The 288,358-nt window shown below is 40.2% G+C and overlaps 1 protein-coding gene across 2 annotated transcripts; it reads left to right on the plus strand.

Annotated features, from left to right (window-relative positions):
• Positions 1–7,930: 7,930 nt before the first annotated feature.
• Positions 7,931–181,782, plus strand: Bckdhb (branched chain keto acid dehydrogenase E1 subunit beta). 2 transcript variants are annotated; one of them, XM_057767311.1, is made up of 11 exons: positions 7,931–8,155; positions 12,364–12,441; positions 14,090–14,158; positions 47,701–47,834; positions 48,046–48,201; positions 50,300–50,408; positions 67,196–67,293; positions 69,556–69,666; positions 123,410–123,496; positions 179,769–179,917; positions 181,523–181,782. In XM_057767311.1, the coding sequence occupies exons 1-10, from the start codon at positions 7,966–7,968 to the stop codon at positions 179,907–179,909; spliced, it is 1,173 nt and encodes a 390-aa protein (XP_057623294.1). In that variant the 5' UTR covers positions 7,931–7,965; the 3' UTR covers positions 179,910–179,917; positions 181,523–181,782. The 2 variants fall into 2 exon arrangements, with proteins under 2 accessions (XP_057623294.1, XP_057623295.1); XM_057767312.1 differs by having other exon boundaries at positions 8,144–8,277.
• The last annotated feature ends 106,576 nt before the right edge of the window (positions 181,783–288,358 follow it).

A 288,358-nucleotide genomic window follows, 5' to 3' on the forward strand; every position in this document is an offset into this window, starting at 1 on the left:
TGTGTTCCAGCAAATTAGGTAGTATATGATCTTATCATCATGGCGTCTGTCTTCGTGGGTTTTTAATGCTCTCTCATAAGACTCAGTGGGTTAATACAGATACTGAAGGTCACACAGTCAGAGACCATAATACTGACCATGAGACTGCTAATTACCTCTCATTGCCTCTGTATAGTAATACTCTAGATAACTTGTGTAGCAATTTTTATAAGATGGTCTATCTTGTGTAGCAGTCTTATCAATAATCTTTTAATACAGTTGCTTTCTTTGGTGTTATTGGAATATTCCAACTTCATTTCCCTATTGCCTATATCTGTGCCCCTTTGAAAGGTCTTTGGAGGTTGCTCTCGGGATGGTAATCTTCATTCTCAATGTATTACCAGTGACTTAGATTTTGTGCTATACCACTTCACAGAAACGAGAGCCTTAAACTGTGTGACTTCATACACTCCCTGTTAACATTGTCATGTATTTTACATCTACACTTAGGACCACCACAACATAATGTTATAATAAATTTCCCTTAGAACAGCCAGTTGTCATTTACTGTGAGAAAGGAAAATAAGGTGAGAGCATCTACATTTGCCCACTTATTGACTGCTTTCGATCCTTCTGTTCTCTTCTATTTCAATTTTAAAATTCTTATTAACTTTGCACGCATGCCTACCTGAGTGCATAGGGAAGTTATAGGATGACTTAGTGGAGTTGAGTCCTTCCTTCTGCCATGTGACTGGGCTCCAGGGATCAGATCTTCGGCTTTGCATGACAGTACTTCTGCAAACCCTCTTGCCAGACCTACTATCTTGCATTTGGTATGATTTTCTTCCTTTCCTTTATCATTCTAGTAATTTGACATCCCTCCCCATCTCTCTTTCTAGTGAAAGTTTTCTTTTTAAAATGTATTTCCAAAGATGTTACCTTTTGATTTCATGGTCTTTTCTGTTTTTTTCCACTAACTCCCACTGCAGCCTTCACTAGTTTCTTCCTTCCACGCCCTTTAGGCTTAGTTTTTCTCTTCTTGCCCCTAACTTTAAGGCAGGAATTCAAGAGCTTGCTCTGAGATTGTTTTTGCTGTTAAGTGGACATTTTCAGCCATGCATTCCCTTCTAAATATTATTTTTGCTGTTTAAATCCTTTAAGTTCAAGTGTGCTGTGTCGTCACTTTCCTTCATGACAAAATATTCTCTAGTTTCAATTTTGATTTCCCTTTTCCTCCGTTCATTATCTAGGAGCGCCTTATTTAATTCCACACACTCCTGAGTTTCTCAGAGTTCTTTGTTATTAATTTCTAGTGTCATTCCATTGTGTTTAGAAGATATGCTTCATGTTTTCTATTATTTTGAGTGTAGCAAAGCTTGTTTTGTGGCCTTAACACAGAATTCATCTTAGTGATTGTCCCTTGTGTATACTCCATTGTTTTCAAGAAGAACATTTTCTAAAAGGTCTAGCTGGTGTGTAGTTTTCTTCAAGTCCTTGATTTCCATGCCAATCTCCTGCCTAATTGTTTTATCCATTATTGAAAGAGGAATATTAGAGGTTCTACTATTGCTATTAGTTTTCCTATATATTTCTCATTTCTGGAAATAATTGCTTCATGTATTTTGGTGTTCTGTTGTTTATGGGTATTACATTTTCAGATGGCTTGAAAAGCTCTCTGTTGTTTTAACCTATACCTCTTTGTGTTGTAACAGTTAGTTATGCAGTTTAGTTTTTCTGACATTGGTACAGCCATTGTATCTTTCTTATAGTTGTTGTCTGCACACACACAAACACACACATATATTTGTTGTCTGTGTGCGCACATGCGTGTCAGTGCCAGCGGAGGATGGAGAGGGCATCAGCCCCACTGAGCTGCATTTACTGGTGGTTTGTGAGCTGCCTGTTATGGGTTCTGGGAACGAAATTTCTGCCTTAGTCGTTTATTCTCTTTCTGCTTTTATTGAAATGATCATGGCTTCATTTTGTTTATTACATTAATAAAAATAATCGCATGGACTGATTTAAAGTGTTAAACAAACCTTGCATTTTCGTGATTAATCTTATTTGGTCATAAAATTACATTTATGTATTGCTTTATAGCATTCCCTAGAATTTTGCCAAAGAGCTTTATATCTATATTTATGAGAAAAGTTCTTAGTTTTTCTTTTTATAATGTTACATGGTTTTAATATCTGAGTAACTCTATCATCATAAACTGAGTCAGCAAATATTACTGCATGTTTAAATCTTTCTTTTTCTAAGAGTGTTTTGCTAGGTAGTCTGGGCTAGTCTTAAACTCATCAAGTAGCCACAAACTTCTTCCAACTTGTGATCCCCCTTCTTCCACATCCTGAGTACTGAGGTTACAACTATGTGCCACTACTCCTGGGCGGCTTGCAAGTTTTGAAAGCAGAATTGAGACTGTTTCCTCCATGAATTTTCGTCAGAATTTATTCATGAAGACTTTTGACTTTAGAGGGTTCTTAAAAATTGTTGTGACTTTTAAAGCACGGGGTTAGCTTATTCAGCAGACAGAAGACTATTCATTTTCTTCTTCCTCTAAGCAAAGTTCCTTACAAAGCTCTTTGCTTCTGTGAGCCTACCAGTAGTTTGCTTTATCTTTTTTGCACATATGAACTTGAAGTTTGTATACCACAGCCAACCACAACTATGGAGTATATATAAACTATATATGTTTAACTGCTTCTTTTGAAAGAGAAGGTATAGGGCTGGAAGAAGAGCTTGCCTGTTAATTGTGCACAGGACCCCAGTTTGGTTCCTACCACCTACATCAGGTGGCTCACAGCTGTTTCTAACTTCAGCTTCAGAGGATCTGGTGTCCCCTCTCAACTCCTTGGTCATGTGTCCTGTCATCTGTGCGTACGCACCTAAACACAGACACATAGATAAACACACAATCAAAAACCAAAAGATATCTTTAAAGAGAAGATGTCAGTGATTCAAATTTGTGAAGCCACCATGTCTAGATACAAGGGTATCGAACAGCCCACTAAGGACACGGTTGCAGTTCATGTTAAAGTGCCAGAGGAAGGACTTTCACCGGGGGTTGTACAGGCGCTTCATAGCAGAGTGGCTGTGTGGCCATTCTGTGTCTGAACTTCCAATGGCCAGTTGTGACCCAATAATTCCAAATGTTAAAAGACTGAGTCAAGAAGGGAGTTGCCATTCCTTTCTGCAGGGAGAGGATATTACAGTGCGTATAAAGGCTTAAGGAATTTATAGGCTTATCTATACAGCTGGACTGTAAAAATATGCTTCTCTACTTTGGGCCCAGTAAGATTTCTCAGTGGGAAGCCTAAATCATCTAATATTTGAACAGAGTTCTCAGGGATTTCCTCACAGAATTAAATTGTGAAGCAGCACAGGTTTTGGAAACTAAAAGAACATCTACTGAAAAGCTTTATCCCAAGCCAAGGTCAGTCAATAAGGTCCTTTGATCCTGTTTTCTCATCAGTAGCGTGGACGCAGAAAGAGCCTGCTCATTCTGAGGATGTGAGATGACCAAAGGTATTTTCCTGTTACCAAAATCGGAAATTTACATCAGTGCTGGGATTCTAGAATGTAAGTTTAAGGTAAAGATTGTGTGAAACCAAAATAGAGTCCTAAATCATTTAAATCTGCAGTAATGTGTGACCATATGTATGTACCCTGTAATAGAGAATTCTGTCATCAAGTATACTATTGAGAACTTTCCCCAAAGCTCAGAATAGATTAGTTCATCTGCACAACAGACAAAGGACTTGGCTTGCACTGAGAAATGATGCTCAACGCAAACCAAACCCCCAAACAGAAGTACAATCCAGCGACATATTCAAAGACTATTTTTCAGGCCTGGTTAATGCCAGACAAGGGAGATGGCTTAAGGCATCAGATCAGGAGCATGTTCATGGATGCTGTTGTCTCTGAGATATTATTACTCCATGAGGCAGAGAATAGAACACAGAGAATTGGCCCCTGGCTCTTACATTCCTTAGCCCGGAGTAGCCGTAGACACTTAGGTTCATATCCATTGTCAAAGCAAATCTCATTGCCATGGCTGATGTCAGTTGGTTGAGAAAATGCAGTGTGCTTGAGTACTTAGATTCAGGGGGATAGGGCTGGCAATAAAGCTAAGTGGCAGCACACTTGCCTAGCACTTACAAGGACCTTGGTTCGATTCCTAAAGGTGCAAAGAATAAAAAATGGAGGGACTAGAACTGTTTATATTGTTAATGCTCATGTCACATGGGTCATGGATATTGTGTGGGATCTAGTGTGAAGCAAAGCTTGGGAACCAGTATTCACCTTTGCCTTGGGACGGCTTTACATTCTGTAGAGAAGTTGTCAGGAGCCAGTAGTGGTGACCCTGTTTACATAGCCCTGTGCTGCTGGTCCCTCCTTTTCCACACTGGTCCCCACCAGGTCTTCCTCACCCTCACAAGTGCTCTAGTTCAAATAAAGTCCATGCGTAGGGAGTAAAAAGTAAGATGCTGATTTTAAACTTGACATGGCTGGATGTAGTAATCTTAGTTGGCAGTTATTCTCATAGATGTTATTTGATATCAATATTAATGATTGTGTAAACTTTCATTTTAAGCAAGGTTTTGTAAATCTGACAGTACTCACAAGTTAACTTTGGAATTAAAACAGTCACCACTGCCCATTGCCTATCTTCTTACAAATTAACATGTTTCTTCGAAACAATGATCATATACCTGGGCAGAAATGACTGTTTGCATATGAGCACCACTCCAGAGATCTTCCTGACTGGGTAAGCGTCACCTGCAAAAAGTGCCACTTTGAAGGACACCACCCCTGCAGTAAATGCATTAATGGTTTCTCTCTGAGCAGGATGAGTCAAGTCCCTGGAAGGTTGACCACCATCCATCCCGAAGTCCTACAGAATGTAAGAATGCAGAGAGGCTTCTGAGACACATGGGAAGGTGGTGATAGTGGGCGCTCCTCTATATGGGGTGGGATAGTTGGCTCAGGTGCATGGGTTGGCTCACAGTTATGTTGGCAAAAACAGTGTGAGCACCGCAAGCAATGCTCTCAATACATATGTTGAGCAGCAGACTCAGATTACCAAAATGATAAAGATCAAAATAAAAAGGCAAACAGCAACAACGAAAGCAACGAAAAATTAGCCGGACCTAGGTAAATTCTCCTAAAAGGCCACCCTGATATTGCTCATCCATCTTCTATTTTATTTATTTAACCTTCAGGGTCTCATTGTGTAGCCCAGGCTAGCTTTCAACTTGTGTTCCTCCCACCACGGTCTCTCAGATATCTAGAGTTGTAAGTAAAGAAGGGAAAAGTGCGGCAGACACAAAAATATCTGGTTGCCAAATACAGAAAACAAATGTATAAGCAAAATTAGATAAATGTAAGACAAGTAATAAAAAGAAAAAAACCACAAAAGTTCTTAAAAATAAAATGTTATCAAAGGATAGCTAATAGTTCTCTGAAGAGACAGAGGATGGAAGGGGAAAATGTAAAAGAAAAGCAAAGGAATGTTGAGGAGGTCTCTTTCTGAGTGATTCAGATTGGAGACTACCGGGTCTAGTCAAGTGTCAGATGTCCACAAGAGGGCTCTTGATAGACACACTTATCTCTGCAGTTCACGGGCCTGTCAGTCTCCTATGCCTCTCGACCCCCAGTTCATACTCATTCACTGTAGAGGCTAACAAGCTCCCTGAGGTGGGTGTCTCATGAATGCATTGGGAGTAGAGAGTAAACAGAGCCCCGAGAGCTATGAGGCCTGGTCTCCATGTTTTCAGGTTTTGGAAGGTCAGATAATCCATGGAAACTCCAGAACTTCCCATCCAGCCAGCAGATAAGGCAGGTGGCTCCTTAAACATCCACCAGTGATCACAGGCTCAGGATGCCCAGGTTTCATTTTTTGGTTGTGAGCCTAGCCTTTAACGGCTGAGCCATCTCTCCAGCCCCCAGGTTTCATTTTTTGTTTTTAAAGACAAGGTCTCACATGTAGCCTAAGCTGGCCTCCAATTAAGGTAACTTTCAAGTCTCAACTTCTAAATGCCAGGATTACAAATGTGAGCCATGCCCGACTCAGACCCCAAAGTTATTTTTAAGGGATGAATTTGACCATCAGCCACTGTGGTTGGTGTTACTGCCCACTGGAGCCTTCAGTACTCTAAGTTCCAAGTTTCCTGAATCCTCAAACTCCCTGTGTCAGCAATGGGCCCCAAGTCTCCCTCTAACTGCCTTACTCGACTTGAACCAATTGTAGGGATATGGAGGGTTGTTTTTAGTTTCCCAGACTTGTATTTGTTCCTTGCTATCAGGGTAGCTCAGTCTTAAACATTTGAAAGATCTCAAAATGGTGCTTTTCATAACAATAGAAAAGTTACCAAGACAACTTCCAGCCCCCCAGTGAAACTCCAAACTCATTTACAGTCACTTCCCATTATCCCCCTTCCACTTCCTGTAAATCATTTATCTACATTCTATTTTGTCTCCTTGCTTCATGTGTAAAATTTCATACAAATCGAATGATTTATTTTTATTTTTTTAATCTCTGGCTTCTTTCTCTTGGCTTGTTTTCAAGATTCACCCATGTAACAGTATCTCAATTTTTTTTTATTGCCAAGTAATTAACATTCTATTTTTGGATATACACATTTCATTTACCCGTGCTTGATTTGATTGACAGTTGGACTGCTTCCACTATTTGCCACTATGAATAATGTTGATTATCACATGCCACTATGAATAAAATGCCACTATGAAAATCTGCAGATTGTGCATGTAGTTTTCATTTTTTCTTGGTCACATCATACTTAGTAGAACTGATGGACTGGATACTATTTTAATACTTCTGGGTGAGCAATAAGTTGTTCTCCTCAGCAACTTTACCATTTTGCTTTCCTACCAGGGGAATAGAGCTCCGCCAACACTGAGTAAATGTTCATTTTAAATTTAGACAACATAAGTGAAAATACCAACTTAGAATGCAAAAAGATCCTTGGGCTTTTAAAGGTCAGATCAGCACCAATAAATGAATGGATCTTGAATACAATGAATGTTGAGACATTTGACTATAGTACTGAAGCTTGGGTCGGAGAAGCAAATTTCTGATGGTATGAGGAGACACCAAAATGCCAAATGTTTTAATTGCGGTAAAATAGGACATCTGAGAAGGAATTGTAGACAAAAAATTTCTAGAAATAATATCTTCTCTGGAAATGGCAAAAAATAGGAAGATTCAGTCTTTGGTTTTATGGCTATCTGCCAATTCATGACCAAGGAGGATATATACTTTTAAACACTTGAACATTTTAAATTAAAATTTATAAGGCTGATTATTTTGTCTAAATTATTCAACTTTTACACGTTTTAAACTTACATAGAGTAAGACCACTAGGTCTTACTGTATGTACCCGGACAAGAATTCCTAGTGGATTTGAAGTTAGAAATATCTATATTTATCTTATTATTTATTTATTTATTTTGCTATTATCTAAATAAGGAAAAACAAAATCAATTAACAATCTCTATATACTGGCCGGGCGGTGGTGGTGCACGTCTTTAATCCCAGCACCCGGGAGGCAAAGGCAAGCATATCTCTGTGAGTTCGAGGTCAGCCTGGTCTACAAGAGTTAGTTCCAGAACAGGCTCCAAAGCTACAGAGAAACCCTGTCTCGTAAAGCCAAAAAAAAAATAAATAAATAAATAAAAAATAAAAAAAAGCAAAAGCTACTGGAAATGACACTGTAAAAATGACACAGCCAGTCTCAGTGTGGGTGGCTCCATATCCAGGGACTGCATCTCAAGCTGCAGGGCCGTAGGTCTCGCTTCCGCCTGCTCCAGCTGCCAGGTCACAGCGTCTCCATCCCCGCCCCCAAACTTCCATCTCCGATTGGTTTCTTTCACGGACCCGCCCCTCGAAACCGCCCAATGAGGAGGCCCGCGACGCCTCTCCGTCCTGCCGGCAGCGTGGGCTGCTGTGCCTGAGACCCAGGGATGGCGGCGGTGGCTTCGCGGGCGCGCGGGCTTCTGCGGCTCCGAGCTGCTGGAGCGGAGCGGCGGTGGTGCGGACTGCGCTGCACTGGGCTGGGGCAAGGCTTCCTGCAACCCGGGGGCGAGGACGCGACCCAGAAGCGGCGTGTGGCCCACTTCACTTTCCAGCCGGACCCAGAGTCCCTGCAGTATGGTGAGACCGGGAGATCTCCCTGCATCCCGAGTCCATCCTCGCCTCGGGTCCGCTTTCGATCTTGCTGCTCTTTCTTGGTGACTCTTTCCTTCAGATGCAACCCCTGGGCACCTTCAAGATAGGTGAGAGGGCACCCTGCCTTCTGCGAGGCCCTGAGGGCGCAGAAGTGTCCAAAGAGCGCCCCTCTTTTCTCTGAGCTCCACCCCTGCTTTTCCTTATCAGGCCCCTTTGGGATTACCTTGCCAGGACTGGGTCAGTAACTTGAGGCAGCAGCCCGTAAAAGACTTTTCTTTTTTTCCCTCCCCTCCCCCTTGGAAGGGAAGAGTAAACCTAGGGAGCAAATAGTAGAATTTAATTTTTCTCAAGGTCACGAAACAGGTTCTACCTAGAGGTGGAATGAATCCAGACTTCTCCAGCTGGGTTCTGCTGTCACTTGGCCGAGCAGAGGTAATCCACACAGGTGCTGGGAAAGAGCAAGCGGAAGGGGAAGGGTCGGGCTCCTTATGTGCTACTCGGTTACGCTCAGACTGTTTCTCCTGCAAGTTTTGTGTATTCGCCTAAGATCCCAGGTCTCTCTGCAGAGTATCAGGAGATAGTAAGGACACCTGTCCCGTTTTCTTGTCCAATAACTTCTTCCACGCTGGGGCTGGTATTTTTGGAAGCCTGTATTTATTTGTGAACAGTAATTATTGAGAGCTTGCTACTGGTGAAATTTCCATTCTCTGTTTCCTATGGTTCATAGGACAAGTTTTAATTTAATGTGATGGGCCGTGTTTTAATTTTTGCTTTGCGGTCAGATAAACCGAAGCCTTGAAACAGATTATTCAAGAATACACAAGATAGAAGTTCATGGCAGCTACCTCCAAAGTTGTGTATCGAGGAAGCTGGATTTCAGAACTGCCACTCTACATAAGGCAATGAAAGGCATTTGGAAATGATTTACTGTTCCTTCTTCCCAGTTTTGTGAAATAGTAGATTAGGAAGATGAATAGCAGTTCATTTTTCCCTCTCAGCCTTCAATACTGTCTTCACAGCAAAGAACTTTGGCCTAGTAATAGAGAAATAGAGCACAGGTCTTAATTCTCCCTTCCACAATTTTGTGAAATCACTAAAATCCGAGTGGTGTCGTGTCTCTAAGATGTTACTATAAAAATGCTACAAGCAAATGACAGGCAAAAGGCATAATTTAGAAAAAGTAAAAATGTGTTTGGTACCATTCATTGTAAATACTGCTAAGCCTTTTGAGGTTCATTCTTCCAACCCACTGTGTTTTCCGTAATTGTAGTTTTAATACAAGTCCAATTTGCATTAATTGTAATTACAGGAATAAGTTTCCTGTAATGCTGTAGAGTGTTGATGACCTGTCGAATTCAGTAGTGAGAGGTAATGTGTTGGAGTTTGTCTGTCCCCCATCACCCCATCACCTGAGACTTTGAAATCATCACTTCTACAGGCCTCAGCTTCACAATGTTACAAAATATGCAGATAGATACATTCCCTGAGCATGCCCCCTACCTCCTGACAGAGCCCCAGAGATTCGAGTTCTCACGCAAAAATATGAATCATTAAGTGGAGTTTTTAAATGCTCACTTTAAATGCCTGATTTATGCTTAGTCTGTATAAGAGTGTTTGTTGTATTAAGTGTAAGGGTAGAGGACGTAAGACTGTGTTAGGCTTGATGCTGGGAGTCCCAGGAACAGGCGGTTCCTTGTGCTTTTGTGCTAACTACTGCACCTTGTGTTTCACTTCTGCTGAGGAATCTTTTCCCATGTATTTGCTCACTAGTTTATGTTCTTTCTTTCTCTTTTTTTATATTTTAAAAGTTGTGCCCGATGTCTTTTCTCCTGTCTGTGCTGACGCTACCTTCCATTATTGAGTATTTGCTTACCCAGGTGTGGTGGGCCTTTACCATCTCAATAGTCGTGTGAGATAGATGGTGTTATGTTCCCTGGACATCGAGGCTCAGAGATGTTTGTGGCCTTCCCAAGTGTGGTAAAGAGCAGAGTCAACTTTCTGACCCCGTTGTGTCTTCCTCGAAAGCCTCACGAATAGTGCAAAAACTTTGCATATTATGGCTGTTAATGAAGATACCAATTGCCTGCCCTTTACATGTGCAGCAAATGCTTTTCATTCAGCAATATTGATCTCACATGGAAAAGGGACTGCTTCAGTTGGTGGCCATGGTCAACTTCAAGGAGGTGACTTTTAAGCTACATAGTGAACTGGGACAAGGGCTTATCTCTGCAAAGGCCATTGGAACATTATTTTTCAGGTAGAATCAAGCCTGAGTAGGTTGAAGGCCCCGAGTAGGGTCATCCTGTGTTGTATCAACAGAGAAAACTGTAGTTGGATTTTTCTTTGGGCCGCCAGCTCACAAATAACATGGAGACTTCTTATTAATTATGAAAGCTCAGCCTTAGGTTAGGCTTGTTCCTAACTAGTTCTTATAATTTAAATTAACCCATATTTTAAAATCTTTATTCTCCACATGGCTCCATAATACTTATCCTACTTCATCCACTGTCTGGCGGCTCTGCCTTTCTTCTTACCAAAGTGCTCTCTCTGCCCAGAAGTCCCTCCCATACTCTCCTGCCTAGCTATTGGCTGTTCAGCTTTTTATTACACCAATCAGAGCAACACATCTTCATACAGTGTACAAAAATCCCACCACATTTCCCCCTTTTTGTCTAAATAAAAAGGAAAGGTTTTAACTCTAACATAGTAAATCTGTATGCAATAAGAACAATTATCAGGTAAGAATTACATTTACAGTGTTCAATCCATTTGTATTTGGCATATACTTGGAAAAAGTACTTTATTATTTATCCTATTTTGGTGAGTCCAAAATTTTATACCTAAACCATTTTTTAATCATAACTTGTATTATCATCCTAAAAATATCTTTTTAGACCTTAAAATATCTTCTTAGATTAACAACTTAAAGTTTTTACATTTTCAAACTTATAAACTTTATATCTCTTATGTAAGTTTTTTCTGAATTTGTTAACAAGGAAAACTGTAACTATAACTATAGTCTTTAACCAGATTAAAGAAGGATAAAAATATTATTTGAGTAAACAGGAAGTACAGAGCAAACAACTTCCAAAACTATAGAAATCACAGGGACATCTGACTGCCTGAACAGTTACCCAGTGTTCCTCTGCCATGTTGGGCCTACCTACCTGTGAGGCTGAAACCTCAACAGGAGGCTCATGGGAAGTCTGCCTGTGCTCTGAATGCTGCTGGAGAGGAGTGGCCTAGAGTTCCAGTAACTGTGGGGCTTGACCTGCATTTGGTTTTCTCAAAGCGCCAAAGCCATGCTTATTCTTAATTTTCAGCATTAGGAATTCTACCAGCGAAAGCTTTACTGTATCTCTCAGAATGATGAAGTCGAGAGGGCCGTGAACCGTGCTGGAGCTAACCACTCATAGCAGCTAACTTTCACTCTGCAGTTAGGGACTACCAAATATATTCTGTGAACATTGTTTTTCTGCATTGCCTTCGGTGGAACCTCCCAATGTACTGTTGGTTCATGAGGCGCTAAGTTCCTTCCCTGAATTACATCATGTGGTCCCTCCCAAAGTCTATTTACGGAAACAGGCATTAGCCTGCAGGAATTATAATTAAGCAATAAGACAATAGGAAGGCCTCAGTTTGATAAGTTCAGAGAAGCGAATTTAGTATTCTCCAAGCACCACAATTTGTTGGCACATGAGTTTATCTTTAGCCTTATGTTTCATGGGCTTTGGGCATTTGCTGCTGTTGGCAGTCATAACATTCTTTATGCCTTTGGTTCATACTACTTGTCTGGTGTCCTCAGTACTCTCTGGCTCTATTCTTTTCTACTGAAATCTGTAGCTTTTATCTATAATTTTTTCACAATTACAAATCTACAAATGTTTACAGTCTACGAGCTTTTATCTACTTCCCATTTGGTTGTTTCCATTTATTTGCTTTTTTATGCATTGTTTAGTATATACAGGGTTTATCTTGTTCATTGTCTCTGGATGCTTACTTCGCTTGTATCTTTTATAGATCTGTTTTGGCCAATTCCTGTGATAGATTCTGTTCCTTTCTTTGCATCTTGCTTTTTTTTTGTTTTTGCTGTGTTATAATCAACTGGTTATAACAGTTATAAGAAACTGGTTATTATTATTTTTTTTACATATTTTACAATTTTTGATATAATGTAACTTTACTTTTCACAGGACAAACTCAGAAAATGAACCTCTTCCAGTCAATAACAAGCGCCTTGGATAATTCATTGGCCAAAGACCCCACTGCAGGTAAACTTAGTGCGTGTATGCAGCCTTGTTCCTTCCAGATTCATTGGCCAAAGACCCCACTGCAGGTTAACTTAGTGCGTGTTAACTTAATGCAGCCTTGTTCTTTCCAGATGCTGAGACCTGAGCAAATCATTAAAAGGGTCTCCTTAGAGTCTGAACATACATTTACCCACTAGTTTCTGACATGCCCGCCTGGGTATCCTTGCTAACTTGCTCTTTGCAGCGTGTGTGGTCCCTTTATTATATGTTGGTTTCTGATTGATACCTGTTGGCTACTCCTGTTGTGTAGGAAAAAAACCAGGAAATGCCACTTTGTTTAGATATTTAAGTATAATATTAATATATTATATAAATATGTATAATATATATACACATTTATGATTATTTTTACATTGGACATGTTAATATTTTAGAAGTAATCATTTTAGTATTTCTGATTTTTTTTTTTTTTTTTTTGAATTTTTCGAGACAGGGTTTCTCCGTAGCTTTTGGCTCCTGTCCTGGAACTAGCTCTTGTAGACCAGGCTGGCCTTGAACTCACAGAAATCCGCCTGCCTCTGCCTCCCGAGTGCTGGGATTAAAGGCGTGCGCCACCACCGCCCGGCTGTATTTCTGCTTTTTAAAATCAGTTTTTAAGTTGCCATACAAAGCAGTGGGATTTGCTATAGCTGCTCCATCCACAGGTGTCCTCCTTTGTTCTGTTTTGTTTCCTTCCCCTCTCTTGCTTTCCTACCCTTAGGTAGTTCCCATCCTGCTTTCAAATTAAATGTCAGTACTCTCTCTCTCCTCTTCTCCCCTCCCTTAAGATCTGTTTCAATTCTCTCATGATAAACTTTCTGTTAGACACACACACACACATGCATACACATGTACACACACAGATGTGCATCAGTGCACACATACACTTAAATCTAGAAGATTCTGTATATGAGAGATAGCAGGGGTATTTGTCTTTTTGAGTCTGGTTTATTTTACACAATGTAATGATTTATGGTTCTACCTGTTTTCCTGCCAATGTCATGATTTCATTTTTGCCCTGTGGCTGAGTAAAATTTGATTGTGTTTGCGTAGTGTGTCACATTTTCTAAACAATTTTATAGGTAACTTATGTTTATTTATTTTGTTGTTTTATTTTTAGGTCTGTGCATGTGCCTGTGTGTGGGTATGCACACTTGAGAGCAAGTGCCCAGGGAGAATAGAGACTCTAGAGGTGTCAGATCTCTCAGGAACTGGAATTGCAGGCAGTTGTTAGCTGCCTTATGTGGGTGCTGGGAATCAAACTTGGTTCTTATGCAAATTCAGTGTACACTCTTATCTGCTGAGCCATTTCTCTATCCCAGCAACTTAGTCTTCATCTTGCTGCATTTTTAAAGTTTGATTGACTTTATATATATATTCTTACTTACACATATGTTTGTATGTGTGTATACACATGTATGCATTACAAATACACAGGATTATGTGTATATATTTATATGTGTATGCATGAATTATGCAAAAAGATATTATATACATATATACCACATTTTTATTTCACAGATGTGAGTGAGTATATGTATAATTTCAAATCTAAATATTTAAGTTCCTTATTTGTCATGACTTTAAATTTAGGAATCACTAAATATATTCTCTGAACATCATTTTTCAGTAATATTTGGTGAAGATGTTGCCTTTGGTGGAGTTTTCCGATGCACTGTTGGCTTACGAGACAAATATGGTAAGTTACTAGCTGTATAAAGAGCATTCAACAGACTATTTCCTCAAAGATCTGGAAAACATAAAACATGTCCGTACCATTGCTATATTATCATTTGGTTGGGTTCCTTTTATTTTGAGGGCTTCCTGCAGAGATCTCTGGCCTGGATTTCTCCAAATCTGTTCTCACTAGAATCTTCTAACGTAGTTTATCTTGCATGAGTCGTAGGTTGCAAAACCTCAAAACATTTCATGACGTGGGCTGTCACAGCATTCATCTGTCCAGGAGCCGTAGACTTCCTCTTGGCACACACCATAGCCAAGCTCAGCTCTGTTGTCCTTAATTCAAGACTCTGCCCATTTGTCTGTGGTAGTGAGAATGTATATTTTTGTTGCTGTTGGTGGTGGAAATTTATTAACCTTTGTTACGATATTGGTTCACATGGTTGTTGGGGGCTTCGCCAATCTCTAGGGAAACTCAGCAGGATTCCTATAGTTCAATCTTGAAGCCAAATTCAGTTTTGTTTGGGAAACCTCAGATTTAAAACCCTTGGGATGGCCAGAGAGAGCCCACTCACTCTATTCTGTGAAGTGTTGTCTTCTTTACTTGGAGCCACTAACTTTAAAGTTATTCATATCTAATAGATAGCTCCACAACAGGGTCTGGGCCTGTGTTTGCCTAAACTAACAGCATTGTACCCTGGCTAAGTTGGCGTGAAAAGTCACCGCTGCCCTCTAGCCTCTTCCCTCTTCATTCTCAGCTGCCTTCCTTTCTATCTGCTGCTTCATTGTCTTTGTACTCAGAGGTAGAACCCTCAGAATGGGCCTGGGTTGGTTCCGCACAGCTCACCCCCCTGACTAGCTAATGCAGGTGCTTCTACCCTGACTGTTAATGTGCTCACCCCCCTGACTAGCTAAGGATGGTGCTTCTACCCTTACTGCTAATGGCTCACCCCCCTGACTAGCTAAGGAAGGTGCTTCTACCCTTACTGCTAATGGCTCACCCCCCTGACTAGCTAAGGAAGGTGCTTCTACCCTTACTGCTAATGGCTCACCCCCCTGACTAGCTAAGGAAGGTGCTTCTACCCTTACTGCTAATGGCTCCTTTGTGGTGCCTTGTGTTTTATTTCTTCTTTCACTCTTACCTAATCTCATAGCAAGCAGAGCAGGCACATTTAGGCTGAGGAGCAGTTGATAGTGTTCATATTCTTAGACTTCTCTGCTCTGCCCTGGAGTGCTTAGGTCTGTTCAGGATGAGCAGCAAGGGCCCCTAAAAGTTTCAACACAATTATTGTGTGTGGAATTTTAGTTTAAGATGTGTTATTCGTTTATGCTATGGAATATTTATTTCGTGATGTGAAGATGCGTTGCATTGGTTTAGCTCTGTAAAACTGTGCTACTTTGCCTGTCTGAAACAGCTAATTGGTCTAATAAAGAGCTGAATGGCCAGTAGCTCAACAGCAGAGGGACAGGAGGGGCTGGCAGGCAGAGAGAATGAATAGGAAGAGAAATCTAGGCTCTAGAAAAGCGAAGGAGTGAGAAAAGGAAAAAGAGAGGAGGATGCCAGGGACTGGCCTCCCAGCCACACAGCCAGCCATGGAGTAAGAAGGGAAGAAAGATATACAGAATAAAGATAGGTGAAAAGCCCAAAGGCCAAACATAGTTAAAGAGAAGCAAGATAGTTTAAGTTAGAAAAGCTGGCTAGAAACAAGCCAAGCTACGACCAGGCATTCATAAGTAAGAATAAGTCTCTGTACAAAACAAAACAAAACAAAACCCCAACTACAGTTGTGTATCTATTGCTCCATCTCTGAGGTACGTGGTGTCATGGTCTGTGTGATACACTGAGGACGTTCAGTGTGTCCCTTTTTCTCCCAGTGATGTCAGGGTTCCAGTCCTCTCCTTCCTCCTGGCTGGGTGTTCTGTGAGCTGTTGAGAGACAGAAAAAGTTGGTCAAAAGGCTGTCTTCTATGCTGTAGACTCCTAGAAACTTGTAGATCATTAGAAAAAAAAAAATCAAAGAAAACTTTCATACATTTGATTTTGGAGAAAGGCGTATGCATTGAAGACTATTTCAGCAAGTAGGGAAATGTAAAGGAGAGAATAAACAGTGCTCTTGTGTTTCTGGAGATACTCATGGGGGTATCTAAATGTTGTGCTTCTGGAGCGTATTTGAATAGGTCTGTATATTTAATACTTAAGATACAGAATTTTGCTTTTTAAACTTGATGTACTCTCTGTGGGGTGCAGCAGTATGCTTTGAGGGCAGCCCCTTCTTGTCTGACTCAGTGTGATATATTTGAGCTGGAGAGAGTTTTCTGGCTCTTCCCACAAGGTCACGTGTGTGACTCTTTACTGCATCCATTCTGTCTGGGGCATTTCATCCACATTCCCTGCTGTTGACAAACTAGCTACTTCCGAATGTCTGCCTCTGATCTCTCCCTAACCTCTTTCCTGAGCTTGAGAGCCACGGCATCACTGTTCTACCCCGAATGTTCATGTTAAAGTTCCACAGTATGGTGATTTATCTTTAATGTCAACTTGAGTGGATGTAGGATCACCTAGCAGACAAGAATTCTGGGCACCCCCATGAGGGCTTTTCCCTTCTCATTTAACTGAGGCAGGAAGACACACCTTGCATGTGGATGGTACCATTCCGTGGGCTGAAGTTTCAGACTGAATAAAAGAGGAGAAAGGAGGAAGAGAACTGAAATCTGGATTCATTTACTCTGCTTCCCGACTAGATACCAGGTGCCTAGCTGCCTCAGGCTCCTGCTGCCGTGACATCCTTCCCATAATGGCTGTGACTCCTCAAACTGAGTCCAAAGGAAGGGAAGGACTCCTCCTCTTTTAGGTGGCGTTTGTCAGGTGTTTTGTCATGGCAAGGAAGAGGGTCACTAACAGAGTCGTTCAAAAGGCAAACTCAACACACACCTCCTGTGAGTCCACGTCTCAAGGAATGTTTCCTTTTTCACGTCTGGTTAGTTGCTTAAGTCAGAAATCCTGGAGACCCTAGTGTCTTGAATCTTTTTCATCCCTGCTGTCCCATCTGCCCTACAATTTTGTCTTCCTGCTTAGTTTTGACTTGGTTCCTCTGTTCCATGCTACCATTGAATTTCGAGATCTTGGATTTTTCTCTTCCTGGGCAATTTCACGTCTTAGTAATTACCCATCCTTTCGCCTGACTTCTGTCTGTCCATCCCTACCCATTACAAGGGCTGTCACTCAAGGTGCTGTTTTCATAACCTAAGGGTAGTGGGGATGCTGGAGAGAAATATATATGAAAATAGTTTTCCTTATATTTACAGAAATATTTATACTTGATGCATGGCACCAAAAAAGTCTATTTGGCTTTATTTTATAAAGTCACAAATAATTCATAAAAACTTAAAAATTATAATAATACAGTTGAAGACACTGTGTTGAATAATGAGATGGCTGTGTTGGTTATCACCTTAACCCAAGCTAGACTTATCTGAGAAGAGACAACCTCTGTTGACAAAATTCCCTCATCAGATTGGCCTGTGGACACACCTGTGGGACATTTTTCTTGATTAATGATCAGTGTGGGAGGGTGAAGGCCATTGTGGGTGATGCCACCCCAGGCAAGTGTAAGAAAGCAGGCTGAGCAAGCCGCGGAGAGCAGCTTTCCTCTGTGGTCTCTGCTTCAGTCCGTGCATCCAGATTCCTGCCTCGAACTCCGTCCCTGACTTCCCTTCATGAACGGCTTTAAGCTGTAATGTGAAATAAACCCTTTCCTCTCCAAGTTACTTTTGGTTACAGTGTTTTATCTCAGTACTAGAAAGCCGACCAAGATGCGGGGGAAAGCGCTTCCTGTTCTGAACCCGTGGGTGTGTGGTGCTGGAAGGCTCGTGGCCAGTAGGTGGCAGCCTGTGCTTTGCGATGAGAGCTGGTCCTCTGGGCGTTGTACTGGTCTGGCGCTGCGGCTGAGCATTTTGCTTTCCACCAGGAAGTAAAGGTTGAAGTTTTGCAGGTTTACTGATGGAGTATTGGAAAGCTGGACGCTGCTTTGTATTACAGTGAAAGGGCCACTTAGCGACCAGGCTACCCCAAAAGCTACAGGGCTATGTTTGACTCAGGTGGCCAGGATGACTGGGGATTTAGAAGCATCAGTTTCTCTTTTCCTTCCTCGTCCTTTGATAGAACAGACCGAGAGCCTTGGAAATTAAAAGCAATAGAATGATATGTCCTTAGCAACTCATTTTGTCCTAAACGGCAGCTTCAGTCTGTAAGCGCGGAGACCTGTTGCTGAGACGCTCGGATGGGAGCTAAGTGGACTGCTAGGGAAGCGAGGGGCGAGAGGGTTGTTTATGTTGCGGGATCTATGGGGAAGGTGTGATCTCTTGAAGGTCACACACATCTGTAGCGTTGACACCGTCCGAGGTGTATGTGTTCAAATGAGACTGGTGTGTGCATTTTTTTGTTTTTGTTTTTGTTTTTTTTCGAGACAGGGTTTCTCTGTGGTTTTGGTTCCTGTCCTGGAACTAGCTCTTGTAGAACAGGCTGGCCTCGAACTCCCAGAGATCCGCCTGTCTCTGCCTCCCGAGTGCTGGGATTAAAGGTGTGCACCACCTCCGCCCGGCCTGGTGTGTGCATTTTTAATTTAAAAATTTTCCCCTTAAAATACATTTGTTGACCTACAAGAGCTAGTTCCAGGACAGGCAACAAAGCTACAGAGAAATCCTGTCTCGAAAAACCAAAAAAAAAAAAAAAAAAAAAAAAAACATTTGTTGAATTACTATGCAAAACAACAGATTTCTTAATGGCGTTTTCACACACACTTCGTTTTGGCTGCTTCTCTTCATCGTGCCCTCCTCTTTTGGTCTCCCTCTTTCTCTGCCCTAGTCGCTGCTTGTAAACCCTCCCCTCCCCAGAATCCTCACTTCACTTTCATACCACATGGGTTCTATTGCTCTCCCTACCCTGATTGCGAATCCTCTGCCTCCATCCCCTCATGGGCCGCTTTCTAGTTTTCTGGTCTCCACCCCCTCCCCCAACACACACACATAAACACACACGTGATTCCTAAAGCTAACATCTGCACAGTACCATTCTGCACTGCTGTCAGTATTGCTGGACTGTGCTTCTTAGACCATCTTTGGCCCACTTACTGCAGGAAATGTAGGTGAGAACGAGAAGTTGAAGGAGTCTCCTGCCCAAACATCTGCCTTTTCTCTGACCCAGGGGATTTTCCATTCTGTATCCGTTCCGTTATGCACAGGTGCGCTGCTGTAGCAGCTTGGGGAAACTAATATAAGCACTTAGTTGTTTTCGTCTCTAGACACTATTGAAATTGTATAACCAGAAACTTTAGAGGCTGAAGTCCAGAGGGGAAAGAATGGGAATTGTAAGGAGAGGGAAATGCTCATCTGCCGCATGCCTGTGTTTGGGAGTTGACTTTGGGATCCTCACTGGTAGAGGGTAGAAGGGAAGGTCAATGGAACCCCACAAACTCTTCTAGACACTTTCAGGCAATGTATTGTACTTTCTTCTGTTTCCCCTCCTGTGTGACTTCCTGAGTGGCCTTAGGCACTGTTAAAATTATTTTAAGAAGTGTCTTTCCCAGAACAGTAAGTTTCAAACCTGAGGGGTGTAAGCACAGCTTTTTTTGACAGCTGTCTTATTTTTTTTATCTGAATTATGATATTAATATCCTCAATAGAGTAAATAGTCTTCTGCTATGCGTTCCTCCTGTGGACAAGCTCCTCTGACTGGTAGCCGTGCATTTGGAGTTAGTGTAAGTGAGGTGAGGGTTTGGTGTCTAGAAAACTAAAGCTCATTTTGCTAAAGAAAACAACTTATAAAAACATGAATTCTTCAGAGAAATAGACATGTGATTTGTCCTTTTGAGGTGTGTGTGTCTTTTATCAATTTCTGATGTTTTTGTTCATTTGATGAATTACCCTCGGAAATGAGATGAAATCTTGTTAATCCATACTTCATTTAGATTGCACCCCCATTTATTTACTTTGTCAACCTTTTACCAATTTTTTATTACAAGTGACAATTTCAAAGTCTACTAAAATTATAATTGTCCAATGTGGCCACTGCATTTTAATTTCTCAGAAATCAAGTGAGTGTTCTCCTTACTAGGCTTCTGAACAGTGGTTCAACAAACAGTGTGTAAAGGGATAAGCTTCGTGTTTGATAGGGTATCCCAGCTGGAGAGACGGGAAGGCTCTGTGCAGTCCAGAGATTCTTGGCTCAGCCATTCTGAGGCTGAGAAGCTCCGATCTGTTAATCTCTCACAAAAAGCCACAGAAATGGGAGTTCCGAGAGGTTAGTCATTCCGAGTGCCTGGTGGCAAGTGGGTCAGCCCACTAGAAAAATAACTAGAAATATCGAGAGTTGTAGCCCTGGATGGTGTCACACATCTTTAATCCTAACACTCGAGAGGTAGAGGCAAGGCAGGCAGATCTTTATGAGTTTGAGGCCAGCCTCATCTACACGGTAAGTTCCAGGCCATCCAGGACTGTCGAGCGAGATCTCCCCATTTTGGGGACCGGGGTAGAGAAATGTATAAACAGTTCTGGAGCTAGAGAATTCTTTATATTTGTCATATATTTATATATATGTTAGCTCAGTGGACAGTGCTTGTGTAGCATGCAAGGGGGTTCCAAACCCCGGCACTTCATAAACTCATCCCTGCATGGGAGGCGGAGGCAGGAGGAGGATCAAAAGTTCAAAGTCATTCTTAGCTACTTGATGAGTTTGAGGCCAGCCTGGGCTACATGAGTTACTGTCTAAAAAAAGAGAGAGAGAGATAAGAAAAGAAAAGATGAACGAATTCCAATTCAGTAGAGCTTAAGGTTTTTTTGATTTCAATGTGGAGTGAGGAACAGCTAGCAGAAGTTCATGTTAAAAAGTTTGAGAATTCTAGGCTTGTCTTCTGAACGGATTTTCTAAGCGTCTTAAGTCGTGTGCTGGCAGCTGGTGTTCTCACCGTTTTTCCTTTCCTTAATTGATTAAACACTAAATGTTAGAGCTGCCACCAGGTGTTCTCTCTGACATTTTAAGCCTCATGCAGAATGTGATGCCGGTTTTTCTCAGCCTCTTTGACAGTGGCACAGTTTTAAAGCTTTCAAAGGTGATCACGAAGAGGTAGGCTGGGATCAGAGTGAGCAGGTAATGACTTTCGACAGAACAGCATCGACTTGTAGATCCTTTGGAAGTTGGCAGTTTAGACGTAGAAAATCAAGACTTTATATTTTATGAGCCATATGTTAAATGAGAAGCGATTAAAAAAATACAGAGAGGGGTAAGAGAAATGGCTCAGTGGGAAAGAGCACTTGCTGCTCTTCCAGAGGACTCAAGTTCAAGTCCCAGAAACAGGGTTGGTTGGTTCCAGCATCAAGGAATCTGAAGCCCTCTTCAGCCTCTGAGAGTACCCACACAATCTGGCACACACACACACACACGCACACACGCACACCATTAAAGAAGTAAAACTGGTTTAATTCTTTACCCTTTGAATTTTCACACGATACCAGCTGTGCTTGGGAAAGGCCAACACTTGCTTTCTGTGCTTCCTTGATTTAACTGTTCAGGATTGTTTATGTATCCTGTCATTATCATTTTCTTCTTATTTCAAAGAAAAACCATGGGTGTTGAAGAATTAAAAACAGACTTGTTACTGCTGACCTGGAGATTCGAAGATCAGTTTCGGTGGGGTCAGGCTGGTTACAAAATACATCCCCAACCAAGTACCATTGTGGATTCCTTGGGTTCAATTACTTAGGGTTCCTTGGGCATTAACAGTTTAACCATTTATTAAATCCCTTAAAATTAAAAGCCATCAGCTACTAAAAGATATCCTTAGCAATAACTTTTAGACTTGCGGATTATGAAGCTAAGAGGTTGGGTACAACCATTTTTGTTGAGTGGTTCTGATTGACCTATAGTGTCTGGATTCTCCCACTGTATTTTGTTTAGCACGAAACAAATCACATAGTCTGCAGAGTTCTTTGGAGAATGTTTTTCCCTGTAGAAGCTGTGTGCATGACAGCTGTAGCAACTTCAGGGCGGCTTGACACAGAGCTGACCTTGCCGCTTGCTTGGTCACTTCAGGAATCTTAATGTACAGGCTTAGACACTGAGGTACGGTCTCTGCCCCTAATCCTAGCTTGGAATTTCATTGCTTGGTGTGTGTAATGTAGCTCTAAGGTCACATAGTAATAATGATTAAATTCACTAGGCAAAAAGTCATTTTCTACTTAGACTAGGCGTAGCCAGTAAAAACACACCTTATGTCGTGGAGGGGACAGCACGAGGGTCAGTCGGTTGCCAGGCATTTGCTGAGTGGGACTCCTCTGTGACAGCCACCGAAGGCTGGAGAACATGGCTTTGTTTTCGGTTCCCATGTAAATAGATAGGGTTTCTCGCTTGCTTTGATTGGCAGGGTTGATGAAGATCTGTTACGTAAAGGTTGGCAGGTGTCGTGAGCTAAGAAGTCACTTGGGAAGCGGGTTGGACTGAGAGTTTTCAGTTTCCTGGTGAGCAGCTACACCCACCAGCAGCGTTAGCCATGCAGTGCGCGACCTTCTCTGTGGCATCCCGCCACCATGTCCTCTGGCCCTCGGCCAGAAGTACTGGCATGGGGCCAGCCATAAATTAGCCAGCGATTCTGATTCTTGTTCTGGCTCCTGGAAGCATGAGTGTCTTTAGTAATAAGGACTTTCTGCTCATTTTCTGGGCAGGTTGCTTGCTTAACCCATCTTCTTTTCTGGTCCTTGCTGGCGGGGAGTCCAGCAGAAACAAAGAAGAAACTTGTTTCCGAGCCGAAAGGGAACACACAACACACACAAACCTAGTGCTGCACTCTTCAGTGAGATGAGGCCTCTGCTTTCCTGGGTTTGAGCATTTGTTTTAGAAAAAGTTGGAATTCGTCAAGTTCAGGAGGAAACTTTAAAATCACTGCATCTTCGTTCTCTAATTAAAACAAGAAACGGAGCACACTCAATGCCCGGAGTGCATTGTGTGTGTTTCTATTGAAATCAAACAATAGGATGGCATGTTCATTTCTCCCTCCCCTTTGCTCTGTCTCCTCCCCTCCCTCGCTCCCTCCCTCGCTCCCTCCCTCGCTCCCTCCCTCGCTCCCTCGCTCCCTCCCTCCCTCCCTCCCTCCCTCCCTCCCTTCCTCTCTCCCTTCTTGCATTCCTCTTTTCCTCCTTCTCTTTTCCTTCCCTTCTTTTACAGGATCCCAGGTGCCCTCAATCTTGTGATCCTCCTGCCTCAGTCTCTTCAGTGCTGGGACCACAGTTATGTACATCATACGGATATACTTTTCCTTTTGTTAAATAAGCATTCAGTGGAGTTTTTGTTCGAGGAATTATTCTGTCCATATACACCAATGAATAGCTCAGTCCTGTGGAGTATGTTTATACGGTGTGACTACGTACAAAGAGAAACACTCGCTATTTCTATCTTAACTATGTTCTCTCTAATGGCTTCCTTCACCACACAGGATGCTGAAGGTAAACTGGGAGGAGTCCCATCTGTTGGGAGGCTCCTACATATCTTCTCCTGATTGCTCCCTGATACTCCTAAGCAAACCTAGAACTGAGTAATTCCTATGGATGATTGCTCTTCCGTTCTTGCCAGTTACCTTTATTGACTGCATGGGTAGCAGATCTTTTTTTCTGAAGCAGCTCACTTCTCAGTGTTAACTCCCATTACAGTTAACGATTTTAGCCAAGTAAAATTTGTTCCTAGTTTTTCCAGCATAAGGATTCTTTTTACAAAGGAAGTGACAGGCAAGTCAGGCTGCATCTCTTACTGCGCACAGTCACCTTCAGCGGATAGTGCCACTACCCTTTTGATGTCCATCTCCCATTGTACCTAAAAGGGCCCAGGGAAGCATGGATCACAGAGCACATTATTGTTACTAAGGGCTGTTTCACATGTGATGCCATAGGGGACGGTATTTGATGCAGTACGATTTCGGCTCAGGTTTTGTCTGTTTTTTCAGATTTCTTTCTAGTGTTACTAGTGTCTGTTTTGGTGGTTGATTTCTGCTGCACGCTGAACGGACGAGCCTTAGTGGTTAGGCTTTCATGGATTTTCTTCCATCTAGATCACACAGAGTCCGTCTTTCTCTGCTCCAGTCACTCTTCTGGAGGATTTAGTGATTACTTGGTGTCTTGTCTTACCTCGCTCTTCTTGCCTTTTGGTGAACTACTGTCCTTTTTCTAGAAGAAAGAGAGGTGAGGAGGTATCTTTTGATTGGGCAGTGACACAGGCATCTAAGGTTCCGGCCTTTGCTGAAACTGAACTTTCAGGAGTGCTTGAGGGGAACTTGTGTCTTTGGTAATTTTCCCATATTACCTTATGAGTACAACAGGCCTGCTATGGAAATGTAAGTTCAACACAAGCCCTCTGGCTTTAGTTTCTGGCAGGAGCGAGTTTCCTCAGCTTATGCTGTATAGCTATTTTGGAACCCTCGCTGCCTGGCAACTCTGTCCGTTTTGTTTATTTGGGTCTGTTTTATAGTATCTGAAAAACTGGAAGGTTGCCATTCAAAATATCTCTGGTTCTCTTCATGCACGTGATATGATTGTTGGGCTGTTGAACACAGGTCGTGAAGACATAACAAGACGGTGAGTGATCGGCAGTACACAGAGTGGGAAGACTGGCATGGACAGTCCATCAGTGCCCTGACTAGTGGCTGTGGGAAGCAGAGTTAATTGGACAGAGTTTTCTAACAAGTGGGAAAAATATGATTGGACTTTGCCTAGACTGATGGACTTCAGTGGACTTACTTTTCTGGTTTAAGGGTCAATTGATTAGGATCAAGAGTTTGTTGGTGATGTCATCTGAGGAAAGTAGATGCCTCATGGTTGTGTGTGCACATATGTGGGGTGAGTATCCAGAACAGGTCTGTACACAGCTCCAGTCCTGTTGAATACCACTTCTTGGTTTTGCTCACATTCAACATCTGATGCCTAGCCTCACCTCAGAGATGCTGAGGTTCTCGAAGGAGTGGGATGTGGTACTGGAGTTTTAAGAGGTCCTTAGGTAATCCACATATATAGCCAAGAGTGAGAACTGATGCCCTTGAAGGTACTAAAATTTTAAGACGTCATTTCTGCATTTAAAGAAATCACAGTGTATTGGATAGACCAACACAACATTACATAGGGAGTAACATAGTTAAGCATGAAATAGCAATATAAAACCACATAAGAAATGCCAAGAACCTTTATTTCTTTCTTTAGAACAGAATTTAAATATATGAGGGTAAGTTAAATTGTATAAAGTTTAAACTGTATATCAAGAGTTTTGATAGCAAATAGCAATTAAGACCTCTGTAGACACATCTTAATGTAGGGATCTGTTTTCTTCTTCCCCAAAGTCCACTGAAATCTAAGGGTCTTCCTTTGCAAAGGGATCATCATTGATATGAATGGTGGACCAGGTGTTGTAGCTTGAATAGGTAGGGCCCCCGTAGACTCAAGTGTTTAAATGCTTGACCCATAGCCGGTGGCGTTATTAGGAGACATGGCCTTGTTGGAGTAGGTATGGCCTTGTTGGAGGATATGTGTCACTATGGAGGTGGGCTTTGAGTTGTCATATATGCTCTGCCATGCTCAGTGTGACAGTTCACTTCCTGTTGCCTGTGGATCAAGATGGAGAACTCTGAGCTTCTTTTCCAGCACTATGTCTGCCTGCACACTGCCATGTTTCCTGCCATGATGATAATGGACTAAACTTCTGAACCTGTAAGCCCGCCCCAATTAAATGTTTTCTTTTCTAAGAGTTGCCATAGTCATGGTGCCTCTTCACAGCAATAGAAACCCTAACTAAGATACCAGGGATACCCTGGGTAAAACTCTTAGAAGCTCAAATGTAAAAGGCTTCATTGACGTGGGAAAACAGATTCTAAAGAATTAGCCTGGTTCATGTCATAGGCTTGCCCAAAGACTCAGGACTTGGTAACACCAGAGACCTCTGGAAACAGGGTGTTGGGGAGGCGATGGAGTAAGGAGAATGGGTAGAAAGTCTTCTGAGGAAGCTCTCAGACCTTTAGCTTCTCTGCACCTGCTGGCAGAATCCTGAGGTTGATTCTACATGGGAAAGGTAACATGAGCAGGGATATAGGGGTGACTGGAAGATATCCTCTGTGCTTTGTGGTTAGGTGGGCAGCCAGGGATCAGAGTCCTGGCATGTGGGGGTACAGGGGAGTGAGTGAGTATCGGGGGCAGCTAAAAATTATGCTTCCGTGCCCAAGTACTTGCCACCTTAATATAGGCAAACGGGCAGAGATCATGATGGTGCTGGTGTCCGCAGATCGGTCCTAATACTGCTTTTTCCACGGTCAGCACCGTCCTCCCTGTCTGGTGAGCTTAGTTCTGATGTCATCGCACTTTGCAGGTGTGGAAACTAAGGCACAAAGAGCTCAACTACTTCACAGAGGTTTTCTCCATAAAAAATAATTTTGTTGGTATATATATTTAATCAACACGAAACATTGTTTCTGGCTTTATCAAGCCTTTTTGTTTGTTTGCACAAATCCAAGTAACAATAGACAATGCATAATTTAAAATCCGAGATCTACTTTTTTCCTGCTTTAAAGAGGCTCATAAATCTTGGATTTTGTCATGGAAGGAGCAAGTGAAATGTGGAAATTGTTAGTTAGTCCCTGGGGCTGAGAAGAAAGGTAGACAGACTAGGGGTGAAATGGCCTCTAGGACAGGGATTTCAACTTGGAAGGTTTGTGAGGACACAGCTTGTGGGGACCCCCCCCCCCAAGAATTCTGACTTGTAGATCTGGGGTGAGACCCGGGAATTTTTACTTCTGGAAAGTGCAGAAGTTGTGACTCCTGTTTGAGATCACGGTGTCTGAGCAGTCTGTGAGCTAGTCTATGGCAGTGTTGGGCAGGCAGCAGGGAAGGCTGATGGTGGCGCTAGTCAGAGTGAACTGATAGGGACTGTGAGTCTTTGGAAGTTCACAAAAACGGGGAAGAATGAGGCTTGGGGAAATAGTGAGGGGTGAAATGATGACGGGTAGGCTGAGGCGTTTCCATGGAGTCCACTAGAGGCCGTTGGTGACTTGCTGACCCAAATGAAGTCACGTTTCGTGGAAAAGCATGGTCAGAAATATGTTAGATGATTCAGGCTTCAGGATGTTATGACTAAATCCTCTCGTGCCATGAAGAATGAGTGGAGATTTCTTTAATCGCAGAACACTGGGTTAGAGTCTCTATTGTGGTCTGCTTTAGCTGGCTGTTTGATTTGAAACAGACTGGGACCATACTTACAACAGTAGTCTTCCTCAGGAAGGAGCACTCCAGTTGGTCATTCAATACCAAATGGTCAGGCCTGAAAAATAACATTATGCCGGATGGTGGTGGCACATGCCTTTAATTCCAGTGCCTGGGAGGCAGAGGCAGCCAGGTCTCTGTGAGTTTGAGGTCAGCCTGGTCTACAAGAGCTAGTTCTGGGTCAGGCCCCAAAGCCACAGAGAAACCCTTTGTCTTGGAAAAAAAAAAAGAAAGAAAGAAAAAGAAAAAAAGAAAAGAAAAGTAACATTATACAGACTGAGCAGGTTGTATGTATGTTTTTAGGGAAAAAAATGCACACACATTTACACACATGTGCGTGACAGTTAATAAAGAGGAAGGTCATGGATTTGAAAGAAATCTAGGAAGGATATATGGGAAGGTCTGGAGGGCGGAAAGGGAAATGATGTAATTATATTTTTATCTCAAAAAGGAAAAACCTAATCCCCCCAAATGTGTCCCCCTCATTTCAAGTGACACCCTTTTCTCTGTTGCTGGCTGCCCGAGGAACCAACATGGAAGCCTTTCTGCTGTGTTTAATTATAGATAGTGACTTCTAAGATCTACCTGCCTCTGGGAGCTTGTCAGACTCAGATGACTTCAGAGACGTCAAGTTCTGTGGTCTTTACTTTGGGGATTCTCTTACTGTTGTTTCTGGGGTCATTATCATAGTTCATGCTCTCACTACTGCTCATCTGAATATCCTTGGCCAATGAGAATCTTTATTTTCACCATCCTAATTTAATTTTTCAGTAAGATTAACGTTCCCCAAATGTAGCTCTGGTCAACACTTCCTTAAAATCTCCCTGGAGTTTAGCAGTGAATATCTCTGCTCTTAGCTTAGCATTTAGAACCTAAATTAATCTGGCCTCATCTTCAGCTTCAAGCTATTGTTTTTCTGGGCACCGTGTCCTTAACTGTGTCCAACCTTCCTGCCTCTCTTCTCAGAAAGCCTGCCCTCTCCTTCAGATCCACCCTGTTTCAAGACCCTGCCCATCCTCCCCATGACCTTTGACACCTCTAAATAGTCCTCCCAAATGGTCTCTTCTGGATGTATCTAACATTGTGTCCTATAAGTTAGTCTGCTTGTTTCTTACCAATTCAGTTTGCCCACAGCAGAGTCAGACATGAACACTCATTGCACGAATGAAAGACTTGGAAGCCAGGTGTCATGATTTAGTGCAAGCGAAAGAAAGAACATGTAACTGATAGACTGACTGCTGGTGAATTTTTCTACACTTGTCATGGCTGAGGGTTTAATGGACCACTAAATACGTGCAGTCAGTCAACCCTGCCATCTCTTTTGATTGCTCAGAACTATTTTCAGACAATTTGATTGTGCCCTGGATTAGTTGAGCTGATGCCTGTCATTAACTTGTGAGGTCTCACTGTGTTAATAATTCTGGTTTTGACAAATTTAAGCGTTTCCTGGATGGTATGGGAATATGTGTGTATAGATAACCCCCACATTCATATGCATCTTGCCTAAAATTAAATGGGGAACATGTGTTTCCCACCCAGTGGAATATTATTTGTATATATTCATGCATGTGTTAACCTGACTAATGATTTTTCCTGCTTACTTTGTGGTTTTTTTTTTTTTTTTGATAATTCTGCTGATGATTTTTTGTTATTATTTTACTTTTACGTATGTGGGTGTTTTGTCTACATGTCTGTCTGTGGACCATGTAAATGTCTGGTGTTTGTGGAAGTTAGAAGGGGCAATCAGATCCCCTGAGACTGGAGTTACAGACAGCTGTGAGTTTCCACGTGGGTCCTGGGAATTGAACCTGGGTCCTTCAGAAGAGCAGTCAGTTCTCCTAATCATTGGGCCATGTCTCCAGCTCTTGTTGATGCTTTTTGGATTCTACATTTATCTGCTCATTGGAGTGCAAGACAGAAAAGTGATGTCTACAAGCCATTGGGCTATAGAAATGGGCTGTAGGATTTGTTGGCTATAATTGATTTTAGAGAAAAAAATATGTCTGGAACTAGTTTAGGAGATGATGATGTGATTAGCTATAAAGATTAGAAAACACTTCAGATTTGGAGGAGAATAATTTATATTGTTCAAAACTATTTGTTTTTTCCTCTTTGGCCAAACATCAGTTCTTTGGGGGCATTTTATACTGTGGTGTTTTGGGGCTATATTAAAGATCATAATTATGGAATAAATTGTGTTTTGTTTTGCTCACATGTGGGCCTTGAGTTTTTTCTTAGCTATGAAACTGGCAGGTCTTTTAAAAATGACTGGTGGCATTTGGAGAACACTGTTTATTTTCTGTTTAAAATGGATTCTTCATTTTCTTGTGCTTTCTTTTATTAATAGCTCTTCAGTTTGGATGTAGAATTGGTTTGCTGTCAGCCTTCTCCTGTTTACAAAGGGGGAAAGCTCATTTATTTTTTTTATCCTTCTATGTCCTGTTCCTTTTGCTTCGGAGAAAAGGGCAGCATCATATTTAGATAGGGAGGTTTAGGCTATTTATAAAGCCAGGCAGGTTAATGGAAATTGACAGCTTAGTAATGTCCTCTTGGTGAGTGACGCACACGGGTTTCAGATGACGCTGCCTGGCCGGTTTCACTTACAGTCAGGAATCAGCTGGAGGAGTCTGTGCGCTCGGAGCTTTGCTGTTGACGTAGGTACTGGGTACAGATACATTTTCGGAAACATCTCATTTCCATATAAATGAAGGGAAAGTAAAAAGAAAAATGGAGTTGGCTTGCCCTTAAATTCCAGCTGGCATCGCAAGGATGATGCAAATGTTTTTTTGTGTGTATGTTTATGAAAAGACGGGCTTTGGCTGTAGTTATAGTCAGTTACCATGAAATAGCCACAGGTTCATTCAGAAATGCCCTCTGCTCATTTTCTGGACTCTGTTTACTAGGGTACATCAGCTATGTACACATTTATTTGAAAAATTAATTTTCAGTGTGAATTTCTTAATTTTCAATGTTAATTCCCCCACCTTCTCCCTCTTTTGTGCTAGGGATAGAATCCAGAAGCTTGTCTAAAGGAAGGGAAGTGAGCACTCGGCCACTGAGCTACATTTCTAGGCCTTCTTCATACGTTTTAGTTGAATGCACTAGGGAAGTTTACATTATCCCATCAATAAGTGTGTCCATTTGGTTTTTAGAAGAAAGTAGATGAGAACCAGGGTTTGAGGTATCTTAGAGTATGTGCTCTGCAGCCATCAGGCCTGTCTCCACCTGTAGTAAAGACAAAGACACAAGAGCTCACTAACTTCCTCTCTTTCTTCATTCATTTGACTGAAATGAAATTTTGTGTTTTTCTTGTCAAGTTTCTGCTGTAATAGTATGAATTCTTAAAACCCAAACCTTTAGACGGTGCTTGTCTGCTCAGAATCCTTCACAATGCTCTGGGCATGCCCACTTCACCTTCATGCTGTTTCCATGTGAACCACCTTGGCACATGTTGTTTACCTAAGTGTGTGGCAAGCAGCATGCAGCTCAGCCATTAGACATTGTTTTGCTCAGGTAAGGAGTAAGGGAAAGGAATGCAGGTTTCTTTTCTTTTTTTCTTTTTTTAAAAAGATTTTTATTTATTATGTATATAGGTTTCTTCCTTCATGTATCCTGCAGTACAGAAGAGGACACCAGATCTTATTACAGATGGTTGTGAGCCACCATGTGGTTGCTGGGAATTGAACTCAGGACCTCTGGAAGAGCAGCCAGTGCTCTATTCCTCTGAGCCATCTCTCCAGCCACCAGGAATGCAGGTTTCTAAGGGACCACTAGCTTAACTGGGCCTGCCCACCTTCTGCCATCACCGCTTTTCTTCCTGGGCTCTGGGTCTCCGTCTGTTCCTCTTTCAGCGCAGGCTGCGTGGTGTCTGTCCGGGCATTTGCAGGCACACAGTAACAACCAGCAGCGGTGCTATTCTTACTCTGTAATCCCGAGTTGTCTTTGGCTCTTCTTTCTTGCCACTCAGCATCTCTTTTGCACCTGTTCATCCATGACTGAGACTCTTGCTTAGAGCCCTCTCTGGCCAGTCCTTGTCCACACGCTATCTGGATAGAGGTGCTAGGAACCTCCCCGCATGCCCATCCATTGCATTACCATTGGAACAATGTTGGATTTCTGCTGCTGGGACTCAGTGTGGGGGAAATGACCTTGGGGGAGGAACGGTTCAGTTTGACTTTATTTATGGTGCCTTTGGGTGGTGTAGTGTATGACAAAAGTGGCTGAGGAGGAATAGTCTGGGAAGCAAAGTGTGAGGGGAAAGGGCTAGAGTCTTAACGTCCCCTTTGCAGGGTATAGCCCCAGTGACCCGATTTCCGTCTAACAGTCAGCCTCCTAAAGACTCGGGTACCACCAAGCCTCCTGCATGTGGAACTGAGGCTCCTGGTTTAGAATTGCCGGTCGGGGCTCTGCATCATTTGTGAGTTTCCTTCATCCCAATTGGAGAGACAGTGCTTGTCATTGATAACTCAGGTACCATGGCCATCAGGTTGGACTTTATTGAAGCTGGGGACAGGCATCGTGCTCAGTGCTGAGTGGTCTTTTGCAGATGATGGTCTGTTAGCCCCTTCAGGACTATGTGCCCCAGTGCCCCTCAGTGTCAGAGGGTATCAGCTCCATGTGCCTAAATCCCCTCAGCTGCAGAGTCTCTCACACTTTCTCCTTCTCTTGCTACTCTCCAGATGATAATGCAGCACTGGTTTTTGCATTCCATAGCTTGCTTTTTCCTTAGATCATCTATGGTTAGCCGGCAGGTTAATTCTCTTTTATCCTAATTTATGGATGGGAAAATTGAAGCATGATGCAAGCTCACCTCGCTGGGAAGTTGTTAGAGGCCCTCTTAAACCCAGGGATTCTGACTTTATGGGTCCCCTTTGAACTGCTGTAGTAAGTCTCATTTCAAGCAGGAAATGCTCAACATTTTTTGTTAACCATCATATTGTAATTGTGGTCAGTTGTTGAGTTATACAAGTGATAGGATGGGTGGAGATTTCAAAGACTGAACTTAGGTGAGGACTTACTTGAGGTTTCCTTTGTAACTGTCTGCCTCCGCCCCTACCTCTTTGTTTCTGATTTTGAAAATGGGCGCTAAGGTCTTCTAAGTGATAGACTAACACTGTACCACTAAGCTGTAGCCCCAGACCATTTTATATTTTGAGTTATGGTTCCACTAAGTTGCCCAGGTTGGCCTTGAACTTGCTCATCCTCCTGCCTCAGCCCAGGGTCTTGGGTGCATTCTACCATATTCAGCCCACTTTTTTTTTCTACATGAAAGTAGGTTGTACAAAAACATCCTGATAATTTATGACTTACGGCATCTTAACTGTGTCCAAAGTTTGGAGTCTCTGTACCTCTTCTTAGAGGTCGCTGTGTGTCCCTCTCTATAATATAGCTGCTAACATCCCTACAGGATATCAGTCCCTCAGTCCTGTGCAAATTATTATCCAGTCGATATTAAAGGAAGCCTTTTTGCAAAGGTTGCCCCCAATTAAGAGTTTTCTTGACCATTCTGAATGTTGTTTAGTGTTTAAAGAGCCTTTTTAATTTAATTTTATTATTGTTAACTAGGTCACATACTGTGAAAGTTTGAATGAGCTGTCTATTTGTTTTAACATTTTGGAGAAACATCTGAGGGAGTTTTAGGATGTCGCTCACAGATGTATGACATTCGGAGTCAGTGTTTAAGATCATTTTGTATTTGTGTCTGTGGCCAGATGATTAAGGTCGAATTTGATATGCTTTAACATTTATGAGTTGAGTAGTTTGCAGTAGGAAACTTACGGAGAGCATTTCTGTCATTGAGGGCTCCAGACCACGGCCTGTGGATTTTGGGCGAACCCTGCTGCAGTGACTTTTGTACCATACATGAAGAACCTACAGCTAGCAGGAAAGTCTGCTGCAATGACTTTTGTACTGTACCTGGAGAGCCTACAGCTGGTCGGAAAGTCTTCCTGAGTGCTAGGATTTTGTAATTTGTTTCTCTTTCTCTTTTTATGCTCAGTTGTAATGTTTACAGCTCATTACATCATTTCTCTGGTTCTCTGCCTGCCTTCTATCTTGTGATCAACTTAAAGAACACATTTGAAAAAAAAAGAACACATTTGAATCTTCCAGAATCCTTGTAAGTGTAGTCATAAATTTATTCCCTTTTTCCCCCCCTTACAGTGATTAAAGTAAATAGACAAAACCCAACAAACCAGAGAGGCAAACTGTAGAATCAGACCTGAAGCTACTCTGTTGCCAAGTGTAATTTTGTCTGCATTCAAATAATATACCACAGCTGATTGAAGTTGCCATTGTGGGCATGTAAAACATCCTCTTTTCAGATAAACAATGTCTATTCCTGGTACTTGTTTTTGAGTTGTTCATTCATCCATCCAGCAAACATCCTAACAATTCTCTGTGTCCTAGATACTATTCTGTATACTAGAGAAAAGTTGGATACATTCTGAAGTATATGCCTGAGTGACTGTGTGGCTTCTTTTATTTTGTCACATTTCCATTATATAAATGAAATATTTCATGTATATATTACTCCCTCAATTTCCCACTTAGGTACCCAGCTCAACTCCTGTCTGCCTTGCTGTTGTGTCTGTCTGTCTTAGTACTTGGTGGGATATGGGACATGACTAGTTCATGAATTCCATAGACATGATTGCCTTTAGTTTCCAGTACCTGGTACATTTAAACCTGTTCATTTAGGTAATATCAAATAACTACTAGGCTTAAGGCATTTCTACTCCATTCTCTTTGGTATCCAAAGGACACAGAGTCAGTGTTGTGAGTAGAGATGCTTATGACTTTTTTTCCTGGTCGTTCATTGGAATTGCTTTGGCCTTTTCTGGTTGTCCGCACTGTTGCACATACACCCAGAATTACAGACTCATTGATCACAAAGGGACATTTGTGTTTTAGTAGATTTTTTTTACAGATGTTTCCTGGGCATGTACATATGCCCCCATTTGACTTCTATTTCCTTTAATTTTCCTTTCTCTCAATCATGCACTGGCCTGCTTGTCTGAGTGTTTGGGGTACGATGTAGAATCTGTAGGCCAAGGTTCACAAGTCGTTTGCAGTGATGGCCCTTGAAGTGTGTGTTTGGAAGACTGTTGGGAGATTAGTATAAATGTAAGTGAACTTCCCACGCTGTGAGCCTTGAAACTTGACGTGTTCTACGATGACAAAAGCAGTGTTGTTCCTTCTTGAAAGTAGAGCCAGGTGATAGGAGATGACCAGGATGATGTAGGATCCCATGGCAGCCACATGGAATGCTCAGTCAGAGGGACTCTTCTGAGTGAACTCAGCTGGCCTGAAATGGCTAGCCTTTGTCCTCAACTATGATTCATCAGTGCACGTGGGCTGCCATGGCCTTGGACTGTGGGTGGGTCTCCTTTGGTAGAGCAGGCCTTGGAGGAAGGGCTGACAGTTGACGCCTCCCATTCGGCATCATTCTTAGCAGCCAAAGGAACACACTGGGAGAGTGTCACCTAGGAGTCCTAGTGAGTGTCCTGGCACTGACTAGGACTCTGCCTCCATCACTAGCTGCTTGTTCCTCTTCTCTTCTTCTTTTCTAGAACTGAATAATTGAGCATCTTATGGAGGAAGTTAACACCCCATTTTTCCTTACTAGTTTTTTGTGGGTGTTGCTATCGCCGACATTTCATAGTAAGGGGACTGGGAGTCTTTGTTACTTGGGGTTGTATTTTTGTCTAGAACTGCTTTGGAAGATAATTAACGTCTGTTGTTTTTAAATAATGACTAGCATCCTGAGAAGTGCTCCACTTTGGAAGATAAATCGTATGGTCATCTCATTTTAGAATGAAAACAAATTCTTTAAGAATATTCCATTTTCTGTTTTTAATATAGGAAAAAATTGGAAGCAGAATGATCTAGATTATTAGCTTTGTATTGGCCTCAGTCAACCCTAAAAAATGCTTTTTATCTTTATCAAAGCTTTGGACAGATGCAAAAAATTGTTGAACAATCGCAGCATATTCCAAAAGTCTATGACAGAGATTATAAAGATCAGTATTTCTTTCCCCACTGTTAAAATTATACCTGTAGGAACTGGAGAGATGGCTCAGTGATTCTGAGTGCATACTGTCCTTGCCAGTGGAGCTGAGTTCAGTTCCTAGTAAACATGCCAGGTGGGTCACAATCATCAGGAACTCCAGCTCCAACGTGACTATCACCCTCTCCTGGCTTTTGCAGGAGACGTTCACATGGACATACCCCCTTGCCAACACCTCTACCACATATATACATAATTAAAAATAAAATAAAGTAGGCATCTTAAAAAAATTGTACCTGTGATGACTTCTAGTTCTCTGATTTGTTTTGTGCCTTAGTGACATATATTCATGCCTTTCCTGTTTTCTGCTCAAGTATTCTGGAACAGACGGTGACTAAGTTGGTCATTCCTTGAAAGGGTGTTCTGGTCTACCGAGGTTATGGAAGCTGCTTTGGGATGGATAGTTTTAGCCTGCCTTTTATAAATTTTTTATGGGAAAAGAAACATTTAATTTTATCCCAGGTCACTCCAAGAATTCGTAGGAGCACTTGGTTTCAGAGTAAACTCTAAAATTGAGGATGGTTCTGAAAACTGTCAAGGGGCAGAGAAGAGTGAGAGGCTCCTTGACTTTCTTCTCCCTGGAGGTGGCTGGCCAGCTGTCATCCCATGGTCCTTCCCTTTCTCCAGCTGTTTCTTCTTTGCTTTGCTTGTGTTCTGCACTGTGGCTGTCTGTCAGGGTGAGAAAAGGACTCATTGCTAGTTCAGATTTGACCCACTCTACTTTTTTGGCAGGAGAAGTCAACTGCTGCTTTGATTTTGATGTTTGTCATTGAACAGATGACATCATTATAGACAGTGCCCTACTGGGGAGGCAGAGCTTCCAAGTCCTGTGTCCTTTACAAGGAATACTGTCGAGAAGTGGTACTGTGATCTGAGGCATGCTTTCCCACAAATATGAAGTTGATGATACAGTGTGCAAACAGACGTCCAGTTGATATTCCACATCTATTTTCACTGATTTGGGAGATTATGAAATTTAAGGGGGCATCGCAAAATATAAGTAAATGACATGTGAAGTGGACATTTTTTAAACTCTTAATTTCCAATAGCAATATATTTATCTGAAATGTCAATTTTTTTCTTTATTTTAAATTTTCAGTTCTGGGGATCAAACATACTAGGTGGGTGCTCTCCCACTGAACTACCCCACCCCAGTTGCCTAAGGTGGTGCTAATTTGATTTACAGCAGAAGAAGTATACCTAATAAATAGTTACCTAATAAATAGTTATCTAATTTATCTTTTAGAAACAGACATCTATTAAAGGTTTCAGTGTGTGGTAAGTGACAGGCATGTGCACTATTATCCTTTGTCATTTGCTGGCCCCGTCCAGTCCTTGCCGAGGGCAGGCTGGCTACTGTCATTCCCGTCATCTCTCCAGAGTCTTCATAGATGGTCTCTCCAACATCCCAGCTACTCCATTTCTTTTTTGTTTTCCTTCTGGGTATTTCATTCTTGTTCCTATCAATAACAGCATTCCCTCTGTCATCTCATTTTGATGCTTCCCCAAATCTTGATCTCAACCTTGAACTTCTCCAGCTCCCTGATTCAAGGACTGCCACCCTAGTCATCTTTTGACCTAGTAAGTTTTTTTCTTAAATTATTTCTTTTAAAATAAATAATATTTTTTTGATTATTTCAGAATTTTATATAATATACTATGGATCATATCCATTCTCCTCCCCTAACTCCTACCAGACCCACCTCCTTTCTCCTTAATACAACTTTGTGTACTTTTTTTTTTTTAAAGTCCATTGAGTATAATATATTCTTCCCAAATAGCCTTGGGTATTAAGCCTGCCTTGAAGCATGGTTAACCTACTAGGGTCCCTTCCTTAAAGAAGATTGACTCAGCCTCTCACGGCTATATGTCGCCAGGAGCTCCTCCCCTAGGGGTGGGACTTTATGCCCACCTCCCCTCTGCATGCCGAGACCTTATTGGCTCTTTTATTTTTGATTTGAAAAATTTTATGTTACATGCTGGAGAGATGGCTCAGTAGGCAAGAGCACAGATGCTCTTCCAGAGAACACGGATTTGATTTCTAGCACCCACAAGGCAGCTCATGACCACTGTCACTCCAGTTGCAAGTGATTTGACGCCTTCTGGCCTTCGAAAGCCCCAGGCATACACATGATGTACAGGCACCTACGCAGGCAAATGACCCACATACAGGAAATAAAAGTAAATAATTTTAAAAATTAGTTTACGTGTATGGATGTTTTGAGAGCAAATATGTACATCACATGTGAGCCTGGGACCAGGGGAAGTCAGAAGAGGGAGTTGGATTACCTGAAATTAGTGCTATAGATAGTTGTGAGGCACCATGTGGTTGCTGGGAATTGGACTTGGGTCCTCTGGAAGACCCAAGAGCTTAACCACTGAGCCCTCTACCAAGCCCAGTTCTTAAAGCCACACATTTCCCCTGCCCTGTTTCTGTCTTCTCTGATGTTCTTTCTTGCATTTATCCCCGTCTTGAATTCTATATAATATTTGTTTGTTGAAATCCAGTTCTAGTTAAAGCTACCTGGATGTCTAAATCCCAAGGATGCTGAGCTGAATGCCACTCTCAGTTTGGGCTCAAGACTGGTAGTGACCTCTGAGGACCACCCTTGCTGCCCGACTTCCAGGCAGGCTCCTGACTCATTCATTCTTCTTTCTTCAGTCCCGCCATCCCCACCTTCACTCTGCTAACCTGTTTTTTAGGTGTAAGAAGAACACTTGTCTAGGGCACACGAGGCTCCAAGTTGGATCATTAGCACTGCAAAAGAGAAAGGAGGGTCTGTTTAGTTTAGAATTAGCAAAAAGGTAAGTAGATGCCACTGAGAACTTGGGCAGACTCTCCTTCCCTTGCTGCTTTATTTCCCTGCATGGGCCCCAGTGCTCGTGTGCTGCTGGCGTCCTTCTGGATCTTTGTTGATGGTGGTTTCTGTCCCACCCAGTCCTGCAGTCATTCAGTCCCAAAGAAACACACAGAGGTCTACATTAATTATAAACTGGTTGGCCTAATAGCTCAGGCTTCTTATTAACTCTTATAACTTACATTAGTCCATAATTCTTGTCTGTGTCAGCCATGTGGCTTGGTACCTTTTCCGGTGAGGCAGTCACATCTTGCTTCCTCTGCATCTGGTGATGACTCCAGACTGACTCTTTCTCTTCCCAGAATTCTCCCGTTCTCATTGCCCCACCTCTACTTCCTGCCTTGTCGCCCCGCCTATACTTCCTGTCTGGCTACTGGCTGATCAGCATTTATTTAAAGTACAAGTGACAGGGTATAGACCATTGTCCCACAGCAGATGGTGAGGGATGTCAGGGTGCCATTCAGCCTCCCCTGTCTCCTGCTCCAAGGTATGGTCCTAATTGTTATCTCTGTGCAGTTCATTTCATTAATGTTTCTCAGACCAGTTTCTCTTTCTCTGCTGATCACTTCTATTGGCCCACAAAGTTGTTATTTCTTCCATCCTAACAAAAAAAATTTTTTTTTTGACAGGGTAGCTGTAGCTACCTGATGTAGCTCTGACTGGTCTGGCGTTCCCTATGTAGTAGCCTGGGTGCTATAAGAATGCAGGCTGAGCAAGCCATGAAGACTATGCCAATAAGTAGTGGTCTGTGTACACTTATGCATGGCCTTTGCATCAGTTCCTCTTTGCAGGTCTCTGCCCCAGCTTCCGTCAGTGAGGGACTGTTACCTGCGGTCTGTAAGGTTAAATAAACCCTTTCCTTCCAAGGCTTTGGCTACAGTGTTGATTTTTGGTCCTGTTGTTTCATCACAGCAGTAGAAACCCTAACTAAGACCTCAAGTGACCATTCTTTGTTCTTTTCTTCCTTTGCTCCCCTAAGTTTGCTAATTGTATTTCATCCCAGGCCATTAATACATAAGGCTGCTTCTGCCAAACACATCTCATACTCAACAGTCCTGTGATACGCTACCTAAATATCTCAGGAGTGACACATGCTTTCAAAACAAAACTTTGGAATCTTACCCCGAGAAGCTTTTTCATGGCATTGAATTTATTTCTTTCCCCTCAATTACTGGCTATGGTATCTTTGGCTTTGAGTATTCTTTGCGTGTCTCTGACTCATCTTGCAGGCTCTTTTCATCAGCAAATCCTTTGACTCACTTTTGAGAATACATCGCACTTGCCCATTCTTCCCACCTCCTCTGCTGTCAGGCGTCTCTGTCTTTCACTGCAGCGTTTCAATATCCTGCAATCAATTTTGCTGTGCCTCCCTTTGCTGTTTATAGACTACTCATAGAACACCAGCCAGAACGACACTGATAGAAGGGGCACAGAGTGGCCTGGCTTTGCTCTGCGGCTTCCTCTTTCTTCCACTCACCTGCCTTCTGACTCATCCTCAGTGTTTACAAGGGAGGGCTTGATGATGCTGTGGACTTGACAGGATCTGGTCTCACCTTGGAGATGGGTCTCTGGGCACACCTGTCGGGGATTATCTTTATTACGTTAACTGATATGGGCAGATCATGTTAATTTGGGGTGGGATGATTCTGTGTCCTTATCACCCTGGCCTGTGTAAGTAGAGAGTGAACTGAGCCCTGGCATGCATCCCTCACTTTCTGCTTCTTGACCTTGATTAGAATGTGACCTGCTCTCTCGAGTTCCTTCTGCTGTGACTTCCCTGCCATGCTGGACTATAACCTAGAACTGTGAGCTACAATAAACCTCATTTCTCTTAATTTGCTTTTGTTAAGAGTATTTGCTTTTAAAGAAAGCAAGACAAAGACCTGGAAGGCCCCGCCTGACCCACTCTGCCTCTCTCTGGCCTCTTGCTTATGCTTTGGTTTATCTTTTGCCACTGTTTTTTCATGTTCAGATTCTTGCTTCTCCTTTGTGCCCTTTCTCTGATGTCCTGAAGTCTTCCTCCAAGGTCGTTCCACTTGGCCCCTATATTATTAGTTCATCTTTCATTGCTGTGCTGGTCGTTCCACTCTTGACCACTAAATTAGTTTATCTTGCATTGCTATGACCAAAGCACCCAACAGAACAACTTGAACAGGAAGATTGGCTGTGGCTCATGGTTTTAGAGGGCTCAACTCGTGATTGCTTGGGCTTTGGTGCTTTGGCACAAGTTCATGATGGCAGGAACTGGTGGAGGAGTATGACTGTTCACATCTCAGTTGGTGTGAAGCAGAGAGAATGGTCATGCCACTATTAAACTGGCTTTCTCTTGTCATCCCTTCTATCTGAGACCCCAGCCCATGATCCCAACCTATGTTTAGTGTAGGTCTGAACTGTCCTCACAGATAGACTTAGAGGTATGCCTCAGTCTTCTAGATGACGGTAATCCAGTCAGGCTGACAATGAAGATTAACTATCTCTGTCCCTTTGCCCAGACATCTCTGTGGATGTATGTGTGGCACACACTCTTTTCTTAATTGTCCCCTCTCAGTGGTTACTTTCTAGTCTGTTTGAAGCCACATTAGTTCCAACTTCATATCAACCATTCCCTTCTTTGCTGTCCTGCACAGTGCTATTTGTCATAAACACATCACATATTGTCATGAACATCACATATTGTCATAACACATCACATATTGCCATAACACATCACATATTGTCATAAACATTACATATTGTCATAAACATCACATATTGTCATAAACACATCCATTTCTCATAAATATCACATATTGTCATAAACATATCACATACTTTCATAATCATGTCACATATTGTCATAAACACATCACATATTGTCATAAACTTATCACATACTGTCATAAGCACATCACATATTGTCATAAACTTATCACATATTGTCATAAGCATGTCACATATTGTCATAAACATTACATATTTTACTCAATTGTTTTTATTGTAGTTTCCCTTTTCTAGAATGTAAGCTTCAGCCGTGAGGAGATGAGGTTTTTATTTACCTAGTGCTAGTTAGGTTTGGTCAACTTTACATAAGCATAGACAAACCTAGGAAAAAGAAACCTCAGTTGAAAAAATACCTCCGTGAAATTGACCTGAAAGTATTTGTGTGTGTGTTCTTGATTAATGCTGTGAGATAGCCTGGGCAAGTAGTCCTAAATTGTTTAAAAAAGTAGACTGAGCAAGTCACTGAGAGCAGACCAGTAAACAATGTTCCTCATTGCCTTTTGCTTCAGTTCCTGCCTGGAGCTCTGTCCTAACTTCCCTTCCAAAGACAAGAGATTGAAGATGAGGGAGAAGGGGAAGGGAATAAGGGAGAGAGAAATATTTGTTCCTGAGTGACAAAGGATTGCCTCTGGATAGAAAGGAGACAGACATGGCCTGCAGGAAAATAGCTGTTTATAAAGGTAAAATGGGATGAGGTGTTTAATTATTTAATTGGTTATATTTATTCTAGTAACTAAAGGGGACTTTTGATTGCTGGACTTCAATACTTTGATAGCTAGACTGTGGTAGTTAGCCTCAGGAAGAGGAAGTGGCCAAATAAGGGAATAGACCCTGGTAGCTAGCTTTAGGATTACAATCCAGCAGTTTTTAGCAAGGCATTGGGAATGGGGGAGAAGGGAAAGACCTGCTCCAGCCATGTTTGCCATGCTCAGGTTGACTAGAGTCCCTTCAGTCATGGTGCTTTTAGCGCAGCAGTAGAAAGCAACCTAGGACAACCCTAGCATGTAGAAAAGTGTTAATGTAATGGTAAGTACTTTATGAACACGAGAGAAATATCGGTGTGAATAAGTTTAGTCTGTTTTGCATCGGGACTCTTCTGTTGCAGATAAGAACACAGCCTTAGGTAATGTAGCAATTTGTGGTACTAGCTATCCTGGTCTGTCTTACCCTGCTCTACCTTGCCTCACAAGCGCTCTGGCTGTTTGTCCTGATTCATCTATCAGGATGTTACGTACATGAACTTTACAGTGGGTAACTGCTCTGTGGGAAAGAGGAAGTCATCAATCAATACTGTGTCTTATTAGTGCTTATACCACCAGTCAATCAATATTAGGCAAAAGCCAGAAATAGACTTTTAATCACGAGTTCATGTTGAAGCATTTTCTCTTGGAGCATTTAAAAAAGTGATTGGTTAAACTGTTTCCTTTAAAGTAAGAATTCTGAGAAATTCACCTTGTCTATGCTTTCCCTTGAAGCTTCAAGGAGCAAAATGAGTGGGTGCTGCCTGTTTGGTTAAGGCGACTAGGACTTGCTGGATCTGGCTCCCACTGCGAGCATCTGGGATTTGTGTTCCTTTGCGACCACTCAAGCAATAGGATCAATTCCCACCCCACCCCCCAAATTATCCAGGTACTTACAGTGGAGTAGGGCGCTGCTGAGGTATAGATGTCATAGGCTCAGGAGACAGTCTCAGATAATTATGAGTATGAATCACACAGTTAAAGTTGCTGCAGCTGTCTTTAGAGTTGCGAAGCACAGGATGTGTCTAGTCGGCGTTTTCAGCACCTGCCCGACTTGTGACTCACGTTCAAAGGGAATGATTGAGCTGAAAGTGAATTCTGCATACCAAGATGAGCTGATATCCTGGGCTATACAAATGGAGGATGAATACCAACCAGGTCCGTCCCTGAATGTTTGGGTTCCTGATCAGATTTCTGAAATTAGAACATGTCATAAAATGCTGATTGTAGCTGAGAAGCGGTGTGATTTTAATTGAGATTTGAGTAGCATATTAGTAAGTGTAGACGGGGGTTTGAAGGCAGAGCCTAATAAGAGGTTTATCAGGCTCCTCCCACCCCAGCACTCCCATTTCTGGTCCTTCCATTTTGTCCACATCCTTGCCAAAATTGTCATTGTCTGTCTGGTTTATAAATACTATATTGATAATTTTTCCATGCAAGCTCCTTCATCAGGGAGATTGGTCTATAATTTTATCACCCCCTCTCTTTTGTATCTTTATCTGGTAGTGGCATCAGGGTAATGCTGGTTTCATAGAGTTCATGTGGTCGTTTGAGAAAGATTGCTGAGAATTCTGCTTTAAAACTGTGTCAGGATTGTGCAGAGAATCCATTTGACTCTAGACCATTTGTAGCTGGGGAGTTTGTGTGTTTGTAGATGTATGGGTGTGGAGGCTGGAGGACAACCTTGGGTGTCAGTGCTTGGCATCATTCTCCTTGTTTCTGAGACGAGGTCTCCCACTGGCCTGGAATTTGCCAAGTATCATAGGCCAGCTATTGTACTTTTGGGGATCTTTCTGCCTCTTCTTTCTGATTGTTGGGGATTATACCAATACGCTTGCTTTTTAAAATTATTAAATTTTTTCATGACATTTATTTTGATTATATTTTTTCCCTCTCCCAGCTCCTCCCCACCTCCCTACTTCATGTTTTTTCTATTTAAAAACTCAAAAAAATCAACCCTCCAAAATCAAAAAACAAAGAAAAAACAGACCCCATAAGATGGGGGCAAGCAAAAAGCACCCCAAAATTGTTTGTCCATTGTGTGCTGGCCACCTACTCCTGGTCATGGGGCCTGCTTTGGAGTGTGGTTGATACATCCGGTGACACTCAGCTGGAGAAAATTGATTTTCCCTTTCCCAGTAGGTATCAGTCACAAATAACTTCCTGGTTAGGGGTGGAATAGCTTTTCTCTATGCTAGGATTTTGTCTGGTTTGGACTTGTGCAGCCCTTGTGTATGTTGTCAGTCTTGGTGAATTAATACACGCTCAATCATGTTGTATCAGGAAGACACTGTTTCCAAGGAGCTGTCCTACCACCTCTGGCTTTTACAGTCTTTCTCCTCCTCTTCAGCATGGATTATGGAGCATGGGGCAGGGTTTGGGGATCGATAAGCATCCCAATTAGGGCTGAGTTCTCTAAAGTCTTTAACTCACTGCACACTGTCCAGTCGTGGGTCTTTGTATTGATTGCCATCTCCTGCAAGAGGAAACTGTTCTGGTGAGCATTGAGTGATACACTAATCACTTCCCATCCTCTTACTCTAAGTAAGTGTGTTTCTTGGATGCCATAGAAGGATGAGTCCTGTTTTCAAATCCAGTCGTTTGGTCAGTGTCTTTTTAGTGGGGAATTGAGACCATTAATATAGAGAGTTATTGATCAGTGTTTATTAATTCCTTCATTTTGTTGTTGTGATGTGTTCTCCCCTCTTTTGATGAATTGTTCTTGGATTATATATTCCTTATGTCTTCTAGGGTATAGTTAACCTCTTGAGACTGAAGTTTTCCTTCTAGTCCTTTCTGTAGAGATGGGTTAGTGGACATAAGTTGGTTAAATTTGTTTTATTGTGAGCTGTTTTTCTTTCTCCATCAATTGTGATTGGTATTTTTGTTGGGTAGAGCCTCCAGGCTGGGTCTGTGGTTTTTCATGCTTATCTGTCCAGGCCTTTCTGACTTTCAGAGTTTCCAATGAAAAGACATCTTGGATTATTTTGGTCGGGCATATGCATTTAGAGGTCACTCATCTCTTTCAGATTTTCCAATTTAAGGAGATATGTTTTGTTTTTAAACACGGTCTTAACTTATAGCTCTAGCTGGCCTATAACTTGCTTTGCAGACCACATTGGCCTTGAGCGCACAGAGATCCACCTGCTTCTGCCTTCTGCATGCTGGTGTTAAAGGTCTCTGTGACAATATCCATCTAATGGGATATGTTAAGGTTTGTCATAATGATTTTCTAAATTTCCTTGGTATCTGTTCTGATTTCCTCTCTTTTGGTTAGTTTGTGGATATGAAAACCTTATTTGTCTTTTCAAAGAACTAACTCTTGATTTCTTTGATTCTTTCTTTTCTTTCTCTCATTTTATTAATCTCTGTCTTCCCATCTACCATTTCTAGGGTTGGCTTGCTTTTGCTTGTCCAATGCATCATTTATTTATTTGAGATTTCTCTGATGGTAGCTAGAAACTCCTACCCCCCAACCAGAACTGATTTCATGATTTAATTGTATTCCATAGGTATTGCTATGTTGTGTTTTTCCTTTCGTTTAGTTCTAGGAATTTCTGAATTTCCCTCTTAGTTCCTTTTGTGTCCCGTTCATCACTCCATAGTGTATTCTTTAAACTCCATGAAGCTCCTCTAACTCCATATTCCTGTGTTCTCTTTAGTGGGCACAGGAGAGACTTCTGCCCAGCTCTTTTAACGTGCACAGAGGTTATTTTCTACTGAGTTGTTTTAAGAGGGTTGACAGCTACAGGTGTCAGTGAGTTCTGGATCAATCGGTGCATAAATGAGATATATGCTCTTGGTGTTCAGTTATTGGCCTCTTTAGATGATGTCTTTGACACCCATCAATATAGTTTGTCCATCTGGTTCTTATAGTCCCTGACACAGAGCGGAGAGTCCCTTTGGGTCAGCCTTATATCTGTCGTCATTTATTATGTCTGCTTTTAGTTTTCCAATACCTCTAAAAATTGATTGCTTTTAGCCTGGAATTTTATTAAGTACAGGAGGGTTGGTTTGAAAGAAGCAACTTTGCAGTTATTTTCAGTAGTTCAGTAAATTGAGATATAGAGTTTAGTCATTCAGTTCAAACATTTTTTTATGATTTCCATTTTTTTCTTTTTTGAGCTGTATATTAGAGATATGCATTTAGTAAGCTTCCTAGCACAAACTTCTAAAACCAGACAAGATTGGACTTCGTCAGGGTGGTATGGCCAGAGACCTAACACAAACTTCATTGCCTCTCCTTTTTCCTTTTTCCTCTCTTTCCCTTTCTTTTATTTATTCTTTTTTTTTTTTTCTTTGAGATTTTTTGAGACAGGGTTTCTCTGTAGCTTTTGGTACCTGTCCTGGAACTAACTCTTGTAGACCAGGCTGGCCTCGAACTTACAGTGATCCACCTGTCTCTGCCTCCCAAGTGCTGGGATTAAAGGCGTGTGCCACCACTGCCTGGCTCTTTTATTTATTTTTTCATTGCTGTGATGAAATAACCTGATAAAAGCAGTTTAGGAGGGAAGGGCTTTATTTTGGCTTGCAGCTCAGTGGTACTATCCATCATAGTAGGGAAGACATTGCAGCAGGCCGGAAGGCATGGTGGAAGGAGCGGGAGGCAGGCTGGTCACACTGCATTTTAAAGTAGAGAGGGTAGAGGAAGAGGGATGGCCTCACAACTTGTCATCAGAAACCCATTTCCTTCAGAAAGGCTTCACCTCCTCAAGGTTTCACACTCTTTCCCAACAGTGCTGCGAGCTTGGGCATGAGGTTGGTGGGGTGGGGTGATGGTTTCAAACCATGAGCCGAGAGGGAATATTTTACAGTCAAACCACAGCGAAGTAATTAGCTAGCTTTCTTGCTTCCTTCCCTTCCCCTCCCCTTTGTATTTTGTTTTTCTCTTGAATATTGGGACTTGAGCCCAAGGCCTCCTACATTTTAGGCAAGAGCTACAGAGAGCCCCAGCCCCACATATAGATTTCCTTACTCCTTTTCGTTACTGACTTCTAGTATAATCCCACCAGGGAACATACTCTTATAAATAATTCTTACAGAATTTACGACTGGACAATGTCATACACAGTACATCCTGATTCTACTTCCTACCCACTATCTCCACTTCTCCCAATAAGTCTCTTTTCCACATCCAAGTTGTTTGCTTTGAGACACACTGGATTTGATTTTAATAATGTGGTAGCTCAGCATATGGCTGGTCCATTCCTGTCAGTATTGGAGTTCTCGGCGTAGATGCTAGCTAGCAACCTGCATCCTGCATATGTCAGATGAGTCCCATCAGTTATTGTGTTATAGCTATATTTTAAAAGCCCCCTTCCTTTTTGTTTTTGTTTTTGCCCAGATAGTATCTCAAAAGTCTCATACTCAATTATGTGCTTGCCTGTGCCCGCACTTAGTTGTGTCAGTGACTCTGAACTTCTTAGCGTTCGTTGTTTCATGTATTCTTAAGTCTTTGTGAATTCAACCCTTAACAGTATGAATTTTGCTTTATTAAGTCTGGCAGGGCCTTTCTCCATAATGTCTGCCATTGATAGCATGATGTCTATTTTCTCTTGTTATGGTTTTTACTGTATAGTTTTTTAATTATGATTTTCCCATCAAATAGCAGGATTTTGCTTTTCAAAAAAACCTCAGTGTGGCAGTGCTTCCTTCATTGGCATATTTAGGTTTGTTATGTTTAATGCTCTTATGTTCTGAATCAGTTATAATGCTGTCTACTGTTTCTCTTCCTGTCCCGTCTTTCTTCATCCCACCCAATTATCAGATGTATTGTATATTACACTGCTTTAATTTGCTACATTAGATTTGTTTTCTATTTCTGTTCCTTATATTATTATTAATTTATTTTTTTAAAGGAAAAGATAGAGTGTTTAACACCCCATTGTGTGAACAAGGAATTGTTGGATTTGGGATTGGAATCGCCGTCACTGGTGCTACGGCCATTGCAGAAATCCAGTTTGCCGACTATATCTTCCCTGCCTTTGATCAGGTAGGTGCCTTATGCTTTGCTGGGAAAGGCATCTCAGTTCCGGAGTGTTCATACATAGGCTCTGCCCACCCATCCCCGCCTTGCCTTCAGCACCTGTTGCCTCTTGGTGGTGTTTACAGTTGCGATGGAAATGCATTTGAAGATCCAACGGCATCTTAGGATATGCACTGGGCAGGAAAGAGTCACTGTGGCGTGTCCCTTCTCTCTGCAGATTGTCAACGAAGCTGCCAAGTACCGCTATCGCTCTGGCGATCTTTTCAACTGTGGGAGCCTCACCATCCGGGCCCCGTGGGGCTGTGTGGGCCACGGGGCTCTCTACCATTCTCAATGTCCGGAAGCCTTTTTTGCCCATTGCCCAGGAATCAAGGTATTCTTGTTTACTTCTTTTATTTGATCATCATTTGATGTTTCCACCTTCGCTTACGCTATTAGTTAGTGCTAATCAATGACCTTCCCTGAAGGAAGACAAACAGGACTTTGGAATTAATAGGAACTTAACTATATTTGAGAAAGAGAGGTTAGCATTTTATTTTAAATTAATTTTCTGGTGCCCAGTTTTTTTTTAGAATGTTCTTCCTGAAGCAGCTCTGGCATGACGCTGGCATTAATTGACTGCACAGATTTTAAGGTCTATGGCATTCTCCTAAAGGTCTAGTTTCCTCTTTCTCATGTGCTTTTCTCTTTGAACTCTTCTTGGGGTACATTTAATAAAACCCACTGTTCAATCTATATTTACCTCAAAGTTGTGTGTGCTTATAGCTCAGTTTTCAGTTTTTAAGCAGATGGAGAGGAAGCTGTTATATAGATGGGAATCTTTTCCAGTCTAGAGCATGGTAACTGCTTTGTCTGCTGGGAAGAGTCTTCCTGTAATAGCTTAAGTCTTTTCATGTTGCAAATGTTTCACGTGTTTGTCTCTTGATATTCACCAAACAGCTTTCCAGGGAATCATAGGAACTCACAGATGTGTTAGCCAGAGAAACATGTCTGTTTTTGACAACATAAATCAATTATAAAAATGTTTACATTTTTTCCTTATTTTTTTTTCCTGCTGGCTCGTAATAATAAGGTTTGTCCCAGTTGAAGGGAGGCTGTATGCTTTCCTGACACAAGCCAGAAGTGGTAGTTTTGGACAAGAGCCCCTCTGAGGCAACACTTAGTTTTGAGTTTGAGCTGGATGTTGATCATACTTAATGTTTACACCATATGCTAGAGGTTTTAAACAACAGAACTTTTAATCTTCTTCTGTCTGTTTTCTACTTCTTATTTTTAAACTCAAAATATAAAGCTTATGTGCCAAATATATATATTAAAAGGCTAATCAAAATAACTGTATGAAGAAAGCAAAGAGAAACTGAAGAAAAGAAGCATAAAGGCTTTGTGTAATGAGGTTAATAAAGAGATTTATACTGTTTTATTTATTATTATTATTACTATTATTTTTTGTTTGTTTGTTTTTGACACAAAGTTTCTCTTTGAAACAGCGCTGACTGTTCTGGAACTCACTCTGTAGACTAGGCTGGCCTCAAACTCAGAGATCCACTTGCCTCTGCCTCCCAAACAAACACCTTGAAGGTGGTTTTCTTCAAGGAGTCTTGTTTGGTTTTTGTAGTAGGTTCAGGCTTATTTTAATAATCCTTCCAAAGTAAAGTTTGTTCTTACCCCATTCTTTTAAAACCATGAAAGCTTAGGTACAAAGTTGTGATTTGAGGAACCATGGTCAAGAGTGTGGTCTCTTGTGTGTATCAGAACAGAGTAAGAATCTCTGTCCTAGCAAGTTCTGTGACCTTGGCAGTGACCTTACCCCTCTGAAGTCAACAATCTCTGTTTTTAAGTGGGAAGAAGAATAGTAGCCACTTCCTGAAGTCACTGGGAAGGAGAGATGAAATGATCCTCTCAGCGTGCTTTGTCAAGTTATATCATGTACTTCCTGTTGTCACTAATCCTCTTCGGCAGCCCCCTCCTGAAAGTCTCAGAGCCCTTGCGTGTCCACTGGAGATGTAGGACAACCATGCTTTTCTCTTGTCTGTGTATCTGGATGCTGTAATATCTAGTCCACAAAATTCAGTGGATCGATCGCCTTTTCCCTTAGGAACTGCAGGTTGCCTTTGCCCGTCAGAACAAGGGGGACTGTGGCACTTCCATTTGCAAGTGAGAGCAGAGTGTTAGGAGGGGTGGCACTTAAAGGTGGACATTTCTCTTTCTTTTTATGTGCTTTTCGGGTTCTCTTTGAGCTACGGGCAAGGTGAAGGCCTGAAAGGAAGACTAGTATCTTAGTTACCAGGACCTGGGAAGCATTGTAGTCATGCTTGTGGATAAAGAGATTTCTGAGGGACTGAGTGTAAATTTTATAATAAATACAAATACCCAGTCTTCTAGTTGAACTGGTTACACTTGATTGGTTAAGTATCAACCCTGAGAAGTAGGTTTACTGGGGTGTACTTTGCTAAAATTGTTTGTTTTTGCAGGTGGTTATACCCAGGAGCCCTTTCCAGGCCAAGGGACTTCTGTTGTCATGCATAGAAGATAAAGATCCATGTATATTTTTTGAACCTAAAATACTTTACAGGGCAGCAGGTAAAGATTTCTTCCATTTTGTTTTTGTGACTCTCCTTGCTTTTTTTTTACAGAGTTAATTTTTTAGATATTTTCTACTTAGCTTGATTTCCACGTTCCCTGCGGATTGAATTCTGTGACATTTAATTTTGTCCTCAGATGTAAACTTTAGAGAAACCCATCTAGTTCGACTCTGATTGTGGAATGCGAAATGTTAACAAGAATAAAAGATCGTGTTGAGTTTTGTTTAGTCATTGTGGGAAAGTGAGGGCACTTGTGTGACATGACATTGAAAGTCCCCTTTAGAGACGTGACCCTGAAATTTCTGTAGATCAGGGAACTCTGTAGTGAAGCAGGTACTGTTAACGATGGGCTGAGGTATCGGTCTTCCCTGGCAATCTGTCACAGTAACCCGAGATGCTTGGTTACCCTCCCTGTAGCTCACAATTCTAATTCTATGAGCACACATCTGTGACTGCTTATTTCTCAGTTGTAATGGAAAATTTAAATATCAATTGATTTAGTCTGTCTAAAGTGTATTCCCCCCCCCCCCCAAATTTAAGAATATTACTTTGGCAAGTTAACTTTAAAACTACATGTCTTTGTTGTGATGTAATTTGTGTACAGTGAAATACACAGCTATTGTGTTCAGTTTGATGGTTTTTTAACAGCGCCATATATTCATATAGCCACTATACAAAACAAATGCAGAACATTTTAATCACTCCCGCAAGCCTTTTCCCCTGTTTGCTTTCTGCCTGTCCATCCCCTCAGCTGTAAGCCTAGTTGCTTTCTGATTGTGATTAGATTAGCCATTCATGTTTCTGGGCTTTGTGGAGACGGAGTTTCACATATATTCTTGTGTTTGTCTTCTTTTGCCCAATCCAGTGTTACAGAGCTTTCATCCATTTATTGCTTGTGTCTAGTTCATCTGTATTGCTGAGTAGCAGTCTATTGTGTGAACAGTTATTGTTGGTTATTATTACAGTTGTGATAATACTGCACAATTGTATATGATGTTAGGGCATTATTCAGTGAATGAACATTTCCCTTAAACTGTATGAATAGTTATTGTTCATCGTTATTATTACTGAATATATTTGTTATTCTTGTAAGAGCAATTGCTTCTACTGAGGAAAGTGGGTTACTTCCTCTCCAACAAGCTAATGACCCTTAAATATTATTGATACATTGCACCTCTAGTTGTGGCTGTTAACATGACTGTTAATGAGTTCATTAGGAAATGAATCTTCATAATGAAGAAAGAAGGCACCTGGAAACCTGAGGCACATGCAGTTTTGTTGTATTAGTATAAACTTAAGTGAGTATTCATTGTACGAATCCACTGTCATTAATTGGCTTATGCACTGGGCCCCTATTTCACTTTTTCTATTTAGTTTTTGGAAAGTGACTTGTATGCTTGTATGGTATTATTGGAAAAGAGAAATTTCCCCAAATCTGAAGTGTTGGTATTTGCATAATTCCTGGAATACCTGGAATAGTTTTTTTTTTTTTTTTTTAGGATTCTAGACATAGATTTCCTTAGGAAGCTAAAATGTCAGTCATCTAAAAACATTACCTGTTGTCTCTAAGGAATTTGGCAGATTAATTTCACTCTGTATATGTATTGTCTATACTATGTTATTTTGGTTTGTGTGTCTGTGTATTACTTAGAAAGCATATATTCCCTGACCATGAAATATTCATCTATTTGACTACAAGTTAGTTTTTTTTTCTTTGTATGTCTCTGTTCTCTTACGAATTGTTTACATAGATTTCTGTTTCTGTTGTAGTTGTTTAGGAGAACTTTTGTATCTCTACAACAAGTGGGACTGCAGTTAAAAGGGCATAATTTCCCTGCTGAGGAGAGGGCCTTGATTACATGTTGAGTAGGGAGGGAGACCAAAGGTTTTCATTTAACCTGAAGTACAAAGTTACCTTTGAATTTGTTGACCCGTTTTCTGTGATTGGTAAACTGTACTCTTCATGGCATTGGGCCCAGTAGAATTTTCTGGCTTACTTTCCAGATTTAGTTTGAGCATTGGACACATGTATCTTTCAAGCCTTAAGTTAGTCATAGTCTTAGTGACTAAGCTTATGCCATGTGGATAGAGTGATATGTTTTGTTTCTGTGTAAAGTTTAGGATCATGAGTCATAGCACTTTGTAACAAGTTCACCCACTAAAGCCCCATAGCCATGTATAGTTTAGACACAGATTAAAAATAGCAAGAAGTTCCCCTTTCATTTCCTTTACTCCCAACTCATTCCTTAGCTTTGGTCCTGTGTATTTATATTTCTCTGTACAGGTGACTAAGCGGAACGTACTTGCTTACATATGAAGCATAAAAAAGATATAAGTACGTTCCTGTAATTTGGTTTGCAAAATCTTCTATAAATTTACAAAATCTATAAATGTATAAGCTACATATTCAAATAATAAAGAATAAGCTATAAATATTCTAAAATAGCTTTTCTTTAAAATACATTTATACGCTGCATGGTGGTGACACACACTGTTAATCCCAGCACTCGGGAGGCAGGTGAACTCTGTGATTCGAGGCCAGCCTGGTCTACAGAGTGAGTTCCAGGACAAGCTCCAAAGCTACACAGAGAACCCTGTCTCGATAAACCATATATAATTCCTATTAATTCTTTGGGAATTTCGTATATTGTGTTTTGATCATATTCATTCCCACTCCTACCCACCATCCCAATGTTGTGATTTCCCTACCCTCTTAAAAGCCCCTCAGGCCCAGTTTGTGACACTTATATACTCCTGGGTATAGGGCTATACATTTTAGTTTGGTGGATGAACCTACAGCCACACCCTAAGGAAAACCTTTCCCAGAAGCCATCAACAGTCAATAGCTCCTCATTTACAGGTGAGGCCTCTTGAGACACACATCCATCAAATAACTTTTCATACAGTTAATTTCTGTCAATGAACATATGTGTCACTGATTTTTACTTCATAAAATATGTGCTATACCCTTCCCTTTCCCCTGCAAATGAACACTGAAATGCTTCTACATTCTGGCTGTTTTAAACAGTGTTGCAAGAAAAGTATGTTTATTTGTGTTTAAGTATGTGGGAAAAGAAAATTTGTCTGCATTAAAAACATCTCTGTACAAAATTTAAATGTGTAGTCTGTATGCTCAAGTAATAAAGAGTAAGCTATAAATAATCTATGAATAGCTTTTCTTTAAATACATATTTCTGTTAGTTCATTGAGAGAATTAATTTGTTAATAGAAAAAAATAAACATTGTTTTGTAAATTAGAAACTCACAAAATCAGTGCCAGGTTCTTTCCTGCTTCCTTTAATCCCCATGTATTCTTTGGTTGCATCCTGGTAGTGCGAGCTTGAAGGCAATAGTATCTTGCAGTCATTTTTTTCCCAGGGGCCAGTGGTTGCTACTGCCTCTCATGTGCAAATATAAAACACAATATTGGCTCTGTACTGAGTAGGTACCCACAACTGAGAAAGTTCCAGAAAGCTGGATGTGGCGGCAGACATCTGCAGTTCCTCTACTTGGGAAACTGAGGAATGAGAATGGCTGTGCATTCAGGGCAGGCAGGGTTACATAATAAGACCTTCCAAAAACCTAATCAACATGCCAAGCAGAAATTCTAGAAACACTAGAAACCTGCTCTTAACAACGAGGTCTAAATGGTTGTGGGATGTGGAAATGTGCCGGAAATGAATGAGTTATTCCATGGTTTACCAACCTGCAGAAGCATGAGGCTGTGCCTCATGACTCAGATAACCTGAGTCTCTAGGGACAACTGTTTAATTCTTTTTTTTTTTTTTTTTTGGATCCATTTTTAAAATGTGTCACTAAAGCAGAAAACAGTGTTTTGTGGAGAAATATGGGTACTCATGATTGTAACTGCACGACTGATTGACAGGAGCTGGGTTGCAAATGTGGAAGAATTTTAGGCATAACCCAGTTTGTTAGCTTGTGTTTGGTTCTTAGGTGTGTATCAAGCTAGTAGACAGGAAAACTCCATGTCGAATTTCTCTTCTCCTTTCCCGTCTTCCCTGCCTTCCTTCCTTTGTATGTGTGCCCCATGTGCTGCAGAGGCCAGATGAGGACCTCTTGGGACTGGGGTTACAGGTTATCAGCTGCCCCATGTATGTGCTGGGATTCAAAACCAGGCTCTCTACAAGAGCATTAAGCGCTCTTAATCACCAACCCTCTAGCTCCTATTTTTTTTTTCGGCAAGAACAGCGTTACTTAAACTAAAAATCAAAAATTCTGAAAAGATCCACCAATTTATTGGTGCTTCTTTCTTACCAGTTTACAAACCAGTGTCCCATTGTAAATTGGCAGTTAACATATTTTTTTTGTACTTTAATTCTTGTGCTAAGTGATTTTTCTCTTCCCAGCTCTCTATTGCTGATGTGTAGTGATTGTAATTTAGTTTTTAATTATTTTCTTTGCCAATTTCCTTTGTGTGAAGTTTACATATTGTACCTTGTTGTAGAAAATCCATTTGAAAATAAAATTTAAATATTTATTATTTCTTTGAGAATTTCTTACATTGGATTTTGATTATATTCATTCCATCCATTATCCTTTTCTTTATCCACCCCCAATTTTACTCATGCAACCCACAACCTATGTCTTTTTTCTTATACAGTGGTAGGTGTATGGCTACCCGCTGGAGCATGTGAGACCTTCTGGGGACACACCCTTATAGAAAGCTAACTCTCCTTCAGCATCTATAACTTACCAATAGATCTTCAGCTATGGGTGGCCCTGCATCCCCCCTCCTTACTGTGGTTTTGTTTGATTTGAGCTTGCACATATCTTATGCATCACAATCATTGTGAGTTTGTATGTGCAGTTGCCCTGTTGTGCCTGGAAAACATTGTTTCCTTTCACCTACCAGCTCTGGCTCTCAGTCTTTCAACCCCCTGAGCCTCGGGAGGAAGGCACTGTGACATAGATGTACATTTAGGCCTGGGAACTCTGCAGTCACTTGTTCTCTGCATCTTGACTAATTGTGGATCTCTGCTTTCATCACCAGTGATTGCAAAAGGAAGCTTCTTTGATGAGATTTGGGAGATGCACTAATTTATGGGTATAATGAGACATCATTAGGAGTTGGCTCAGTGCTGTGCCACGTTAGGAGAGTAGTAATGTCTAGGACTTGTCTAGCCACTGGTTTGTGGCCCTGATAACTGTGCCATGTATGGGTTCCATCTTAACAGGTTTTAAATCTAATTTGAAAGTGGTTGGTTACTCCCGTGACATATGTGCCACTGATGCACCAGTCTGCATGTCTTGCCAGGCTTGTAACTTAGTTCATGGGGTTTACAACTGGGTAAGACTGAGTTTTACTTCATTCCTCTAGTAGCATACATGGCCTTCCCTTGTGAATGCTAGCCAGTAAGGATTAAGCTTCCAGGTTGGTACCTGCTTGATTTCTCCATGTTCTATGACTCAAATATGTGCTATCTTCAGCAATAGTCTTGCCATCAGTTCTGGAGGGTAACTAAGAGCAGCAGTTATAATCTATAGAACTTGGGAGTTCATAGGACCTAACTAGCTAACAACTCTGAAAGAGGCAACCCATCGCTGACATTGGATTTTTATTGGTTAATATCTTAGTTACAGTTTCTATTGCTTTAACGAAACACCAAGACCAAAAAACAAGTTGGGGAGGAAAGGGTTCTTTTGACCCATACTTGCACGTTGCTCTTCAGCACTGAAGGAAATCAGCACAGGGACTCAAGCAGGGCTGGAACCTAGAAGTAGGAGCTGATGTGGAGGCCACGGAGGGTTACTGCTTACTGATTTGCTTCCCCAAGCTTGCTTAGCTTGCTTTCTTAGAGAACCCAGGACCACCAACCTATGGATAGTACCGCCCACCATGGGCTGGGCCCTCCCCATTGATCACTAATTGAGAAAATACCTACATCTGGATCTCATGGAGACATTTCCTCAACAGAGGCTCCTTCCTCTCTGATGACTCTAGCTAGTTGTCAAGTTGATACACAAAACCAGCCAGTACAGTTAGCTCGTGGTGTCTAGTAGTGAGACAGTTGTCCCAGTGAAGTGTAGCTACATTTAAGTTGTTTTTATATATGAAAATTTTTATATTTTAGGAAGCTTCTCAGTAGTTTTTCATGTCTTTTTCAGGAAGTCTTTAGTGTCTGCCATCTCTCCCTTGTTTTTTTCACGTTCTCTTCTGAATCCCACCTCTTTTAACCCTTCCTGTTCCATTATTCTCCCGTCCCCCAATATATTGCTGTGTTCTTCCCTCCCTTGGAAGCCCCACTCCCCATGAACCCTTACTAATTTCTTGACCTCTGTATGGTACATTTTCATAATGGAATATTATTCAACCGCTAAGAAAAATGAAATTTGTAGGTGAGTGGATGGAGCTGGGAACAACCATTCTCCGTGAGGAAACCCTGATTTGGAGCTACAGACCTCATGTGCTCTCTCTCATTTTGTGGATGATGGCTTTGAATCTTCAGATATGTCTGTGTATCATTTGGAATACCCAAAGAAATTCATATGTTTTAAAGAAGAAGGCATAATTGTCAGTACCATTGATTTGGTAGCACTTTGGTTAACCTAGTAATGTAACATAATGATGATTGCATGGAAAAAAGTTACTCCAAGAGTTACTGAGAAGATTAAATGGGCTTGAGACATGGTTAAGTTTGCTGCCCTCTGTATTATGAAGGATCAATCCCGTGAAAGCGTTTCTTTGTCATGTTTATCAAGACTGGAAAATGTAATGAAGTTAACGGCAAGTCTTGCAAAGAGCGGATAGGTTCTGTTACATCACTGCCGCCTTTGCCGTGCATGCTTGGCAGCCATCTTGAGAAGCTCTCTAATTTGGCTCATGCAGAGAAGTTGGCAATATGGGATTTTTTTCTATTAAGTAGTTATTAAAAATTATTTCAGGAGCTCTCTCCTGTGTGTGTGTGTGTGTGTTTGTGTGTGTGAGAGACTCAGTTAAAGTAATTGTGTTGAAACCACGAGGAACTGAATTGGATTGTCAGAATGCTGGGCATGGTGATGTGTGCTTGTTATTCCAACCTTGGGAAGGAAGAGACAGGAGGAGCCATGGGGCCCACTGGCCAGTTAAGTATCATTGGTGAGCTCCAGAGTAATGAGAGGCCCTGACTCAAGAGAGGTGTATTGTGTTTTTAAAGATGACACCTGAGGTTGTGCTCTATCCACACTACACACATGACCACATCCATGTACAAAAGTGACATTGGGTGCATTTAAATTGAAAAAGGTGAGGACTTTTGTTCCAAAATCACATTGCCGTTGTAGAAACAATAGGTTCTTTAGTGATATTTTAATGGAAAGAAAACATGGCCTTGGAAATAATGGCACCCTGAAGCTCAGTGTGTTTATTATGTACAGTGGAACAGGGATGTGGGGTTCTTGCATACAGATAAACAGAGAGGCAGGGTTATTATGCACAGCTGAATAAAGAGACAAGTTTAGCTAATCTCAGTAGGATTTGTCTGTGTAGGGGAGTGGTTTCCAGGCTGTAAATACCAGGGTGTGTGTGTAGAAAGTGTAAAGCCAGTAGACATTTTCTGTACACACATCAACATTCACACTTGGACCAGAGGAAGGCTTTGCCATCCCTCCAAGCCTTACTTGGGTCAGGCTATGGCACTCTCGTGTGACTGAGATATTGATCCTGGACAGTCACTCAGGACTTTACTTGCTGCCTACAGAGGGTCTACTGCCCCCTAATTTGGTCTTAATATGCCTTCTCCTGAATCAAATTCTCTCTATTATGAAAAGAAAGAGAGGGAAGGAGGGAGAGAGAGAGGAAGAGAATATATAAAGCATTGTTTGCCATGCTGTTCCTTAATTGCTAAACTAATGAGGCCTTATTGTTCTGGGTAATTTACTTAAGACAACAAAGCAGTCATTGCTGGCAACTTTTCAATGAAGATGTGCCAAGGTTCCAGCCCATTCATGTAAGTTTGCCAGCCTCAGGGTCCTTATTCCAAGGGTTTGCTATTCAGCAGCTGACAATTGATTTACAAGGCAGAGAGACAGGGTTCTTGCATGTTGGTTACTGACTCACAAGCAGAGTGGAATGTGTGCTGGCTCCATGCCTTTTCTGCTGGCCTGTGACATTGCTGGTAGAGCATGAAGTAATGGCAGAGGGCCAGGGTGCTATCTTTGGCCAGGTGTCCTCAGTGTGGTCTTGACCTTTGGATAATTGCTTATTAAGTAAAATATAGTACTATAGTCAAACATGTCTCTGTGTCTGCCCATATTTTCACTTGTCCATTTATCCATCTGTCTGTCTGTCCATCCACCTATCTATTTTTCCGTCTCTCCAGTATGGGTTTAGACCATTAGTGAGTAAACTAGAGTTACTCTCTGAATGGGTTTTATATTCAGTTGGTCTTGGTATCATCTTCTGTAAGGGGACAGATAGTAAATATTTTAGGTGTAGGACCACTTTGTCTCTGTTGAGCAGCTTAGCTCTGTGGTAGGGTAAAAGCAACCATGTTCAATACATAAATGACATGGCTGTAAGCCAAGAGACATGCTCTTTCAAAATAAGTTGACTTGTAAACTGTAGTATGCCAGTCTCTTAATGTATTTGATGTGATAATCTAATACTTATAAGTTTTCTACTGCTGTTTTATGTCTTGGCTTTGTTAGCTTAATATCATCTGCTTTGAGACTTACCTATCTGCGGCCTTGAGTACCAGCCTCAGTACCCCCTCAGGGCTCAGAATTGGATGTCTATGGCAGGTGAGGATCTGAGGGTTAAAAAAAATTAACTCAAGTACATTACCTCTGCATGTTCTTTATCTTTTTGTGTGAGGGGAAAAAGTGAAGGGGTGTAAAGAAGAATAAAAATAAGGGGAAGAACAAGGAGAAGAAAGAAGGAGAGTAAGGGGAAGAAGTAGCCAGGAGAGGGGAGAGGAAAGGGCTGATCTCCACGAGGTTTCTAGTTTTTGCAGACTTAGTTGGAAAATCCCACAGGCAACGACAATGAGAATATGCATATCAAAATCACAAAAAGGAGAAGGTAGAACCTGACAAAGCAGAGTACTCCGGAGCAGGTGGCCTGGCCTAGGGAAGAGGCAGCATTCGAGGGGAAGCACCTGACATTCCAAACCATTAGATAAAGTTACTACACATCCCTGAATTCTGGATTCACCCATTCTCTTCATCTAATCTCTTTTCTCATAACCAGCTTTGAGATGCCCAGATTTGTTTATTAGCAAAGGTGGGGCATGCTGCCTTCCAGCTCAGTGCCTGTCTTCTATAGACATTTCTATGTGGTCTGTTAGCAGGTAATTTTGTGGGACTGACTGTATGTAAATTTGACTATTAGAGCAAAGAGTGAACGCCATCCCTCCAAGGCCTCCTGGTGTGGGGGAATGGAGCAAGGTTACTCCAATACCCGGGCAGAAGTCATACTGCTGAGGTGTTTGGGAAACGAATCCCATTTTGAAGGGAAGCATCATGGCTTCACAAGGTTTCTACAGATACTACAGTGACTTTTCCAAAAGATAAGTGTTCCTGCAGCTCTGCAAAATGGGTTATCCCATGTGGACGAGTACATACACATTTCCCGTGAATCTGTCTATTGGTCTATCAGCTGTGTATAGTCTTGGGGGCCCCAACATCTCCCCTTCTTTTGTTTAGTAAATGCAGCATGTGTATATCTCTCTGGGCAATGAATAATAATTTTTTTTACTAAATTAATAGCCAGTAATTGATGGCAATTGATGACAAGCTGAGAACTAGTTCGTCCATCTTGCAGATGAGTTGTACATGCTTTTAAAATATCTCATCTACAGTGAAATCTGTAATGACATGATGTGGCTAAGTGTGTCTAAAACTTGTAGGTTTGAGTTAAAAAAGGAAAGGAGTGTTAGTTTAAAATGTTAATTTTATCTGTCAGCCTTTGATTAATAGACTGTGTATTGATGAAGTATTGTTAGATACAGTTTACCTGGTTAGTGGTGTGCATCTGTAGGACCAAGGCTGCAGTTGAAGTAGACCTGATAAATTAAATTTGTAATCAAAGCAATAATAAACCATTTTAGCTATGAGAGGGCAGTATCTTCATATCAGAGCAATTATCAGAAATACATAAGGAGATTATCTGATAACATATACATTACAGGATTATAGGTAAAATATATACCATTAGCAATAAATTATTTTTTAAGGGCAGTCCAGTCCCTGGGTTATAGAGTTCAGTATGGTTAAAAAGGTGACATGGGGTGTAGGGTTCTCTCATGGTTGCTTTCTGCTGATAAGGGCTGAAGTTGGAGGTCTTGTCTTGAAGGATGGAACACTGGAAATCCGTGGACGCCATGGAGATGGGGAGGAGCAGGCTGACTCAGACTCCTTGAGGCACTGAAACAAGTCTGGAGAGGGCAGTAGGACCTCCTGGGGTGAGAGCTGGAGGTTGGGCGAGGAGCTGCAACCAGGCGACTGCCATGGCCCGAGGAAGAGCCATCTGCAACACTTTAAATGATGATAAATTTGGTGGAATAAATATATGTTAATCGAAGAACATGAAGTTAAGATATCTTAGTGAGGAACTTAAATCTTTATCTCTTAGTGTACACTCGAAATTTTTTAGGTGCACTGTTTTGTCAGATGAGGGAAAGGCATTTTAGACCGGGGAGAGGGAAATTTTCCTCCCCTGTAAAAAGTTAGGCATGTGGGAAAGTGAACTATAGACAAATATTTATCTGAGTTTAGTTTTTTACCTGTGATGTTGGTGGTGGATCTAAATTGATCTCTTGAAGCTCATAAGATCCGCTCTTTCTTTCTTCCTTCCTTTTTTTCCTTCCTTTTTTTCCTCCCTTTTTTTTCCTTCCTTTTTTTCCTCCCTTTTTTTCCTTCCTTTTTCCTTCCTTTTTTCTTCCTTTTTTTCCTTCCTTTTTTTCCTTCCTTTTTTTCCTTCCTTTTTTTCCTTCCTTCCTTCCTTCCTTCCTTCCTTCCTTCCTTCCTTCCTTCCTTCCTTCCTTCCTTCCTTCCTTCCTTCTTTCCTTCCTTTTATTTGGTATATCGAGACAGGGTTTCTCTGTAGCTTTGGAACCTGACCTGGAACTAGCTTTTGTAGACCAGGCTGGCCTTGAATTCACAGAGATCCACCTACCTCTGCCTCCTGAGTACTGGGATTAAAGGCGTGCGCCACCAAACCTTTCTTAAGAGGCAAAAATGTTAGATATCTCAGGTTTGTTATTATGTGTGATCTGTGTTGAAATCCGTGTTGTAGAAGAAGCAAAGAGACTCATTTTTGAGTCATAATAGAAGCTTTTGAAAACTTAAAAAACAATTTTGGTTAAAAGTAGTAGTATCCCCTTTCTTGCTTAGAAGGCTATATGTATATATATAAAGAGATGTGTCCATTAAGGCCAGGAGAATTTTTAGTTTTACATTTAAAAAATATTGAAAGGGAATATAGAATGTTACTTTTGTAGCTAAAGCAGTAGATTTAGTCATAACTTTATAGGGGCAATGATTATAGATGTTAAATTTTTGAAATTATTTTTGGAAAGTAGTAACTTGGGGAATTTACCCTGTCTTTTTAGTAGATAAAGGAGGGCAATTGACTCCATAGTATATATAATTAGAATAAAGCTTTTGCAGAAACTAGAACAAGGCATAGTTTTGCTTATAAGGAGTTATTGATATCAATAATATGTTTATAAATATATATAAACATATATAAGAGAATATATTCAGAGATTGCTTGAATGTATTTGAATAATTTTTATAAGATTAGTCAATAATTTGTATTTTTAACTAATAATAGCTTATAAATTAAGTAGAAAAGTTTTTAGTTTATAAATCAATTTTTTATTAATAAGTTGTATAGCTTACAGTTAAAGTAAATTTATTTTTTAAGTTTATTATTACATATAGTTATACATACCATATATCATATGACTGTATTATATATATAATATATTGTTATAATAATTAAATAAATTATCCAAACAGTTGTTTAGATAATTAATCATTAGGCTTATTTTTAATAGTTTATGATTTAAGTAAGGTTATTATTAGCAGTTTATAAGTTAATTGCCTTATAAACTTGTACCCTTATGTTTTATCTCCATTAAATTTAGCCTAAAAGGTAATAATGAAGTTATTTTAATATGAAAACAAAAGTTATTACCCAGAAATACAATATGTAATGAGATTGGTAATTATGAATCCTTTATAATATATCATGAGCTAAATCAGGCACAATAAAGAGACCAAAATAACTCCTTTATAGGTAAAGAAAAGAAAAAAAAGTATTTTAAACTGTTATACGATAACAGAGAACATGTGAGCTAGACATTTTAAAAAATCAGTTGAAAAGGACAGATACTTCGTGGCTATATTTCTATCTATACCTGTAGGGTAGATGGTGTTTAACAAGGAGACAATTGGACAGCTGAAGAAATATTTCTAGTGTTAAGATGAGAGATTTTTACAGTTAAAAAATAAGAGGGTAGGATTTACATCTTTTTTTTTTTTTTTTGGTTTTTCGAGACAAGGTTTCTCTGTGGTTTTGGAGCCTGTCCTGGAACTAGCTCTTGTAGACCAGGCTGGTCTCAAACTCACAGAGATCCGCCTGCCTCTGCCTCCCGAGTGCTGGGATTAAAGGCGTGCGCCACCACTGCCCGGCTAGGATTTACATCTTTTTTTTTTTTAATTAATTAATTAATTTAATTATTAAAGATTTCTGCCTCTTCCCCGCCACCACCTCCCATTCCCTCCCCCTCCCCCAATCAAGTCTTCCTTCCTCCTCAGCCCAAAGAGTAAGCAGGTTTCTCTGCCCTGTGGGAGGTCCAAGGACCACCCACCTCCATCCAGGTCTATTAAGGTGAGCATCCAAACTACCTGGGCTCCCACAAAGCCATTACATGCAATAGGATCAAGAACCCATTGCCATTGTTCTTCAGTTCTCAGTAGTCCTCATTGTCCATTATGTTCAGCGAGACCGGTTTTGTCCCATGCTTTTTCAGTCCCCGGCCAGCTGGCCTTGGTGAGTTCCCGATAGATCATCCCCATTGCCTCAGTGTGTGGGTGCACCCCTCGCCGTCCTGAGTTCCTTGCTCGTGCTCACTCTCCTTCTGCTCCTCCTTTGGATCGTGAGACTTCAGTCCAGTGCTCCAATGTTGGTCTCTGTCTCTGTCTTCTCTAGAGAAGCTAAATAAGAAGGTGAACCCAAAGAAAAACATATAAGCATCCCCCTGAATATTAACCTTCATCAGGCGATGAAAGAAGATAGGATTTACATCTTAAAGCAAGCAGCAGCGTGCTTTTTCTTGGCTGGCTTGAGACATGCAGGCTGCTGAATGTGAGACAGACAGTAAAGAGCAGTTAGAGACAGAGACACAAAGAGCTAATTAATAAGCATTATAGAGGAAGATTTGTTCAGTTTCCTTGAGCGTCTCCAATCCAACTGAAAAAAATCCTGTATAGTTTTTACAAATTGCTGAGAGTGTCTAACCAGAGCTCCTGTATGTGATTTTTTTTTTTTTTTTTTTTTTTTTTTTTGTTAACAAACCAGGAGTGGAACTAGCCTCATCTGTAAAGAGAGAAAGGCAGACTTTTAGTGTAGCAATAGGAAGAAAATTTGTAGGAATGCTTTATGGAATATTGAGAAATCATCATTTTAAAGTCTTTTAAAGTAGCTGAAATAGTTTATTCAGGCAGCCTCACATTGTAAGCCTGTCAGGGAAACTTGGTTTGTTATTTAAATGAGAAGCAACAGTAATAGGTGACAGCTTTAGAGTTTTAGAGCAAATTTGAACCATTTAGCCTTCAGGCGTCATAGTAAAGACAGCCGTTTGGAATAGGCGGGAATCTGAAGAGCTAAGCCTCAAGGCTGGGGGAGAGTGTGGCAAAAACATTATTGGCCCTTGCCTGGTTCTCAGGCGGTCTTGTTAAATGGTTAATTAGAAGTAACAAGCAACACCAATTAGGAGTATAGCATTTCGCCATCTTTCTGTTAGACCCCAGAGTAAAATAGCAGTGGGTTTTTTTTTTGTCTAAGAGTTTGACTCTAAGTTATATCCTCCAAGGTAAAATTTTCTATTCCTGATTTGTCAGTATTGTCTCTTGAATCTTGAATTGTTAATCTGAACAATTGCCTGTTGCATTATAGATGTTGTTTGACTTTTAGTAGAGAGAAAGTTACATGGAGAGAACATATAAAGAGGGGTAGGAAAATTTTTTTAGGTTTATTTATTTATTATGTATACAGTGTTCTGTCTGTATGTGTGCCTGCAGGCAGGAAGAGGGCAACAGATCTCATTACAAATGGTTGTGAGCCACCATGTGGTTGCTGGGAATTGAACTCATGACCTTTGGAAGAACAACCAGTGCTCTTAACCTCTGAGCTATCTCTTTAGCCCCCAAAATTTTTTCTTTACTCCAACACTTACTTATAAAAAAGTTAATAAATTTTTGCCATTTTGTTATTTATATGGATATATTAATCATTTAAAGACTGCGTGACTCTCTTAGGTTCTGGTTACTGATATGTGATTGGATTGGAAATAGCACAAATACACACACAAGGAATGACAATCCTCAATAATACATCAGTGGTTAACACTACTCAGTTGAACAGTTTTTAAAACTTACAAATATGGCTTGAAAACTATATTGACTGGAAAAAGTGGTCAATAAATATTGCTAAGAAAATAATAGAATACAAATGTGGATTTTTTTTAGTGGTATGTACAGTGTGAGTGTGAATCTGTTTGTGAAAAGAGAAAGGCAAAGTGTTTTGCATATGTGTGTATACTTGCGTACTGCCAATATCGAAAAAGATCCTAAGTCAGAGTTCTGAGTTTCCAAACAGATGATGTCAACTCACGTAATGTAAGTAGAAAACATCTATTGAAGATTTTTTGAGTAGCACCTTGTGCTTTGAAGTGGTTGGTAATCATGCTGGAAGGCTGTGTGTCTGTCTTTGAATTGGTTGGTAACCATGCTGAAAGGCTGTGTGTCCGGGGGCCATTGTCAACAAAGTGCTTTCTGCAGAGGTGCCTTAGCAGTCCTGCTTGTGTGCTGCACTGCAGTAACTTTATTGAGGCCACTGAGCCTGCAGGAAGGACTTTAGAATTATTCCGAACACTTGCTATTCATTCATTTCATCAGCTTCCAAATTAGAATCTATAGATCGGCAGAGAGTTTTGTGATATAGCTGCAAGGGAAGCTGGGGTTAGGGGAGGAGGCTTGTGTAACTCAGGAATCTGCCTCGTAATAAGCGGAAGAGAATCAAATATGGAAAGAGAATCAAATCAAGGGGAGGGGAAATGGGTGCTGTATATTGGAGACATCAGGAAATTGTTAGCATTGATGATAGACGCAAGGTTGTATTTCATTTTCTCCTTTTTGCTCTTTGCATGCAGAGCAGAAGTACACAGATCTTAATGCAGCTAGAGGTGGGGTGAGAAAGGAGAGCAGCAGTTTTCCCTAGTGCTCCTACCACACTGCTTTCACAGAAGAACCTCAGAGCGTCTAAGCTGGGCAGATTTGTCAAATCCCTACTTAATTTCATTTGAAAATTCACCTGACAATTTCTCATGCTTGATTACATAGAAAAATGATAGAATTGTTTCCCCTGGGACACCAGTGGATTAGTCTTCTCTCTTTGGCCTAGTGAAACTGATTTGGTTAATCTCTGTGAGGTCTGTAGGGTGTTGGTCGCTTATGGGTAACATTGTTCATCGATGCATAGTACAAAAATGAAACACAAGTTTAATCCTACTTTGTTGTCCCCCCCTCTTGTTTCAAAGACTCGTAAAGTTTCTGCTTGAAAGAAAAACTGATCTGAGAGTTTACGGCTCTCTAATAGGGTTTTGGCAGATTTGGTAATCATTTTTAAGATTCTTTTAAAGTTAACTTTTACAGTATTCCATGTGTGCATGACACAATGTGTGAGTGGAGGTCCAGGTGCTTTTCTTCGCCCATCTTTATGTGGGTCATGGGGATTGAACTCAGGTCACCCGGCTTGCTCAGCAAGACCTGTCATGTGCTGAGCTGTTCCACTGGACCACACTATGAGCATTTTAAAAATATCAGTTTTAGCCGGGCGGTGGTGGCGCACGCCTTTAATCCCAGCACTCGGGAGGCAGAGGCAGGCGGATCTCTGTGAGTTCGAGGCCAGCCTGATCTACAAAGGGAGTTCCAGGACAGGCTCCAAAGCTACAGAGAAACCCTGTCTCGAAAAACAAAACAAAACAAATATATCAGTTTTAAATTTAAATGCAACAAGTACAAAATGCAGAGAATCCCATCCACTATAGTCCATCCATTTTCCTTTGCCATCATCTTACCATTGTATGCTAAATTCTTAGCCAATACTGATGAGTTAAGTTGGTCTAAAACATGCATTATTAAGATTTATTCAGTTTCAGCTGGGAGGTGGTGGCTCAACACCTTCAGTCCCAGCACTCAGGAGGCAGAGGCAGGTGGATCTCTTTGAGTTTGACCCAGCTTGGTCTATAGAGTGAGTTCCAGGATGGCCAGGGCTATTGAACAGAGAGACCCTGTCTTGACAAAAAATAAATGAATGAATAAATAAATAAATCAGATTTTTGTCATAAGATATATTCATTTTCTAACTGTAGTCTTTCATGTTTCAGGGTAGGTGCTATATCTGTGTAGTGATATCACGGAACTATATAATAAATTTGTATTTTATATGAAGCTTTCAGCAATGAGAACTTGTCATGGTGAGATTCTTACAGTCTTTAAGGCACAAATGTCATTTGAGGAACCTTAACTAACTTTTGTTTTTCTCTCTTATGTATTTAGTGGAACAGGTCCCGGTCGAACCCTACAAGATCCCCCTGTCTCAGGCTGAAGTCATCCAGGAGGGCAGCGATGTGACTCTGGTTGCCTGGGGCACTCAGGTCAGTAACCCTGACCACCCACGGAGCCCACATTGTGCTGGGGTGCTTTGGTTTGTGATTCTGGTGTGTTCTCTCTGTCTCTCTGATGAAGTTAGTCTCTTCGTGAGGATGATGTTCATCCTCACCTCCAACATTAGTAAGGTGTAACTGACAGATAAGAATGCTTCAAGGTGGACAGCATGGTGATTTCACATAGGCCTGTGCTGCCAAGTGATGACTTAATTAATTAACAGTTCATTACTGCAGTGAATGTGTATGTGTGTGTACGTGAGAGAGAGAGAGAGAGAGAGAGAGAGAGAGAGTGTGTGTGTGTGTATAGGCTGAGATGAGACATATGCTCTACTCTGAGCAAATTTAAAGTAAATGAGCCAACTTTTTTTTAATTTTTTTTTTTTTTTATTTTGGTTTTTAAAAATAGGGTTTCTCTGTAGCTTTGGAGCCTGACCTGGAACTAGCTCTTGTAGATCAGGCTGGCCTCGAACTCAGAGATTCGCCTGCCTCTGCTTCCTGAATGCTGGGATTAAAGGTATACGTATGCCACCACCATCTGGCTCCAATTTTTTTTTTTAAAGCAAGGTTTAACTTATTTTTATTTTTGATTAATTTTCTATGTTGACAGTTTCATACAAGTATATAATGCTTTGTGACTGCTTACGTTCCCTGTGACTGCTCACGTTCCCTAACCCTCTCTCATCTCTCTCATCCTATTGCTATCCCTACCCTTTATACTGCTCGGTCTCATTCTTTGGTTTATGACTTTTGGCTTTGCTCTGTCACCCACACGTTTAGTTTCATCACAGGGACATCCGTGTGAGCAGTGGATTGGAACTATCCGTTGGATCCTAGTGGGTTGACTGGTCTGAAAGCAGAGATTCCTCCTCCCCATAAATCTGTCAGTAGATACAGCTCCACAGAGAGATCCCCTAACTCTTCCTGCATTCGTGACTGGCCCTTGATGGACCAAGTGCAGCCATCCACAGCTGTTCAAGTTCATGGTTTTAATAAGGGTGTCTTGCCTAGAAGGTGGCGTTTTTACACCCTCCTCTCCATCTTCCAGCTCCTTCTGCCCTCTTCCACATTAGCCCTGAGTGTTAGAGATGGAATGTCTTACTAAAGGCTGAACACTCACCTATCACTTATCTTCTGTACCTTGAGTGGCCATGACTGTCTTTAAACAGAGTCTTAACGTTGCTCAGGTCAGGCCTTGAACTTGCTCTGCAATTGATGTCCACGGTATGGAACTTCTGATCCTCTTGCCTATCCCTCCCACGTGCTGGGATTACAGGCTCTCACCATCGTTGTGCTCAGTCCATAAAGAGCACACAGTTCGTCTCTACGCTGCACACTCGTTCCTGGGAATTTACTCACCGTGTCACTGGAAGGTGTGGTAATGCCTTCTGGGTAGAAGGGAGGTGCCTGTTCAGTCCTGTGGAGATACGAAATGGGTGTACACAGCTGTGTCCATTATGAACACCTTTGCAGCTCCTATTGCATATCCATATTACATGTTGCCTCGATAGCTTTCTTACCTTGTCTTTTGCTCCCTCTCACGAGTGATTTGCTGGCCTGTGGACCCCCCTCTCGAATGACCCAATGACAGAATTATGTATCTTTCTCTTTGCTAGTGATAGTTTCATTTGACTTCTTCTAGCTGTTGCAGCAGCGCTTGGTCTCATAATTTTCTACTTCCAAACCAACTTTCCCTTTTTTTTTTTTGACTGGTTGTCAGCTACCACATAGGATACTGAGGATTGAGCCCAGGTGTTCTGCAAGAACAGCAAGTGCTCTCAACCACCGAGCCTTCTCTCTAGTGTTCTAGTTCCTAAATCTGCCCCATACTTCTTATTTGGTGTGGATACTGGTTACTTTGTCTATGAAACCTTTTTGTCTTTAGCTTTTGGGATATATTGACTTTTTTTTTCCCTTTTCAGTTTCTTTAGCTGTTTATTTTTAGAACTTTTGTTTTGCCACTTTCTTCTTTAAATGTTGGTGGTCTTGTGGGTTTTCTCTCTGTTATGCTCCCTAGCCAACCTGCCTTTGCCTCAGTTTTTACTAGCACTTTTTTTCCAACTGATTTCTAGATATTTTCCCTTGATTGTCTTTGTGACATGGGGATCAACATACCTAAGACATTTTTGAATTCTGCCATAAGGTCGTTTCTCCAGCTTCAGAGAGTATCATTATGAATGATGCTGACATCCACCTAGACTTTCAGGGCTGAATTCTCTTAGTTATTTTCTGTGTATTTCCCCTCATTTTCAGGTTCACGTCATCCGGGAGGTGGCTTCCATGGCACGAGAAAAGCTTGGAGTGTCTTGTGAAATCATTGATCTGCGGACGATCACACCTTGGGATATGGATACAGTTTGCAAGGTATAAATATGTAACCGATGCCCTGTTATTTCCTTAAGGCCTTATGTCAAGTTTTTTGAATATTTACAAAGAACCATTTTTGGAATCGTGAGTTGCATGAGCGTTTTCTACTAGTTTCAAACTTTCGCACCTGGGACGTGAGTGGAAATAGGTGCTGCGTAATGAGTTTGATGTTCAATCAACCAGATACCGGTAGTCTATCTTTAGCCTTCCATGGTTTTCTATGTTTGAAATAGCTCAATATTGTTCTTGTAGGCAACTCAGATTGGATCTTCAAGAAACAGAATGGTGCAGAGAGGGGGTCAAGACTCACCTGTGCAGTTACCGTCTCTGGCTAGGTTCAGCAAGCTGGGTTTGATCCAGGAAGGTAGATAGTTTGGCTCCATTTTCAAAGTCTTTTCTCTATAATAAAGCACATTATTATTTAGGAAATAGTTATATAGCTCTAGTAATATCCCTTTGATCCTGTGGACCACAGATTGAATATTATATTGTATAACTCTGGCTACTCTGAATTAGAGTTTCTGTCCTGATATTTAGATTAGATTGCTGATGCCCTTATTACTAAGTAAGTTCACACAGTTGTCTTTGAAGAACAGAGCTGAGTTTTCGGATACTTTATAACTGGTATCCTACACACTGACTTCTGCGTGGCTCACAGGTGCCCAAGGGAATTCGGATCCTCTGTTTTGTGATGGTCTCATCTAGTGAAGGCCAATTAACAATTGCTGATAATTCTCTTTTTTCTGTATTTGCTGCCATAGCAAATAAATCCTAAGACTTAAAATATTTTATATTTACTATTTTTGAGATTTAAGAATGTGATTATTAGTTCTTTGAGAATTTCATGTAATGTGTTTAGATCCTGCTCACTCCCACACCTCTTCCCACACTCTTCCCCTCTCTGTATCCACCCAACATTGTGTCCTTTTTCAATTGCCTGTTTTATTTTTTTTGAGATTCTCTTTCTTCCCTTCAAATCCTCCCACATAGCACTACTTGCTCTTTTTCAAATTCATAGCCTCTTTTTTCATAAATTATTGTTGCATACAAATATGTATATGTATATACATATATAGTCCTAAATATATAAATACAACTTCCTCAGTCTGTATAATGTTCCTTGTATATATGTTTCAGTTAGATTACTCTTCTGTGGGCAAGACCATTTCTCCTGCTCATCATATTCCTTAGTTGCCTATTTCCTTGTCTTGGGTTGAAGCCTCTTGGGTTTTCTTCCATTCTCATTTGCATGTCAATTGTCCTTCTTCAGCTCACATTTGGTCTGCCATGTTGAGGAGATTTTATAGGGGTAGCTGCTGACATTACTGGGAGACACAATCTTATAGCAAACTCTCTGATCTTCTGGCTCTTACAATCTTTCTGCTACCTCTCCCACCCTCTGAATGGTTTATCACTGCTTCTGTCAGGACTCAGCTCCACAACTTTGCATTTTGATTGGCTGTAGTTACGAGTTGGGGTCAAGGTGTGCTTCAAAGAGATCACACCAAGCAATGTGATCATGCGAGAGGTTTATTGGAGTAGAGGAGAGTGAAAGACCATCTTGGAGTGGGGACATGAAAGAGAGAGAGAGACAGAGACAGAGACAGAGACAGAGACAGACAGAGACAGAGACTAGAAGGCAGAGAAGGAGCAAGAGAATGATCTAGGTTGGCAGAGACCTTTGTAAGAGTTGGTGACAAGTGATGACGTAGCTGCTGAGTGGTTGATTCCCTGAGGGCAGCCTGGGGAGCATCTGCTTTCTAATAGTCTCCATCTATTGCAAAGAGAAATTTCCTATATGAGGGGTAAGAGCTACATTTTTCTATATGTTTAAGGACAAATATTTAGGAAGTAGTTAGGGATTATGCTGATTTTGTAAAGTGGTGGTTGTAAGTTCTCCTCCAAGAGGCATGACTTCACTAGCCCTGGGTAATCGGCTAGGTTCCTAGTACCAGGCATAGTTTCCTTCTGGTTGAGTTGGTCTTTAGTCCAATTAGAAGAGCCGTTGGTTACTGCCAAGGCGTGTGAGCCTGTACTGCACCCTCAGGGCTATCACTCTACTTTGGTTGTTGTTGTGGTTCATAGGCATCATAGCTGGGTTGACGGTTGCTTTCTCCTTTGGAAGAGTCCATGGTGCCTCCTGGTGCCATGAAAGCTAATCTTCAGGGAGGAGACATTTGGGTCAGTTTCAGCTCAGGGGCCTCTGGACATTGTTTTTGATGTGCATGGTGTCTTCAGCAATAGGGACTTAGCTTCCCTCTCTGTGGGGCAAGCAAGAGTGGTAGTAATGTATTGAGAGTCTCTTGGACAACCCTGACCAATGACTCAAACAAGGGGTTCTTAGGACTGGTGTTGGGCTTTTTATGTTAAATGATTTTTGGCCCTTGGAGAGAATATTGTCAGCACAAATGAGAAAATTTTATTTAAACTCTATGTAATTTAAACACAGATTTATATGTATTACAGGTTTTCATTTTTTTTTTAGGTTGTTAACTGCTTATGGCTTTTTTTCTGGAGAGCTCATAGTAATGTCACATGGGTCTAGGGTTTTCTTTATATATGGTTATTGGAAATGAACTCAGTTCCTCACACAGATAATAACAATGAAGATTTTCTAATTCTTTATTTAGTAATTTTAAACAATTTTGTATCTTTATAGGAATTTGATCCAGAATTTATTTATAAAACTGTTAGGAATATTTAATCTGTTTGTTTTATAGTTGCTTCTATGTGAGTGTATATCTGTCATCCACTGTCTGTTTTTTGCTGATCCTAGCTGTTTTTTGTATGTATTTTCATCTGTTCTTTTGGATTGACCAGCTATTTGTAATTTACAGTTTCTACTGGTTTGGCAATCTGCAATCTTTCACTATTATTTCATTCATTACACTAGCGATTATAACATGCATCCCTGATTATCGTGACAAATATGTTATACTTCACTCACAATCTCAAAACTGGGCAGACAAGTTTTTAACATAAATTAAGACTTTTCCTTAATCCTGAGTTTATTTGATACACTCCAGTCCTGTGATTCCCTCGGCAACCTCCAAAACTCAGCTGTGCATGCAGAGGATATACACTCCTATGTACACATATATCCACATATACTCAGACACACACACCAACCTACTATATACATTCTTTCAAACATACATACACTCAAACATATTAACTCACATGCACATACATATGCTCAGATAAATAAACACACATTCAGTTGTTGAAGGGAGGCCGCTTGTCCCTGGCTGCTCAGCCCCGAAATAATCACACAGAAACTATATTATTTAAATCACTGCTTGGCCCATTAGCTCTAGCTTCTTATTGGCTAACTCTTACATATTAATTTAACCCATTTATATTAATCTGTGTATTGCCATGTGGCTGTGGCTTACTGACTAAAGTTCCAGCATCTGTCCAGTGGGGCTACATGGCTTCTCCTAACTCTACCTTCTTCTTCCCAGCATTCAGTTTAGTTTTCCCTGCTTACCTAAGTTTTGCCCTATCAATAAGCCAAGGTAGTTTCTTTATTCACTAATGATATTCACAGAAAGAAGGAAATCAACATTATTTAGTCACACACATACATGTGTATAGTAATAGTCACACAGATAGTCACACTCTCTTAAGGTTTCTAATGCTGTGAAGAGACACCATGACCATGTAACTCTTATAAAGAAAACATTTAATGGGGGCGGCTTACATTTTCAGAGATTTAGTCTATTATCATCATAGTGGGACATGGTGGCATGCAGGAAGACATGGTGCTGGAGAAGGAGCCAAGAGTCCTCCATCTTGATCCATAGACAATAGTAAATGGCCTGAGTATTAAACTAAGGAAAGTTTGAGTAAAGGAGACTTCAAAGCCCGCCCCCACAGTGGCACACTTCCTCCAACAAGACCATACCTACTACAATAAAGCCACACCTCCTAATAATGCCCTATGAACTTATGGGAACCAATTACATTCAAACTACCACACATATACACACAAATATAGTCATATACATATACATACTCACAAACATACACTTATACTCTCAGACATAAACATATACACATACTCATATAAACACATACACTCAGATATACTTGCAGACACATATAAACACATTCACTTATGCAAACACAACACACAGATACTCACTCACATACATAGACAGAATTATACGTATATACTCAGACATATACCTATACATACATTTACACAGACATTTTCTTATATTCACTCATTCACATGCATACACACACAATACTCTTTTTCTTTTAAATATTTATTTATTTATTATGTATACAATATTCTGTCTGTGTGTATGTCTGTAGGCCAGAAGAGGTCACCAGACCTCATTCCAGATGGTTGTGAGCCACCATGTGGTTGCCGGGAATTGAACTCAGGACCTTTGGAAGAGCAGGCAATGCTCTTAACCGCTGAGCCATCTCTCCAGCCCCCCCCACAATACTCTTGTACACAGACATATACTTATTCTCTCTCTCTCTCTCTCTCTCTCTCTCACACACACACACACACACACACACACACTTATAAACAATAGGCCAGGACTTAAAAAAAAAAACACCAACTCTTCCGAAGTCACTTTCCTATGCTAGGTGCAGAGCCATGTGTTGCATATATCACTTTTACATTTAATGACATTTTCTGATGGAGCACTCCAAAAGATGCATGCTTATGCTAATATATAATGAATAAAGCTGGGGAATCCAATTTTGTCCTCTGACAAAACACAACTACTAAAAAATATGACTACATTTTGGTAGCTGTAGAATTCACAAAGATGAGGAAAAGCTTAACTTGAATTAAGCAAAAAAAAAAAAAAAGCAAAACAACAATAACAAAAACAGCCCATAGTTTTAGTATGCTTCATTACAGGGTCTTCCTCTTTATAATTCTCTCCAGGGGCTGGAGGGATTCCTCCGGGGTAAGAACTCTTGCTGTTCTTGCAGAAGACCTGAGTTTGATTTCCAGCATCCACATGGTAGCTCAAAAACTGCCTGTCATTTCTATTCCGGAGCCTCGGACCCCATCTTCTGGCCTCCGTGGGTATTAGGCACACACCTGGCACACATATATACATACAGAACCCTCACAAAATAAAAATAAATAAATTATCTCTATTTCCTAGGAGAAAAGGCTAAGTATTAAAAGTTTTTCCCTTTTGATATCATGAAAGGAAAATGAGAATTCTACCAAGATAAGCAATGAAGACAGTCATAAACAGACCCAAAGCCATCAAGGACTGCCAAGCTGGCTTCCACTGTCAAATTGGAGGGCCGTCAACCAGAAGAATCAGCACGATGAAAGTAGCCCAACACAAAACCAAGATAATGACACTAACAAGCCATAGGCCTCCTTCCCCGGAAACCTCTGATCTTCTCTTTCATCTTCTTTAAGAACAGTGGCTCTGCCATCTAGGATCACATACAGATGCACCTAGTACACCCACTAAAGGGAGGCACAAACCAAGTTGACAGAAGTATCAATAATGTCCCTTTCTTCCTCTGGCTGCCTCTCTTTGCTCTCATGATACGAATTTGGTATGTTACGTTTGTGTTTTGCTCTAAAGGTCTTTAAATCCGTTTTGAATATAGAAGCTGTAAATACAGTTAAATAAAATTCTGAAGATAATTTTCCTGATTACATCTCAGGGCACAGACTCCCTCATCCCACCAGGACCAAACCTGGTATCTCCTTGCAAAAGTACCAGCTACACTAACAATACAAGTCAAAGCGGGAAAGATAATGTGGCAAGCAAGTGGTTAACTGTGGTTTAGCTAGGGTTTGACCCTTTGCTCAAAGAGAGAAATACCAGTGTCTAACTTGATTTGACAAAGCTTCAATTATTTTCAGGCAACCATAAATAATTTTATGTTAGCTACAATTACAAGGGTATAAGATATTGTTAAAAGTACTTGTATCCAAGTCAAGTGTTTGACTGATGTCAGGTAGGTTCACAAAAACCCTTGCTAGTCTCAAATCTATTTAATCACGGCACAACTTTCTTCCAAGATCTCCTTGCTCTGGTTATTTTCATGTAAATTTCCCAAGAAACAGCAGCACTGTTGCTACTATTATTATTCTGCTAACTGGACGTAGTTAATCTGACTTGTACTGACTTATTGTTACACCTATAGATTAACCCACCTCCCAGTCCTCATCAGAGAAGTTTCTCTTTACAGCAGAAAGAGATTTCTAGAGAACCATCATTGGCAAGGTTCAGAGAATTACACTACATAATTCTCAGCACTAAGTGGAAGATCTATATGCAAGCCACCCCCATCCAAGGCTCAGGGATCATTGTAGAAAAGGGAGCAGAAAGAGCCAGAGGGTATGGAGGACTACAAGGATGGAGTGTCTGGACACAGCAGATGGACATATGCGATTACAACAGTTGTGCCAGCGTGCACAGGCCCTGTGCAGGTCAAAGCCAGTACAAATCCGACATGGAAAGGGGGAAGTGAACATGAACCCTACCCTGGCAGTTGTTAGCTGCTGGGAGGGAAAGTGAGGGAGAGTTCATTTGCCCCATGAGTGTCCGGGAATTAGCTCCCACTCGGCAGGACACGCTCCAGTGGAAGCCACACACCCAAAAATATTTGGGCAGCACAAACTGGTCTTGATGGGTTTTAAAAAATAAGTTTCTGTGCTTGGTTTTTACTGTTTTGCTTTCTAAATTTAATTTTTATGTTGTTTCCACGACATTTTTGCCTAACTAAGCTTGAAAACCCAATGATCATGCTTCGTAGTGGAGACATGCACGTTGGTTAGAGGAGACTGGTCTATGGTTTTTTTCTCATAGGACAGAAGCCCATGTTTTACTGCTCAGACCTTTTTGATCGTGCTGTGCTTTGTCTGCCTTTTCTCCTCTCATTTCCTAGTCCACACTGCGGCTGTGTCCCTGTCATCTCCTAGTCCACACTGCGGCTGTGTCCCTGTCATCTCCTAGTCCACACTGCAGCTGTGTCCCTCTCATTTCCTAGTCCACACTGCAGCTGTGCCACTGTCATCTCCTAATCCACACTGCGGCTGTGCCACTGGCATCTCCTAGTCCACACTGCAGCTGTGTCACCGTCATTTCCTAGTCCACACTGCAGAATAAAACAGATTTTATTTATTTATTCTTGATTTTCTATTCTGTTAAGCTGTATGTGACTGATTCTTGTTGTCCTCATGTGGACATGGTCATTGCGTGGCAGCATATTAGGGCCACTTGTACTAGGGGTGTTTTGGAGGTATGTTAGCATATGAGCCAGGCAAAGCCTCATAATTTGAGAGAATGAATGTGAAGTGACTCAGTTGTGGCATGGAGGGTGCTCATAGTTGTCCCTGATTTTACATACTTACTTCCCTCCTTTCTACAGCCATTTCCTTCCTTTACGTAAAATACTTTACTGTATTTATACTAGGACAATGCATAGTGTCAGACAGGTAATATAGCTGGCAGGGTAGGTTTTGGAGGGAACAGAGTGGTCTCGGTAAGGAAAAGGGAGGCTACAGGACTGACTGTGAGTGGTTCTGCACACATTGAAAAGGACCAAGATTGCACAGTCTTCCCATTTGTACCTGGGCCGATCAGTGCACCTTAGTAGAGGAAAGCATCCCCAGGGAAGACTCATCAGCCAGGTTAGAAACTTAACCCTAACTTTGCAGCCTTTAAAAACAACATTTTCATTGGGTTACTTTAGATCACCAGAGATGCCATTTTAAAATTGAAGGTTTCTGCCTTGAGCAGCATCGTAGTTGGTACTGGTATTTCTTTCTGCATGGGTGTACACTGTATTCATGGCAACCTGAGGGCTTTGCTCCCAAGAGTCCCTGCTGGAAAAACACTACTCGCTGGTGTAATGCTGATGGAGGAAGGTCTTTGGTTAACTAATAAAGGAACTGCCTTGGCCCATTTGATTGGCCAACCCTTAGGTGGGTGGAGTAGACAGAAGAGAATGCTGGGAGAAAGAAGCCGAGTCAGGAGTCGCCATGATTCTCCCACTCCAGACAGACGCAGGTTAAGATTCTCCCTGGTAAGCCAGCTCGTGGGACTACACAGAATATTAGAAATGGGTTAGATCAATATGTAAGAGCTAGCTAATAAGAGGCCGGAACTAATGGGCCAGGCAGTGTTTAAAAGAATACAGTTTCCGTGTAATTATTTCGGGGCATAAGCTAGCCATGCGGGCGGGCGGCCGGGTGCCGGGGACGCAGCCCTGCCGCTCATATTACAACAGAGTGGCGCCCAGCGTGGTAATAAACGCCACGTAAAACCTGAGAGGGCTTAAAAAGGACACAGAGAGAATTTAAGACAGCTTTTTGCTGTTTGTGGGTTGCGTGCGGCAAAGAAATTGTCCTGACTCAGCAACAGGAAAAAACTGGCTGTTTTAAAATGCCGGCTTTCTGGGCTGTGCAGCCATCACGATCTCTGTCTGGCTCCTGCGGGAGACAGAGTCTTTAAATGGAGCATTTGGAGTAAACTGCTATGACTTGTTTGATGGCAATGTGGACTGCTGTGTGCCTGGAACTGTGAGTGGCTCAGGGGCACCAAATGGTTCTGATGCAGGAGCTGCTCAGCTCTGCCATGTGGAACTCTGCTGGTCTCAGGCAGAAACTACTGTAATTACCATAATAACAGCGCAGTTAAGGTTTAGACTGGCAGTAAACAGGCAGTACCGTATTACCTCTACATGGTGCAACTTAAGTTTTTAAGAAATGCTTAACATTTTAAGAAATGCTCCTGGATAGTAAAAAAAAAAAAAAAAATTACGGATTCACAATAGGACAGATTCAGACCTATAAATGGATCACAGTGTTGAATGAATGTACGTAGGCTTGAGAGAGAGAAAAATATATATATAAAGAATAAAGTTAATGTCTTAAAAAAAAGGGTAAAGTCTTTAAAGAGACAGAGTACAGATAGTTATAGATTAAAAGAAAAATAAAAATAAGCCACGTAAAAATGGAAAATTCACAGAGAGTCTGGATTCTTTGTATTATTGTGTTTTCTTTAAAATTTTTGACTGTAAAGGAGCTAAGTGCAGAGAGACATTTCATTATATGGGCTGCCAAGCTAAACCAGAATGGATATAAGGGTATTATGATTTCAGAATATGGGTCTAAGGATATGATGCTTTGGAGAGGGTCTTCTTTTGTTTTCACAGAGGATGAGACTCTGTGGATTGCGTCTATCCCAATGTGGTATGATAGACCACGCCCTCCGGAAAGGTTGCTGTGAACACCTTCAGAAAATTACTTCACTCAACTGCCAACCGAGATGACCCTGACACACAGGTTACACCATGAAAGATCTGAATAACAGCGCCCCCATTCAGCAGGAAGCAGTTTGGAGAGAAAAAACTGCGCCCATGTTCCCAAAATTGTTTATAAATGTTCTTTTACATTTAAAGGGGGATATGATATAGATATAAATAATTTACATTGGTGTGGATTTGAAGGTCAGTTTTGTTATATGTATATGCATATTTCTAATCTTGATTAAGGTATTGTGGTTGTATAGTTCATTTAAAAATGTAATGTATATAGGTTGTTGATGGATAATCATTGATAATTGTCAAGCTTTTAGTCATGTTAGTTAGATTTTCTAGATATGCATAGATATATTTCAGCTAGATAGGCATTCTTCATATCTTTCAAAGACTGCAGAATATGGCATTTAATGTTTTAATAACTTAGGGCTTTCCATGACAATGAGACACATCTGCTCCTGGTAGTACCAATCTACTTCGAGAGGAAGATGGGCATCGAAGAGGCTCCTTATGGAGTTTGATAGCCATTTGGGCAAGAAACTGCTCTTGCATGGACTGATGCATAAACTGGACACAAAGAACCCGCAGAGAGAGGACTGCTGAACTTGCCTAAAGGTGAGATGGTCTTTCGGGGTTCCTGACTCATAAAAGAGTCTGCTGGACATTCTGCAGGACACAGCAAAAAGTGACTGAACTGTCTTTGAAATTTCCTGCTTCATGAAAATGTCTGCTGGATACTATGGGCCTAAAGGCTGAAGATGGATGCCCCAACAGTACAAAAGAACTTTGGGTGACTGTCCAGGCAGCAAGATGTCTCTGTCATTTCTAGAGTTTTCTTATTTCTTGTTTACTTAGGTAATATTATATCCTTCTGGAGTCTTTGATAGAGTTGAAGAATAAATAGATAGTTATAGTTTTCCTTAGTTATGATAAAGATAAAATAGATGTAAATATTGTAATTTTTACTTGATAACTGTTTTGTTATATGTAATTTTGCTGTTAAAGCCTTCTTTTTTTTTTTGTTTAAACAGAAAAAGGGGAAATGATGGAGGAAGGTCTTTGGTTAACTAATAAAGGAACTGCCTTGGCCCATTTGATTGGCCAACCCTTAGGTGGGTGGAGTAGACAGAAGAGAATGCTGGGAGAAAGAAGCCGAGTCAGGAGTCGCCATGATTCTCCCACTCCAGACAGACGCAGGTTAAGATTCTCCCTGGTAAGCCAGCTCGTGGGACTACACAGAATATTAGAAATGGGTTAGATCAATATGTAAGAGCTAGCTAATAAGAGGCCGGAACTAATGGGCCAGGCAGTGTTTAAAAGAATACAGTTTCCGTGTAATTATTTCGGGGCATAAGCTAGCCATGCGGGCGGGCGGCCGGGTGCCGGGGACGCAGCCCTGCCGCTCTTATTACAACATAATGCACTTAAAAAAATCAGTCTTTTGGACTTAATTGAGTAAATTAGTGCCTGAATGTTACATATTTTGCTTGAGGCTATGTTTATGCAGCAGAGAAGGAGGAGGGTGGTGAGAGAGAGTGGGGAGAGAGATACTAAGGATAGAGGGAGAAAGGAAGAGAAGATGATATCATGTTTGTAGACTCTGCTTGGGGTGGGAGGGGATGTGATTAGTAACTGACCAGAGCCACCAGAGGCCTTTCAGGCAGGGTTTTAGGTGAAAATTACTAGATTTTCATAGTGCGTCTGACTTCATTATTGCGAATCAGGTATATTTTCTGTTGCAGTTCTGAGTAGATATTCTGTCAGTTTTATTTAGGTGTATGTATTATGCTACAACTTAAGTGTTTTGTTTTTTTTTAATTTGTATGTTTAGTGGCTGGATGCTCAGTTAGAGTGATGTCAACTAGTTAGGGATCTCATCACTAGAGTAAAAGTTGTAGTCAGAGAGTTAGTGCAATGATGTCCTCAGCAACACAAAAATATTCAGGTTTAAAGATTTTATTGGTTTAAAGTGTTCTATTTAACTGTTGAGTGGCTTGCTCTCTGATTGTCAAGCTCAAGGAAAGCCATTTTAGACTGTTCAATGAAAATTGTTTCTTTTTATTCTTATAGGAAAGCTACTTTGGAAGTGAATATCAAAAACTTATTTAACAAATGATTTGAAGAGCATCTAGACTTAACCATATGAAGTAGAATTTGATGCTTTTCTTTAGGTGTAGGGAGACAGTCTCACCATTATTTAGAGTTGTGATGTGATTTGGCTTACAGAGGTTCATCAGGGCTGCCTGTCCCTGCCTGTTGTGAGGAGCGTGGGGCCCCTTTGTTCCATCCCACCCGGCTAACTTACACCCGAAATAAGTACACAGAAATTGTATTAGTTAAATTACTTCCTGGCCCATTATCTTTAGCCTCTTATTGGCTAACTCTCACATCTTGATTCAACCCATTTCTAATAATCTGTATGTCACCACAAGGTCATGGCTTACCGGGAAAGATACAGCATGTCTGACCTAGCAGCTCCATACCGGCTCTCTCCCTCTGTACTCTTCCTTCCAGAATTCAGTTCTGTCTTCCCACCTATCTAAGTGCTGCCCTATCAAAAGGCCAAGGCAGTTTCTTTATTCAACCAATGAAAGCAACACAAATACAGGACCTCCTACACCACCTGTCTGACAGAGCAGTTTGCTCTTCAGGTCCAGAACATGAAAGTGATGGTGGAGCAGGACTTAGTCCTGTTCGTCAGGTTCTCCTTCCTTTGCTCAGTTGCTTGTTTCTGTCATGGTTATGTCCATTTGGTTGGAGTGCCAATGGGAGCCGGGTTCATGCTCTTTTATGCTGTCTTGTAGTCTGGCTGCTTTACTCTGTGCCCTACCTGTGACTCTGACCAAGTTTTCTTAGGTTGCTTGAGGCAGGACTTTGTGTATTTGCCCATTGCTAGATTCCACTAGCCATGAGAAGTGCCTAAAACTATTTTATTTGTCTGCTGATGAGCTTGCCCCTGGAGACATTAGCTCCTTCTCTCCCTGTTTCTCCTGTCTGGGGAATTGAGTTTCCTCTGCTCTTGTTTACACTTTCATTATTACTTCAGTCTCTTGTGTCTGATGATCACTCTCCCTCCCAAGTGTTGTTCATCTTTTGTCGTCTGGGTCCCACCTGCCCTTTGCAGTCATTTTCTGTCAAAGGCGTGTACTCTTGTCGTCCTGGGCTGCAGGGGTCATCGGATGGTTTCTTATTTCTTAACATGAAGCTTCGTGATTGTCTATTTTGGTCTGGGTAGTATTTTCTTACCAGCATCTTATTCCTCCTAGTTTTTTGTTTGTTTGTTTGTTTGTTTTTTGTGATTCCCCGCCCCCATTGTCTAGCTTGGTATTATATTCTGCAAATAAGTCAGATTTCGTACCTTTTAATGTATGAGCTTATGTGGTCTTATTTACCTGGAACTGGAAAGCCCAAGCTTGAATTCACTGAATTCTAAGGCAAAGGAAATAGAAAGTATTAACTTTTTTCATGAGTTCCTAACTTATTGAAAAAAAAATCAGAACTTATGGTTTTAAAGCAAAAAAATGTGGTACTTAGAGTAAAAACACTATCGTATTTTTTTTATAAGTAGCTACAGCTTGGAGTTTATGGATAGCAAGGGAAAATGACTCCTTCCTAGAGAACTTTTGAAGACTTTCCTACTTTACTGGGGTTACCGACTGAATATTTTCATGTCCCCCAAACTTTACATGTTAATGTCCTCACACACAGTGGGTGTAGGCAGAGCCTAGTTAAGTCTTAAGGGTGGACTTCTTATGGTATAGCACCTTTATTAAGGGGCCTCGTGGAGCTCCCTGCTTTTCTGCCACATAAGGCTAGAAAATGACAGTGTGTAACCAGAAGAGGGCGCTCCCATGCCTTGATCATTACAGTTCTCCAAACCACCAGTAATAAATCGTTACTTGTGTTTTTAAATTTGTATTATTACTTTATAGATATGGCCTTATTATGTAGTCTTACTGGCCTGGAACTCACAGAGATCTACCTGCCTCTGCTTCCTGAGTGTTGTGGTTAGCAGTGTGTGCCACCACTCCTGATGGGTAACCCCTCCTCCCCATACACACAAGGTTTTTCTGTGTAGCTCTAACTGTCCTGGAACTTCATAGACCAGGCTAGCCTCAAACTCACAGAGATCCGCCTGTCTCTGCCTCCCCAGTGCTGGGATTAAAGGCCTGAACCACCACTGCCTGGCTGGGCAACTTTTCTTAGCTGAACAATTCCTTGCGTTTTTCCTGTAGTTCCTGTTTGGGGTGGCCTTTAGGACTGAGTGTAAAACCTTGCTACATGCTTGCCACTCCATCGTCAGGTGTTGTCTGTGGGGAGTCTGTCTTCTGTCACTGTCAGACTTTTTTCTGTGCTTAGGGAAGAGGTCAGCTGTGTCAGGTCGCCCCTCCCCCCTCGGAGCAGCATTCTTTTCTATCAAAATGCCTTGTCAGGCATTGTGGTCAAATCAAAGACTGCAGATAATGGTGTTCTGTCTCTGTAGTTACAGGTCTTGTTTCCTTAGCCTTTTCTATGCTAGTTGCATTGTTCTCTAATCATAATGAACGCCCTGCTATTTTTCCAGTATTGTAGGTAGAACATATTCATGGAGAGAGAGAGAGAGAGAGAGAGAGAGAGAGAGAGACAGAGACAGAGACAGAGAGAGAGACAGAGAGAGAGACAGAGAGAGAGAGAAGAAAGTTCATGTTCTTCCTAGGTGGAGCTGAGATTTGATGAGTCTTGGAAACCATAGCTGACAGGTTCTCTCCTCTGGGGACTCATTTTTTTTTCTGACTGGCTTTCCCATTGTCTTCCCACCCCTATTTAGCTTGGCATCCCATGTTTTCAGGCTCCTTGCAGCTCTGTAGGAACAGATATCTCTCTGTGAGTTGTAGTTTCTGATTTCCTCATCCATTTCATTTCTCTTACTCTGTGCTTTGTCTTTGTTCTTCACAACTAGTGGATGTAGCATGATGCAGTACATGACTTGAAATACATTTGTGTGTTGGGGTTTTGAGACAGACTTGCTGTGTGCAGCTCTGTTGGTCTGGAACCCACTAAATAATTCAGTTGACCTTGAACTGTTGGTAATCCCTCTGCCTCTGCTTCCTGAGTGCTGGGATTTTAAAGAGTGTGCTACCACACTCAGTTTAGAAATTGATTTCATGTCCCATGATAGTAAAACTTTCTATTTATCCAAAGGTGAGGTTTCCTAGAGTATCAGTTCCCTAGCATTTGACAAAGAGTTATGAAGAAGGTAGAGAAAAAAAAGCGTTCTAAGCATTTTGAAGTTGTGGTGCTAGAGCGCTTGGATAAGAGCAAATCCCTGTTTTGCTACCGTGGCGTTCTACCTGATGTTCTAAATACATCCTTAACATGAAGAGGTTCATTTCTCTCCTGTGAGGTGTGTATGACAGTACTTAACAATGTGAGTAGGGTCAAGTGTCAGATAATTGTATAATTTACCCTCCCCATCTCCAATGTTAGATAAACAGGTTTTGTTGGGTTCCTGCATGGTACTAGTGTTTTGCTTATAATCCTTCATCTCCTTTTGGTTACACCAGTTTGTTGCAGCAGGTTGCTTACTGGTTCCCTGCTGCTCAGCCCCGAAATAATCACACAGAAACTATATTATTTGTAATATTGTTTGGCCAATAGCTTAAGCATACTTCTGGGTAACTCTTACATTTTAATTTAACACATCTCTATTAATCTGTGCATCACTGTGAGGTCGTGGCCTACCAGCAAAGTTTTAGCGTGTGTGTCTCTGGTGGAGGCTCCATGACTTCTCCCCAACTTTGTCTACTTTCTCCCACCATTCAATTTAGTTTTCCCTGCCTATCTACCCTATCAGGCCAAACCAGTTTCTTTATTAACCAAGGGTAATCACACCATACAGAGAGGAATCCCACACCACCTTCCCTTTTCTGTTTACATAAAAGGAAGGTTTTAACTTTAACATAGTAAAATTGCATATGACAAGACAGATATCAAGCAGGAATTATAGTTATAATATTTATATCTGCTTTATCTTTTATCATAATTAACAAAAACTATATCTACTTTCTACCTATTCTTCAACTCCATCAAAGACTTCAGAAGGATATAATATTACCTAAGTTAACAGGAAGTGCATTGTAGGCAACTTCCAAAACTCTAGAATTGACAGAAACATCTTGCTGCCTGGACAGTCACCTAAAGTTCTTCTATACTGTTGGGGCATCTATCTTTGGTCTATAGGCCCATAGTATCCAACAGACTTTTCCATGAAGCAGGAAATTTCAAAGATAGTTCCACCTATATTGGCAGTTTGTCAGTCACTTTCTTCTGTGTCCTGCAGAATGTCTTGCAGACTCTTTCATGAAGCAGGAACCCTGAAGGATCATCTCATCTTTAGACAAGTTCAACAGTCATTTCTCTGTGGGTCCTGCATGCTCAGTTTACATAGCATACCATCAAGCAGTCCAGGCAAGAGCAGTTTCTTGCCCAAATGGCTAACAAACTCCGTAAGGAGCCTTTTCGATGCCCATCAACATCTTGAAGTAGATTGGTGTTGCCAGGAGCAGATGTGTCTCATTGTCAAAAAGTCCTAAATTTTTAAAACATTTTAAATGCCATATTCTGAAGATCTCTGAGAGATTTGAAGAATACCTATCTAACTGAAATATATCTCTATACATCTAGAAAACCTAACATAACTACAAGCTTGACTATTACAGATGATTATCTATTAACCTACATTTCTTAACTATGCACTACATTTTTAAATGAGCTGCACAATCACAATTCTTTAATCAAGAGCAGAAATTATATATATATATATATTTGACGGGTGTTCAAGGTGACCTTTCAAGGGGTCTTGTTCCATCAAACCACATTAGTATAGAATTAATCCACAGGTTCTCATCCTCTGTGGAAACAAAAGAAGAACCTCTTTTCAAAGCAACATATCCTTAGACTCAAATTCTGAAGTCAAGACACCTTTAAAGTATATATATATATATATATATATATATATATATATATATATGTTAGTTAACCCCTTCACAGTCAAAAATATATATAAATATATATAACAAGATTGACCTTAATTTGTATCAATAGATTAAGATTCATACCAATGCAAAATATCTATCTCTATAGCGTATCCCCTTTTTATGTAAACAAACATTTACAAACAATATTTGAGAATATGGTCATCATTCTCTCCAAACTGCTTCCTGCTTTTTGTTGGGTAAAGTAATTTTTTGAGGGGTGTTCAAGGTGACCTTTCAGGGGGTCTTGTTCCATCAAACCACATTAGTATAGAATTAATCCACAGGTTCTCATCCTCTGTGGAAACAAAAGAAGAACCTCTTTTCCAAAGCAACATATCCTTAGACTCAAATTTTGAAGTCAAGACACCTTTAAAGTATATATATATAGGTTACTTAACCCCTTCACAGACAAAAAATTAAAAGAAAACACAATAATATACATAATCCAGACTCTCTGTGTATATTTCATTTTTATTTGGCTTATTTTTCTTCTTTTAATATATGACTGTACTGTCTCTTTAAAGACTTTGCCTTTTTAAAATTATTTACTTCTTTTTATAACTTTTTATATTCTTTTTTCTCTCTCTTCCAAGCCTATGTACATTTATTCAACACTGTGACCCATTTAGAGGTCCTTTATGTCTCAATCTGTCCTGTTGTGTATCTGTAATTATTTACTGTCCAGGAGCACTTCTTAAAATGCTAAGCGCTTCTTAAGAACTTAAGTGGCAGCATTACTAGGGTATATACGGTCCTGCCTGCTTGCACCACCCAGTCTGACATGGCAGAGCTGTTTGTTACCTTTGAGAGCCATGCTCATAGCCCCATTTTAGACACACAGCCAGTCTATGTTGCCATTAAGCAAGTTGTAGCACTCTGTTCACAAACCCCATTTAAATGCTTGGCTTCCTGAAAAAGCCAGAGGTCACACTAGCAGTACAGCCCAGGAAGCCACACCAGTCTTAATGATGTCATTAACTGATGTTCTGTTAGGGTATTTTTTTCTATTTTATTTTCTAATTTTTTACACTAGATTTAGAAAATAATAGAATAGCTATGTCCCTTGGTTCTTATTTTTCCCCACCGTTTGATTGTTTGAGGATTTCGTACTTGTATATATGTTGATCAAATCTACCCCTACTTTTTCTCCCTTATCAGCCCTGCCCTTCTTTCCCAACTCAATGTGCTCACCTTTAAAGCCACCTAGCTCTCTCAGTGACACCAACATGTGCCTGAGTGTAGGGCCATCTCTGGACATGGGTAGCTTCTCAGGGACCACAACCCTGAAGAAAATAGATTGATCCCCCCCTTCATAGCCATCAGTTGACAATAGCTCCGTGGCACTACATATGTATTTTCTTTATCTTTTTGTCTTTTCTTTTAGTCACGGCACTGCTGAAGAGCTCAGCTGGATCAAACCTCTGTGCGCTGCTAATTCTGACACAACTTTGTATTAATTCCTCTTAGCAGGTGCCAAACTTTTCTTTAGTTCCACTTCTGGGAAGGGATGAGAGAGGGGAAGCTAGTCTTCCACTTTGTGTCAATTGAGATGTTGAGGTGTGACAGATGGGGTGTCTCAGCTGTCACAAGTCCCTGTGCTGGGCCTTGGAATGATGTCTGTTGGTGTGAATCACTGGAGACACGCTCCTGTGTCTCCGTGTGGTCAAGTTCTCCCAAGGGGAGATTGGCTGGTAGAACCAAAGGGCGGAGGGGGATTGACTAATCTGTTAAATAGCCTTTTATCTTCACGTCTAGTTTCTCATTAGTATTTCTGAGCAGCAGGATGGCTGCTTGGGAATGTGGGTTTGTGTTTTTAATTAGTCTCTCTAGGGATGGTGAGAGGCTTACTTTGAGGGATGGAATTTTAAGGAAGCCTGACAAGCCTGCTTTCCATGTGACTGAAGACCTTTGGCAGCTGAGAAAGGTTTCACAACAGTGGTTTCAAGCCAGCCTTTCCCATCGCTTCGCTGAGACCGAGAAGCGTGGTTGCCCTCCATTTCTGCTCCCAGGCCACAGGGGTCTGAGCCTTCTCTAGAGTCCCTGGCATTCGTGGAGATCCATGCTTCATCCTCTAGTAGGTTCGAAGGGCTCTTGTGGGGTTTACTCTCCTATCAGGCATTCTAAAGTGCGGTCTCCATTCCTTCCTTTGTCTGTGCATGTTAATCAGGCTGCAGGCAAGAAGGCTGTGTGACACCTTGTTATCTGCAGAACACCTTTTTCCAGGCTGTACACCATCATAAAACTGTAGTGCTACTGTGCTACCACAGAGAGTCAGGCAGGTGGGTTGTTTGTTCAGCATCTAATTGGAAAATCAGGAAGGGTAGCTGTAGTGGCGTGAAGTCTGACGCCCTGACAAATGGCCGTTGAGTTGCTTCTTGCCTCCTGCCATGAGTGAAGCAACCAGTTTCTTTGTTGTGTGCAGTTCTGGCTGAGAGAGGGTTTTCCTTGGTGAGAGGATAGGTGCTTTTCTTACTTCTTTCTCTTCCTCTCTCTCAGAAGGCTCTGTTTCTGCACAGCCTCTGTACAAATATTTACACTGCTTCCAGACCTAGCTGTTGTCTTCTCTAGGTCAGTCATATAGACCTCCCAACACCTGCCTCCTCCCACCCCACTTGTCTGCAATTTTTCTTTCCCTTTTCGTGGCTTCAGTTACTCATTGTCTGAAATTATTAAATGGAAAATTCCAGAAATACTATGTTTAAACTGTGCACCATTCTGAACATCATGGTGAAATGACACACTGCCTCTTTCTGTCTCTCCCAGCGTATACGTCAAACTCTTTCCATCTTGGTCATGCTATAGGTGCCTATAATGCCTTTTGGTCACTTCATGGCTGTCCTGATGATTAGTTCACTGTGTCATATTGCTTTACTGAACAGTGGCCCTGCAGCAAAGGAGGGTCATAGTGTTATAGATGAGGTGCCAAGGCCCAGAACATAGCTTAACTCAAGTGTTAATAATGTGTTGCAAGGCATGTTGGAAAAATGGTAATATGTAGAATTCACATTGGCGGTCTTTCTGGGGTTTCTGATATTCCATGTTCCTTTGAGGTGGGCTGTCCCCTCTGAGTGAGGGAGGCCATTGTTGCCCCTCATTCCTTCCACCTGTTAGCTAAGTGCCCTGGTTTCTAGGTTCCCCTGGTGCTAACTACCATTCTAAGAATACTATCTCAACGTCCAGTGGCTCCTTTTAGTTAAAATGGCCTTAAAAATGTCTTTAGAGATTTGAAGGCCTTTCAGGACAGTTTCTGGTGACCTCAGGTCTATTATGACCCAGGAGGCTGGTGCTTTTTATGCTTCTATTTTTGAACAACCTGAAAAGGCAGTCAGTTCCTTGCTGTTAGCTACATTAAACCCTTACCAAGAAATATCTGGATATTAGGTATTATTGATATAAAGAAGTAAAAAATGTGTTGGGCGGATAGTGATCTTGAAAAACACTTCAAATGGTATTAGTTTTAAAATTTGTTTTTAGTGTGTCTGTGTGTGTCAGTGTGTGCCATGGTATACATGCAGAGGTTGAAGAGCAACTTTATAAGTTGTCTTTCTTCTATCATGTGTTCTAAGATTGAAGTTGGGTTGCCAGGCTTGTTCAACAAGTGCCACCCCCTCACCCCGAGCCATCTTTCAGGCTCATTTTTGGTTTTATTTTACCTGTTTATGTAGTATCAACCATAAAGTATAGGGTAATGGTTCTAGGAATACACCCGAGTAAACTCCCTTTCTGAAGGGCTTTTGGGTACTTTGTTTTCTGGTCAGGCAGTAAATAAAACCCATTTTTTATTTGTGGAAAACTCATCTTTTATAAAAAAAAATTTATTTCACAAAATTTTATCATTTCCCCCCCATCACATGGTGGTTTTCATTCCTTCCGCACTGGTCTACGTTGTTCATGTTGTCTATATATGGTCAGCATTTGGACAGTGCACCTGTAGTGTTGTGTTTGTGTCTTGACTGTTAGCTTCCTTTCATTCCTTGTCTCTACTGAGTAGTTAGCCAATATCCATTAGATATTCTTGGATATTTACCCATGGCAGTCTTGTAAAGGGACCATTCTTTATGCTCAGTCTTAACATCAAGCTTTATGCCAGGTAGAGGCTTTTGTTAAATCATGGCGATAAGAATTTTTGTGATGTGTGTTTTAGGATGTGCGATTCTTCAGTGGGTATGCTGTAACAGTTTATGTGGTATACGGAGTATTTCTTTTGTTTTCTCCTATGAGGCACTCTATGGAGATGTTTCATCCAATAGTATACTGCATAGAAAAATAATTTGATGAGAAGTTTCTTTGGTTATGAGGCAAGGTTGTTAAAAAAAAAAAAACAGAATCGCACAAGTAAATTGTGGTCTGTAACAGCTCCACCCTTGGGGACAGGCGGCTCATTGTAACTTCCCTGGCTATCAATCTTGATAGAGAGCATACACTGTGTCCTTGGGAGCCTCTCCTGGTCTTATCGAGGCAGGGTTCCATAAGTAGGGTCAATTTGCATTCCTCTTGGCTCCACTAACCAGAATAAAGATGGAGGATTGCCTGGATAGTGGATTGGGTCTTTTGACAAGTCAAATGTGAGTCACGGCTATTCCCCGTTTCTTCATTTTTACCAATTGTCTCCCCAAAGTTTCTTACCAGAAATGCACAGCGAAGCCTTGAATTTGCTTGGATCACAAAACTTGTTTGGAGAAGGGGTGAGAAAGATTTCCAGCTGGAGCCGTCACTTTTCTCCCCTGCAGCAGGCTGCTGCCAGACCTGCGGATAACCCCATATGTGCCTGCCTCCTCTGCTACCATTAAGCGTTCTCCCCTGGCCTTTGTAGGCCCCTAGAACGCAAGGCAGGCTCTGGGCTCCAGTGAGCATGTGGAGTTCTGGGGCACGGAGAACAATCGGATCTCTGGCCCTGCCATTTCCACTGGTTGCTGGATGACCTTGAGCTAGTGAGTCAGCCTCTTCTCCCTTTTCTTTTCCACTTTCTAATTGAGACTTTATTTTCTCTCTCTCATACTAAAATGTGAAAATTCATAGCCATTAAGAAAATGTAGATGGGTTTCTCCAGTGAGTTAACACCTCTTGGGATACTTCTGCTAATACAGAAGCCTCTGCTTGTCAATGGGCATGTGTTCCGTTCCTCCAGTGGATGCCTTTTTGATACCTCAGGGATCACTGGAGCTCACGGAGACTGTGCTTTTTCCTGCACAGTGTACCTGTGAACAGCAAGTCTATAAATTAGGGATAAGAAGAAATTAAGGACAATAACTAATAAATAGGATAATTGCACCAATATGTCATGATGAAAGCTAAGGGAATGTGGTTTCTCTTAAAATACCGTCCTGGTGTGTATGCTCCCTGGTCCTGCTGGGAGATGCTACGATGCCGTTGTGCGGAGTGAGGAGAACGGTAGAACTGCTGCGACGTGGCATTAGGCTACTTTTGACCTTCTAGCTTGTCAGTTGACCCTGGATGAATCAAACCATAGCAAGCAGAGACACGGATGAGGCTGGTAGGTTGCTGTATAGTAGAACGACTTTTTGGATTACTAGAGTAAATTAAAGAAAATGCGCCAAATGCATTCAATATGTATTCCAGATGGTCTATGTTAAATGAAAGATGTAAGTCGTGTTGGATTTGTATAAATCATTTCAATCTCTTTTGGGGGAAAGCAGTTATTATGTTGTCCATGTAAGCTGTATTGTAGTCTTGAAGAGCTTCAGAGGACACCGAAGGATTGTTTAGTCACTTGAACCCTTAAACTCCCTTTGGGAGGTCTAGTTAATTCATGCGGACTCTCCAAAATGATCTAATTAACCACATTTTAAAATTGCATCACCATTATTTCATCTCCTTTATTCTTTGCTATTTTTTTTCAAAGAAAGTGGTGGATAAATTATGGTTACCCCAGGAAAATATTTGGGTTCCCGTTTATGTAAATCCAACTTCAGGTTTATATTTCAGAAGTCTCCAGTGTCGCTCAGCTCCAGTGAGCTTGACATTCTCACATTCTATTTGAGCATTACAGACATATAGACTTTAGTAACTTGTACCGGGAGCTGAAGTTTATAATTTGTTCTTAGTTGCGTGACCGTAAATCACCTTACAAGGAGTCTTTGTCTGCCTTTGTCTATCTGCACGCGTTATGCTCGTGGTGGTCGCAGAGCTGGAGCCTAACGGGAGAAATTTTGAAAATTGTTTGGCATTTCCCGCTAGTAGAATTGAAACCTTTCTGGGAGCGAGTCCTGCAACTCACTGCAGTTCCCTTTTATTCATGCGCAGAAGAAACTCACTGAGGGAGTCAGAAGCATCCCTAAGATGTGGGATGAGAGAGCAGTGGCTTTTTCCAACCACCATATGTGGTGACTAGATTCTTTGGAATGACATTGGGGTACTCTCTGAGCAAACAGCACACTCCTTCCAAATAGCATATAATAAATAAAGTATGCAAGACATCTCCCCAGCCAGATGTAATGTTCAATAGTAGAGAAATAAATTTACAGTGCCCTCCCACAGGAAACGTTGGAAATGCTAGCTGGACCAAGAAGGCAGTCATGCTGTTAGAACCACAGGCTTCTTTTTCCGCTTCCAGGTGAGGATGTACCTCATTGAAATTCTGTTCATATGATCTCTGGGATTTCTTAGAAAATGCATGGATGAAATGAATCCTCAGAACGCCAGTGAACTCGGTTTGAACTGGTACTGATTTCTCGTTTCCAATATTCAAAGAGCAGAGTATGTAAGTAGGTGTGGTTTGTTTCCCTGAACGTTAGTAACTGATGTGATTCTTTTCTGTAACTGATCTAATTTTGGTATATTAGATTATCGTTTACATGGTGTAGAGAGAAATCCAGTTCTGGCGGGATTCTTGAAGGTGGCAGTCTAACCATATCCCTGAGTCCCTTGCCAGGCATTAACAAGTTCAGAATTTTCAAGAGGAGGGCCTTGGGGGCTGGTATGGGGCCAGGCACAGCGGCAGGGGGAGGACTCTTCTTCAGTTTTGTTGTACACAGTGCTGAGAGTTTGCCTTTAAGTTTACCCAGGGCTTGAGATATCTAGCTTTGTATGTGTCTTAGCTAGCTGTGGGCAAACCTCCACTATTCTCCAACAGACTGAGCTGTGTGTCCAGAGACTCGAGGTCAGCTCTGGCTTAGTCTGTAGCCATCCTGAGCTCTCTGAAGGCTTCCTCCTAGATGGGAGTTAAAAACAAAACAAAACAATAAAACAAAACCCCACTAATACTGGAGACACAAGCTTATGAGGGTCCTACACCTCCAAGTTACTAAAGGGAGCTAGCCTAGAGTCTGTCTCCGGGGAAGCCTAGTATTTGCCAAGGAATTCTACAGTGAGGTCTGGGTACAAAATTTGTAGATAACACCCTACTATATCAGGATCCCTTGAGGGCATTCTTGTTAAAACTGTCTATTCATTATGCTATTCCTATAACAGATAGTCATTGAGAACCTCAGAGAACTTCAGAAATAAAGGGCACAGCAGGGAACACAACAGGGAATATTTTGCCCTCCTGCTGCTTAGATTCTGCTTGGGGAGACAATAAATATACTAGCGTTTCTAATCAGGTGCTGGTAAATACTGAGAAGTAAAAGGAATGACTTAAAGGAAGAGCAGAGGAAAGGGGCCGAGCAACTGACCAGTGACCATGGCCCTCCACCAGTGCCTTTGAAGTCAAGCACTTAAGTAAAGAAGAGAGCTGTGTAAATGAATGTGGGAGAATGAGTAGCGTGTGCGCAGGACCAGAGGCGGGAATGTTCCTTGCCTGTTGGAGGAATGTTGGTGTGGATATACTAGTGTGAACAAGAATTGTTGAATGTCGGCGCCAGGGAAGTAATCAGTTGCCAGATGGGGACCAAAACATGGCTGTCAGCTCACACTACGATATTTTTTGTCAGAAGTGCTATTGTATAGGGACAGTGATTAAAGAGTTGGAACAGACATGGAAAAAAATTATTTCTGTTTTAAAGGATGAGATTATGTACTGGTGAGACCCAGGAGTCTTTCACCACAATTTGAGCTGTGGGGCAGTAGGATTTGTGCCCAGTTACTGAGGGAACTGATGTGGGGGGAATTCTTTGATTCTGGGAGTTGGAGATCAGTCTGGTTAACATAGCAAAAACTTCTAGAAAACATACACATGAAAAATTATTTAAAGGAAGTTTGCTGTATCATGACTATTTATAAAATCAATAGCCTTTTTATATACTATATTGATAAATAGCCAGACATGGAAAATGACAAAAAACAGGTCTAATTCATAATAGAAAAAATGAAAAATATTTCAGAATAAAATTTGCAATAATGATAGATAGATAGATAGACATAGATAGATAGATAGATAGATAGATAGATAGATAGATAGATAGATAGATAGATGAAAAAAACAATAAAGCCCCATGGAAGGCCATCACATTAGGCCCAAACTGACTGTGTTTCTGGATGGTGAAGCAGTATCATATAAACAGCATTCCGTATAAACCCAAATTACATCCTCAAGGAGTCTGTAATTTTTTTTAACTGCCCAAAGCATTTGAAACTTTGCATAAAAGAATTAATCCTCAAGCATAGCTAAGACAGGGAGACTTTCTGTCAGGTGAAATTAAAATTTCGTGTTATGTCTTGGAAATAGTCTGTAGCTAGAAACTAATGTGCGGAAAGGGGAATAGCAAGCCTTTTCTTGATAGAGACATTTCAGCCCTGTGGACATACACTCTTTGTCTCACGACTCTGCCCTCCTAGTTCAGCAGCAGAGATGGATAATTTATGAATAGAAGATCCACAACTGTTTCTGATAGTTGCTGATGCAGATGTTAAGACAGGACTGAGAAAGAGCCAGGGCTGCGTATGTCAAGGGTGGTATTTTAAATCATTTGGGAAGATAATTTATTTAATAAATGGTACTGGAAAAACATGCATTAATCTGAAGACAAAACACACTCCGTTTTCCCTTCACCCCACATGACATTATTCCTAGTTCATATAAACACTACTGAACAACAAAGTAACAGGAGAATTAAGACACAATTTCTTGTAACCTAGAGTTCAAGGGATTTTTTAAAAACAAGTCCAAAATCATAAAAGTGATAAAGAAAAATAAAGGCAGTTGACTATGTAAAAAGTGAAATTTTTCTTATGGCAAGTTAACTGTAAACAAAGAAATAAGATGGCAGGCAGTGAAAAAAAAATACTGCACATAGGAAAAAGGATAAATTCCACAGCATTTCAAGTGTATCTCCAGCTGATTCAGTGAAAACAGTGCAAAGAATAGAATTCCCGAAAAAGAGAGTGGGCAGTTAGTTATGTTCGTTAGATTACACTCAGTATTGCTGGAAACTGCATCCTTTAGGGGAGGCAGGATATTAGTTCCCACCTAATAGGGTATTTTAGATGGGACTGACCGGATAATGCAAATAAAGAATAAGACATTGCTTGGCTCTTAATATGAACTCAGTAGAATGGTGCTTTTTTTTCATCTGTAGAACATAAAAGTATGAATGTACAAATTGACATGGGATGTAGTTGTGAGTAACTGCAAACAAATGGAATGTTCTGTCAGTGGTGATGATATTTTTTAGGGGAATTTCATGCAATTATTAAAATAATAAGGTTAAGTTATGTGCATGTATGGTGCTAGGCATAGAACTCAGGGTTTCACACCTGGCAGTCAAATGACGTACCACTGAGTCACAGCCTCAGATCCAGTGACTTGGTTATATCCAGAGGTTTAGACTGCAATCATTGATAGCTGATTAGAAGAAAAAACAAATTTTAGGAAAATAAAGGTATTATTTTCAGTTTTATAAAATGTCAGAAGGAAATGTTTGCACTTAACTGCCAAGATACTTGATCCACCTACTCGGAATCACTGTCTTGCTAGAACAATACAAAGACGAGATCACTGCCTTCTACCCATACACTTTTGGTATATACATTTATCAGATTAACATATTCTCTCTCTCTCTCTCTCTCTCTCTCTCTCTCTCTCTCTCTCTCTCGTGTGTCTGCTGTTTGCCTGCTTCTGTCTATATCATTTGAGTTTACCTCTCCTTTGAGCTTGGTCTCATCATCGAGTAACACCTGGGTTAAAGCACCAAACGTTCTGTGGAGCTGCTGAGAGATCCGAGAGCTGCTGCAGACACTTTGGCTGTTACTGGTGTCCCTGTTTTCTCTTGCATTTTTGTGCTGCCCCCGTCACGTCCTCGTGTTGTCATATCTAACACACTGCATCTTTTTTCGCCGACTTTCTTTCTGCTTCTAGTTGGGAAATCAGCAGTGGTAACCATCCTGTGAGCACATAAGGATAAGTTGAGTCCTTACACAGGCCTCAACAGCCATGGCGATTTCACAGTTCTACTGAGCCACCAACTAGGGGAAAAAGAGGCATTCCTTACAGCTAGAAAGCACATTGCGATTCCATAATAGACCTACCTACATATTCATCCTGGATATTTGGTTCTGACTAATTTCTCAGAGGTCTATTCTTGTATCAAGGAATTTAATGTAAGTTTCTTTTGACAGTAGAACTTCGATTTTCTATCACATAAATCCATTTTTCTATCTCTGTAGTATATATATATATATATTTGTATATGTATGTGTCTTAGCATTCCTTTGCTGTTACAAAAAATACCTGAGATAACAACTTATGGAGAAAACATTTATTTTTGCTCATGATTTCAGAGTCCATTGTACCTGTGTTGGTGTGGTATCTCATGGTGGGAGTGTATGGAACAGACAGTTAAGAGTAATAATTTAATTAGAGTATAGGCGGTACAGGAGATAAGTCTAAAAAGGCCACAGAGAAACACTACGATCTCAGATCCACAGAGGACACTGCAAATTGCCCGTTGGGTAGTGCATATAGGGCAGTGCGAATGTCTGAAAGCACAATGAAGGCAGGGTCTTCTGCAAGCACCGAGTCTCCAAGAAGACTGGGAAGAACTGAACAGTTGATTGACAACACCACAGTCATGGACAAATTTAAATGGAAATCTAGAGATCCAAACCCAGGGTGTAGAATAGGAAACAAGAGGAGAGGAATAATTGAAACCACTAATGGAAATTTACCAAAGAGTTTTATAGCAAAGAGAAGTCAGGGAGGACGTTTCAGGGTCTGGGTCCAGAGAATGGTGGTGTTGGCTTCCCATATCGTATGTCACGCCTGCTGCAGAGGGATCAGCATGGTGGCATGAGAGCATAATTGTGATTAATTTTGCACATACTCATTTCTCCTCGTTCCTCTTGTTTTGAATGCTTCAAAACGTATGCTTTCCCTTATTAACATATATTTAAGATGTTTTTCATATTTCTGCATTTTGCACAATGCTCTGGGATGATTTTTGTTCATGCTTCTTTATGTGCATATGCAGTAATTCTCTGGTCAATGCCTGGGAAAGCAGCTTCTGGTTCACACACCGTCTGCATTTTCGACTGGGACAGATAGTGTTGGGTTGTTCTGCTCTGTGGCTGTGCCTCTGAGTTTGCTCCATCTCTGGATATGTGTGAGATGACATAGTATCTATTGGGCTCAGATTGTTTATGAGGCTGAGCATCTTTTCTAAACATGCAGAGCATTCCTGTGCTGCTTCTGGAATTTTTATCCCTTTTACTAAAAGGGGGGAAAAAATCTTAGGATTTGTTGAGTTTCATTTTATCACTACGCATAACTCATTATGTGGAGTAATAGTCTCAGCTTGAGGCCTTGCAGTTTTGTTCTTTTAATATTTTTAGATGCATAGTAATTTTAACTTTTACTATGACTAGATTTATTCATTTTCTTTTTCACTTATGTTTTGTATTTCTTTTACCTTGAAATCTTATGACAAGGTTATGGAGGCAGTCTTTTGTATTTTTGGGGGGCAGTTTTAAAGTTTTACTGTTCAAACCAAATCTTTAATCACTTTTATCTTTTTATTTTATTTTCTGTATGAATTTGAATATTAATTTTACAAGCGCTCTTTCTTTCAAACACATATACACACGGAGGGGAGAGAGAGAGAGAGAGAGAGAGAGAGAGAGAGAGAGAGAGAGAGAGAGAGAGAGAGAGAGAGAGAGAAAGAGAGCGCGCGCACATGCACATGAACCCATCTATTGGTGTTTTATAGATAATCCAGGGAACATGAAATCTTGGCAATCTCAGTTCTTCATTTCTATGAATGCTGTATTGTTTCAGTCTGTCAAACTTTGTATTCTTCTTTTCTGTATAAAATTCTACTACAAACCTTTTGCTCATGGTTGGATAGATTCACTCCCAGATACCTTAGAGATTTAATTGCTCTGATGAATGTAATTTTTCCCCTCAATTATTCTTTCTTTTCCTATTACTGGTCCAGAGGAACATTATTTATCATTAACTTCTGAGCTATCTGAAGCTGGATGGATTAGTAATGGAAAGGGCATTTTCCCTAGCAAAGCTCCTAACTGGAGAGCCCACGGCGAGGGCTGCCGAGTGCCTCAGTCAGATGAAACTCAGGCTGCTTCGTCACTGACTTGGGTCACCCCTCCAACTTGGTGACCGAGTGAACTGAAGACGACTTAGGCAGACGACAAAGAGTAGATGAAAATCTTGTTCAGTGCGAGTTGGTGCATCAGCGAAAGGTTGAAGCAGGCGATTGGAGTTCATTTGGGGACTAGTTTCTAGTTAATTGGTTTTAAGAACTGCAATTCTTGGAGCTAGCTCAGGAAAAGTCTGCGGAGCATGACTGGATATAATGGGTAGAACTGGAGGAGGCATACAGCCTGAATGGGTAGGACGGCCAGGTCTCAAGTTTTTCATCAGAACGGCTTTGACGATTGCTGATTACATTCCCTATCTGCTATTGACATCGTGATTGATCGCCCTGTCTTAAGCGCCAATCCGGCCTTTGTGACACACAACCTAAGACCAATGAGCAGTTTTCCTTATATCCAAATTCTAAACAATAAATATAATTGACCCTGTCATCCTTTTCATCCCTTTCACAGGCCTGGGGTTGCTGACCTACCCACAGAGGAGCTAGCCTCTCTTTTATTTGTTTTGATTTTGGTTAGGTGTTCATCATTGGCTCAGTCATTTGTAGTGTACCAGTTCCAGTTTGCTTGGCATCATTCTGACCTCAGAACAATTTTCAGTGCAACTTTTCTCTGGAAAGTGTTTTAGTTTGGATAGTATATTATTTGGTTATATTGCTGAGAGATGACAGAGTCGCTGCACCATGATGGTGTATCCCTCAAGCAAGATGTACCCTGACATGCCTCAGGTATTGTAATGGTAAAGTGGAATCTCTGCTACGTTCATAGGTAGTTTACTGGTAATCAGAGGTCAGGCTAAATATAAGAGAACAGACAGAGTGTGACATTTGGGTTGAGTTTTAGGGATCGGTTAGTCATGGGTAATGGCCGTTCCCTAGGCTGAGCATCAGGTAGGAATGTTTGGTAAGAGGGAAAGGTTGGTGTGATGTTTAGTCTTCGCTGATGAGACACATCTGTGTGGACAAGGCACGTCTGTGCGGGCCTCAGCGTAGGATTAACTGAGGGAGAAAAATATACCCACAAGATGAAATAGAAAATACAGAAAACAGGAGTGTACTGCATTCCCCTTGTCTCTTTTTCCTGATGTGCCCTCATGTGATGTATAGCACTTGGCTATACCCTCAGCCATGTTGGAATGATCTCTAAAACCTTTAGTCAAAACAAACCCTCCTCGGTCATCTGTGTCAGGTGGTCACAATGGTGAAAAATAACTAATTCAGCCAGTGTTTTTCATCAGACCAAAGATTCTACCTCTGAACTGGGGGTTAAGTGGAAAACGCAGGCCCAGAGCGCCGGGACCTGAGAGCCACCTCTCAGCTATAGGCTACTGGGGCAGCATGGCCAGAACCAAGTTTCTAAAAGTTTGGACAGTTGGATAAAATTGGCTGCAAATGTATAAAGCATTAGATCTTGTGTACGGAGACCCAGCTAGAGGTACAAGGACAGGAGTGGAATGGTACTGAGCCTGCTCACTCCCAGCTAAAGGTTTGCAGACTTTATTTCAGCATGAACAGGAAAAGGCTGCAGAGTCAGTGGGTGTAAACCCAAAGTGGGGGACTATCTCAGTCCAGTGGAGCAGGTCAGAAGCGGGGAGCTCCATACTTCTTTACAGTCTTTGATACCTGATGAGGCACGAGCAAGCTATAGTATGAACTGGACTAGGCCAGTTCTGACACAATAGACTCAGAGGGCTAGAACGCGTTCCGTGAATTTTGAGTAGAACAGGGTTAAAATGGGTGTGGTTTGACAATAGCTCAAAGACTTAATGGGAAAGGTCTCAAGTGCCTGTATATTTTAAGAGCCTCACTTTAAATGTGCTTTGATATAAGAATTATGTTGATATTTGCTTCTTTCGAGAAAGAATTTATATGATGATGAATGAATAGCTCACATTTTAGGGAAGGGATATCTCTGACAGTAAGATGCTTTCAGCCTAATTATGAGCAAAATACCTAAGAAAATGCCCTATTATTTCCTGATGCCTGCTCTATAAACCCGAGTCTATAAAAGTTTGATAGCTGAAGCTACTGGCTTGTTACATTTGGGAAACTTTGACTGGGAAGCATATGTTACATATTAATGTGTGGGAAAGGCTGAGGGGTCTGATGACAGATGGAAGTGGAGGACTGGAGGGGAGTGGAGATGGATGGGCACAAGAGAGAGTATGTGTGTGCATGCATGTGTATCTGCATGTATGCGTATGTGCGTGTGTCCTGAATCCTAAAACGGCGTGGCTAGAAGTATGTGTAGTGGACATAATAACTAGGCAATGAATGGTTTCAAAAACATGCATTATAAAATTAAATTTCCTTTTGAGGTAATATCCCATAGAGATTTCTACAAGGGTTTGCTCATAAATCAAATCTTGAAAGGCTCCAATGTAATTATAAGGAAGAAAATAGCTCTGTTAAAAATGACGGGTAAAGGAATTAGGCATACGGTTGTTTTTTGGTTGTTTCATTATTACTTAAGCAGGGAACAGAACTGTCTTTGTTTCAAGGGTGACTGGGTAACAAGCGTTTGTTTGTATGGTCTGTGCTATGTATGCACGCATGTACTGTAATTGTAGCAGATAATGCCTTTTAACAGCCCATGGAAAGAATTAGTTTCTTCTTGACCAAAAGCTAGCCTATGGAAGCTGACAAAAGTCATTATTTTATAATGATTTTTGGCTTGAGAAAATAATGATATCTTGGAAAATGTGAAGAACTATGACAGCAGAAGAAAGATACCCTGAACACAACAGTCACATTATTTAAACAAAAGATGCAGTGTTCCTTTAATTGGATTCCCATGGCATACTGGTTGAAAATGTGCTGACCAAATGCAGTATCTAGGAGAAAAGAATTTTGGCTCTCTGGGTCATATGTTTTACAGTGTGGGCTCCATTTGATTTGGAGAACTTCTTCTGAACCTTTGTTCTGATGTTGGGTAGCTCATTTTATTCTTAACTCTGCTGTTCCATTGTTTTAATGTATATTGAGTATTTGGGACATTGTCAGTTTGACACAGAAAATCCTCTGGGTTAGAACTGGGATTGAAAGCTACTCACACGATCCCAGTGGTAAGCAAACAGTAACTTTATCATTTTCTGATGATACCAAGAAAATATTTACTCAGAGGAGACCGAGGAAATGTAAAGGTCGAACAAATAACCACCTTAGTTTCCTGGAATAAAACCCCAGGCTTTTCTTTGAGGACATTAAAAGGAATTTTCTTAAACTGCGGAAACGAAGAAGTGAGCAAAGCCGGAGACAGGGCCCAGGCCTCACTGAGCTTCCTTCATGCTGGTCATGACTGCATCTGGCCATCTTTAGATGTGAGCTCTCAGGTCACGTAAAGTGGATGTAGTTCCAGATGTGGGCAAATATGACTTTGTCAGTGTAGCGGCCACACCGGGAGAAGGAAGCGATCCACCCAGTCTGTAATCCACTGGTCCTGTGTGGCTTCTTGTATCTTATCCTCCCTGGGCCTTGGCCTCCCTCTTCGTGCCATTCCATTTTGCTCTGCCAATAACTGGGGAGTCTCATGGTGAGGCCAAGCCATAACCAGGCCCTCCTTGCTGTTGCGCTGTCTGGACCCAATGCTTTTCGTGTAACAACTCCACCTTCTCACCTCGATTGCAGCAACAACAACCCCACAGGCCTCCCTTGAAGGGGCTTGGCTGCTGCTTTTGGGTCTCACTGATGCCCACAGAGCCTGGAAGACACAGAAGAGTTAGTGCCATGCAGCCCTGGCATCCTGCTCCTCCATTTCTGTTTTTCTCTGTCTACTCAGACAGGCTCCCAATTGTTTCAGGAGCCATGCACAACCTCCAACATTTGTGGATAACCAACATAGTCTTACCAACCTTACCTTTTGTCCTCCCTCTCCGCAAGGCTGAGACACACCTGTGTGTGTGTCTCAACAGGCCGCAAGCCTAGCATGTTTTGTTTTGTTTTAACTGTTTGGATCTTAACCTTTTAATTACCAGCCAACCAAACTTCTGTGTCTTTGAGCCAGGGAAATGACTCTTGCCCGTTGTACTGTTGCCCTATTTTATGATTATTGGCCATTTAAACTCTCAACTCTGTGTGTGCTAAGCCAAAAGCCTTTGGGCTATTGAACCCAAACCATTTCTCTCTTCTTTTGCAGTAGAGTGTTGGGTTCAGGGCAGTTCATTGCTCCTGCTGCTCTCATGCTTCATATCCTGAGAGCCGAATGGCAGCGTTCTTATTCCTAGCAGCATTTGCCTCCTTCTGAAGTTGCCGAGGCTTTGGTGGGGAGAACGATTAGGCTGGTGAGAAGGAACTCAGTCACATGCTATTTAGCAAACGGGAGCTGTTCAGTCCCATCTCCTGTACTTGTATTACGTGCCCCCAACACTGTGTTGATGAGTCAGGCTGATTTCCACCCATCCTTATGAATAGAATTAACAGCTTTTCAAAGATGCATTACAGGTGAGCAGATGAATTCAGTGAGGAAATTAAGCTTTGATTCTTCTGAGTCATTTGGACATCTTTATACTGATTTCAATTCCGGAATCTTATCTTTGAGACGGGCATAGAGACTCATGACGACACAGTATATTGTCTGTACATTCTGAAACTCAAAGGAACAGTGTCACCAGTCAGTCACATTCTGTTATCAGAGACATAGGATGACTTGAAGTGGCTCTCGAAGTGGTTCACATTCACTCCTGAGTAGCATCTCCTTGGGTCTTCACCTCAAGCCCTGCCTGATGATGACTGCTGTATTGGTGGAGTCTGGGAGATGAGGAGAGGAGGAGCACTTGCTGTCAGGGTCTTCCCATGCTCATGGCCATGTACTATTTATCGTGACATAGCTGGTGCTAAATTGCTATGAAAAACCCCTTGATCTCTTCTGAGTGAGAGCCTTAGGTGTCATTGCCCAGTAACGAGAAGACTTGCTTCCCTGTGGCTCTGCAGAAGAAATGATCCCTGCACACACGTGACCTGCAGTTCTATTGCAGTGATGACTCTACTCATGGTGACCTGACCTGCAAGCCTTAGTTCATCATCTTCAGCAATTTTACATACTCGCCCAAGTTGTCCATCACTGGCACCCTGTGTTTCCCCGACCCATACTTTGTGAAACCCATGTTCATAAAGCCTGATTTTTTTGAAAAATGAAAATCTCTCTTCAGCAATGGCACTTCACAGTTTGTTGTCACGTGTTAGTTATCTGAGTGCTGTGTCTACTCTTGAGTCTACAGCTTGGCTGCTTTGGTTATTTGACTCTGAGACTGAGGGTTGCTTTTTGTTTTTTTTTGTTGTTTTTGTAGTTGTTTTTGTTTAGTTTAGTTTAGTTTTTTGAGACAGGGTTTCTCTGTGTAGCTGTCTGGAACTCACTCTGCAGAACTAGGCAGACCTCAAATTCATAGAGATTCATCTCTCAAGTGCTAGGATTAAAGGCAGGCACCACCACCACTGCCCGGCTGAGACTGTGTGTTTTAAATGTGCATGTGTTTCCAAATATACTGCTATTTTATTTTATTTTTTTTTTAGCGTAGTTTTTCTAGGCTGTATGGCTTTTATTTCCTCTAGTCCTTTTGGGATTAAAGTTTATTCTTATTTATAAATTGGCTTGAAAGATTAAATTTTTTCAACATTTGATGTTTTAATCAAGTGTCAATTATTAGAAAAATGTGGTTTTGTGGGGCTCTGTCTGGGCTGAGCGGAGAGGCCCAGGCTGCTGGGCATCATGGTTAGGATGACAGAATGGGGTAATAGTAGGAGACAAAATTTGGGGGATGGTGAGGACAGGCGCAAGAATGAAAGAGAACGAAGAGGAATTCTCTGTTGAATCTTCACTGACTTGTTTAGACTCTCCTGTAAAGGGCTATCCTGGTTTGGATTTGTGTCTGAAAGGGGCTCTGGTGACTTTGAGGCATTCTTGTGTTCAATGTTATCAGTGAACTGCGTAGAAATTACATTTTTAAAAATTAAACATGCACTATCTGTGCATTTAACCACGTAGTGCTTTGCTATGGGGGATGCCCTGTGCATTGAAGGATATTTGGAGGTAATTCCGGTTTCTGCACACTGATGCTATTGGCACCCCTATGTGCAGCCTCCTCTCTGCAGTGGTGATACCCTCCTCAGGTCGTGACAACTCAAAAGGTCTCAAAACATTCCTCAGTGTCCTATGGGCACTGAGATGATACCACCGGAATGTGTTCTCTGACTTTTGGAAAGTGTTAGTATTTCTATTGCAGAAAAATGCAATTATGTCTGTGATTATCCTACCCTGCCTTTAGGCAGCAGCTTATTCATTCTGGAGGATCCATTGAGTAATGTGATAATATTTCATTTCCATTACCTACTGTGGGGCAATAGCACTGATAGATGGCAGTTATGGGCTCTTGCTTTTCTGTATGCACAATCCTATGTAAATGGAACAGGGCGACAGGGGATGGTGTGTTCCAAATGGTGAAACGGCCTGTGGTTATGGCTCAGCCAGTTCAAAGGAACTGCTGTCAGTTCTTTACATGTCAGCTACCCTAAGGGAGCCAATCCAGCAGTTACCGGATAGGACTCTAGGGGTAGAAGCAGGAGGGTGAGTTTCAGATGACACGCACATGAACCTTGCAGTAGTAATGTGGTGGAACAAAGTTTGAACCCTGAGAGCTAGACCTCAGTGTTTTTAAACTTGCTATCTTGGTTACAGTTCGTAAGAGAAGGGATGTAAGAAGGTAGCGTAATTAGTCCCCTGCCGTCGAAGTTAAATCGACTCAGCGCTCTAAATCTTCCTTAGATTTTCAAGGATTATTTATAAATTGTGGCACCCCGAGAGTTCATTGCTTTGAAGTGCTCCTGCCCTTGTTTTATCAGATGCTTGCGGAGGCAGAGGCTCTGTAGCGTTGGTTTTGATCCATGTCCCACACCTGCTTGATACGGTGGTACTGGATGGTGCAGAGTGGGCTCTAGCAGTCCCAGGAAGGAGTCGGGATCTCGCTTCAGCTTGGTTCTGTTGCTGCCTCCATGCTTCCATCACTGCCCTTTCTCTTCACTCTCTGGCCTCTGCAAGTCTTCCTGATGTTCCATTTGGAAAGGGAGCTGGAGCCAAGTAGTTGAGACCACAGTGGTACCTTTTCATGGATTGATCTTTAAATCCAGCAGTTATCCCCAAAGCTCATAAAGTGGGGATGTTGACATTTTATATGCCTAGTAATGGGGCTGCAGTCAGAGCTCCGGTTTCAATCTGAATCAAACAGGGGAAAGAAATGAGGTACATTCCAGCGTTTGCTATGTATGCTCAGTCCCCACTGAGATGGCAATCCATATCAAGTCTGGTTCTCGGTGCCCTTGATTTGGGGGAGAAAAGGGAGACTGGAAAGATCAATGGAGTTTATTTTTGTTTGTTTGTTTTATCTTGTGGGCAAGTAGGAGTGAGACTGGAGACCAGGGAAAAGATGGAGGCCTCTGTGACCCTCTCTGCTGTGCTTTGATCGGAGTGATTAAGGTCACGTGGGAACCAGAATACCCATTTAATCACTCACTAAATACAAAACTAAGTTTGGGTTCCTGTAGTCTTAGGTACCACATAGGCAATGGGCTAAGTATAACATGGTTAGTATGAATAAACTACAAGACTCTGCCTGGTGTAAGAGCTTAGATGGTCTTATTGACTCCATGAATGTACAGTGCTGATACCTTACCCTCTCTGGTTCCAGTGCCCAGGGTATACAGCTCACTTAGTAATAAAGATTATTTAATATGATAACCACAGAAGGCAGTTCTGTACAATTTAAATGCTGACGCTGTATTATAGATTTTTTATTTGCTCTGGAAATATGTGAGAAATATTTCAGAATTGTTCTTCTGGCTATCCTGGGGGATTAGGATTTCTTTTTAGTTTTCATTGCTAAGTAGCTAAGTGACCTTAGTTAAAGACCCTGGAGTTTATATATTAGAATTTTTTGAAATGGAAGATCTTTTATATTAGTTATTTTTCTCTCTCTGTGGTCAAAGTATCAGGTGTTGCTAACTAAATTGAGAGAGGGATTATGTATGTTACGTCACACTTTCAGGGTGGACGCAGCCTTCCTGACATCAGGAATGTGAACAGTGGCCCCTCCCATCATCCCAGACCACAAGGCAGAGTGGCTGGAGCCAGGGCTCTGTGTATAACCTTCAAAGCTCCTCCCTCCCCAGTGACTTACTGCTGCCAACTAGGTCTCACCTCCAACAGCAGTTTCTAGGACCTTCTAAAACAGTTCTATTGGCTGAGAAGGAAGCTTTCAAAATGTAGCCCCCAGGGACATTTCAGATTTTGGCTGTAACATCTTTTATTTCCAAAGCACAGACCTTATATTTTGTTTTACTATTTGAAAACCTTGGTGTCTTTTTGTCAAAATTAAGTACATCAACTGGTTTGAATCCTGCCTTAACTGCTGAATGGCCAAGGGAGCACAAACCTTTTCACAAGCCCTGCAGCTTTTCAGATAAAGACTTGCAAATGGAAGGACTAGCTTAACTGATGTCTGATAATTTACTTCCACCTTAGAGATCCCTGGTCAAGGCGAGAAGGTAGTGGAGACTTACATAAGACCACTCCAGCATATGGTCTGTAGCAGGGGTGTGTGAAAAAGTTAAAGCTCTATTAAGATACTGTTTTTTTTAATTAATTAATTTATTTATTAAAGATTGCTGCCTCCTCCCTACCACCACCTCCCATTTCCCTCCCCCTCCCCCAATCAAATCCCCCTCCCTCGTCAGCCCGAAGAGCAATCAGGGTTCCCTGCCCTGTGGGAAGTCCAAGGACCACCCACCTCCATCCTAGTCTAGTAAGGTGAGCATCCAAACTGCCTAGGCTCCCACAAAGCCAGTACGTGCAGTAGGATCAAAAACCCATTGCCATTGTTCTTGAGTTCTCAGTAGTCCTCATTGTTCGCTATGTTCAGCGAGTCCGGTTTTATCCCATGCTTTTTCAGACCCAGGCCAGCTGGCCTTGTGATGTGGGATTTCATTGGTCATTAAAGAAACTGTCTTGGCCCATCTGATAGGGCAGAATTTAGATAGGCGGAGTAAACAGAACAGAATGCTGGGAGGAAGAGGAAGTGAGCTCAGACGCAATGCCGCTTCTCTCCAGAGCAGACGCGATGAAGCAAGCCGCCAGGTCAGACATGCTGAATCTTTCCTGGTAAGACTGGTGCTACATAGATTATTAGAGACGGGTTGATTGAGATATGAGAATTAGCCAATAAGAGCTAGAGCTAATGGGCCAAGCAGTGTTTAAAAGAATACAGTTTGTGTGTTGTTATTTCGGGGCATAAGCTAGCCAGGCGATCAGGAGCTGGGGTGGCAGGAACACAGCCCGCAGCTCCCACTACAGCCTTGGTGAGTTCCCGATAGAACACCCCCATTATCTCAGTGTGTGGGTGCACCCCTCGAGGTCCTGAGTTTCTTGCTCGTGCTCTCTCTCCTTCTGCTCCTTATTTGGACCTTGAGATTTTAGTCCGGTGCTCCAATGTGGGTCTCTGTCTCTGTCTCCTTTCATTGCCTGATGAAGTTTAATATTTAGGAGGATGCCTATATGTTTTTCTTTGGGTTCACCTTCTTATTTAGCTTCTCTAGGATCACGAATTATAGGCTCAATGTCCTTTATTTATGGCTAGAAACCAAATATGAGTGAGTACATCCCATGTTCCTCTTTTTGGGTCTGGCTTACCTCACTCAGGATAGTGTTTTCTATTTCCGTCCATTTGCATGCAAAATTCAAGAAGTCATTGTTTTTTACTGCTGAGTAGTACTCTAATATGTATATGTTCCATGCTTTCTTCATCCATTCTTCCATTGAAGGGCATCTAGGTTGTTTCCAGGTTCTGGCTATAGGAAACCTCTACAGATACAAAAAATATCAGTGTCCACCTGTGTCTTATCAGATCACCACGGATTAAAGTTAGAAGGCAACAACAATGCTACCCCCAGAAAGCCGACAAACTCATGAAAACTGAACAGTCGACTACTGAATACACCTGGGTCAAGGAAGAAATTAAGAAAGAAATTAAAGTCTTCCTTGAATTTAATGAAAATAAAGAGACAACATACTCAAACCTATGGGACATGATGAAAGCAATGCTAAGAGGAAAGTTCATAGCAATAAGTGACCACTTAAAGAAAACAGAGAAAGCATACATTGGGGACTTAACAACACACCTGAAAGCTCTAGAAAAAAAAGAAGCAGACACACCCAGGAGGAGTAGAAGACTGGAAATAATCAAACTGAGGGCGAAAATCAACAAAATAGAAACACAGAAAACAGTCCAAAGAATCAATGAAACAAAAAATTGGTTTTTGGAGAAAATCAACAAGATCGACAAACCCCTATCCAAACTAATTAAACGACAGAGAGAGAACACGCAAATAAATAAGATCAGAAATGAAAAGGGGGACATAACCACAGACACAGAAGAAATTCAGAGAATCATTAGATCGTACTACAAAAGCCTGTATGCCACAAAACTGGTTTTTTTTAAAGATCTTATTTTTAACCAATGCTGATATTTATTTATTTATTTAGCCAAGCAGTCTTTTCAGAAAAAGGAATATGAACCCTGCATTGTTCTGTGCTGAGGCTTTTGTTCATTGCATTAAGCAAAAATATTATATGTAATTAAGAAAGAACAACCCTCACTCCAGGCATAGACTTTCATTTGTCATTTGTATTCTCTGTTCTCATGGAGAACTGACCCTATTCTCTAAAAAAACCGTCCTATTCTTTCTTGTATTTCTGTTTGTGTTCAACATTTGTTTCTCCCAGATATGAGTAGAACAATTGTTTCACATTTAGTTCGTGTGTGTGTGTGTGTGTGTGTGCAGGGTGTGGTACATATTACAACAAGCATGTGTAGGTCAGAGGACAAATTGCAGAGTCTGTTCTTTTTTGCACCATATGAGTCCTGAGGATTGAACTTAGTTCATCAGATTTGGTAGCAAGTGCTTTTACCTAGAGATCCATCTTTCTGGCTCTTTTATAAATAAAAATTTTTATTACATCTTATTCCTTCATTTTGTGTGTATATTGGGGCACAGTTTTTAAAGATTTATTTTTAATATTTTTAATTCTATGGTTAGAGTGCAGGTACCCACAGAGGCCAGAAGAGGTCATTGGCTGTCCTGAAGCTGGAGGTATAGGCAGCTGTGAGCCACCTGACTTGGGTGCTGGGAATCGAACCTTGGGTTCTCTGCAAGAGCATGTTTGCTCTTAACCACTGAGCCATCACCATTTTTTAAAAGACAGCTGTGATATAACATTATTAAACTTCAAATCTAGCAAACAAAAAGTACTTTTTAACAAGCTGTGTACAGTTCTGTGATTAAGTTATTAACTTGTTCATCTGCTGTTGAAAAAGGCGATGGGGACTTTGTCTTGCAAATAATTAAAACCTGAAAGCAAACAGAGAACACGGATTAACACAGAACAAAACATCCAGTTTTATGCCAAAATAAAAGCTAGCACCACAGACTGTTCACTGTCGGTACTATGCTGGGAGCTGTGTGTCACACCTCTGAATCTAACACCTGCCAGGACTGGTAGGGACTTCTCCAGTCTGTTGATTAAAAAACTCGAGCTTGGAAAAGTCGAGCTCACATAACTGATGGGCTGAGAACAGAAGTCAGGGTTGAACCCAGGCTGCCCAATGCTGAAGTTGTGTTTTACTAACCCGAATTTCTATGTTATAACCCTGACATTTATTTTTGTCTCTGTCAAGCGTTGTGGCAAATTCAGTGGTTTCTGGGAAATCTACATCCATATAGTTATCACTGAGATCAATTTATATTATTTTTATCATTTACTTGTCGATTAAATCCATGCCATGTCCTGAACCAGACTAATGGAGTTTCTGAAATGTACCTTAATTCTCCGCTCAGTAGTAGTGAGTTTCTTGCAACATCACATTTGATATGGCCACTGTAACTATTTTAACACATCTTCTGTATTTAAGTTTTGGAGTAATAGGAAACTGTAAAGTGTAAATTGTGTTAAACAGCATCGGATGAACTAAATCAGCTGCATCCTTGCATCAAACAAGAGCGGTGGATGCCAATGTTGGAAGTTGTTACTTATTTTTAACAAGAATATTTGAAGTATCTTAATGTTGTTTTTATTTCTTACTAAATTTATGTGTGTGATGGTATGTATGTACGTGTGTGCAAGAAAGGAATACTTAAGGAGTCTGTTCGCTCTTTCTTCTGTGTGGGTCCTGGGGATCAAACTCAAGCCACTAGGTTTGGGGGCAGGCACCTTCACTCTCCGAGCATCTCCTTGGTCAGTATGCTAGCTAAGTAATTCATATATAATTTCTTAACATAGGATTCTTTTCAGTTATTCACTAAGTAAAACTGGAGTAAGAAGTAAAACTATTATAAAAATTTAATAGGACTTCTAAACCATATTCTCACATTGAAACCAATGTCAGTTAAGCAAGTTCATGTGTGTCATCCCTCGTAGCCTGCTGTATTTGCTTCTCCTCTTCCTCTTCATTCCTTCCTTTCACCAGCATCATCCTTGTCATGGCAGCCATCACCATGACTACTATCTCCATCCTTTCCTTTACGACAAGCAGCAAAAGTGGACTGTGACTGAGTTAATTAGGATCATAGGATTTGTTGGAAGAATATCTATGGGTTTTAATTTGGGTCCAGACCCAAAGACCTTGAAGAGCATCTCAGGGCTTATAAGGGTTTTGTTTTCATACCTGTCACTATTATGTTTTACGGGCACTCCCTTGAACACCATCTCTTTTAATTCATACATTGTCCTTTCTCATGGATATAAGATAATTTCAACCTAATGATGTATAAAGCCAGCGCCTTGTTGTAGAATGAATGGCTAAGTTGTTTGAAGGGTGATTGTTGTTTGTTTAAACATTGCTTATATTACATTTTCAGTATATATTAATTTGTGTACACGTAAAGAAATAAATTCAGAGCCGGGTGAGGGCACACCTTTTATCCCGGCACTTGGGAGACAGAGGCAGGTGGATGTCTGTGAGTTTGAGGTCATAATAGCTACTTTCCAGGTCAGGCTTCAAAGCTACAGAGAAACTCTGTCTCCATTCCTCCCTTCCCCAAAAAAGATTCAGTAATCTGGATTGTAGGCCCCTTAAATACACTGGCAAGCCTTATTGTGGTGTCACAAACTACAACATGGAAAGAAAATAAAGGATGTAATTATCTGTGAAGAATGTGGTATACTAATTGATGTTATTTTTCTAGCATACTATTGAAGGTAGTATTCTTCTATGAAAGATATTTCATTCCTGTGTTTCTTTTGGTACTGGATTCCATTTTTTCTGTTTAAAATAAAAACAAACAAACAAACAAACAATTTGGAGATTAAGTCCTCAAGTATTTTTATTTATGAAAGATAAACGACAAAAATTTGAGTCACCACCAAATCGTCAGAACTAGCCGTTCCAACATCCTTATTCAATGTATGGTGGAGAGGCAGTTCGAAAATGCAAGCAGCATTGTATGTTACAGGATCACAGAAACAGAAGATTTTTTCCTCCTTCTCGTGGAGGTCTGGGGCTAGGGAAGTGGGGGGTGGAGCTGGGGACGGGGCTCTTTCAAGTCGTGGACTGGGCTCTTTATGCCCAGAGCACATTGTGGGTCTAGTCCCCAAGTTGGATACGGTGTATGATTTCCTGTGGAATGGATCTCAGGCTCCCAGGAAACAATGTGACGAACGTGCTGAGTTTAATATTTCTTCATCTTAGGACATGCACATTTTCCAGGACTGAGGTTGTTTATGGACAACTGATAGGACAGTGAGCCAGTGGCAGGGCTTTGAGTACAGATGCCTGGTGGCATGACTGCTGCAAACAAAAGATGATCTCCCTGGTACGCTCTGCCTTTGCTATTTCGCCATCAAGGCTGGAAGTTCTCTCTCTCTCATGTGCTTGACTTTGAGAAACTGTTCATTTCCCCGTGGAGATTGTGACCGGCAGCAAATAATAAATTTAAGTCAGTAACATTCAGTATTAATAAAAATGTCTCATGCTATTGAATTACTCTTTAAATCTCTCTTACTCTCTCACTCTCTCTCTTCCTCTCTCTCTCTCTCTCTCTCTCTCTCTCTCTCTCTCTCTCTCTCTCTCTCTCCTTCCCTCCCTTCCTCCTCCCTCTCTCTCTCTCTCTCTCTCTCTCTCTCTCTCTCTCTCTCTCTCTCACACACACACACACACACACACACACACACATACACACAAAAGAAGGAACAGACTTAGGTGGGCTCTTGCTCGGCTCAGTTGAGTAGTGTTTGTCCCGGTGCTGATGAAGTCTGTGGTTCTTCGTTGTAGGCTTCTGTCCTATTCTAAACAAGCTATTGTGTCTGGCGTCTGCATAGACATAGACATAATATGGCATAGAAAGGAGGTGTAGTTGTTAATAACTGACTCATAATAAATGTAGTTGTCTGACTACATTCTTAAAAATAGCAACATAGCTTAAAACAGAGGCTTCTGATTAAGTAATTATTGGGGAGCAGGAAAGAATATTTTCAGATTTGTGAACATAGCAGTGGATGGTTTCGCTCTGGAGTCTTGCGGTTTCCTGATTCAATGCGTTTCTGAACTGCTTACAAATGGGAAAACACAGGGTATTAGGAATACATTTTCCCCGCTGGAGTTATAAGTTGTTTAGAATTATGTCTGTGAGACAATTTAAGAAAAGAAAGGTAGACAGCGTTTACTCCTTTGACGAGTGAGTTGATTGTCTGCTCTCTCTTGAGGGCCCGGGAACAGTTGTTCTTCTAGGCTGACACTGTGATGATTCATTACTTTGGGTTCAAAATCTTTGTTTCTTTTATCTTGTCATCTACTCCCATGCACAAAATATGCAAAGAGCAAATATCTACACAGACACAAATGCACACACATGCACACACATACAGGCATTATACACATAATACTGTATGTTGTGTTAAGTGTTTTGGGTAGAGCAACATAGACACTCACACTTGTTTTTTTAATCTTATAAGTCAAGGAATTAATTCATTATGCATAGGAATAATACATGCTTTAAGAGCTGCAATACTGTCACACATACATACCCTATTATCCCAAGCTTTTCATTTAAATTTTTGGCTGTATATGTGTGTCTTCCATATTAACTTTTTAAAATTCCCTTGTGGATTCAACCCTCCCCTTTCTTGTTTGAAACAGTACACAACACAGGGACAGATGAGTAGCAGTTAAACCCGAACATCAGAAGTGTCAAAGAATAGTTTTCCTAGCTCCTGGCACCTCTGGTAGGTAGTATATAGGGATGAATGGCCAGCAAGCTCAGCTGAAGCTTCACATGTTAGGGAATTTGAAGGGACTTTATTGAAAACCAGCAGAAATTTGACCTTGATTTCAAGTAGAGACCTGACAGGGTTTAAGATTTTCTCTTCTTATATAGTCAAGGACCCAAACCCCGGGAATAATGCTTCCTACTTAGAGTCTGGACTTTCTCAAATTGGCCAGTGTCCCTCCCAGTCCCCCAGCCATTTTAGTCCCAGAGAAAATCACACAGAGGGTCTATATTAATGATAAACTGATTGGCCCATTAGCTCAGGTTTTGTATTAGCTCTTATAACATATATTAACCCATTTTTCTTATCTATGTTAGCCGCATGGCTCAGTACCTTTTTCAGCGGGGCAGGTCACATCCTGCTTCTTTGGTAGTCTGGGCAGTACTGTTCTCTTTGCTCCACCTCTACTTCCTGTCTGGTTTTCCTGCTTATACTTCCTGCCTGGCCAATCAGCATTTATTTAAGACCTGATTGACAGAATACAGACAATTATCCTGCACCACTCGTGAGCTTTTCCCTGTTCATGGTAGCATGTTTTTGCTTGCTTTCTTGTTGAGTCGTTTTTAGGCAACCATGTTGGAGAGACTTGATGGCTTAGCTTTTGATATTTCAAAAGACTTTCTCACAGAAACCTCCCTCTGGCTCTTAAATCTTACAGCTTATCTCTCTTTACTCCAGTGTCCCCTGAGCCTTAGGTGCAGGAGTAGGGTTTCAGATACATCCGTTGGGACTGAGCTCCACAGCTCTACATTTTGGTTGGATGTGGGTTTTTGTAATGGTCTCCATCTGTTGCAAAGAGACATTTTCTTAATGAGTGGGGAGAACTACAGTTTTCTGTGGGTAGAAGGGCAAATACTTCGAATGTGGTTAGGGGTATTATGCTGTTTTGGTACAAGGGCAGCTGTAGGTTCTCCTCCGAGAGCCATGACCTTACTAGCCCTGGGGAGTAGGCTAGGTTTCCAGCACCAGGAAGGACTTCCCTCTTTCTGATCAGTTCTTATGGAAAGTGATGAAGGAAGACTGTCTTCTTCGAACATTTCTACCAGTCCTTGCCCCCAAAAACCTTATAACTAGAGAGTTAGAAATCAAGCAGGAAAGTATTGATTCTGCAGGAAGTAAAAATTCCTGAAAAAATTTAGATTTATAAACTGATTAAAAATGCCGAATCATCTTGATAGCTATCATTGTCAGATAGTACTGATATTCCAGGGACATTGAGTTTTGAGGCTATAATTCTTGTCCTTGGAGTTTGCATGCCTCTGTGTTTTTTAACCTTCCTTTCCAAGCAGTAGGTGAGTGTTCTGTAGGCACATGACACTCCGTCTCTGATGGGATCCTTTTTCTGAGTCCTCCTGTTGTATTAACAGTTGACTTCGGTGATCTTGGTTTTAATGAAAATATGAAGGTTTTGTAGTTTACTCTGATACCATCTTTGTTATATATACTCACTTTGTAATTTTGCTGAAACATTCTTGAAGTTTTCCTATAACACTGTCTGCATCCAAGAAAGACCCAGAAGAAAAAAATCCTTGACCATGGATTATGAACTACACATGATTTTCATTTTGTAATGCACTAAAAATCCATTTCTTCTAATAGAGTTGGACCACATTTTAGGAAATAAAACCGTTTATCCATGGTGATGCAGAAGTGTAGCCGTGTTTATACTTTTGATCATTTCGTGGAGAAGTATTACCTTGGTAGGCAACCAGCTGGCTTCTGGGAGAATTGTACCCTTGATACATGCTTCAAACAACCATGTAAAATGTAACTGGCTGACGCCTTGGTTTGGGTTTGGGTCTCTTTCTTAGTTTTCAGGTTAAGCTGGGAGCACGATGGATGATGTCAGTTTCTACCAGTTATCATTGTTATGATGGCCAGACGTAGTATTTCCCCATTGTCAACACTTGAGAGAAGTTTGCCAAATGGGGAAATACGAATTGCAAAGAGAAGACATTAGTAATTGTTGTTATTTTAAGGAGAAAAAAATAGATTTTTTTGCCGTTATTTTAGAAAAGGACAAAATGTTGAAATTCAAAGTCTTCAAAGAATTTCTGAACAAATGAACTTCATTTTAATCACATTCTTTCTTTCCAGTTTATCTACTATTTCTTAAAGCAGTCTTTAAAATTCTTTGTTTTGAGGGAATGTTTTTCCCTAGGAGGCTGTGGCAATTGAAGTAATAACTCTTTGGGAACCTGAGTTAACTTGCTTGCTTTCCTTGGTACAAGCTCATGACTCAGGATGTTTTGGTGTGAACTAGTGACCCTTGGAATTTATACAACATTAAAAGTTTATTGAGAAATTACATCCTACGTAAATAAAATGGTGAGGAAAGTGGTTTTCTTGTTTACACTAATGTTCTAAGTTTTCCTGATTGGCATTCGGTATCTAGTTACTGACACTGTGTGGAACAGACCTGAGACTCGGTGGGGTCTGTGCTGTGGAATAAGCTTGCACTGTTTTTATGGGCAGTGGACACTCACTGGTTGTTTGTTACGACTGAGATTTTGAGTAGCCGGTTTTCTGGTGATGATTTTCAGGCGGGAAGGACTGTCATGGACATTCACCATGGAGAAAAGATGAATATTGGAGATATTAGGGGAAATGTTATTTGTCTTTGTTTTAAAGTGGTGAAGAAACTAGAGTAGATGGCAGATGTTTAAGGATAGAGGGCATGGTGAACAGTTGAGGCTTTTTATTTTTATCAGGGTGGCCTCATCTGAAGCAATTTGCTTACAGTCCCCAAAGGGACCATTTTTTTTTTTTAATCACACATATGGAAGTCTTCAGTATCAACAGGAAAAAAAAAAGCCTGGTGGTTAAAAAGGAGAGACAGGGACTTGAATAAATATTTTTCCAAGGAGAGTATACAAATGCCCATAAGAAAAGCATAAGAAAAGATGGTTAACACCTCTAATTTTTAGGGAAATGCCAACCAGACCAAAAGTAGTTATAACTTTATTAGTATGACTGCAGTAAAAACGCAGAAGACAGCAAGCATTGGGATTAGAATTCATGTCCTTCTCAGTGGATATGTGAAATGGTGCAGCATACTTAAGTATAGGATTATGATACAATCCAGCCAGTCTACTTCTGGGGAGGCAGAGGTGGAGGGCAGAGGGCAGGGGCAGAGGGCAGAGGGCAGGGGCAGGGGCAGGGGCAGGCAGATCTCTTGCATTCAAGTTCAGCCTGTTTTCAAACCCTACCGAGAAAATGATAGGAACACGATCAGAATGAAGGTACAAGAGAACACGAAACTGCTGCTTCAGTCTTGGAAGAGTTATTTTGGTAGAAAAAAGAAAATGTTGTTCCTTAGATTTGTTTGAGCTTTGTATGATGTTTAAGCAAACAGGACGGGTGTACTCCAAGAAAACACTTTAAAGCCACAGTACTTACATACCTCCCTACACTTAACTGCATGTCTGAAGACAGCCACGAGTCCAGTCCAGTACCTTTACCTTGTAGCGATCTTTTGTCAACTGGAAGAAGCAAACGTGTTTAATACCAACCCTTTGTTTGTCTATTGGCTATAATTGTGCATTTATAAAAAGGTGCATAAAATAGAAAGTGTATTTTGCTTGGCTTGGCCATTAGTTTTCTAGGATTAGGACCTTTGGGGGTTTGTTTTCAGGGTTCCCGTTCACTGCTTTTATAACAGCAGGGGTCCTTGCTATGAGAATAGACTGCTGAAGGCTTCGGAGTGGGAGTCACCTGCTTATATTTTTAAAATCAACACAGTACAAGTGCTGAACACCCTTAAACTCAGCAGCTGCTGTGTGTTACATATTTTGGTTAGAGACAGAATATTGCATAGTGAATTTCATGGTGGTGAATGAGTGAGTTAGTATTTGTTGGAGGAGGTAGAATAGAGCCCCTCCCTCAATAAAAAAAACATTTCTCAAAAGTAAAAGACAAAGCAAAACAGAAACAAAAAAACCCACTTAAATAAACTTTTAAACTGCTATACTTTAAAAATAGATGTATGTCTTTCCAAGCAACATGAAATGAGTGTATCAGCCTAGTTGAATACATACTGTGTGTGGCACGCACTATGTTCTGCCTTGTGTTGAGACCTTGCTGTGCTGGGTAGGACAGTTGCAGGGGGTTGCAAAGTAAAGTGATGTTTTAAAGAGGGAGGTAGCAATGTGTGCCACCTGGGTCCTGCTAGGTCTTATGAAAGGTCCTAGCATTGTCAGATGGAAAAATCTGAAAATAATCTGAAAAAATAGTACCGTGGAGTTTACAGCCAGAGGCCGTCCAGCTTGTTGTGGGGACCAGGCAGAGTTGGAGAGATGGTTCTCAGGAGAGGGCAGAGGCAGAGGTAGAAGAACATGGCTCACATTCTCATAGGCGGAGGCTCATATGCTTGGGGCTTAGAGGGCAATCAATGTAAAAGCAAAGTGAAGAGGCAAAGGCTGGCCGGCCGCAGCAGGCTGACTCTGAGTATTGGGAAGTAGCTTTTAGAATCATAATCAAAATTATGAGTATAATTTTGTTAGAGTTGATTTTCTAAAGTTCTTTGGGATTTCCACTATGATTTTCAAAATCATGGAGGAAAGTGCGAACCACGAAGAGTTTCTGAGAATTTCACAGCAGTTCATAGAAGGGGGAGCGTGCTCCAGTCTTCCCCCTCTGTGTGCCATTCCGCTGCCATTGTTTTCTGCTCGGTCCTTTACCTCCCTTCCCACAGGGGTGACAAAGCCACAAGGATTCAGTTTGTCTCCGTTTACACTACTTTCCTACACTATTAAATATTTGTAACCCTGCCAGCACAATCTTTGCCAAAATGGACTTTTCAGAACTCTTCCCGGAGCGCTCGACGGCTCTTTTTAGTGTTGGTGTTTCTCCAGTGGAACACTGGCCAGCAGGCCAGTCGTGTGCAGCAGGCATGCTGATAAATACTGGTTTCCAGCATCCAGTGATACATTTCTCAGCCTGTGACTAATTGTGGGTTTTTTTTCTGTGAGATGTGTTTGGCTACTACACATGAAAATGTTTCAAAATTCTTACCTAATTCATTCCCATTGATATTTGAAGCTCATCGATACCGTGTCCTTGACAAATTCTAGATTGTGTAATTGCTGAGTTACGTGTTCCATAAGTGAGATGTGTGGTGACTCTGCCAGTTGTTGTGATGACTGGGCAAGGCTGGCTTTGGTGGTTCATTTGCTGCCCTCATCTTTATACCCTGATAGAAACTGGTGAATTCCCTATCCAGAATATTATATTCTTATTGCATCTTGCCAACTTGAATATCTTGCTCACATAGGTACTGGTAAGGATTGAACTGTCTCTAGGGAGAAGTGTTGCTATAGATTTTGAATAAGAAGTAACACACACACACACACACACACAGCGTTCTGAATGCTGGTGTTGTATTTCCAAGCATATATAAGCTTAATGGTCTGCCTGTGTGTATCATTTTCTCCTGGAATGGCAGCTTAATAGTTTTCCCGGTTGGATTGCGTTAAATCTTTAAAGGCTACATTCACTAAAACATATGTCCAGCATTTGGGCAGCCAGCGTCTGCGTGACCATTTTCGCGGAGTACAACTGAGCTATGCAGTGATTGGTATCTTATGCTGAAGTGACATTAGGCGGCATGTGTGACACCTCACAGGGACTTTGTATGTATAGGTACGAATTTTATGCTTTACTCTAACAGCTAGAAATTGCTCTAAATCAACAGATAAAAGCTATGTTAAGATTCCATTAATTTGGAGTTTTACTTCAAACCCTTGCAGGCTGTGCTGAAGTGTATTTTTATGTTACTTTAAAATGGATTTTGTGATAGTATAAATGTACAAAGATGACATATGCAATATCTTTAAACATTTGTTTTCGTAGAGTTTGATCTGCCTTGCTTGGAGTGTCTCCCGTATTTAGATCAATTGTGTTAGCTGTCATATATAGATAAGCTTAGCTTTTCACTGTTCCTATATATGCTTAGGTTGAGCATAGCAGGTGGAGGAAAAGCCATACATCCCAAACCAGGGCTCCATCAAATTTTAACTGTGTCCTTCCATGTCCCATTTTGCTTGCCTGTCCTGTGACGGGAGGCTGCTGGTGTCTGGTGGAAGGTCCTTGAAGTGGTCAGTAACCTTTGTGGGGGCAGCTTTAAGGTTTTAACAGGCGAGGAATGTGGAGAAAAGCATGGAGAAGCTTTTCACTGTCCTAGTATTTAATTGGCTTAGCCTTCGCTGGTGCCATTTGTCACCTCTGACTCAGCGGTGCCCCATGTGCCACAGACCATAATCCACGGGCAGTTCTTAGTGGTAAAAAGTTGGGAAATCAGGAACTGGAAAATCCAGCCTATGTGATTTTTCCTGGCTTTGATTGATTTAGCTTTCATATTAAAAAGTTGTTTTAATACTTTAAAAAAAAAAACGAAGAAGTACTTCTCTCAGATGGGAACTTGACAGCTTAAAACTTTAAGTATCTCTTTCTTTAGAACAAAGTATTAGCATTTATGTCTATTGTTTTATATTATTAAAAAGCTAATAGCAACTTCCATACTTATTTTAAGGGAGTTCAGGAAAGTGCCAACTTTGTGAAGAGATTTCTAGGCACTTGTATGATTTAAAGTTTGACTAGGTGTGTTTATAATCACTGAAAACTAAACTTGATTTTCACAGATATTTAATTGAACTACAAACAATAGAATTCTTTTTCATAAATTTGGAGTGATCTTAATATTGATTAAAATATTAATAAAGTAGAAAATAAAATGGAATAGAAAAAACTTACAAGTGTTAGCAAATTGAAAACGTGAAGGATGAAAAGCATATGCCACATTGAGTTTCTGTGCTGCCTCATGAAATGATTGGATGATATTCAGACAATCACATAGATATTAATTCCTAGAGACCGTGGATGAAAATAACAGTGTGTCTTCTTTATTTTATACACAGAAATGCTTTTCAGGGATCACAGGTATTTTTTAAGCATAAAAAAGGAAACTTAAGAACTTTCCAAATTAAATAAAATAGTGAACACAAAATCTGTGGCTCAAAGCAGGGGCCCTAGTAGTGTCTATAATACTCATGGTTCTAATAATTACTTCTGTACACCTTCTTTGCATGCTCTCTTTGACTTGTATGAGTGCAAGCGGTCATCTCCACACATCCAGAGTAAGGTTGCATTCTGTTTCATCTGCCTCTGGTTTTTGGTATTTCAGGAATTTCTGAACTTTATTCTACAGTTCTGATAGCAATATTCGATATCTGAGAACGACAGCATATTACTGTGTTAGGCACAGACAGAGATATCAGGCTTGACCTTCTCACACCAATGGGCTATTTATCATTCTGTCTGAGATACATTGTCTTGAAGTCTCAGCAAGGAGCACTGTAAAGGTTCTGCATAGACAGACCTGCATGGCGGTGACAGGTAGTGGCTGCCTTCCAGTGGTATTATTGTGACTATTTGCTTCTGCAGTCTGTGACCCAAGGGTACCTCTAGTTTTGAAAGAAATCCTAAGATATTATTTAAAATAGTTCTGCTTCTTGAGATTATGACCATAGTGATTTGCCAATTTAGCATTAATTTATGGGCTTTTTTTTTTAAATTAAGTCTTACGGAGAATACTTTCAATAATGTAAGATGATGTTTAAAATACCTTGTCTGTGCCCCCTTAACAACTATTTTTTAGGAGAAACAATTTGTGATCATATAGAAGGAATATTTGTAATAATATATATGTTTAAAAGGGTATGTCTCATCAGCTTTCACAAAAATGAGCTGTCATCCATCAAGTTGCTTGTTTTTCTAATTACCTTTGGACATCTTTCCATGTTGTCGAATTTTTCTATGGCTCCAGAGTGCTCTATGGTGTGGACCTCCATCTGTGTAGCCATTCTCCTCCTGAGCAATGCTCAGAAGGTCTTGGTTCTGTATACTTGCATATTATGATGCTGCTTGAACTGTCAGAGTTGGAAAGTATCTGTCTGTCTGTTATCTATCTATCATCTATCTGTCTGTCTATCTATCTATCTATCTATCTATCTATCTATCTATCTATCTATCTATCTATCTATCTATCCTCCCCCCTCTTTTCCCCACCTAGAGTTTTGTTCTTTAGCTTGCTGGAACCATAGACTGTCTGCCCTGATTGCTTATTGGATTTCAATATTCATTCTAAATGTTGTCATTTGGATAGGTCCAAACTTGAGTTACAAAGGACTAGCACATTGTATGAGTTGTCGAATAAGAGCAGTATGTTTAGAGAATCCTGTCCTTCTGACCTCTTAGACATTAATCTACATCATTTAGCTTGGGTGGCATTAGCTGCTTCATTGGTCGTGTTATACCAGCAGTGTTCTGCGTGACTGAGCTTTCACAGAGATCTGCCCAGCAAATGGATTGTTCAAGCTGTTTAACCAAGACAGAAAAATCTCTTAGAGGATATTTTGAAAACATTAATTTTTTTCCACCTTGATTATAGAATGTTTGTATGCTACCGTTTCTAGCGTGGCACATTGAAGTAATTTGCGATTTTTAAAAATGTCAAATTACCGCATCCTTAGAAAGTCAAATGCCAGTTCTTCAGGTTGTCAAATCACCGGAGGTGGTAGTTTTTGTTTGTTTGGTTTTGTTTTTGTTTTTTAATGGTATTCTTACCTTTTTATGTTCTTAAGTCACTGCTTAATAACTACAGTGATTTATTTTGGTTGTGGGGCCTGCCCAGGTCTTGAGGCTTAACACCTGCTGGCTGAGGCTGCTGCCACTCTCTTTGAAGTCTAAACTAGAATTGCCCAGATTGAGTGAAATTTTTTCTTTTAGACATATATTATCTTTTGCTTGAAGATTTCATATAATTAATAAAATAAGTTTTTTAAAAACGGGGTAGTAACATTGATAGCAATTTAGAGAAGAATTCACCTCTTCTCTGCTAATATGGTTTAATGTATTTTAGGCAATAACTTGTCTATTTCAGTTGTTTTTCCTCCCAACACAGCCGGCATCCTGCTGTGATATTGTAGCCACACCCTTTGACTTGTTTGTACCTAGTCGATCGTGCCCATCGTGAGCCACTGAGATTACATCATTGTGACACTTTTTTGTGTTGAAGTGGCACCGGGGTCATAAACCAGATCTCAGTGCTCACTATGAAGATGGCGGGAAGCCCTCATTTTCAGAGTGGTTTGCTACTGGCAAGTCCCTCAAGGTTGCACTGGTGTTTTCATGCTGTTTTTGTGTTTTCCCTTTTCCACAACCAGTATTTCTTAAGAATATTGTATGTAATTGCATGTCATATGCCCCCAACCAAAAAAGCATTTTGAGTCTTAAAGTAAAAAGATGGAAAAGTCAGACCAAGATACGGACTTATGAAGCAGTTATCCACTTATAACAACAAAAAAGCTCCTATAAAGTAGGCATGCGTTTTAAATTACATACTACATGGAGTTATAAATCTAATTTTTCTTTCATGCTAAGATTATAAGCTACATTAAAATTTCTTGACAGTATAAAAGCCCACCCAATTGAAAGCCATTTGTAGTAACTTACTAAGCATAAAATCAACTTACTGCTCTTTATTTACAGAATTTAAGCAGTTTGTTTTTATTAGTGAATTAGAATGCCATCATATGTTTAAAATATGTATTCTCTTCAACATCATGTTCCACTTTTGTCTCTTACAGTCTGTGATCAAAACCGGGCGACTGCTGATCAGTCACGAGGCTCCATTGACAGGCGGCTTTGCTTCCGAGATCAGCTCCACGGTCCAGGTAGAGTACCAGGGCGCCAACTGTAACATCTGTGCAGTTGTGTGCGTCTGCTCCAGAAGGAGAAAGCTTGCTTATCGCCAAATTCCAAAGTATGAACTTTTGGAATATGGGCATTTCCTCCCATCAGGACTGTACCGTCCCTCAACTCATGGTGTGATTATATCTCCAAAGAAGAAAATTTAAATTAATCATAGTGGAAAAATCCTTTATGGAAAAAGAAAAACTTGAGATTACTAAAATAAGTTGTGTTTGCTACCTTAACAGGAAAAGGGACCTCTTTTCCATATCAGCCCAGTCTTCCTCGGAATAAAACTTTCTGTTGTTCCGAAATAAGTTGTTTCTGAAAGTCTTCTTAGAAATTTATGGTGCTCACCCTGAAACCTGTCAAAAGCAGCTAATTTCAAAAAGTATTTATCAGTTTATTTAGTAATCAATTTATGGGGTGTTGTCAGAAGTACTTGAGGAATAATATAAATACTTTCATTTTTAAAATATTCACTTAAGATACCGGGTAACAGGGGAAAGCCCCATAAACTTCATTTGAAGGGGATTTACACTTAAAATCTTTCTATTTGTATGTAGGTCATAAATATGTACAATGTGAAGGAATTATATTTTTCCTTATGTTTTAAATTTAAAAGTAACTAAAACGTATACCACATGCATTTTAAACTCAGAATATGTTTATATTTTAAATGCCTTTCTCCTCTTTTCTGATACCATGATTCTTTAATTACTAAAATACTTCTCTGTAGAAAATGCATAAGGGTTATAGTTTCATAGAAGTTGCAGTGAAAGAATAATGCTGCAAATTCATTTTAAATTTTTAATCAGCAAATGACTTTTTCCAATAAAATAGTTTATGTGCTAGTTAGTTAAATTACATAGATTCTTTTAAAAGAATACTGTGAAACAGATTTGAACAAAATATTCTAAAAATAAATCTTAATAATAGCTGTATTCAATGGAAATGAAGCTGTTTGTCATCTATAGTTACTGAAAGGTTGAAAAAAGTGAATATTAGAGTTTTGTCAATGTTTTGTTTTCCTGTTTACTTAATACCATTTAAGTGTCATGAATACTCGGTTTGCATTATACAGTAATTATTGAGTAATTTAATGTACCAAATCTTTTAAAAATAAGGCTGCAGGAATAATCACTGTTATACCAAGATGTTGTTTCCAGCCAGAGGCAGAACTGGCAAAAGAAACTGGATTTTCTGACTCCTGATAACTCTGTAGTGTACTGAAGCCTCCAGGAACAGAATGATTGCCACCGATAGGAACCCTGACAAACCCACTGCTTGGATAATAAGCTCATGGCTTATACCAAATGTAATTTGCATATAATTGTACAAGGAAAACTACTAGAAGGTAGTGGGAACTTGGAATTGGTGTGTCTTTGGAAAGATTTCTTCCTCCGAGCTTGCTTTTAAAATGTGATCTCTATTGGTCGGCGGCTGTAGAGTCTAATACAGTTTTCAGACTGGAATGGACTTAGAAAGATGATCTAATCTGGTGTCTCCTTATTTTGAATAATATATGGTTTCATGTTTATGGAAAAATGACTCTCCAGCCCTAAGAATACATTAGCAAATCTTCATTTCAGAAACATAGGTTAGGAGTTTAAAACATGGCCATTGAAGCTTGCCAGCCCCCAAAATCACGAAGAATGTGTCGCAGTTGGGTCCGGAAAATGTGGGATGATTCACGGTGGTGAAAATTGACAGAGAGAGTACCCACTGTGCAATCATATTTGTATCATAGCACGAACATCCCAAGACAAGGCAGCTTATACCACACCCCGGAGCTCACAGATTGACCCCAGCACCTTAGGTGTTCACAGGCACCTGAAAATTAATAACCTCCATTGGTTCCCTTTTCACCAGATGCTTGTTTGTCGCTAAAATGCTTTGACTGACAGGTTTATAAAGACGGGAAAGAACTTGAACTAGCCCAGAAATTTTGAGTCAATGCTCAGAGAATAAATATGCAATCTTTTCTGAGAGTTCATCAGTCCCAAGAGGAACATAGAAATTTTGAATTATAAAATCGTCTATTTTTACATTTAACTAGTGAACGACAAGGTGAATTAGGTAATATTGATCAATTTATAAGGGATTTACATTTAATGGTTAGGTAATTAGAATTTTGTTTTGTATTAATTCAAGCTTTATTTACATAAACACAGAATACAGAAAATGAATCTAAATAAGTCTTAATGAGTGTGTTTGCCTTTTATTGTTTTTACCTATTTATTGGTAATGAAGATTAAAAAAAAAAGGAAGCTAGAGATGTGGACTTTTTCCTTTTTCAGAGTAATGTTTAAAAACAAGTCAAATTGCTCTCGGGCTTTTGGCTAAGATCAAGTGTAAAAAGAATTCGGAGTGGTTTTACAATTGTTTTACGCACACGTCCAGCTAAATGGAGTGTGTGCTCTTCAGCCTCCCGCCTGGGAAACCGGGATCAGGTTGCTGGTGCTGTGGGTTGTTTTAAATGAAGTCACTGCAGTGAGTTAAAGCTGCTTTCAACACGTGGCGTGATTCATACGCCTGCGTTTCTTTTTGATGTTTGGACCTTGTAAGGTTAGGAAGGATGAAATAGGGTTATGGTATTGAAAGTCAACTTTCTGGGCAGAAGAAGAAGGAAATGTCTAAGGAAAGCATTTTCACTATTGTTCGGGGACGCCGCTTGAGACTGCAGATAATAATGAGCTCCGGGTTTGGTCACTCTGCGCTAAAGCGTCCGGCTCTCGTTGTATCAAAGAATCTTAAGTTTTCTATAAAATGTTTAAGTTACAGCATTACATCACATGTGGAACATACGTGGCAGCTTTTTATAAACTGATGGCCAATTCTTTAAAATTTCTTACAAAACAATGCCTTAAGAGAATAATTATAAAATAGTGAGATTACTGTTTTTAAATATGCAAAAATATGAAAACTCGTAGAAATCTGGACATATTTTATTTGTATTTTATTTATTACCCATAGTGAAAAGAAAACTGAGAATTTCATATCACACAAAAATAACTTAAGTTTCATAATTGATATTATTAGAAACTTCAGCGTATGCTACAAAAATGAAATATCTGACAGAAGAACACTTTAACAGTATCCTGGTATTGTTGGCATTACAATGGAAAGATTAGTTACTTATACAAATAAAATATGAGAAGAATGAATATAAAATATAGTCCTAATTTATTTACACAACTTTAATTTATAGCAGATGGTTTTTCGATCAGGCAAGATGTTTGGAGTCCACATCTTCAATCTCTTTAGAGCTGTTTCTTCTTCCTCATATAGGACATTATTATAAATAATTTTATTGTGTAATAATGCTAAATTCAGAGAAATGACGGCCTTATGTTGAGTCTATAGAAATCATCCACACATTTATTAATGGTCTCTTCTAAAATGTCTATGTAACGAAAAACGCTGATAAGAATTAAAGGAAAATATTTATTCAAGAATATTGGATTTAATTTGGAAGTTAAGTAGGAGGCAGAAGCTGAGGTCTGGTATGCTTGTTACCCTCTGGGAGAGATTTCGTGGTCCTTCCTTCAGAATATCACTGTCTCCTTCCATCCAATTCTACATCCGCATCTGTTCTCACTTTGGGGTGCGGGAACTTTTCTGCCCTTGCCTTTCCTTTGACACACGCTAAACCTCAAAGCCTGGATATCTTACATTTGAATCCCGGCACGTAAAAAAGTGCAAAGACAATATATTGTAGGTAATTCATTGACCCTCTTCATTGTGGCATGGAGCCACGATTTCGTTGTTTTCAGAAAATGAGTTTTATGTCGTGCTTATGTTCCTCAGCTTTGTATAACTACAGATTCTCAAAAACAGTTTATTTACTGTTTGAAAAAAACCATTAACTTCATCCCTTTAATTCCCCCCCCCCCCCAATTAGGTTATATATTTGTGAATCTGGTGCCCAGCACAGTAATTTACACATTTAAATGTTAAGACCCCGTAGTCTGAGGCACTCTCACAGCGTTGCAGTATGCGTCGTGTGATTCCTGTAAACTTCCTGGAAATCAACCTTTACTATTAGCTTCCCGCGCGGTCCCGTAATGACATATCCTTGACTCTGATCTAATTGTGTGACCATAAAGGATAGTTTTATCTTCCCTCTGGATTCAATACTCAATAAGGGCGCCAATAATTTTAGGGATTGTGGTTCCTTAAAGGTTTCGTTCTTCCTTTTTTTTTTTTTCTTTTTTAAACACATGGAAGCAATAACTCCACAACAGAGTCCAACTGGAGAGGATGGGAACTTTCCACACCATTGTTTTATCCCTTCTGTGCGGTCTCCTTGCTGAGGAGATGAACTGTCTCTCTCTCTCTCACACACACACATCTTTCCCTTTCTCTCTCTCACACACTTTGTAAGGTGGTTGGGTTTTGATCTTTTGAGAGGATTTTTATGGAGCCCCCATGAATCATTGTGTGAAAGGAAAGTTTCATAGATTTTCACAGAAGGAATTTTGCCTTATGTTTCATGTTATAAAGGTTGATTTGGCAATGTTTCCCCATGTAAAACCATTACTACCAAATATATAAATACGGTATTTAAGCATGTCAGTATGAAAGAGAGAACAGATCTTAAATGATTTTGAGTTTTTGCCGCTGTGGTCGATATAGCTATCATATTGATCAATTAAGAGTTATCAAGATACTAATTTGATGCATTTACTACAACTTTGTCATTTCAATTTAAAACAAAGTGTTTATTAGCAACATGTTAGTAACAAATGAAGCAGTCAGGGGAATTGTACTTCTTTGCTAAAAGATGGAGCCCTAACATCACGGGTCAGCATATAATGTTTGACTGTGAGCTAGGTTTTGTTTTTGTTTCTGTTTTTTTAAATTACGTGTGTGACATGTATTCATACCACATCCCCTATATATATATAATATATGCATATTTTTTCAATATATATGCACATTAAATATATTTATTAAATATAAATGAAAAGTATGCTGGAGAACAGAAAAATAAAAATAGAAATTTTATATATTATATGTAAAAATACAAACCCTTAAAAGCTCTGTAATAGAGTTTGAAGTCAGGGATGGTAATACCTCCAGAAGTTCCTTTATTGTATAAGATTGTTTTGGCTATCCTGGGTTTTTTGTTTTTTCCATATAAAGTTGATTATTGTCCTCTCAAGATCTGTGAAGAATTTTGATGGGACCTTGATGGGGATTGCATTGAATCTATAAATTGCCTTTGGTAGAATTGCCATTTTTACTATGTTGATCCTCCAGAGGCCAAGGACAATGGCACGGGGTTTTGATCCTACTTCATGTTCTGGCTTTGTGGGAGCCTAGACAGTTTGGATGTTCACCTTCCTAGACCTGGATGGAGGGGAGAGGACCTTGGACTTTCCACAGGGTAGGGAACCCTGACTGCTCCTGGGACTGGAGAGGGAGGAGAAGAGTTGTGGGGGGAGGGGGAGAGGGGTGGGAGGAGGGGGAGGGAAATGGGAGGCGGGGAGGAGGCGGAAAATTTTTCTCAGCCTCAGGCATTGCCTCCCTTCTCCAAGGCAGAGTGGACTGCAGCCAATCCCAGCTTTTACTTGATGCTTGTGTTCCCACAGTGGTGTTTTTTTTTTTTTTTTTTTGTTGTTGTTGTTGTTGTTTTTCTTCCCCTAGCTGTCTTTATTTATTTATTTATTTTTATTTATTTATTAAAGATTTCTGCCTTCTCCCTGCCACCACCTCCCATTTCCCTCCCCCATCAAGTCCCCCTCCCTCATCATCCCTAAGAGTAATCCGGGTTCCCTGCCCTGTGGGAAGTCCAAGGACCACCCAGCTCCATCCAGGTCTAGTAAGGTGAGCATCCAAACTGCCTAGGCTCCCACAAAGCCAGTACGTGCATTAGGATCAAAAACCCATTGCCATTGTTCTTGAGTTCTCAGCTATGTTCATAGCAGCATTGTTTTTAATAGCCAGAACCTGGAAACAACCTAGATGCCCTTCAATGGAAGAATGGATGAAGAAAGTATGGAATATATACATATTAGAGTATTACTCAGCAGTAAAAAACAATGAGTTCCTGAATTTTGCAGGCAAATGGATGGAAATAGAAAACACTATCCTGAGTGAGGTGAGCCAGACCCAAAAAGAGGAACATGGGATGTACTCACTCATATTTGGTTTCTAGCCATGAATAGGGGACGCTGAGCCTATTATGCGTGATCCTAGAGAAGCTAATTAAGAAGGTGAACCCAAAGAAAAACATTTAGGCGATGAAAGGAGACAGAGACAAAGACCCACATTGGAGCACCGGACTGAAATCTCAAGGTCCAAATCAAGAGCAGGAGACAGAGCACGAGCAAGGAACTCAGGACCGCGAGGGGTGCACCCACACACTGAGACAATGGAGATGTTCTATCAGGAACTCACCAAGGCCAGCTGGCCTGGGTCTGAAAAAGCATGGGATAAAACCGGACTTGCTGAACATAATAGACAATGAGGTCTACTGAGAACCCCTAGCTGTCTTGGAACTAGCTCTTGTAGCCCAGGTTAGCCTCAGACTCACAGAGATCCACCTCCCTCTGCCTCTGTTGGGATTAAAGGCATGTGCCACCATCACCCAGCTCCCACAGTATTCTTATGTAGATGTCATAGACACAAAGTGATTGCATTAGGGTGTCAGACATTTAGAATGTGATTAGGTCATGAGGGTAGACCCTCAGAGGTGAACCAATTTGTCCATTACATGGGGATACAACCAGAAGGCCGTTCTCAGAGAAGCAGAAACAGGAACTTGAAGTGGACTTTGTAAAGAGCATTCGCACCAAAGCCTGTTGAGTACTTTTTGTGAACGGCTTCTGTGGCCACAGATAGCACAGAAAGCGAGCGGTCCAGTGGTCCAGTCTGGATCTCCCCGGGTCGCACTGTGGGCGATGGGTCTGCTCCGAAGTATCTGGAATGAAGCCCCTATTGCACTCTGGCCCATTTCTCCCTCTCAGAGAGTCTTCTCTACTCAGTATCCACCACCTGCCTTTCCTGCTCTCCCTCTATTTTTGGGGGGAGACAGTTCTCCTTTACATGGCTGTTCTTGGAACCTTCGTCTCTGACCTACTGTTAAGCTTTAGACGTAATTTCCTTTTCCAGGCTAATTTTTCAGATGATACAAACTATAATAAAAGGATTTATGTGGAAGGAATGAACAGGAAACAGAGAGAACAGGGAGCAGCAAAGGAGGGGTGTTTGTTAGCTTATGAAAATCAGCTTCTCTCGGTGTGAATACTTACTTCCCAAAGCTTCTTGTGGACTTTTTCTTCTTTGTCCCCAACCTCTTTTACCCCTTATCACATTCTACTCTTTATTTTTTAAAACATCAATTTGCCCACCCTCTGCTTGAAAATCTCCAAGGACTCTCTTGCATCGCAGCAGTAAGTTACTTGTATAAAAACCTTCATTGCCTAAAGTGGGTCCAGTTAGGCTTCTTGTATCTTTGTGTGACCCCCATGTATTGGTTGCACTGACCATTTCTTTTTTTATTTTATTCTTTTTTTTTTTTTTTTTTTTTTTTTTTTTGGTTTTTCGAGACAGGGTTTCTCTGTGGTTTTGGAGCCTGTCCTGGAACTAGCTCTTGTAGACCAGGCTGGTCTCGAACTCACAGAGATCCGCCTGCCTCTGCCTCCCAAGTCCTGGGATTAAAGGCGTGCGCCACCACCGCCCGGCTATTTTATTCTTTTTTAATTAAAATTTCCGCTTCCTCCCCCTTTCCCATTTCCCTCCCCCTCCTCCCACACATTGCCCCCCTCCCCCCACTCCCTACTCCTCTCCCCCTCCCCCCACTCCGTTCCTCCTCCCTCTTGATACTGAAGAGCAGTCCAAATTCCCTGCCCTGCGGGAAGTCCAAGGTCCTCCCACTTCTATCTAGGTCCAGGAAGGTGAGCCTCCAAACAGGCTAGGTTCCCACAAAGCCAGTTCATGTATTAGCTTATGTACTGGGTGCACCGACCATTTCTTGAGTGATAATTCATTCCTGTAAGGATTTTGTTTTTGTTTTTAATATTTTAGGCAATGCCTTAATATGGGTCTTTGCTATGAGAAATGGAGTACTTGCATTTAGACACTTTGAATTTATTAAAAGGAACAGATGATAAACAGTGACCCACCATAAAATACAATGTGATACAGTCAACCAGATCATTGTAAGATTGTCGACTCTTTGGCTATGCAATTGATAGGTGATAGCTAATGTTGCCTGAGGGTGAACATGACCCTGGAAATGAAGGAGGATCCAACCTGGGTAGAGGGGGCTACAAGTCTGGGAATGAGAACAGATAGAGGACAATGTGAATGGCTGTAGCATGAGGTCAGGGTTAGCAAGTAGGATTTAGAACCCAGAGGCCCTTAAAAACAATAATGAAGACTCTGTATGGAAGAAATCACAGAACTGACATTGATCACCTGCATACTAATTCCAAGTTTCCCATGTAATTTGCATAAAGTACACTTCATAACCTTCTTGGCAAATAGGAATCGTAGGAAGTAAAAAATAGTGCTCGCTGTTATCATTTAAAGCAGTGGCATATAATTAAAAGATTTCAAGCAGGGCACTAACATTAATTTTTCAGTTAGAAAAGGTAGGTTGGGGAGGTTCATTTAAAAAAAAAAAGCAAAACTATCTCCATAATCTAATTGAGGCATTTGCAGGTCTTCAAACCAACGACTTAGAGGTAGGATTGGTAAGAAAGGTGGGTTTTAGGGAGTAGGAGAATGGATTTGGAAGAGAGACTCAACTCAAGAGAAAGGCATTGGGCAAGGACTGTAGTGGTTGGTGGAGTGTCTGGGGGTCAAAAGAAAGTGCACCTTAGGTTTATTGATGGGGCGTGGCTTTGCTGAGATAAGAATACCCTCAGAAAGGGTGGTCACTTAAACACAAATACAGATTAGTGTTTCAGTGAGGACAGAGGTGAGGGGCATCACTCCCTCTGCTCTGTCGTTTCTGCTGTTCTCTTCTGTTTAAGTAAGCCTTGCTTCATATAATAATGCCCTCAGGGTTCAGTGGTAGTCATGCTGGGATTTTATGATATTGCTGTAATTATTTCACCGTATGATTAAAATGTTATTGTACTTGTCACTGTAGACAGGCAAGGAGTCAAGCTCTGTCAAAGGTATCCATATAGAGGCAGACAGCACGTTGTGACTTGGTGCTATTGTGATTTTGGGCATCCACTGGGAGATTTAGAACATTCTGTATGGAAAAGGAAGGATTACTGGGTTTAGAAATAGGCTTAATCCTGTGATGCTATTTGCTTAGCAAAGAAGGCCATTTCTTGATGTGCATCCTCCCTGGCAACCTCACTAACTTCCCATCATCATTGCCTTCTCCCCTTCCCTGCCAGCTCATGGATCTCTCAGATCCATCTTCCTCTTGTATTCCCCCAATAAATTCTAAATGACCCCCAAAAAACTGTAAAACCTAAAAGAAAAACATGGAAAATAGTGCGAGAATTTTCTAAAAAAATACAAAAAACTTCCCGTTTTTCCTGTGTTCAGTATGGTGCTGACTGTGGGTCTGTCATAAATAGCTCTGATTATATTGGGGAATCCTCCTCTTATTTCTAGAATATTTAGAGCTTTTATGTTAAAGGCGTGATGTATTTGGTCAAAGGTTTTTTTTTTTTTTTTTTCTGCATCAGTTGGGACAATATTGTAACGCAGGGGCTTGGTTCTGTGTATATGGCGTATTATTCTGATTAGCTCAGATATGTTAACCATCTGTACATCCTTGGAATGAAACCAGCTTGATCCTAATTTATGATCTTCATAATATGTTGTGGAGTTTATGGGCGTCAAGCTTCCTGAGTTTAAAAGAGAGGGCCTCTTCGCTCCCTTCAGCAAACCTGGTGCGCAGAGCCATGGAGTGCATTAAGCAGACACTCAGTAAATGATGCAAACGAATTGCTTGTGCCCCGGCGTCACGCTTGACAGATTTGTTTGAAGGTGAGTGATGTTCTTTATGGCTTATGCCGCACCTAAAAATTGTGTTAGGAAAAAATGGCAGGCGAACGGCTTATATTTACATCACCACTCCATCGAGCGCAAATTCACTGTGCCTTGTGTTTGTAAACTGGGGAGTGGACTCTGACATTATGGGCAGCTGTGCTTCACCTGCCTACTCTGTGACCCTTTCAGCAGTTTTTTATGATAAACTGCAGGAGCTTTTTTCCTTCTCTTTCTCTGGCGAGTCTAAGGGAGACATTTGTGTTCATGTGTTTGTCACTGAGTTTCACAGGCTAGGAAAATCAGTTATCGGAAGGGGGTCGTTCCTTTATGTCATCAGCTATAGTGACTTTTATAAATTGGTACCTTTATAAAGTCCTTTTAATACCCACAAAGTTATATGTTTCACCTAGCGTCCTTAAAAAAATCTCGTTTGTATCCTTGAAGAAAATTAGAAATGATTTAGAATATTTCTTTATAGGTTAGTTTCCTTGTCATTATGAACAAAACGCCCAATAGAACTAATGAAGGTTATCTTGGCTTATGGTTTTAGAACAATGGTCCTCCACCTTCCTAATGGTACAGCCCTTTTAATACAGTTAGTTCCTCTTGTTTATGGTGATCCCCAAGCATAAAATTGTCTTTGTTGCTACTTCATAACTGGAAATTTGCTACTGTTATGAATCGTAATGTAAATATCTGGTGTTCAGGATATCTGATATGCGACCCCAAATGGGGTTGTGACCCACAGATTTGAGAACCACTGTTTTTGAGGGTTTGGTTCCTGGTTGGCTTAGTCCCACATACTTGGGCAGGAGATCACGGCAGAAGGAAGGAATTAAGACGAGAGCCTCCATGTAATGCAGGCCAGAAAGCTGAAAGGGAAAAAGATGTTGCGCTATTTTTTTTTCATTTTTCACATTTTACATCATCCAGGGCCCCATCCATCTAGACAGGGCTTCACACTATTGGTCTTCCCACCATAGCTAACCTGCATATGCCCTCTCAGATGTCCCTGGGTATGTCTCACAAACTCGTAGGTGATTCTAAACCCAGTCACATTGGTATCCAGCGTTCACCATCATGATTTTACTTCCTTATTTGGTATGGAATAATTTCTTATATTTTCTACATGTTGAATATAAGACTTTGTTTAAAATATTAGCACTGAAGATCATTTGTTGATCTTACAAAAGACTTGGGTTTGGTTCTGAGCAGCCACGTGATGGTTCACAACCATCTGTAACTCTAATTCCAGGATGCTCTCTTCTGACCCCTGTGGACACTAGGCATGCATGTGATGCACGTACCTATATGTAGGCAAAACACATAAAATAAAATAATTCTACATTTACATAAAAAAATAAAAAAATCTATTTTTTCCAAACTACAGTAAGTTCACATAAAATTTTGTAAATGATAGACATTAAAGGATGCAGCTATGTGATCTGGTCAATCCTGTTGTCTGCCTTGCACAACATGTTAGGCAAAAATGAAGCAGCATGGTAAATTCTCCAAGCTATGCTAGGCAGGGGTTGCCAGCCTTGCATGCTTACTGCTTGTGCAGGCTGGCTGTGCTTCCCAAGGAAACAGCGAATTTACTCAGTTTGTCTTGCCTCTTGGTAGGCAGTAACGTTTGCAATGTTGGAAGATCATTTCAGTTTGGTACTTTTATTTAAGTTAGTCCCTGTATGTTTGTATGGGCCATCATCTCCTTTCACGAAGGAGTTTGTGCTCAGAAATATGGTTAAGTTTAAATTAGAGATTAAGTTCTGCTAATGAATTTCCTCTATCCTTTAAACACTTAAATCAGTACTTACTACAAAAAAGACAATAAACAGCAAATAATCGAAAATGAAGGCTATGAACATAAACCAATTGGTTTATTATTCTTTTGATTTTCAGTACAAATGCAAATATTCCAAATAATATTTTTATTTGTAGAAATGTCTGAAAAATTGCATTTGATTGAGAAACGTTGACTGTCATGATTTTTCTTTTTCAAGTTCTGTAGACTTGATTTTATTTCTTAATACATTTTAGAGAGCTCTGCTTTTCCAACTTAAGTCCTTTCAGGGGAATTGGGTACTGATATTAGCTAATTAAAATAGTTTCATGTCCCAAGGTACACAAGATATCTCTAATTGTCTTAAAGTTATTAGATAAAAAGTATAATTCAAGGCTAGTGACATGGCTCAGTAGGCAAAGGCACATGCCACACAAACCTGGTGACCCAACTGCCATCCTATAACCAGCTTAGAGGAGGAGAGAATGACTTCACAGAGTTTTTCTCTCCCCTCCACATGTGAGCTATGATGTGCACAAATAATGCATATTTTTAAATATAAAATAAATTTAAAAGTATAACTCATTGTATTTTTTTGTTTGTTTGTTTTTCAAAAAGGTCTTTCTGTGTAGTCCTGGCTGTCCTAGAACTCACTTGCCAGACCAGGCTGGCCTCAAACTCACAGAGATCCTCCTGCCTCTGCCTCCCAAGTGCTGGGATTAAAGGCCTGCACCACCACTGCCCAGCTAACTCAGACTAATTTTAAAGGTACTCAGAATCTTTCTGTTTAAAGAATGCTCTCTGTGACTCACACTTCCAAATCCAGGTCCTAAGCATCCACAGCTGTGATGAGGCCTCTCGTTGAGATAAGTCAAAGCTACTCCTGTGTTTTGATAGGGTTAGATTTCTCTCTCCCCTCCATTTCTTTCCTGGATCAATTTTAAATTCCCAGCTGATGGTTTGGATGGTATAAAATACATACTTTAAAACGGGCCCATGGTGTCTTGGTCTTCGCTGAGCTGGCTTCAACTTTCCAGTTGTCCTTAAATCATTTTTCTCCTTAGTTCTGATGCTCTTTACTTTTGATATGAAGACTTTTAATCAGTAGTTAAAGAAACTGAAATGTAGCTTCATCGTTCATCTCGTTTCTTAACAGTCTCCTGTCTCTGCACTCAACCTTCAAGTTTATACTTGTTTTTTTAAAATCATGTACATTTCTGGGCATAGGCTTCTACGTAAGTGTGCATAGCAGACCATCTTGAATATATTTCGTGACTAATACTCTAACATCACATAATCCTATATATTTTATTAAAACCACCTTTCGTTCAGCAGTTCCAAAAAGCGGTTCAAGTACATTAAAATAAGTACTGCACATATGTTGATAAAATATTATGGAATATCGAATGTGATGGAATGTTTAATTATGTGGGCAGCTAATAACTTGATAAATTAAATGCAATATTTGTTCTAGTAAGACCTACATAGTTTTAACAAAATAGAATCCAGATTGACCAGTGTTTAAATTGAGTCTTGGGAGCCACAGCAGCACAGGTGTTAGCTTCATTCTGCTGTAGGAAGATGCCACATGGGCACCTCGTAGGCTGCTCAGAGAACCCTATCTTTTCTCTTGCCTTTTCCTTCCCGCTTTTCTGCCTTCTTGCCCTTCGAGACCCATCTTTTACTTCTGCTTTTCTTGCCAGTTTCTCCATGTCAGCCTTAGCAAACATGCAAGTCTTTGTAGAAATATGAAATGAAGAAAAATATACTGCACAGGGATTCTTAAAAAATTTTAGTCATAAGACTAAGCTAAATTAAAACTTGCCACTTAGTACAAAGTCCTTTCTGAAAAGCCCTCAATTTGAAGTGCTGGTTGCACTATTTGAAGTAATTTCCTAAGTTCTTACTTGTTTATTTGGTGTGACTTTTCTTACCACTTGTTCCTCAAGATTAGGGAAAATGTTGTTTGTCCATTGCCAAGGAAGCACTGTGTTATAATCTGACTTACATCATCACTTATGTTATCTCATTGAGAACCCTGTCCTGAAAACCAGGGCTTGGCTCACTGATAGAATAATGGCTCTTGACTTTCCATGTTGTAGGTTAGGATGGTAGATGGGAGTGTCTGTTCTGCTTTTGGGTTTGGGGGAAGCATTGATAGGCATGTATGGTGAAGGACAATTTGTCTTTGAAGTCTGTTGCTTAGGATTGTGAAGCTATCAGTCTTTCCACCATCTCTAACATTTTAAAATTTTGTAGATAGCAGCCACTCATGAGTTTCTATTAGCATGATTTTGTGTGTGTGTGTTTGTGTGCTTGTGTGTGTGAAAGAGAGGAGGGAAGGGAGGGAGGGAGGGAAGGAGGGAGAGAGAGAGAGAGAAGTGAAATACAGTCATCCCTAATGTACTTCATGGATTAACTACTTTTCTTGTTGTTAGAACAGAATGCCTGACATAAACCTCTTAAGAGGTCTTCTGCCTGTGTGTGCAAAGGTTCAGTCCATAGTTAAAGGATGTTTCAGAACAGAAGAGTTCATATTGTGGTGGCCAGAACTAGAGGAAAAGTGTGTGGGGGGGCGGGGGGGCAGAGGGAGAAGCCAGATGTACTCCTCAAGGAAACACTGCTAGTAGCCTACATTCTTCTGTAAGGCCCCACCTATCTTTCACCACCATTCTTTATCTTGTTGGTCTTATGTCTTGCGTTCTTAGTTATTAAGAGATCCAAATTTAGCATCATATTATGATCTATTAAGGACCGAATCCACTTTTTTTTTGTGTGTGTGTTAGAACCCTCATGATCTAATTGCATCTGGAGACATCATTGCGGATGCATTTTATACACACATGCATGTACACACACACACACATACACGCCCACTAGAAAGCTGTGCTTTCATGATGATCAAGCATCTCTTAATCCTGGATATTGATGATGAAAATTGACCATCACATTTATCTTCTAGAGATCTGCAAGGCAAGAATTTCAAGTGCAGCTTTCTTATCATTGTGTTGGTTTTCATGAGCCTTCAAGTACCGGGGTGTCAGACACAGATGCTGTCTATCCTAAGGTCGTTTGATGAAGGAGAGACTCAGTTGCACACCGAGTAACTGCAGAGTTCCTGCTCCTGTGTCAGAGAGATGAGCTGAAGGCCACAGGGAACCTGCATCTGCTGCTTCCTTCAGTGCTTGATTCAGGTCCTGAAAATGCCATTTCCAGGAAGCCCCTAAATTTCTGTGTATCTGCTTACCAGGCTTGGGGACATAGAGGACCTGACTGGTAAGGGAATAGTGATGACCCTTTGCTTTATTTTTCATGCTAGAATATCCAGCACAAACCAGGACTCATCCACACAAGTGGGGTTGCATCCTGATGCCCTTAAACTGCTTTATGGAAGGTGCCACCTTCCATATTGTGCCATTGCATTTAAAGTAAAGGTTCCAGGATGATGAAGGTAGAGCCAAGTAGCAATTTCTGTAAATCGCATTTGAGTCTCTTAATGCCCAATAACCTGAGCTACATGACCAATAACTTAAATGTTAGATTTGGTCTCAGTGGTCCCTTCTTTTAAGTGTGATGCAGATGAAATTTGCAGTGAATTCTTCTGGAAATGAGAGCCTGCTCCTCCATACGTTTAGCAGCAGCTCCTTGGGAGCCACTGGATAGACTGTTTATTGTAATGGAACTCAGTGATCTCGAAGAGTTTCAGAACATCAGTATTTTCTATGTGTTTAAATTAAAGTGTACTTTTCCCCCCAGATTGGGTATGCTGTAGCTAGTATTACGCACAGACTGAAGATAAAAATATATTCCAATGAGTTAATATGCCTTTAACTTTTTAATAATGTTACAAATCAGTACTTGCCGGAAAAAAATGAACCTATTAGTGGTTACTTTCTCTTTTTATGAGGCCGGGTTTGTAAAATAATTGCTGAAAGGGCAGACCACATTGTTCTTTCATGGCAAATCAGAGCTTTGTGGAAAAATCATTAGCCATTTGTGTGTTTATTTTTCAGCAAACTTCCTCTTAATTGCATTTAATTCTTTTACCAAAGGCTGAAATTATTCTATAGAAACGTGTTTAGTAGCATATAGCCTCAGAGAAAGAAAACAGCAGGAAAGATCAAAATCATTTGGAAAAAAATAGTAGCTTATGAACAAATGAATAATATGTGTGTGTGTGTGTGTGTGTCTGTGTGTAACTCCCAGCCCATAGCTGTGGCTAAAATATAACTACATACAGGCTAGAAGAAAGAACTTTAAGAAAGTTACAGAGCAAATAAAAATGGAAAAATGTCCCATGTCTCAGAGAAGACAAAGATGTCCTAGACACGTGGCTTTGTTTCTTACAATGTTGTGTTATTGTTTTCTTTTTCAGGACCCCACATTTTGAATAAGACTATAATATGAATATAGTTCATACTGAATGAAGTATTTATCAAAGTTAACTATAGAAAGTTAATTCACCTTTAGCCTGCAGCTAGAGGTAAGCGAACATACAGGGGACAACAGACGTATGATGTCTGACTTTTCTTTAGAAACAGTGGAGGCCAGAAGACAGTTACACTTTACAAGACAAGAAGAAAAATTACTGCCCTGCCCCCAAATCTGTATTTGTTGAACACCCCTAAAGAAATACCAGAAAAAAATAATAAAAAAGATCACATAGTCACAGTGTTTATCTCCTTGAGAATTAGGTTTCGCATAGAATTTTGACAGCGCACAGTTTGTACTTAGCATAGACACATATGAAGTGACTTCCTTGAGTGTTAGTGAAGTTGTTCCCTTCTTCTGTACACTTTTAATCTGAAATAAACCCATATTTTTATGTTAGTGTTCTCACACCCTTGTAAGTTGTACAGTGAAATGCCTGTAAATTATGAAATCTGGAATTATGTTGCTTGAGTTTTTAGAGTGAAAGGCTGGACACTAGAGGACACCTTTGAATGCTTGACTAACCGCTGTTCCTGTTTGTTAAAGAGACAAGACATAGGGCAAAGCAAAGAAAGGGATTTATTCATTGTGACTGCATCTGGAAGAAGAGCTACAGAGGCCAGTGACCTCCAAGTTCATCTTCAGGGCTTTGACGTGAGATTAGGGTTTAACTGGAGGACACAGCTAGGCATAGCTGCGCAGTCCTGCCTGGTCAAGGTGCAGTCCAATCTACCACTGATGCATCTTTGTCTCTACTCCTGTCTGTCCTGCGGAGTAGTTTTAAATTGTCTGAGCTGTGTGAAATCTCTTCCTGGAGAACAGGTTCTTGTTCTAACTGGTTGCCTTTTTCTTCTCCCAGCATATGATTTCCTGGGGTCATCCAGGGGACCATTATGTCAATACTTTTGACAGCCAATCTAAGAAAGGAGGGGTACAAGTGTGTCTCTTTGGAATATCTTCTGTCTTGCTAGGATGGTCACAGAGTCCCTGTGCGTTGACACAAGCATTGTTGAAGTAATCCATTGGTCCTTTGTAGATGGGTGGGGCACAATAGTATCTGAAAAAGATTTTGCTTTGTATTTTTTATCAACACCAGTTTTTCTAAATTTTAAATGCCCCTCAAGATATGGATGATTTTTTTCCTCTGATAGGTAAAAGAGATTTTTTCCCCTCAAATGGGCACTATGTCTTTGTATCCAAAAGTAGACAATATCTAGAAAAGAGATTTCTCAGCTGGGCATGGTGCCATTGTCCTGTAATCCTTTCATTTGGAAGGTGAAGGATTTCAAGGTAACCTTTATCTGCATTGTGAATTGGGACCCAGCCTGGGCTCCATGAGACCCTGTCTTCAAAAGGGGAAACTTCTCAGTCTGATGCAGTGGTGCATGCCTGTAATCTCCCCACTTTAGCACTCAGGGAGATCAGAGTTTTAGGGTAGCCTGGCATACACAGACCTTGTCTCAAAAAGAAAAAATAGAGAGGTGAAACAACATATATTTTTGTTTTTTTTTAATACAATTAATCTTACAATACTTAACATTATTAACATTAGGTAGTGAACTGGAGTATGGTAACAGTACCATTAATCCCTTGAGAGGCTGAGGTTTGTGGAGTAGTGTCAAGGGCAGCCTGTGCTACATAGCTGACAGTAGAAGAGTAGTGTCGAGGGCAGCCTGTGCTACATAGCAAGCCCTTGTCTTAAAACAAAAAGACAAGAGAAAAATAAGTTAGAGTGTGTTGTGGTGCTTCAGTGGTTCATTTCAGAACCGTGTGGGAAGGTCACGATGAAAAGCTTCAGGAAATCTTACAAGGATTGAACTATGTTTTACATTCACTGTATGATTAAGATGTTGGTGTAGGAGGTTCTTCTGTCTTTGTGTTGCTTTCATTGGTTAATAAAGAAAGTGCCTTGGCCTGATAGAGCAGAACTTAGGTAGGCAGAGAAGACAGAACTGAATTCTGGGAGGAAGAAAGCAGAGTCAGAGATACACCACAGATCCATCAGAGACAGACACTGGGAATTTTATCTAGTAAGCCACTGCCACGTGGTGATACGCAGATCAATAGAAATGGGTTAAATTAAGATGTAAGAATTAGCCAATAAGAAACTAGAACTAATGGGCCAAGCAGTGATTTAATTAATACAGTTTCTGTGTGGTTATTCTGGGGCTAAGCTAGCCGGGAGGCCGGAATGAATAAGCGGGCCCTCCTTTCAAAAGGATGTCATATTATTTTTAAAACAAATCATAGATGTTTTATGATTTTTGTAAGTGATCTCTTTAGAATGCCAAAAGTTTAATGCACACTTTTTTGTCTTGTTTTGCAAACAGAGTTCTCTAATCATTATATTAACATAGTCACCTTGAGACTTGTTGGCGGGTTGGGCATTTGAAATAATGTCTTTATAGCAAAAGCTGTATTGTTGAAGAGATGCTAAATTGTTTTCTAGAAGGCAAACAGCAAGCGTTTGTTAGGTGTCAATGCCTTAGAAGCAGCCCAGACTCATTGGCTGGTCAGACTTGAAGCAAGCAGGCAGCTCTTTCCATAATTGTATTTTTATGTTTGTTTAACTTCAAATTACAATTTGAGTTTGCCTGGTTATAATGTTAAAGGAAATATATTACATGAATTTTGCTGAAACAAAATTATGGACTAAGGCAAAGTATGAGCTTTGCTGGGAACAAATGTAGCGTAGCCGTGTGGAGACGGCATTTATTGGAGGCCTTAGATCTGTGGGGCTAACAGCTACACTTTGCATTGATTCACATGCATGTGTAAGTGACACAGTGATGCTTTAAAAAGTGGACATGTGAGTGTGTGCAAGGAGAGGGACTTCCAGGAAGAGGATACAGTCATATAGAGAAATGTGGTTGCTCCATATCCCTGAGCTCTGATTCTGTCTTGTCGCATGGTTCCAGCAGCTGGATTTTCATCATCTACATCAGAATCCAGTAGTATAGAGACAATGCCACTGTCTGGAAGACTGCAGATGCTGTTTTCCAACCTGGTTAAACCCACATACCCATCAAACCCAATATGCCAATGAAATGGACAATAAGCAAATGACTTCCCAGACCAATCATTTAGTCTGGGTTTTTGTCCTTCTTAAAGTTTTATCGACATGATTTCCTCTGCTGTTTCTTGTCCTACCCTTGTCTATACATAGCCTGATATCCAGTGCCAGTTTCTTTGTGTTCAGAACTTCTTCATAAGATGGTACTATATAGTGTTTTTCAGTGCCGTGCAGAAGCTTAGGTGCCAAGAGCTGCCTCTGTTTTTATTATCATGGTTTTCTGCCATTCAGGATCCACTTAGGTGCATCTCCCAGAATGCACTGCACAGGGCTACCCTTCTCTCAGAAGAGGGTCTGAGAATGTTCAGCTACTTGATCTCACATACCTCATGTTTTAAAAACTCAAGGCAAAGTGGTACCTTTTTGTTTCTGAAAAAGTTTTGTTTCTTTATTTCTCTTTTAACCCACAAGGTACTGATTTGCCAGTATTCTGATTAGAGAAGATAGAGACCATATGAGTTAAAATACAGTAAAGAACACAGAGCCAGTATTTATTATCTCCCATGAGACTCTAAGCTCTTTATCAGGATTATTTTGTGTTTATTATTGTTAAAGGTACAACCCAAAACAATACTATGAAATAGGAACTGTTATCATCTACACAGGTGAAATGATTAAATACAAAAAGGGTATACAACTCGACCAGAAATCCCATTGCAAGTAGGTAGCTGATTTCAGCTGTGGCCATGTATTTCTACATAGTTGAATTGCTCTAAATCTGTCTTTTTATAGAAAAAAGATGCTATCTCTGCCTTTAACGTTGATAAGTGTTTCAGTGAAATATTTGTCAGCATGTTTATTGTGTTCAGAACACTGGGATTAATCCTGTGATAGCTTTTCAGTCATTTAAGTATATCTGATATAAGTTTTATTGACAGAAAAGCTGACATTTTATGTAATTTTTAGCTGAATAATCTTTGTCTTTGTTTTGGTTAAACAGCAAGGTAAACTATACAAGGGTTATAAAATGATAAAAAGTGGTATAAGTGTTGCTTTGTCACACGATCCATTTTAACAGGCACAAGTAGGAAGGACTTTTAGTGTCATTTCGCTGTGTTTACAAGAGCCAGATTTTATACCATGTACTTCAGGAGTTTATAGATAACCCAAGTTTTCAAACTGCAGTAAACATCCCTACTGCTGGCAGGAGAATTTGGAGAGCCTGCCACCTTAGTGCTCAGTTCTTCAAACACATAGACGTCTGACCCGAAACTGTGTTCTGAGTGCAGAGAGTTTGGTCTTGACTTTGCTATTCAGCTGGTGTTTCCCAGTATTCATAGGCTCCCTGGCAGAATGCCTGGAGTTATAGCACAGGGGATCTTAACAGTACCTTATTGTCCTTCAAAACCTTATTTATTACCTTTTGGAGGAATGCACACATCATTTAAAACCAACATTAAAAGGAAAGTAAGAGTATACACATCAAGATAATGCCATGTCTCCTCTTTTGACTCCCCCCCCCCATTATTGAGAAACAGAGACAGAAATCTTGCAGAAATGAAATTCACGGTGGTGATGTTGTTTTCCAAGGCTGTGCTTTTGCATTTGTTCCTCAGGTGTGTGACTTTGCAGCTGTCTCCTGTGCCGACTGGTTCTTTGTCTGCGACGACCTCACGTGCATGTGTGCCTGGTCTTTAGTTTCAGTACAGGGAGTTTTATTTGCATTAATTGTGAATAGAGTTGGGGGGATTGTCAGCTTGTAGGTGAAGCTGCTATCGGGTATTGGGCTGTTAGAGCCTGTGACTCCCTTTGGAAGAAGAGGGAAACTTCTCACCTATGATGTCCTTTATTGGGCTTGCACTCTATTCCCTGTTCCCTCAGCTTTGCTTGTTTTGTTTAACACACACACACACACACACACACATGTATATACATATGTATGTATACACACACATATTTTACCAGTCATGCTTGGATTAGTGGGAGCAGGATATAGACATAACTGCTTAGATGATGCTGCATGCCTGGACTGGTATTTCAGGGAAATCAGTGTATCCTCTTTTCATCTTAAACTGTTGTAAAGGAGGTACCATGAACTTCTCAAATGTCAAAGGGAAAATTGTACACGGCCTCTTAACAGCTCACGAAAATTGGATGCAGCCAAACGGCACATTCTTCTCCCTCCTGCCAATTAAAGAGAGGCCTGCCCCCCTCCTGCCCTCACCCACCCCCCCACTCATCCTTACATATGGGCTTCTAGAACTATTTCCTTACATGTCTTGAACGTGTAATTACCTCAGAGACCATTCGCAATGCTCCACGCTTGTAAGTCACCTTGAAGTCTATGCCTTTGCTGAGCCCTGGCAGCACCATATGGCCACAGATTTGGTTGATCTTGGTCTTAAAGATAAACAGATGCCATTCCCCGTAAAGATGACCTCAGCCGGTGGCTGAGGTCAACTGCATTTTAGGAGGTTATAAGAAAGTATAAGTTTCATGTTGCGAATTCCTTATGGTGTTCTAGGAAACACTGCAAGTAGCACTTTTCTTCTAGGATTCTAAATGACTGTTTAAGGTAAACAAACAAATCTCTGGCATACGACTTCGGCTGGAGGGGAAGCTGCCTAGGAGGGTGATGTAGAGGCTCTGTGCACAGTCAGGCTCCCCTGGGATGCTTCGTCTGCTCACATCTCTTTCCGACATTTAAAGTAGGGTGGGGCAGATGTGCTATTGGATGAGGGGGGAAGCAGGAAGAGAAAGAATATGTTTGTGATTCTCCTAGATGATGCTGAGGGCATACAGTGAGACATGCATTTAGAGTCAGAGCTTTACTCAGTTTGACCAATGTCTTCCTAAAGTTAGAATTGTAATTTAATGGGGGAAAACGGGAAGCAGAATTAAAGATTGTTTTAAATAAGCATAAAGGAGTATTAAAGAGAAACAAGGTTTAGAAAATCATCTCTACTTTGTTGAAAATAAGAAGAGCTATGGGGTTAAGTAAAGGTAGTTACTATCATGATGATATAAAAATACCCCGAAACTGTCAACAGAAAATCTACATACTAAAAAAATTCAACATTTTCATAATTTTTCTCCAAACAATCTTATGAAAGGTGTTGGATAATTTATAGATCATTGTTATCATTGCTATAATCAGAATGGATAATATCCCTTTTGCATTGCTTCATTTGTGAATTTGAATTTCTGTGCTTGATTTAGTTAACATGAAATATATGTATTCTCTTTTAATGTCCTTTAGAACTTATGATTTTAATTTCATAGATGCCAGTTGTGGAGTTCTGACTTTTTTCAAAGTAAAAATTTTCAAAGTTGACTCTATTAAAGAAAAGACGAAAATCCAAATTTCATATAGCATCAATGATACTGGGCCAGTAGCTTATTCTTGAAGGTAGCAGAAGACCCAACTGCTTGCTTTTGTTAAGTTCCATTGGCTGTCAAAGACTGATGTATAAAATCTTCTAAAATAGGAGTGAGAGCTTAAGCCATTTCATTTTATGAGGTTTAAATCAAATCATAAATTTAGTATAACTTCAAACGCTGACAATGGCAGCTTAAGAAGATTCACGTGTAAAAGAATCTCATTCATAAACATAGGTGAAAATATAACAGACTGAATCTTGAATTGTTCAAGGTCAAGTTGAATTGCTCTAGAAGTGACAGGTTGGTTTACATTAAATGACTTGTAACTTGAATTTAAACTAGCTGGCTGAAGGAGGGAGTCTCACAGTCTGAATACTTGAAGATTTGCTCTGTAATCTTAAACAGCTAACAGTGAAAGGGAGAGAACCATTCTTAGCAGATAGCAACTTAGTCCATGTTACCTACAAAAAAAAAAAAAACCTATGACAAAAACATATATAATAGCAAAAGATTAAAAGAATTATCTTTACAATCAGAAAGTAGGCAACTCATTCTAATTATACTTACTGTCAAGCTAGATGTCCTCACCAGCACAGTAACGCAAGAAAGAATGGAAAATCTAAAAGCATAGAAGAAATGAAAAAAATAAAAAGTGTTGTTTATTGACAGAGAAATTGATTTCTACATAGAAGACTCAATTTGATCTGAAACTTTGATGATGTTCTTACAGGTACCAAATAGAACTTGAAAGTACAATTTTTAAAAACTATAATTTTCAAGTGTGTATTATAGTAACAACTATAGGAGCTTAATAATGCTTTAAAATTCACTTGAGACTTTTATAGAAAATTATAAGACAATCAAAAACACTAAAAAAGAATTTACAAATATTTCTCAAGGAAGCTCAGAGGTTTTGGATTCATTAGGGTGGTAAGCTAATGTCAGGTTCATCTATCTCCAGACTCATTCCCATTGCAAACCAATTTTAGCCTGTTTTTCTTGCAGTTTATTTTTGCTTTCATTTTTCACATGCACTTATGTGTGTGTGCCACATGTACCGTGGTCAAAGGACAGCTTGCAGTTCTCTCCTTCTGCCTAGTGGGTTCCCGGGATCAAACTCAGGTCATCTGGCTCCGTAGCAAGTTCCTTTAGTCTCAGAGCCGTCTTGCTACCCCTTTCTTGAGTTTATTGAGTTGACCCTAAATGTTTTAGAAGTGAGTAAGGGCCCTAATAGTCGAGCTACACCAAAGGAATTTTCTGCTGCATGTTGAAGTAGAAAGAGCAGCCTGCAGCAAGAGTATGGGCCAACATTCTCTCTGCATGTTCCTTACATGATTCTGGACTCATTACCGCCATGACTGCACCTGTTCAACCTCTTACGCACAGAGCCAGGATACCCAGCCAAGTTGCTTCGATTTCACTGATGCTCTTACCATCTTCCTCTTGCATCCTGAGCTGCTTCCAGCAGGGATTGTGTGAACAGAAATATAATGAGTGATACAGAGGGAACAAAAGGCCTCTTCTGCCCCCTTTCTGCTAATGGCTGTAGGTGGCCATTTGATCTCTGTTACTGTTTCTTCATGGGAAAATCAGAAAACCCATTGTGCCTCTTGGGTGAGGTTGTTGTTAAGATAAAATGAATCAACATTCATAAAGCTGGCAGAACATTGCCTGGCATTCATTGCACAGTAAATATTAGCGATTGTTATTTTTTGCATTGTTTTTCTGCTCAAGACACTTTTATTTTTATATTACTTTTTGATGATACTTTACATCTGGTTTAATTGTAGTGTGATTGTTAAGAAAATAATAGCAAAAAAAAAGAAAAAGAAAATAATAGCAGATTTATTTAACCAGTGTAGACCAAACCCCAGGAATAGTTGGGGGTTTAAAGTGCTATGAGTTTGTTTTTAGAGAGAGCTGTCAGTTTAGTCGAGAGATGCCTTAAACAAACACTTACCTAAACATGAGTTACTAGTACAAAGTTTGTTGACCATCTAAGCTAAACAAAGATGAAGTGCCTGAAGACTTCATAGAGAATATAAAATTATATCTACAATTTGAGAAATGAGTAAAAATATCCTGGACATGTAGTCAGATAAACCAATAAATGTCTAGTTAAACCAGCCATTATAGAAAATGCAAGTATTTACTACATGTTATGACAATGTATATGTTGATGGAAAACCACCATCAAGCACATAGAAATATAAAGAGTTTTTTTTAAGTGAGAAATGATCTGGAAATTTCTAGAAACAGACAAATCAGGTAGTGTGTGTGTGTGTGTGTGTGTGTGTCGGGGGGTGGTTAGCATTAACTTTCCCGTGAGCCTCATGCTGTAGATTGATAGCAGTCATCAGTGCTCCCTTGCCTTCCTCTTGACCCTCACCTCTTCCTGTGGGTTGGCGTCATGCCCAAGTCTACGGGACACTGTGTTAAGGCTAAGGAGAATTGATGAGCAACTTGTGTGAGTCAACCACAGCCCGTTCCTGGGATGCGAAGACCAGTTTCCAGAGATTCATGCAGCCGGGCTCCCGCCCATCCCAGACCAGGGCTGAAGCTATTTTTCTGATCTGGCCGCAGAGCCCTGGCCTTCGCAACCTCCCCTGCCAGTTAAATTACATAACTTCGGTGTAGTCGGAGATGTGTTCTCAGTCTTTGAAGAGGTTTTCACATCCAGCTTTTCTCTCCCAGAAATGTAACGGCACTGGGGAAATCAGATTTATTCAATTGGACTAGGGTTAGGAGCCATTACTTAACACGGCATCTTCTTCTGAGGTATTTTATATTACATCACAATTTCTTTATCTGTAAAACAGAGATGGTCATACCTAACAGACAGGGATGCATGTGATAGTGTCTGCAGAGTCCCCACCACACTGTAAAATAATAGTGACGCAGTGAGCTTGTGTCTCCTTTAGTCCTTCCTCAAAGCTGCACCCATCCAGCCTCTCTGCTAGCACGTTTGCTTTTAGGGCTAAAGAGTCTCTGTTACCTCTTTTTCATACACGTGTGTGTGTGTGTGTGTATGTATATGGATATCCCCTTGAAAGACCCTAAGTTTTCAGTTCAGTAAATTGAGACTTACTAGTCTTTAGGTGTGTTCATTATTGGCTTAAAAAAAAGTTTGTGGAAAATAGCAAGACCACGATTGAAAGGTAACAGAATTATAGAATGTATCTAGCTGTTATAGAAAACGTATTAAGTATAGTGTTTACTTAAGGCATATTTGTTCTTCTATGAAATGTGCTCTAAATGTCTGAGTTGATATATTAAATATTATCTCATTCTTTTTAACAGAATATGAAGCACACACTTCATAATAGAGGAAAATTTTTATTTGTGTGTAAATCACTTAAAGGAAAAAGTTTTTAAGATTTTAGGAAATTCATTCATGGTGCTATGTCTATCTGGATTTGTTTTGAGCACTTAATGCGATGAATTAAAATAAAAGCAATTAAATAAAAATCATCCCCAAAGAAGTAAACTTAAAAGCCACCTTATAATTTAGTTAATTTAACCTAGCAAAAAATTTTCAAATCCAAAATACTGCCGAGTATTTGAGACTCGTAGCTGAAGGATGGGCACTGACCTCAAAGTAGTATTTTTTAATAATAATTAACAAAAAAAACAAATACAGTTACTTATGAGATAGAAAAGATCCTACACCTAGAAAACAAGAAATGTCTGCCGTGAACCATAAATGCACAAAGAACCATTCGTTTAATTTTTCCACTTTTCCCCATATGTCTAAGTGTGTATTTGTATCACTTCCTCTTTATAATTTTAAGGTTGTGCTGTGTGTGTTTGGTTTCCTGCAGATCATGAACGTCACTGCATATCCTAATTTAATTCAAGATTTTTTAGTGGGTGTGACATTCTGTCATTTGAAAGCTTTGACACGGTGGCTGACTGTTGAGTTAACTTCCTCAGGACGTCAAGCCTCAGCAGAAAGATGAAGTAAACTTTCACTAGCCGTTCACTGAGCGTGCTTCGCTCTCGTGCCACACATGAGAGGTGGCATCAGTCATCACATTATACTGCTTAGTTTTGTACATACAATTATTAGACATTATTCCTCAGATTAAATGGGGGAAACCCCTGTGGGTAGAGTTTCTTAGTCAACGATTATTTTTTTATTATAAACATACATGCTTAATTTAACCCAATTGAAATAATATACTTTACATCTGCCGTTATTTTATAACACCCACATTTTTTTATGAAAACACTTTTGTCTACTTTTAAAAAACACAGGTTATTTGAGAATCGATTTGAATATTGGAGATGTTCAGAGTGTATTTTATCTATTGTTTTTGTTTTATACTTTCATGCTTCATTTTTGATTTTATTAAACTGTTGCCTCCGAAACACTGTGTAATAATAAATTTTGGTAGTTTCAGTTGAAGTGTAAATAGTGGTTTCCTGTTTGACATAGTTCTTCACTGGGGCGATGCAAAGAATAAACTGTTTAAATAAGTAGGAAGCACCCATAATATCTCGCTTTATAGAAAGCCCAGAATGAGTGAAACGTTATTTCCCTTCCAGACGACTCCTTAAGTTCGAGCGTAACCTGGTCTGTGAAGCAAAATCACATTCGAGTGATTTAAAAAGTGAAAGTAGCCGTGTGGGCCATCTCTACCATCAAGCGTGCTGTCAGCCTCGGGTAGTTTCTGCGATTTCCTTCATGCACCATGAGATCCAGATTCTGGAAGAGTAGAGATAGCTGGCGGGTTTCCATAGGTAGTGTAATTTCAAGTTTAGCATAATTTAGTTTGACAGTTAAATCATAAAACAGATGTTAAAACATTTGCAAAGCCCAGTGAGTTGCTTTTTAATTGGCAGCCTGATCACCTTCAGTATTTAAGCTATATTTATATTCTTATCTTGGATTTCCCTTGAACTGTAATGATTTAGTGTATATGCGAGAATTGACCACTTTTCTGTATCACGTGACAACACAGCTGGCAAAACTTCAGTGCAATCTGCTGGTTTTCTTTCTTTTTTTTTTTCTCCCCATGTTTTCTAAGTCTTTTCTCCCCTTTACCAGGACCCCAGTTCTTCCCAAGATTAAAAAATACATTCTTTTCTCTCAGAACGTTGCTTCTCAATAACCACCTGAAATGCAATAGTCTTGTTTGGCAAGTTTTCAACTTTCAGAGAATCTTCATGGACTATATTCTCCTGGTGAAGTTTTTGATGTTGAAAAGAATATAACACAACTTGCGTGTTTCTTCCCACTTCTTGGTTTGGGAAGGAACTAATAGGAATTCGAATGCGGACTGATTCTTATTAGGTGTGTGGCCTCATGTAGCATTCCTAACTATAACGCGCAGTTCTCGCACTGGTATTTTCTACCTCGCTGAACTGTTAGGAACTCTGAAGAGCCAGAGAGACGCCACACAGAGGAGATGGTGTCAAGGAGTACTCAGCGGTGTCGCTCTTACGCTGGCTGTCCTCAGATGCTCTGGGTTGGCTCTCACTAGGCTTCTCAGGACATAATCTTGGGGTGGGGTTTAGAACTAGAATGTTTCTCCAGAGACAAAAGGGCTGGCCCTATCAGCCTTGCCCATCGCTGTTTTCTTTGGATTTGCTCATTGGGGTCAGATGTGGTCTCCTTCCCTGACTATGCTGACTAGCACTTGCCTCTGCAGTTTCGTTCCTTCGCCCTTAAGGGGTAGCCTTGCCCTAGAATACAGATATCCATGCACATTTTCCATCAGTGCCTGAACACACTGCCACACATTTAGTAGCTTAATCCAACACAAATCTATTTTCTTATAATTCTGTAGGATTAGAATCTAGTTCATGATTCTGTAGGCTAAAGGCAAGGTGTTGCCAGAATAGTATTTCGTTCTAGAAGATTCTCTTATAGTTAGTTGCTAGAGGCTGACCGCATGCCGTGGTTCATGATTCTTTGTCCACTTTAAAAGCCGGTGAGGTTGTGTTCTTGAACCCTCTGCTATAGTCAGGACTCCTACCCCTGATCACAGCCTGGAATATTTTTCAGTTTTAAGGACTTCAGATTACATTGTGCCTACCTGCATGATCCAAGCTGCTGCTCCCATATCCTTCCTGTTAGTTTAAACCTTCAGAATCACTTTTGTCATAGAAGGCAATGTGCTCATAGGGAAAAAAATATTACATGGGTGTTTTCAGATAGGTACTCTGTCTACAGGGTTCTCTTCACTTTCTCCCCTCAGGCTGTGCAAGTCTAGAGACTTGAAGAAGAATAGAATTGCCCAGGACTGAATTGCTTTCAAGGCATAGCTCCCAGTACAACTATGTCTAGAATTGGGTTTCCCTAGTAACTGCAAAATGGATTTGCTGTCTCCTACACCTGCTTTCCCCAGAAACCCCAGGATTTATTTTGAGGTGTTTCCCTCTGTGGTTCTTTATCGGTCAGTGTTTTTCTCAACATTCCTCAAATCCTCATGTGTGTTGTTCATGCTCTGTAGGTATGGCTGTGGAACCTCAGACTAAATTAATTTCAGTTGCTCATTTATGTTTGCAAGATATAACAATCAGTAGTTAAAAAGATAAGGCCCCTGCCTTTATGTTTCTAGTTGTCTACTTGGGAGACAGAGTTGCAATTAATCATTGTTGTCTACCAGATGGGTGTGTGTGTATGTGTGTGTATGTGTATGTATTTATATACACACTTGCAATATATGTTTTAGCACACCAAAGTTTAAGTCCTAAGATTTCTCTGTAGGTATTCAGGGAATCATGCAGCTGAAAAGCAATAGTCTTTTTTGGTAGGTTTTCATCTTTCAGAGAATCTTCATGCAATATATTTTGCTGGTAAAGTTTTTGATGTTGAAAGAATATAACATAACTTGTATGCTTCTTCCCACTTCTTAGTTTTGGAAAGAACTAACAGGAATTAGAATTCGGGCTGATTCTTACTAGGTGTGACGCCTTAGGCAACATTCCTAACTACAATCCTCAGTTTTATTGGTATTTTCTACCTCACTGAATTGTCAGAGAGCCAGAGAGCCTCCGTATAGAGGATATTCAGCTAAATCATTAGACTATATCGCCACCATTGAACACCATGCACTTTCTCCGGTTGTTCAATACGTTTCCACTGTGAATATGTAAAATGGATTTCTTGGTTTAAGTCAGCTTTTTCTCTCTTACTTATGCCTGAGGAGTTGCATACTGACTGTATTGCAGAAGTGGATGCATGGGAGAAATCAGGTAGCTACAACTTCTACATGTGAGAGTGTAAAAATTTTGTTTTCTAGTAAAATAATTTTGTATATTTAATTTACATAACAAAGATTCTATGTTGTCCTTTTCTTTATATATTTATGTGTAGTTGTTGGTAAATCTGATGAGATAATTTAGAGAGTGTTAATTCAAAATATGTTTTGTCTAATTAAAATAATTGAAAATAATTCTTCTAGAATGTTTTGGAACAAAATAAACCATCTGTCAGTTTCAGGATTGACTTACCAGCTACATGATTGTATGTGCTTCTAAATCCTCAATGAAATAGAAAACATTTTTGTAAGTATTATTAAGTGCAAATATTATTAAAAGTATACAGCAAATACAATGAAATGAAAAGGTATATTTTATCAGGTTAAATATTTTCACAGAAAAAGATTGAATTAAACTTCTATGGATTCATTAAAGCAAGGAGTCATCCCCCTCCTCCCAAGTTTGATGGGTTGTTAGCTGTTTAGATTTCAGTTTTGTTGACTACAGTGAATGATAGGGGGTATGTTCCTATTGTCTTCCTGCTTTATAAAATTAGTGAATATCTTCTTATGTTCATACATGTGCAACAGCTACCATGTTTATGAAGTGTAAATAGAACTGCAAGAAGAGCTTCTACAAAAGGTATTAGTTTTGACTGAGATTAATTTTTCAATATCACAGAAGTGGAGTATCTTCTTATCACACCCTGATGCAGCACACCTAAAGTATGAAATGAGCAATCATCCAATTCAAACTACCTAGAAAGGCAGTGCGCTTGGGCAAGTGTAGCTTCCACTTAGACTTCACCAAGACACACAGGCCAACCTGAACTAGATAATTTCTCAATATGACCTTCTTTCCCTGTGGTTCTAGTTATGTCACATTGACAGTGAAAAATAGCCAGCACATCCATCCCTGTCAAATGGATGCACAAGCACATCACTTGAAGCCATAATTTCCCACCCCGTTAATATCATAATGTAAACCACAGTCCAATTCCAAATGCCTCCAAAGTCTTAAATTCCAACACTTCAAAAGTTTGAAGTCTTTTTAAAAGTATAGTCTTCTGTAAGATAAAAAAAAAAACAAGTTATGTGCTCAAATATTCTTATTCCAAAAGAGAAGACTTGAGAAATAATCACTCTAAAGCAAAACCAAAATCCAGCATTGTAAATCCAAATCCTCTACCTCTGTGTCCAATTATCTGTGACTCACAGATAGTGTAATCTTACGGATTTCAAAGGGCTTGCACAGCCCCCCACCTCACCAGCTCTCCATCCCTACAGCTTTCTTTGGTGGACACCTCATGTCCCTGGCATCTCCAATATCTTGGGGGTCTCCATTATAACTGAATCTTCACCTTCGCCAGTGGCTTCTCGGTGCCTTTTCTCAGGGACTCGAGTGTTTCCACGTGGTGCTTGATCTTAGCTGCTCTCCCTGACCCCTTCATGCCTTCAAAACCAGTACCACATAGTTGACTATTACACTGCCAAGTTCTGGTGTGAGTTTGAGGTATTGCCTGACTTCCTGGGATCATGGCTGAATTGGTTTCCATGTGCCCACTCTGAGAAGACCCTTTCCTATTGTCTCAATGAAGCACAATGCGGTTTTGCCTCAGTGGTCCTGATCTCTCATCTGTTATAGTTGGTTCTTCAGCCCCAGCCTGATGAGCACCCCGTTCCCCCACTGAAGCAGGGAAAGAAGGGTTGACCTCAGCACACACATTATAGGGAAACAGGAGAGCAATGTCTAATGGCCTCAGATAGAAATAGTAACCACAACATGAAATACTCATTTGCTGATTTCCTATTGTTCGTTAATCTCATGAAGTATAAACTGTTCCACCTGATGTTCTGTGAGGGAAAATGGCACAGTCGAGTCAGGTGTGCCTTCCCACTTCGTGTGCGTTGTGTGTGGACTTCGTGTGAGGGAAAATGGCACAGTCGAGTCAGGTGTGCCTTCCCACTTCGTGTGCGTTGTGTGTGGACTTCGTGTGAGGGAAAATGGCACAGTCGAGTCAGGTGTGCCTTCCCACTTCGTGTGTGTTGTGTGTGGACTTCGTGTGAGGGAAAATGGCACAGTCGAGTCAGGTGTGCCTTCCCACTTCGTGTGCGTTGTGTGTGGGCTAATGTCATCTGCTAACTAAGGCCGGCGGATGTTCTCATGGAGTTCATTCACACGTAGCGGGTAGAAGAGGCTCCCGGCTGAGCAGAGAGAAGGGTGGTGCGTGTTGTACAGTACCTGCCTCTGAGGTGTGTGCCGATGAGCAGCCATGCTCCTCTCTGGATCTGCATGACATAGAATGTGTGTATGTTCATGATTCAGCAGCTGAGAGGTCTGCCCCAATGCAGAAATCTCTCATCACTTCTTCTTTATTTACTAGAAATTGTTTTTCTTGGAAGCTTGCCAGTGATGCCTTCTAAACTGAGGGGTGTTCATTCAAAATTGGCACCTGTCCCTCTATCTTCAGTTAGAGGGGACTTCCATGGGGTCACTTGTTGTGGTGTGTAAATGAACTGCAGTTGTCCAGGCACGCGGTTTTTCCAAGAGAGGACTTGGAAATTGCAGAAAAGCTTGTATCAAGAGGAATATGACATTTCTAATTTCTCCTTCACCACCAACCAACATCTGTGGAGAAACCCAGTGACTGGCTTTGGACCAGGTTGAATATAGGTTATGAAAATAGTTTGTAGCAGTTTTGAATGTAGGCTCTGGAATTGGGTAGAAATGGTTTTATTCGTGTATGTGCATGTGTGTTCACATGTGTGCACTCTTGTAGGAAGCTAGTGGCGATCTGAAGTGTCATTCCTTAGGTGCCATCAGTCTTGAGGAAACAGGGTCTCTCAGTGGCCCGTGACTTCATCAAGCAGGCTAAGGGTACTTCCTGGGGACCTGCCTGTCACTGCCTTCCCTGTGCTACAGTTAATCATTCTACTGTTCCAGGCTTTTAAAATGTGGGTTCTAGGGCTCACACTCAAAAGCCTGTACTCAAAAGTCAAGCACTTGCTGACTGAACTATCCTCCCAGCCCCCAGAAATGCTTTTAAACCCTGCCCTGCCTTTCTCGTTACACATGAACTGTGTAACTTAGACCAGTCACCTGCCCCCTGAGCTTCAGTGTCCTCATCTTCAGATTCAGGTAATGAAGCCGGGCAGTGGTGGCACAGGCCATTAATCCCGGCACTTGGGGGGCAGAGGCAGGCAGGTCTCTGTGAGTTCAAGGCCAGCCTGGTCTACAGAGCAAGTTCTAAGACAGCCAGGATTATTATGTGTAGGGACATAGCCCCACCCATTGGGGGCGTGTTCGCCTCGGGCTAATGTTTACGGATAAATCTGCCGGGCGTGAGCCCAGCAGCCCTTTTTCTTTTGCTCCGCTTTTCCGGTACACCGCGGGAACCTGTGGTCCTGTAAGTTTATTTCCTTATTAAAACTGTATATATCTATATAATCTGTCTACATTCATTTGCGCCACCACATTTGGCGCCCCACGTTGGGCGAGTAAAATGAAAGCCTTTTTTTGTTTAAACAGAAAAAGGGGAAATGATGGAGGAAGGTCATTGGTTAAATAATAAAGAAACTGCCTAGGCCCATTTATAGGTAAGCCCTTAGGTGGGTGGAGTAAACAGACAGAATGCTGGGAGAAAGAAGCCGAGTGAGGAGTCGCCATGATTCTCCCACTCCAGACAGATGCAGGTTAAGATCTTCCCTGGTAAGCCAGCTCGTGGTACTACACAGAATATTAGAAATGGGTTAGATCAATATGTAAGAGCTAGCCAATAAGAGGCTGGAACTAATGGGCCAGGCAGCGATCAAAAGAATACAGTTTCCGTGTAATTATTTCGGGGCATAAGCTAGCCATGTGGGCGGCTGGGTGCCGGGGACGCAGCCCCGCCGCTCATATTACAACAATTATGCAGAGAAACCCTGTATCAGAAAGAAAAAAAAAAAAAAAACCAAAAAGATTCATGTTGTAGATGAAGTCCCCTCCTCCATAGCTCTTGCATGTGACCAGTGGGTACCTGAGGTCTGCCTCTTATTTGGAATGATATTTTTAGTGTTTGGTTAAACAAGCTCACTTTCTTTTCCATTTATCCTCGCAATGCTTTTTGGATCAGTGTGTTGCTTCTAAACACAATACAAATTGACGTTTACTGCTTGAGAATTATCACTTTTCTTAAGTACTAGAGAAAAGTGATAAAATGGTTAGTTCTCAGTTTTAACTACATATATACTAACTCCCAATGCACATGGGTTTTGAGACATTAAAATCCCTTATGGAACATTTCTTTATCATAGTTCAATGAGTAAGTTTATACTCTAGTGTGTTCTATAGTGGTAAGTTTTGGTTTTGGCAGCTTCTCCTAACTCTTCCCCTTCAGTCTTTCCCTGGCATCTGCCTTCTTATCCAGAATTTCTTTTTCCTTCAAATTCTCATGTCAGTCATAATCACCTCATTTCCAGGACGCTTTCTGCATAGTGATTTTCTGTCTCTCCTCTTCTTCCAGCCATGTGGAACTTTACGAGGAAGCAATCCTCCATGTGGCTCACTCCTCCCTCTCCTGCTTGAGGTACACACAGCTGAAAAAGTTAGACTACCAGGGTTCAGAGGTCATTCGTTACTGACCTTGGAATCTTCAAACATCCTTTAAAATCTTGTGTCCTGACTGTACCCCAGAACAACTATTATTTCAGTGCTTGTGTGGAGGTCCCCAGATTCTGTCTTCAAAGCTCTTAGAGAAACTAAAGTATAAGAGCTACTTTAGTTAGGATGGTGCTGCAGTTCAAGATAGGTTTGTGGAAGTGAGGTCGATAGGCCATGAACCAGGAAGTGCAGACTACCATGCTGATAGGTTTGGGTGCCATGCCGGTAGTTTGGGTGCTAAAACAAATGAGAGATATGAGGCTGTTGCTCGTGGAATAGTAATAGGAAATGTAACAAGTTCATGCCAATAGTTATGTAATTGCACGCGCGCGCACGCATACACACACACACACACACAAAGGCCTGTGAGTCCGAGTTTAGGTTTGCAAGTATTTGAAGTGAGTAGAAGCTCCTGCGTGGTTTTGGTACCTTTTCTTTGCCTGTCTTTCAGTTTTCACATTTTCATCAAACCCTCCACACCCCAAGTTATGCCCCCTACCTCTTCCTGCCACCAGTGATATTATTCTTTCCTTTTTTAATTCATTTAGATTTTAGGGGGCTTTTAAAATGGCCATTAGCATTTGTTGTCCCTCCTCTCCTCTATTCCCTCCTCTACCCTTCTTCTCACCCCTCACTTTGATCATCGTATTCTAATTGCCCCTTTCTCCTTTATCACGACATATTCTGTTTCCCCTTACTTGGAAGACACACCCTCCACACACACCCATATACATGCACCTGGCTTTTTGCTAGCTACTTAACCTCTGTGGATATTCTAAATGGAATACATATAGCTAAAGCTTAAAAGCTAATGGTCACGCCTAGAAAACATGTAATATTTGCCTTTCTGGGCCTCAGTCACCTCACTCAGGATGATTGTTTCTATCTCCACTTATTTACATGAAAAATTTAAAATTTCATTTTTCTTAACTGAATAATATTCCATTGTGTAAATGTATTACATTTTTATTACCCATATACTATTCTAGTCATAATAGCCAGAAACTGGAAATAGCTTAGATATCCATCAGCTGATAAATGGATAATGTAAATGCAGTTCCCATCAGCGATGAGCAAGTGTTCCCCATTACCACATCCTCCCCAGCATGTGATGCCGTTTATTGATCGTGGGCATTCTGTGGTAAGACGAAATCTCAGAGCAGTTGTATTTTCCATTTCCCTGGTGGCTAAGGATGCTGAACACTTCTTTAACTGTTTCTCAGCCATTTGTATGTTGTTTTGAGAACTCGCTGTTTAGTTCTATACTTCATTTTTGAATTGTATTATTTGTTTTTTTTCTAATGTTCAGTTGATTGGGGGGGGCAGTTCTTTGTGTGTCCCAGGCACTAACCCTCTGTCAGATGTCTCATTGGCAAAGATGTTTTTCCATTCTCTAGACTGCTGCTTGGTGGGAATGATGCACAGAAGTCTGACCACATGGCTCCAGCAGTTCTAAACTAGAGTTCTACATTCATCTTGATTAGACCAGAAAGGTCGTATTCCTTCTTCAGCCAGTGATGAGGGGCTGAAAAGTGCTGATTTGCTAAGTCACCTCAGGTCTACCCTTGGGCTGGGGGAGATTTCAGTTTTCTTCAGAATCCATGGGTGATGGTTATGGTTTATCTGTGAACAACCAGTTCATATTTATAGATCACAAATGTTCAATATGATGAGTTATTGCTGCTTTTTAACAAAACAAGGGAAGATTTGTAGAACATATAGAAAAGATTACATGTGATACTCAGAGGCATCAAACATTTGAGGGAAAATCATCTTTCTGTGGGGTTTTCAAATCTGACACGCATGCAGAATTTGCATTTGCCATGTTAGAGATCGCACTGAATGCCATGTTTTAGGATCCACCTTGTGAAGCTCATTGTCTTACAAAGGTGCCATTGCTCCAGTATCTCACATCTTGGCTGGCAGACACATATGTGGCTGTCTATTTTCTGCTACCATCTTACAGCAGAAAAATATGGTTCCTAGATAGAAAAGCTTTTTTAAAATTATTACTATTTTTGTTAATGTGTGTGGGTGTTTTGCCTGGATGTATATTGTAAATGGAGTCCTTTTGGGTGCCTGATCCCATCAAACCACATTAGCCCGGAATGAATCCACAGGTTTTCATTTTCTGTGGAAACAAAACCAGAACCTCTTTTCAAAGTAACATATCCTTAGACTCAAATTTTGAAGTCAAGATACCTTCATGTTAGTTTAATTTAGCAGCCCCCAGAATCAAATATCTCTCTGCAGTCAAAAAATTCAAAGATAGCACAGTAATATACATAATCCAGACTCTCTCTATATATTTCATCTTTATGTGGCTTATTTTTTTAACTTTATTACCTTTTAATATTTATTTTATTATCTTTACTCTTTAATATATGACTCTTTCTCTCTCTCTCTCTCTCTCTCTCTCTCTCTCTCTCTCTCTCTCTCTCTCTCTCTTTCCTATGCACATTTATCCAGCACTGTTACCTATTCAGAGGTTTTTTTCATCTGAAGCTGTCTTATTGTGTTACCGTAATCATTTTCTGATCAGAAGTGACTTAGTACTTTTCCCAAGTACTAAGTGAGTATGGCTAGGACCAACTCCACAGTCCTACCTGTTTGCTGCACCCAGTCTAACATGGTGGAGGCATGTTCATTGCCTCTGTGAGCCATGCTCATAGCCCCAGCTCCAGGGATGCAGCGAGTCTATGTCACCATTAAGCAATTTGTAACATACTGCTCACAGACCCTATTTAAATGCTCCATAGCAGCACCTCCTGAAAGAACCAGAGCTGTCCATAGCTATCCATGCTGCCAGCACAAGCCAGGAAGCCTTCTCTTAAAGAAGCTACATCTCTGCTTCTGGTCAGCAAACAGAGCCTATCTGAAAAAAGGCAGCTACCAAGAAGCTGTGCTCAACTCTGTTCTTGTGTTTCTAGAATTCCTTCCCAAGCTATCTCTATTTTTATTTGGATGTAGTTGCCCCACGTTGGGCACCATTTATAGGCGGAGACTGCTTGTTCGTTTCCCGACTGCTCAGGCCTGAATAACCACACAGAAACTGTATTAATTACAACACTCTTCAACCAATGACTCACATATTTCTAGCTAGCTCTTACACCTTGAATTAACCCATTCTATTAATTTGTATATTAGCACAAAGTTGTGGCCTACCGGTAAGGTAAGGTTCTGCAAGATGTCTTTCTCCTACATGCCATCTCTTTTACTCTGCCTACTCTCTCGCTCTCTCTCTATCTATGTTTTGATTTCCTGCTTGGCTTTACCCTACTAAACTATTGGCCCAAACAGCTTTATTCATTATCCAGTAAAAGCAGTACGTACATTGAAGGACATCCCACATCAGTATATCTATGCACCACTTGCGTGTCTGGTGCTCATGTAAGCTAGAGGAGGATTTCAGATCCCTTATAACTGGACTTTGAGATAGTTGTGTGTCAATGTGTAGGTTCTAGGAATTGAACCCATGTCTTCTAGATGAGCAGCCAATTTTTTTTTTCCCACTGAGCCATCTCTCTAGCCCCTAGATAGAGTCTACCAGCCCTTTCTTTCAAAAAAGAAACAAAGGCCATGCAAAGTTTGAAAGGACTGTCAAAACTGTCTGTCAAGTGGCATTAGCACTTGACATAAAGCAAGGCAGTTCACCTATATGAGACAACATTTGTGTTTCTGCGTTTGTAGCTGTTTGATGCACAGTGATGGACACACTTTAAGAGTTCATCTGTTTAATGATAAAGGACTGTGTCCAGAAGAAGTTTGATGTGCTATAAGCAGCTAGTTACTTAAAAACACAGTGAGCAGAGAGCTACTGCCTTGTTTCTAGAAGTTTAGATCATTAAACTCCTATTATTTCTGTCCAGTGTGGGATTATATATTTAAGTGAAAACCTTATAACCACAATCCTACTATGAAAGAAACGTTAGAAAAATCCCATCGAGTGACATTATACAGAATGACTAGTATGCCTCAAAAGTTTCAAAATTGTCAAAATGAGGGAAATTTGAAGCGTGGTTACAGCCTAGGGCATCCTAAAGAAGTGAAGAAAAAAAATACAGTGTGCTTCTTAGATGGAACTTGGAATGGAAGAAGGCTTTTAAACCAGATGTGAAAACCTGGGTGCAGGTTGAACCTTAGTGAACTGTGAGGTATCAGTTCTGGCCAGTCCATTGCAACAGATGCATTGTACTGTTAGACACTGACAGTAAAAGCTGTTGTTTCTAGGCACTCTGTGGACTATTATGATAATTGCTCTGTATATTTCAAACTATCCTGAGACAAAAAGGCTATTTTAAAGGACAAGATTCTGCTGGAAGGCTATTGTAGCAGAGCCCTAATGTTACTAAGGCAAGAAGTCCTACATTTTGGGGGATGTCGTTTAGACAAGGAGAATAGAACAGGTTTTAGATTTGACATTTTATACCTTAATTGTGTGTTTGTGACCTGATGTTCATTTGTCTGTCCATCTGCTTCACTACAGGGCAGGGTACTTAAAGAAATAAGAAAGCATATATTTTCAGCAGCTACTTTATACTAAATGTGTGCTGGACCTCATTGAAATTAATGAAATTAATACACTCAAGTTTTAGAAGGCTGTGGGATAGGCTATGATTGCTACCAAGATGAAATGAAGACTTGGAAGATTAAGTATTGAGTGTGGTGTTTGAGATGCTACTGACAAAATGCATGAGAAGACCCAGGGATTCCCTCTGGTTCCCATTCCTTCTCTTTCCTTATGCATCTCCTGCCTTTGTTCTAGAAGCCACAGATCAACAGGGATTTTTTTTTAATTTACATGCATTTTTAAATCTGTAAAATGTTTTGAAATAATTATAGGTACTCAGGATGTTGCAAAAAAATATGGTACGTATTGTCCTGAGAACCCTTCCCCCAACTTTTCTCAGTTGTGTTATTTTATGTAATTATAGAACCTTATTAAAATGTTGGAGCTGACATTTGACATTGTATATAAAAGTATGCATTAGACTATAGGCCTCCCTCAGTTTTCACCATTTGCTGAATGTGCATTTCTGTATATAACTGTATGTTCTGTGTGTAACTGCATGTTCTGTATGTAAGCATCTAGCTTTATCCGGTTTTACCCCATGCAGATTTAAGTAGCTTTTCCTGCCATAAGACCTGGAACTTTTTCGGCACATGAAACTACCTTGCTCTACACATTTGTATTTGTACCCAGCTCCACAGTCTACCAGCAGCCACACATCTTTTCTCCGTGTCTACAGTCTTCTCAGTTTAAGGCTGTGTGTGTAGATGGAATTGTAAGGCCAGCCATCGAGACTTTCCCCGTAAGCCTATGTCTGTGGGCTCACCCAGGTTGGATCGGTAGATTTCTGTATTGCTGATTAGTTTTTAATGGCGTGACTGCAACATAGTTCTTCCATCGCTCACTCTTTGACGGACATTTGGGTCTTTTCCAGTTTTTTCTTTTGCTGTTATGAAAAGGCTGTCATGAATATCTGTGTGCATGTTTTTGAGTGGACATAACTTTTCATTTCTCTGGGATAACTGCCCAGGAGTTTGACTGTAGTCTTGGGAAGTGCGTATTTATTTGTATAAGAAACTGTGCCGGAACTGCCGAAATGTTTGTTAGAGCGATGCTTCCATCTCATGTTCTTATGGCTGAGATGCACGTGTGGCTCACACACACACATACCAACACATAAACACACACACACACAAACACGTGTCTCACTCTGTGGAACATCTTTTCATGTGACTGTTGGTCATCTATAATTCCTCTTTGGAGAAATGTCTGTTCCACATTTTTCCACCACATTCTAATTATTTTTCTGTATTTTGTTTTTTCTGTTTCTTGTTTTACAGTTAAATCCTGAGACTTATTTATACATTTTGTAATGTAAGAACTTTGTCAGATTTGTGGCTTATAATGCTTGCTTCTAGTGTATTCTGTGCCTTCTTTTTACTAAATATATGACATTTTATAATTTCCCAGAGAGTCTCATCTACCCACAAAAAAAGTGAACCCGCTTTAGCCTCCAGACATTATATTTTTTCCTTCCCTTTTCTCTGGATGATTTTGTTAAACTTTATGGGTTTTTGTCATAAAGAGAGACAGTACTTTCTCCGCCATCTCTGCAGTTTCTCTATAGTTTTCCTATGGGTGTGTTTTTCCTCTCCTACTTAGTTATGATGCTAAGATCATTTTCCCAGTACGGCCAGTTTTTCTTTGCACTGTGACCTGGGTACTCGGCAGACTTTTTCTGTAGCCATTCATAGTTTTCCCTTCCTCCTCAGCCCCTACCCCTGCTATTTTAGTGTCGAAAATTTTCTGACTCTAACATTTTGCCAGAAATTCAAGGCTGGGTTCTTCTTGTTCATATCTTTCTAGCTTTCGTTTCCCTTATCAATGGTCTAAGGACTCTTAAACCTCTGTTGTTCTCCTAGCCCGAGAAGTGTAAAGATAAGCAAGAATTCAGATTTTTCAGGCAAGCCTTTCGCTGCACGCCTGCTGGCTGCCAGACTGTGGGTGCTGGTTTGCCTTCTGCTGATGGAACCCGGCACTTATATGTGTATGGTGATGCTAGGACATTTGCTTTTCCCATCCCTGAAGTGTGAATTCTTTTGCCATTCTGTTGGTGGATCCACAGTATGCAGGACTGAGTGGGAGAGGGAGAGCCATACTGTCACTCACCTACTTACAACAAATTGAGGGGACAAGGACTCAGGTTCTTGCGTTCCAGTACAATGTTAGCCCAACAGTCAAAGATGGTAAGTTGTTCATTATTCTTTGGCATAGAGAAGTGTGTTTTTCAACATGAATGGAAAGCTAGTTGTAAATTACTTAAATGGTCTAAGAAATTAGTGCATACCCAGAGACCAGATAATAGAATTTTCAAACAGCCAGAATTTTTAAAAATCAGAATTTTTAAATACTAAGGAGAAGCAAGCGTGCCCTTATGGACTTTGTATAATTGGCTGTATAGACAGCTTTCTGCTTCTATCTGACCTTCAGTTTATGGATTACTTCACAGTCCCTTGAGTTTTTCGGGTAACAAAACTCTGATGGGCTCAGCTCACAATCTGCTGCATCGTAATCAACCTTGGCAGCTGGAAGCACTGAGGGTGCCGGTGAGAGAGAATGGATTTCCTCCCATGCCTCTCAGTAAAGCACACGGCTATCAGTGTATGCATGGTAGAAACATACTTTTGCCAGACGAGCAGCAGGCGGCATTAACCGTACGGCCTCTGTGTGCGTTGCTAGGTTACTTGGTTTTGAGTCCTTTCTTTTACAATAGATATTCATTAAAAACTCAACAGTGGGGGAGAAAAAATAGAGAAAGGAAAGCAGTAGCATGAGTAAATGGGAGAGTAATATTAGCATTAGGACCCTGGATACAACCATAAATATATTAGATTACTGGCAGAGAAAAGATACTTGAACATTAGCCAAGAAAGCATTCCATTTAGCCACAAACCATAGAGAAATATTTTTCATTCTAAAATCCTCAATTTTGTTTTCTTGACTTTCTCAAGTGGACATTTTAGTTTTCATCCCGATATTTTTAGGAGAATGAGGTCATCGCCCTCCAATTGCTAAGGCTTCTAACCTGCTAGCCACCACTGCGTCCCTTCGCTTGCTCCTGTCATCACTGTGGCCGTCAGAAGGAGCAACATCTCTGACGATACCTTTAGATTCCCCATGAAGGAGCCCCGAGAGCTACACGTATGGACTTGGTACAGTGTGGATGTGTGAAATAGCAGACAGACTTGCAGCTGTCTTCCTGTCGTGGCTGGTCTGGTGGCCATCTGGTGGTCCTCTTCCACCTCCTGCACCCCTCCTTTGGAATCCCCTTCCTTTTCAGTGCCTTTTAAACATGTTTCCTGTGCACACAGGGAGGGATAAAATGGGGACTCATATTTAACTAATAATAATTGAGAAAAATGAACACATTTGTAAAAGATTTTCATTATTAAGTCCCCGATGGCTTCTTGGAGAAGGGCATTTCAGCTGAATTTGGAAGGTGGACTGTTTGACCATAGCAGGAAACAGGAAAATAAGGAACGATTTTAGATTAAAGAGGCTTTATTGAAGGCAATGATTTTGTCCCCCTTTTTTTCGTCCTTTCCTTGACACACATCTGTTCTGGGCTTGGGGAGCAAGGTGACAAGAGTAATCTTGGGGATCTAGGAAACTCATTCACGGCGTGTGATCATGGGGGCAACAGCGTAGCATCTGTTATAGGAAGGAGAAGGTGTTTAGGCCTTGCTAAGGAGTGAAAATATCTTCAGGCTGTTTTTTAAACTGTGTGTGAGAGAGAAAGAGTGTGTGCACGCATGCACACGCATGAAGCTCTTTAATGTCTCAAGGTGAAGCTCTGGTCGAGCTGAGCACCGCTAATATAAAGGCTTGTGAGACAGTGTTGGTTTTGCACATTTAGACTGAGTCAACACTTAGCAAGCGATACCTGATCCAGTAGAAACAAAAACAACAACAAAAAAAGTAAAGTGAGATACTTCACTCGGAAGTCTGTACCCTGCACTTACCCTGCACAACAAGAATGAGGCAGCTAGGAAGAACTACAGATAGATAATACAACTATTGAAATGTGTGCCTCTTTTGAGACACTCCAAGAGCTCTGGGGAAGCATATGGCGTTCCTGCTTGCCAGCGTTGCTTGTGATAAGCTCTTTCCTCTCTAACCGCCATTTTTCTTCGGCCTGGGCCCACACACTTAGCTACTCCAACTGTAACAATCCCGACTTACTGAAGTCACAAATTTTGCTTTGTTTCAAAACTGGCACACAATGACTGGTTTCACTGTTCTTCCTTTCATTAACAAAGCTGAATTCTACGGCAGTGATTTGGTCAGCAAACACACTGTTAGCTTTGCACAAAAATAGGTGGATTTTGTTCTTAAGCCTAGGTCATATTGTTATCAGTGCAGAAAGAAGAGCATGTTTTCAGAACACTGCTTCTTGCATGTCTTGGGGAAGGATAGTTGCCATGGTGATCTCGCAGTCTCTGGAGCGAATGCGATCATGGCCTTAAACAACCCACAACCCACTGAGTTTGGAGCACCCCTCCGCAAAGGAATTATTTGCTTTACTCAAATACAGAGGAGTTCAGTTTCTGCAGTGTGAGTTTGTCATGTCTTTGTTTTGTACTTTTAAGAACTGGAGTTAAAAACAATTTGTGTTGATGAATTTTTGCGATTTTCTTCAAGAATGAGCTTAACTATCTTCCGTGTGGACTATTCCGTGAATGTACTCTCAAATACACAGAAAACACTATGTTCTTATTCATATAGCTATCAAACCTAAGCAAAGCAGTCAAACAAGGTGTTGGTCCAATGCATTTCAGTGTCTGAGGTTTTCGGTTTTGAGGTGTGCTCTTAAGAGCAGGGAATTCCCCTGTCGCTACAAAGCCACTAGTGAAACTACAGATGGACCTCCGTGCACAGAGTACTCTGCAGCAGCACCTCATGCTCAGGCGGTAGTTCTGAACCAGCAATTGCTCGGAGTGCAGATTGATGTGCGAACACTGTATTTACAGGGCCGAGACCGCACATTTGCGCCGCAGCTGTGTTTAATGGTTATCAGTTTGGCACGCAGTGTGATTATTTTGGAGGGAGAACACACGCTTCAGACCCCTCTTGGCTGGGCCGAAGTAACTAAAGTACCTGCTGCTGAGATGAATCATATGAACTTAATTAGATTTGCTACGTAATTAGCCTTGGAGGAAACCTAGGGAAAATCCTTGTGGGTTAGCGATTTGTTATATCACATGGAAGCATGCTCGTTTTGGGGGCTGGGAATTGAAGGCAGTGTGACTTGAATGCATTGGAAACTCTGATACATATACACATGCATACACACACTCACATATATATATATGCACTATGTGTGTACATATATATGTTTGTGTGTACATGCGTACATATGTATACACAACACATGCACACAAAGAGAGAGCACTTTTAGAAGTGAAACTTTTTCAGGGGTGTCTGGGATGTCCATTCAGTGAGCTAGGATTTATTTGCTTTAATGCTGCGGATGGTTCCATCTGCACACGACAGTGTCCAGTAGATGAAACTTATGTATATGTTCAGGTAATCTTCCACTGCCGAGGGGAGCCCAGAGCTCCCTAGTAAACACCCAGTGTCACCGTGGGGCTGTGCCAATAAGCACGGACTGTGGCTGGCGTATGCACTCTGAGACAGGGACCCTGTGTCACACTTACGTTTACATTGGCTTTAAGATTGTAATTTCAGTGGCTTGTTCTGTTGTCTGTTGTTTCGATTGAGAAAAAAAGGGGGAGCATTTAACTTAATTCTCATTTATTTAAATACTTTAGAAATTTGATTTTCCAGTGGTAGAGTCCTAAAAAATGAGTTAATTGTGGAGAACAGCTATAAACTATTTACTGTGAGGAGATTAAATTTTATTCTCCAATTTAAAGTGAAGCCAAGTTAAGATTTGCAAACTATGCTTATTTAAAGTATTTCACCAGCCTATCAAAAAGTTGTCATAGTTTAATCAAAGTACTTAGTTACATAAATTCACCTAGACTGTGTTGTAAATGAGGAAATAAATGAAAGGGAACAGATTTCATTTTCCTATGGAGTGCTTTAATGATTGGAAACTCTGTAGAAACTGTCAACCTTCCATGGTTGGCCAGAAGCTGAAATCAAGTTGAGCTCTCACGTTCACATATTAATGCAACCTTCTCAGAATTAGCTACAAACAAATTCCTCCCATGCTCATCTTCTCAGAAAGCCTTTTCAAAAAAAAAAAAAAAAAATGTCCTAGCCTGCAAACCCAAGCTTGGCTTGCTGTAATTCTGATTAGAGAGCTGTCTAGGTCCCACTGTCTGAGCCCTCTTCCTCACAACTGGCTCTAACTCTTCTGCTTCTTATAAAACTTAAAAAAATAAAATGATCCCAGTTCAACTTGAAAGAAACCACGAATCCTGTTCACAGGTGCCGTAGTTGTGGTAACTACAGAGTGACTTTGGGTCCAAGCAAGTGTCTTTGACTACCTGAGTCTCTCATGTTGCCCCTGTGATAGGTGAATACCACTGGTTCAGATCGCCAGCAATGTGTGCATACCTGTGTGAACTCAGCTCTTTCCTCTGCTTCTCCCAGCCAAACTTTACTTCCCACCAGCACACAGAGATGATGGAAGGATTAAGTCAGACTATATAGGTAGTTAATGCTAACTTGTATTGGAGAGGAGCTTCCATTTAGTTACTGTTTAGTTTGGGTTAGTTCGTGGCAGGCCTGCTTCTATGTGTACGTATGCATGCTCCTCCCTCGAGCTCACAGGCACATCGACAGTTTCGTTTTTCCTCCCTCTCTGTATTTCTCCATATTGGCTTTTTGGCTGCTCCTTGCGTGTGCTGATTATATGCCAGATTGTTTGTTTGAGGCCGCTGGTGCTTAGGTACATCATTAGTCATGACGTATGACCGGTATGTGAACCCCTGTGATCCCTGGGGTGCCAGTGAGACAGTATTTTCATGATTTTGTCGTTAGAGGACCTGATTTAATTTTTGGAACTCAGTCCCAAGTAAGTAAGCAGACTTAAAAGAGGAAGATGGCAGTAAGTAAATGATCTGAGATATCTAAAGAAAACATGTGAATTTTAGCTTTTACATCGCTGCTAACTTAGGTCATCTCAAGCCCCTTGCTAACAGCACCTTTCGTCAGACGTTTCTACACTTGACTATGAAGGTGTTAAGCCTGATGTCAGTCGCCTGCCACCCCTCTGTTAAATCTTGATTTTATCCTCTTCGTTGGAAGGCTATCTGCACTGAGCATGCAGTACGGCCTCCGTAAGGCTGCGTGCAGAGCTGAAATCATCTTATCAGCACCTAATTTTCTCAATCGCGGGAGTACAGAATGACATGGAAGTGAACCATTTCTTGACTCCTGAAATACTGACAGGAAAATGTGTTTGAAATTCATAGGCATTCAACCTAAAAAGTGTTGTTGTAAGATACAACCAGTTTTAAAGGCAGAAACATCAGTGGGGAGAGAAATGCACTTTGAATTCCACATTTCATTTGAATTAGATACTAGCAACCGTTGTAGTTGCTGGCTTTGTTTTCATGAACAGGCTAAGCTTAGTGTGATGCTGAAGTCATAGCGTCTGAATAATGAGGGTTTCCCATGCCCCTTTCTTGCTCTTGTCACATATCTCTACCATGAATTTAATTTGTTACTCGTTTGGTGACTAAATTTCATGAGGACAAAGACAACTTTACGAGTCGCAGCAGACAAAAACAGCATCACGTTTCCGACCAAATATCTTCCAAATGATGGATAACAACACGTACCATTTATTTCTGCTACGCTTTGCTGTTAAAATTAAAGTAATCTATCTAGTGGCTAGAGTCAAACTGCTGAAGAATAACTCGGCCTAATATATTCAGCAAAATCAAACTGGAAAGGTTACATTGCTATGGCACCCGTAATTTTTAAGAGAAGTGTTTCATTTCATAAAGCATTGACGTGGTTGGCATCACGCATATGTGTTACGTGGTCACTCTCCCCCAGCTTGTTTTCTGCGTGTGTATGTTTAGCAAGCTATTTTCACACTCGTTTAAACATAAACAGCAATGTAGAAAGTTAACATGTTTAAAGAAAAAAATAGCTTTCCAAAACCTTGCTGTTTTATCAAGACTAATTTTTGAAATAACTTATTTTAGCCACCTTTAAAAAAAAAAAATCCAGCTTCTCAGATTTTCTTTCTACAAAGCAGGGGACAGTTGGAGAGGAATCCCTCTGTTCCTTTTAGTTTCACTTTATGGCTTGAGACATCAGGACAGGTGGCAGAAGTAGAGGAATGACGACTTCTAACTTACTCGGCAGCTCAAACTCTAAGCAAGGCATCTCCTTTCAGGCAGAGGTCACCTTAGCTGGGATGATGCCTAAAGCCTGACTTCTGAACATCTGGTGGTCGTAGCCTGCGCCACCAAGACCTTTGTGGAAAAACCTGCAGAAGCATGGCTTTCTGAGATCATCCAGAGTCACTTTTGAGGAGGATTTTAATTTCCAGGTGCCAAGCACCCCAGGAATCCTACCTTATGGAGAACACAGCTGTTTGATCCCGAAGAGACTCCGAACTGCCGCTCCCTTATGTTTATCATTATGTGTCCGCATCCTAAGGAAATTCTGCCTCCTCATGCCGCTGCTGGCTTCTTTCGTGCTCTTTTCTATAGGAAGAATTTGAACTATAAAATTTGAGAAGTTTTGGCGTCTGTGGAAATTTGAGAGCCCTGCCTTCCCCCTTTCTGCATATAACATATTTTAACAAAAGCATTACGTCCCAGTGCACTGTACATGTCAAACTGCACATAGTTTATTTCAAAGGAGTCTTCGTCTTGAGCTGAGAAATTGTGAAGCCCCAAAACAGCCTCAGAGGCTGTAACTTTGTTGCAGGGGGATTTAATGATGAAATTAATTTTGAGTCATTATTTTTACTCTGTCATTTATTGAAAATGGTGAGCATCCCAGGTCATAGTTCGAGACTCCAGGGGAAATTCCAAAGTCGGACAAAACCTTTGCAGGTTTTAACTAGGAAACCAAAGTTGTATTGATGAGGTGCTAGGTTTTAATGTTTGTGATGCCTGGTTTAGAATTCATGAAAATTAAAACAAGCTGATATTTTAAAATGTCTGGGTCCCTAGACCATAGTAGTGAGGTATCATGTTTAAAAAAAATACTTTCAGATATATTCTAATGAAAGAGTAGGTTACCATGGCCTTGTTTTCATCAGCTCTTATTTTAAAATAGCAAAATTTAAAAACAAGCTTTGAAAAGCAGGAACCTAATCTCTATAACAACCCTTTTTATATTAGTATATGAGGCATTGATTTAATATATAATTGTGATTTTAGAATTTGTACTACTTCAGTTTGTACAGGGAATACATCAAGAGTCGCTGAATCTTCATATTAAGATGTTAATATTGTGGCATATTGTGACTCTGAATTGCGAAGCATTTCTTTGCCTATTTAATGTCATTTCCAACTGGGTGTTAGGTAGCTTGGCTGTATCCAGGGAAACCCAGGGTGTCTGAAACAGTGTGTTTCCAGCTTCAGAAAATAAGATTCCTTTTTAAAAGTAGATTTGGAACTTAAGTAGACTATATCTATATCTTTCTCTCTCTCGCTCATATATATATAATATATATATATAATATACATTATATATATATGAGGGAGAGACAAAGAGGCAGATAGAGACAGAGTTCAAATTAAAGAAACACTAATTTGGGATTCAGTGTGTTCTTTAAGCAGCTAAAAGAGATGCTGAAAATTTTCTCATCAAATTATCAGTGATTTGTGTTAAAGATGAAGAGATGGAGTCCTAATGGCAGACATTGAAGATGTGTCAGTGAAGTTATATAACAGAGACCTCAGATTTGAATTTAGTTATGACTATGATTTTTACACTTAGAAACTCTGTCGAAATAGTTTGGTTTAGCAGTAATATTTTCCAGCATTTTCTAAATCTGGGTAAAATGATATCATTCATACAGTGTCTTGTTGAGTCGTATTGGGGTTAGTGGTCTGCATCTCCTGCGCAAACTACTGGGACAATGACATATACCTCTCATTTCTGAGGATATCCCGCCGACCTGGGTTTAGGGTGGGACCCTGTGACTACTGAAGAATGACTTTCATGTCTAATCCCATGGAAAATTGGCACATTATAGCATATATGTAGTTTAAGCTCTCTTTCAAAAACATCATGCACAGTGTTTAAAGCTTTAGCTTAACTGAACATTGTTGCAGTTGCATTGATTTAGTTCAGTGACTTGGAACTGCTGGCACAGGGCCCTCTGCAGGTCCCCGTGACTCATGTGTAGGGGGAAGTGTGATTCAAGACATCAGAGTTCTCTCTCTCATTTGCTGAAACTCATGTTTTGACTGTGGGCAAGTTTTCATGGCAGATTTAAAACAAATATTCTGTGATAATATTTGGAAGCTGGGTGACGACTAGCCTTACATAACTGGGATTAATATAAAGTTCGTGGACTTTCAGGCTATCCACTACATGTAATTTTGGAAAACTAGTTTAGTCTTCTTTGTGTTTTTAGTATTTAACTCTTGTGCTTCTAGTTATGTGCGTCTAAGCAACTAGCACTACTTAGAAAGAAATCTGTTGTTACTTACTAGTAAACTAACGTGAACCAAATTATATTAGGGCGTAAGTGCAAATGCCACTATACTCACAGATCACTTCAAGCTGTTTCAAAATACAGTTTCCTAGAAATGGGTCATACTTCTTTGATGTGTCTGCCTCATTCAGTGCTCCTGACAGCCACAACTTAATCCACTCCCACCCTCACATGAAATATAATCTATAGTTTAAATGGTCCCAGTGACATGGGTGATGTTCAGGGACCATCAGTACTGGACTGGTTTGTTAACAAAGCCAATTAAAATGAAATCTTCTGTTTTTTCCCTTGGAATTGGGTTATAGAGTAATGTTTCTTCTTATTAGACCATGGAAGCCTGATCTATTAGACCTACCAGTGACACCTGTCCATTTGACTTAACCAGGTGTTTCCACTGTTTCTGCTTTCCTCAAATTCCATTAAGTGAATAGAAAAATTAGTTAATACTTGTTCAGCAATTTTATCAGCCAGAATACTAGCTGTAAGACAGCAAAACACATAGGAAAGGCCTATAGTTTCTACGTTCTCTTTGGACTTGGCTTCACAGCTTTCCAGCTCTTGGTGGTGGTGAGTCTCGCACAATGGGCTACATCCAACTTTCTGTCACCAGAAGAACTGAGTACACATTATTCCAGAATTCCTCTTAGAAAGAAATGTGAGCCTGGAATGGCCTTGAATTAAAAATATAAACAAAAACCAAAGGGGTGTGTAAAAGACATACCGAATAGTATTGTATAGTCCTCTTGACTAGTTTCCCAAATGTTTAGCCGTCATGACATCCTCTAATCCACTGGACTTCATCATCTGTGTGGTGACATATCCCCTTTTCATGGCCTCACCACGCGGAGAGAAGTTCTTTTGGAATGCAGGATATTTTAACCGTTTCTTGAGGTCTTGATTTACCCGTCTCACTAAAGTTTGATTTGTCACTAGCTCCAGGGCTTAGCAATTAGTAGCCAGGATCTATGCTCCCCACCAGGTGGCAACACTAGACTCTGACTTGTGGGCTAAGTGCAGCCTGTTCAGTGGGCCAGCATAGCTACCTCCACCCTCCTTCATGGGCCTCTTAATGTATTTGGGGTGCTTTCTTATGCGTTTTAAGGCCTTGCAAGGAGCTGCTGGGATGTGTGCTTTTGTGGCTGACACAATTCAGGTTTGATTGTTGGCATGGCAGAGTATTTCTTCAATGCTGCATCAGATCCCTGCTTTATTATAGATGAGGGACTTCTTTAACTTGGAAAATCTTAAGAGGAAAACAAAAACTCAGAGATTATTCTGACGTGTCAGGCATGAAAATAAGCAGCCTTTCATATGTTACTGCACATCTAAAGAGGCAAATAGGCAAGAGCTACAGAATGGTAGAAAACTACAATAATGCAACATACAAAGTGTTTTAATTTTGCTTATGGAGACTTGGAAAGATTAAATCATACCAGAATAAAGATTCTCCTCAGATAAAATTCCAGATTCCATGCTATGCCAATTATATTATGCAACCCTACCATAAAAACAACTTAAGGATTTGCTGAGGTCTACTGAAGTAGCCACAGTGTTCTGGAGTGCTTAAATAGTCTTTTCAGGGAGACAGGAAAATCAGTGGCTGCTGAACTTAGTTTTTTAATGAGGAAAATGATGTCATCTATTGTGAGGTTTCGAGGGATTCCATGAAAGCCCTAACATGTATTTATGCAAATGTATATATATATATATGTATACACACATATACAATATTTATTACTATCTCAGTCTGTTTTTCTGTTGCTGTAACAAAATACTGGAGACTGTTGACTTTATAGGAACAGCTAAAGTGGCTCTTGTTTCCGGAGGCTGGAAAGTTGAACTGCATTGTTTGGGCATCTGCTGAGGGCCATTATTATGACATATCATCCTGGAGGATATCATGACTACACCTAGCAATAGCGCTATGTCCAATCTCTCTTCTTTTTTTAAAGTCACTGCTGCTGTCAAGGGGTCCATGACCTCATCTAACCCTAGTCTGCTTCCCCAGCCTCCATGTCCAAATAAAACTGACATAGGAACTAAGGAAGATTTCAATGTGGGACACACTCAAGTGCACTTACATCTAGCAAAATACAGACAGAAATGCAGGATAGCTAAAACCTCAGTAATATTTTCTTTACCTTAAACTATAATGGACCCAGTTTCATGAATTTATAATTGTTTTTTCTTACCTGCTTAAAACTTCAAAGAATCTCTGTCACTTCTGATCTCATGATAATTTGTTTTCCAAAAACAAAACAAGGAAATAAATGTGTATTTTATATTATAGGAATTGGGCAAATGAAGACGTGTTTTGCCTGTGCCCATGATCTTAGTGATTTGGAATTATTTTAGAGTGCTTGTTTCCCTCCCTGCTGTGGTGTGCAGAGCAATCCAGATGGCTAATACGTAAACAGTGGGAACTGTGCTTGCTCAGATCTCGTAGGAGCACAGAGGCTGCCAGTCCCAGGACATGTGTTCCTTGTCTCGCGCTTTACCTTCATGCACACTTGTGCTTTCATTTTCTTCACGTTACATGATCTTCCCCCCTTCTTACGATGGGGTAGAGACTTCCAAGCCTGTCTGGCACTATTAACACCTTGCACCATTCAGTACTCTTGTAAAACTGTGTAACCCAAGCTGCGTTCAATTTTCCCTTTTAGAATGCATTCCTAATTCATTTTTTCTGTCATTATTCTATTCTCAAAATGAATCCATCTAGGCCTGCCGAGGTGGCTCAGCAGATAAAGGCACTTGCCATCTCAGCCAGATGACCCGAGTTCAGTTCCCAGAACCTGTGGCAGGAGGAGAAAACCGAATCCTGGAAGTCTTCTCGGAGCTCCACGTGCACTCTGTGGCACGAAAATCCCCCCAACATAGATTTTTAATTAAAAAAGTTAAAGTAATAAATCTAAGTTTGAAGAGGAGAGACTGAGACCACAGACTTTGCAGCGGCGCTTGGATTCTGCTTATCGCTGCAAGTAAATATTTGACCTCAGACAGTTTCCTAAGTCTCCTCGCTCAGGAAATGGAATAAAAGGAGATAAAACACATAGCTCATTGAGCACAGAGCCTGGCACATTGTGAGCGCTGTCACTGTTCTTATTAACATATTTTAGGGGGAAAAAGCCTCACAGTTGTAAAAGCACTGTTCAGAAGTAAATCCGCAGGCTGTTTTGGAGTTTCACGCAGGTCCTCTAGACGGACTCACCATGAGCAAACAGTACGCAGCTGTCACTGTATGACATCAGGGTTCACAGCCATCCTCTCACTGGACCTCCGATAGCCTGAGGAAAGCCTCTTGTGGCTCCAGTGTGGTTTCTTTATTGGCCCTTGTTACATGGTGACCGTGTTGGAACAGGCTGCTGCCAGTCCATGCATGCTGCTCTCTCTGAGGAGAAAGACAAAATATGGTCCAGGCCAGCTCTGGCCCTGCCCTAGACATTACATATAACCTTCTTTACAGCCCCGTGGGCTAGGCTATTACTTAATTCCTCACTCTATGCACTAGGTTAAATGTCAGCAAATATAATTTTTCCATGTGTATTTGCTTAAGCTGGGCATGCATCTCATGCTCATAATCTTAGCACTTGGGCCTGACATATTAGAACTGGCAAGAGTTCAAGATTAGCCTGGTCTATATATTGAGTTCAAGGCCTACCTGGGCTGCCCAGTGAGACCCTCGCTCAAAAAAAAAAAAAAAAAAAAAGAACCAAAGTGGAGTAAAATTAAACAAAAACAAGCAATTATACTTAAGTAGCCAATAGAACAGATAAAAGTAATTAACTTAGATTGTCTTGAGAATTTAGCACACATGGTGATATCTGTATGGTTATAATGGAGAGAGAGGATTTGAAGGATTAGTTTCATACATTAGCCTGTATATCTGATAATGAGTTTCAGGCATTTCTTTTCCAAAACGCTCTTGTGTGTGTGTGTGTGTGTGTGTGTGTGTGTGCATGTGTGTCTGCCTCTGTCTGTTGGCATGTGTATATAGATTCATGAAAAGCCTGGTACTGACCAAGGTTGTGCTATTTGGATGGAGTTTAAAGGGATGTAGTGGTACAAGTAATTTGCATATAAGCCAGGTCATTGGGCACCAGTACAGCTGCCTGATTGATCCAGACATCTTATTTCCAATTGCTTTACAATGTGTTCCACTTGAAGTCTGTGGAAGAAATAACTAAAGGGTCTTGGTTAATGTCTTTCATTTAGACAAAAAAAAAAGGTAGAATTCAAGCTAGACCACCTCCGTAGGGCACATGCTAGTTACACTGAAAGCTCCGTTTGTAGTCTCCTGCTCAACATCCTTGAACTCTCTTCCGTCATTTGTAGACTGGAGTTTTATGCATATAATCATTTAATTCCTTTTCACTTAACTTACAGCGTGGCTTCTGAGGTGAGGAAAAGCTAAGCATAAAATCACAAATCTCTGAAATCTAAAATAGAGACTTTCATTCAGACGAAAATTGATTCTTTACTCTTTTGTTCGCTGTTGCTTGATGGCAGGATCAGCATTGTCTCCTAAAGCCTGAAATAGATCTGATAAGGTACAAAGTGAAATCTTTTCCCTCCTTGTCGTTCCCAGCCTTGGAGGGTACACCATTTATAGTTCCAGTGTGACTAAGTGGTAGATTTTTCTGTCTGTTTGCTCGTGCAAATGCATAGATGACTTCCTGGAAAAATCAAAGATCACATTCTTGAATTAGGAGTCGTGCTGTTCGAGAACAATAAAGTTTGCTCTTGTCAGTATGCAAAAGGGAGTAATGTTAGTAACATTGACAAGTGACTTTTTATAAATTACTGGTTGCAATAGGGGTGAAATCAAAGGCCGTTAGTGACGTGATTTGTCTTTCATTTTCTGTACCATCCTGTGTCCTCAGCTATTTTTTTTTTTTTACAAAGAATGCAGTGTTCAAGTCGGAGTCCTCTAAATTAAACTGAGTCCATCCCAAACTGACAAACTAAACCTCTTTAAAAGTCCTTGTTGCATTGAAGACCCTCTTTGTTGGACCTGGTTTGGTTGTTGTCCGTGGACCTCTTAGATGACTCTGTAGGCTTATGTGGTGAGGTTCTGCGGTTGTTCATGGAGATTCCTATTGCCCGGAAATGTAACACTGGTTTGGCATTTGATACTGAAGTTGTTGTGGCTAGTGGGACCCCGGAGAGCTCTGTACGTGTCCAGCTAGCTCTCTCTGAAGTTTACTTACCTGATTTGCATGTCTTTTATGTCCGCATTACACTTGTACTGACAATAATAGCTTCCATGATAGATACAGATTGAATATGCTCTCATGGTATCTTTATATAAAATATTTGTTCAGAAGATAATTTAGAAACACTATGACATGTAAGACTATTGAGCACTCAGCTGATCCTATTGGAGGCCATTCAGTGTGAGACTATTTTAATTTAAATCCAAGGGTTTTATTTCAGATAATGGCTACTAGTTAAATTAATGATATTTTCTCCAGAGTAGTTTTGTTATATCTTCTATCATTCATCTTTAACATTTTATTCAAATTTGATTTAAAAAAATTATGGGGCTGATCTAATGGGAGCTCACCAAGGCCAGCTCGACTGGAACTGAAAAAGCATGGGATCAAACCGAACTCTCTGAACATGGCGGACAATGAGGGCTGACTGAGAAGCCAAGGACAATGGCACTGGGTTTTGATCCTACTGCATGTACTGGCTTTGAGGGAGCCTAGCCTGTTTGGATGCTCACCTTCCTGGACCTGGATGGAGCAGGGAGGATCTTGGACTTCCCACAGGGCAGGGAACCCTGTCTGCTCTTTGGACTGGAGAGGGAGGGGGAGGGAAATGGGAGGTGGGGAGGAGGTGGAAATTTTTAATAATAAAATAAATTATGTAGCCGTTTCACTGAAGGATGACTTTGTGCACCATTTGTTCTTCAGAAATTTAGATTTTGTGTTTTTGCACTAGATTTCTACCCAAGACAAAGAAGTTGAACACTGCCGCGGGCCATGCTTAGGTTATCACTTTGGGCACTCAGGGCCGAAATCTCTCTGTCACCTGCATGTGTAATTGAGAATTATATTTAAAGGAGGCTGCTCCAGTGAGGAGTCTCAAGGTTAACACCTGAGAGCTTAGCACATGCCTGTCATGTAGAGGACATGGGCCATGAGTAGCCACGGGCCAGCAGCATCTTCACAAGCCAGGTCGGAAGAGTAATGAGGATAGTCAAGCGCCTTGATAGAGTTGGTGCACAGCAGCAACGCCAGACATGAACTTACAAAAGCAATACCCAGTCATTCTATAAATTTAAAGCAAAGTACGGGCAACATGAGAAAGCATACATTATGACTAATTTCAAGCGGTAGGGTAAGTGCTATAAGAATCTGCTGTGTTGTCTTGCTCGGCATTTATCCTCGCTGCAGTATGATTGCTGTGAGCCTACTTGGGTGCTGCTGAGGGATCTATGTGGCGATAGCAGCACATGCATGTACGAAAACATTTCAAGGAAAGTTGGGATCATGCCAACATGCCACACATACCTGCTTTTAAGTGACAACATACTGAGACATTTTGAGATCCATAGCAGTAATTGTGTTTTACATAGTTGAATTATTTTAAGTGCATTTGTTTTATTTCCGTGAGGGGAAACATGTTACTGTTTTGTTCTTTCTCTGTAGGAAGAATGTTTCTTGAACTTAGAGGCTCCAATATCTAGAGTGTGTGGATATGACACCCCATTTCCTCACATTTTTGAGCCATTTTATATCCCGGACAAATGGAAGTGCTATGACGCCCTTCGCAAGATGATCAACTATTGACCACAGAGGTAGGTGTTACCTTCTGTTGATGTGTATAGATGTGTACAGATGGCGTTTGTGCTGTTACTCAGCATCAGCTGCCACCTGTGTCTTCTATTTTGGTGAACAGTAACTCTCATAGCAAAGTGTTTACTTCATAAAGATGCTCAAACTTCTGCTAGCATGTTTACACCCAGTAGACATGTGTCAAGAGTAGTAAGATCTATAGGTGGCATCAGCGTGCTGGTATTAAATAATCAGATACACTGTCTTCTACTCTGGTCCCAGTTTTCCCCTTCATGTTGTATTGTTCCAGCTTTTTAAAATTGCTTACATAGAAACGTGATTTCTGTTTCTTGAAAGGGACCCCTCCCAGATCAGACTCTAGTTGTTTATGATATGTTAAATGACACTCAGAAGTTTATCTTCATGTTATCCAGAAAACTTTTCTTTCTTTCTTTCTTTCTTTCTTTCTTTCTTTTTTTTCCTTTCAAGAAAGCCTATCTAGTATAGAGAAATTTTTACTAAGAAATAAACAAATCGAAAGAAAAAAAAACCTGACATTACTGCTATTTGCAGAATCTTTTTTGACAAGTGAATGTTTTAATTGGTAGGAGGGAGGGCCTGCTTGTTTGGTTTTGAAACAAGATCTAATTCCAGCTCAGGCTGGCCTTAAAGTCTCCTATCATCCTGCCTCTGCCTCCCAAGTGCTGGACTCATAGGCGTGTGCTGCCACAACCAGCTTGCGAGTGTCTTCTGAAAGCTGGATGAGAGATTCTATTTGTTCACAGTGTTTTCTAAGTTGGACTTACCAAGCCTGTCAGCAGTGCTGTTCTAGGAAGACGAAAAAAAGAATATTGCTAAGAATTATTTGGTTTTCAAGTTTTTAATATAGAAGTTGCCAACACTGACACCCTGCTTTTAATGTGTTCCAAAATGAGGAGATGAGAGATTGGCGAATTTATATTTTAATATCTTAGTTGTCCAGAAAGTAATAATAATGCACTTTGAGGGACCAAGATTTTTCAGAAGATAAAAGGAAAATAAATTCGGCATGGTGGCAGCAGCCTTTCCCTGTTATAATACGGAATGATGCAATTCTTAAATTCTGTTCGCGGGTTACGGAGCCAGCTTGTAGATCATAGAAAGCATTTGTGTAAATAACGCCCCCTTTTGTGGCTACATTCCCACAGTCTCCACAGTCTCGTAGCTGTGTTTTGAGACTATTGTTACAGATGTCAATTAGAGGTATTGACTACACAGCCCTGTCGGTACAGAGTCTGTATTTCTGATGTCATTAAAGTATTGGGTTCTGTGGTCAGTGGCCCCTAGGGCTCTTTGGAGATCTTCCTCCTCTCTAGAGGAGTCTCTCCATGGGCTCTGTGCTGGAAAATCAAGGAAATGTGGCCATCTGACTTACTGCTAGTTTTAAAATATTTTAAAATAAATTTTGTTGTCTTTAAATTCGGCTTGCGCATACTATTTTAAGTATAAACAAAATATGTTAGCCAATGCCAACAATGTGATAAAGGAGTAAAATAGCTTTTCTGTGTTGAAAGTTAAATATATTACTAAAGAAAGTAAGTATGCACGGAGCTAAGAATGCTTATAATTGTTACTGGTTTCTTTTACAGAAAGCCTGGAAGATTATGACTAGATATGGAGATATTTTTCTGAACTTTTTTTAATATATCCTTAGACTTCTTTCTTCTTACATATAATTTTATGAAATTAACTATGATGGATATTGGCTGAAGAGCTACAAATCACTTGTTGTATTAATATGAGTGGATTGGGGGGATTGAATGTGATAAGAGCTCCATGGGCGGCCTTCTGATTGTTTCATAACTATAAATATTGGGTCGTGTTGTATTCAATAAAGCAAAATCACATTGCCTTCAAGTTGTGTGTGTCTTCTTCAGTTGGTAAAAAAGATTCTCATTGCAGAATAATGGGTTGTTAACTTGCTAGCTGAATTTGAGTTAAAGTAAAATATTTATTCTAGAAATGCTGACGTTTTCTCTTTATTGTATTTGGTTTAATTCTTTATGGTCAAGATGGTTTTGAGTTGGCACAACTTTTGGAATGTGTTTCTCCATCGCTCCGTCTTGGTGGAACAAGGGTACTTGCGGACCTGGCTTCACTAGGCTAGAGGGATTGAATCATCTCTGTATTACTTTCTTGCTCAGTAGAGCATACTCCTGTTTACTATAACATTGTTAATCTCTAGCTGCAATTGTAGGTGTTCCCCCTGCCCCAAGAGTTCTCAAAACAAATTCTATATCTATTTATTCCTATTTCTATTTCTGTGTAGATAAGAGAAAAATATTAGCAAGCAGTGATGGCTTCTGCCAAGTGGACCCTTTCCTGGGGATACTGGCCGGGCCTCATTTTGCCTTCTCTGCCCCTCTTCATAGTTCTAGAAGATCTGAAAACAGCATCAGGAATTCCCCACAGAGCTATTACCCTGGTCCTGCTCTTGGAAACTGAGCAGTTTGACTCTCCTTCCCTTACACGGTCCCCGAACAACTGCCCCATTCAAGTTTTGGCAGAAAGATCCATGACAAAGCAGCAAAACTGGATTCTCCTGTTTCGAAAACTGAATATTTCCTTATAATTACAGATATGTATTTTTCTTTAGGACGGTAATTGTAAAGGCTGCACCCTACTTTTTTCTTCCAATAATTGGAGAACGCCACGGGAGGTAACTGGTAGATTGTCACTAACTTGGAGGCAGATTAAGGCGCTCTACCACAGGTTCTGTGTAACGGACCAGCGGTTTGTTAGGTTTGAAAACAAAGCCCTGTCCTTGGGTTAAAAATAGAAAGCCCTGTGCAGATAAGATGGGAAGAGATGCAGGTTGTCAGCCACAGTTTGGAAAAGAGCAAGTCCAGTTGGCTTGCTGAGCAGGACATTCTGAGTTTAAGATGCCAAAACTGTCTAGACCTTGGCTTTGCTCTTTATTCTCCCTCAGGCTCAAAAGTAGGCCTCCTCTATTCCCCTGGTCCAGCAGAACAAGATACATGCCACAGTCAGCCACTTCTTGCCTAAGTACATCCTATGAGAACAGAATGTTTCCAGTTGAACTTGTTTCTTCAGTTGATGCAACTTGGCATTACGTGAACCTGTTTATTAGTCACTTTGCTACCATGTCTTTTAGTACTAATTTCTCTACTCATTGGTATTTGAGGATTTTCCCTTAGCTACTTCAGATTTAATTTCTTCTAACTTTCTTTTAGAAATGGAAAGCACAGGATGAGTCTGGGGACAATCTGTGTACTAAGTGTAGTATCTGAGAACACCATTCCTCCTCTGATTAGCCTGGCAGGCCCTAACTATAACAGATAATATTCAATATGAAGCTCAAAACAAACGCATCTATATTGTAGGCACAGGCTGCTCCATCATTCCTGGCCCAGACCCTAATAATCACACAGAAACTGTATTAATTACAGCACTGCTTGGCCTATTAGCTTAGTCTTCTTATTAACTAACTCTTACATCTTAAATTAAACCTGGGTATTGGCATGAGGCTGTGGCTTACTAGTAAGGATCCAGCATCTGACTTCTTTGGCAACTACATGGCATCTCTATCACTCCACCTACCTTCTGTCTATACCTCTTCCAGCCTGGCTACATTCTGCCCTACTATAGGTCAAAGCAGCTTCTTTATTAACCAATGGTAGTTAATTCATAGCATACAGAGGGGGATCCCACATCACTATATAACTGCAAAAAAACCACTTTTTTTTTTTTTTTATAAAACAAATGTTCTATGTTGTACAAATAAGGAAAATGGTGTCAAGATGGCACTTGGGGTAGTAAAAAATGCCAATCTAATCTCCCACTACTGTAAAGTGATCTTATGCATATGTCTGCTCCCTGTGACAGCATGGATATATATGTTTAACCATAGTTCCAATTGCTCTAGTCTTTTTAAAAATATAATATCCTATTGCTGAAAACACCATGCATTTCAGACACTGGGCTTAGAGGCCTCTCGGCTGGAACTGACATGGACGCCTCTTTCCTGAGGACTAGCTTTTATGGAAGTAGAAGGCACCATGCAAGCTCCTACAGGAGAAAAGCAATCAACAGTCTTATCCTATGATCCACAACAGCAAGGGTGTAATGGCTGCATGCATACCTTGGTAGTAATCAACAGCTCTCTATTTGGACTTAAGACCTACTTGTGCTAGGTATGGGAAGCCTAGCCAGCTACCCAGGTCTAGTGACGTCATGGATCTTGGAGAACCTACAACTGCCACTTTAGTAAACAAGCATACATCCTAACTACATTTTAGATGTTCTAAATATTTTCCCAATCACCCAGAGATAAGTGTAGTCATTACGCCCATTAAAGAAACTTCTCTTTGTAACAGATGAAACTACAGTTAATCAAAATGTAGAGTTGTGGATGTGTAGTCCCAACTTACAGACAGACAGACACACACACACATACACAACGATTAAGGAAAAGAGAGGCCATGAATTTCAAAGAGAGCAAGGAATGATATAATTATATTATAATCTCAGAAAATTAGAAATATATAATACAAATGCTGTACAAAACTGATAGACAGTGTAGGTGAACAGACCTGTGTACATTAGACCAGGGACCTAGGGGAAAACTAAGTACTATTGTTCTACTGAAGGAACATAGCAATAAAATGACTCCTAATGACATTCTGCTATACTCATAGATCCATGCCTCGCCCAGCTATCATCAGAGATACTTCTTCCTCCAGCAAATGGGAAAAAATACAGAGATTCACAGCAGGCATTATACAGACAGTGAGAGACCTTGAAACCCTCAGCCCTAAATAGGATGTTTCTATCCAGTCCCTCTCCTCAGGGTTTAGGGAACCCTGTGGAAGAGGTGGCTAGAGGAATCTAAGATCTAGCAGGGATGGAGGGCACCAGGGAAACACGGCCTTCTCTACAGAGTGGGATCTATGCACTTAGGGATTCTGAGAAACTGGGGCAGCATGCTCAGGGTCAGTGTGGGTGTGCACCAGATGGGGTCCTTGAGCCAAAAGAAGTAGACACATGCCCCCAGCCCTAACCCAGAAGCTATTTCCAATTGACAACCACCACTTGCAAATGAAACAATTAGTATTCTGCAAGGGAGTCACAGTGGAGAAACATACTACTCTTAAGGGAAGACCCATGCCCCGCACTAGGTGCCCCACAGATAACTGACTCAACACCTTTGGAGGTTCTTTGTCTTTATCATTGTGTCAGGGATTTTGTCTTTTCTTTAACCTTACAGGTCCCTTCCAGTTTTGTGTTTTTATGGAATTCCTGTGTACATGAGTGTGTGTGTGTGAGTCTGTGTCTATGTGTTTCTTATGCTTTTTCTCCAACCCTTTTCCTTTTGCTTGTTTTGTCCTATTCCTATTGGTTTCGTTTTGTTTTGTCTTATGTTTTATTATTGTCACTTAGATGCCGCTTTGTTTTCTAACAGAGATAGAAAGGGAGATAGATCTGGGGAGGTGGGGAGGAACGGGAAAAAGTTGCAGGAGGGTACACTGTAATTAGAATGTATTGTGTGGAAAAAGTCCACTTTCAGTAAAATGAAAACAAACCACAAACAGAATTTAAACTAGTATATTATTTTACACATCATTGCATCCTTTATAGTTTATTAATTTTCCATAAATTTATAGTAGGTATGTAAACCGGGCCAGTATTGGGTAGCCGTTTCCTTGGAAATAAAACTGTCCTTGTTGGAGAGAAGCTTGTTAAGACAAAGGATGTTCTAAGGGGAGGTGAAACACCCCATCCTGCAGGGCAGCTGCTTAAGACATGGAATATTTCATGTGGAGGAGGGGAGGTGAAACATTCCATCCTGCAGGGAAGACTATTAAGCCCATAGGCATAACATACATAACTCAGAGGCTTTAGAAATCCCTGAAACTGACCAGATTCCTTTAGCTCCCCCCACATCCCAGGCATATATAAACAGTACGAGTTATTGAGAAATACTCTCAGACTATCTGAGCTACCTAGAAGAAACTCAAGCTGGGAAAGAGACTCAATCCAACTGAATTACTTAGAAAAGTTACTCTCTCCAACTTGTTCAGATGCCTCAGGTTGCAGTGTGCTTCATGCTTCTAGCTCTTATGAGCTGTCACCCAAGCTAGGGTCACCCAGCTATCTCTGTGTTATCTCTGTTGTTCCTGTAAGTAACCCCTCACCCATACTCAGCTAACCCAATAAAACGTATTGGTTCACTAAACTAGGCAGTAGCAGTATCTTTACTTTGGTCTGTTCGTTCCCTCTCTGGGGCGAGTAGATGTTTCTTCATGTTGTCCCGGGAGTTGAGTTGAATTGCATAACAGCCGGGCACTGGGTTACAGTTTAAAATGCAAAGTTAACAGAGCAACAATCTCTATAAGAAAACACAACCAGTATTAAAAACAACAACAAGCCGGGCGGTGGTGGCGCACGCCTTTAATCCCAGCACTCGGGAGGCAGAGGCAGGCGGATCTCTGTGAGTTCGAGACCAGCCTGGTCTACAAGAGCTAGTTCCAGGACAGGCTCCAAAACCACAGAGAAACCCTGTCTCGAAAAACCAAAAAAAAAAAAAAAAAAAAAAAAAAACAACAACAAAAAAGTACAATGTAGAGAAAAAAAGGATGGGGGGGGGATATAAAGAAAGGCCACAGGAAATAATAGGACAATGGATGGAATCGGATACATCCCTGGTTAATCAGGAAGAATTTAGGTTAGGTTAAGAAACAAAACCCATTTAAAGGCTGCTTATCTGATAAAGTCTTCATGAAAGTTGATGTAGAAAGGTTAAAAACGTTGACATAGATGCCGGGCGGTGGTGGCGCACGCCTTTAATCCCAGCACTCGGGAGGCAGAGGCAGGCGGATCTCTGGGAGTTCGAGGCCAGCCTGGTCTACAAGAGTTAGTTCTGGGATGGGCACCAAAGCTACAGAGAAACCCTGTCTGGGGAAAAAAAAAAAAAAAGAAAAAAAAAAAAAACGTTGACATAGAATACTGGGGGGTTGGCTCAGCTGGTGATGTGCTGTCGGCAAGAACGAAGACCCAAGTTTGATCCCTGTACCCATGTAGAAATATGGGCATGCTGCTGTGCGCCTATAAAACCAGCACTGATGAGGCCGATAGAGGAGCCTGCTTGAGGCTGCTTGGCCTACCAGTTCCACTGAATCTCAGAGAGGACCAGGTTCAGTGAGAGACTGTCTCAAAACATGGGGGAGAGGGAGGGAAACTGCCTCATGTTGACCTCTGGCTCCTACATGCATGTACATAAAGGAACATGCATGCACGCATGCACGCACACACACTCACACACATTTAGCACAGAAAATATAAAATACAAGTAAGGTGAAAATTTTCAACAAAATTTATAATAATCAAAATAGAGAAAGGAAAATATATTTTAGGAATATACCACAGCGAAGGTGTGACAGTTAAATCCTTTATATTCTAAAAGGGTAACATTAAAAAATTAAGAAAGACATAAATACTGAAGGTCTGGACAGAAGACGGTCAGAAGAAAACGTTGTGCACGAATTTCAGTTAGATAAGTAAAAGGTTGTGTTGGTAAATCTGCATAGTTAAGCTGCAGCTAAAGCGTTTAATAACATCCCAAGGCACAAAGAAAAGTAGCACTATACTCCCCAAAGGAAAACATATGAAAAAGCACCTTATTTTCTCACCACATCCCGAATTAGTAGCAAATATTCCAGCTTCTTGGAAATAATAAAGCGCCCAGCTTAGTAACTGTGAAACCAGAAAGGAAATGGAAAGCAGTTACCAGATCTTTAGAGTGTTCGCTCATAGATGGGTCAGCTGAGATTTGGGGGCAGTAAATCCATAGGCTTGAAATTTTTCAACTAGAAAACTGGAATCATAAGACTTGGAAAATAAAGAACAAAGAAGAACACAGAGAAAGAAAGCTAAAAGTAGAAATCTCCAATGAGGAATATAAAGTTAATTGTTTTTTCATTTTATTTTATACTATGATGGTAAAGTTATTTTAGTGTAATCATGGCATATGCATCTAAGGCCTCCATAATGCCATGAATACTTATACTGCCTGGGTTCTTTCTTTAAGGGCGAGGGAATACTTTTGCAAAACTGAGTAGTTTTGCCAGGCTAGGTCTTCATTACTAGAGTATCATACCCCACTGCTTTAATCAAATGACTTACCAGGGCATTGGTTTGCTAAAAATTCTTTCATTTCTTGATGAAGTTCTGCTTGGATTAAAAGCTCTCACCATAGTCAGTGACTATAAAGAGAATAATTGTTTCAAAACTGTTTTCTTGGGCCTAGAGACAGGGGACAGCTCAGTTTATACCATGTTTGCTGTGTAAGCATGCGGATCCAAGTTCAGCACTCGGAATCTGTGTAAAACCAAAGTCTGGCATGGTGGCACCAGGGTGGAATTCCATTGCAGAGGAGGTAGGTGGCCAAGGTTTACCAGCCTGCCAAACTAGCCTACTGAACTTGTGTCAGACCCCTGGGGAATGAAATCCAAGTTTGGCCTCTGACCTCTACACACAGGCACATCTATGAGCGTGCGCGCATGCGCACACACACTCTCACACACACACACACTTTTTTTTTTGATATTGGATTTATCCTGTTCCTCCAGACCCAGGAGTTTTATGGGTTCCAGAAGGGCAGAGTCTACAGTATGACCTTGCTGCTGGTGGCTCCACAGAAGCCTGGAGTGGCCTAGAATTATGCCAGGTTCTCGGGGTGTTACTGGCCAAATAGGAATGGAAATGCAAGTGTGCACCCAAGTAGCACTTGACTCCTTGTGCTTAAAGTGCACAATCAATTTAATATTTTGACATTGTGTCTTTTCCCGGAGCACTTGCCACTAATTCCATCAGAAGAAGGAAACTATTAGTTCCTCATTTGGAATTCTGAGACCCTAAGTGTTTTGGATTTCAGAACTTTAGGAGATTGAAATATTTTCATAAACAGGAGATATCTTATAGCAGGGAATATAAGTTGCAACACAATATTCATTTACATTTCATATGCACCTCATACACAAAGCCTAAAGGTAATTTACACAGTATTTTTAGTGGTCTGGTGAGTAAAAATATGTCCACTGAGCCCTCAAAAAGCAAAGGCACCAGGACCCTTGTCATTCAGGAGGACAGCCCATGCTTACCATGGCCTCACCATCGTTGCTGATTCTTAAGTTATAAATACAGTGAGCCATAAGTTATTGAAACAAATAATAGAGATATGACATGCCACTAATACAGTGAGCAGCACATGTTCAGGCTAACTCGTCAGTGTGGCATCAGCCTCCATCAGCTGCTGAACCACAGCATCCTTCAGGCCCCTCAGAGATGCTCCGTTGGAAATCCCCGGGAGATGGACCCTGTTCCTCTCTGTTTCCAGTCTGTTTTGTCAGATAGATTTAGAAGTGTATTTGTTATATTCAAGAGATAGTTCCAGGACTGGCTCCAAAGCTACAGAGAAACCCTTTCTCGAAAAACAAACGAAAACAACAACAAAAAAGAAGTGTATTTGTTAAAGGGCTCTGAGACAACACTGTGTTAAAAGTGTGTATGTATGACCAGTCCCGATTAATTTTTTTTCTGTATAAGAATTGCAGTTGTCATGGTGTCTCTTCACAGCAGTTAGAAACCCTAACTAAGACAGATCCTTACAGTTTAAACTTTTTTTTTTTTTTTTTTTTTTTGGTTTTTCGAGACAAGGTTTCTCTGTAGCTTCGGTGCCCGTTCCGGAACTAGCTCTTGTGGACCAGGCTGGCCTCGAACTCCCAGAGATCCGCCTGCCTCTGCCTCCCGAGTGCTGGGATTAAAGGCGTGTGCCACCACTGCCCGGCCTTACAGCTTAAACTTTAAACTTGGCATCTTTTATCTATCCATTCATCATAAGACACAGGTGGTTGATTGCACAGTTACTGTAAAACAAGTTCCTTCAAATAAAGGAATAATAAAAAGTTACTTTGAAAAAAAAAGTGCGTATGTTTGTGGGCAAAATAGAACATTCAAAACTGTTCTGGTAAGAGGCTTGTGGTGGCTTCGATAAGATGTCCCCATTGTCTTAGGCATATGAGTGCCTGCTTCCCAGTTGGTAATGGTATTTGTGGAGACTTAGGAGGTGTGGCCTGGGAGGAGACAGTATGGCTTGCATTGGGGCAGGATTTGAGAGTTTAAAGACAAGTTGTTTCTAGTTTACACTCTCTGCTTCTTGCTTGTGATTCAAGATGTGAGCCCTCAGCTTTCTGCTTCTGCCACCATGCCTTTACTCCCCGATGGTAGATTCTTATCCTCCTGGAACTAAAAGCCAAATAAACTCTTCCATACATTGCCTTGCGGTGAAATCTGTACTGTAGTGAGCTCTTAAGAGTAGCAGGGCAAGGTAGCAGCTGTCACACTCCAGACTGGCTCCTCTTCTACCAGGATCACCCAGAAGTGTTCCATGCTTATGTTCTCTGAGGGGTCACATCAAGGTCTTTGTAATAAGTCCTCATTACCTTTGTTCAATTTGGGCTTCCATAGTTTGCAGCCGAGAGCATCCTGATTCAACAACCATCCTGGTAATTCAGCACACATTAAAACCGAAGAGGGAAATTCACGTGTTTTCAATAATGTACATTTGGGGAAATCCTCCATTGTTGGGATTAGTTTTGTCTTGTACTTAATTTTCTTTTTTGTATCTATGACACATAAATTAGCTGCAGATCTTCTGTTAATGTTGAGAGTCTTCACCATCAAATAAGTGAATTCAGACTGTCAGCTTGAATGCTGCGTTCTGCCATCTCCCCCCAGGGAAGTGAGCAGCTCTACAGCAGCTGTCCTCTAGAGACCTTGTTGATTGATGATTGTTCCCAGGACATCCCTTTCTGCAGTCATGAGATCTTAGCACTGTCGCTAACCTTAAACAGTGAATTCAAACACAGACCTAGGAAATTTTGTGTTTTTTTTTTTTATTTTTTTTATTCTTTTTTAATTAAAATTTCCAACTGCTCCCCCTTTCCCATTTCCCTCCCCCTCCTCCCACATATTGCCCCCTCCCCCCGCTCCCCTCCCCCTATCCCCACTCCACTTCTCCTCCCCCTAGTCCACTCCCCCTCCCTCTCGATACTGAAGAGCAGTCCAAATTCCCTGCTCTACAGGAAGACCAAGGTCCTCCCACTTTTATCTAGGTCCAGGAAGGTGAGCATCCAAACAGGCTACGCTCCCACAAAGCCAGTTCATGTATTAGGATCGAAACCTAGTGCCATTGTCCTTGGCTTCTCATCAGCCTTCATTGTCCGCCTTGTTCAGAGAGTCCAGTTTCAACCCATGCTTATTCAGTCCCAGTCCAGCTGGCCTTGGAGAGCTCCCAATAGATCAGTTCCACTGTCACAGTGGGTGGGTGCACGCCTCGTGGTCCTGATTTCCTTGCTCATGTTCTCCCTCCTTCTGCTCCTCATTTGGACCTTAAGAGCTCAGACGGTTGATCCAAAAGGTGGGGTGGGATGGGGATGAGGGGAGATGGGGAGAGAAAAGTGTGAAGGAGAGGATGAGGGGAACTGGCGGAATCGGGGTGATTGGGGTTAAAGGAAGGTTGGATTGGGGAGCAGGGAAACTCATACCTTAGTTAAGGGAGCCACCTAAGGGTTGGCAAGAGACTTGAACCTGGAATGGCTACCAGAAGCCCAGGGCAATGTCCCCAGTTAGTTCATTGGGGCACCTGAGGATAGGGAACCTAAAATGAACCTATCCTATAATCATACTGATGAATATCTTGCATATCGCCATAGAACCTTCATCTAGCGATGGATGGAGATAGAGACAGAGACCCACACTGGAGCACCGGACTGAGCTCCCAAGGTTATAATGAGGAGCAGAAGGAGAGAGAACATGAACAAGGAAGTCAGGACCATGAGGGGTGCACCCAACCACTGAGACAGGGGGCCGATCTATTGGGAGCTCACCAAGGCCAGCTGGACTGCTACTGAAAAAAACATGGGATAAAACCGGACTCTCTGAATGTGGTGGACAATGAGAGCTGACGAGAGGCCAAGGAGAATGGCACAGGAACTTTCATCTGGCGATGGATCGAGAGAGAGACAGAGACCCAATTTGGATCAACCGTCTGAGCTCTTAAGGAAATTTTGTTTTACAGAGAATGTTAATGTTGCCAGCTTAGTATGAAGTTTTTAACAAACTTTGTGTAAACTCTGATTGGTCCGCCTTCTGTTGAACTGAATGGTTATTCTCACCCCAATGTCTTTATTTTTTAAATGAGGATTTCAGAATGTTGGAGAACAAAGAAGGGCCTGTGTTCCCTACACCTAGTGTAAAACTCACACAGCACAGTTTATCTTCCCAGCCTTCCTTTATGCAGAGAGAAGTTAAGACCCATTGTTAGCAATAAGTGGTACTTTAAAAAAAAAAAATCTGTCCCTACAGCTAGCTAGCCTCACATGGTTTTTCCCACTGAGATCTGTCCCCAAAGTTGGCTAACTCCTCAAGGGTTTTTCCACAGTTATTTGGGGGAATTTCAAGCCCTGGCGTCTGAGAAAGATGTACGGAGTTCATGCTTCCCTCTGGTTCCAACTGTCTTCAGAAATATACACTGTCTGCAGCTAACAGAGGACAGACACCTCATGTCACTCCTGCCACAAGGCCCCCTGCAGTGTGGTGCCCTGAAGCAGCCCTCCAGTCTGCCTACAGGATGAGCTTGATTGACACTAGGTCTTGCAGGGTTTGTGGAGGTCTCCAGAACAGAAGAATCCATTCTCTTCCCATGGATGTAAATGGCTCCCAAATAGTGAACTACGCTTCCCCAAAGACCTCACTGGTATTTGCTCATAGAGTTGTATGTCATGACCATTAAGTAGCTTGTCACCTATTGTCTCAGAACCTCTGTCTATCTCTGGGGCACAGGTACTGGTATTGGGCTGAGCTTGGGTTCCAGCTTCCGTTTTTCGGAGAAGAGACTTCTCCATGGGAATCCTTCATCCTAGAGGCCAGCTTGGTCCTACAACAAAGACCCAACGTAGAATAATCCCCTAGGGAAAGAACTCAGGCCTATTCAGTTTATTTCCTGTTATTGTGTGCACAGTAAAATTTCATATAGATTGTGGAACAACTGCTTGGAAGAAAAAAAAATAGAACAGTAGTGGTCTGCGATTCATGACGTAGTCACGTGGTCAGATACGATGCAGAATTTGCAAGTAATGATTATGGAAATTATGTGGAAGCGTGGAACCCATGGTCATTATGTATCTTTAAGTGGAAAAAATCAGGCTTCAAAATTATATGTGTATATTGTTTATAACTGCTATTTCTTGCGATTATAGTGATTATTACTTATGACTTTCCTTGTAAAGGAATCCTGAGAGCACAGCAGCTGTGCTGGAGGACATACATGAGCAATTCCACACTAAGACATAATTCAGTTGTTAGCATGTATGTTACTAATAGAATGGAGTACCTCCTAATATATACTTTACCCAATATTGCCGAATTTTTCCATTTGCATAGTTTTTCTGTTCTTCAAGGGAGCTGTCAGTGAATACCAGAACTGGGGAATCTTTTGTTTTCCTTGTGTTTTTTTCAAAAATAGTAAATAAAACACAATAGTTCTCTTACTCTCACATGCATATACACACCCAGAGGTCTGCTAGAGAAACTCAGAAGGGAGAGTCCTAGAAAGAATTCACCTTCTATAGACTACTAAAGCAGAGGCTGTGGAAGTTTGGCCCAGTCTACTCAGATGCAAACGTTCATTATTTAAGAACACTGCACAAGGAAAAGGCCACACTCATAGTTTTTAATTGAATGGAACTTAATAAAGGGGCTTTGATATAAGGGGCTAAGATATAAGCAGGTTAAAGGAACTGGAATGGAAAGTTGGAGCACCCAGGAAAGAGCACCGTAGCCTGAAGCCACAGTGGACCCTGGAAGAGGGAAAAGCTGCCGATGAGATGTGACCATAAAGACAAAGTACAATGAAACAAATTGGCTGGGGAGGATCTGTGTCACTGGGGCTCCCTCCTGATCCCTCAAGGCTGCCGGTGTTTCCCATTGGACTAACCTGTCTGCATATGGAAGCCATGAGGCCGGGTGAGTCTGTCCCTTCATGCTGACTTTCTGGGAACACGGCTGGGCAGGCTAGAGATGGATTTGAAGGGTAAACAGAGAATGAACTGGGCATGGCAGATGTCAGTACCTGCTCAGTAACAGTGAAGCCGCAAAACAATCCCACACCAGTTAAGAATTAGGGATAATAAAAAGGGTTATCTATTTGAGGGGAAAAACTTATTCACTGTCCCAAACAACATTACTCTAGCCCCAAACAGGAAACAGAGAGTCTAGTTGCCAGCAAGGGAGCCAGAAGCAAGAGAGAGGGGCACCTGGTCCACTGCTTTTTAAAGTATAAGAGACCACGCCCCAGTGGGCTGGTATCTTAAAGGCTATTGGCTGAAGGAGCAGAAGGAGCCCCCGCAGCACCACAGACTCACTGTTCTAAACCTGCTGATACCATGGATCATTTTTATTTATTTTGAAGTTATATTTAAATTGGGTGTGGGGTGGGGTCGTGCCACAGTGCACCTGTAAGGAACAAAGAACGACTTATGGAAGTTGGTTTGTTTACCTTCATTAAGTTGGGGTTTGGGAATCCCAACCTCAGGCTGTTAGGCTTTATCAGCAGAATCATTTCATTGGCCTGTGACTCTTTCTTGCTGTGTCTTTTGTCCTAGGCAGGTCTGTTTTGCTGGAGGAAGTTGCCAGCAGGGTCTTCTATAGCTCTTTGAACATCGGTTCTCAGTTCCCATTCTTGATGGAAGAAACAAAACAAACAAAAACATACCTGGCTGTGCCATCAGTGTGGGACTCCGCAGCTCCTCCAGAGCTTGCAGGTGCTTGCTGCGTCTCCACTCAGTGTGTCACTCCGCTGGAGCACACAGTAGATTTCTACAGTGGCCTCGGAGGAAGTGCATTCTCCGAGAGAGTTCATGTCAGAAAACCATGACTCTAGTCCTTGGGCAATACTTTGGCTAAGAAATATATATATTCTCAGGATTCCTGGGTCATTGCTTCCCTCACCACACTTGTCTAAGTCTTTTATTTGTTCTCTTAAATATTTTGCAATCAGTCCTACCCTCTAAGATCACCTCAATATTTGTAGTGAGAGGACTCCTTCCTGACTGTTGCAGAAGAAAATATCCCAGTCTCCCGCTGCAGGGTAGCAGGCTGTGTCATTAAGCCCTGCACAGTTGTGGAGCCTGGCATGGTCTGGGGTTCTTCATTTGTCTGAACTTGGCTTCCCTGAACCATGGCTCCGCTCTGCCCTCTGGTTGGGCAGCATCTCTCCTTGCCTTTCTTTGCCCTCCATCCCTCCCCTCAATGATGCAATCAGCCTCACAGAAGGTTTGACAGAACAATACACCCCTGCCCCTGTCCCCTGTCCATGTTTTCCCCACAATTGGGACTTCCTCCCCTAAAAGCTCGTTTCTCAACTTTTGATACATACCCTTGTGGGCTCCTTGATTTTGTCTTTGGACTTTATACTTTCTCCATTGTGATCATCATGTCTCCTCAGGAAGGGTAGGGGACAAGCCTGTGTAGCTCCAGAGTCTTGTTAAAATACTGTGCTAATCACTTAAAAATTCTTGTCCGTGGAAATTTTACCTCAGAGCAAAAGATTGCTGCCCAAAGGTCAGGTCTCACCCACCCATGTTCCCAGCCAGACTGATTGACTGCCCAGTCTTTCCATGTACCTGGCTATTAACTGGTAAGGGCGAAGGGGTAGGAGCTGGTAGTAGGTAAGAGGACTCTGAAAGGGGGACACAGTGCTACTAAGCCCTGATCATGTGTCCAATGAACAATCTGAATTACAGATATTAGACTTAGCTTCAGCTATATCGTGTGGTCGTTTTTACAAGGTAGTAATTATAACTCTCTTTGAATGAAGTGAAAATTAAATAAGACCGTGTCTTCAGGAGCCTCCCTGGAAGAGCCCGTGCCTCTGTGCCGAGTTTCTCACATGATACTGTCATCATCTTTTTGCGTCATCCGTTCCCAGCAGGAAGAAGTCCTGATATAATCATCACTATGAACACAGTGTACAACAATGGGCCTTCCTGTGGCAATGATTATGGTTTGAATGAAATAAAACAAGTGGGGAAATCAGCCTTAGAGCTGAGGGGCAACTGTAAGTAAAGTTAACATCCTGATGTTTACACCTTGCTGTTCAGTCATCCCCTTTTTTATTTGAAGAAATGGATGACTACGCGAACTTTCCGCTGTGAAGACGAGAAATCCACTTGGGTTGGTTTCAGGAAGGTGGAATTTGTTCTAAAAAATCCAATTCTAAGAAGAACTTTAAGCCCGATAAAGGAGAAAGTCACCATGTAATCTTTCTTCTCTCTCCCTCTTTGGCCTTCCCTCCAGCTCTTGGACCTTCCATGTTTCCTCTGCACTGCAAGCCAACTTCATTCTTGTCCCTCCGCCGACTGCTTCTCAAGTCACTCATCACCTTGCACTCTGCTCCCTGAAGAATGGCTTTTGTACTTTGTTTCCCATCATGAACAAGCTCAGTACATGTCTATCTAATTCCAGGTTTCCCACAGTGAGAATAATGGGCCTAATGGATCCAGCTTAGGTCAGGCTCCTTGTCCTGGTCCAGGGCTGGAACCAGAAATAAATGTAGGTATATTGGCATGGGGAAGACTGGAGAGAGGTGGTGTCTCCCCAAAGAATGCTTGTCAAGTCGCTTTCCCCGAAAGAGGTAGTTGTTTCTTCTTAAGAAAGTGTTTTATCTAGTCTTACCAATGAAGGCCAAGATGAAGTGTAGCTCGCCTGATCTTTAGAAGACTATTTGGAAGGAAAACAATTGGTGCTGGCAATAAGAGTTCCTCTCTGTTCCTTTTCTGTCATCAAACAGGGGTCTCAGACCCACGAGACACAGTACTTATTCTTTACTTCAGGAAAATTCTTTGAATGGTCATTAAGAAACAGCCAGCTAACAAAGTTATTGCACAGCAAGTCTGGAAAATCGAGTCTCTGTTATAGTGAGGCTTAGAAGCTGAAAGTGAGCTGAGCTGGGTAAGTTTGTGTCTCTGGGATGCTTCTCCTTTCACACAGATCACACGTCCTGGATACAAATGGGAAGAAAAGAGGGGGTCCAGCCTGTCGACAATATCAAGCCCCTGGCTTGTTAGGGTCTAGAGTGGCTCTACAGAGCAAAACCACAGAACATGCACAGAAGTCTTAGATGATGCACGATGAAAGCAGTTCTTCTTTAATCTACTGTAAATTTATTTAGTTATCACATGTAGCCTGAGCCTTTTCTGAGTTGCTTTGAAATGTGTCTCTGAATCAGGGAGAATTCACAGGTGATTCCAAAGCCAGAGACGCACTTCAATGAAGCCTGTCTGGAGGCACTGGGAAAGCAGTAACTCTCGCCATCTTCTCTCTGATGCCCAACTCTGTCTTATTTTTCTGTTTCTTTAGTTTTTTGTGATTTCACTTTTAATGCCTAGAGAAGAGAATCAAGTCACATTTTGCCTCAGAGTGACCCTAAGTTCCTAGTCCCTGACTCAGTCACTATATTGTTGGCAGAAGACCAGAGATTGTATCATAGAAAGCATGCTGATATTTTTCTCTGCAAAGGATCATGGGAACTGCTATGTGATGATGCTCACTGAGTTCTGCAGTTGATGTCATTGATGTTTCCATCCTGCTGCCATACAGCCACAGAAAACAGTTGTCCTGATAAGAATAGTATTGGGGGGCTGGAGAGATGGCTCAGCGGTTAAGAGCATTGCCTGCTCTTCCAAAGGTCCTGAGTTCAATTCCCAGCAACCACATGGTGGCTCACAACCATCTGTAGTGAGGTCTGGTGGCCTCTTCTGGTCTTCAGGCATATATATATAGACAGAATATTGTATACATACTAAATAAATATTTTTTAAAAAAAGAATAGTATTGGGTCAACATTGTCCCACTTCTGGAATGACGCAGCTATCAGGGCTGCCAAGTGAAGTTTTAGGAGCTCACCCTGCCTTGTATGGAGGGACACCTTCTCTTAGGATGTTCCACAGAAGTGAAAGTATTGAGTAGATGCTGGAACCCAAGATTGACATTTTTTCTGCAGAAAAGGACAGAAATTCCTTCCTACAGACTGGGAGACAAGCAGTATTGGATGCAAGAAAATGATATCAGATGGCCTGGAGTTTTCTCACAAAGGGCAGAGGTGAGTCTAAAACTTTGAAAAAGTGCCAAGTATTGGAAACTGATGTAAACTGTGACTCCTGTTCCTTTCTATAAACTTCCTCACATCCAGTGAAAGTTGAATTACCCAAAAGACATGCCTTTAGATGTAAGTTTAAATAAAGTACCTCTACAGAAGATGAAAATTCTATGTAATTTCACATAATTAAATGTAGCTATTTTGTCACGCTACAATTTTCTGCTCTGCTCCGTATGTCTACAATTTTGACGTTCGTCATGGGCTTGGGTGGCTCATTTCTGTGAAGGCTAACTCACATTTATGGGGTGCAGATGGTAATTAGTCTTACTCACAACCAAACAAGATGCCCCCAGTTCCCAGTTCGATGGCACTTGAAAAAAATAGCAGAGAAAACAGGGAATGTTCCTCAGTCCGAGCACAAACAGTGATGGTTCCACAAAGGTCGCTGCTTTGTCCATCTGTCCTGCCCTCTCTTCTCCACCCATCCTTCAATAAGAATTTGATTGAGCATCTTGACGTGAGCATCTTTGGAAGGCTGCACTTGGCACCCTCTTCTGAAAGTTAATATTTCTTACTTACAAGCAATGGTGTTTCCAAGAATGCTTCATTAGCAAACATTTATTTTCTTGTCTCTTCACATAGATTTTAAAGAATAACAAAGCCTGAAGTCACATTGTTTGTTTATTTGTTTCTTCTTATTCCTGTTCTCTCATACACACAAAATTCTGAGTTGTGTAGACTTTCTGTGTAAAAACTATTCCTGGGTTAAGATCTCTGAGGCCAGAAAAGCTGAGCCCATTCCATGAACACTGTATGGACTTTATCAGTATAAACATTACACTGGGCCAGGGGCCAATGAAATTATAGAAATATAGACAAAGTTAAATTTTATACTTTCTAAGACACAGTCCTTTGAGATTGAAGTACAGTCACACCTTAACAATTTCCTTTAAAATATCCTTGATTCTCTTAAGTCTAAGTTGATCTACACTAAAAACATCAATTGATTAGCAGTATAAATTCCATATTGACATGGAAAATTGAGTAGTGGCTTATGAGTGGCAAACCTGTGCAAGTCCAAGCTTGCTGGAGATTTTGTGGTTGGCACTGCTCCTAAAGACAGTCTCCCTGATGTTCTTCTGAGATGACCTTGGTTGGTATTGAACTCACTGTATGAACCATGCAGGCCCCCAAACAGAGATCCACCTGTTCTGCCTTCCAAGTGTTGGGGTTAAAGGCATGTGCCACTATGCCTGGCGGGCTACTGAAGTTCTTTATTCCATGGATAGGGAGACACGGGTGGTGAGGTAAACAACAGCAACAGTTCACACATACTTGAACTTCCCACAACACACTTTAGAAAATTTGGAATAACAGATGAACACCCCAAGATGGTGTTCTACAACCCATCAACTTTCCCTCTTTCCCCCTCCATTCCCTTCTCTTCTCCTCTCTGTTGATGTGATTGCATAATTCATGTGCAATAGGGTTTGAACAGTAGATGTTACTTGCATATGTATATTTTCACTTATAATCAAATGTGTAATTATCCTAATTTTGAATTGTAGTAGGACCTACTATGGCAGGGAAAAACATCTAACCAGCATTCTGAAAAACATGGCAAATGGCAAGGGCGCTGGGATAGACTACTAGAATGCAAGAGGTTTGTAGAGCTGACCAGATCATTGACTCTGGCCTTCCTGTTGGCTAGGGAAAGGGCATTGATGGATGTGGACAGGGTGGAGATCTGTTTCTCTCTTGAATCAGGTTATTAACCAAGAGGAGCTAATGAAAGAACAGCTCTCCTGATCTCTGATTTTTTTTTCTTTAAGATAGGGTGACATAGTCCAGGCTGGTCTCAAACTTGCTGTATAGCCAAACATGACTTTTAACTCCTGATCCCCCTGCCTCTACATTCTAAGTGCTGGGATTACACATATGACCTACCATGCCTGATACCCTGATTTTTAAAGTAATTTTGAGGCAAGTATTATCGTGCATGTCAAATGAGTTTCCCAGTCTATCTCAGATGTAAATAACAATCTTTGCCTCAATGTTTTTTTTCTTTAAATCTGTTGGCTCCAACTTATACCAGAGTGAATAAGCTGGTTCATTTGTCAAGAGTGTCAAATTCTGTGGCTTTCAGCTGAGATGAAATCCCAACTTGTTCACACTGTAGAAACATGATCATGCCTCCTGATCATGGCAGCCAGTGCTGGCAATTCATAGAAACAAATTTGCTCCCGCTCTGGCTTTGCCTGTGCAATCAGTAAACCTGCTGAAAGGCAAAGCCGCATCCAGGAATTAGTTCTGAGTAGGAGGCTATAATATGACACTCTGGGAAACATTTGAAAATCTAATGAGCTCCATACAAACGGTATTAGTTTTTAGGTATAATCACTCAAAGATGTCTCAGAGTTGGTGCCGTTTGTGTTTTTATTAGTGCAGGGTGTGCTTTGGTTTTCTGCAAGCCAGTTTCACTCTCTAGACTAATGCCTTAACCGTGAGCCTCGGATCATAAAGGCAGGAATTTCCCTTTTCTCTGGCTCTGAGCTTTTTACTTATTAGCAGCTAATGAAGCAGCGGCTGTAGACCCGAGTCCCATATGGGCCACTTGGCCTTGGGTTAAGAGACAATTTTTCACGACACAGACGGAATTCCCATTTCTAGACTGCAACAGGCAGCTGTCTATCATAGGATACAATATGATCTCAAGGTCAGACTGAAGGTGTTTAGTGTCTAATGGCCTACAACTACACCTGGAAATAAGACCAAAACTGCCTTAGTGCCAATGATAGCCTGCTGTGGTGTTCATTGACATATTTGGCAGCATTTTTCCTTAATGATAAAGAAAATTCTAAACAAAAATCAAAAAGAAAGGAAAAAAATTAGAAGGTTCTGCTCAAGTTTACTGTCTATCCTAAGGGGAGGTTTTGTTCTGCGTAGACTGCTTTACTCAAGATTTTAAGTATTACTCTTGGTTTTCATGTGTCTTTTTGTTTTGTAATGGAACTTATACCCAGGACCTTGTGCATGCTAGGCAGGTGCTCTACCATTGAACTGTATACCACCAGCCTGAGCTCTCCTTTCTAACAATCATATTTCATACTGTACACACAGTGGAAAGCAAGGTGAAGACATCATCTCCATGGGCTTGTTAGTCCGCCCAGCAGCTTCTGATAGTGGAAATTACCCCTTAGGAACTCACCTTCTCTCTGCTCATCCCTTGACCTTCTGAAACCTGGCTTCCTGCTAGTGACTCTTCACATATTCTTTTTTTCAAGACAGCTAGTGCCCACTGAGCCTCCACATTCAACATCTTTCTTCAGTCCTCAGTCTTTGGACAGGCATCAAGAAGGGCAGACTTGGGAGGTAAGAAATGGCCCTTCGAGTCCTAGTCTTCTGCCGGTTGGGAGGGCAAACATAGAAAGTCGAGGCTTCCACCTCAGGAACCGAGCTGTGTTTGCACAATCTGTGCTAATAACCCTCTCTGGACTGACTCCATGATTGGGAGCCCAGAGTAAATTCGAAGCTCAAGTGCTTCTGCTAAAATGCATTAAATGTTCCCACTAAAAATAATGCTTTTCCTCCTTTCTTTCTCCACTTGTCTTGGCAGCATTTTATTTGCTATTTAGCATCCTTCTAAGTAAGAAAACAATTAAAATTGCAAATTACTAGCGTGGATTTTGGATTATGCTGTTGTATTACAATGTCAGCTTTAAATTCAAATTCTAAAATATTCTGTTCAGAAACATCTTACTGTATACCTCACAGAGTCTCTTATGTTCTACTCCTACTAGAACAGATGAACACTGTGCTGTTCATCTGTATATATTACATAGGTGTGAATTGCTATGCACACACGCAACCAACAATGTAGCTAGCTTATTGATGAGTATGGAAGATTAGGAGGAAAAGAGCCTGGGACTGCCCTGCTCTCTCTTTCATCACCGTCTCTTTCTAAGTGTTTTGCTACTATAAAGGAGCAACTTGACTAAGAAAAAGGTTTTGGTTTTCTTGTCATTCTTCTCTTAGAACTGACTTTGCTCTAACAGGCACCTGCAAACTGAACAGTAACATGACCTCTCAAGGCCATTAGTCTTTTCCTTTCTCTTCCCTTACTCAGTTTAAAATAGAAAACATTTGTATTGTGTTGTATCATTGCTACCTTCCCACACAGTGAATTCACTAGAAGTTGAAGCTTGAAACATTATGAATTTGGGTCAGCACCCGACTAGGGAGGCAAGAATGGCAGATGCGCGTATAGGTGATTCTTTTCCTCACATACTCACCCCATCGCATCACGCAACTTTACTTACAAAGCACAGACTCAAAGATACAGTTATTAAGCCTTCTAGACTTGTAGCCATCACTACCGCTAGTCTCCCATCACTATACAAGATGCACAAGATGCTTAATTGATAAGAAAAAGAAGGTTATTTGGGCTCATACGTCTGAAGGTTCCAGTTCATGATCAAGACGCTTGATCATTCCTGGAGGGAATGGCGGCCAAAGAAACACTGCTTACCTTATCAACTAGACAGCAAAATGCAGCATAAATAAGTTCTGGAGAACTACAATGCCTTGTGAAAGTACAGCCCCAATGACTTAGGGACCTACTAGAAAGGGCTTACCTCTCAAGCATTCTACTCTGCCCTAGTAGTACCACCTGGGCACCAAGCCTTTAACACATGAAAACTGGGGACCTCTTAACATTGTGTGCCATCCCTGGCTCCAGAGGGTCATGTCTGTATCACGGTGCAACATGCACTCACTCCATCTCGGAGAGTTACCCAACTACTAAATGCTCCAGCATCTCTCAACATTCGAACTGCCTTCTGTCCGAGACTCAAGGGCACTCAGCTGAGAGCCATTGGGAAGATGCAGAGGAAAGCTGAATGCTTATAAAAGTCAATGGCAGCACAATGCAAACAGGAGGAGTAGGATAAGTTCAGAGCAAGACCGAAACAGAGCAAGGCAGATTGCATTCTGAAGTTCCATGTCCAGCATCTGGACACAGTGCCAGATGTGGGCTCTCAAAGGCTTGGGTAGCTCTGCTTTACAGCCATGGAGACAGGGCACTTAAGTGGCTTGAGATTGTTTTGCCTGTTGTCTACACTTTCCTTTGTGAGCGTTGAGTGTTTCTGGCTCCTTTTTCTTTCCAGGGTCTCCACTGCAGCTTTGGCAGTTTGCAAGGATTCTCATATGACAGCACATTTCCTGACATCCATGTGTTCTTCTGGAAACTTCCAAGCCCCCCCAAATCTTGCATTTTTCATGACTGTAAATTCTCATGACTTGGACAGTGCCATGAGATGCCACATGTAGCTGGGCCTTTTCAAATGATGACTCAGTAGTCTCTAACTGCCTTGCCTATCTACATATTATAAGGAGTCATAGTTACAACAATGATCCCTTTATGGGCTACCAGCTTTCTGTATTAGTCAGCTTACAGTTACTATAACAAAAGACTTGCAACTATAAGCTTGCAAAAAGAAAAGGTTTACTTCAGGTCCACAGGTTCCAGTGTGTGTGGTCAAGTAGTCTCACTACTTTGGCCCCTAAAGCAGCAACATATGGAAGGAGTGTGTGCTAGGGAAAAAAAAAAACCAAACAAACACTTATCTTACCATCCAGAAGACAAAAATAAAAAGAAAGTGTGTGTGTGTCTGTGTCCCATAATCCTATTTAACTCTTTAAGATGTGTTTTCAATGTCCTAAGTTTCTCTTATATGCCCCACCCTCACCTCCCAATGCCACCACCAAAGAGGCTGAGTCTTTAACACATACACTGTTGGAGGACACCCAAAGCACAGCAGAACTGCGGAGACCTGATGAGCACAGAGCCTTGGGTGGTAGCGGTTCACACTCATGAAGCTGTCCTTGAACTCATTGTGGCTGCTTAGTTTCACCCCATCCACCTAACAGCTGCCATGGGCAGCTCTAGCAGCATCTTCCCCCTAGATTTCATTTACCTTTATGAAGTAAACTCACACCCATTTTGCTCCCAGTGTTTCCCCAGGCTCTGACGATCTTATTTCATGTTGAACACATTTTAATACATACCAGGTCTGAAATAAAACTTGCCATTGCCCCCCAAATCTCTTCTTCCTACTTTAATTTCTGGAACCCAAATCCTCTGTCACTGGGGTCACGAACAGCAGGATGCTGACAGCACAATAGTTGCTGAGTTCCCTGGTTTATTGGCCACACTGAAAAATCTGCCCGGAGCCACAAATTTCTAGAATTCACTCTTAATCAGTTCAAAGTTGATATTTGCTGTAAATTTCCCATGCCCTGTCTCATTGTTCATACCTTTTAAAAAAGATTCTTTTGTATTGTGTGTCTGTGAGGAGGGGAGGGAGGGAAGGAGAGGAGGGAGGAGAGAGAGAGAGAGAGAGAGAGAGAGAGAGAGAGAGAGAGAGAGAGAGAGAGAGAGACTGAGAAAGTGTAGGGTTGTATACCGAGTGCAGGTGCCTGCAGAGGGCAGTAGAGGGCACTGGATATCCTGGAGCTGGATAGGCAGTGCGAACAGCTTGATGTGTGCATGCTGGCCACTGAACTTGGGTCCTCTTGAAGAGCAGCAAGTGCTCCCACTGAGCCATCTCTCCATCTAGGCCCTGACCATACGCTTTGAAATTATTTTTTATGATAATCTTTAAGATACTGGACAGAGGCAGGGAATAAAAGTGAAATTTAACTCCATTTAATTAATTTACTCATTGCTGACCAAAAAAAACGTGTAAAAGGAAAAGCATTGATTTTAGTTGCTAATGGATTCTTTCAATCATCCACAAATATGCAGTTTTATTTCTTATTTTTCTTTCCCCTTTCTCCTTCCCAGTTCTCTCTCTCCATGTATGTGTACTTTCCCAAGACTTTAACCCAGGGCCTTACACTCAGTCTATGTTAAGGCCACGTTGGCTACTGCTGTGTTTGTCTCCCATAAGTACTGTTAAAGTTGACGGACTTTAATTATGGTGTCTTGATATTTCCACTGCTTACTACTTCTGGTTAAACCATAAGTACAGTGGCAGTATTTGTGGTATTTTTCTGGCACTTTTAATTTAAAATAGGAAGTAGGAAAACCCAAAGGGTATTAAAAACAACAGTGATAAAAATAAAGACAAACAGAGTTTATGAAGAAAGAGAGGAGCTTAGGGAATTGTGCACCTCAGGGTGCTATTTAGTTTATATTCAAATGAGGTTTAGGTTGGCTATTATTTGGGGATCACCTTCCAGGTCAGATTCTCAGATCTTTGTTTTAGGCTTGGCATTATGGAAACACCAACACTGCTGTCCTGGCTGGCTAGGCTCATTCAGCCACTCACTGCCTGTAACACCAAAGAAGTATTTTCCTTTTTTCAGATGGCTCAGACACTGAAGATAGTGGACTGCTTGTAATATAAATCCGAAGACGTACCAAAATAGCACACCCAGCCTGAGTGTCCCAGAAAGTGTTATGTCCAAGAAATAGAAATCCAGCTTAGAATCCATGATGAACTTCTCCATCCAACTGCTCTCGGGTAGAAATGAAAGTACTATTTTAAATAAAACTTGATTCCAGACTTTTCTATGTTTTTAAAAAAGTGGTAATTATTGCAATAATGTAATTCAAAAGTGATCTCTTTCATAGCATTATTTCAAATACTACTAACAGTTCAGTGACATTGCATTAGACAACATCAAAGCCAAACAAGTGGTATGTTGATCAATCAAAGATTACTTTGATTTTCTTGGTGCTCTTGATACATTTAAAGTTTAAAGCAGAAGTAAAATGAGCAACTCCAACCTTCAAAAGATAAACCGTTTTGAGGCAACAAGAATATATGCATATGAGTAGTGAAGGGAGGACACAGCATAAAATGGAGCTTTGCAAGAGAACGAGTGGAGATGGAAGAAACTGGAGCCCTGTGTAGGGAGAGAGAGTGAGTGAGAGAGCGAGAGCAAGAATGAGATTGAGCGAGCAGCAAGCAAGCAAGATGGGGGGGGGGTGGGAGCCTTCTCTCTTTGGAAGGTGGTGAGGACCTTTGCAAGATAAGATATGCAGGAAGCTTCAGATATTGATGATTCTGTATATTATTTCATGTTTCTTTAGCTTTGAAAACACATGCCAGTTGCATAGGTGAGACTGTGAGGAGCACCGGAGACTTGGGGCATATGCCATTACAAAGGGACTTACTAACTTTGAAGAGTAGCTTGTCTTTAAGAAATTGCGTCTCGAGGGGAATGCGATGCTGAGGGGATAAGAGAAACATATCTGTGTCCTCTAGGTTTTAAATGTGCATTTTTTCCAACATTGAATAATAGGAGCCCTGTGTAGATAGAGGTTTTTATCATGTATAATATTTTCATTTGAACATATTAATTAAATCGTCTTGTTGGTGGACAGTTTCATACATACATACGATGTTTTCTGATCACTCTTCCCCTCCACACCCTCTGGATTCTCCCTCCCAGCCCTATCAACTCCACTCTGATCTCTATCAGTCCCTTTCCCAGATTCATGACTTTTGGGTTGGTTTTGTGGTCTATTTCCTATACTCAGGGCCATCTCCATTAGAGCGTGGTGGATCACCAGTGGGAACACAGTTGAAAGGCAATGATCCCCCTCTTCCCTGTACCTATCAATAGTAAATAGCTATAGGGGGTGGGGCCTTCTCAAGCTTATGGTATTTTCTGGAGTATAATTTTTTTTAAAAAAGTATTATTAATATATTCTTATTTTGTTACTTTGTTTTTGATGTCATAAGAATCCTTTGCCAAAACAAGGTAACAAACTATTCCTCTCGTGTTTTCCTAAAAGGTTTAATTAAGTGCTTCCATCTCCATCTTGATTCTGCTTTGAGTTAATTTTTGTGTACTATGTGAGGCTATAGGATGAGGCTGTCCCCTACTGTGTGTAGCTCTCGAGTTGACCAGCACTGTGTATTTTACCACTGCATGGCCCGAGCACACTCGTAAAACATCAGCTGGCCCTGGAGGTGTGGACATGATGTACTGTTGTTCCTGGAGTTAGGGGCAAGCTTCTGAATTCTGTTTGATTCCCTGTTTCATATCGGATCCTTATGCTGGCATCATAAGCTGTGAATTTGTTGTCAGTTCTGTAACTAGAATGTTTAAGGACCCTGCTTTTGCTCTTCTCTGAAGGTGTCTGCTGCCACAGTTCGATTCCTAGAACCACAAGGAGAAAACTATGGTAGCAGAGAACCAACTCCTGCAACCCATCCTCTGACCACCACATGGCCATGATGCATGCGTCATCTCACACACTAAAATAGATGCAAAGAATTAAGAAGTTATTCTGAGCCTCTTGCAATACAATCAAATTTTAGGATAAGCTTGTCATTTTCACAAAGCAATTAGCTATGATGTTGACGTGGACTGCATCTCAGTTTGAGGAGTGTTCCATCTTAACAAGGTTAAGGCTAGAAGTTCATGTACATGGGAATTTTCCATTGCTTTGCTACTTACTTAGCTTTTGTCTCAATGTTTTACAGGGTTCAAACTATTTTCCCTCCAGTGGCAAACTTATTTCTAATAATTTTACTATTTTAATGCTCCAGCCCCTTCCATGCCCCCTCTCTCCCACTCATCCCATACCCCCTCTCAAATCGATAGCCTCTTTTGCTTTGATTATGAAAAATGAATGGTTAAATCTAAAAAAGATTATGTTGAGGTGATGTGGGAGTGTCATATATCAATCTGTTGATTTCATTGGTTAAGTAATAAAGAAACTGCTTGGCCCTCATAGGTTAAAACATAGGTAGGTGGAGTAAACAGAATAGAATGCTGGGAGGAAGAGGAAGTGAGTTCAGACTCGACAGCTCTGCTCTCTGGAGCAGAGGCCATGCTCCCCTCTCCGGGGCAGACGCGAATGAAGCTCTGACCCAGGATGGACATAGGCTAGAATCTTCCCGGTAAGCGCTCCTTGGGGTGCTTCACACATGAATAGAAATGATTCAAGCAGTGTTTAAAAGAATACCGTTTGTGTGTCATTATTTTGGGGCATAAGCTAGCCAGGCAGCCATGAGCCGGGCTGTGGGAAGAGGCCCACAGCCCCTACTACATTGAGGTAACCCAGACTCAGAAGGACAAACACCACATGCTTTTTCTCATTTACAGTTCCTAGCTCCAAGTCTTCAGATGCAAGTAGATAACAAAGTTATTGCAGAAATCAGGAAAGTAAAAGGATTTGCTTTTAGGTTTATGTGTACATATGCGTACCATAATGAATGTGTGTGTACAGTGTGCTGTGTGCAAGTGCCTGAGGAGGCTTATAGTGGAGTTTCAAGTGTTTTAGCTGCTCAAAGTAGGTGCTGGGAATCAAATGTGTGTCCTCGGCAAGAACATTAAGCCTTCTTAATGACCGAGACATCTTGCCAGTTCTGGGATTTCACTTTTGTGACTGCACAATATTCCATTATGTATATGTAACTTTCTTTATGTCCTTACAAGTTAATGGACACTTTATTTATTCCTATTTCTTGAAAATTGTGGATATCAGTTCAACACACATAAGAGTACAGTTATCTTAGTCACACGTTGATTTCATTTCCTTTATACTATACCTAGTAGTTGGAGTGTAGAGTCATATGGTAGTTCTGTTTTCCATAATATTGATGTGGGATGTCCTTCTGTATATGTGTTGCTTTTATTGGTTAATGGATAAAGCTATTCTGGCTTATGATAGGCCTATGATAGAATATAGCCAGGATGGAACAGATGGAGAGAATAGATGGAGTTAGGAAGATATCATATAGCTGCCAAAGGAGACAAATGCCCCCAGAATCTTACTGGTAGGCCACAACCTTGTGGTGATAAACAGATTAATAGATATGGGATAATTTAAAATTTAAGAGTTAGTTAATAAAAAGCCTGAGCTAATAGGTCAAACAGTGTTGCAATTAATATAGTGTCTGTGTGATTTCAGGTCTGGGCAGCCAGGATGACTGAGCAGTCTTCATTTACGTATTATAAGGATCCTGAGTGATATTTTGCATAATGATTGCATTAATTTGTATTTACACAAACAGTGTGTTAGGGTTCCCTGTGCTCCATAACCTCTATGTCTCTTTTTGGTAAAACCATTCTTATTGATTGGAAATCATTTCTTGTTGTGGTTTTGATCTGATGTGGGATTCTCCTCTGCATGCTGTGAATACCATTGGTTAATAAAGAAACTGGCTTGGCCTGATAGGGTAGAACAGAGCTAGGCAGGAAAAACTAGACTGAATGATGGGAGAAAGAAGGGTGGAGTCAGAGAGAAGCCATGAAGCCATTGCCAGAGAAAGACATACTGAAACCTTGCTGGTAAAATATTTCTTTTTAGTGTCCATCTTCATCTGGCACCCACGTGGGTCCGAACTCCACACCTACTGGGTAGACTGGCTTAAAGGCCTAACCAGCCCACAGCCTAGAAAGTCTCCCACCCCTGCCCACTTAGCTTGCTTTTAAATAATATAGTTTCTGTGTGATTATTTTGGGTCTGAGCTACTGGGTGGCCAGAAAACAAACAGCCTCCTTATAACATTGACCTGTTGTTTCCCTGATGTTGAGTAATGTTGAGTATATTACATAAACACCTGCTGGTATTTGTATACCTTCTATTGAGGGAATTTGAGCCCATTGCCCATTTTTAGAAGAGGTTACTTTATTTATTTACTGTTCTCAACTTTTTGGAGTTCTGGATTGTAACCCTTTGTCATGTCGACAAATACTTTCTTCCATTCTGTTGGTCATTTCTTTGCTTTGACTCTTATTTCCTTTATGGTTTAATGTATGCTGCTGTTTTTGCTTGCCTTCATTTTCTGTTCTTGCCAGTTTCAGTGTTTAAAAGCATTCGTATGCTTTCTTCAAGGAGTTTCATAGGTTCAAGTATTTAGTTTAAGTCTTTGGTCTGTTTAGAGTTGGTTATTGTAGCTGAAGAGAGTTAGAGGCCTTGTTTCACGCTTCTGAATGAAGATATCCACTATCGTAGCCCTGCTTCCTCAGAAATCCGTTCCTTTTTTACATTGTGTTCTTTGCGTATTTGTTGAAAATCAGTTGACTGTATGAAATTGGTGGCTTATTTCTAAACTTTCTCTTGTGTTACACTGCTCTGCTGTTGTCTTTTGTATGCTAGTACCATGCTGTTTCAATTACTGAAGCGTTCATATTACTGAAAGTCCAGATGTGAGACACATTAAGTGATATCAGGAGATGTTCATGCTTTTTGGGTTGGAATCAAAGCTCTTCTAGAAGCCATTACATAAACAGCAATTACATAAATGCTTCAAGGATTCTCCACATGCCTAGGGTACAGTCACTATTGTGCATAGTGAAGTCCATCAGCTCATCAGTCATTTTAAAATATTTCATAGCTTAAAGTTTTATGCTTATAGATTTGGTACATTTAAACCTTTTGTTTATGACATTAGGTATAGATATAAGGATTTTTCTCTCCTTGAAATAGTTTCTATTATAGTCTCTCTTTTGAAAAATAATCTAATGATTTTGACCAGTTTGTACATTCATATGCACACCTCAAAAATCAAAAGGTGGGAATTTTTGACACCTTTTCTCCTGTACCTTACATCATAAACCATAAAGAGAGCTAATCCTGGACAGAGTCATTCCCAGGGAACATAGCTTATCTCTTCATTCTAAATGCCCCACACCATAGCTAGTCCTAAGCTGATGTGAGTGCACTATAGGTTATTTTCAACATCCTATACTGAGAATAATTATTCTGTATTTACTTGAATAGGAAGTCTTTTTTTAAAAAAAATAATTTTGGTTGTGAGCCCACCTTTTAACAGCCAAACCATCTCTCCAGCCTATGATGGGAAAACCTACAGAAACAGCTGACCTGAGCTAGTGGGAACTCAGGGATTATAGACAAACAGCTGGAGAACCTGCATGGGACTGAACTAGACCCTCTGAATGTGGGTGACAATTATGTGGCTTGATCTGCCAGGGGGAGGGAGGTGGCTGGCAGTGGCACCAAGACCTATCCCAGGTACAAGAACTGGCTTTTTGGAGCCCATTCCCTATTGTGGAATACTTTGCCCAATTGTAATATTGGGAGGGCGGGGGAGGAGAGGCTTGGTCTTGCCTTAAATTGGTATGCCAGATCTTGTTGACTCCCCAAGGAAGCCCTTACCCCCTATGAAGGGTGGATGGGGGATAGGAAGTGGGTGGAGGTATGGTAAAAAAGGAGGGAGGGGAAGCTGGGACTGGTATGTATAATGAAAAGTAAGTTTTTAAAATAAAAATTATGAAGAAAAAAATTTTAAAAAGAAGGAATTTTTAAAAAATATTTGGGAAATATTTTATCGGTTAATATTTTAACCAATACTTTTTATACCTTTATTTTTTTCATTCATGAGTTCTTCCTTTAACATCTGGAAGTAAGCTTTTCATTCTTTAGATTTTTTTTCCCTCTGAGCTCACAAAAGCAATACAATGTTGTAGGGAGGAACGGGCCCTTTGTTTGGTCCTGGCTGCCCGGCTAGCTTGCATTCGAAATAATCACACAGAAACTGTATTAATTAAATCACTGCCTGGCCCATTATTTCTAGCCTCTTATTGGCTAACTCTCACATCTTGATTTAACCCATTTTTACCAATCTGTATAACACCACGAGGTCGTAGCTTACCGGGAAAGATTCTAACCAGTGTCAGTCTCAGGTAAGAGCTTCATGGCCCTTGCCACTCTGTTCTTCTTTCCAGCATTTAGTTTGGTTTACTCCACTTATCTAAGTTCTGCCCTATTAAAAGGCCAAGGCAGTTTCTTTATTCAACCAATGAAAGCAACACATACACAGAAGAACCTCCTAACCAATACAATGGGTGGATTGTAGCAGAAAGGACAAAGCACATGGATGTGAGATTCAGTTGAGAATCTGGATGGGAAAAGTAATCCAGATTTCTTTAAGTGTTTTCTTAGAGCAGCAACAGGAGTTTCAGTGCATATAGAGGATAAAGGTGAAAGATTTGCTGAGTTTGGAAGATGTGGCCACCCACTTACCTGCTCTTGCTGGGGCCTGCACGCGGCTATAGCAGAAAGCAAGAGGCAATGAATGCATTCCTCTGTGGGTGATGCAGTTCTGTGGAGACCTTAGCTCTGGAGTCCTGGTCTCCATTTATAAAAGAAAGGATGTCCATGGTTCTAAGCCACCAAGGCTATCTGGTTTGTCACAGCTGCTTCATGGTCCTAGAAAGAAGAATAACACTGTCGCTCTGCCTTTGAGTCTCAGCTGCCAATCTCAAGCTATAAAAGCTCAGAGTAAACTTATTAATGTTTAATGTTCTCTGGACATTGTTATTCTCATTATCCAATTTTTTTTAAAAAAGGTAACACAACCTTTCTCTATGCTGTAGTTATTTTTTTTTTTAAAAAGAATTTCTCAGGATAAGCCCCCTCCTTGTTGGTTGCTTTTTGTTACTCAGTAAGCCATGTTAGGGCACACACACACACACACACACGAGAGAGAGAGAGAGAGAGAGAGAGAGAGAGAGAGAGAGAGAGAGAGAGAGAGAGAGTGTGTGTTTTTTCACTCCTCACTTTCCCATAGCTACGTCTTTTGTTTTGGTTTTATGGCTCCCTGTTCCCAGTTACTGCTAAGACCAATGTGAAGGAGTATCTTCCCTATTTCCTTTGAGGGACTTGTGGTTTCTAGTTTTATATTTAAAATTTAGTCCATTTTGGCTTGACTTTTAACATGATATAAGTGTCCATACTTTTCCTTATTAGCATGTGGATATCCAGGTCTACCAATAATTTTTATTGAAGAAACTGTTTTATCCATTGTCAAATTTTTATTCTTCTTTCAAAAACTGCCAAAACATATATATGCATTGTCTTATTTCAGGGGTTCCTTTCAAGTATACTGGCCTATGTGTCTTTTCTAAAGTACAATACCAGATTTCCTGGGATGTTTGCAGTATAATTTATTAGAACGTCAGAAGTCTGTAGCAATTTTTTGTCTGATGAAACCCTATCTTGTTGATTTTAGATCTTCCTGTGGTTTCCTGCAAATCTTAGCATTGCTTTTGTTGCCCTGTTTTGGTGTAAATGGCAGTGTATTGTAGATCACCTTGATTAGCATGGATATTTTAACAATATTGATAATTTTACACATGAGCATGGTGTATCAATCCATTTATATTTGTCAACTTTAGTTATTTGCATCAGTGTTTTTTAGTTTTTTAATTTAAAAATTGTTTACCTCCTTAATTAAGTTTATACACAGTATTTAACTTTTGGATGCTATTATAAGTGGGACTGTTTTTAATTTCTTTTAAAATTTTAAATTTAGTTTATTATTTGTGTGTGTGCACATGTACATGCAATAGTGCATACGTGAAAGTCAGAAGACAGCCCTCAGAAGACCACCCTTGTTCTTCCCTTCCACTTGGGTTCCGGAATGAAAGCTAGTCAGGCATGAGCTGTGTGCACCTTACCCACTGTGCCATGTTGCTGGCCTTAACTTCTTTTTCATGCAGTTAATGGTAGTGTATGGAAATAAAACTTTTCGTAAGTTGAGTTTATGCCCTGCAATTTCCCTCTATTCTTAACTCTACCAGATTAAAAAAAATTCATTTATTTATTTTCCATCCTGGCTGAAACCTCCCCCAATCCTCCCATCCCAGTCCCCCCTCCTGTTCCCTCCTCCTGCTCCTACTCCCTGTTTCACTTCTCTTCAGTCTCCATCCAGGAAAAGGCAAGTCTCAGTAAAACATGGCATAGCAAGGCACAGTAAGTTTGATATGCCATGTAAGCACCTCCCTGTGTATTAAGGCTCAACAAAGTGACCCAGTATGAAAAGTAGGGTCCCAAAAACCAGTAAAAGAGTCAGAGACATCCTCTGCTCCCACTGTTAGAGAGTCCCACAAGAAGACCAAGTTACACAACTGTAACATATATGCAGAGTGCCTAGTTCCATGCAGGTTACCTGGTTGCCAATTCAGTCCCTCTGAGCTCCTATGAGCCCAGGTTAATTGAATGTGTGAGTCTTCCCATGGTGTCTTTGACCATCTGGCTCCTATAGTTCTTTCTCTGCCTCTGGAGGATTCGCAGACTCTGCCTGATGTTTGACCGTGGGTCTCTGCATCTGTCTCCATCAGTTGCTGCATGGTACCTCTCAAATGACAATTGGGTAAGGCACCAATCTGGTCACAATTTTTTTTTTTAAACTTTAGAGGCTCCTATATATAAGATTATGCTATCAGCAAAGAGACCATTTTATTTTATTTTCTATTCCAAAATTAAGACTGTTAATTTCATTTTGGGGGCTAAGTGCTCTGACTGCAAGTTCTAGTATGGTGCTGTGTCGGAATAGCAGTGGGCATCACTGTCTACGTAGTCCTAGAGGGAAGATTTTCAATCCTTCCCCATCACTTGTGTGAGCTGCGGACACCTCACATGTGGCTACAATCATTTTGTGAGAGTACATCTCTTCTGTCAGTCCTGAATTTTTCTTTTAGATTTGTTGCCCTGAAGGGATGTCAGATTTGGTCATTATTGCTTATATGCGATATTCCAGATGACAGTGTGGTAGCTTTTGTCCTCCCTCCTATTAATGTTGCCTGCTGTGTTTATTGATTTATGTAACTTAGTAGTGCTGGGGGTTGAATTTAGAGCCTTGTACGTGACAAGTAAGTACTCAATTACTGCACTCGGCCCCAGCCCACAGGGTTAATTTATGGGTATATTGAGCTATCTTTGCACCTGAGGGATAAATTATGCTTCCTTATGGTGTATGAGCTTATGAAAATATTGTTGAACTTGGCTTATTCGTGTTTTCTTGGGAGCATTTACATTTGTGTTCTTTTGTAATATTGGCCTTTAATTTTCATGTCTTATAAAGACATCATCTGGCTCTGGTATCACACTAATGCTGGCCTGGTATTAGGAATTTAAAGGTGGCTGCTCCTCTTAATTATTTTGAGAAGAGTATGGTGAGGATTAGCATTAGATCTTCAAACACTGTTAGAATTCAGCAGTGAGTTCAATAGGTCATAGGCCTTTCTCTGGTGGGTGATTGTTTTTAATTTATCTTTTAACTTTCATTTTATATTTCGACCACAGTTCTCCTCCCCACCTCTTCTCCTGCCCCCTCTGCCTCCTCTCCATCCCACCATATCCACTCTTCCCAATGGGTAAGAACTCTCATGGGGAGTCAACAAAGTCTGGCACATTAAGTTGGGGTAGGATCCCCCCATATTAAGACTGAACATGGCATCCCACCATAGGGAATGGGCTCCAGCAAGGTAGCTCATGCACCAGGGATGGATTCTGCTCCTGCTGACAGGTACTTCACAAATAGTCCAAGCTTCACCACTGTCTCCTACCTGTCAGTCTAGAGTTCATAAGCTTTCACAAGCTTGGTTCAACTGTCTCTGTAGATTTCTCCATCGTGACCTTGACCTCCCTTGCTCATATATTCCCTCTCCTCTTCAATTGGATTCCTAGAGCTTGGCCTGGTGCTTGGTTGTGGATCTCGGCATCTGGTTCTGTTAGTTGCTGGAAGAAGGCTTGATGATGATAGTTGGGGTATTCACCAATCTAATTACAGGGGATGATATATTTTTCCTTTTTCTTAGTTAGATGCAGATTTTTCAGTTTTAATTATCTTTTTAAAAAGATAAACTCAGTTTGTTCACTTTTATTGTTTTTTCTCTGTTTTATGTCTTTCAATGCTCATAATTATTCTTTCATTTTCTTTGCTGACATTGGCTGCAGTTTGGTTTATTTTCCCTAGTTCCTTGAGGCATAAAGAGGCACTACATAAGACATTGCTTTATTCTTTTCTAAAATTACATTTCTTAATTTGCGGGACTTTGAGTGCACACAGGTGGAAGTCACTGGATAACTTAATGAAGTTTGTTCTCTTTTTTCATTGTGTTGGTCTGGGGATGGAATTTGGGTTCTCAGTCTTGGTGACAAGTCTCTTTAGCCATTAAGTCATCTCACCAACCCACTTTTTCTTTTTTATGTAGATTCTTGTGATGTTTGCGGGAAAGGGAAACCCTCACTATTATTCATTGTGCGAATGCAAACTGGTGCAACCACTCTGGAAAGCAGTACGGAGAATCCTCAAAAATCTAAAAAAATTAATCTTCCATATGACCCAGCTATACCACTGCTTGGCACATATGTGCCCAAAGAACTTGACATTCTACTCCACAAATACTTGCTCAGCAAGGTTCCTAGCTACCCTACTCACAATATCAAGGAAATCGAAGCAAAATAAATGTCCTTCCATTGATGAATGGAAAAGGAAAATGTGGTATAGATACACAATGGAATACTATCAGCTGTGAGGAAAAACAAATTCATGAAATTTTCAGGTAAATGGATGAACTTGAACAGATTATTTTGAATGAGGAAATTCAGACCTGAAAGACAAACACTATATGGTCTCTCATCTGTGGTTTTTAACTCCAAATCCTCAGATGTAAGTATGCAACATGATGTAACCTTAGAACCCAGGCAAGTATAAAGAGACCATAGGTGGGGGGAGTACATGGGAGGTGAGTAGCACTATACAAGTGATATGAAGGGAGAAATGAAATAATAGGGAGGGGATCCAACTGGATGGCAGGATGGAGGCCAATATAGAAGCAGAATGAGGGAGAAGAGACAAATAACATCAATGCTGTTGGGTAAAGTCTCAAAGAATCAGTTTATTTTATATTTACCTAAAATTATACACAACACATACCACACAAACACACAAGTTAAGTCACTTCTACTGACAATGCTGTCCACAAGAACCATAAACTATCAAAACCCCAATACCAGACCAGGCACAAGAAACATCCTTTGAAATGGTAGGCCAAGGTAGACCATGTGGCTCCTAAAACAATATAGACTATAGAGGTCAAAGGTGGGCTCCTGTTGCTGAAAACAATATAACTAGTACAAAAGACTCAGATGATTTGAGCTTTCAATCTAACCCGAAATCTTCTTTCCTAATGTCTGGCTTCCATGGTTCTGGAAAATACAATGGCGCTGCCAAGGGATGGAAGCAATTAGACAGTCCCACCCTTCTGCAACACTTCTGAACCATGACAGTGACCAACAGGGCAGTATATGTAGGTGCAATAAGTAGCATTCACAGTGCTAACCAATAGCTGTTTAGTTGAACTTAAGGTCTATTCAACTGAAGGGAAATCATGCCTTGTACTGAAAACCTAGCCAGTCTCCCAAGGTAAGTACGGTCATTGTTCTTAGAAAAGAATCTATTGCTACCACTTTGCTAGATCAGTATAATTCCTTAATATAGTCTAAATCCTATGCTTACAGAGAAATGTTACTACTATCCCTTATCAAAGAAGCTTTTCTTTACAGCAGATGGAGACTATCACAGGAAATCACAGCTGGAAACAATGCAGAGATCAATGGACTGTGGGAGCCCAGCCCCAACATACATCCATGACACAGCTCCTTCATCTATGGCGCAGGGAACATCATAGGAGAAGACTGAAAGATTGAAAGAGCCAGAATGCCAGGAAGTCTGCTGTGAAACTGTCTCTCCTAGAAATGGCTGCAAAAACCAAGAGGAGAACAATGACAATATCGGTGTGGAATATTGGAATGTGTAAATAAGAACTGCAATGTTAACGTGGAATGAGAAAAATTTCAAGGGGCCCCACCACTAGAAAAAGAACTACAGGCAACTCTAGACTCCTAGGAGAAGGGCAAATAGCTTCTCCCATGGAGGAACCTCATTATTGGTTGTTGAGTACAGAGTGGTCAGCCCTGAAATCATATATACATAGACAACACAATGAATTCATCAGGTTTTATTTACACATATGTGTGCATACATATATGCACATGCATGCATGTAACAATGATAACTAAAGAGAGACTATCAATTTAAAAAGGGGCATGGGTAGGGGTAAAGAGAAGAAAGAGAGGAGGGAAAGTAATATAATTCTATTTCAATTAAAACATATTCTAAAAAATAGACTTGTAAAATAATGTTTCCTTGAGGCCTTGACCCACTTATATTTAAAATAGTTACTGATAGAGAGGGACGTTTTTTAGTTTCTGTATTTATGATTTCCTCTCTCTCTCTTCCTTTCTTTTTTTCATAGTGGTATTCTTTGAATTCATTTCTCTTATATTTTTGGTTGTGAGCCTAGCCTTTACGGCTGAGCCATCTCCCCAGCCCAAGTTCCTTTCTCTTTATTTTTAGTTGTGAGCTGAGCCTTTAATGGCTGAGCCCAAGTTCCTTTCTCTTTTATTTTTGATCTCACTAAGTGGCTTCCATGAGTTTTACAAAATCATTTCATAGTTATAAAAGCCCATTTTAAGTTGATAATTTAATTTTGTTTGCAGATTTAAAAAAAACTCTAGAATTTTACATCTTAGATTCTCCCTCATTTTATGCCATTGTTTTCATAATATACATGTCATTTTTTCCTTAATGAGCCTTCATTTTTGTGTATGTGTGCCATTGCACAATAGAAGTTTATTTCTATCCTATTAATTCAGTGTTAATGCTCTTTGCATTTGACAGCAGCAACTACCTTGTCAGTGACTTTTTATGTGGTAAAACATAGACCAAAAGCACAATCCTGAAATGACTAACACTATAAGGTGCTGTGTCTTTAGCATATTCCTCCTCTTGAGTTGTGTAACTTGGTGAAGCCCATTAAGTCACAAAGTCACTCGGCTGTCTTCTCATTGTTCCAGGGAAGACTAGGCCCCAATGAACAGTTGCTCCATATTACTTGTTTTATGGGGTCCTTGGGTGTTCTATTCTTTTCTGGGTTTTCTTCTTCTTTGTCATATGAATTCAATTCTTATTTGTGCGAATTTAAAGTAGTAGATACTAATTTATGGTTCATTTGTTCTTTCCCACCAAATACTTCATATAGGCATTCTATCTGCCCTTAAAAATGTGGTGTGCCTATTGCTATGAGCTTTTGCTTTGTGCCTGTCTCTCAGGAGTGTACAGTATCTGGACTTAGGCAAAGGATACTCAGATTTAGAAATTGTTTTGCTATAGGAGAAGCAGATAATTTAGTTTCCTGGTTGACATCAATTCTGATACTAATTGTTAGCAATTCTGTTGCATGGAGCAAAGTTAGCATCTCAGAAACTACAGCTCTATGAACTGCCTTTAGCTAGTGCTAATTCTTCTTACATTGTGGATATCATCCAGGCTTTTCTACTTTATTGAGAATTTTCATTTTTTTTCTCTTGCAGCTGTTAGTGAGAAGCTGAGCTAAGATGATTGGGGATTGCCATCTGGATTCCCTTAGAGCTCAAATTCATGTCCCATTAGTAAATATTCTTGTGGTTAACTTGAAACTTCAACCAGACACTGTGGTAAATTGGATAGAGGAGAGCTCAGAGAAGTTGGTCGCTTGGAGAAGTTGGTCAATGGATACTATGTTCCATTATTTTGGCTGAATGAGGTCTGTGTATAGCACAATAGGGTGAACATAATTAGTAATAATGCATGCAGCAAGACTCTTGTAGCAGGGAGGACTGATGGAGGAGGGTCATCTTTCTATCTGTTGCTTTCATTGGTTAATTAATAAAGAAACTGCTTGGCCTCTGATAGGGTAGAATTTAGATAGGTGGAGTAAACAGAACAGAATGCTGGGAGAAAGAAGCCAAGTCAGGAGTCGCCATGATTCTCCCACTCCAGACAGACGCAGGTTAAGATCTTTCCTGGTAAGCCAGCTCATGGTGCTACACAGAATATTAGAAATGGGTTAGATCAATATGTAAGAGGCTAAAACTAATGGGCCAGGCAGTGTTTAAAAGAATACAGTTTCCGTGTAATTATTCTGAGTAAAGCTAACTGGGTGGCAGGACACAGCCCCGCCGCTCCACCAACAGAGGACTGTGAGCAGAAGCACTGTAAGAAAAACAGCAAGATTCGAGGTGTCGGATGGTTTGACCATTGCCTAATGTACACGAGTCAGGACAAGACATTGCATTCCATAAGGTTACAAGTGGCTCAATCATAAAAACGTTAATTTAATAAAGACTTCTCAGCCTATAACTCTCAAATGTTTTTCCTAATGTCAAGACAAAATATACTTATTTGTATCCCAACTTGTTTATCCTCGTAACTATCCTCTACTACTAAGGTTAATTATTTTTTGATGCTTATGTTCATTATTATAAATATTCACATTAAAATTCTTTTGTGCTTTATGTGTCAATGTTTATTAATTAATTTAATTTTTTTTCTTACATACCAACCCCGGTTCCCCCTCCTTCCCCTTTGCCCGCCTCCCTCACCTCCCCCTCATCCAGTCCCCCATCCACTCTTGAGAGGAGGTAAGGCCTCCTTGGAGTGTCAACAAAGTCTGGTCAATGCTTATTTTTAAGCACTGCTTTTTATCTACCAAGATTCCTGCTTTTGAGAATTTTGGTTTGTTCCCATTTATGTGGAATATGCTATGAAATGAGAAAATTTGGATGTCTCTCTTTTTTTAAAGCATCGTGGCATTAACATGTGACTAATGTACCAAAATCTATAGACTTTTATTGCATATAATGATAAATTTGGATATAACTACTTATTTTTGAAGGTATTACTGAAATATCCTTTACCTCTGAAATTCCTCTTATTCCTTATGATGATGGCAGTGATGGTGATGATGATAGTGGTTGTGATGCTGATGGTGGTGGTGATGATGATGATGATGGTAGTGGTGGTGATTGTGATGATGGTGATGATAATGATGATAGTGATTGTGATGCTGATGGTAGTGGTGATGGTGATGATGATAGTGATGATGATGATGATGACAATGATGATGATAATGGTGATGATAATGATGGTGATAGTGGTGATGGTGAAGATAATGATGAGATGACGATGGTGATGATGATTACCATGATTATCTGTGATAACAACCTTTTAGTAAGTTCTGCCTTCTTGACAAATCATTAAGCTATATAATACATGCAAAGTTTTTATTTCTACTCTTTATTTACTTTTGTATATATTTTTTAAATATAGTTTTTGAATACTTGGGTGACATATTTCTGAATTCTTACATATCTGAGGACTTTATTCTTTCAATTCATGTGAGTGATTAGTTGAGTCTTTTTAAAATTATTCAATTTTTATTTTATGCTACATATGTGTGCCTAAGTATGCATATGTACACCACATACATGTAGACACCAGATGGAGTCATTAGATCCCCTGGAACTGGAATTACAGGTGGTTGTAACCATAATGTGGGGTCTAGTAACTGAACCAGGTCCTCTGGAAGAGCAGAAAATGCTCTTAATTTCTTAGCCATTCCTCCAGACCTACGAGTTGATTCTTTTAGTAGATTTTTGCTTCAAGATGTCACCACAAGATCTGTTGCCATATCATGTTGTAGAAGAAAAACATTTGTTAGATTGATATTTTTGATTTGTTTAAAATCTATTGTTTATTTACCTGCTTGTATTCAGTCTTGAATACCTTATTTATATTTTTTCTTCAAGTTGCAAAATAATTCTATGACCTTTTAGGTACAGGTATCTTTTTATTGCATTTACTTTTTATTTTGGCTTTGATTTTGCACTTGGTTGCCTACTTATATAGTTTGCTTTAATTTAGATAAGCATTTGCTATTTTCTATATTTTCCTTTGTTTCTACTTTGAAACATTTTTAAATAACAGATAAAAATATCCTTCCTCAAAAATCACTGAACTTGTTGGCCACTTGTATAGCTTCAGGTTCAATGAGACTCTGCTTCAATGTAAAGCATCATAGAGCAGGAATCTCCTAGCTTCCACAGGCAGGCATGAGCTCCCACATCTGTATACACGTGCCCCTATACTAGACACACCATACCATTCCATACTCATACCACACTGCACCACACACACACACACACAGCATGCACACATATATTACACAGCACACAAACCATATTCATACACTCATCCACATATATATAACACACACACATACATACACACACTATTACAAACCCTCAAAACTCCTATAGTACATACCCAAACACATACTGCATGTACCAATACCTACACACATGCACATAGCACAATACATCCATCCCACAACCACAAATTCTCATAAACCCCATACTGCCTGTCCATATCCACACATTATCCTTCCTCAGTTCCTGATCCCCACCTCTTTCATTACTACCTGGCCCCTTGTCATTTCTTCAGTGCTGTGGAAATTTATTTACTCTAAGTTACTATATTTGTATTTTTCTATGACTTTGAACTCATTTTCCTGCACGCCGACTGCTTGTTCTCTAATCTATTTTTACCTTTCTCTTAGACCAAGGAGACAATGTTTTTTTCAGTCCTCTTTGACATCGCATATTTCCATGCAATCAACATTTGCCGATGGAATATTTAAAGAACCAATCGGAATCACCTCCAGACCCGGCTCATAAAAAATGCTCCTCTTACACACATACATGGATCTAATCTACATGAGAAGTAGTAAAAGACAAGATCTCCTGAGTAAATTGGGTGTATGGAGATCATGGAAGAGGGTTGAAAAGAAGGGGAGAGGCAGGGAGGGGAGCAGAGAAAAATGCATAATTCAATAAAATCAATTTAAAAAAATGCTTCTTCCATGGCTCTCATGCTGTGGAAGCCATGATGGGACAGTAGTAGTAGGTTACGGTTCCCTGAATGACTGAGTGAAGGAGAAATACTTGTTAATTAGAAACTTCTGTTTCAGAGTCATGTGTCTGAGAAGAATTCACTTTCTTGATCCCCTGATATGTGCTGAGTTAATTTGTCATGGAGTAGTTCTATAATTAACATTTGTATTCTAATTATTTATTATACTTTGAGGCCTCTGATTATAAAGTCCATGTTTTTGGCATCCTTTTGAGGTGGTCACTTTTCTCTAATTGTCCCGGAGTACCATCTTAGTGTTTGCTTTGACCTTCTCTTTCTCTTGTGCTGTCCGAAAATCTATGGTAAACTTCTCTCTGTTTATCTTTGAGAAGAATACATCATTCAGCCGAGAGGTTGTCTGCACAGGGCCTTTGTCCTTATTTTTACTTGGCTGTTCTAGTTCTATTTTTATTATATGCTCAAAATCTCTCCAGAGACATTAATTAAGAAGCAATTTTCACCTTCTAGCATCACCTGGGCTTGTAGTAACATAAACAAGCATACAAAACGCTGTGAAGCCATGCTGTTCTAACATCTGCTGACACCAGCATTTCCTTATTGCCATGCCAGCTGCAATGCTTCAGAACCAACCACTTGCCAACTTTCTTCACACGTGCCTTTTCTTCACGCCCTGTTGTATTCCTTATGATGCAATTTCCCATGATATGGTAGTTTGAATGTGATTGGGTGTGTAGGAGTGGTATGGCCTTGTTGGAAGACGTATGTCACTGTGAGGGTGGGATTTGATGTTTCCTTTGCTTAAGATACTGCCCAGTGTCTCAGTCACATCCTGTTGCCTGCAAGATGTAGCTACTTCTTTAGTATTACGTCTGCCTGCGTGCTGCCATGTTTCCTGTCATGATAATGGACTGAACCTCTGAAACTGTCAACAAATCACTCCAATTAAACGTTTTCTTTATAAGAGTTGCCATGGTCATGCTGTCTCTTCACAGCAGTAGAAACCCTAACTAAGACAAATGGTCGAACACATATTGGTGTTGCAGTAACTAGTGCTTAGGTCATTTCACTAATAGGGCCCTTGTTAAAGGTAATGACAACAATACAGTTGCATGTTGATATGGACTTGGGCTACTGCTGTATGGAGCAAAAAAAGCCCTGGGTAAGTGGAATCCTGAATAAATATTGTTATTGACATGGACATGCCCAAGGCAAGGAGCCCAGAACCTCGGACCTATGCAGAAAATGGCAAAGCCTTTTCCCCAGAGTGAGGCTCAGAGGGAAAGGGCAAAGTCTTCTCTTCTGGTGCATGTTTGGATGTTGGCAGTGTCTGCAGAAATGTTCACCATAACTTTCTCATCTGGATGTTTATGGCCTGAAGACTGCTCTCTGACAGAGATTGGTCCTACTGAGATTAGCTAAACCCATCTCTATCTGTATGTAATAACCTTGCCTTGTGGTTCAGGTGTAGGCAATAACCTTTCTTCCCTGTTCAACGCCATATAATAAACATGCTAAGCTTTTAGACTGCTGTGGTCTCTTCAGCAGAAAGACAAGATCATCTGATACCACTTTTTTTATTTTTTATTTTGACTGTGTCTACCTTTTCTTTATTTTCTCATTACCCCAGGCAGGCTCAATTCCATGGAAGCCATCATACCACGCTGGTTTTCTGAAAATACAGATCTTTGATTCTCCCTACTGTGTGTATTCCTATTGAGTAGTTCTGAGTTTGATTGTAGGACTTCACATTTTTAAAAGCCTCGAGGTAATTTTACTATAAAGCAGAAAATCTCATTTGCAAGTCCACCAACAGTAAAATAATAAAAACTTTTTTATTACAACTCATGTTATCACTGATAAATACATAAACCAAAAATGTATGGTTTACAAAAATGTTGTTCATCCTTAAAAAGAATGAGAACCATGGCACGTGGTATAATATTAGTGGAAACTTACATTATGCTCAAGGGCATGACAAAAAAGACAAATATTGTATCATTCACTTACATGGGGTGTCTAGAGGAGTCAAATTTATAGAAGAAAAAGAAGAGTTGTATGAATATTTTACCACGTTTTCAAAATAATGAATTTCACTCATTCAACCAGCTGAATTTTTATACATCAGATTAGAGTTATAGACAAGATAGAGGTATAAAGTTCTGAAATAGCTCTGGTATTTCAAAAAGTAACAGAGAGAACTGCTGGGCATGGTTCTCATTGTATTTAACTGAAGGTCACATTTGAAGATGGGATATCTGGTTTTTTCTTGCTAGCATGAAAGGTTTGTGGTGGAGGAAACACCATGATTTCCATCAGTCTTCCTTTTGAAATAGGGAACCGTTGTTGGTTAGTAGTATGGGAGATATTGTTTCCAGTCAGTTCAATACATGTCTGGTGGTCTTGGAAGCTATTAGCTTATTTAGCAAAGGATGTGGTGGTTCTATGGCTGAAGAGAACATCATAACCAAGGAGTTAAATAAAGGGTGAGTCCTCCAAATGGATCCGGGGTAGCCGGAGTGGAGAACCAGTGCAGGCAAGGTCATCATCGCCTTCCTTTGTTTGAAGCTGTTCAGTGTGGATGCACACCCTGTGGTATTTATTACTAATTCAATTGTATTTACGCAAAGAAAAAGAATAGCCAAAATTACAGAGGGCTGTCTGAAAAAGACTTCTCCTAGACAGAAGAAGTGGAACAACTCACTGATATGAAACTTAACAAAGTGCAGCTTGGAAGAAGCCAAACAATGATGAGCTTACCAAGTTGCCACACACAAAACATTCTCCAAATACATGGGAAATTATATGAAGCCCAGTGTAAGGGACTTGACTGGGTTGTGTGAACACCACAGATTTGGAAAAAGAGACAGCTAACATTCCTTGGGCCACACAGGAATTCAAGACCCAAATGCTTAACTTGCTCAATGGTTAAGTATAAACTGCGCGACCACTGAGCTGCGTGAGTTTCCTCGGGTTGTGCCTTGGTACAGAGGCAGCTGCCACACCTCACTGAGAAAAATCATAACAACTCGGTCTTGTCGAGAGGAAAATATAGATTCCAGGAATTTGCTCTTAACAGCATTTTTCAGAGTGAACCACTGTGTGGTCAGTGGAGGTTTCCAGCTGGAGTGTCTGAAAATAAAAGCTTTTCACAAGCATGAACAGAGGATCTTAAAATAGTGTGTGTTGGGACAGGCTCTTTTGTTCTCAAGGAGGACCTAACAGGTTTGGGGGCTTAGTCACTTAGCAGCTGAGACAGTGGAACTTAAGAGAACTGACCATCTCCTTACGAGCACCCATGATGGTCTTAAAACCACCACCTAGGTGTTTGGGCTGGAGTCTGTGTTTCCTTTTATTTGCCTATGATGTAGGGTCTTCGAAGTGGAAAAATGGTTCATCCAAACAGTTTTTAAAGCAAGACACTTTAGTTGCATGCATGGAGACTGAGAGAAAATTTTGCTTTCAGATGGAAAGCAGAACCGGTCCTCTTCTTCATTTCAGACATGACCTACACAGTTCCAAAGGGCTCAGCCTTTTCCTGGCAAGTTGTATTTAGCACAGAAACTAAGTATGTATCCCACAGAAAGCTCCTGTTTGTGGAGTGTTCTACTTTTCAGTTGGATTAGTGGATACAGACTTCTTTTTTGTGCTGGCCTTTTCTTTAAATAGGAAGAAAATGGATTTTCTCTTACAAATAAGGATAAATGGGGAGAACACTGCCTAAGGGTACCCTTTGGTAATTAGTGATGATGTTGCATGAACATGACTTGATAACATGTCCGGAGAATGCATTCATTTGGCTGTGAGCTGGATGCAATTATATCTGAAACCGAGAGCTCAGTCTCATTTACTTCTATGTTTTTCTGTTCCTGTCTCCTATAACATTTATACTGTACCTTTTTATTTAATTTCAGCTTACTTTATTATTCTCTTTGAAGTTTATTAAGGTGTAAGCTTAGATGTTTTTGATTTGAAAACTTCTTTTGAATATAAGTAAAATGCTATGAATTTCCCTCTAATACTTTTGTTAGCTGCATCCCACAAAGGTTACTACATTGTATTTTAATTTTAATTAAACTAAATGTTTAAAAATTCCATTTGTGTTTTTTTGTGCTTTAGTTATTTAGAAGCACGCTTTATAAATTTTCAAGTATTTGGGGGCTTTTAAAAATTAATCATGTCAAACCTGGCTCTAGAGAAATTCCCAGGAGTTCATAAGGATGATCCCAGCTAAGACCCTAAGTAATAGAGGAGAGGGTGTCTAAACTGGCCTTGTTATGTAGTCAGACTGATAAATATCTTAAATATCATCATAGAACCTTCATCCAGCAAAGGGTGGAAACAGAAACCTGAATCAGAGTACTGGACTGAACTCCCAAAGTTCAGTTGAAGAGTGGAAGGAATGAGAACATGAACAAAGAGGTTAAGACCACAAAGGGTTCACCCACAGAAACAGTTTACCTGAGCTAATGGGAGCTCACCAACTCCAGCCTGACTGGGAAGGAACAAGCATAGGACCAAACTAGTCCCTCTAAATGTGGGTGACAATCGCATGACTGGGGCAGACTCGGGGGCCTACTGCTTGTACTGGCTTTTGGGGAACCTATTCTCTTTGGAGGAATACCTTACTCAGTCTAAATATAGTAGGGAGGGCCTTCACCAAAACAGTATCTTACCCTCTCTGTGAGTGGATGGGGGTGAGGGGGGTAAGTGAAGGGACTGGGAGGAGGGGAGGGACTTGAATTGGTTTGTATAATAATAAAAGATTGTTTTATTTTTTTAAAAAAATAAAAAATTAATTTTGTCATCAATTTTGAGTTTTGTTATCTTGAGATCAAGGAACATATTTTATATGAACAGGTTTAAAAAGATTTATTGGCACCTTTGTGGCCCCAAATGTAAGGATATAGAAGTATCCTTCATCTTTTTCCTGCCTGTATTTTCATATCATGTTCAGATGCTTTATGTCTATTACAACCCCCATACATTATTACTGATTTTGTATTAAAATTTTCTTTTAAAGAGCTTCATCAGTGATAAAAATATTATCAAAAGAATTTTACCTTTTCCCGTGTATTTACTGGTTTCAGCATCTAATTATTTCCTGAAGATTCCATTTCTGTTCTCATTAGTTTTTCCTTAAATTATATACATATAATACATTTCCTGTGCTGACATGTCTATTGATAACCATATTGCTCAGGACTTCTTTCACCATCTATTTCCAAGAGGACCAGTTTGACAGCAGACCTCTTCTTCCATGTTCCCATAGCCCTAGCTGCAGGAGCTCTGCCACAGATGTATCCGCTGGGACAGGGCTTCCAGGATCCGTTGACCTCAGCATCGTGTCTAGTTGTGGTTTTCTATGATGTTCTCCATCTGTGTAAAGAATAGTTTCTTCGATGAGGGATGGTAGCTATACTTCCCTGTGAGGATAAGGCTAAAATTTAGAATGTAGGAAGGGATTATGCTGGTCTAGAATAGTGGCAGTGGTAGATTCTCTTCTCAGATCCATGACCTCACTAACCCTGGAGAGTTGGTTAGGTTTGTAGTACAGGCATGTTTCCCCTTCTGTTATGTGGGCCTTAACCCACCAACGTGTGAGTGCTGATGGGAATAGGGACTCAACCCCATTTCTGCTCACATTCTACTGCTTTTCAGTGGTTATTGCTCTGGATTCGGGTGCTTTCTTTCTTTTTTGTTTTTTTTCCTGTACTCACATATATATTTATCTAAAACACAAAGTTATATTTTACATAGATATTCAGAGATTTCTTTCTGTGCAACTTGCCACATGTTTACTTATTGTTGAATTTACCATCCTCCTGCCGCAGTCTCCAAGTGCTAGTATTATCACTATCATTCTCGGCTCTGACCAAATTTTCCTATTCAGATATTTTGACTATAGATTGTAGTTATTTTGGCTTTTTGTACTCTGATATTCATGTAGGAAGACTCTAAGCATGTAGACTGGAAACTATTTCTAGATGGTAAGCTGGAGAGATGATTATACATGTCTTAAAGTCATAGATCTTTCAAGACCAACAACAGGAGAAGCCAGCTATGCAGAATCAGATTTTGCTGGCTTTGAACTGGTATTCCTCATCTTTCATTTTCTGGTTGAGTTTGTATTTAGGAGATAGTAAAATAAAGGAAAGCATCCATCCATGGACACAGGCAACCCAGGCCTGAATCAAAGCTCCATCTAAATATTCATTAATTGCTCAATCTACAACCTTATTCTTTTATCTTTATAATATTCATTGAACATATGCTTTGTGCTGGACACTGTGTGCTATTTTTCAGACTTGGTTTGTAATTTGTAAAATAGGACTCAATCATATTACTTCATGATATCTTATGAAAAATGACTGATTTCTTCTACTTTTCTAATGATCTTGAAGCATGACCCATCAAGCTCGGACTTCTGTGGCTGGCTAAGGTCTATGTGTTGTGATCAGAGTAAGGTGGAGGTGTCTCAAGCTCGTAGATGTACTGTGGAGGGCAGGGGGTGGGAGGTAAGAAGTGGGAGCTGTATGTTCTGAGCTGATCTTTAAGGACCTTTTGATCTTCTCGTCACAGTTTGAAACTATTTTGTCTGTCTGTGAGTAGGCCTGAAAATGGTGCCCTGCATAATGGGAGAGACGGTGGTTGGAGGCACTGTTTATTCTTGTACCCAATATCACATGAAATCGGCCTCATTGTATACATGAGCTATTTAATATCATACATTGCACTCAGTTTATACACCTGAGATCTGTGAGATAGGCTGAGACCAGAGCTTCTCAGTTGAGGCCAGTCTCCATGGTTACCCTGCCCAACTGGTAGCTAAAGTATGTCTACTGTTATAAGTTACTGTAACACTCCACTCAGGGTGATTCATTAGTAACAGAAGCTAACTAACAGATAAACTCACATTGCACAACATCTAATATATAGTAGATAATCATGGATGCTTAGAATGGTTATTTAAAATATCATTGTCATTATCAAATAAAGATATATCATATTGGTAAGAAATTATTTAATACCTCTGAATGCTTTCTTAATTGTAAGCTCTTTATATGTGATATTTCAATTGAAATATACATATTTATGTGTGTAATTTGTGCATAAATAGCATTATAAATATATAAACACAAATCTTCTCATGTCTATATATCTATTAAAGACTAAAAATTACATAATAATTTAGTATATATTTACATAGAGAAGAGAGAGCGTGGCCTGGTAATAATATGTAGTAGTCTTCTTATATACACAAGATATCCTTTATTGCAAGTCACTCCACAGGTGCCTAAAAATACAGACGGTACCAACCAACCCCTTTATGTACTCTGTTGTCTTCTTGTAAGCATAAATTATAAGGCAATGAACTCAGGTTGGCTATGTGGACTCACTGAAGGGGCAGCATGGAAAATTTCATGTGAATATTTGAATAAAGCATCTAATATTGGATGAAGACTGATCTTTCAGGTCTCAGATGCTCACTTCCTTTCTTTTGTGACACACAGGACACATGCCTGAACATTGGTCCCATTTCTTTAAAAGGCAGTTACATTATTTGGCATGTCTATTTTAATCACCATATATTATACTGTTTGATTTGTAAGTGAGGTGTGGTAAAATAGATTAGTTATAGCAATACATTGATATATTGTTATCTTGAATTTAGGAATTGCTTGTTTCTGGAAATTCCCATTTAACATTTTCAGGCCAAAGTTGATGTTTGGGTAACTGAAAGTGCAAAAGACGAAGTTGCAAGGGAAGAACTGTATTGATAGCCCACATGTGAAGTGTTATACGATAGTATACAGTTGCCATTAAAGCTATGCTAGCCAAATATTAAGTTCCGTGAACAAGAAGTGCCTGGGCCTCTTTTTAAATCTAGGATTATTATTGTAAAGGTCAGCTGTCAGGCAGGCAAGATGGCTCAGTGGTTGAAGGCACTTGCCACCAAGTCTGATGACCTAAGTTCAATCCCTGGGACCCACATGATTGAAAGAGAGAACCAGCTCCTTCAAGTTGTCCTTTGACTTCCACAGGAGCACATGAATATTCCTATGCACACACATGCACACATAAAATAAATAGAGTGCAATGAAACATTCAAATATTAACTTCATTGTGGCCCATATCTGTGAACATACTGATTAGTTAATGACTTTGATTGAATGAGAGGTAAGTTACCTATATTACTGTATATCAGCTTTTAGTAAACAAACATGCTTTAAATATTAAACTTGATAACATATTTTCAGAGAAACTTCCTTGATATCTTCAGCCAGATAACATTTTCCACTTTAGGTCTTCATTGCAGACCACATTTATTCTTTGTAGCATTAGTTGCAACTGTTTTCAGAGAATTATTTCTGGGTTTCACAGTCAACTCCACGAGCTGAGGGACTTGATTTTGCACAGTGTTTGTTCTGGTTTCTTTTATAGCCTTGTACTTTGTAGGTCGAGGTCTTGTATGTTAGGGACTGAGGAATGGCCCTTGGGTCTAATAGCAAAAGACCTGGTGAATGTGAGAACATTGTGCTCAGTTTGCTCACGGAAAACCACAGCTGACAAAGATTGCAAAAGGCATGAAAAAACAGGAAAGTCACCAACAGTTCTTTAAAATGACAAATTCCTTTTATGCTTCTCTCTCTCTCTCTCTCTCTCTCTCTCTCTCTCTGTCCCTCCCTTTCTCTTTCCCTCTCTCTTTCCCTTCTCTCTCTCTCCTTTTTCTTTCTTTCTTTCTTTCTTTCTTTCTTTCTTTCTTTCTTTCTTTCTTTCTTTCTTTCTTCCTTCCTTCCTTCCTTCCTTCCTTCCTTCCTTCCTTTCTTTCTTTCTTTCTTTCTCTAAGAAAAATACTGTTTAAACCTAAACAATTGTGTGAAATTTTCCGAAATGATTTTTATCAATTTGACCACTAATGTGTCTCTGAGAATCAGGATCGGGGGAGGGGACCTTGTAAGGAAAGGTACTCTTTCAGTTCTGTACACAAATTTATTTGGAGCTCTTCAGAGTCTTGGCAGCCTAGAAGATATATACATAACACAGTTAATCAATGTGTTCAGGTTGGCTATGTGGAGTCATTGATGAGACAGCATAAATATGGCCATGTGATTATTTGAAGAAAACATTTAAAACTGAATGATTATTGATATTTAAGATCCCAGACACTCACCCTGTTTCTCCAGACACACAGGACACATGACTGAATATTAATACTGTACCTTTAAGTGAGTTCATTATTTGAAGTGTCTGTGTTAATCAGCATAGGACGTTAAAGACAAGAACTGAATGACCTTTAGTTTCAGCACCATAAATATTTCAAAGGAAAACAGACCTTTTGCGCTCAGGTAAGGGCGTGCCAGATGAACAGGTGTTGCTGTGGAATCATGGGCTGCTTTCCAAAACCATCCACCTGGATTGAATTGTCCACTGAGTCCCACATGCATATGGGATTGTCCATTTGAATCCTGCTTCTCTGCACTGAGCATCACGAGAAGCCATGAATCAGTAATCTGTTAGGAACTATCGGGAGTCTAAAGAGCTGGGTTGCTATGACAAGAAGCCAGGCCCCACGATAGACAGTTGGTCTGGACATAATTTTCTTCTTATACCGTTCTCATTGAGTAACTAATGAGTCTTTGGTGAAAGGTAAATGACAGCTTAGAGGAAAGAAAAAAAAGAAACCTAAGTGAAAGGAAGTCTCAGAGATAAACCTTAGAAGAAACATGTAGCAAGCTAACAGATGCAGTAAATACCATCTGTAGGTAAGAAAGCTAGGCATATAGCGGTTTTTGAACATGAAAGAACAGCGGTACTCAACCTGTGGGATGTGACCCCTTTGGAGGATGAATGAACCTTTCACAAAGGTCATCTAAAACCATAGAAAAACACAGATAGATATTAACCTTATGATTCATTACAATAATAAAATTATAGTTATGAAGTAGCAGCAAAAATAATTTTATGGTTGGGAGTCATCACAACATGGGAAGCCGTATTAAAGGTCCTAGCATTAGGAAGGTTGAGAACCACTGATGGAAGGGACAAATCAGGGCAGGACCAGAAGGGGTGCTGGAAGAGAGGTGCAACCATCTCTAGCAAAATGAGCAAAGTTGCTGTAAAACACCAAGCTCTCATAAGCACAGGCTAATGAAGCTGTTCATTCATTCTCATCCTTTGGTTCTTTTTATATGACATTCACTTTTTACTTATGACTGTCCTTAAAGAAGCCAGCTGGTATAGTTAAAGTACCTGCATCTCTCTGTTTGGTGTTGAGTATTTAGGTATTGTATCACCTTTTACACAGTCCTTGGCTCATGCATGCATCCCATAGACTACTGTGTTTATGAGAACAGAGCGTGACTGCAGGCTGAATCTTGACATTGCCTTTATTGGCAGTTAATAGTGGACACTCTGCTCTTCTGATACTATCACCCCAGCCTCGGGAGAGAGGGACAGTAGGTCTAAAGCTACGGTAACATCTCCAGCAGTGCATCCTGACCACATTTATATTTTACATTTTTGTCATTACTGTATTTCTAAAGGGTCTGTTTCACGTGGTCAATTTTATGACTCCCTTTGACTTGCCAGTGCTCAGTATCCCAGTGCCAGAAGCAGCATTAAACTATTCGACTGGTCTTATCATCTTCCAGAAAACAATAAAGGCCCCTTTGTGTGCTTTAGCTAAATTCATTCATTGTGCCAACAAGACAGGAATTAGGCATGTCTTATAGTCCAGGCTGACGTCCAACTAGAGAGGATTATGGCTTTCTCTATTCTCCACCCCAGGTTTTGGACTTGACTTTTCCCTACTACAGAGCACATATTTGGTTAATTTTATTTATAGATACCAGACTTCTCTAAAGTTTATATGTTCTTGATTTTAAAACCTTAAACAATCACCAATTTGTTTTTGTTTAGCCTTTTTAAAAAAGATGAGCTAAAGTTGAATAATCACAAGATGAAGCTGACACAAATTGGAGAAAGAGGTATAATAATTAGTCTGTCACAACAACTTTGTTCTAAATCATTGCCACATTCATAGGACATTTATGGAGCTTAGGAGAGTTGTATATTCAAAAGTGCACACAATAGTAGTAAACACATTTAAGAAGCAGTGTTTGAAGAGTTCTATGTAATCTATGTTAAAATCTTTTAAAATTTTATTTTTTTAATTATGTGAGTGTACACGCATGCCCCCTTGCACACATGTGCACACACATGAGTGTGGATGCCAGGGGGAGAGGACAGAGGCATTGGACCGCTTGGACCTGGAGTTATAGGCAGTGGTAAGCTCTCCAATGTGGGTGCTGGGAACTGAACTTAGGTTCTCTGTAAGAGCAGGACATGCTCTTAACCATTGTGCCATCTTTCCCTCGCACTAAAAGCCCTTTTTAAAAAGCATTTTTATCTTCTTCTTGGTTTAACTTTAAGAAATGCCATCTTCTTAATTTTGCCTAATTGTTTGAATCATACTGTAACATTTGGGAATTTAACTAGTGAGCCTGATAGTTTCACCCAATTTGCTTCTGCCTCTCCTCCTGGAAACAGAGTTGTATTTGGACACAGATCTGTGAAGTAGATCCTACCTTCCAGCCCCCCTTGCAGCTAACTAAGTTCTTATTTATAGGATGGCAGCAGAGGTAACACATCTGGGTATGAATGTTAACCTCAGGCAAAAATCCTCAAAATTCTTTCTGTATATAGCTTTATTTGTGTTGCAGAATATAATAGTCAACTTGAAGGAATCTGAATCTCAGAGACACTGTGTGTCACAGATCTGCCTCATCCGTTCAAACTATGCATTTTTATTCTATTGTGAGAAGAGGTAAAATTCCAGGGTCTATTGAGCCAGTCAGGCGTGATGGTATCTTTGAGTCAAGCCTTTGGGTGGTTGAGCAGGAGGAGTGTGAGTTTGAGGCCACTCTGGGCTGCTCAGCAAGACCTTATCTTAAAACAGACAAACAAAGACAAAATTAATTAACCCATTAAAATTTTGCTTCTCTCAGTTACAGGAATTGGTCCATAAATATAATGAATACAAGTATAATCCCAGTTAACCTTTGATGTGTGCTAGTTATGTTTAAGTTTTTGTACTTTTAAAATCACACCAGGAAGTAGGATTTGAAATGGGACTTCACTAATTGGAGATGCAAACACCAAATGCATATTTTAACATGCCTGTTTTCATTTAATTTATTCTTTACTGCTGATGAAACTGAAGAATCTTGGAGTCATTTCTACAGTGTGGGAAGTAACTGCTAAGGTCTTCTTAAAATTAATTGGTGCTATCTGTTGAAAGCAAATATGTATAACTTTTGGCTCCCAGTTCTTGAAATCAGTCATATATATACATATATGCAAAATACATGAATTGTAAATACTTTTATTGATAGGGAATATTATAAAGAAGCTAAGCATTGACCGGCATAGGAATGGCTTTATAAATTATAGAAGCAGCCAATCTGTGACATCTTCATTAAGGATAACATGGTGGAATGTTCAGACATGAGACAATAATCAGATGGTAATAAAAAGTTACAGAACAATGATAGTTGTTCTGTCTTATGGTCATGATCCATTTAAGTGAACAATGTATTTGTATTCCCACGTGAGACTCTAAGTGTGTGATTAGAGGAAGAAAGCACGGCTGAGATAAGAGTGCAATTTCATCTTTGAATTCCTTCATTTGTTGCAGCATCCAACATTTAATAAAACCCAGATGTTGACCCAGATATAATGAGTTTCACCCCTCTATCATCCATAGTGCAATAAGCAATAAGTGCATCCACATGAGTATGAGTATATACATTTGTATATATACAGGGAAAACCTAGGACCATGTGCCCACGTTGCTTCTGGAAAGCAAAGAGAAATTTGCAACAAAGAACAATAGTGAAGGAGACTATGATTTTTCACTTCTGTGCCCTTCCCTCTTTTTTGACACCTTAAATACATCCCCTGACTCCTTGATTCAAACAAAACATTACATTAAAATCACAATGTCGTTAAAATATTTGATATAAATATAGGAGTTTTCAAGATATGAGGGAGACTGTGGGATTTACCCCCTTGACACCATGGATTTCAAAGAAATCAGCCTTCATCTAGCAGAAAAGCACAGGATCAGAAAGAAACTCAAAGCCAAATGTAAAGTATGACTCATTATGGAACTCCTCAAGTATGTATGAGAATATTACAGCCTTTATGGATGAATTTGGGAATTAATGAAGAAACCTGTGGACTTCAGCATCTAGGCTGCGAACCGTACTGTGGCTGTGAGATTGTTCTGGAACAGAAGCAACATCAGGTTCCCAAGCAATATCCGAGAGTTTCACTCTTGATAAACAAGGATCTGTCTTATTTCCTTTTCTGTTGCTGTGCTAAGATACCATGATCATGGCAACTTATAGATAAAAGAATTTAGTGGAACTTTGTTTCATAGGGTTAGTCAGTGGCCATCATGGAAAGGAACATTGCAGCAGGCAGATAGACACGGCACTGGAGCAGTAACTATGGCCTTCTATCTTGAGACAACAGCGTGAGACAGGGTGGGGGAAGAAGAGGGAGTGCTAACTGAGAATGATCTGAGCTTTGGAAACTTCAAAGCTGGTCTTCAAACATGCCACATCTCCTAATCCTTTCCACACAGTTTTACAGTCCTGGGACAAGGCATTTAAACATATAAGCCTATGCGGGCTGTTCTCATTTAAACCACCACAGGTTCCTGTCTTAAGGTGTTTTCAATTTTTATTTTAATACAAGGCAGATTATGACACAGACAGTTCTGAGACCATGGGGTACACACATTTAAAAGCTCAGTTATGGTGTCTCAAGAGATCTGCGAGTGGCTAATATGTTTACTAGTCATGCAGAGGTTGGGTTCAATTCCCAGCATTCATACCTGATGATTCACAATATTTTATAGCTCCAGTTTCAGGGTATCTGATGCCCTTTGATCTCTGTGAATATTTATACAAAGTAATGCACGTAAAACTCATGTATGCATACATGTACACATACATATAAACAAATAAATCTATCTTAAAAATTCATCTACATCAAGTCAAATATTATTTTAAATAAGCATAGTCACCAAGTTAAATAAAATAATCCTCAAACCTTTTTTTCCTTGTCTAAAATTATCGGAAATATCATTACTTTTATAAAATTAAAAGATTTTACTCAAAACTTATTCCACAGACTGCTTTTTGGGGTACATGGCATGAGTGATTCTGGCCTGTTCTGCCAAAGCATTTAGCTGAACAAGAGTCATCCTGCAGCTCCTATTATCCTAGTACCTAAAGGACAAGTTTATTATTAAACTTAGATTTCCTATTGCTATAATTAAAGACCATCACCAAAGGCAACTTCAGGAGGAATAATTTATTTTAGTCACAGTTCATCATCAAAAGCAGTGAGGGCAGGAATTCAGGCAAGTCAGAACACTGAAGGCAGGAGCTGACGCAGGGACCATGGAGGAATACTGCTTACTGACTTGCTCCTCATGGCTTGCACAGCCTGCTTTCTTATACAACCCAGCTCTATCAGCCCAGGGATTGCACTACCCATAACGGGTTGGACCCTCCCACATCAGTCATCAATTAAGAAGATGCTCTACAGGCTTGTCTACAGTCTTATAATATGGAGGGATTTTCTCAATTGAAGCACCCTCCTCTGAAGACTCTAGCTTGTGAGGCATTGACATAAAACTAGCCAACACAGCAGGTATATGTTCAGCATCGTCATGAATCTCTGAAAGAATTTATGGGAAGAAAAACAAAGAAGATAAAGTTGCTCACAATACAAAAATTATTTTAATCAAATATGTGTACTATAAAAAACTATAAATAGTATTATCAGAACCCTTTGGAATCACAAGGAAAGTGCAGAAAATGTCCCAGCTCCATCACAGTTCCCCTCATCCTTGACATTTTCTTCCTTACAGACTGAAGTAGATATTGTTGAACTATTGGTCAATGAGCTATAATTGGGATTTTTCTAGGGAAGCTTTTAAGGATTTTTACATTTGCATAAGGTAAAGGATGTACCTAGGACCGTTCTTAACCTCTCTTCTCTCTCTCTTTTTTTTTTAATATTTATTTATTTATTATGTATACAATATTCTGTCTGTGTGTATGCCTGCAGGCCAGAAGAGGGCACCAGACCCCATTACAGATGGTTGTGAGCCACCATGTGGTTGCTGGGAATTGAACTCAGGACCTTTGGAAGAGCAGGCAATGCTCTTAACCTCTGAGCCATCTCTCCAGCCCCCTCTCTTCTCTCTTGACTGTAGACATTCACCTGGAGCATCCATCCTTAGTCTCTTGAATCTTAATGGGAAAAAATGACTTCTAGATGATTAGCCTGTAGGCAAGCCTGCAAGACATTTTCTTGATTAATGATTGATGTAGGATGGCCCAGCTCACTGTGGGCATTGTTGTCCTGGGCAGGGGGTCCTGGATGGTAGGAGAGAGCAAACCTAACACGCCAGTAGATAACACCCACCACTTCTTGGCTTATGCTTCGGTCCCCACCTCCAGGTTTCTGCCTTTAGCTCCTGCCCTGACATCCTTGGATGATGAACTGAGATACAGAAATGTAAGATGAAATAAAGCCTTTCTTTTCCATGTTGCTTTTGGTCATTGTGCTTTCTTACAACAATAGAAACCTAACTAAGACACCCACTTAACTCTAGGTTTTTATAATGAGAATACAACATACTTAGGTCACATTTAACTCTATTTCCATAATTTTATTTATGTATCAAAATTACAATGGCCTATTTGGCACTTAACTCTACCAAGGACTGACAACAGGAACTGTTGAAGGCTCAGTTTGAAGAGAAAACGAGCATTAGGAAATGTGACGCTGGAGCTTAGGCTTGTGCTGAAAGAGACACAGAGATTGAGGAGAGGCCTGACCTACAATAGACTTGCACAAGGGTGCCCTCAAAGCAAGATACCACACATCCAAGCTTCCAACCATTCCTCGAAACAAAAGAAAGCCACTGTAAATATGGTTCAAGGGAGTCAGGCTCCATCCTAAGTGGGCAGCCAATCTTGTTAAACTATCCATGTGGTTCTGGCTTTACAGTCACAAAGGATATATGAGTAAAGAGGTTATGGAATCTTTATCTGTAGTTAAGAAGAGCTTCTGAGGCCAGGCAATGTGCGGCAAGGACATTTCTGCATGAAGGACTTGAGGGAGCAAGAGGCCCTGAAATGCTATTGATTGAACCGGTGCCTGGATTGAGTTGGAGATCCTAACATGTTGGACATGTCTCTGTCTATCAAGGAGAGCTGCACACAAAGAGTATAACAAGCCTGAAAAGGAAATGGGTATTTCAAGCAACAAAGTTGTAAGAACAGGGACATCTAAGTCCTTTGAGCTTGAACATAGAGCTACAGGATTTATAGCTTTTCCCTGTTATGTTTCTATCTTTCTTAATAATGCTCTGATTTTTATTTTGGAGTGGCAATGTATATTCTGTGTCATTGTATGTTGGAAGTATATGATTTGCCCTTTGATTTTACAGGGGGTTGCAGTAAAGAGATTGCTTGGAGTGTCAGAGAAGTCTTTGGACTTCTAAAATTATTGAGACTGTGAAAGACTGTGAAGACATTTGCAGTTGGCCTGAATGCATATTGCTTTATGTGTGATCATGAGACTATGGGGGGCAGGAAGTGGAATGTGCTAACTTGGTGTCTCCCATAAGACTCAGGCATTTGAATACTTGGTTCTCAGCTGTTGACTGTTTGGGAAGGATTAAGAGGTGGGGCCTGGTTGGAAGAGGTGTGTCACTGGGAGCAAGCTTAAGGATGACGTCCCACCATCCCCTGTACATTTTCTTTGTTTGTCATTGAAGACAGGCAAATATGCCACAAAATATATGACTTCTTAGTTATTCCTGCTGCCATAGCCAGCATGGTTCCAGAGATGGACTTCAATGGAGTGGGGAAAGGATGAACACAGACACATGTGCACATATACACATAACTGAGATTGGGTGAACTGTACTCTCTGATGAAGAAACTGCAGCATCCAGGAAGCTTGGGGTGTGTATAATATACATTCAAATAAGGAGGTGAGGTTAGTGCAAACAATTGAACAAAGAGGTGGGGGTTTCTGTTAGACAGTTGAATGGAGGAGGTGGGTTTAGCTAATCTCAGTGAGAGCAGTCTCTGTAGGGGAATACCAAGGGGAAGGAGAGATGATGGAAATTTTCTGCACACACCATCGGCATCTGTACATGGGCCAGAGAAAGACTTTACCATCCCTCTGAGTCACACCCAAGCAGGAAGGCTTTATTATTTTCCTGTGGGTCTGATGCTAGGCTGGAGTTCTTGCATGTCAAGAACATACATGGACTTCCTCTGCTCCCCCCACCATGCCTTTGCTCTGCCGTCATGGACCCCCATCCTCTAAAACTGTAAGCAGAATTAAATCCTTTCTTATAGAAGTTTCCTTGTTCATGGTGTTTTGTTACAGCGATAGAAAATAAACTAAAATACTTAGCTTCCAGGGTAAGTGCCATGATCACAAAGGTGGTTTTCCTAGGCCAGGATTGTCCTTTGTGCTCCAGATGTATTGAACCCAAATTTCCCCAAATTCAAGAAACTTGACTGTATAATTTGTGATAGTTGAGGGATGGAGTTCAAGCTCCCCCAGAAAAAAAAAGAAAAGAAAAAGAAACCAAGAAAGGAAGAAAAAATGAAAAGAAAGAAAAGAAGGGAAAAACCAAAAAGCAACTAAGACAGTCAGTGCTGCAAGAAATCTGTGGAGCCATTTCGACAGACTAACTTATGCTGCAGGAACAAAGCCTCCGTGAAATCTCAATGGTCAGAAAGAGCATAGGTGCGTTTCCTTTTCCTGCTTGTTTTCGGTATGGTTAAGCAGAGGAGAAGGCTGCTCGGCTCCTCATCCCTGTTCATTGCTTATAGCCAGTAAAACGCAAGATTTCCTGTGGTAGGAGCAGTGAAGCGAAGGAAGTCTCCGCCTGTGTTGGCAATGGTATTTCTCATAGTTTATGGACAAAGGTAATCACAAGAGCAAGCAAAGGGGTATGATATAAACAAACAAGAGACAGGGAAGTGCATTCTTACCACAGTGCACGTCTTGGAAAAATTACAGATATTTGGCAGATGGTGTTAATGACCAATACACTGTGACTCCATGATTGGGGCTTCCCCAAAACAGAGAACAGTTTAGTTGGACAGTCAGCTTGGCTCTGAACAAAAAGGGAGGCTCTGAGGTAACGGAACATCAATTTGATCAGATCCACACGACTTGTCTTGCTTCCCACAAACAGAACCTCAGGGAAGGCTCTGCTTAGAATTTCTTCTTCTTTTTACGTGGTGCCCTGTTATGGTGTGACAATTTTTAGAGCAGTGGTTCTCAGTCTGTGGGTTGAGACCCTTTGACAAACTTCTATATCAACAAAATGTATATTACAATTCCTAAGAGTAGCAAAATTACAGTTATAAAGTAGCAGTGAAAATAATTTTACAGTTGGGGTTCAGCACAACGTGTGGAACTGTATTAAAGGGTTGAGAACCACCATTCTAGAGAAACTTCTAGAAGAGTTTGCATATACCGGCTAACAGATTCACCTTCCCTTCTACTAACTGGAAAGTAGCTTGAGAATCAGAAATGAGTGCACGGGACATCATAGAGGCAACTTTGTGAACACAGGAAAAGGGAGAACAGCTATGCAAGCACACAGGAGAATTCAAGAAGTGGGGCTCCTGCTAAGTCAGCGGCATAGAAACGTGGAGAGACTGGGCATGAACTCCCTGGAGACAAAACCTCACAAAACCTCAACAACAGCTATTTCCCTCCCACGAAGGGTGTTTCTGGGTCATTGTTCTTCCTAATTGCAATTAGTCACACTTGTTTTATTTTTCCTTTGGTGGCCTGACAGAAGTGTTGGCCACACACCGCCGAGGCATGGTAATTCATTGATCTGGAAGGAATTGCTATTCATATGTGATCCAGTTTACTTTTGAAGACTGTACTTTGTGTTTAGTGAAGCTGTGGGAACCTTAGGCTAGAAGCATATTTTGGTTAAGTGGGTTGAAGCTCAGTAGTTCTGGTAAATAACAGAAGTCAGAACTAAAGGCCTCAGGACCTCTAATCTTCCAGAGACCTGAGTGCTGTTTGCAAGTCTGGATGCTCTAACTAACTTTCCAGATGGGACCTCAGGAGATGAGGGCCCGGAGCCCCTTGGAATGTGTGTATAGATTTCTCTGTAAGACCACACAGAAGCAGTAGTCCCACCCTGCAATTTCAAGTCAGGTCCTCCAGTGTTGACTCAGACCACCCCATGCTTTTCAGGGGTATCTGCAGTCCATCTTCCTTCTGTCCCTGCAATGTCCTTCTTCATATTTGCTCCAGGTATCTATCTTTGACTCTCCATCGTGATTTAAACTTTCCCGTCCCACTCATACAAGCCTTTTAACTTCAGCAAATCATTCTGATTCTAGCTGTCCTGCAGGATTGAGCTGGGGGATTCTCACTTTGTATATCTTTTCTGATCACTCCATCCATCCATCCATCCATCCATCCATCCATCCATCCATCCATCTGTCTGCTGTCTATGTGTCTGTCTGACTATCTAATTTTTCATCCATGTATTCCTTCCTGCATTTGTTTCATGCAAATGCAATCACGTTTCTTTTAACATTGTAAACACACACCTTCCTATTCTCTCATGAGTAATGGCCTTCAAGACCAGGACTTGTGTTTGTGTGGGAGGTGAGAGGATAAGTATATAGACACGAAAATACTTTTATGGATTTCAGTTGTAAGAGTTCTATCAATTCTGGGAGTCTTACAACTTCATTATCATAATTATTCACTTTCATTTCATTTATTCTTTATTGGTTTCTCACATGTCTCATCTCCTAAAGGTGACCCCATTTTCAACCAACTGGGCCCCCAAAGTGTTTGTTCTCTTTGATTTCTCTCCTAATATTAGTCATCCAATGCATTTGTTGTAGCAGATAAGAGCTAGGCCTTCATATTGATAAGACTCATTTTCTTGATCATTACTTTTCAGTTTTATGATAATAATATTTAATAGTTTTATATTAGTAATACATAATGGATTTATTCTGATATTTTCACACATTCACATGAATATTTTTATTCTATTTATGTTGCATTGCTTGCTCTCCCTTTTATACTCATCTCTTTTCTCTACTTTTATGTCCATTTTAAAAAAGATCTAGATTCTGCTTCTGCAGAACCATGCAGTATTTATTCTTCTGAGTTTGGCTTAATTTGCTTAAGGTGGCAACCTCCAATTCCTTCTGTTTTTTTGTAAAAAACATAACTTCAATCTTCTTCAGGATTTACTGAATTTTCTTTATTCATCCATCTTTTGATGGACAGCTGGACTAGTCTCATAGTTTAGATATTGCAAATACTGCTGAATTAAACAAGGAAATGCAGACAATGCTGTTGCATGCTAGCTTTGTTTCCTTTGGGTCTATACTTAGGAGTGGTAAAGCTGTATCGCATGCTTTTATTTTTAGTTTTGTTGAAGACCCTCTGTCTGTACTTATTTCCAAAGTGACTGTACTAACTTGCATTGCCACCAACTGTGCATTAAGTATCCTATATTTTCACAGGCATTTGTTGTTATTTTCTTGATAATAGGTATTCTATGTGCGGTGAGATGGAACTATTGTGTGTTTCTATACTTGCATCTCTCTGTTGACTAAAGATGACGAATATCTTTTCATGTGTTATTGGTCATTTGTTGTTCTTGTAAAAAAGTGTCTTTTGTACTATGTAATATAAAGAAGATATCTGATCTTACTTTTCTTTTTTGTAGGTTTAGTACTTTGAAACCAGGGACTTTCTCATTAGCTCATTTTTCTCCATAAGTCTTCTACTGACGCCAATTCCATAAGTGAACCCCTTCCTTTTCTGCATGAACATTTTCTCCCTCTGGTTTCCCCCCAATTTTTAAGAAGCACTAGGTTGTCTGTTTTCTTAATATCACATTTCAATCATATACAAATATGCTGAATTTCTTATCTAAAAGGAGTCAGTCAAGGTGACAAACCCAAGAGAAGATCATCTATGCCCTACAGCAAGGATGCTATGTTATTCCTAGGAAGAATAGCTTGGTAGTTGTTTCCTAAAGAGCAAATATTCTCTTTATTTTCACACAGTTGTATGTAATTTAAAAATACCCAGAATATGTTTTGTACAAGGCAGGCAGTTGATATTTGTATGTTGAAAGTGTGACTGCACCAGAAATAAAACTCAGTATTTCTCTACTTGTGTGTGTGTCTCCTAGGTTATATACCCACCCTCTTCCGCCTTTCCTGGCCTCCACTTTCATGTCTGTAGTAGGCTGCTATTAGGAGCTGGTCATTCATTCATTAGTCACAATTTCTAATACATTGACGAAAAGCATACCTAGCCCCTATTCCCTTATCATCCCCCAGAAAAGAGAGAACCTTAAACAAACAAACAAAAACCCACCAGCCCAAAAAACATGTACATGGTGATGTATGAATATATTTTGGCAGTTCTTTGTTCCGTAAATGCTACATCCCACATTTCCTAATAAACAGTAAGACAGTGGCATGTCGAACACTTGTTTAAAATATATAGTCATGGGGGTGGAGATATGGTTCCATCAGTAAAGTGCTTGTTAAGCAAATTTCAGGACCTAAATTCAATCCGCAGAACCAATGTAAAGGCCAGATGTGGTAGCCTCTATCTTTAATCACAGTGTTGGGGAGGCAGAGACAAGTGGATCTCGGGCTATTTCTGGGCAGCCAGCCTAGTCTAATCTTTGAGTCCCAGGCTTCAGTGAAAGACCCTATCTCAAAAGATAAGGTAGACAGCGCTTGATAACCAACACTGGAGGGTGACTTCTGAACAGGCAGACATAAATAAAATAAATAAGATGCAGAATATTTTTGAATTACTGTCTGTGAAGATTCTTTATAAGATTTATTTTTATTGATGTGTATGTGTCTGTATGAATCCATGCCATATGTGTGTGGGTATCCATGAAGATCAGAAGAAGGTGTTGAATCTCCTGGAACTGGAATTACAGATGACTGTGATCTGCTGGATGTGGGTTCTGAGAAACAAATTTGGGTCCTCTGGAAGACCAGGAAGCCCTCTTATCTGTTGGGCCATCTCTCTAGGCCTTGCGAAGATGCGAAGATTCTTATATCATTCTCAATACATTCTTAGCAGATTTTTTTTTTTGCTTAAAAGTATGGCAGTGTAGTGTATACGCTTCATTTCCTATCTGTGTTTAGAAAAGAAAAGAATTCTTCCTTTCTTGGGAAAAGGGCATCTTCAGTTATGACCCACCTGCTTTCTTGTGGGGCAAAGGATGAGTTTGTTATGCTATGGTGACAGACATACACTCTCCCATTTTGTTTCTATGTTTGCTACAATAAACTACTTTGTTGTTCCTGGAGAGTAACTCAATTAGACTTCCTTACCACATGCTGATTCATGGACCAACCACACACACTGGAAACCTATTTTGCATACTCCTTGATTTCAATAGCGAGCGAACAAGAAGCATGTAGACGAGTCTGGTGACATGTTAAGCCACACGAGAAAATGGGACACCAAATAATCCCATCTGAAATGTGACTTGAATGAAAAATATTTTGGATATGGAACATTATGCACATAATGTGAATTTGGAACATCTGAATGGAGCGTCTGATGGTCGGCCACCAATGTGGTACTTCAGACTTGTACATTTTGGAGGTCAGACCTATGACCTCAGGACCTCAGGACTATGAGAATTTAGTCCTTGACACAAGTGGGAGGAATCCTAACCACTCATCTGATTCTGCTGGGTGCCTCTTAAATGGCAGCAGAGTTTATGTCCTCTGCAGATCCTGACCCTGCTCAGAGCTGGGACTCTGGCACACTGTCAGCCCAAACTGGCACCTTCTCCGCTATGTCTGTGTGTTGAGTCATCGAGTATACAGAGCACATTTTCCCTCCTCTGTCTGCCAGCTATAGCTACTGGCTCACTCACTCTCTCTGGAACGGCTCAACTAATGCAGTCACTTAAACTGATGTTTAATTGTGTAGAGTTCTGCAGAAGACTATAAAACTCTAGTTACCATTGGCTGAAGGCTGAGGCCTGTCGTAGTTACCAGGACAACTAAACATTGCTACCTACTCTGCCTCTTTCTTTTACTTGCGGCCCATTTTTGGCTCTATACACTGCAAAGATATGGAAGTGTTAGTGGTCAGGATATCAAAGGCCAATGCTTCCCCTTTCATCTTTGTCTTGAGACGAGAAACAAAGATCTTGTACATCTTGGAATGCGGACAGTTCAGTCTCCTTTCTGTTATTCTTAGCATTTATGAGTAGCTTGAAAAGCATTGCATTTACTCATACATGGACATTGGTTTTAGGTAAGCTGATTCCCTTTCCAGATGACGAACTGTCTTTTTAAAGAGCAAAGATGCAATCTTCGCCCTCTTTCGGGTTTTCCCTGGAGCCAGTGTTGGTTCCGTTATTGGCACTTGGAATAGCTTGCTGAAAGAATGAATGGGGCATGCTCCCACGGAAAAGCCAACTGTGCTGAAGGAAGAGTTGATGTGCCAGTCATGTTAATTTGTTCCACACACTTTTACAACATCAAAGGCAGCGTCTCTTATTCTTGGATGGGAGAGATGCATAATAAGTCTGTCTGCAGTAACCTAACTTCACATCGTGGGCTGAGCCAATAGCCAGAATGAAGGTTTGAAGGAGAAGCATTTGTGGGCACCTGGCATTTAACAGAAGCTGGATATTTGATGTAAATTTGAGCATGCTTGTGAATGTCTTAATTTGACAGTTACTATTTAGTGAACAGAGAAAAGATCAAGATCCCTGTGGAGACAGCAGTGTAATGTCGTGCCAGGGTAGTATGACCCCTGGAGTTCAAGGTGGGATACTTGCTGAGTGAATTGGAAGTACATTATTTAGCCCTTTTAAGGTTTGGGTGTTTCATTTATCAAGCATTTGTAATAGAAAGGCCACTTAGGGTTGTAGCTAAAAATAAACTAGGTTAACTGATACATAGTAATCAATAAATGGCATCTACTGTTATTGATAGTGTTTGGTTTAATGTCGACATTGGAATTGGAAAAGTGGCTCATACCTATGAGTTTATTTTCCCCAATGTCCACAAATTCCTAAGTAGTTCACTAGGAGAGAAAAGAAAAAAATTAAAATCTCATTTTTAAAAAAAAACTGAAATAAGCTAGAAATACGTGTCTTAGTCAGTGCTCAGTTGCTGTGAACAGACACGATGACCATGGCAATTCTTATAAATGAAAACATTTAGTTGGGGCTTGTTTACAGGTTTAGCGGTTCAGTTCATTTTTATCATGGTGGGCACTCATGCAGACATGGTGCCAGAGAAGGAGTTGAGAGTTCTACCTCTGGATTCTCAGGCAGCAGGAAAAGAGAGGAACCCTGGGCCTGGCTTGGGCTTCTGAAACCTCAAAGCTCCCGTCAACCCCCAGTTACAAACATTTTCCAACAGGGCCACACCTACTCCAGCAAGGCCACACCTAATTCTAAGTAGTGCTACCCCCTGACGACTCATAAGTATTCAAATATATGAGTCTATGAGGGCCATTCCTATTCAAACCACCACTAATTGTTGGAGAAATGCAAGTAAAAAAAGATAGTGTGTTATTATCTTACACATTTCCAGGGTGAGTATCACCAAGAAGAGCAACGTGGGTGTTGAGGGTGTGAGGAAAGCGGAACTCTGGAGCACTGGTGCTGGGAATGAAAGACAGCGCAGCTGCTATGGAAGCCAACACAATGGCTTCTCAAGAAAGTAAAAACAAAATTTCTACGCGATCAAGCAGCCTCCACTGGAAGAGTTTCAAATAGATACCCACACTCATGTTATTTTCAGCACCATTTCACTGGAACCACAGAGTGAAAACACCGAGAAGGCCTTCCAGTTATGGATGGACAGAAGAAAATGTGGCACACAAGTAAGCTACAGTATTAGTCAGACCTAAAAGAGATTCTTCAATTTGCAGCAGAATCGATGGACTCTGAGAATGCTGTGCCAGCCACCAAGACACTACTACTTCCTAATTTCACTTGCGTTAATCTAACAGCCTAATTCACAGACACGGAGCATGGGATAGTGTCTGTAAGGGGCTAGGGAGACTAAAGCTTTCCTATTCAATGGGTAATGCAGCTCCAGGGGAGCAAGAGGAGCCTGGAGGTCCGCTGAGCAGCAACTGCTTGTCGTGAATGTTGTGTGCTTGAAAACAAGGCAAGAGGGCAGATATCAAAGCAGATAGTCTGACTGCATGAACAACTTGATGTACTGTAAACTAAATTCGACTAAATATACATAATTTATGGACTGTTTGGGCCATTGATAATACTTTTGTGGGAAGCTGGCAACAAGAGGGTTTTGTGGAGACAGAATTATAGCATCGCATTTATTTTCAAATATGTAAGTAACATTTTTACTTCTTTTGCAAAGGTCGAATCATAAGCTTATGTAACTTCATGGAATTCCTTGATGAGTTGAGTGACTCCAATTAATTGTGACAACTTGGATCCATAAGACATTCCCTACGCCATCCCAAATAGATAAAGATCATCTACTGTCAGTAGAGCTGGAATGTATGATGAAAAAATTGGCAGGAGACACATTTTCCTATGTGCTCCCATAGTTTTTGAGGGCAGTTTCACATTAACTTAGGAGGAAATAATGGCTTACATTAACAGCTTCTGTGTGTGAAAAGTTGAAAACTATACTGGTCCCTTGTGTGTGATGTATACATTAAGAGTCAGGATGCACGAAGCAAAGGCTTTGAACTTTCTGGAAAAACCCTTTTTTAATTTTCTAATTTAGTAATCACCAGTGCCGAGTATGCCTCACACAGTTCCGCATCAAAGTTCACATGTTTCAGCTAATCATAAAATTGTGTATGTAGCTCTCAAAAACAAACTTGGCGAAGAATTTTCTCCATTAAAATGTATATGGAAATGCTAATAAAATTATTAATGTAGAAGTTCTCACCTAACTCATACTTCCCGGGGAACTCTACTTGAACTTCCCCGCAAGGATATGTAGCAAGAGAGACTTCTGGAATACCCCACCCCAAACAGTAGATGAATTTATTACATCTCTGAGTGAAGAATGCCCAAGCATCGGCTCACTACTTGACAGCGAAGGAAAATGAAAATATTCCAAGTTCTTTTTGTTCAGAAAAAGTTCGGTTTTCAGGTTTATCTTCAAAACATTAATGTCAAAGAGACTTGAAGCTGTGAAATCTGATAGTTTGTCTCAACTGTGAGTAGCAAGTGACCTGGTACATTTGTTGCTAATGTGGAAAGTCGATGAGCTGTATCCCAGATAGAATCTGAGTCTGCTGCGATGATACTTTTGGAGCGGGACTTGTCCTCTTGGCCCGAAACAACCCCGAGTCAAATGGACACTGCTTAGACCTTATCTCACTTGACCGCCCTGCAGAATTTGGCATCATGGACTGAACCCTTCTCTGGGAAACTCTTGTCTTCTGAGAGCTTTCCTCTCTTGGAAAAAATTTCTACTGTGATGTTTGACAGCTCTGATTTCTAGACTGATCACTCAATAGTTGGTCTTTCTGCATTTTGTCATGATCTTGGTACACGACACATATGCACTGCAATAATTTCACCTAATTATGATGTCAAGTGTGACAAATAAGGCAAGGAATCAATGACATCTATATTTATGGGAGTTAAAAATTTATATTTACAATTTCTTACTAGACTAAAAATTTGGTACCCTTCTGGTACACCAAATTAACATGTAAAATGAACTCCTTATTTGCTGCTTTGCCTCCCTTGGCTTTCCTGCACCATTTAGTTGCTTAATTTAAAAGCCTAGGTCTCATTCTTAATTCATCTGTCTCCTTATTCCTTACAAATAATCGTTAAGACTCAACATTCTAGTCATATGTCCTGTTCAGGAATCTCTGTCCACACTTGTTGCCAGTGTCATGGTTCAGGTACCTATAGGTATTAGTGACTTTTGAATCACTGGGAAAAAATCTGACAGGACGTTTCAAGGAGAGAGGATTTACTTGGACTAACAGTTGTGGAGTGTTCAGTCCACGTGCACTTGGCTGTTACAGAATGCCTGGCAATAGCAGCCTAAAGAAGGGAGGTTTTATTATAGTTTGAGCCTGGGAAGGCATGTCATGTCAATCAATAATAACTAAACATCACCAGCTCTGAAGGACCAGTTTTAGCCACCAGCTTCCTCTTGTTATGCTCCTCTACCCAAAGCTCACTAAACAACCTGATAATAAAACATCATAAAACCTGTTACAGATTCAAACCATAGATAGCATCATACATATCACGTGTCCCTTTTCAAAATTATTGCTGCAGACTACAAAGGGTTTTCTCTGGCTCCTGCCATGTTCCAAAGCTTTATGAAGTATACATGGACTCATTCACCTCACCTGATTGAGATCCTTTGAAATGTTTATTACTATTCTTATAAAGTTCAAACGTATGATCAGAATAAAATACCCTAGACACTTTGATTCTCTTGGTCTGCTTTCAGACCCTGTAGCTTCAGTTCTTGCCCTGTTTCTTTTATTCTACCCAACCATTGTACTGAAATGCTTAGTTATCAAACTGGCCACTCCCTAATTTCTCCCTTGTGGCATTGCATACATTCTTCCCTCTGTGTTGAACAATTTCTGCTTATTTATCGGCCTGTTCTCTTCCATCCTTGTAGCTGAAAGAGCATTTACTTCGAAAACCTTTTCCTCGTCCTCTAAGAGCTGATTCACAAGCACATCACTTTTACCAGAAAAACACCTGGTGTATTCATAGTTCACAGAATGTATGTAAAAATAGTTACACTCCACACCCACCAAGAGCTTTTTGAGATAGGAATTGTGCATTTTCAACATCTTGTCCTAGCATCTTCATCAACATTTGGTACAAGGTAGGCACTCGACAAATAAATATTAGAATAAGCTCTTTTTCGGTTTAATAAAAAACTCAAAGGGAAGCCTATGATCTTGTTTTATTTTGGAGCCACTGAGAGTCAGGCGAGGCTGGGCAGCTCTCTATAGATGATATACCCTCTATTCCTATTCCAGGTATGGCTGTAGTTGGTGGGGAGTAGATAATTGACAAGAAATAGTTGAAAATTGGTGTTTCAAAGTCCACAGCTGGTGTTCCAAGAGTCTTCTCTATGTATTCCTAAAGTAGAGTGCAAGGTTTCTCACTGTTCTTGGAGACCTAATGTGCCCATGGTATTTGAAGCCCTGGCAATGCTTAATTCCACATTCACAGCTTTAGGGGAGGCGTGTGGAATCCAGAGTGCTGGGCCTAATGCTTCCCACTTGTCGGAATCAAATCGAGGCTGTCAGTGGCTGCAGATTGCCAAGAGGACTTGGTCATTCCGGGAAGTCTCTTTCTCCATATGTACCCTGGGATGATTCGTCTGTAGTGGTGCCAGGAGTCTGTAAAGACTGAAGTGCTGTGAGCACACATCGGCACAAATGTCTTCTCAGGGCTCCATCCTGCCATCATTGCACGAGAAATAGGGTTTGTCCACTGCCTTGGAGACGACCTTTCTGAATTCTAAGGACTTTTAAGAGGGCTAGGAGTGACATGTATCTACACCTAAAGGATGAGTAAGTGAGGAACAGCGAATCACATACTTTTACAAATTAGATTTATCTGTAAGCTTTAAATATGTGCAAACATTTTGTGTAATCTGGTATGAGTTATGGTTTTGTTATTAAACAGCCATTTTGTCTCATCCTTATGTGCGAAGTAAAAAGAGACATGTTTGTGCATTTTTCTCTTTGGAAAATATTGAATTTTGAGGGGGCTATGAGTCTTTCTAGTCAAATTGAAAAATTGCTCAGCACTGAAAGGCTATTCCATCTGAACTCAAGCTGTGTTGGAGTTTGACAGCATCTTTTCCTTTGGTGATGAAAACTGTGTGTGATTCTTATGACTTGGTGAATCTCAAACAGACTCATTGTCCACAGAATGCAGATATGGATACATTCTGAACCTAAGGGGCATGCAGAAGCCCCATCTCAAAGTAAAGAAGACAAGCAGTGTTTAAAGGACATGGATGGCCCGACTTTAACCAAAAGCCTTGAGAGGTTTTAGTGTCCCATAATTTGGTTGTGTTTGCATTTGAAAAATCTGAAAGTTATTAAATTTCCCAGACTCCTTGTTGTTTACTCCAGGTCCTATCAATAAACAGCAGCGAGAATGTGACCTGGCAGTTCTCAAGGCTTAAAGGAATAACTGTTACCTGTGGCTTATACACCACAGCTCTGAGCAGTATCATCTCATTGAAGTTGACAACTCCCTCACAGAACAGTTTCGTTTTCTTCTCTTTATACATGGACTGATGAGACTCAGATAAAATGATACGTGCAAAGAGTGCAGTTAGCAAGCTTCGTTCTCTGGCTGACTGCTATTGTCTGTGCTTACAGTATTCGCCTCCAACTCCCTCGTGTTTACTCTGCTTTATAGAAAATTCTTGCCTCCCCTATTTTACTTAGGTATCTTCTATGCCCTTCAAAATTCATCCCTCTCAAGAGGCTTTCCCTGTTTTCCTATTGATAGCTTAGTTAGGTGCCACCCATGATCTGGAGTCTGCCTCCCTCAGACACCCATGCCTGTATCTCTCTGTTATCTGGCTCATCATCCAGACTTTTAACCCCTTCACCACTGGAGCCTTGCCAGCTTTCAATCTTTAGTAACGCCACAGTATTTGCTGAATGAAAAAGTTACAAATTAGTGCCTGCCTTAGGATGAGGGTGGCTGCTGTGCTGCAAAAAGAAGAAAATTGCAGTATCCCATGACAATTATTCTCTCCAGGCACGCTGAATGGAGGTTGTTCAGGAATGAGTGACAGGAGACAACTGTCCCCTGCTTTCATGTTGCCTCCATCCTACTCGGTTAACATGATAGCTGAAGAATTTCATCTCAGGCTATCTTGCTTTCATGGTCCAGCTGCCATCAAGAAGATGGTGCCTTGGGCAGAATTAAGTGCTAATATTCTTTTAGGGTGGTGACCTGGGCAGTGAGTATGAGAGGAAAGGGCATGACCAGGGATGAACAACAAATAATCGTGGTGAAGCTTTATTGCCAGTGCCATTTTCTGGTGAAGCTGTTGCTGCTGTTTGGTAGGTACCCACACTGGACCACATAAGCATGTGTTTAGACAGCATAACTTGGAGGATGAGAGAAATGACATGGGTCTGTTTATCTTCTCCTCCTTCCATATTTTGGTCATGATGACACCAAGGGGAGACAACTACTCTGTATTTCAGTGTGGCCCATCCAGCTTGTTTTCTAGCCCCTTATACTATGTGGGAAGGCAACTTGCTAAATGTAAAAGAAAATGGAAGGATGGGCCTGATTCAAAGGGATGACTGTATTATTCTGTACAATCATTCTGCTGCTTTGGTAGACGTCTACAGGAAGAAAACCCAAGCAGGTAAAGCTGAGAGACGCTGGATGGGCATATGGAAAACATAGACATATTTCTACTTTGTGCCAACCGTTCATTTGTCTTTTCAAATCTTCAACCACTTGGCCTTACAAATGGTGACAAAACAGATCCAAATACCAGAAAGTCTTCTGTTGGACAAAATGCTGGCACACCAAACATCATTCAACATGTCTGAAGTCTAATTGCTTTAGTACTTTTCCATCGAGAACTTTCCCTTTTTCTGGTTTTCATCATTTCTATTTTCAGAAGCATCCATACTTATACTCATTCTGGTTGAAGTTTTAGCCTACTAGAGCTGTCTCTGATTCTATCCCCCTTCATAGATAGGTAGGTATCACCATATACTTGTATCAGCCATCTACTCAGTAGTGGCAAGGACATACTCTGGCACAAATTACATATTTAGGGGATGTAAGGATATGACTAATGAACCTCTTTACTTTCTGATTTGCTGCTATATTGGTGCAGTGAATGTTACATTTCCTGAAGGTGCAGTGGGAGGGGGTATAGAGGAAGAAACAAGGCAAGTACAATTCATAGCACAGTAGCAGAACCAGATATGGAAGCCTGACCTGGGAGACTAAAAATGAAAGATGGCCATTGCTCCAGCTGCCATAATTTTATCACCCTGCCTCTGTGACTGGATCTGCAGAGAGAATGAAAATGAACCAGGAAGATATAAAGGAGGAGTTTAAAAATATATATGATTTAAGTTAGACATCCTTTGACAGACATTGCAGAGCTAATGTCTTGTGAAATTTCTTGTTTCTTGTGGGTCATTCCTGCTTTCTCTTTCAAAGCACAGAGTGAGTTCCAAAAGCAGCAACGTGTGGGTCTTTTCTTTATGCACACACACACACACACACCTTTAATTATACACACATATATATTTGTATTATATTGGTTTCTTCTCTATGTGTATTATTTACAATGGGATTTTGGAAAAAAATAGGAAAAAGACATGCCATTGTTGGGAATTTTATGAGAATAAGCAAGCTAAATTTGGGAGCTTTGAAGTTTTAGACACTGCTAGAAGAGGTGAATGAAGTCTGTCCTACTAATTATATTTGGCAATAAATGTATCATAAAGCTAGATATTGTGATGTATGCCTAATACTACAGACATTTGTCAGGCTGGGACTGGTGGGTGACTTGATCTCACAATTTCACGACATAACATAAGTGACCTCTTCTCAAAAAAATTATCACTTACCATGCAAAGTAACTAGATCTCCAGGGTTTTCACCATACATGTTCACACAAGCATGCCATATGATAGATATGTTCATTAGGTCGATTGTGACAATAATTTCGGAGTCTGTTATGTCTTGATTGTAATTCTTGTTTGGTAAACATGTCTCAAGAAAGCTAGAAAAATAAAGAAACTTTATTCCAGCTTTCAAAATCTACTTTTCAGGAATGCAGTCCAAGGGACTCCCAGGTTCTTTTCTATTGCTATTGAATCTCTCTCCATAGGAAAACTGTCTTTGATGACAAAGGAAATTAGACTCCAGAAGTGATATTTTGCCTGCAAAGTATCTAATGGCCTTTTCATTTCCCTACTGAACTCTGTAACCATGGAAACTTCAATTTCTCTCTTGGATAAGCTACAGAAATACTTATCAACTAATGAACCAAGAAATGTTATATTTTTTGAACTATGCTTAGAAGTGTTTTGCTCAGATTTTAAAGGTCAGAGCACTTTAGGGTCATGTTTGTTCCATAATTTTTCTATGTAACATATTCACTTTCCATTAAAATCTAATTTTCTCTAGCAATAAGATGCTAGACTTCTGATCTCGCATGGAAATTCTACTTTGTATGAATCACCTCATCTAAATGTATGCTCTCAGTGAACCTGTCATCAAGTGAATTTGATGCCTTAATTTTTCCCTTTTGTGGTGGGATGCTGAACTTCTTCGCAGGCATGCTGTTAGTGAAGTTGCGGGGGAGTGAGGCAAAAAATGAGAAAAATTATACAGCAATTGCTGCTGGAGCTGAGAGTGACTATCAGTGAACGTCTGATGCTGTGATTTCAGGGAAAACCCAGCAATCTCTGCAGTTAAAGATGAAGGCAACTGGACTACCTTTATTTCTTCAACACTTAGATACAAACACTTTAGATACATAGGTAACTGTGGCATAGATTTATCTCTTAAGGGTGGGATGACAGGTGTACAGTTGTATATTAATTTAAAAACACTTTCTGTGCATATGTTATTCACATAGGCCATGAAGGTATAACAGTACATACCCCAAATTATTGCAGGTGCTAACTATGTGACCTAGTTTAGATAACAGACAGTGAGGATCAAGTTCACCTGTACCCAGAGTTCAGAAGATCTAGCAGGTATTTGCATGTGGCCTGAAAGAGCTTTATAAATGAATTAGAATTAGCTCTGGGACCTGCATGGTAGGCAAAACTGGAAATGTGGGAATGGTGAGAAAAATTGTTATCACCAGAGAAAACTTCATCACTGACATTATTCCTCAGCTGTGTGGTACTATAAGGAAAAACTTGAGGCAACTAGTTTATAAAGGAAAACTTATTTGGTTCACAGTTTTGGAGGTTCACATTCAACAAAAGGTGTCTGAATTTATGTGTTCTCTGGTGAGGGTGTCGCATCATCGTGAGTTCATTTAAGCAAATGGTAGAGTATTGAGAAGAGCAGAAAGAGAGCGAGAGAGAGAGCCAGTGAGCAAGCGAGAGGGAGAGAGAGAGAGAGAGAGAGAGAGAGAGAGAGAGAGAGAGAGAGAGATGGATGATGGGCAAGATCCTACGATCTCTTTGAAATACCTACCTCCAAGGATTTAAGGATCTCTCATTGGAACTCATGTCTTTTTATCTTTTACCTTTAAAAATATTTTGACCGTTTCATACATGCGTCCAATGTGTTCCTATTATATGCACTCTCTATTATCCTCTGTTATTCTCTTCCTTTCCTTATGAGACATTTCTGTTTAATTAACATCCCAGAGGCTATATCATCAATGAAAGTGACACCCCTTTCTCCAGCAACTATTAGTAGTCCGTAGCTCCCCAGGAAGGGGTGGCACCTCAGCCGTACCTCCTCTCTCTACAGTGAAATATTGCATGCCCAATATCGCACAGGTATCCATTGTTGCTTTGTGTTCGTGATTGTAATGCTAGGTCATATATGGATGATAGCCTTTTCATGACATTCCTTCCCATCCTCCAACTCTTAAATTGCATCCACTCCTCCTTTGACAGTACTGTCTCAGGCCACACCTCGCAAAGGTCCACAGCACCTCCCATTACCACCAGGCTGGAAACTAACCCTTTACAATATCTACCCTTGGGGGACAAAACTTCATGTGCAAACCTTAGCACCCCTCCTGCTATAATGTTCTTTAATTATGGGATTCCATGCTTAAATGAACCTTCTTGTAATTGTGGCGAATTGAAGTCAGTGATGTAGATTCTAAGAAACTTGAGAGAAGTTTATTCTTGGTGTCTGAAACATGTAGATATGTCCTATAAGAACAGGCAGTGGAACACCTAAGTTTTTAATTTATGAATTTAGACTCAATGATTTTGGCTCAGTTAATATAGTAGGTGTGAGTTCTGTTTTGAATGCAGGCATTAAATCAAGCCAGAAATTGGCTGGTTACTGCCATAGTATCCATGCCATTATTGCACTAGTAGACATATTTTGCCAAGCCAGTCATTATTATAACTGTGGAGGTTCACAGTTAGGTAGGACTGATGATGTTTTCTCCTTCACTTTTTGTACTGGCATCTTCACTTGAAATGTGTACATATGCATGCGTTGTGTGTGTTATGAGCTAAAGAGTGAGTTTCATTTTTCTCAGCTGTAGATCAAATTGTTATAGCATCATTCTTTGGAAACTTATCATAGCATCCATGAACTGTGGGCCTTGGAAGGCCATCTAGACCTTGTTAGTATGGATTCCAAGGGTAAATTGATCAGTATTTTGTATGACTAAGCACAGACTCTGTTGCAGCTGAGGCTCCTGGGGAATGGAACAGTGACAGCCTAGTTTTTAAGGACACCTCCCCTCCAGAAGCTGGTGTCAGACTTGCTTCAGTTTCGGTACAGATACCATCACTGTTCCTTTACTGTGTTCTTTCATTTGGAAGAGCAGGGCTCCCACTGCAAGGAAGGTAAGGAGATCCTTGTTAATCTACGCTATGAGAGTTTCCCTGTAAGTTCTGATGGGAGTCCAGGAGTGCTTCATTTCTGGTAGATTGTGTGTGTAATATGTGTTTCCCTTTCTTTATCCATCTTTTCAGAATCTTGTAAAGAAGCACATTTGTGTAGGTTGAGCCATCAATTTCACCTTTTTACTTTTTCCTCCATTATTTATTATTTCCTTCATTATCTTTTAGGGTATTTGAGAGTAGTTTTGTTCATTTTCTAGCATCTGAAGGCAGATGCTTAGTTAATTAATTTTCATGACTATTCTTTCATTAGGCATTTATGGTTATATATTTATTTCTAAGAATGCTGTTGTGCATATTGTAGTAGTATTGGTAATTCTTCCTTTGAAATATTTTAATTTCTATTATGTTGACTTTGTATTTTCAGTCATGGGATATTTACGAATTTATCAATTACAAGACTTTAGAGTATCATTTAGTTTGCATTTTAACATTTAATTTGTAATTTAACTCCTATGGTATTTTAAAAAATTTTGAGATGTTATTACATTTTCTATATGGTTTAAATGACTTCAAATGTCATTTAAATGCCACAAAATTGTTTTCTCCTTCGTAGTGAAGGGTCTTATATTTGCCTATTTAAGTTGATTAATTGTGCCTGTGACAATTACGCTGTCATGAAGTATACTCCTTTTCTCCTTTTTAGGAAGCTGACTGAAGAAGACCCAGTAGACTCTATGGAATTCTAACAACCTCTGACCCTTGCTGACTGACTGGTGAGAAACAAGCTCGCATTGAATCATCCTTGCAATTTGAAGGCCTATCTGTCTCTGCACTTTTGTTAATAAATACAAATGAGCAAGAATACAGTATAAAATGGATCACATCATAATCACACACAACCTGACCAGCACAGTGTTCTGTGTCTTCCATGTTTTATATGTTTAAACTAGAAATTGCCAGAAGGCCATGATAAGATATTCTGTGGTGAAATGAATTTTGCACATTTCTTCTTGTATTTTGACTACTTATTTCTTTTTATATTAGTTGGTGCATATAACTACAGAATATTGTCATTTTCCTGGCAAATGTTACCTTCTATTGCTACATAATGACATTTTATCTAGCTTAATGCCTTTGTCTTGATTCCATTTTGTTTGATTCAAATGTGACTATTTCCATTTTATTTTGCTTTGTTGAGTACAGTATCTTTCCTTGCACTTTTACTACTCCCACACTATGTGTGTGTGCCCCTGTGGGACTTCTTCAACCTCTAGTGAGCTATTTTAGTTCAAATGATACATTTAATTTCTTGTTGTTGATGATAAATTGGAATTTATTTGTAACATTTAAAATTTTCCTTTAATGTGTTTCTTTTACTTCATTTCTTTTTAACCCTTTATTGCCTTTAAAAATATACTAAAATATTTCTTCTCATTCAACTTTGTTTAATCTCTATGAGTTTGGAAGGAAAATCTTCTCTTCTGACAATACTTGTTTTACAATGTTCCGTTAAAGTCTTTGCTCTCTGGCTTTTTGTTTATCACTCTCAATCTTAATCTTTTAAAACTAAAATCTTATTAGGATTCAACTCTAGACAGAAGGCTTTGTTTCTAGGAATTTAGATTAGCTTGTATAAAATCAATCTTTATTCTGAGAACAAACCACAGAGCTGGGGAAAATATGAAGTGTGCTTGAATGCATTGGCAAAGGGCCGAGGCAACCAAGCTGTGAGAACTGAGATCCGAAGAGATTTAACTGAGGTTAGCCAAACACGACCCAGCGCTTTCTTTTCAAAGCATTTGAAGGTTCTTAGTGCTGCAAAGATGGGTAGAGCCTTTCTTAGTGTCCTTGTTTGAGGATATGAAAATTGTAGGGTTTGTGGTAGTTAATAAGAAAAATGCAACAGAGGAAAGAAAATGGAAAATATTTTGCTAAGCTGAATGAGAGGAGGAAGTGAAAGAAAAGTGCAGGCAGGTGAAATAAATGCAAATAAACAAGAATGCAATATAAAAGAACCACATCAGTGTTTGCATTTTTTAGAGAAAGGACTAGAAGGTGGGGCTTGTATAGGTGGGTTTGGGGGTTGGGTGTCTCATTGGGAAAGTGCCTTATTAGCATGTTTGAGGTTTTGCATTTAATCCTCAGAGCTGTCAGAAAACAAAAACAAAAACAGAAAATGAAATGTTGTAATGAATGTATGTAAAGAAATATGCTGGAGAGAAACGTAGAACTTGTCAACTGTTTCTTGTTAAAAAAACACACATATGAAATATGAACACTGAAGTTGAAGAGAAAGTAATAGAAAAATGCGTAACATGTTGTAGGCAGAGGATGCTTGCTTATTTCCCAGCCGCCCAGACCAGAAGGACGCCAGTTGAAGATGGATGCCCCAATGATACCAAAGGACTTTGGGTGACTATTCAGGCAGTGAGATTCTCTGCCAATTCTAGAGTTTTGGAAGTTGCTTATAATGCATTTCCTGTTGACTTAGGTAACATTATATTCTCTGCAGTCTTTGATGGAGTTGAAGAATAGATATAGTTTTCCTGAGTTATGAAAAAATATAAAATAGATATAAATGTTGTAACTGTAATTATTGCTTGATGCCTGTTTTATTATATGTAATTTTACTATGTTATAGTTAAAATTTTCCTTTTTATTTGAATAGAAAAGGGAAAATGGTTTGGGAAGTCCTTCTGTATATGTGTTGCTTTTACCGGTTTAATGAATAAATGTGTTTCATCCAATGGTTTAGCAGAATAGAGCAAGGCAGGAATTCCCAGCAGATAGAGGAAGAAAAAAGGCAGAACCAGGGAAAGGCCAAGTAGCTGCTGCAGGAGACAGATGTTGGATGGAAACTTATCGGTAGGCCATAACCTTGTAGCGATACACAGATTCATAGAAATGGGTTAATTTAAGATGTAAGAGCTAGCTAGAAATACACTTAAACTATTGACCAAACAGTATTGCAATTAGTATAGTTTCTGTGTGATTATTTTGGGTCTGGGCAGCTGAACATGAATGAGCAGTCTCTACCTACAACATGTAAAGACTGATGATTCTGGGTCAACATCACTTCCTGCCAGCATAATGAAGTAACTCTTTCATTGTGGGTGAGGCATCGTTTGTCATTGTAACTGTCATTTATTATGTTTTTTTATTCCTTTGATTTTCTCTTTTTTAAGTATATATTTGAGATAGACTTTTTGTCATATTTTTATTTATCTACTTACATACACTAAATTCTAGAAACTTTAAGGTATATGTTGTGGTTTATTAATTTAATATTTCATTGTATCTAATATGTTGTAAATAATATACTTTACTTGTTATTACAGTTTTATTTTTATACTTTTGGTCTTCAAGACAGACTTATCAGGATTTTAATAATCTCATGTTCCGTAATTGTATATCAAACCACAAATTTATTTTATTATATAAGTTTTCAAATTTAAAGTAAATACCCAAAGTCTGTATATAGCTCAGTAATCTTATATTGGCTAAGGTAGTGCTGTTTAGTCCCTTCTTCGATTAAAATCATGTTTCTTGGAATCTCAGAATATGATAGTTATTTAGACATAGAATTACACAAATACATCTAGTTAAAATGAATTTAAGCCATGCTAGCAAATATAATGAGATCTAACTCTAATGTGAATGGTGACTGTATGGTAAGCACATTGAGAGATGTTGTATTAGTCAGGGTTTTCTAGAGTAACAGAACTTACAGAATGAATGTCACTCTCTATTAAAGGGTAGTTATTAGAATGACTTTCAGACTGTGATCCAAATAATCCAACAATGACTGCTTAGAAATAGAAGGTCCAAGAATTCAGTAGTTCAGAGCCAGAATTCTAAAGAAAAAGGCTCTAGTGCCAGTGAAGGAATGGACATGTGTAGTCGGAGGCTGCTCATTCATTCCTGGTCACTCAGACCTGAATAACCACACAAAACTGTATTAATTAAATCACCGTTTGACCTATTAACTCTAACTTCTTATTGGCTAGCTCATACATCTTAAATTAACCAATTTCTGTTATTTTATATTTTATCACGAGGCTCATGGCCTACTGGCAAGGTTCCTGCTGGTGGCTCGTGTCTTTCTCTTCCAGTAGCTCCATGGCTTTTCACTGACTCCACCTTCTTTCTCCCAGCATTCACTTTAGTTTTACCGGCCTAGCTCTATTCTGCCTTGCATAGGCCCAAAGCAGGTTCTTTATTAATCAATGGTAATAAAACATATCCACGGCATACAGAGGGGAATCCCACATCAGACATGCTAGCCAGGCAAGAGCAAGCAGGCAATGAGACGAACAAAAGTTTCCTTCTTTCATGTCCTTCTCTTAGAAGGTGTGGCCCAGATTAGAAGTGGGATTTTCCAGCTCAAATGATCTGGATTAAAGGTGCGTTTTTCTACATCAAAGATATGGATTAGACATAGATCTTCCCACTTCAAATAAAGCAAAAATCCCTCACAGGTGTGCCTCTCATTTTTGGGTTTTAGTTAATTCCAGGTATAGTCAAGTTGACAAGCAAGAATAGACATCGCAGATGTCATGTACAGACAACACAAAAGGACAGTGCTCTGTAAAGGCAAAGGCAGTCTGACTACTCTTAGAGTACTACATGCTCAAGATTACTGAGAGACATGGAAAGCTGGAAGAGAGGTAGGAAATAGTACTAAAGGCAAAAGGTCTGCTGGATTTCAGACTTCTAGTTTTCAGAATTATGGAGGACCAGATCTCTGTTATTTTATGTAATCAGTTTTGTGGTATGTTTTTAGAGTAGCCTTTGGAGATTGACATAAACTACACCTGTATAATACAATACACCTGTATAAAACAATAGCTCCTGCTCCAAGAGATCATATAAAGACTAAGTAAGATCATGTATTTAAACGACTTTGCCTTGTCAATCCAGAGCAAATGCCTCATAAAGTTACCTGCTTTCATTGGAATCTTGTGTGTAGAGGAGGCTTGGCTCTTTTTGCAGTGTGCTTGTGCCCATTTCCCCAGCACAGACATATCCAGATGTCTTCATGGAGACATCATCGCTCATCAACACACACATAAAAAACTGACTCTGTTGTAAGGGGCGGAGGGTTCAGGGCTGCATTCCCAGTGCCCAGCTGCCCGCATGGCTTTACCCAAATTAATTACACAGAAACTGTATTCTTTTAAACACTGCTTGGTCCATTAGTTCCAGCCTCTTATTGGCTAGCTCTTACATATTGATCTAACCCATTTCTAATAGTCTGTGTAGCACCACGGGCTGGCTTACCAGGAAAGATCTTAACCTGCGTCTGTCTGGAGTGAGAGAATCATGGCGACTCACTGACTCGGCTTCTTTCTCCCAGCATTTTGTTCTGTTTACTCCGCCTATCTAAATTCTACCCTATCAGAGGCCAAGCAGCTTCTTTATTAATTAACCAATGAAATTAACTCCTCCATCATGACTCTAATTGCCTTTCATTCAGACCTCATTCACAATCCTGTCCCTGTGATCTCAGTCAAGAACCTGATATTTTTTTGTCTTCTATGAAATTGTGCTAAATAACTTTCCATCACTGTGAAAAAATGCCTAAGAACATCAGCTTAGAGCAGGAAAGAGATCATTTGGCTCCAGCCTCACAGGTCTCCTTCCATGGTTTCTTGGATGTCTTGTTAAGAGAAAAGCATAGAAGGGGGCATGTGGTGGAGGAGCAATGGTTACTATTGCTTACTTCATGGCTGAAAGGAAGTGAGAGGGAGGGATGTGCATTTGGGATAGGGACAGAGAGGGTGGTGAAAGATAAGATCCAAACCATAACACGGTTCATCACCTCAGAGAATTTCTGAATTCTGAACCATATTTCATGAACGGAACAGTAAGGTTATCCATTCAAATAAGATAACATTGTTTTATAATAGAGAGCCAGAGTTACTTGTGCTGAAGGAAGAAAAGTTCAACAATAGTGTGTTCTTGGCTGCTTTTTCCTGCTCAGAAAGATCTTTTTATGAGTGTTTAATAGAAGAAAATGATAGAAGTAAAACTAAGAAAAAAAGGTAATTATATCTGAGTAGTTTGGTTGGTGTGTGACTCACTTAGAGCCAGCCTGAGAGCCACAGCCTTACTTTATGTCATAGCTCTCACTGGTACTTAACTTTGGGCATCAGTGGTAAAACCTTGAAGCCTGGGGTGGAGTACTATGAGAAAAGTTAAATTTAATCCTCTGAGTTCTAACATACTAAAATTCCTGTGAATCAAAATAACAGTGTGCTTTGAAATAATTTCTAGCGTGGATTGAGAGAATGAATGGACATTTAGAATGAATGACATTATTTTTAGAAGTGGCTTTTTTCTTCCTGTTTGTTTCATTGTGGACTTGAGTTGGCAAACCATGAAGAAACCCTGTGTGCTGTCATGCAGCATAAGGAGTTCTGCACGTCCCATCTCTTCCAACATTCTTGGAGACTTCTAGGATAATGCTAGGTTTAAAATATGAACAAAGAATAAAGTTGTAGGTTGGGCAATTGCATCTTAATTGAAAGATAGATGGTTGAACTTCTAGACAGAAATCCAATGTGGAAAGCACTAGAAGAATTGTCTTTTAAACTTTGTGGTTTTTTTTCTAGTAAGTACAAGTTTTCTTTCCTGTGAAGATTAGTGTCATGGTGTGGTTATATGATGTGGCTACACACCAGCAATTTACCAAGTGATATCACTACGTGAGAAGATAAATCTAGAGAGATCATTCATTCACACTATAGTGCATCTTTGAATATTCATATAATATCAATGAATATTCATTAACCATCTTCTGAATGATGATGAAATAGAAGACTCATACATATACAAGATCCTTAGAAAGCCATTTATTCACTAGTTAATTAAAATATTTGACTGGTACACTCAAATACCATGATATGAGTTGAAAACACAACAAGCAGTGTAGGCAATCTGGTGGATGATGGTCAGTAGTTTGGGGAAAAATACATTTGAGGGACAAATGAAGAATATAGGGTCACGAGGTGCTTTTTCTACAACTGAATTATTTATTTAGACTTATTTCTTTAAATTATTTTATATATGTCTTAGTTATTTTCTTATTGTTGTGATAAACCATGGCTAAGCCAACAGTTTCAGAAGATGAGTCCATGAATACCATGACAGGCAGGCAGGCATGGTGCTGGAGCAGTAGCCGAGAGCTTATATCCTGATCTATAAGCACAAGGCCAAAAGAGTGAACTAACCAGGAATGGCTCAGGCTTTTGAAACCTCAAAGTCTACCCGCAGGGACACACCTCCTCCAAAAAGGCCACATCTCCTAATTACTTTCAAGCAGTTCTACCAACTGGGAAGCAAGCGTTCACTATACGAGTCTATGACAGGCATTCTCACTAAAACCCACCACATTCTGCTCCATGGTCCCCATAGGCTTGTGGCTATACCATAAGGCAAAATGCTTTTTGTCCAACTTCAGTGGTCACCATAGTCTTTCACAGTCTCAACATAGTTTAAAAACCTAAAGTAGAAAGTCTTTTCTGAGAATCAAGGCAATCTCTTAATTGTATCAAAACAAAAAAGCAAATTACATACTTTCAATGTACAATGGCACATAATATATTTCTTTCATTTGGGTTACTATTGCTCTGATGAAACATCATGACAAAAAAGAAACTTAGAGAAGAAAGGATTTATTTGGTTTACACTTCCACAACGCTATTCATTATTGAAGGAAATCAAGACAGGAAATCAATCAGGGCAAGAACCTGGTGGCAGGAGCTGATGCAGAGGCCATAGAAGAATGTTGTTTACTGACTTGTTCCTCATGGCTTGCTTAGGCTGCTTTCCTATACAACCCATGACCAGTGGCTCAGGGGTGAGCCACAATGGCCTCAGCCCTCACCCATCAATCACTAATTTAAAAATGTCCTACAGACTTGTCTACAGTTTGATCTTCTGGGGATATTCCCTCAGTTGATACCCTCCTCTCTGATGATTATAGCTTGTGTCAAGTTGATATAAAACTAACCAGCACAATTACCATTCCAAAAGGGAGGAACAGGGGCATAGTAGTGAAATCCAAAGCAAGTCCAAAAACCAGCAGGAGAAACTCCAAATTCTGTAATTCCAAGTCTCACGTCAAAGGGTTTAGATTCCTTCCCTCCCACCCCCCGCGCGCTTTGTTGACTGCAATATACTTCTTTCTCTTGAGTGGTTTCTACTCCCTGTCTACAGTTCTCTTTGGCAGACATTCCATGGTTCTGGCACCTCCAACATCCTCCAATGCAACTCAGAATTCACCTTTACAACTTTACATATGGTCTCTCTGGGCCTATGTGCAGAAACTCCTCTACTACATACCTGACCTACGTGGTTTTCCTTAGCCTCAGAGAAAGAGTCTACAGTCTCTTTTACTCTTTGTACCTTGCATGTCTCTAAAACCAGAACAATGTGGCTGGCAGGTTGGCATAGAACCTAGCCTTCTGTTTGAATTACATTTGTATAAGCTTTGGTTTGGTGATGCTGTATTTAGGAATAGATAATTTCTTAAGCCTTTTTGTTTTACAAGTTGGAAGCTTAGGTGTCTGGGGTCTTACCCTGAGGGCAGCAACCCCTTTATTCAATTCTATATTAGGCCTGGACTTTTACCCTGGACTTCAACACTAAATTTTTTCCTCATTTTGTGTTTCCCCTTGTTCTGCCTGTTCTTTTCTCATTGTAGCCCTGTATAAGGGTTATTACTAATAACCACAGCACAGACTCAGTATTAGTATTCTTGAAACCTACTCTGCCAATGAAATTAATTCAAATTTACTCAGTTTAACCTCAGGTATATTTTAAAGACAAGTCAAATAGCAGCCACATTATTCATTAAAATATTACAAGATTTGTCTCTAACTTAGTAATATTTTTACCCTCTCAAACTTCTTGAGCTGGGTCTCTAAAGTCCACATGTCTCTCATTGCTATGTCTTCCAAGCTTTTAGTAGGATGGTTTGTTAAGTCCCAAAGTCTTCTACATCCCTCAAAAAATACAGTATGGTCAGGCCTTTCATAGCAATAACTTACTCACAGCTTCTATCTTTGTTACTTTTAAATTACAGCGAAAAAACACCAAATCAAGGCGAATTATAGAATAAAAAGTTTATTTGAGGCTTGCCATTTCAGAGAGTGACATCATGGTAGGGTGCATGACAGAAGGAAGGCAGGCAGGTAGGCAAGCATGGTACTGGAGAACCTGCTAAGAGTTTACATCTGATCCACAATTAAGAAGCAGAGAGAACAAACTAACTGGGAAGGACATACCACCTTCAACAAAGCCACTTCTCCTAATCCTTCCCAAACAGTTCCATCGACTTTGGAACCAAACATTCAAATACATGAATGCCTCCTGTGGTCTACACTTCCATAAACTACTACAAAGTATATGTTTATTTGTTTGAGTGTATACACATATGCCACATGTGTGCAGGTTCCTGTGGAGGCCAGAAGAGGCCATTGGCCCCTAGAACTGGAATAACAGGTACATGTGCGTAGCCCAACATGGGTGCAGGGACCTGAATCCAGGCCCTCTACAAAAAGTGCACTGAGTTATCTTTCTCTCTCCAGTCCCTTTTTGTGACAATACGAAGCTCACTTTATTAAATTATCTAACACTTGACGGAAGGGAGGATATGCTTAGAAGTTCTGGACAAGTAATTAATATTTTACAATCTCAGTGACAAGGGAGAAATCTAAGCTAGAGATGGCTCACATATAAGTTGCAAATTACTGGCTTCATCTTTTTACTTACCAAAGATCTTGAAACTCTTCTGAACCAGTTATGTACTGTTTCTTCTATAAATCCTTTTTTATTGTCTCACTTGAACTCTGGACTGGTTATAGTGATTTTGTTTAAGATTTTGATCTCAACCATTTATATATAGTGAGTCCAGTGTGCTTTAAAATATTAGGTGTTTCTTTGTGCAGTGGATTGAGGTAGAGCCTACACTTGGTTGTCTTGAAGTTGTGGATAGTTTGTTATTATTACTCTTTGGGGGTCTGCCACCCAGATCCCAAATAAGTAAATGGAGGTTTATTTTTACTTTGCTTGGCTTGTTTCTATCCAGCTTTTCTTAACTTAAAGTATCCCATCTACCTTTTGCCTCTGGGGTTTTATGTTTCTCTATTCTATATACCTTTCTTTCCTTCTTACTCCATGACTGGCTGTGCGGTTGGTTGGCTGGCCCCTGGCAGCCTCCTCTCCTTCTCCTTTCTCACTCCTCCTTTCTTTCTCTCTTTTTCTTCTATTTATTCTCTGTCAGCCTCTTCCATTCCTCTCTCTTGCCTAGCTATTAAACCAGCTATTCATCTCTTTATTAGACTAGTCAGGTGTTTTAGACAGGCAAAGAAACATAGCTTTACAGAGTTAAACAAATGCAATATAAAAGAAAGCAACACGTCTCTGCATCATTAAACAAATACTCCACAGCATAAACAAATGTAACACATCTTAAACTAATATTCCACAGCAGCTTTGACAGGGGCAAGGAGCTTAGGAAAATACTTCATAACAAGTGCTCCTTCAGGATCTTTATCTGAACATTGAAGGAATCAGACTAAAAGCTTTTATACATTGGCTCTCATATCCAGTCTGATCTTAATTCCCTTGTGAGCATTTAAAAATTCTCACATGGTGCAGCTCTCCTGTAAGGCTTTTCAATCTCACTGTGATAGGTTTTCATGAATTAACCCTCAGACAGTCTCTCATTCTTCTTCACTTACCAATTTGCCTATGGACTCAGTAAAAAAAAAAAAAAAAAAAAAAGATGCTGCATAAAATGCTTTGATGCTTTTATAAGGTGTCCATGGGATTTTCTTTCATGCTCTTTGTGGTGTTTAAATCAGAATCAAGGCAAAGTTAACTTATTTTTGGACATCAGTTACATTTAGAAAGCTTTTAGGCTTTGAAAATAAATATTATCTTGTGGTTTATCCTGTTTTTTATCGTTGTTACAGCCCTCACCACTTTGTAAGTCCTTAAATCCCACACAGAACACTATAATCTGCTCTGTTTTGCTTCACCACTTTTGCCTCTTCCTGTCACTCAAGAGTAAGGAAGGCTATGCTTGCTGAGTTCCAGAAGAGCATGTTGTTTTTCTTTTCTTTCTTTTTTTTTTTTTTTGAAAGCACATTTTGATGTATTTTTATCCTGTGTGTAGGCACAGATGTGCCATTGTTTGCATGTGGTCAGAGGACAACTTGCAGGAATTGGCTCCGTCCTTCCACCATGTGTTCCTGGGGATCCAACTCAGGTTGTCAGGCTTGGTGGAAGCACCATTTTGTTGGTCCCTGCTTTTTTTCTCTTAGTCTTTGGTTGTTCTTTCCTACCGTGTGTTATCAGTAAACCAGCTACATGATGATAGCTTTTCCTCTGACAATAAATACATATGCTGTATTGTGTTCAAAGAATCATCATATAAAGGCTTCAGTGACTTGGTTTGGTTTTTTGGTGACCAGCTAAATGATTTGCTGCCACCAAACAAGACCAAGAAAGAGGTGTCTCTTGAAACACACATGACATCACTTAGCAACTGGTGAGTACTGAATAAGTGCTAGTTGATTAAAATTACTAACTTGTGTAACACATTGTTGTGTACTCTGATAAGACGGGCAGGACAAACTTTTGCATGTGTTGAAGTCCATGATTACTACAACTCTATGGAATATATTTAGGTAGGAGGGGTTGTTTTAATTTATCTGAAAGTGTGCTCACTTAATGATTGTGGTGGTGGTCACAGACCATCTTTATCAAGAATGAATTCTGTGGTGTGGAATGAATTAGGTGAAAAATTCCTGTTTTACCCCAAGTTTAGCAAACTGAGGTACTGAGGTGGAAGTGCTTTAGGTAGAGGCCAGAATTCAGCCTCTCGGGATTCTGTAACCTAAATAAACTTGAAAAAACAAGCACAATAAAACTATTAGAGAACCACTGTGTTGTCTGTTCTTCAGCTAGACCTAGAAGGAGAAACCTTCCACCCCGGAAGTTTAAAAATGTGCTTGGCAATTATAAATAATGCTGCTATGAACATAGTTGAACAAATGCTTTTGTAGTATGATAGGGCATCTCTTGTGTATATTCCCAAGAGTGGTATTGCTGGATCCTGGGGTAGGTTGATCCGAATTTCCTGAGAAACTGCCATCCTAGCTTTGAAACATTTTGGATTTGCAAAATAGATTTTTTAAGTCTAAAAACTCTTATATGCATTTGCCAATAAAATTAAGACTGGTATCAAGATTCAATTACCCTACTCTAATATCAGAAAACTATGGACTGAAGAACACTATGCATGTTCTCTTATGTGTGAAGAACACTAGAAAGAAACATTCCAGATATAGTTGTTATGTCCTTTTGAAAAATATTTGATAATTTTATGTTATTTAATACGTACTAATGTATTAATAAAATACATGGGATTATAGAATGAGCATACACATATATTTTCTTTTCTACCTAGCATTCTTTTTTATTGTTTTTATTGAGCTCTAAATTTTTCTCTACTCCCTTCCCTGCCTCTCATTCTTGTTTATAGAATAATACATAATACATATAACTGCATTGTTATAGTAAGATATAGAAATAAACAAAGAATCCCCATTAGAAGATCATGGGATATCATTTGGAAGATCATGATAAATCATTAGATCAATACCAAGATGTTTAAATGATGTAGGAAAATCTACTCTGAGTTTTCATTTTGTTTGATCTCACCAAAGGGAAGACAAATACAGTGAATGAGGGTGGGAGGCAAAAGTTAATTTTAGTTCAAATCTAGGTAGAGGAATTATTGAGCATGCTTGACAGCTTTCTTGTAGCTTTTCATTCTTTATAAAAATACAATAAGCATAAACAGAATATAACATTGAAAAATCTAAAGAGGAGTGGGGATTGGTACCTTTGGGGTTTGAAATTTCCTTTAGGAAACCTGACATCTATAGACTGACTCTGGTTGATATCACAACCCATGAGAATATGAAGCTGCATGGGACAGACACATATCACATGCCCAAGAGATCTTTGGAGCCAAGGGTTTCCATCTCCAACATGATCCTCCTTGGAATATACAGTGTTTCCTTACTCCCAGCTTCATTATTTTTTTTCTTCTTCTAACTGAGCTGGAACTTTCATTGAGTTTCCTTCAACCTGGATATTTCTTCAAACCACGAGAAGGCTAACATCTCAAATAACAGTTGGATTCTTTATAGGTAACTTCATAGGACATTTTTCAAAGGTAAACGTGCTTTTATTCCAAAGACATCAGAGTCAGTCCACTTCAGCACACATCTTTCCTTTCAGTGATATTTACGTAACATAAAAATTTGCTGCTTTATGCAGAATATTCCTCAAATCGACCAATTTATATCCCTTTTCCTGAAGTACTTATGCAAAAATTTATCATTTTGAGCGAAGTACACCAATCTGTCTGTTTTTCCCAGAAACCCAGAAAGGGATTTGTTCAAACAATGTCCTGCCCCGTTCCATCCTTTCCACAGCCCAAGTGTTCATAAAACATAATGACTGGGTGGAGGGCAGCCGTGAGGAAACCGACCATTGCTTATTCTTTATGTTCATCTCCAGGGCTTTGAAGACACACATGATCAAACATGGTGAATCTGGAATGAAAAACAGCCCCTATTTCCCTTGTAGTCATTTCTCAGTTTCTCTCATTTCTGGGGACTCTGTTTTATATCCCTTTTCTAATACTACGTTCCCAGGAGTAGCTCTGTCTCCTTATGTGTGTTGAAGCAAGTGTCTGGTTTTGTAATCACTGGTAAATTTCACTTTCTCTTCTGTCATATTCCTGCTGACTTCACTTTTTTCCTTCCCTCCCAGGTCAGCGATCTTATGTACTAGCAGGTAACAAAAATACTAACACACTGGTGTGGTGCTCTTAATAAAGACCACTGTCAATTTCTCCTAAGACAGGTCACTTATGGTATCACGCAATTTGTTTACACTAAGGCTATGCCCAAACCAAACCAAATCCAAAGTAAAACTGCAGCCACATATGAGATCATTGTGAGGGGCCAGAAATACTTACACTTAGAGACTTACTATATTGCTTATGAGAGTAATAAATAGTAAAATTGGTATGAGTTGTTTTTGGAGTTTTCACAGACCCATGTCTCAACATTATTACCAGTTGGGAGAAGTCATGTGACTTGAAAAACACTGAGACTTGAAGCAGATTTTTACTTTGTTGAGGCATCATACTGCAAGGGCTAACCTGGTAGTTGCGGGAATCAGATTGTTCAGGTTTCAGGTCCTCTTTCCATGACTATACAGTTGTATAAACCCAAGTTATTTATCTTTTTAGGTTCATGCTCACATCTATAAAATGAAGGTCACACTAGCAGCATCCAGTATAAGGTACCCGGAAGAGTATTGGGCATGTGGCAAGCTATCAAGGCTCAACATTAAAAAAAATATTGAAACTAGGATTTTCCTAGAATCCATTAGGTGTTAAAATTGAATTAATTTGATCAATGAATTACAAGAGGTTGTTGAAAGTGCTGAACTTTGAGGAAGCTGTTAGTAAATATGTCTGGTTTTGTTTTAAAGTCTTTTATTTTTAGGTTATAAATGGAGACCTGTTCAGGTTACTTCCAAATTAAGTATGTTTTATCTACAAGATCTAACAAGGGATAGGAAAAAGGAGAGAAAATTAGAAAAAATGAAGTGACCCCTTCAAGAAAAAAGCAGAAAATACACTTCAGAGACTTCTTGGCTCATTCTACAATAATTTTAAAAATGCTAAAGAAATGAGCTACTAGCCATGGGTCCTGTCTTCAAGGTGTCTGGCAACCCTTAAGAAGAACTGGGGTATATATTATTGTAGAGTACTCCCAGAATAAACCCTGTTAAATACAGCACCAACTGTAATTCTTGGCTCAATCTACAGCTGGTTTCTTGAGACGGGGTTTTAAGCAATCCACCGAAGCACTGAGACTGATCATATTCAAACTTTACACTATAAATTACATAATTTTTAATATAGTGATCATAATGGCTTTTATTGTATGCTAAAATTTTCTGAGTTCATTTCATCTTATGGTATCAAACCCAAGACACTTCCCTTTCCCCTTCATCACTCTGTCTCCTCTCATGGTCCAGATTAGTCTGCCAGACATGTTCAGCCTGAACCCTTCCCTCTGCCTACTTACTCCCTTACAACTACAATAAAAAATTTCCATACTTTAAAAGTGGTCCTTTTATTTTTTCATTCAGTTACTTATACAGAATTATAGAAAGCAGAGAAATGTATCAAAAGTTAGCGAGCCAGCTAGTGTTCTCCAAGAGTTAGGTCTACCTGATACCATAGACTGAACACACATCACACCTGGTTCTTCCTTTCTTGGGATTTTACCTTGTTCTAAATTTTCATTTGAAACTCTCACTTATTTCTTATTTCCTTATTTACATGCGACTCTCTGATACTGTCCTATACATTTCATGAAAAGAACAGTGTTAAGTGCCCAGTAAGTTCTTGATAGATTTTTGCCAAGTGAATGTACACTTAATTCTTTAAGTCAACACTAGATCATGTCTATAGTGGTGGTTAAATTACCCACCAGTTTGACTGGGCTCAGGGACGATCATATAGTTTGTTAAAAGGTGTTTCTGGGTGTGTCTGTGAGATGGTTGAGATTATATTTGCCTTAGTTGATCCAGTGATATGACTGACCTTGATAATTTGGGGCTGTGTTTCTTAGGCTTTTGGACTCCAGAAATTCTAACAATGCTGTGACCCTCCCCCTTCCTCTTCTAGCTGATTCTGGACTCTTCAGTACATGGTTCTTGTTCTCTGGAGAACTATGATGCATCTTTCCTTGCAGTATTATCTTCTTCCAAGTGGAGGAAAAGAAACAGATGCGAGAGAAGATGACATCCAAGGATCTAGTCAAACTTTGGATTCAAACCTGAATTTCCATTCCCTGACTTGTGCCTTTCTCCATCTACTCTGATGCCATGTCCTCTGATGTGCGTCCATTGGAGTAATAAAGTAATGGTAAAGGGCTAAAATCAAAGGCCTAAAATGAATGCATTTAAAGAGCTGGATGGGGCAGATGAGGTTTGAGAAGCGTCATTTTTGCTTGGGTGTAAGACTCATTTTGTTCTGTGCTGCTCAGCAGTGATAGACTCTGTCATGTGATTTATGCTCTTCAGCTGTGCTTCTGAGATAGTTATTATGAAAACCCACAGAACCCACATTTTTCATCCATGTTTGACTTGACCAGTCCTTTGAACAAAATGACAGATTTATCTGCAACTGATTATTCCTTATGCAGTTCATATTTTTGCCTTATACAGAATAAAAGACAACATGTGCAGTATATTTTTCCTTGTTATCTCTTCTTAAAAACAAAACAACACAGCAACAAAAAGTACCCCCCCCAAACCTTTTATTACCTATGTACAATCAAATACAGGCTTCATCTTCTGTATTTGGCAGTGTCTGGAAACTTTGTCATAACAACTAAAGGGATCCTATAGGAGTTTAGTGAGCTGAGTTATGTTACCAGAAGACTATGCATGACCCCCTATCACAAAGAATTAGGTGCTTATTGTCAATACTTGATATATCACAATTCTCAGTCTACATGCAATTGCAGCCACTTCTTCTCAAATTCTACCTGCAGAAATCTGAGGTTTCTTTTTATGATGATGCAAAAAAGAAGCACAGATGTAGAAAATGTAGTTTTCTCCTTTACCTTGTAATGCCTTCCTCTACTTTCTTTGGTTTTGGAAATTAGTTCAATTCTGTGTGACATCATTAGTTGGTAGTATGTAACTTCAACTCCTGTATCACTGTCTTAAAGGTTCTGATATAATCACTAAATTTGGCGATAAGGAACCTTTAGATGTGTTTATAGATATGTTGAGAAAAATTTGCAAGAAGTCCATGAAAAGGGCTATTTTAAGGAAATGTGTACCTAACATTCAATGAATTAATAGTGAGAACTTTGGTTAATGAATTTATAGTATTAAAGAAATAAATATGCTATTTATTTTACCTGAAGCGTTTTCCAAGTAATATTTATGTTGGATTAAAAGGTGGCACAATGAATGGGATTTTGTAGGTTTTTTTCTATATAGTATTAAAAATGGAAGCCAAAATGTAAGACCCTACCTTATTTAAAAATGAATAAACTATTGAAAATAGCTGCCTTGCTAAAGAACACATTCACAGAGCAAACCAGATTTTGGAAAGTTACTGAAAGTCATGCCCTTGGGGTATCAAAGAAGCAATAACAAGCCATTGCATACTTACCGAAATGGCCACACTTCAAACAGTAAGCACAAACACTGGGTAGTGTAAGTTTGGAATCTCATTCACTTCTGTGGGAATACAGTGTATGATCACTTTGGGATATCAGTGCTGTCTTTTAAAACTCTTACGTTTTTTGGTATTTATATAAATGATAATTTAACACCAAAATTTTACAACAGCTTCATTAATTCTGAAGAGCATATTTGGAAACAACCAAGAATATGATGGTAGCCAAATGGTGAAATGAACAATGGTATATTCAGGCAATGGAATATTATACAACATGAAAAAGAGACACACTGTGAAGCTAGTAGAAAGACCTGGAAGAAATCAAAGTGTGTGTTACCAAGTTAAAGAAGTCATGGAAAAGGCTGTATCAGAGAATTCCAGTTATGTGACACTCTGGAAAAGGCAAAACTGGAAAGGCACTTAAATGATCAGTGGTTGCTGGGATTGGGGGAAGGTGTGGACGAACAGGCAGAACACAGTGTAGTGACACCATTTGATGTGATTCTCTGAAGGTTACAGGCAAGTGACAGTGTTGTGCTAATGTAAGGCCATTTGTTTATTTGTATATTAAACACTGTATGGGAGTTTAGTAAAATGTACTCTATCTGTACAAGACACACAGAGTCCGTGTTTCAGAGAGAGCATGGTGACATCTTAGACACAGTGGCATTTGGTGGGTGAAAATAGATTAAGTTGATCCAGAGTCTACTTGCCCTCATTCTCTGTAAAGACCATTCTCTGCTTCCAATAAGGATGAGTGGGGGGAGTTTGGAAGACAACAGCAGAATGTGCATATGAAAACAAATTAAATTTTTTTTGCAATAAACTTAAGATGCAAATACATTTAATTCTGATTTAAATGAGGCCTCCGATGGATGCTTTCTGTAGCATCTCTTTACAAGGCAAATGCGGGTGGTTGAGTCCCAGTTTTCAAGATTAGGGGCACTATTGTTTCTCAAGTCTATGGTTTTCAAAGTTGTTTTAACTTCTATATCCATGTATGAATTCATTTTAATTTCCAGACGCTCTGCCTACTTCTGTTCTGTTCTTTCCATATTTCTTTCCCTTTTCTCACTGCTGAATCCAACACAAATGGTTTCCTTTCAACACATAGTTGTTCTCATTATTTAAGATGGAAATAAGGCTGGAGAGGCATTTTCTCATGCTATTTCTAGTACACCTCAAACTCGGCTTCGCCTCTAGGCCAGTTCCTACGGAAAACCCAACCAGAAGTTTCTGGAAAACCTAACCATCATCTTCAGCACATGGAGTTCTAGTCCTGTAGTTCGGTTGCCATCCTCTCCGATGAATAACACATTAGTTGACTGTACTGCCATCGTAAGACTACCCCAGCATCAAGGTTTATGGAATAACCCAACCATAATTATAAAGAAAACCCAACATAGCAATACAGCAATTTTAAAGAGTTTTTCTCATTTAGCCCAAATGCTCTATTCTCGGAAAATGTTCATCCTAAACCCAAGAAGGGTCAGCGCTGGCAGGAGACAGACAACAGGCTAATGATGTATTCCTTGAAGTTACTCTCTGCCCAGGAGGCCTTGATTCTAGGCTACAAAAATTCATCCTAAAATCTCATGAGAACAAAGGACTCCCTAGGAGAATGAGGGCATAGAATAGGGTATATATACCCTATGTATATTTTCTGTGCAAGCATCTTTTTTGCTTTACCTAGGCTTGGAGTTCAGAAATGGGCATAAAAAGTACATCCAAAGAACTCCCTCATGCAGCTTGGAACATTGGTCTTTGAGTGGCTTACCGTACCCTGCATTCAGTTTGGTGGTTCAGTTCAGGGAGTATGTTGGTACCATTTTCTTTCATCATCAGTTTGACCAACACTTGAGATTAATTGTCTAAAAAAATACTTTTGCCATCTTTTTAGCTTTCAGAATATTTTCCTTTTCATTATTTTGATAGCACTTTTCAAACACCCCCTTTGGGTACAATTCACTTTATTACATTTTTTATTACTATCACACTGAAGCTTAAAGTTGAAATTTAGTGATTGACATTCATTTTAAACTCATATTGCTTTCTCAATAAACGTCATTTACTGTTTTGTCACCTCATCATATATGTAAAGGATTTATTTTTTCACTAAGCTAGTTTTTTCTACAGTTAAATAAAGTATTCCACAGAATTAGCTGAGCAGAAATGTGGAGATATGACATCCTAAGGTATTGAAAGGCACAGCTAAACTTAGGCTTTCTTACATTGCTCTTCTAGGACTTCATACTTTGGACTCAAATGTGATAAAGAATAAAACTAAAGTTCTTGAATGTTTGAGCTTTGGAACCTATATTCTTTTTCCTGATCTCCAAATCTCCCTTGAACTTGAAGCTGCTAGGACAAAAAATGGAATGAAGAGTATGTTTAGTGGTTGGGGACACTGTTGTAGAGTAATTCTTCCTAGAGGCTGCAGGAGAACTGCAAGTCTCAGTAAGTTCATGAAACTTATAAGATTCACAAGATGCTCCCAGACAATTTGGGAGGTAGAGGGGGCAATATACTCAAATAGCACTGTCTGAAATTTGTATAAGGACCTTCATGAATATAGACTAATATCACTATCACCCATGCTGTTGTAGGCTCTACCTTTGAGTCACTTGTGATTCTGCTTGTAATCTCAGTAAACTTATTTGCTCATCATGCTGGACTTGGTTAGAATAATTTCTTTGGTCTGTCATTATCTTGTCTGTGGTGAGTAGACATTTATTGATGTTGCCTCATGAAAAGATGCACAAGAGATGAGATGTGGATCATAGTAGCAATATTGAATTAAATGCAGGTTTTTCTACTTTAAAGTTATGCTTGTATATTTTTTGCTGTCTTATTATATTATTTTTATTAGAAATGTTTGACAAATTAAAATCTTACTATTGTTTGCCCCATGATATAAATATGCCTGTAATAAAAATGACTAACAGATACAGAGATAACAGATAACAGATAGGACCTTCTACCTAAAATATCTCAAATACAACTCCAATATGAGAGCTTATATATTTTTTAAAACAACAACAACAACAACAACAGGGTTTTTTTTCTTTCTGTGCAGCCCTAGTTGTCCTGAAACTCACTCTGTAGACTACACTGGCCTCAATCTAAGAGATATTCCTGCTTCTGCCTCCCAAGTGCAAGGATTAAAGGCATGTACCACCACTGTCTGGTCTTAGTAAGAGAGGTTTTTTTTTTTTTTCCGTTTGTTTGTTTGTTTTGTTTTGTTTTTTGAGACAGGGTTTCTCTGTGTAACAGCTCTGACTCTCCTGGAACTCTCTTTGTACACAAGGCTGGCCTTGAACTCACTGAGATATGGCTGCCTCTGTTCCCCAAGTACTGGGATTAAAGGCATGGGCCTCCACTGCCTGGGCCAATTTGAGAGTTTTAACAGGGCTTTCTTAGCTGCTTTCTACTTGATGTTCTAAACATCCCTTTGATGATGTCTTGCTATTTATATGCCATATCTCCCTGCGACTTGCATTCATTCAAAACCAAAAGCAGAACTATGATAGATCAATCTCTTGACAGTAAAAAACATGAAAGAAATCTTTGTCTGCCTTGTGCTTTCTATGGGTTTGCTTGGGAACATACACATTCTCAGAGTTTAATGTTATCTGTGGATATTTATTGTATTATGTATGTAGTCTGGATCCAACTTTCCTTTTGTAAGATTATTCAGTAGACTTGTTAATATTGCCATGTTTCATGCTATTAAGAAATAAAACTAGACAAAATGGAGCTAGAAAGAGGAAGAAGAAAATGTTTAAAACTTGTAAACGTTAAGGAATTTTTAGTGAGGAAGGATTTCTGTGTGATAAGACTTTAGTGTTGTAAGACGGTTGGATATATCCAGAATGTGAGGGATTAAGGCAAAGCTGGAAATCCAGACAAGTCATGCAGGTCTGAGGACATTATATCAGGCATGTTAAAGATCTCCTGAGTAAATTGAGAGCATAGGGACCTTGGAAAATGGTTGAAGGGGAGGGGAAAGGCAGGAAGGGGAACAGAGAAAAATGTAGAGCTCAATAAAAATCAATAAAAAAGATGAGACTTAGAGATGATAAATACATAATGTAAAATTTCCAAGGCCAAAGTTCACTTAAACCTCTACTTAAATCAATGAATTCTCTAAAGTTATTGATCTGCCTTGGTAATAATTGGTGAGTACTGGCTTAAAAGAGCAAATAAGTATGTCTAATTAAGGCTTATCTTAAACTATTTGGTGTTTTATCCATGATCCATCTGAACATCGCACTAAAGTTAAAAGTACCAGACTGATGTAACTGTTCTTCTGGGATTCAATAACCATACTTGAAGCCCTCTACTAATGCAGTTATAATGATTAAAAATGTACACTTTCTTGAACCTTTCGTCAATATCTGCCAGGTCCCAGGGGACTGTGGAACATCTCTTAAAATGTCCTACAGCTCTGGTGAGTCATCTCTCCTCAGAAAGGCTATAGAGACTTTCCTGGGCAGATTTTAACCAGAGTACACTCTGCAGAGAGTAGAGTCAAACAGAGGAAACTGTCCTCAGCGCTGCCAAGCAAAGCCGCAGTCAAGTAAGGACTCTGACTCATTCTCAACAGACGGAACGACTGGTTAAAAAGTTAGCTAAATGAGCCAGGAGCTCCTTCTAAGACAAATGATCCTTGAATACCAGATCTTTAATTGGTTTTGACAATAAAATAAAGCAAAACAAAACAAAAACAAGGTTAATTTTGGCCAACTACACGGTCTTAAACACCTGTTAGGAAGGTGTAACCTAAGACTAAAACGATTGGTGTGTCTTTTTTAATAGTCCAAGAGATCACATTCCCAGGACATTAGACTTACACAAGAGATGTTATTTAGAGAGCTACTTATCAGTAATGATATTCCTCTTAATAAAGAAAATGTTGTCCAGATATAGGCCATCATGACTTTGGCTCAGTTAACACTGCAGCAATTACACAAAGGGCCTGCAACCATGAGAGATGGACTCACTGTTGTTTTAACCTAAAGTCAAATCATGGTTCTATCTCTCCTCCCTTTCCCTCTGTGGAAGCAAACTGAAAGGAACCTCACACTATCATTCCAACCACACCTGAACACCCAGAAGTGAATCCTGGGTTCACCATTCTTGAGTTCAGCCTTGAAGTCCTCTTCCTATGCACCATAAATAAAACAATGCATAACAAAAAACGAAACAACCAGCAAGGGAAAGTCAATGAGGATTTGTTCTGTGAGCCAATACCAAGAGATTCTAAGGAATCTTAACTCATGCATTTAAAAATGTCCTTCCTATGTTTTTTTTCTGGTTCTCTGCCTGGGGCTTGTAACATTAAGCTTTTCTATTTGCCCTTTCCTTTCTTTTTTCAAACATCTCTATCCAGGCACTAGGTAACCACTTCCTTTCCTCCTTATTCATGGCTGTTGTATAAATGGAACAATTGACACCCTTTTGCGATCCTCTGGAGAACACACTGGCTCATCCTCCAGTTACTATAGCTGGCAACCCCACTTATGCTGAAGAAACCAGATAGAACCGTGTCTCACTTCCTTAAACACCACTTCAGAAGGGGGAATGATTAGAACAGGAGACAGAAAGTGGCTAGATAAACTTAGGGAACAGGGTTCCTTGCAAGATCTCCAATAATTCCAAGAATTCTTGGTACAATTGCCAGGAGGACAGAAGGGAGCAAGGGGTCTCTGGCTTCTTATCTCCTTCTAAATGAGCACCTCTGCCTGGACTATATGCGAGGGCTTGGACAGTACCAGTCTGGACATTAATCCCTTTAGGTAAGCATCTTTGGAACTGAGCTGCTAGACATGGGTTCTATTCATTTTCCAGTTTCAGCCCATCTCTTAAGTGACGTTAGAACTGTCCTTTTAGAAGAGGAAATAGTACAGAGACATTGAATGGCACTAAGGGAAAGCTTTATTGCCTACTAGTCAAAACACTAGAATCTGCCTCTGAGTAGAGACATACAATTGTCTTTTCTCTTAAAAGTAAATCCACTAGTGAAGAGTACACTAATCGGTTGTCCATTTTCTAAATGGTCAGCTCTAAAAAGACACACACATACAAGTAACATTACATGGAGTGAACATCTTATATTTAAAGGGTTCAAAAGGAAGTTAACACACTATGAACATTACCTCCAATTCCTCATATCCTGCCAGTTAGCATTATGCTTTTTTTTTTATTTCACGAGTTCAAGCATTTTAGACTACATACATAAGTGAGACCACATAGGGTTCACTTTCCTGTGAATAGCTTATTTTACTTTAGTCTAATGTTTTCTAGATTTACACATATAGTCATACATGACAGGATCCTTCCTTTTTGGCCAAATGACATCCTATTGCGTACCTGTGCACACATGTGCAACACACACACACACACACACACACACACACCTCTTCATTAGTTTATCCATAGATGGACACTTAGGCTATTCACCTTGGCTGTGGTAAACAGCGACTCAATAAACATGAGAGAGTACAGCTATCACTTTAACACATTGCCTTGAGTATTTACTCAACAGTGTTGATATAAGTATCATGTGGCTTTGAACTCTTCTTTGGGCTTATGTGCCTTATTTATAAAGTAAAAGTTTACAATTTGATATTCAAATTCTATTTTGATTTTTAAATAATTATTACATAGAAAATATCAGGAAAGCTTTGAGCATATCGACTGGCATAAGGAAACCCTCAATAAATTGATCTGTGTCATGTGCAAGACATCTGGTCCAGTGGTAGTGCTCTTTTAGACCATGCGGCTACATCTGTGACGGCCAGAAGCATCTTCGCACTACCCTTTCGATACTTATGCTTCCAGGCTTGTGGTGCACTTCTCTCATGGTTCGCTTTGGTGTATAACTAATTTGGTGGTAGCTGAGGAAGAGGGCTGTTTCCGAGCCTTCTTGGACACACAAGTCTTTTGCAGAATTGGTTATTCTTTTAAGATTTTTTTTTGTTTTTTTGTTTTTTGAGACAGGGTTTCTCTGTGGTTTTGGAGCCTGTCCTGGAACTAGCTCTTGTAGACCAGGCTGGTCTCGAACTCACAGAGATCCGCCTGCCTCTGCCTCCCGAGTGCTGGGATTAAAGGCGTGCGCCACCACCGCCCGGCAGAATTGGTTATTCTTTGAAAGGGATACTGAAGAGATGGCTGGGTCCTTGCAGAGGAGTGCAGACATGTCAGGAACGAGATTTATTTTGGAGCATATGTAAGTATGTAAATGGCATTTCCTGTTTTCTCAGGCTAAGCATACACCTATGTAGAAAGCACTGAGAAATTCTATTTGTGGACCTCTCTAGACTCTGAGAAGAGAATTGCATATTGTCTAATTAAAAGGCACCGTTTTCAGGCCAGGAAAGAAGTTGAGGGCATAAAACTATTAAAAGAACTTTACCACTTTCTTAGGATAGTGGCCATAAATCTCTGGGTGATGTGTGAGACAGAGAGAGGGCAGCCTGGGATAAAAAGTGGAGCGAGCACTGCAAACCTTCCCCAGGGCATTTCAGTACTTCCAAGGCCTTTCTCTCACACTGCTGTTCTTTTCACGGACATCTGTAGTGACCTCTTCTCCTTTAGGAGTTGCCCTCATCACCCCTGTCTTCCTGGTTTCGCACGATGCCCACATTCTTAGTTATAGCTGCTGGCTGTACATTTCTTCGTGTGCTTTTGTGTGCTCTGGTGCCAAATTTACCCCTTAGTCTCAATTTAGAGTCCTCTGTGGCTCTTTCCTCTCCTTTAATCCCCATATTTAGTAGAATTAGACAATTCTACTTCTTATTTCTTCAGTCTGTGTTTTACTTCAACGACTTACATTTTGCTTCATTTTGACAGGAGACTTCCAACTAGCTTCACATATTTACAGTCAGCAGGATGGAGGATCTGAAGTGCAAACGTTTTTTTTTTTTTTTTTTTCTCCCAGCCAGATGATTAAAGCACAAACTATAAATGTGGCACAAAAGCCATCCATGATCTCACAGGGTCCATACTTGGTGCTTACACATCTGACGGGCCACTGTAGACTCTGTTTGTCTTTGTACTTTTAACATTTATCACCTTGAGTCCTTCCCCCATTGTTTACCTTTTTAGCTCTTACATGTTCTTTGGTCTTGGAAAAGATGGTCAGTTCCCCAGAAGCCTCCACTGAATTGACTCCCACTTAATCTGTATTGCATTTGTCATAATCTAGAATCTTCAGAAGCAGGATATTCAAGGAAGACTCAGGGGAAATGTATTAAGTAGCACTCCCATTAAAATAAATGCACACAAGTAAGAAATTGGGCCAGTATATGTAAAAAAAGCAGAGAGATAAAGATGTGCTGTCAATCTCTGTGCTGTATAAGGACTTAATGCCACAAAAGTATGTACCACATCCCAGAGTTTGGGTGCTTAATGAGAGGGAAGTGGAGCAGTAATGATTCTGCTTCCTTCAGTCATAATAAGGCTAGCATCTGAAAATTAAAATGGTAGCATGTAGGAGTCTTAGGCTATCAGTTGGGAGATGTAACTTGTCAAGTGTTTCTGGCATTTTGTGAAACCAGTCAAGAGTGGGTTGACCCTTGTGAATGACAAAACACACCAAGAGAGAACCCAAAACATATTACAGTGATAGAACTGTGGACTGTACACTGTCTGTCCCTGATTCCATTCTCATCGATCTCAAAATGCCATCACATCTAAAAATAAAGTGATATTTGTTCATTTTGTTATAGCAAGGAGAAACAGGAGAGGGAGAAACACACCCGTTTCTTCTTTTAAGATAGATCAAAATTCTCATTAATTCATTGCAAATCAATTTTAAGGTCTCTGTATAAAACACAAAATAACAGCGCATTTCAAGACTGTAACAAACAGGTTACTTTAAAAGCTATGAGCAGGGTATGGGCGAAAATATATGGTATACGGGACAAGTATTGATGAAGAGTGCTGTTATTCCTAGAGCAATACCTGATTGAGACAGGGGTAGGGGGAAAAGATGTTGACAAAATCTGAAGACTTTGTAGAAATTTTGGAGAAAGCAACCAAATAGGAAGTGGCAGTCACTCAAAGCATACAGCAAGCTAATATAATAACCCTCATGAAGAACTACAGAAAATTGCTCACACTCATTTTTTTCTTTTGCAAGAGTCTTACCCATGATCCTATGGGCTACCCAGCATGAAATAGAAGAGAGCAAATGAGAAGAGTCATTCAGGCAGCCTCTTGAGACCTAGTTTCAAAAGGGGATGAGTATATATAAATGGACAGGTGGAAAAAATATGGCACAATTCATCTAGAGTGATGTCAGAGTTTTCCATGCTGCACGGAGCAGAGCTCTCTCTCTCTCTCCTCTCTCTCTCTCTCTCTCTCTCTCTCTCTCTCTCCTCTCTCTCTCTCTCTCTCTCTCTCTCTCTCTCTCTCTCTCTCTCTCTTTCTCCATCTGAATTGATATAATTATGTCAGAAAAAGAAAAGGAAACAAATTGGCTCACAAATAATTTTTCCATGAATAGCAAGGTTCTGGCACTTGTCTTATTTTTACTATAAGTGATTCTTCTGAAGATTTCTGGAATAGATCTCAGATTACCACATTTCATAAAACATAGGTAAAATAATCTACTTGCAAAAAGTGAATAACTGGGGTTGCCGTTATCTGTGAATATGAATACACCCAATGAATATGACTTCCATCTTTTATCTCAAAAATATTTGAATGAGAATCTTTTAAAGTTGCTTATGAATGAAATGATGAGCTAGTCTGTGTGTTGTGCACATGTATCATGATACAGTGACTTAAATATTATATAGAAAATGTAGAGATTTCTATTTTGAGTCTATGTGAATGAGAGCTATTCGAATGAAAGAAATAGAGAGGAAAAAGTCTTGGATATTTTCTTCAGGTATCCTTGTCAAAGCCATGTAAGTATATGAAAATAGTGGGTGGTAATTTTTTATGAAAAGAGTAGATAATAGCAATATAAATAGCTACTCTGGAGAAGACAATGAGAAATGCGGGAGAACACAGCTAACCCACAGACATGCCATCCATGTTGATACCAGCTCATCTTTTTCTTTCTAGACCATGAGATGAGATTAATATGCAACCACTCAGCAAAGGTCAATCTCAAGAATGGAAGAAGTAGGTTGGAAGTCTCGAAAAGGTCTAGCTACTGCATTTCTATGAACTAAAAGATTCTTTTTGGACATACACGATACCATCTTTGGAGAAAATATATTAGATTATAGATAAGTATGAAAAATAGCATCAATAATAAGGGAAAATTCGAAAAATTTAGTTCAAAGTTACCAAGAATGAAGATGAAAGTAACTATGATCAATGTAAGCAATAACACAGAAATATTACAAAGAATTCAATAGCATGTCTGGGTTTTTAAAAAGTAAAATTTTGGCTTGTGAAGTATACTTCAGAGAAATGGAAAATTTTTCAACAGCAGTCACCATGTCCCCCATGAATGACTGAGTGCCTGTGGATGTAGGGGATTTCTCTGCATCTGTTGGGAGGCCCTGATGGTCAATTGTTGCAGTCTACCAAGGCTTGGCAGCTTTCTCCAAGCATGGCAACATGAAGAACTCCTTCCCCAGTGACACTTTATGCTCTTTACCTGACCTTATTTGGAGGATGTCTCAAGTCAGGGATGACTGACTTACCTTAAGAATGACTCTTGACATAGTTTCTTGCAAACATCCTTCCTCTGCTGGCCACATGGTAATTGAATAACATGCTCATCTATTTTCATAGGGCCATGCTGCCACTAACCCAACTTTATGATAGGAACATGCTGTGTAATTCCGGTTTGGTGGCTCACCAGCTACCACCCCCAATCTATATTCTCCATATTCTATAATAAACTTGTTTCACTGAAGTCATCTCCCAAAGGGCTATCTCCATCATATCCACAGCAATCAGAATCCTGTTCCACCATTGTGGACCAGTGGCCAACGATCCCTGAGGAATAAAGAGACACCCAGCATCTTCCTGGAGCTGGCTCTCTGATCTTTGAAGGTCAGAGCTCGTATAGGCCACTGTGTAAGCATTTTCCACGCTCAGTATTTATTATCTGAATAACCCTGTTTCCTTTCACAGATTGCAACCTTTGTTCATTTATTTAATATGATGTGGTTTATAAGTGTAGGGTTTAGTGAAATTTTGCATCTCTGTAATTCCCCCCACTTAGGTCAAGACACAGGATATTTCTGCATCCCAGTGGATTTTCTTGTTCTCCATCCAAGTCAATATTAATTACGTTCAAGGTTATTCATTTGGCTGTAACATCCTGTCTAAAACTAGTCACTAGGTCTATGCCCCTCCTCATAGTTACGATTTGTTTGTCATTGAATTTTGCACACACGGATCATACAGAATTCATGCACACCATTCTTTACTCTAGCTAACAGGTGCTGTTTCAAGTAAATCAATCCTGAGTGCTGTATGCTGTTATACAACTTTATGTGTCCCTTGTGTTTTATATAAAGTGTCTATCATAATTTTTAGTTATTGTAAAAAGTAAGCCTTGTTTCTTTCCAGGTGGGAATGGTCTTTCCCCCAAATGTCACAATTCAGTTCAAGTCCTCTGGGCAATCTTTGCTAACTATTCTATTCCACACTGCGGCTCTGCTTCTAGAGCTTGTTATGATTCCTGGTGTATACCATTTATAATGGACATTAATCACATGGTGTTTCATATTGTTTAACCATTCCACAAACTCATAGTGTTACTTTTCCTAAAATATTGCTCATGTCCATGAAAAGACAGCTCCATTTATTATTTTTTGAAATCCTAGAATAATATGAATGAATTCACACATGCATGAACAGTATTCAGAAATCCCATGCAGGAATTTCCATGACATCCGGTGAAAACATTTTGTAAAACCTTATGGGAATCAGAGGCAGTGATATATCAGTATATGAAGGCATGTACAGGATTTGATTGTAACCAAGGGAAAAGAACTAATGATTAGCAAAGTTAATTCATGGTTATTTAATATCCAGGGCAGTTTTCTCTAAATGCATCACTAGTAAAAAAAAAAAATCAAAAATTGGAATAAAATACTAGAAAAAAGTTAAAATATGTCTTTTTCTAAGTGAATTATGACCACAGTCTCAAGAAGTTGAGATATCTATTTATATTATAAATTTGAGTGCCAAGTATAATTTGGCTGAGAAGGTCCCACAGGAAAATTAAGTTAACACGTATAAAATTTAATGGGGAGTCATTCCTTTGAAGACTGTCATTAAAGTGAATGATATTCTTGCTTTAGTATTTTCTAAAAGTACCACTGTCTAATGTTAAATACAGGTATGATTGTGTGTCTGGGGGGCACTACTGCATACGGCTGTGGCCGTACCATCAGGGGTTACCCATGTTATGGGTCTTCTGCATCAGTGTTAAACTCAACTCAACATATCATTAAAAAAAACAAAAACAAAACAACTAAGAATTCAAGAACTGGAAACTTTTTATGGCTTTCTAGTTTAATGCTGCTTCCTTATACCAAACTAATTGAAATCTGACATAATATCCTCCTTCTTCCCTCTGTTCCAATTCTTGGGTATTTATACAGCAATTTTGGTCATATTTTGGTAATGATGTAGATTTACAGAGGCTCATAACAGATGATTCATACAAAAGCCTTTCTTTCTCTCTCTCTTTTTCATTTCTGGAATCCTCTTGGCTTGACTTTCAAAACTAAGCCACTAATGGGACATAAATACAGAGCGGTTCTGTTTCTATTTCTAGAGGATGGTGTAGTCACTACAGTACTTTAGACAGGGGTCTGTTTGGATTTGGGGACTTCCAAGTTGGCAAGACATGGCTATTTGCAACTGCTCAGGGTCATGCTCATTCGGAGTGCATTCTGGTGCTTTGTAACAGCACAGTTTGCTGAGGTGATGCTATTTATGCACTCACCCTGTGTTTTCCCTCTATTTTTTCCTATTCATTCTTGTAAAAATTAATTTGAGTCCTAGGAATATTCTGGAAAATTTACAAGTGATCTGATTTAGAAAAAAATATGTGCAGTTATATTCTTTTAAAACTTATTTATTTTTATTTTATTTGTAATGGCATTTTGCCCTCTTGTTATGTACCTGCAGTGTCTCTGGAGGCCAGAAGATGGCATCAGATCCTTGGAAATGGAGTTACAGACAGTTGTGAGCTGCTGCATGGTGCTGAGAACTGAACCTGGGTCCTCTGCAAAAACAAGGGTTCTAACTTCTGAATCATCTCTCCTGCCTCTCGATATTATTTGTTTGCCAAATCTATAAATACTTCAGTAGTTATTTCTCCAATATGCTTGACATAGTTAGGTCACATGCTATAAAAATTGGAATTAGACTTTGCCAGAAAATCCTGTAACACAAGTAAATCTTTTGTTAGGAAAAAGAATTTACCCCAACTCTAAATGCAACAAGACAGGTCTTTCTATGTAGCTTTGACTGTTCTCAAACTTGCTGTCTTCCTGTGTTAGCTTCTGAGTGCTGGAATAATAGGCAGGTATCACCCTCAGCCAGTTTTCTCTGACAGTTCTTGAACATTCATGTTATTTCTGTCAAATAAAGATACAAGTAACTGCTAAAGAGTGTCACTGACATTTATAAAAAAGACTCAATATTTGTGCTCCTGATTTGCATTTTAAACACATACGCTTCAATCAAAGGCAGATAT

The sequence above is a fragment of the Chionomys nivalis genome, chromosome 4, assembly GCF_950005125.1.
Source record: "Chionomys nivalis chromosome 4, mChiNiv1.1, whole genome shotgun sequence".
Lineage (NCBI taxonomy): Eukaryota > Metazoa > Chordata > Mammalia > Rodentia > Cricetidae > Chionomys > Chionomys nivalis.

What these genes read in the sequence shown, in the direction of transcription:
- Bckdhb (XM_057767311.1), top strand. Translation starts at nt 7,966, where the DNA reads ATGGCGGCGGTGGCTTCGCGGGCGCGCGGGCTTCTGCGGCTCCGAGCT. An exon ending in GGCCAAAGACCCCACTGCAG is followed by an intron (nt 12,442 to 14,089) that starts GTAAACTTAGTG and finishes ATCATTTTTCAG; the next exon opens with TAATATTTGGTGAAGATGTT. An exon ending in CCCATTGCCCAGGAATCAAG is followed by an intron (nt 48,202 to 50,299) that starts GTATTCTTGTTT and finishes TTGTTTTTGCAG; the next exon opens with GTGGTTATACCCAGGAGCCC.